The sequence below is a fragment of the Candida metapsilosis genome (genome assembly GCF_017655625.1).
Source record: "Candida metapsilosis strain BP57 chromosome Unknown scaffold6, whole genome shotgun sequence".
NCBI classification, from domain to species: domain Eukaryota; kingdom Fungi; phylum Ascomycota; class Pichiomycetes; order Serinales; family Debaryomycetaceae; genus Lodderomyces; species Lodderomyces metapsilosis.
In genome coordinates this window covers 1-273,479 of record NW_027138164.1, presented here as the reverse complement: position 1 = coordinate 273,479, position 273,479 = coordinate 1, and the positions used below count along the sequence as shown (strand labels likewise).

General features: G+C 38.5%; 118 protein-coding genes and 1 pseudogene across 119 annotated transcripts; 65 read left to right on the top strand and 54 right to left on the bottom strand. All coding sequences in view use genetic code 12, as the record gives it.

The window, feature by feature from the left end:
• Positions 1-1,457: 1,457 nt before the first annotated feature.
• Positions 1,458-1,901, bottom strand: CUP9 (transcription factor CUP9; the record flags this gene model as incomplete). The annotated part of the gene is made up of 1 exon (XM_067693379.1): positions 1,458-1,901. One exon carries the CDS (start codon positions 1,899-1,901, stop codon positions 1,458-1,460), a length of 444 nt encoding a protein of 147 aa, XP_067547107.1.
• A 4,166-nt stretch (positions 1,902-6,067) lies between these two features.
• Positions 6,068-7,945, bottom strand: EXO70 (GTP-Rho binding exocyst subunit; the record flags this gene model as incomplete). The annotated part of the gene is made up of 1 exon (XM_067693378.1): positions 6,068-7,945. One exon carries the CDS (start codon positions 7,943-7,945, stop codon positions 6,068-6,070), a length of 1,878 nt encoding a protein of 625 aa, XP_067547106.1.
• Positions 7,946-8,010: 65 nt separating this feature from the next.
• LIG1 (tRNA ligase) lies at positions 8,011-10,359 on the top strand (the record flags this gene model as incomplete). Its single annotated transcript, XM_067693377.1, has 1 exon — positions 8,011-10,359. One exon carries the CDS (start codon positions 8,011-8,013, stop codon positions 10,357-10,359), a length of 2,349 nt encoding a protein of 782 aa, XP_067547105.1.
• Positions 10,360-10,427: 68 nt separating this feature from the next.
• I9W82_004316 (glutaredoxin) lies at positions 10,428-10,781 on the top strand (the record flags this gene model as incomplete). The annotated part of the gene is made up of 1 exon (XM_067693376.1): positions 10,428-10,781. The coding sequence occupies one exon, from the start codon at positions 10,428-10,430 to the stop codon at positions 10,779-10,781; it is 354 nt and encodes a 117-aa protein (XP_067547104.1).
• Positions 10,782-10,801: 20 nt separating this feature from the next.
• I9W82_004315 (uncharacterized protein) lies at positions 10,802-11,476 on the bottom strand (the record flags this gene model as incomplete). Its single annotated transcript, XM_067693375.1, has 1 exon — positions 10,802-11,476. One exon carries the CDS (start codon positions 11,474-11,476, stop codon positions 10,802-10,804), a length of 675 nt encoding a protein of 224 aa, XP_067547103.1.
• Positions 11,477-12,783: 1,307 nt separating this feature from the next.
• Positions 12,784-14,259, top strand: I9W82_004314 (uncharacterized protein; the record flags this gene model as incomplete). Its single annotated transcript, XM_067693374.1, has 1 exon — positions 12,784-14,259. The coding sequence occupies one exon, from the start codon at positions 12,784-12,786 to the stop codon at positions 14,257-14,259; it is 1,476 nt and encodes a 491-aa protein (XP_067547102.1).
• Positions 14,260-14,319: 60 nt separating this feature from the next.
• I9W82_004313 (mitochondrial 54S ribosomal protein mL61) lies at positions 14,320-14,784 on the bottom strand (the record flags this gene model as incomplete). Its single annotated transcript, XM_067693373.1, has 1 exon — positions 14,320-14,784. The coding sequence occupies one exon, from the start codon at positions 14,782-14,784 to the stop codon at positions 14,320-14,322; it is 465 nt and encodes a 154-aa protein (XP_067547101.1).
• A 255-nt stretch (positions 14,785-15,039) lies between these two features.
• I9W82_004312 (short-chain dehydrogenase/reductase) lies at positions 15,040-16,074 on the top strand (the record flags this gene model as incomplete). The annotated part of the gene is made up of 1 exon (XM_067693372.1): positions 15,040-16,074. The coding sequence occupies one exon, from the start codon at positions 15,040-15,042 to the stop codon at positions 16,072-16,074; it is 1,035 nt and encodes a 344-aa protein (XP_067547100.1).
• A 62-nt stretch (positions 16,075-16,136) lies between these two features.
• Positions 16,137-17,456, bottom strand: ECM42 (glutamate N-acetyltransferase; the record flags this gene model as incomplete). Its single annotated transcript, XM_067693371.1, has 1 exon — positions 16,137-17,456. The coding sequence occupies one exon, from the start codon at positions 17,454-17,456 to the stop codon at positions 16,137-16,139; it is 1,320 nt and encodes a 439-aa protein (XP_067547099.1).
• Positions 17,457-17,818: 362 nt separating this feature from the next.
• I9W82_004310 (uncharacterized protein) lies at positions 17,819-21,181 on the top strand (the record flags this gene model as incomplete). The annotated part of the gene is made up of 1 exon (XM_067693370.1): positions 17,819-21,181. The coding sequence occupies one exon, from the start codon at positions 17,819-17,821 to the stop codon at positions 21,179-21,181; it is 3,363 nt and encodes a 1,120-aa protein (XP_067547098.1).
• Positions 21,182-21,200: 19 nt separating this feature from the next.
• On the bottom strand, positions 21,201-22,469 carry I9W82_004309 (uncharacterized protein; the record flags this gene model as incomplete). Its single annotated transcript, XM_067693368.1, has 1 exon — positions 21,201-22,469. One exon carries the CDS (start codon positions 22,467-22,469, stop codon positions 21,201-21,203), a length of 1,269 nt encoding a protein of 422 aa, XP_067547097.1.
• Positions 22,470-22,614: 145 nt separating this feature from the next.
• TRS33 (Trs33p) lies at positions 22,615-23,349 on the bottom strand (the record flags this gene model as incomplete). Its single annotated transcript, XM_067693367.1, has 1 exon — positions 22,615-23,349. One exon carries the CDS (start codon positions 23,347-23,349, stop codon positions 22,615-22,617), a length of 735 nt encoding a protein of 244 aa, XP_067547096.1.
• A 1,185-nt stretch (positions 23,350-24,534) lies between these two features.
• I9W82_004307 (homeobox domain-containing protein) lies at positions 24,535-24,978 on the top strand (the record flags this gene model as incomplete). The annotated part of the gene is made up of 1 exon (XM_067693366.1): positions 24,535-24,978. One exon carries the CDS (start codon positions 24,535-24,537, stop codon positions 24,976-24,978), a length of 444 nt encoding a protein of 147 aa, XP_067547095.1.
• A 3,630-nt stretch (positions 24,979-28,608) lies between these two features.
• Positions 28,609-30,831, top strand: WHI3 (mRNA-binding protein; the record flags this gene model as incomplete). The annotated part of the gene is made up of 1 exon (XM_067693365.1): positions 28,609-30,831. One exon carries the CDS (start codon positions 28,609-28,611, stop codon positions 30,829-30,831), a length of 2,223 nt encoding a protein of 740 aa, XP_067547094.1.
• A 251-nt stretch (positions 30,832-31,082) lies between these two features.
• On the bottom strand, positions 31,083-32,666 carry I9W82_004305 (uncharacterized protein; the record flags this gene model as incomplete). Its single annotated transcript, XM_067693364.1, has 1 exon — positions 31,083-32,666. One exon carries the CDS (start codon positions 32,664-32,666, stop codon positions 31,083-31,085), a length of 1,584 nt encoding a protein of 527 aa, XP_067547093.1.
• A 2,576-nt stretch (positions 32,667-35,242) lies between these two features.
• FMP45 (Fmp45p) lies at positions 35,243-36,124 on the top strand (the record flags this gene model as incomplete). Its single annotated transcript, XM_067693363.1, has 1 exon — positions 35,243-36,124. The coding sequence occupies one exon, from the start codon at positions 35,243-35,245 to the stop codon at positions 36,122-36,124; it is 882 nt and encodes a 293-aa protein (XP_067547092.1).
• A 1,046-nt stretch (positions 36,125-37,170) lies between these two features.
• I9W82_004303 (uncharacterized protein) lies at positions 37,171-39,216 on the top strand (the record flags this gene model as incomplete). The annotated part of the gene is made up of 1 exon (XM_067693362.1): positions 37,171-39,216. One exon carries the CDS (start codon positions 37,171-37,173, stop codon positions 39,214-39,216), a length of 2,046 nt encoding a protein of 681 aa, XP_067547091.1.
• Positions 39,217-40,833: 1,617 nt separating this feature from the next.
• I9W82_004302 (uncharacterized protein) lies at positions 40,834-42,489 on the top strand (the record flags this gene model as incomplete). The annotated part of the gene is made up of 1 exon (XM_067693361.1): positions 40,834-42,489. The coding sequence occupies one exon, from the start codon at positions 40,834-40,836 to the stop codon at positions 42,487-42,489; it is 1,656 nt and encodes a 551-aa protein (XP_067547090.1).
• A 52-nt stretch (positions 42,490-42,541) lies between these two features.
• Positions 42,542-44,713, bottom strand: GUS1 (glutamate--tRNA ligase; the record flags this gene model as incomplete). Its single annotated transcript, XM_067693360.1, has 1 exon — positions 42,542-44,713. The coding sequence occupies one exon, from the start codon at positions 44,711-44,713 to the stop codon at positions 42,542-42,544; it is 2,172 nt and encodes a 723-aa protein (XP_067547089.1).
• A 79-nt stretch (positions 44,714-44,792) lies between these two features.
• Positions 44,793-47,975, top strand: I9W82_004300 (uncharacterized protein; the record flags this gene model as incomplete). Its single annotated transcript, XM_067693359.1, has 2 exons — positions 44,793-46,568; positions 46,695-47,975. The coding sequence occupies 2 exons, from the start codon at positions 44,793-44,795 to the stop codon at positions 47,973-47,975; spliced, it is 3,057 nt and encodes a 1,018-aa protein (XP_067547088.1).
• An 870-nt stretch (positions 47,976-48,845) lies between these two features.
• On the top strand, positions 48,846-49,514 carry I9W82_004299 (uncharacterized protein; the record flags this gene model as incomplete). The annotated part of the gene is made up of 1 exon (XM_067693356.1): positions 48,846-49,514. The coding sequence occupies one exon, from the start codon at positions 48,846-48,848 to the stop codon at positions 49,512-49,514; it is 669 nt and encodes a 222-aa protein (XP_067547087.1).
• A 3-nt stretch (positions 49,515-49,517) lies between these two features.
• RPA135 (DNA-directed RNA polymerase I core subunit) lies at positions 49,518-53,018 on the bottom strand (the record flags this gene model as incomplete). The annotated part of the gene is made up of 1 exon (XM_067693355.1): positions 49,518-53,018. The coding sequence occupies one exon, from the start codon at positions 53,016-53,018 to the stop codon at positions 49,518-49,520; it is 3,501 nt and encodes a 1,166-aa protein (XP_067547086.1).
• A 125-nt stretch (positions 53,019-53,143) lies between these two features.
• Positions 53,144-53,941, top strand: THG1 (tRNA guanylyltransferase; the record flags this gene model as incomplete). The annotated part of the gene is made up of 1 exon (XM_067693354.1): positions 53,144-53,941. One exon carries the CDS (start codon positions 53,144-53,146, stop codon positions 53,939-53,941), a length of 798 nt encoding a protein of 265 aa, XP_067547085.1.
• A 61-nt stretch (positions 53,942-54,002) lies between these two features.
• GLN4 (glutamine--tRNA ligase) lies at positions 54,003-56,384 on the top strand (the record flags this gene model as incomplete). Its single annotated transcript, XM_067693353.1, has 1 exon — positions 54,003-56,384. One exon carries the CDS (start codon positions 54,003-54,005, stop codon positions 56,382-56,384), a length of 2,382 nt encoding a protein of 793 aa, XP_067547084.1.
• Positions 56,385-56,634: 250 nt separating this feature from the next.
• Positions 56,635-58,290, bottom strand: I9W82_004295 (uncharacterized protein; the record flags this gene model as incomplete). Its single annotated transcript, XM_067693352.1, has 1 exon — positions 56,635-58,290. One exon carries the CDS (start codon positions 58,288-58,290, stop codon positions 56,635-56,637), a length of 1,656 nt encoding a protein of 551 aa, XP_067547083.1.
• A 5,808-nt stretch (positions 58,291-64,098) lies between these two features.
• GAC1 (protein phosphatase regulator) lies at positions 64,099-65,979 on the top strand (the record flags this gene model as incomplete). The annotated part of the gene is made up of 1 exon (XM_067693351.1): positions 64,099-65,979. One exon carries the CDS (start codon positions 64,099-64,101, stop codon positions 65,977-65,979), a length of 1,881 nt encoding a protein of 626 aa, XP_067547082.1.
• Positions 65,980-66,478: 499 nt separating this feature from the next.
• On the top strand, positions 66,479-67,960 carry I9W82_004293 (uncharacterized protein; the record flags this gene model as incomplete). The annotated part of the gene is made up of 1 exon (XM_067693350.1): positions 66,479-67,960. The coding sequence occupies one exon, from the start codon at positions 66,479-66,481 to the stop codon at positions 67,958-67,960; it is 1,482 nt and encodes a 493-aa protein (XP_067547081.1).
• Positions 67,961-68,075: 115 nt separating this feature from the next.
• Positions 68,076-69,404, bottom strand: ALK6 (Alk6p; the record flags this gene model as incomplete). The annotated part of the gene is made up of 1 exon (XM_067693349.1): positions 68,076-69,404. One exon carries the CDS (start codon positions 69,402-69,404, stop codon positions 68,076-68,078), a length of 1,329 nt encoding a protein of 442 aa, XP_067547080.1.
• Positions 69,405-70,583: 1,179 nt separating this feature from the next.
• On the bottom strand, positions 70,584-71,723 carry I9W82_004291 (membrane insertase; the record flags this gene model as incomplete). Its single annotated transcript, XM_067693348.1, has 1 exon — positions 70,584-71,723. The coding sequence occupies one exon, from the start codon at positions 71,721-71,723 to the stop codon at positions 70,584-70,586; it is 1,140 nt and encodes a 379-aa protein (XP_067547079.1).
• A 151-nt stretch (positions 71,724-71,874) lies between these two features.
• On the top strand, positions 71,875-73,152 carry I9W82_004290 (uncharacterized protein; the record flags this gene model as incomplete). The annotated part of the gene is made up of 1 exon (XM_067693347.1): positions 71,875-73,152. One exon carries the CDS (start codon positions 71,875-71,877, stop codon positions 73,150-73,152), a length of 1,278 nt encoding a protein of 425 aa, XP_067547078.1.
• Positions 73,153-73,230: 78 nt separating this feature from the next.
• SMC6 (DNA repair protein) lies at positions 73,231-76,443 on the bottom strand (the record flags this gene model as incomplete). Its single annotated transcript, XM_067693345.1, has 1 exon — positions 73,231-76,443. The coding sequence occupies one exon, from the start codon at positions 76,441-76,443 to the stop codon at positions 73,231-73,233; it is 3,213 nt and encodes a 1,070-aa protein (XP_067547077.1).
• Positions 76,444-77,035: 592 nt separating this feature from the next.
• Positions 77,036-77,812, top strand: YAF9 (Yaf9p; the record flags this gene model as incomplete). The annotated part of the gene is made up of 1 exon (XM_067693344.1): positions 77,036-77,812. One exon carries the CDS (start codon positions 77,036-77,038, stop codon positions 77,810-77,812), a length of 777 nt encoding a protein of 258 aa, XP_067547076.1.
• A 158-nt stretch (positions 77,813-77,970) lies between these two features.
• On the top strand, positions 77,971-78,258 carry I9W82_004287 (chromatin DNA-binding EKC/KEOPS complex subunit; the record flags this gene model as incomplete). The annotated part of the gene is made up of 1 exon (XM_067693343.1): positions 77,971-78,258. One exon carries the CDS (start codon positions 77,971-77,973, stop codon positions 78,256-78,258), a length of 288 nt encoding a protein of 95 aa, XP_067547075.1.
• Positions 78,259-78,642: 384 nt separating this feature from the next.
• Positions 78,643-79,194, top strand: I9W82_004286 (uncharacterized protein; the record flags this gene model as incomplete). Its single annotated transcript, XM_067693342.1, has 1 exon — positions 78,643-79,194. The coding sequence occupies one exon, from the start codon at positions 78,643-78,645 to the stop codon at positions 79,192-79,194; it is 552 nt and encodes a 183-aa protein (XP_067547074.1).
• Positions 79,195-79,561: 367 nt separating this feature from the next.
• Positions 79,562-82,696, top strand: PEX1 (AAA family ATPase peroxin 1; the record flags this gene model as incomplete). The annotated part of the gene is made up of 1 exon (XM_067693341.1): positions 79,562-82,696. The coding sequence occupies one exon, from the start codon at positions 79,562-79,564 to the stop codon at positions 82,694-82,696; it is 3,135 nt and encodes a 1,044-aa protein (XP_067547073.1).
• Positions 82,697-82,719: 23 nt separating this feature from the next.
• DPP3 (bifunctional diacylglycerol diphosphate phosphatase/phosphatidate phosphatase) lies at positions 82,720-83,625 on the bottom strand (the record flags this gene model as incomplete). Its single annotated transcript, XM_067693340.1, has 1 exon — positions 82,720-83,625. One exon carries the CDS (start codon positions 83,623-83,625, stop codon positions 82,720-82,722), a length of 906 nt encoding a protein of 301 aa, XP_067547072.1.
• A 425-nt stretch (positions 83,626-84,050) lies between these two features.
• RFC2 (replication factor C subunit 2) lies at positions 84,051-85,127 on the top strand (the record flags this gene model as incomplete). The annotated part of the gene is made up of 1 exon (XM_067693339.1): positions 84,051-85,127. The coding sequence occupies one exon, from the start codon at positions 84,051-84,053 to the stop codon at positions 85,125-85,127; it is 1,077 nt and encodes a 358-aa protein (XP_067547071.1).
• Positions 85,128-85,229: 102 nt separating this feature from the next.
• On the bottom strand, positions 85,230-87,473 carry I9W82_004282 (uncharacterized protein; the record flags this gene model as incomplete). Its single annotated transcript, XM_067693338.1, has 1 exon — positions 85,230-87,473. The coding sequence occupies one exon, from the start codon at positions 87,471-87,473 to the stop codon at positions 85,230-85,232; it is 2,244 nt and encodes a 747-aa protein (XP_067547070.1).
• A 512-nt stretch (positions 87,474-87,985) lies between these two features.
• On the bottom strand, positions 87,986-91,150 carry I9W82_004281 (tyrosine/serine/threonine protein phosphatase; the record flags this gene model as incomplete). Its single annotated transcript, XM_067693337.1, has 1 exon — positions 87,986-91,150. One exon carries the CDS (start codon positions 91,148-91,150, stop codon positions 87,986-87,988), a length of 3,165 nt encoding a protein of 1,054 aa, XP_067547069.1.
• Positions 91,151-92,430: 1,280 nt separating this feature from the next.
• On the bottom strand, positions 92,431-93,732 carry I9W82_004280 (uncharacterized protein; the record flags this gene model as incomplete). The annotated part of the gene is made up of 1 exon (XM_067693336.1): positions 92,431-93,732. The coding sequence occupies one exon, from the start codon at positions 93,730-93,732 to the stop codon at positions 92,431-92,433; it is 1,302 nt and encodes a 433-aa protein (XP_067547068.1).
• Positions 93,733-94,331: 599 nt separating this feature from the next.
• YAE1 (Yae1p) lies at positions 94,332-94,841 on the top strand (the record flags this gene model as incomplete). The annotated part of the gene is made up of 1 exon (XM_067693334.1): positions 94,332-94,841. The coding sequence occupies one exon, from the start codon at positions 94,332-94,334 to the stop codon at positions 94,839-94,841; it is 510 nt and encodes a 169-aa protein (XP_067547067.1).
• A 6-nt stretch (positions 94,842-94,847) lies between these two features.
• I9W82_004278 (uncharacterized protein) lies at positions 94,848-97,012 on the bottom strand (the record flags this gene model as incomplete). The annotated part of the gene is made up of 3 exons (XM_067693333.1): positions 94,848-95,815; positions 95,916-95,986; positions 96,066-97,012. The coding sequence occupies 3 exons, from the start codon at positions 97,010-97,012 to the stop codon at positions 94,848-94,850; spliced, it is 1,986 nt and encodes a 661-aa protein (XP_067547066.1).
• Positions 97,013-97,206: 194 nt separating this feature from the next.
• On the bottom strand, positions 97,207-99,519 carry I9W82_004277 (RNA-processing protein; the record flags this gene model as incomplete). The annotated part of the gene is made up of 1 exon (XM_067693332.1): positions 97,207-99,519. One exon carries the CDS (start codon positions 99,517-99,519, stop codon positions 97,207-97,209), a length of 2,313 nt encoding a protein of 770 aa, XP_067547065.1.
• Positions 99,520-100,651: 1,132 nt separating this feature from the next.
• On the top strand, positions 100,652-102,361 carry KCH1 (Kch1p; the record flags this gene model as incomplete). The annotated part of the gene is made up of 1 exon (XM_067693331.1): positions 100,652-102,361. One exon carries the CDS (start codon positions 100,652-100,654, stop codon positions 102,359-102,361), a length of 1,710 nt encoding a protein of 569 aa, XP_067547064.1.
• Positions 102,362-102,440: 79 nt separating this feature from the next.
• Positions 102,441-102,799, bottom strand: I9W82_004275 (uncharacterized protein; the record flags this gene model as incomplete). Its single annotated transcript, XM_067693330.1, has 2 exons — positions 102,441-102,687; positions 102,756-102,799. 2 exons carry the CDS (start codon positions 102,797-102,799, stop codon positions 102,441-102,443), a joined length of 291 nt encoding a protein of 96 aa, XP_067547063.1.
• Positions 102,800-102,919: 120 nt separating this feature from the next.
• Positions 102,920-104,614, bottom strand: UTP18 (Utp18p; the record flags this gene model as incomplete). The annotated part of the gene is made up of 1 exon (XM_067693329.1): positions 102,920-104,614. The coding sequence occupies one exon, from the start codon at positions 104,612-104,614 to the stop codon at positions 102,920-102,922; it is 1,695 nt and encodes a 564-aa protein (XP_067547062.1).
• Positions 104,615-104,771: 157 nt separating this feature from the next.
• I9W82_004273 (Ran GTPase-binding protein) lies at positions 104,772-107,747 on the bottom strand (the record flags this gene model as incomplete). The annotated part of the gene is made up of 1 exon (XM_067693328.1): positions 104,772-107,747. One exon carries the CDS (start codon positions 107,745-107,747, stop codon positions 104,772-104,774), a length of 2,976 nt encoding a protein of 991 aa, XP_067547061.1.
• Positions 107,748-108,161: 414 nt separating this feature from the next.
• I9W82_004272 (uncharacterized protein) lies at positions 108,162-109,259 on the bottom strand (the record flags this gene model as incomplete). Its single annotated transcript, XM_067693327.1, has 1 exon — positions 108,162-109,259. One exon carries the CDS (start codon positions 109,257-109,259, stop codon positions 108,162-108,164), a length of 1,098 nt encoding a protein of 365 aa, XP_067547060.1.
• A 9,865-nt stretch (positions 109,260-119,124) lies between these two features.
• Positions 119,125-120,108, top strand: NRG1 (Nrg1p; the record flags this gene model as incomplete). Its single annotated transcript, XM_067693326.1, has 1 exon — positions 119,125-120,108. One exon carries the CDS (start codon positions 119,125-119,127, stop codon positions 120,106-120,108), a length of 984 nt encoding a protein of 327 aa, XP_067547059.1.
• A 5,097-nt stretch (positions 120,109-125,205) lies between these two features.
• Positions 125,206-127,005, bottom strand: I9W82_004270 (uncharacterized protein; the record flags this gene model as incomplete). Its single annotated transcript, XM_067693325.1, has 1 exon — positions 125,206-127,005. One exon carries the CDS (start codon positions 127,003-127,005, stop codon positions 125,206-125,208), a length of 1,800 nt encoding a protein of 599 aa, XP_067547058.1.
• A 1,394-nt stretch (positions 127,006-128,399) lies between these two features.
• Positions 128,400-130,193, top strand: I9W82_004269 (MFS transporter; the record flags this gene model as incomplete). Its single annotated transcript, XM_067693323.1, has 1 exon — positions 128,400-130,193. One exon carries the CDS (start codon positions 128,400-128,402, stop codon positions 130,191-130,193), a length of 1,794 nt encoding a protein of 597 aa, XP_067547057.1.
• A 1,901-nt stretch (positions 130,194-132,094) lies between these two features.
• On the top strand, positions 132,095-133,939 carry I9W82_004268 (MFS transporter; the record flags this gene model as incomplete). Its single annotated transcript, XM_067693322.1, has 1 exon — positions 132,095-133,939. One exon carries the CDS (start codon positions 132,095-132,097, stop codon positions 133,937-133,939), a length of 1,845 nt encoding a protein of 614 aa, XP_067547056.1.
• Positions 133,940-136,444: 2,505 nt separating this feature from the next.
• On the top strand, positions 136,445-138,340 carry I9W82_004267 (MFS transporter; the record flags this gene model as incomplete). Its single annotated transcript, XM_067693321.1, has 1 exon — positions 136,445-138,340. The coding sequence occupies one exon, from the start codon at positions 136,445-136,447 to the stop codon at positions 138,338-138,340; it is 1,896 nt and encodes a 631-aa protein (XP_067547055.1).
• Positions 138,341-139,334: 994 nt separating this feature from the next.
• I9W82_004266 (MFS transporter) lies at positions 139,335-141,074 on the top strand (the record flags this gene model as incomplete). The annotated part of the gene is made up of 1 exon (XM_067693320.1): positions 139,335-141,074. One exon carries the CDS (start codon positions 139,335-139,337, stop codon positions 141,072-141,074), a length of 1,740 nt encoding a protein of 579 aa, XP_067547054.1.
• A 1,679-nt stretch (positions 141,075-142,753) lies between these two features.
• Positions 142,754-144,484, top strand: I9W82_004265 (MFS transporter; the record flags this gene model as incomplete). The annotated part of the gene is made up of 1 exon (XM_067693319.1): positions 142,754-144,484. The coding sequence occupies one exon, from the start codon at positions 142,754-142,756 to the stop codon at positions 144,482-144,484; it is 1,731 nt and encodes a 576-aa protein (XP_067547053.1).
• An 83-nt stretch (positions 144,485-144,567) lies between these two features.
• On the top strand, positions 144,568-145,761 carry I9W82_004264 (uncharacterized protein; the record flags this gene model as incomplete). The annotated part of the gene is made up of 1 exon (XM_067693318.1): positions 144,568-145,761. The coding sequence occupies one exon, from the start codon at positions 144,568-144,570 to the stop codon at positions 145,759-145,761; it is 1,194 nt and encodes a 397-aa protein (XP_067547052.1).
• A 14-nt stretch (positions 145,762-145,775) lies between these two features.
• Positions 145,776-148,166, bottom strand: I9W82_004263 (uncharacterized protein; the record flags this gene model as incomplete). The annotated part of the gene is made up of 1 exon (XM_067693317.1): positions 145,776-148,166. The coding sequence occupies one exon, from the start codon at positions 148,164-148,166 to the stop codon at positions 145,776-145,778; it is 2,391 nt and encodes a 796-aa protein (XP_067547051.1).
• A 338-nt stretch (positions 148,167-148,504) lies between these two features.
• On the top strand, positions 148,505-149,431 carry I9W82_004262 (uncharacterized protein; the record flags this gene model as incomplete). The annotated part of the gene is made up of 1 exon (XM_067693316.1): positions 148,505-149,431. One exon carries the CDS (start codon positions 148,505-148,507, stop codon positions 149,429-149,431), a length of 927 nt encoding a protein of 308 aa, XP_067547050.1.
• A 121-nt stretch (positions 149,432-149,552) lies between these two features.
• On the top strand, positions 149,553-151,286 carry I9W82_004261 (uncharacterized protein; the record flags this gene model as incomplete). Its single annotated transcript, XM_067693315.1, has 1 exon — positions 149,553-151,286. One exon carries the CDS (start codon positions 149,553-149,555, stop codon positions 151,284-151,286), a length of 1,734 nt encoding a protein of 577 aa, XP_067547049.1.
• Positions 151,287-151,323: 37 nt separating this feature from the next.
• On the bottom strand, positions 151,324-153,105 carry I9W82_004260 (MFS transporter; the record flags this gene model as incomplete). The annotated part of the gene is made up of 1 exon (XM_067693314.1): positions 151,324-153,105. One exon carries the CDS (start codon positions 153,103-153,105, stop codon positions 151,324-151,326), a length of 1,782 nt encoding a protein of 593 aa, XP_067547048.1.
• Positions 153,106-154,563: 1,458 nt separating this feature from the next.
• On the top strand, positions 154,564-155,241 carry I9W82_004259 (uncharacterized protein; the record flags this gene model as incomplete). Its single annotated transcript, XM_067693312.1, has 1 exon — positions 154,564-155,241. The coding sequence occupies one exon, from the start codon at positions 154,564-154,566 to the stop codon at positions 155,239-155,241; it is 678 nt and encodes a 225-aa protein (XP_067547047.1).
• Positions 155,242-155,449: 208 nt separating this feature from the next.
• On the bottom strand, positions 155,450-159,288 carry I9W82_004258 (uncharacterized protein; the record flags this gene model as incomplete). The annotated part of the gene is made up of 3 exons (XM_067693311.1): positions 155,450-156,210; positions 156,378-159,219; positions 159,265-159,288. 3 exons carry the CDS (start codon positions 159,286-159,288, stop codon positions 155,450-155,452), a joined length of 3,627 nt encoding a protein of 1,208 aa, XP_067547046.1.
• A 1,391-nt stretch (positions 159,289-160,679) lies between these two features.
• On the top strand, positions 160,680-162,431 carry I9W82_004257 (putative ferric-chelate reductase; the record flags this gene model as incomplete). The annotated part of the gene is made up of 1 exon (XM_067693310.1): positions 160,680-162,431. One exon carries the CDS (start codon positions 160,680-160,682, stop codon positions 162,429-162,431), a length of 1,752 nt encoding a protein of 583 aa, XP_067547045.1.
• A 71-nt stretch (positions 162,432-162,502) lies between these two features.
• Positions 162,503-163,369, bottom strand: I9W82_004256 (endo alpha-1,4 polygalactosaminidase; the record flags this gene model as incomplete). The annotated part of the gene is made up of 1 exon (XM_067693309.1): positions 162,503-163,369. One exon carries the CDS (start codon positions 163,367-163,369, stop codon positions 162,503-162,505), a length of 867 nt encoding a protein of 288 aa, XP_067547044.1.
• A 482-nt stretch (positions 163,370-163,851) lies between these two features.
• I9W82_004255 (uncharacterized protein) lies at positions 163,852-164,696 on the top strand (the record flags this gene model as incomplete). The annotated part of the gene is made up of 2 exons (XM_067693308.1): positions 163,852-164,009; positions 164,075-164,696. 2 exons carry the CDS (start codon positions 163,852-163,854, stop codon positions 164,694-164,696), a joined length of 780 nt encoding a protein of 259 aa, XP_067547043.1.
• A 149-nt stretch (positions 164,697-164,845) lies between these two features.
• On the top strand, positions 164,846-166,093 carry I9W82_004254 (GTPase; the record flags this gene model as incomplete). The annotated part of the gene is made up of 1 exon (XM_067693307.1): positions 164,846-166,093. The coding sequence occupies one exon, from the start codon at positions 164,846-164,848 to the stop codon at positions 166,091-166,093; it is 1,248 nt and encodes a 415-aa protein (XP_067547042.1).
• A 31-nt stretch (positions 166,094-166,124) lies between these two features.
• I9W82_004253 (uncharacterized protein) lies at positions 166,125-167,951 on the bottom strand (the record flags this gene model as incomplete). Its single annotated transcript, XM_067693306.1, has 1 exon — positions 166,125-167,951. The coding sequence occupies one exon, from the start codon at positions 167,949-167,951 to the stop codon at positions 166,125-166,127; it is 1,827 nt and encodes a 608-aa protein (XP_067547041.1).
• A 150-nt stretch (positions 167,952-168,101) lies between these two features.
• I9W82_004252 (uncharacterized protein) lies at positions 168,102-169,337 on the bottom strand (the record flags this gene model as incomplete). The annotated part of the gene is made up of 1 exon (XM_067693305.1): positions 168,102-169,337. The coding sequence occupies one exon, from the start codon at positions 169,335-169,337 to the stop codon at positions 168,102-168,104; it is 1,236 nt and encodes a 411-aa protein (XP_067547040.1).
• Positions 169,338-169,579: 242 nt separating this feature from the next.
• Positions 169,580-170,104, top strand: I9W82_004251 (uncharacterized protein; the record flags this gene model as incomplete). The annotated part of the gene is made up of 1 exon (XM_067693304.1): positions 169,580-170,104. The coding sequence occupies one exon, from the start codon at positions 169,580-169,582 to the stop codon at positions 170,102-170,104; it is 525 nt and encodes a 174-aa protein (XP_067547039.1).
• Positions 170,105-170,343: 239 nt separating this feature from the next.
• On the top strand, positions 170,344-171,357 carry I9W82_004250 (uncharacterized protein; the record flags this gene model as incomplete). The annotated part of the gene is made up of 1 exon (XM_067693303.1): positions 170,344-171,357. The coding sequence occupies one exon, from the start codon at positions 170,344-170,346 to the stop codon at positions 171,355-171,357; it is 1,014 nt and encodes a 337-aa protein (XP_067547038.1).
• A 17-nt stretch (positions 171,358-171,374) lies between these two features.
• Positions 171,375-173,273, bottom strand: MRE11 (MRX complex nuclease subunit; the record flags this gene model as incomplete). The annotated part of the gene is made up of 1 exon (XM_067693301.1): positions 171,375-173,273. The coding sequence occupies one exon, from the start codon at positions 173,271-173,273 to the stop codon at positions 171,375-171,377; it is 1,899 nt and encodes a 632-aa protein (XP_067547037.1).
• Positions 173,274-173,388: 115 nt separating this feature from the next.
• GCN2 (serine/threonine-protein kinase) lies at positions 173,389-178,368 on the top strand (the record flags this gene model as incomplete). The annotated part of the gene is made up of 1 exon (XM_067693300.1): positions 173,389-178,368. The coding sequence occupies one exon, from the start codon at positions 173,389-173,391 to the stop codon at positions 178,366-178,368; it is 4,980 nt and encodes a 1,659-aa protein (XP_067547036.1).
• A 31-nt stretch (positions 178,369-178,399) lies between these two features.
• Positions 178,400-180,052, bottom strand: I9W82_004247 (uncharacterized protein; the record flags this gene model as incomplete). The annotated part of the gene is made up of 1 exon (XM_067693299.1): positions 178,400-180,052. One exon carries the CDS (start codon positions 180,050-180,052, stop codon positions 178,400-178,402), a length of 1,653 nt encoding a protein of 550 aa, XP_067547035.1.
• Positions 180,053-180,931: 879 nt separating this feature from the next.
• PSF1 (DNA replication protein) lies at positions 180,932-181,666 on the top strand (the record flags this gene model as incomplete). The annotated part of the gene is made up of 1 exon (XM_067693298.1): positions 180,932-181,666. The coding sequence occupies one exon, from the start codon at positions 180,932-180,934 to the stop codon at positions 181,664-181,666; it is 735 nt and encodes a 244-aa protein (XP_067547034.1).
• A 7-nt stretch (positions 181,667-181,673) lies between these two features.
• MED11 (Med11p) lies at positions 181,674-182,165 on the bottom strand (the record flags this gene model as incomplete). Its single annotated transcript, XM_067693297.1, has 1 exon — positions 181,674-182,165. The coding sequence occupies one exon, from the start codon at positions 182,163-182,165 to the stop codon at positions 181,674-181,676; it is 492 nt and encodes a 163-aa protein (XP_067547033.1).
• An 83-nt stretch (positions 182,166-182,248) lies between these two features.
• I9W82_004244 (dihydrofolate synthase) lies at positions 182,249-183,463 on the top strand (the record flags this gene model as incomplete). Its single annotated transcript, XM_067693296.1, has 1 exon — positions 182,249-183,463. One exon carries the CDS (start codon positions 182,249-182,251, stop codon positions 183,461-183,463), a length of 1,215 nt encoding a protein of 404 aa, XP_067547032.1.
• A 109-nt stretch (positions 183,464-183,572) lies between these two features.
• I9W82_004243 (uncharacterized protein) lies at positions 183,573-185,249 on the top strand (the record flags this gene model as incomplete). Its single annotated transcript, XM_067693295.1, has 1 exon — positions 183,573-185,249. The coding sequence occupies one exon, from the start codon at positions 183,573-183,575 to the stop codon at positions 185,247-185,249; it is 1,677 nt and encodes a 558-aa protein (XP_067547031.1).
• A 93-nt stretch (positions 185,250-185,342) lies between these two features.
• Positions 185,343-186,468, bottom strand: ASC1 (40S ribosomal protein RACK1; the record flags this gene model as incomplete). The annotated part of the gene is made up of 2 exons (XM_067693294.1): positions 185,343-185,768; positions 185,944-186,468. 2 exons carry the CDS (start codon positions 186,466-186,468, stop codon positions 185,343-185,345), a joined length of 951 nt encoding a protein of 316 aa, XP_067547030.1.
• A 586-nt stretch (positions 186,469-187,054) lies between these two features.
• Positions 187,055-188,461, top strand: I9W82_004241 (uncharacterized protein; the record flags this gene model as incomplete). Its single annotated transcript, XM_067693293.1, has 1 exon — positions 187,055-188,461. One exon carries the CDS (start codon positions 187,055-187,057, stop codon positions 188,459-188,461), a length of 1,407 nt encoding a protein of 468 aa, XP_067547029.1.
• A 72-nt stretch (positions 188,462-188,533) lies between these two features.
• On the top strand, positions 188,534-189,643 carry I9W82_004240 (ERMES complex subunit; the record flags this gene model as incomplete). The annotated part of the gene is made up of 1 exon (XM_067693292.1): positions 188,534-189,643. The coding sequence occupies one exon, from the start codon at positions 188,534-188,536 to the stop codon at positions 189,641-189,643; it is 1,110 nt and encodes a 369-aa protein (XP_067547028.1).
• A 76-nt stretch (positions 189,644-189,719) lies between these two features.
• I9W82_004239 (5'-(N(7)-methyl 5'-triphosphoguanosine)-(mRNA) diphosphatase) lies at positions 189,720-190,637 on the top strand (the record flags this gene model as incomplete). Its single annotated transcript, XM_067693290.1, has 1 exon — positions 189,720-190,637. The coding sequence occupies one exon, from the start codon at positions 189,720-189,722 to the stop codon at positions 190,635-190,637; it is 918 nt and encodes a 305-aa protein (XP_067547027.1).
• A 146-nt stretch (positions 190,638-190,783) lies between these two features.
• Positions 190,784-193,069, top strand: DBP7 (putative ATP-dependent RNA helicase; the record flags this gene model as incomplete). The annotated part of the gene is made up of 1 exon (XM_067693289.1): positions 190,784-193,069. The coding sequence occupies one exon, from the start codon at positions 190,784-190,786 to the stop codon at positions 193,067-193,069; it is 2,286 nt and encodes a 761-aa protein (XP_067547026.1).
• A 19-nt stretch (positions 193,070-193,088) lies between these two features.
• On the bottom strand, positions 193,089-193,919 carry I9W82_004237 (DNA-directed RNA polymerase III subunit; the record flags this gene model as incomplete). Its single annotated transcript, XM_067693288.1, has 1 exon — positions 193,089-193,919. The coding sequence occupies one exon, from the start codon at positions 193,917-193,919 to the stop codon at positions 193,089-193,091; it is 831 nt and encodes a 276-aa protein (XP_067547025.1).
• A 158-nt stretch (positions 193,920-194,077) lies between these two features.
• On the top strand, positions 194,078-195,037 carry GCN3 (translation initiation factor eIF2B subunit alpha; the record flags this gene model as incomplete). The annotated part of the gene is made up of 1 exon (XM_067693287.1): positions 194,078-195,037. One exon carries the CDS (start codon positions 194,078-194,080, stop codon positions 195,035-195,037), a length of 960 nt encoding a protein of 319 aa, XP_067547024.1.
• A 261-nt stretch (positions 195,038-195,298) lies between these two features.
• I9W82_004235 (uncharacterized protein) lies at positions 195,299-195,577 on the top strand (the record flags this gene model as incomplete). Its single annotated transcript, XM_067693286.1, has 1 exon — positions 195,299-195,577. One exon carries the CDS (start codon positions 195,299-195,301, stop codon positions 195,575-195,577), a length of 279 nt encoding a protein of 92 aa, XP_067547023.1.
• A 138-nt stretch (positions 195,578-195,715) lies between these two features.
• I9W82_004234 (uncharacterized protein) lies at positions 195,716-196,846 on the bottom strand (the record flags this gene model as incomplete). Its single annotated transcript, XM_067693285.1, has 1 exon — positions 195,716-196,846. The coding sequence occupies one exon, from the start codon at positions 196,844-196,846 to the stop codon at positions 195,716-195,718; it is 1,131 nt and encodes a 376-aa protein (XP_067547022.1).
• A 930-nt stretch (positions 196,847-197,776) lies between these two features.
• I9W82_004233 (uncharacterized protein) lies at positions 197,777-198,817 on the top strand (the record flags this gene model as incomplete). The annotated part of the gene is made up of 1 exon (XM_067693284.1): positions 197,777-198,817. The coding sequence occupies one exon, from the start codon at positions 197,777-197,779 to the stop codon at positions 198,815-198,817; it is 1,041 nt and encodes a 346-aa protein (XP_067547021.1).
• Positions 198,818-199,618: 801 nt separating this feature from the next.
• On the top strand, positions 199,619-205,088 carry I9W82_004232 (uncharacterized protein; the record flags this gene model as incomplete). Its single annotated transcript, XM_067693283.1, has 3 exons — positions 199,619-199,642; positions 199,734-203,842; positions 204,059-205,088. The coding sequence occupies 3 exons, from the start codon at positions 199,619-199,621 to the stop codon at positions 205,086-205,088; spliced, it is 5,163 nt and encodes a 1,720-aa protein (XP_067547020.1).
• Positions 205,089-205,359: 271 nt separating this feature from the next.
• Positions 205,360-207,198, top strand: I9W82_004231 (uncharacterized protein; the record flags this gene model as incomplete). Its single annotated transcript, XM_067693282.1, has 1 exon — positions 205,360-207,198. The coding sequence occupies one exon, from the start codon at positions 205,360-205,362 to the stop codon at positions 207,196-207,198; it is 1,839 nt and encodes a 612-aa protein (XP_067547019.1).
• Positions 207,199-207,358: 160 nt separating this feature from the next.
• Positions 207,359-211,000, top strand: I9W82_004230 (mRNA-binding protein; the record flags this gene model as incomplete). Its single annotated transcript, XM_067693281.1, has 1 exon — positions 207,359-211,000. One exon carries the CDS (start codon positions 207,359-207,361, stop codon positions 210,998-211,000), a length of 3,642 nt encoding a protein of 1,213 aa, XP_067547018.1.
• A 135-nt stretch (positions 211,001-211,135) lies between these two features.
• Positions 211,136-211,579, top strand: I9W82_004229 (mitochondrial 37S ribosomal protein bS16m; the record flags this gene model as incomplete). Its single annotated transcript, XM_067693279.1, has 1 exon — positions 211,136-211,579. The coding sequence occupies one exon, from the start codon at positions 211,136-211,138 to the stop codon at positions 211,577-211,579; it is 444 nt and encodes a 147-aa protein (XP_067547017.1).
• Positions 211,580-211,622: 43 nt separating this feature from the next.
• Positions 211,623-212,276, bottom strand: I9W82_004228 (uncharacterized protein; the record flags this gene model as incomplete). Its single annotated transcript, XM_067693278.1, has 1 exon — positions 211,623-212,276. One exon carries the CDS (start codon positions 212,274-212,276, stop codon positions 211,623-211,625), a length of 654 nt encoding a protein of 217 aa, XP_067547016.1.
• A 570-nt stretch (positions 212,277-212,846) lies between these two features.
• On the bottom strand, positions 212,847-213,788 carry RPP0 (60S ribosomal protein uL10; the record flags this gene model as incomplete). Its single annotated transcript, XM_067693277.1, has 1 exon — positions 212,847-213,788. The coding sequence occupies one exon, from the start codon at positions 213,786-213,788 to the stop codon at positions 212,847-212,849; it is 942 nt and encodes a 313-aa protein (XP_067547015.1).
• Positions 213,789-214,008: 220 nt separating this feature from the next.
• Positions 214,009-215,991, bottom strand: PHM5 (endopolyphosphatase; the record flags this gene model as incomplete). Its single annotated transcript, XM_067693276.1, has 1 exon — positions 214,009-215,991. The coding sequence occupies one exon, from the start codon at positions 215,989-215,991 to the stop codon at positions 214,009-214,011; it is 1,983 nt and encodes a 660-aa protein (XP_067547014.1).
• Positions 215,992-216,978: 987 nt separating this feature from the next.
• YOX1 (Yox1p) lies at positions 216,979-218,265 on the bottom strand (the record flags this gene model as incomplete). The annotated part of the gene is made up of 1 exon (XM_067693275.1): positions 216,979-218,265. The coding sequence occupies one exon, from the start codon at positions 218,263-218,265 to the stop codon at positions 216,979-216,981; it is 1,287 nt and encodes a 428-aa protein (XP_067547013.1).
• A 1,707-nt stretch (positions 218,266-219,972) lies between these two features.
• Positions 219,973-220,722, bottom strand: RPS18 (40S ribosomal protein uS13; the record flags this gene model as incomplete). Its single annotated transcript, XM_067693274.1, has 2 exons — positions 219,973-220,363; positions 220,676-220,722. The coding sequence occupies 2 exons, from the start codon at positions 220,720-220,722 to the stop codon at positions 219,973-219,975; spliced, it is 438 nt and encodes a 145-aa protein (XP_067547012.1).
• Positions 220,723-221,038: 316 nt separating this feature from the next.
• Positions 221,039-221,869, bottom strand: YML6 (mitochondrial 54S ribosomal protein uL4m; the record flags this gene model as incomplete). The annotated part of the gene is made up of 1 exon (XM_067693273.1): positions 221,039-221,869. One exon carries the CDS (start codon positions 221,867-221,869, stop codon positions 221,039-221,041), a length of 831 nt encoding a protein of 276 aa, XP_067547011.1.
• Positions 221,870-222,018: 149 nt separating this feature from the next.
• Positions 222,019-224,043, bottom strand: I9W82_004222 (serine-type carboxypeptidase; the record flags this gene model as incomplete). The annotated part of the gene is made up of 1 exon (XM_067693272.1): positions 222,019-224,043. One exon carries the CDS (start codon positions 224,041-224,043, stop codon positions 222,019-222,021), a length of 2,025 nt encoding a protein of 674 aa, XP_067547010.1.
• Positions 224,044-224,266: 223 nt separating this feature from the next.
• I9W82_004221 (uncharacterized protein) lies at positions 224,267-224,824 on the bottom strand (the record flags this gene model as incomplete). Its single annotated transcript, XM_067693271.1, has 1 exon — positions 224,267-224,824. One exon carries the CDS (start codon positions 224,822-224,824, stop codon positions 224,267-224,269), a length of 558 nt encoding a protein of 185 aa, XP_067547009.1.
• Positions 224,825-225,086: 262 nt separating this feature from the next.
• FAR1 (cyclin-dependent protein serine/threonine kinase inhibiting protein) lies at positions 225,087-227,753 on the bottom strand (the record flags this gene model as incomplete). The annotated part of the gene is made up of 1 exon (XM_067693270.1): positions 225,087-227,753. One exon carries the CDS (start codon positions 227,751-227,753, stop codon positions 225,087-225,089), a length of 2,667 nt encoding a protein of 888 aa, XP_067547008.1.
• Positions 227,754-228,151: 398 nt separating this feature from the next.
• VPS70 (putative zinc metalloprotease) lies at positions 228,152-230,497 on the bottom strand (the record flags this gene model as incomplete). The annotated part of the gene is made up of 1 exon (XM_067693268.1): positions 228,152-230,497. One exon carries the CDS (start codon positions 230,495-230,497, stop codon positions 228,152-228,154), a length of 2,346 nt encoding a protein of 781 aa, XP_067547007.1.
• A 263-nt stretch (positions 230,498-230,760) lies between these two features.
• I9W82_004218 (uncharacterized protein) lies at positions 230,761-231,207 on the top strand (the record flags this gene model as incomplete). Its single annotated transcript, XM_067693267.1, has 1 exon — positions 230,761-231,207. The coding sequence occupies one exon, from the start codon at positions 230,761-230,763 to the stop codon at positions 231,205-231,207; it is 447 nt and encodes a 148-aa protein (XP_067547006.1).
• Positions 231,208-231,263: 56 nt separating this feature from the next.
• I9W82_004217 (ribulose-phosphate 3-epimerase) lies at positions 231,264-231,956 on the bottom strand (the record flags this gene model as incomplete). Its single annotated transcript, XM_067693266.1, has 1 exon — positions 231,264-231,956. The coding sequence occupies one exon, from the start codon at positions 231,954-231,956 to the stop codon at positions 231,264-231,266; it is 693 nt and encodes a 230-aa protein (XP_067547005.1).
• Positions 231,957-232,069: 113 nt separating this feature from the next.
• I9W82_004216 (uncharacterized protein) lies at positions 232,070-232,627 on the top strand (the record flags this gene model as incomplete). Its single annotated transcript, XM_067693265.1, has 1 exon — positions 232,070-232,627. The coding sequence occupies one exon, from the start codon at positions 232,070-232,072 to the stop codon at positions 232,625-232,627; it is 558 nt and encodes a 185-aa protein (XP_067547004.1).
• Positions 232,628-232,638: 11 nt separating this feature from the next.
• I9W82_004215 (uncharacterized protein) lies at positions 232,639-234,219 on the bottom strand (the record flags this gene model as incomplete). The annotated part of the gene is made up of 2 exons (XM_067693264.1): positions 232,639-233,669; positions 233,769-234,219. The coding sequence occupies 2 exons, from the start codon at positions 234,217-234,219 to the stop codon at positions 232,639-232,641; spliced, it is 1,482 nt and encodes a 493-aa protein (XP_067547003.1).
• Positions 234,220-234,281: 62 nt separating this feature from the next.
• FRP2 (Frp2p) lies at positions 234,282-235,973 on the bottom strand (the record flags this gene model as incomplete). The annotated part of the gene is made up of 1 exon (XM_067693263.1): positions 234,282-235,973. The coding sequence occupies one exon, from the start codon at positions 235,971-235,973 to the stop codon at positions 234,282-234,284; it is 1,692 nt and encodes a 563-aa protein (XP_067547002.1).
• Positions 235,974-238,183: 2,210 nt separating this feature from the next.
• Positions 238,184-241,183, top strand: CSA1 (Csa1p; the record flags this gene model as incomplete). Its single annotated transcript, XM_067693262.1, has 1 exon — positions 238,184-241,183. The coding sequence occupies one exon, from the start codon at positions 238,184-238,186 to the stop codon at positions 241,181-241,183; it is 3,000 nt and encodes a 999-aa protein (XP_067547001.1).
• A 2,117-nt stretch (positions 241,184-243,300) lies between these two features.
• SAC7 (Sac7p) lies at positions 243,301-245,193 on the top strand (the record flags this gene model as incomplete). Its single annotated transcript, XM_067693261.1, has 1 exon — positions 243,301-245,193. The coding sequence occupies one exon, from the start codon at positions 243,301-243,303 to the stop codon at positions 245,191-245,193; it is 1,893 nt and encodes a 630-aa protein (XP_067547000.1).
• Positions 245,194-245,323: 130 nt separating this feature from the next.
• Positions 245,324-246,472, top strand: I9W82_004211 (uncharacterized protein; the record flags this gene model as incomplete). Its single annotated transcript, XM_067693260.1, has 1 exon — positions 245,324-246,472. The coding sequence occupies one exon, from the start codon at positions 245,324-245,326 to the stop codon at positions 246,470-246,472; it is 1,149 nt and encodes a 382-aa protein (XP_067546999.1).
• A 76-nt stretch (positions 246,473-246,548) lies between these two features.
• Positions 246,549-247,214, top strand: I9W82_004210 (adenylate kinase; the record flags this gene model as incomplete). Its single annotated transcript, XM_067693259.1, has 1 exon — positions 246,549-247,214. One exon carries the CDS (start codon positions 246,549-246,551, stop codon positions 247,212-247,214), a length of 666 nt encoding a protein of 221 aa, XP_067546998.1.
• A 52-nt stretch (positions 247,215-247,266) lies between these two features.
• RAD3 (TFIIH/NER complex ATP-dependent 5'-3' DNA helicase subunit) lies at positions 247,267-249,645 on the top strand (the record flags this gene model as incomplete). Its single annotated transcript, XM_067693257.1, has 1 exon — positions 247,267-249,645. One exon carries the CDS (start codon positions 247,267-247,269, stop codon positions 249,643-249,645), a length of 2,379 nt encoding a protein of 792 aa, XP_067546997.1.
• A 48-nt stretch (positions 249,646-249,693) lies between these two features.
• On the top strand, positions 249,694-250,253 carry I9W82_004208 (uncharacterized protein; the record flags this gene model as incomplete). The annotated part of the gene is made up of 2 exons (XM_067693256.1): positions 249,694-250,143; positions 250,221-250,253. The coding sequence occupies 2 exons, from the start codon at positions 249,694-249,696 to the stop codon at positions 250,251-250,253; spliced, it is 483 nt and encodes a 160-aa protein (XP_067546996.1).
• Positions 250,254-250,451: 198 nt separating this feature from the next.
• I9W82_004207 (uncharacterized protein) lies at positions 250,452-251,054 on the bottom strand (the record flags this gene model as incomplete). The annotated part of the gene is made up of 1 exon (XM_067693255.1): positions 250,452-251,054. The coding sequence occupies one exon, from the start codon at positions 251,052-251,054 to the stop codon at positions 250,452-250,454; it is 603 nt and encodes a 200-aa protein (XP_067546995.1).
• Positions 251,055-251,113: 59 nt separating this feature from the next.
• On the bottom strand, positions 251,114-251,908 carry RVS161 (amphiphysin-like protein; the record flags this gene model as incomplete). Its single annotated transcript, XM_067693254.1, has 1 exon — positions 251,114-251,908. The coding sequence occupies one exon, from the start codon at positions 251,906-251,908 to the stop codon at positions 251,114-251,116; it is 795 nt and encodes a 264-aa protein (XP_067546994.1).
• A 94-nt stretch (positions 251,909-252,002) lies between these two features.
• I9W82_004205 (uncharacterized protein) lies at positions 252,003-252,275 on the top strand (the record flags this gene model as incomplete). The annotated part of the gene is made up of 1 exon (XM_067693253.1): positions 252,003-252,275. One exon carries the CDS (start codon positions 252,003-252,005, stop codon positions 252,273-252,275), a length of 273 nt encoding a protein of 90 aa, XP_067546993.1.
• Positions 252,276-253,166: 891 nt separating this feature from the next.
• I9W82_004204 (uncharacterized protein) lies at positions 253,167-255,416 on the top strand (the record flags this gene model as incomplete). Its single annotated transcript, XM_067693252.1, has 1 exon — positions 253,167-255,416. The coding sequence occupies one exon, from the start codon at positions 253,167-253,169 to the stop codon at positions 255,414-255,416; it is 2,250 nt and encodes a 749-aa protein (XP_067546992.1).
• A 238-nt stretch (positions 255,417-255,654) lies between these two features.
• On the bottom strand, positions 255,655-260,031 carry I9W82_004203 (pleiotropic drug resistance family ABC transporter; the record flags this gene model as incomplete). Its single annotated transcript, XM_067693251.1, has 1 exon — positions 255,655-260,031. The coding sequence occupies one exon, from the start codon at positions 260,029-260,031 to the stop codon at positions 255,655-255,657; it is 4,377 nt and encodes a 1,458-aa protein (XP_067546991.1).
• A 1,750-nt stretch (positions 260,032-261,781) lies between these two features.
• On the top strand, positions 261,782-264,142 carry I9W82_004202 (leucine-rich repeat domain-containing protein; the record flags this gene model as incomplete). The annotated part of the gene is made up of 1 exon (XM_067693250.1): positions 261,782-264,142. The coding sequence occupies one exon, from the start codon at positions 261,782-261,784 to the stop codon at positions 264,140-264,142; it is 2,361 nt and encodes a 786-aa protein (XP_067546990.1).
• A 482-nt stretch (positions 264,143-264,624) lies between these two features.
• On the bottom strand, positions 264,625-265,592 carry I9W82_004201 (annotated as a pseudogene). Its single transcript has 2 exons — positions 265,399-265,592; positions 264,625-264,844 (listed from the first exon to the last, which is right to left on the bottom strand). Coding segments are annotated over exons 1-2 (414 nt in total).
• Positions 265,593-273,479: the final 7,887 nt, after the last annotated feature.

Below are 273,479 nucleotides of genomic sequence, written 5' to 3'. Positions count from 1 at the left end.
CACGAACAAAGTATCAGACAGGAGGCACTTAGTTCACATTGGGTTAACTCAGTAGTTTTGATCTCCTTTATCTCCCTCATAGAAGGCAGCAACAAAGCAAGTTCAACTGTGAAGACCAAAAAACAATCAAAACATAAATTTTCTCCATTATGGTAACAAGCACCAGCAAAGTAAAGCCAGTGGAGAAGAAACAAATCCCAATTGAAGGAGTACTGTTCACCCTTTATCAGGTTCTTCTTTCAATCATATATTTGGTCTATAAAAGGGAGGGAGCTAAACCTCGCTCTTTTCAAATTTTTGGGAAGGCAGTCCTCATCTTTGATACTGAAAGTTGCACATAAATGAGACCGATATACTCCTCTTGTACCTCCAGGTATCCCCTCTTTGTGAAGCATAGTTAGTCCAATGATATAAACCATCAAGGGCTTTCAGAATGAAGCAGGAACGAAACACATCATCCAAAATACATCTCTGCAACCAATCAATGCCCCAAATTGAGTCCAGTTCAAACTTGATCACCAAAAAACTAATCCCAATCTTAAACAATTTCTCCCTCTGAGACTGGGACAGTCTTCTTGCATTTCCAAGTCAAATTGGCTCCAGTTCCGTTCAATGCCCCTCCTTGTTCTTTTTCAAATCTCAACTTCGTAGGCTTCTTCTGTTGTAATAGTTCTTGAAATGCCATTTCAAGTACCAGAATTCATATTCCTACTTCTTTGCCCTTTTTCAGCTCCCAATTTATCCAAAGTATACACAACAACAGTGTCTTGACTCCAAAAAAACAACAGCTGAAGTTTTGTAAAGGTAACTTTTGTCGTATCCCCTCTTTTTTTTAACAATAAAGTGGATATGAGCTGGTCCATACGGATGTCTGTTAATTTTTTTTTTCCCGGCAGGTCCACCACGAAGAATTGGGTATGGTACAGGTCTGGTACAATTTGAGAATAAAAGCTTCCATCATCATTGGGTTTGGTAATATTTCTCATATCTGGATGATGCTTTGCATATTGTGTGTCATACAGCCCCATTCAGTGTCAACAATCGCCTTCCACAAAACAGGCATTGGCAAGTTCAACCTTGCAGCCGCTTTCCCCGACCTCCCAAGTTTATCATTTTTTCATTTGGTGTAGTCTCCAGGTACAGCTTGGATCAACACTCCATTTCTCTGCTTGATATTCGCAGGTTTTAAAGTGATTGAGTAGATATATATTACCAAAGTAAATTTTGTTTTTTTTATTTCCTCAGCGCAGGTTAATTTTTGTTTTTACAAAGACATACACGTGACAATTTCGTGCAAGTCACGTGGAAATCAATGCAACGTTACATTAAATGAGCTTTTAAAAGAGGATATCAAAAATGAAGAAGAGGAAGAAGATGAAGAAGAAGAGGAATTACAATAAATTAAAAAGAAATGAAACAATCACATTAAAAACTATAAAAAGAACTATAAAACAAACCTATAAATGTTTCAATGCCTTCAACTTTCTTCTCCTAGCATTAATAAACCAATTACTCAATTGTTGTTGATTCAACCCAGTTGCCATCATCAACTGATTCTTCTCACAAGCCGAGGGATATGGATGATTCACATGGTCCCTCAACCACCTCAAGAGCACATAAGTAACCTCCTTTGGGAGGTTATTACGTGTTTTCCTCTTGGTGGTGGTTGCAGCTTGAGAGGAAAGCAGTTGATGATGGAATAGCATTTGATCTTGATTATATGGAATGTATGACATTGACCGTGACATTGGAGGTGGAGCAACAGCAGTGTAGTTGTTGTAGTGAAACTGCTGCTGCTGTGATGGTTGGGGTTGAAAATATGCATAATTGTATTGTGGTTGAATTTGAGGTTGTTGTTGTTGTTGTTGTTGTTGTTGTTGTTGTACCTGGAATTGCTCCATATGTAAAATAGTTGATATTGGTGGAAGTTGGATTGATGTCCTATGTTTTGACATATTTTCTTGGTTATCAATACTTGTGTTTTCCATTTTAACGTAGTTTCCGCTTGATTTTCGGGTATTTTGTCTTTTGTCTTTGAAGAATGTTTATGAATATGGCGTTTTAGGCTTCCAAAATTTTTGACAGGCTACTTTTGTTGACGTATTTATATAAAGACTACTGTTTGAAGTACTACAGAAGCCAAGCCATTTGTGTCTCTTCTTTGAACTAGCATTGTGTCTAATAATATTTTACTCATACAAACATTACACAAGATACACACACTAACTAAGCAGGATAGACACAATTGTAAAAAAAACACAAGAAAAAAAACAAAGAGAAACTACTTCTGCATTAAACGCAGACACAAGAAGCATATTAGTACAGACAGACACTTTTTTTATTGCCTAGAGGGTCTGTTGTTTTTTAGTGTCACTTGAAAACCAGTGTAACTCTACTGATGCACAATGCACAGCCACTTGTACTTCCTTTGCCCTAATCCCTAACACCGAATATCATCACACACACCAAGAGAATATACAGTAGATCTACAATAATAGTAATACAAGAAAGTAGTAGTGTCTAGATATTATTTTTTACGGTCTTAGGAAGAGCCCCTCTTTATTATTACTATTGTACGTTTGGCAAAAAACGGATCAGTTTTGAGGATTTCTCTCAAAACGCCTTCGTTAGTGGTATGCGTAGAAGCTGAGATGGTATAGACAACAGTTGAAAGAAAGCACTACTGTACCTAACCAGATGGTAGTGGTTGTCCCCACAACGTCCTCCTCTCTCTCTCTGTCTGTGTGTCAAAGATCTGATGATGTTATTATATATAATACGATTATTATCTAACATTTGGTGCACCAGAAAACTTATAATCTTTTCTTTGTATTAGAAAATACATCCTATCTCCTATCAAGCCCGTATTATATTAGTTACTGCGAAAGTAAAGTGCGTGTGAAGAGTGTCGTGCTAGAGCTATGATTTAATATCACCTTATTTTTTTTATTAGCTTATGGGAGAGGGTCAATTCTTGGCTGTTTGAACTTTCAACTTTCTAGTCTTTCTATCGACAGAAGAACACTATTTTCGCTGGCACAATTCTTCAGTAATAACTACCTGAGGAGGTTCTAGTAGACTCATACCATGAACTTTTGAACCTACGGATTATGTACAGCTTTCTTGGGAAGCTGGTGTAAAGCCAATGACATTTGAACATATAATAATAATAATAATAATAATAATAATAGAGATCTGTGTCTGAAAAAGTGTGTCATTTATTTTTTTTTGTTTTCTTTTTCTTTGACACATATATTAGACATAGATCCCTTTTTATTATTTATATGCAGACACAACAGAAGAGAAAAATAAAAAAAAAAGAAAAGAAAAGAATTTAATTTATTTTTTTAATTTATATTTAATTTATTTTTATTTAAAAAAAAAAAAAGAAAGTTTAAGTTGACTGGCAGATACGACAGATCACCCACTCTCTCTTTTTTGTGTATGTATATTTTAAGTTTTTACGTAATTCTTAACTAATTAATACACATGACACCAAAAAACAATACTCTAAAAAAAGCAAGTACTACTCATTATTCAGTCATTCAAATTTGACATCATAGACTATAAGTAAGTAAGTAAGTAGTTAACATTAGCACCGTCGTTCAGTGCAAATAATCACAAAGCATCTCTTCTTCCTGCTCAACACTATTCTCCAATGTATTTTCTTTTTTCCCGTATCTCTCTCTCTCCTATGTTTTTTGTTCCTGAAACGGAGTGCAAGTACTGCATATAAGGCTGTCTCTTTTATTGTTTTCTTATTGTTTTTTTCAAACCCCGAAATTCATACGGCGTTAGGCAAGTCCTGTCTAAAATCCTTACATACTTAACACAATTATATATTTAGATAAGATATATATAAACATAAACATAAACATAAAACATAAAACATAAAACATATGATATAGGACGTAAACGACACAGAGACAAAAAGAGAATAAAAAGAACAAAATCGCAGATCTTTAAGTCAAGAGATGTGGGGAGATATAATACTACAAAGAGAGAAAAAGAATGAAAAAAAAATACATATGATTGATTCCCCACCTCCACTCCCACTCCCATTGTTCTTTTCAATCACTTACTCTAAAGTTATCGTCAGTTAAAGTTGTGTTTACTTGATTTAAACGAAGCGAGGAAAACAAATTACCATTGAATCTAGACTCGTTACTTTTAAACTGAGTTGCACAGAATGACCCATCTTATTGTTTTACTTGTTGAGTCATTCAAACTCCGAATATTTAACGATGAACAAGTCGTCGACAATTTAAACAAGAGCACACCTAACTTTTCTGTATAATAACTCAACGCAAGTAACTCAATACATAAATCAATACACAATTATGAAAGGCGGCGTCTTCTTACAAAATTATCAGTCTTTTCTTTCTTTTTCTGATATGAAAAGATCGTCGGTTTCTCTTGCCAAACAAATCTTTCGTTATCAAAAGTAAAACGTTTCATTCACATTTCCTTTCACCTTAACTTGATTATGTGTCTCAATTATATCAACTCAAAAACTCAAATTTACAGCAATGTTCAATGGCAAACCTTCTCCCCCCCCACAAACACAAAGTAGTAAAATAAATCACTGAACGCCATTTACATTCATCCCTCGTGTTTACTTTTTCTATACATCAATTATTATTCTCTACCATCCCTATTGTAGTTTTACTTACCAACCAACCGTTTTCAATACGACAGTTTCTGTCTCTCTCTCTCTCTCTCTCTCTCTCTCTCTCTCTCTATGCGTTTATATTCACCTCTTCCCCACCTCTTTGACTTATAAAGGCTGCAAAAAAAAATAAGAAAATGAAAAAATGAAAAAAAAAAAACAATAAACAAATTATAAAGTAACTGTACTCTTCTCGCTGCATGTAACCCCTCTCTTTTGCCATACTTGTAGCTCGCATTCGTATATTCTTGTTACATCAAAGATTGGTGTAATACAACAAATCGTGTAAAGGAAAGAATAAGAGAGAAATGTTTGATCTGCAAGAGATCCCTTTTTGTTCTTTTTTTTTTCATAATACCACAAGGCGGTTACTGCTGGACAAGTATAAGAGAGGAAAATCTATTTAAACTTTATCTCTTTTGTGTACTTGATGTCTTTCATTGCATAATTAACCTCCTTGCAACTTTATACGAGATCCTTTTTTTTTTTCTTTTTCTTCTTCCCCACTTTATTACTTCGACGACCGATTTTGAACTTTTCTTTTTTTGCAACAAAACCTTTCTTTTGCATAATCCCACAAAGCAGACACAGTCTTTTTTAACGTGATGGGTACTATCTGCCATTACTAGACTACGTTCTACACTATTAGTAAATCATCTGTTTACTACTACACTTTTTGTCTGAAATTGATTCCAATTTTTCGTATTATTAATATTGAAGAAATCATCTTGTAGAAATGAGTATTCCTCAAAGAATGTTGTTCATAGTATAATTATTAACGCTAGAACATATATATCTGTAAGTACTAACTCCCTCAAAAAGGGGACAATAGCTCTTATCCAAATACAGCCAATGTACAGTATCCCTTTATGCATTACAATACTTTGCAAATGTTAAAACCAAACATCCAACACCTCGTAATTATACAGCTCGTCTACTTTCTTTTCCAAAAAAACACTATAATGTGTGCTCCTAAACCTTAATACCTACATCCTAACTATAATGTGTGCTCCTAAACAGTAGTACCTACATCCTAACCCATCTTGAACCCATTCAACACAAAATCGCATACACAGTTCCTCCGCAGCACCACGCCTGTATCTTCTCCCTCTCTTCTACTTGCCTTTAACTTCTCTGCACGTCTTTCTAAAAGTGCTGTAGTACGTTTAAACTTTCTTCAGTTTTAGTGTAAACTAGATCTCCAGGGTTGACACACAAACGTAAATAGATACTAACGATCTACACATTTCCGGTACTCTACACAAAAGGGAAAACACCTGTGTCTTTGATTTCTATTTACGAGATCCATTCTCACTTTGACATAAACAAGAAGCCAATTGAGTACTGCTATTGCACAATGTTGCCACCCTCTACACCAACTCAAATGTGCTCCCTCCCTTACAACTTCTCATTAAGCAATCTTTCAAATTGTAATTTATCCCACTTCACATACTTTACCCGATTCTTGGTAAAATCCGAGTTCCCATACTTATCATACAATTTGAAATAAGCATTCAAAATCATCTTCTTCACTTCAGTTCCAAGAAAGCTTCGTAAACTAGCATCACCAAAATCAAGAGCACAATAATTCGCCAATGCTTCTTCAAAGGAATCGTTAAATTTCTTAAATAGCTCTTTCACCTGTTCTTTTTCCTTGTTTGATAGGTTTGTAGCTTGGCCTCCACCGGTACCGATGGATGTGTTTGGGTTTATTGAACCACCACCGCCACCACCACCTGCTTGCGTAGCAATAAGTGTCATTCTCTCAATGATAATGTATGATGCATAACTCCAATCTTCAAGGAAGAGTTTAAGGAACCTATTTTTCAACTTGTTGATACGTTCTTGCCCGTTAGATCCAAGGATACGGAATAGTTCTTGTGATCGATTGATAATTTGTTCTGCAAAGTACAAGTTTCGTAATAGGATAAAACCTTGGCTTGATTTCTTGATTGTATGTTCTCCATGTGGATTCTTTAAACCAATTTCAATGTTAATCATTACACAATCGAGGATATCGGCAAAATATGAAGATAATAGAAATTCTGACGATTTATCATCAAATGTTGTGTTTGTAATGATTGAGTTGAACACGGTAATGTATTGTAAAGGTGGTTCCAGAAGCCAATCCCCTGGCTTCCTTGTTTGAATTAGCCTCAATAATGGTTGTTTAAATTCACACATTCTTCGAGCCAAGTTGATTGAGCTGGTGGATACTTGAACTGTAGTCACTTGATTAAACTGAGTGAGACTTTGTACTTGAGACTCAATTGATCGAATACAATGAGGGAATATTGATGATCCAATGGACACAAACTGATCAAGAATCTTACCAAACGATGCACTCTTGACCACATACCTATGACTCAATTGATAATCCATTCGAAGTAAATTGTCAATAATTTCCAATAAAGTTAAACTGTTGTCAGTAGACAAGTTGGTACTCAATCTAGTAGCTAATGATTGCATCACTTGATTATATTCACGTATGGCATACTCGGCAATCAAACCAATCAAGTTTGGTGGTAGTGAACACTGTTTCAAAACGGCCACCTCATCTTTCAACACATTATCAACAGCATCAGTAAACTGATTATAACCCCTCAACCCTTTTTCAAAAGGACCTTCAATCTTTGTTGGTTGTAATTGCATTTCCGCCAGTTTCAAGTACTGAACAATCTTTGCTCCACGTTTGTCAACAAATTTATTAACCACATGTTGTTCTTTACCTTGTTGGTTGAAATACTCAAAAATCACCTTCACTTCATGTTTCTTTTCCATCATTTTATCCGTATCCAAGTTAAGCACCGAGTCGACGTAATTTTGCACCTTCAATTCACTTCGTTCAATCACATTTTGAAAATTGTATAATATCCCTTTAAACTGTTTGAATCTAGGTTTAATTCGATTGTACAACTCTTGCGATTGATTCAATGTATTGACATACTTCATTAACCCAAGTACTTCAATACTGTTATTCAAAGCATTTTCAAAATTGTTAATCTGTGATACACTTTGGCTCACTTCGGAAAGGAAATCTAGTCCAGCTTCAACTTCCTTCTTGGCGGTGGTCAATTTGTTAACTTGTCCAATCACGGGTTTGATTGTGGCATGAGCAGTTTGTGATTTCTTGGAGATTTTCGTGAGTGATTGATTAATGTTTTCAAAAAGGGCTTTAGATTTGATTAGGTTTTGATTGAGTACGGCAACGTCAGCCTCATCTACGTCAACCTTGTATGCCATTGGAATGGTTGTCTCTGTTGTCTCTGTTGACATATTTTTATTTTTATTTTCTGCTTCTTTTTCTTTTCTTTTCTTCTTCTGAGTCACAACAGTCACCCATGAGTAAAGACGACGTTGCCCAGCTTTGCCTGCAACTCCAAGAAGCTACCAAGCTTAAACGTAATGGTAAATGTATAAAATTCACCAATAACGTTCACAACACCACCACCGCCATCGATTCATGGAAATTTCTTGATTTCGATTATGGGAAAGAGAAAGTTCCATTGCCGATACAAGCTAGAGGGTTATTCACTATCAATAACGAGTCGATAGTAGTTCGTGGGTATGACAAGTTTTTCAATGTTGGCGAAAAGAGTTTCACCAAGGAGGAGGAGTTGCAAAAGACCACTACTGGGCCTTACGATGTTACGCTTAAAGAGAATGGATGTATTATATTCATTAGTGGATTGAGTAGTGGTGATATTGTTGTGTGTTCTAAGCACTCAACTGGGGTACGAGATGACAATACGAGGAACCATGCACTTGAAGGTGAAGCTCAATTACGTCAACAATTGGGCGATGAGCGTGTTGGCAAACTAGCTCGATACTTGTATGAGAACAATTTGACTGCGGTGACAGAACTATGTGATGATGAGTTTGAAGAACATGTGTTACCTTACCCCAAGGATAAATCAGGTCTCTACCTACACGGATTGAATTACAACACCATCAAGTTTCAAACGGTTCCTATTGGTGATGTGATTAAATTTGCTCACGAATGGGGGTTTAAAACCATTGAGTACCTCCTGTTTGACAATGTTGATAAGCTTTTTTCCTTCCTTCATAAATGCAGTGAAACAGGCACCTACAACGGCCGTGAAGTTGAAGGATTTGTCATTCGATGTAAACGAAATGGTGATGACTTCTTCTTCAAGTACAAATTTGAAGAACCATACTTGTTGTATAGACAATTTCGTGAGGTAACAAGACAAATGTTGAGTGGAACACCAGCTCATTCGATAAGAATAAAGAAAAACAAGTACATCACTAAAAAATATCTTGAATTTGCTGAAAAGTTGTTTACCGAAAAGCCAGAGTTGAAGGAGGCTTTCCAACAAGGTCATGGCATCATTCATGTACGTCAGTTGTTTCTACAGGATCTACATGAAACTAATGGTATGAATTTACTTTCAATTGATGCTAAACTCACTGAAGAGATGAAGGGGTTGAACTTGGACGAGGAAACGCAAAAGTTTCTTCTTGTTTCAGTTTCAACACTTGGTTGCGGCAAGACAACTGTGTTTAACACCCTTCACTCCCTTTTTCCCGATTGGGTCCATATTCAAAATGACAATGTTGGAAAGAAAGCTAAAGTGAAAATTACCGATTTAGCTTTAAAGGCATTGGATAATTACCCAGTGGTTATATTTGATCGAAACAATTCTGAATACAGAGAAAGGAAACAGATATTCAACACCGTTGCCGAAAAGAGACATCTTTACTTGGATGACAAGATTGACATCAAATATATCGGTATCAACTTTGTTCCCAGCATAAGTCAAGATGAGCTTTGGAGAATTACCTATGACAGGGTTAAGAAAAGAGGTGATAATCATCAGCTGTTGAAAGCTGCTTCCGATGAAGAGTTGACAACTAAAGTCATGAAGGGATTTATGTCGCGATTCCAACCAGTCAACACTGAACGTCTTCCAGATTCCCAATTTGATCTTGTGATTAATTTAAAGTTGAATAAAGATTCATCCTTGGAGAATGTAAAGATTATCATTGATGAGTTGTCGAAGGCGTATCCTCAGTTGATAGAAACCAAACCCACAGATGAGCAAATTGAAGCTAAATTTAGAGAAAGTTTGCAATACAAGCCGACCTTTACCAAAGACATGACAAATAAAAAAAAAGATCCAACGTACTACGGAATTGCAATTCACCATCAAAACATATTAGATTTGCTTGACCAGCTTGAGAATTCTGAGTATAACAAGTTGAAGGAGGAGAAATTAGTTCAAGAATCGTTTCACGTCACTCTAGCTCACATCGCAAGTGCTAAAGGTGCCAATAAAGCCAAATGGAAACACATTAAATCCACACTAGGCAAAGGTGATGGTAAAGATGGGAAAAACCTCCTTGCATTCCACGCCAAGGTGAAACTCATTCAATTTGTAATCAACAGGGGTAAACTTATTTGCCTCAAATGTGAAATCTTATCAATCCATGACAAGAATAATGACGTGGTTGATATTGAGCCTGTAAATAGACATCTGCATATAACCATTGGCTGTTTTCCTCCCACAAAACCAGTGGAATCAAACGCCACTTTAGAGGAGCTATACGGGAATGATGTGGGCGTGAAACCGGATGGGGTGTACAAAGTTGGTGATGATACCATCGAGGTAAAGAATTTGGATACGCCTGTGATATTGGAGAATCAAAAACTATTTGTATATTATTAGACCCCATTATAGAGAGAATATTCGCGCAAAAAAAGAAACGCCACTTTCTTCTTCACACAACTACTTATATGTTCCAATCTATCAAATCATACATTGCCGGTTTCTGGCCAGGTCCAGTTTCCCCTGAATTGAAAAAATCAGTCGAATCAACCATTGAATCAAGCAAAATTTTAGTCTACTCAAAGACCTATTGTCCATATTGCACAGCAACTAAAGACTTATTAAACAAGTATGGTGTCGATTACAAGTTGATTGAATTGAATACAACGTCCGATGGTGGTGACGTTCAACGTGCTTTACATGAGATTAGTGGACAAAGAACCGTGCCAAACATTTTCATCAACGGTAAACATATTGGTGGTAATTCTGATTTACAAGCGTTGGAGAGTAGAGGACAATTGAAGGATTTGCTTGCAGTGTAATAGACATAGAATAAACAACCTTACCTTAGTGTATCTTTCAACGTTTCTACTGCCCATAGGTGAAACTTTACAAATATCTGATCATCATTCGTTAACTCGATTAGCGACTTAGGTCGAGCCATGGATCTTCTTAAATACCTCTCATTATCAACCATCGACCCACTGCTCAGTCGATGTAACTTTGCATTAGTCTGTGACACCCTCTGCTGTATCAAATCGATAAACTCACTCATATATAATGTCAATATATCCCAATTTTGCAATAAATCAGATTCCGAATCACACACCATCATTAAACTATACTTCCTCTCTTGACCTCTAGCATTGATATCATACAATTTGAAAATCTTATTCAAACAGTAGCCATAAATAGCATCACCGAAAAACATTGGTTTAACAATATCGGAAACAGTTTCCACAGATAATGACTTCATCATTAGTTTCTTTAATGCGGCGTATCGTTTCTGCGAGGTTGGATAAGCTGTGGAGATGAATATCTTTGAGTCTGAGTTTGTAATTAGATTGGCGGCATTATCAGGAAGAATCAATTGACATGATGCACATACACCCTGATTCGAACTTGATGAGTGGATATACTCCTGTTTCTTATCTTCAATTGTCACTTGAGTACAAACGATAATTTGTGGACCATGTAGTTCACAGAAATGACTCAAACATAGCATGAAATTTGGCATCGAGTCATGAGGCTGCTTTGTTTAGGAGCTTGGTTCTCCAACTTTCTTTTTTCTTTTTCGTCACCAGAAAAATTGAAGCTCTAAACAAACTGACTTCTTTTTCATCACTCGTTGCGTTGTACAGGAAGAGAACACGATCGACAGGTAGACATGAAGGAAAGTAGCTGAACTGGACTTGGCACCTACAGATGAGTTGAGAATGTATACTTGAAGCCATTCGATTGACCACAGTGAGGACGTCATCAGTCATAGGGATTTCAAGAATAATGTGATGTATGTTTGGAGGACTCCACGATGACGGACTTAACTATAAACGTCTCCATTATGACGGAATTAACGCCACTGTGATAGCTTAATTCATGTGTGCTAATACAGTTGAGCTTTGATAGAGAAATTTGGTCCATCAAGATCGGCATAAATCGTCGCATTCTAGAAGCAGCGTTGCTTGTGAGATTCCATTAAGGGCAACTTCAAGGCTATCTGATTTGCTGTCAAAGGTTTTACAATTGATTCGTAAGTTGGCATTGAAAGATCTATTCGTTGGTGTTGCATTGCATTCGGGTCTGATACAGTCTTGAGAAAAGTTGGCACGAGAAGAACATTGGCAAACAAAGGTCAAGCACGCGATGTTGTTACTATTCAGGAGTTTGAGCATTATGAAAGTGTATTGTTTTATTTACACTTGCCCTTGCAATTTCATTTACATTTACATTTGCACTTGCACTTGCACTTGCACGTGTCCACCACAGACTGAGAACGTAGCCAAAGGCGGAAGAAAAACTTGCAAGGATGCTTCTACACACAGATACACTTACTCCATGTGTTTAGGTGGTTACGTGTCTATCAGGAGGTGTTTATGCCCTCAATAACTATGTGTGACACGGGATTATCAAATTTGCAGAGATATACTCAGGGGAACCACTGGACTACACCTTAGTTACAGAGACAGAGCTGGTTTATGATCTACTATGCTGCTCGGTGGCCGCTTCTTCTACAAGCAGAGTCAAATTTCAGAAATCAATAAAATTGTGCCGTTTTCAACCGGTTCACTAAACGACCACACAAAGCCTTCCCCCCTTCTCTCACTACGAATCCACTTTTCAAATAGAAGGATATGCATATAGTATTTCTCTCTTAGACCCATGCTTTACATAAAAATTACTCCTTGCAGGAATCAAAATCAAATTCGTTTTTCTTTTTTTTTTTTTTTCTTCAACTTTTCTCTCTTTTTTCTTTTCCCAAGTTTTCCCTGGATATCAACAACAAGAGTTGGGTGGTCACATAACTGGTGAATGGTAATAAACTGAATGGTGTCGAGGAATAAAAGTCGGAGTCATTCCGCACACTCACTCAATGGGAGTTCGACTTCGCTGCTGGTGTCAACATCTACCAAGAATGGGTCAGGAAGCAAGAAACGAAAGTCAACAAGTCCGAGTGAAAGTAATGGCAAGAGAAAGTCGTCACGGTTGGCAAAATTGGAAAAGGAGAGCACTCCCAAGCTAGCTGCTAGTCCACACTTGAAAAAGAAGGGGAGAACGGAAGTGATATCTGACAGCGAGGCGTCTTCAAATTCGTCTTTTCTAGATACCAAATTCACCGAACCGGAACTTGCACCACCAACACCAAGCTACACAGGTCTACCGTTGGAAGAGTTTCCCTCGGCAAAGATAAAGAAGGAGTCGCTTTGGCCACCGAAGCTAAGGCGACCCAAGGGTAAGGGTCACGAGACACGAGATGTTTCCTTAGCTCCTGAAATTGACGAGATTCGACGAATCAAAACGGAACAACTTTATAGATCACAGTTGAAAACGCCAGCTACTCGAGATGTTACCAGTGAAAGTGAGATTAGAACATCTATATCACCTACGCCACGAGCGAAACCGACAAAGCTCAAATTAACTCTACAAACTCCAAAACAAACGAGTAAAAGAACCGACAAAACCACACCAAAAAATGCACTCAAAAAATTAAAATTTACGTCACCAAAGAAATTGCCTAGCACAAAGTTACTTGCACCGAATACCAAAATAAAAAACGGAACCCTCCATGAAGAAGATACTCACAAGAATAACGATGATTTTTGTTTTGCCTGTGGCCGTCCAGGGATGTTTATTTGTTGTGAATCCTGTCCTAAATCGTTTCATTTCACCTGTTGTGATCCTCCGATAGAGGAGCCACCGGAGGATGATTGGTATTGTCATGAATGTTTTGCCAAGAGACACCCTGAATTGATACCAAATTGGAAAGATATAGGTATATTTGGGAAATTATTAAATGATTTGGAGGTGAGAAATCCCAAGGTGTTTCAACTTCCAAAGAACCTAAGAGATGATACATTTATTGGTGTGTACACTGGTGAAAATGGAGACTACGCTGACTTCACCGAAAAGGATGATATCCCCGTTAGTAAATGTAATGGACGACAGATACCTGGATTTAATAGAAACGAAGATTTGGAGATTGACAGCTTACACGACGAAAGTGGGAACCCATATTTGTGCCACAAGTGTGGAGAGTCAGGGCTAAATCATAGGACATTGATCAGATGTGACTATTGCCCCCTTGTATACCATATCGACTGTCTTGCATACCCAATGTTTGGACCCAAGACCATTGGGCATAAATGGAGGTGTCCAAATCATATAAAGGATCTACTACCAAGAGGATTGTTGGGGATGGAGAGGCCAGAGGAGTTGGACATTGCAATGTCTTTAATAATGATGCACAGCGATGAAAGATATAAGAACATAACCTTTAGTAAAGAGAAAAGAGATCTGATATAATACAAAGAAAACAGGTTAAATGTGTATTACTATATACAGATACATACATTATAATTTTCTCTATTTCTTGGCCGGTTTAAGTGGAAGCTTTGGAATTTCCTCCTCTGCCAACTTCCTGGCATTTGTAACTTTAATCAATTCGCTAAATATCTGATGTGGTGGCTTACTAGCACAATCAATCACCGAATTATTCTCCTCCGATTGGCCATGAATTTGCAATTTTAATGGTAATTTTGGTAAATCTTCTTCATTTTCAACGGTTACGTTAGTGACAGTGAATTGGACATCTGGATTATGGTATCTCAAAGTAGGTAATGACTCTTTCCAAAAATATCTGATTCCGTTAGCTGGTTTATAAACAAAGGGACGCTGTTGGTATACAAACAATTCAAGTTCCTTATACTTCGATGCATCAAATTTATAACTATTCTCTGGTTTTCCCCTTAAATTGTTGATCCTCTTGATCTGCTTGAGAAGGTTAGGATTGTACTTGTTCTTTGACGTTATTAGCATTTGCATAGACATCTTTGTAGTATGGAGTAAAGGTTGGTTTGGGAAAAAATTTTCAAAAGCTTTGATTTCACAAAAGTGGAAGCTTGAAGAGACGATTACAGTGATCAAGTCAAGGTCACAACTACAGTGATCAAGTCAAGGTCACAACTACAATGATATGATAACTGAGATGCTCAAGATAAATCACATTTCCATGCTTCTCATGAAGACTATATAAAGGATCCTAATTTTTTTTGGAATCTCAAAAATTGTGTTGCAAAAGTATCAATGTTCTTCACCACATATATACTCCTACGTTTGATATACTGGGTAAATTTTATCTTCAGACGGTTATCTGATCTAACAATTGGAACTGTTCTTGAACCCAAGTTTGATACTGCGTTGGTTACTGGTGGATGCTCTGGATTGGGAAAGGAATTTGTGTTGCAATTAGTACACAGAAAAGTTAAAGTGGTGGTCCTTGATATCGCAATTCCAAATGAAAAAGATAAAGTTGCTGGTGTTGCCTACTTCAAATGCGATGTGAGCAGACGAGATAAAGTGTTGGAGGTTCAAAAAGAGGTGGAACTGTCAATTGGAACTGTCACTATTTTAATTAACAATGCTGCAATTGCAACAGGGAAACCATTATTGGACTTATCATATCAAGAAATTGAAAGAACAATTCAAACGAATCTCATGTCAAGCTTCTACACAATCAAAGCTTATCTACCAAACATGATTTTGTTGGGGCGGGGATACATTGTTACAATAGCTTCGGTTTTAGGCTATATGTCACCTGCGAGGTTAAGTGCGTATGGAGCATCGAAATCAGGTCTCATCGCATTGCATGAGTCACTTACATATGAACTTGGGTCAACCACTTTCAGCTCCAATGGAATTAAAACATTACTTGTTTGTCCGGGACAAATTAGCACATCCATGTTCAAAGGAGTGAGAACACCGTCGCAGATATTTGCACCAGAGTTGGATCCGAAATTTGTAGCCTCATATGTTGTACTGGCCATAGAGCAAGGCAAACGAGGTGAAATCAAGTTGCCATTTTATGGCAAGTTTCTTCCATTATTCAGGGCATTTCCGTGGCCAATTGTTGCTTTAGCTCGTAAACTATCAGGAATTGATAAAAGCATGACAAATTTCAAAGCTAAGGTGTCTCGAGTTGCAAGTAGTGTATCATCAATCATTGGAATTTCAAGGAATGGATCTACTGATAACTCTCCTACACTTTTGAGAGGTTCGTTAACAGTATCTCCCCAAGCATCGATATCATTAAATATTGGAGAGGAGAGTAGAGCCACATGAGGGAGGGAGAGAAGCTTGCTTATTTAAGTAGATATCATATACATGCTTAACCTTAATAGCTCCTATGATCTGTAATCCCCATTTATTGTAACATACTCATGAGACAAATCACAAGTCCAGAAATCAGCACTTTGACCACCACCAGTCCCCAAATCTATTTCTACTACAAGATCCTCACTTTCCAATATTTTGGAAGCCCTCTCTTCATCAACCTTCTCCGGCTCTCCATTAACGAGCAAATTCAAGTCTTCACTTCCATCCACTGGAACAAACTTGACACTTGTTCTAGATGGGATAACCGAGTCACCACTAGAAACCTGGGCATACCCAATGGCACAGAGTATACGACCCCAATTAGCATCCTTTCCATACATTGCCGTCTTGAAAAGAGAGGAGTTTGCAACGCTTGATGCAATTGATTTAGCATCGTCGTATGATAAACTATCCTTGACTCTGATGGTGATAAATTTGGTGGCACCTTCACCATCACGAACAACTAATTGTGCCAATTGTTGAGCAAATTCGGTAATCTCCTTTTGTATTGCTGAAAATCTCTCTCCACTAGATGCATCAAGGTCGATCAATTCTCCACCCGCAGCACCATTTGCAATAGCTACGATTGTATCATTTGTTGACATATCTCCATCCACAGTGATACTATTAAATGATCTATCAACTGAATGTTTAAGAATCAGTTGTAATGCTGAGGGAGAAACAGGGGCATCAGTGACAAAGAAACCTAATAACGTTGCCATATTGGGGCAAATCATTCCAGCGCCTTTACATAACCCAGCTAAAGTGTATGTATCATTGTCGATGGTGAACTGCTTACTGACAAGCTTGGGAAAAGTATCAGTGGTGCATATAGCAGTGGCACAATTGATCCAATCTTGATGGGTATTGCCCAAGTGGCTCAATGCTAACTTTGGAATTCCAGATAGGATCTTGTCAATGGGTAAGTTATTTCCAATCACACCAGTCGACATCACCAATGTAGAACTTGGTTTGTTGCCGAGGATTGAATCTGTCACCAATGTCATATCTTTAGCATCCTTCATTCCTTGAGTTCCAGTCACGGCGTTGGCATTACCACTATTTACCACAATTGAGTTGATTCCTGAGCCTTTAGTTTCCTTGATGATCTGTTGTGACACTTGCACTGGCGCTGCCTTAAACTTATTCTTTGTAAATACAGCAGCAGCAGACGCATTCTTGCCATGAGTGTTGTGAAGAATGGCCAAGTCGAGTGATTTCCCATCTTTTTTAACTCCACAATGGATCCCACCAACAACGTATCCCTTTGGGTAGATTCCACTTTTTGGAACAAACCTCTCAGCCTTGGATGATAGAAGCCTGAATGGTACCCTTGTTATTCTGTTCATGCCTTCTTCGTTACATGAGTCAACGAAAATTTTCAAAGGTCCAATTCTAAGCGCGATAAAATGGATTTCCTAATCAGGACTTCGGAAAGAAAAAATTCTTTCGATTCATCACAACAAACATCGCAGTACAAGATGCTACTATGATACGAAGTATCATAAGAAGATCTCTCCAGAATGCTTTCTTCAATCGACTATGTTTCCAAAGAGGCATAGCAACGATTTCTCATGAAATAAACAAGTCAATTTTTGATCCTGAGAGATTTACCTTTCCAAAGAAAGAGCAAATAAAGTGGGATAATTTAGTGAATACGTACACACGTGTCCTCCTAACAAAGAATGTGTCATCTGCTTTCAAATATCTAATGGAGTTGGAAAAGTCTTACAATGAGTTGGATGATCAACTAAAGCGGCCACAAATATTGGAGCTTTTTCAAGTGGGTCTAAACCTGTATATCGACTCGGATATCAAACACAATTTTAAGGTGATCAATGATGTCATTCAAAGCTATTTGAAGTTGATCAGGCAGGTCTTACCAGGTGTTGACGATGATATACTACAACTGCATATCGACACGATATTGAAGAGTCTACTACATGCATACCAGATCGAGAGGATATTTTCTCTTCCAATACGGAGCGGATTTCATCAAATCGTGAAGGAGTTTCATGTCAACTTACAGCAGTTTTCAAAACGATTGAGCGATGATCATTTGAGCAGTAGTTTACTTGAGCTCAGCCCGGAGCCAATTAGCATAGAGCAGAGGACAGAGCGAGAAAATAGAGAAGCCATCCCAATTGACTCTTATTTGGATGATTTAGGTAATTTACATTTCGAAAAAGCCTGTCGGTATATCATGGAAAATAAATTTCACTGGAAAGGAACACCCATCTCGTCTGTATATGAATTCTATGATGAACTTCCACAGAATCAAAAGGACTCTTTCATACAAACCTATCTTGCCTTTAACAAAATTAAGCAATCAAGACTAGAGCAATTCACTCACAAGTTGATCAAAAGTCCGTCCAAGTTCCAAGCTGTATCAGAGCAAACTGCAAAGTTTGTCCTTCATCAACAGGAAGTGGTCACTGAATGGATAAATTCCACCTGTGACAAGATTGCATTATTGATTGTCGACTCTCCTAGCTCGGATGATGAAAAGGTACTTTATCAGTTTCGACAATTTATCAAGGTATTTCCATTAAACTCAATGGTGGGGAACATTATTTATAAACTAATTTCATCCGCGTATAAGGAGAAAGTCGGTGTTTTGGAGATCCTAAACAGTATGCGAGTAACGTTTAGGCGTGATATTACAATGATGAAGACTGAAAGCAAAGCTCAACTTTTTAAATTCATTTCAGATAACGACTTTGATAAATTTTCCAGCATTTTGATAAAGTGTGTGGTTGAGTCATGCAAACTCCCCAAAAAGCTAGCAAGTGATGATGATGCACCTGACCAATCTGCCTTCCTTCTTGACACGATTTATACATCTCCCATCAAATCCAAAACATTTATCAAGATCAACTCAGTGCTCTGCCAGGGCCTAACTTCGATTCCAATTGGTTCTGACTCGCATCATTTTCCATTATTGTGTCCACCCGAACCGTGGCTTGGTGTCAACAAGGGTGCATATTTGGAAAGAGCTACACCATTTCTCAGTGGTTTTGATCAATTACAACAAACGATATTAACGAATGCCCAGCATCAAGGTAAACTTGATTCAGCGTTCAAATGTCTTGATCAAATGGGTAAAACTGCTTGGTCAATCAATCCGGATATGTTGCAGGTGTTCAACAAGGTGATTAAATTACCGCAAGGCTTTCTTGACATTCCTCCGAAATCGATTGACAAACAGAACCGATCAAAACAGGAGGTTATCGATTTGAAAGGATTGAGACTGAATTTTGAAACTGTAAACATGTTGGCCAATGCATTTGGGGCCAATGGAGATATGTTGTATCATTGTTATGTGTTTGATTTTAGAGGAAGAGTGTATCCTTTATCGCCATTGACTCATTATGGTGGTGATTTGACACGATCGTTGTTTCAATTCTGGTATGGTCAACCGTTGGGAAGTGATGGATTTTATTGGATCAAGTATCAACTAATGTCAGTATTTGGCGGCAGTGGTACTGATTGTGAGCAATTTTTCAATGAAAATAAGCTGAATATTATTGATTCCGCAGTGGATCCATTACGTAATCGATGGTGGATGAAAGCAGATGAACCATTCTCAGCATTGTCCGTTTGTATTGAAATTAAGAAAATCTTGGAGTTTGTTGAGCAAGGTAAAGATGCAGTTGATGAGTATATATGTCGATTACCGATTCATCAAGATGGTTCATGTAATGGATTACAGCATTATGCCGCACTAGCTGCTGATGAAAAGGGCGGTAAAGCGGTCAACTTAGTCCCTATGGATTCTAAACAAGATGTTTATTCAACCGTGAGGGATATCGTTGAAGGAAAAATTATTGATGATGTAAAGTATAACCTACCTGAACAAGACCGGGACCATGCTCAATTCTTATTGCTGATTCTAGATCGAAAATTGATTAAACGACCAGTCATGACGACTGTATATGGAGTTACCCTAGCTGGCGCAAGTCGGCAAATTTTGGAAAATGTTGAAAAAATCGTTTCTGATCATGATGAAAATCCATCCAAGCGTGGTTTATACAATGAATCAACAATTGATCAACTACGATTATTCAATTTGAAATCGACTATATACTTGGCAAGGAAGATTCTAACATCAATTGATGAGCTATTCTACAATGCTAAACAGATGGAAACTTGGTTAGTTGAGAATACAAGACGGATATTGACTGGATATAATGTCAAGACGTTGGATTATCTCCAACTGAAGGCTAATGCATCGTCATCGTTATCTTCCACTTCAGCCTACAAGGCATTGAATAACTGGTACAAGAGCCCGATTAGTTATACCCCAATTAGTTGGATATCCGCCTCGGGGTTCCCTGTGGTACAAACATATCGGAAAAGAAATCAACCGCATAGTGTAACTGGTGCACTAGGGTCAATTATGCAACTGAACTTCAGCAAGTTTGCACCTATGGATCGACGTAAGCATGAGTTGGCAATTGCTCCGAACTTTATTCATTCTTTGGATGCTAGTCATATGTGTATGACTTGCGATGCCTGTGCTGAAGATAATGATGGTGCTAGGTTGACATTTGCATCGATACATGATTCATATTGGACTCATGCAAACCAAGTTGATAAACTTTCGAAAATCTTGCGTCGGACTTTTGTTGAATTGCATTCATTTGACTATATGGAACACGTTCGTAACGACTTTGTCAACCAAGTGAAGCATTTACCTTTGTTCCAGTTGGTTTATTTTAACAAGTTGGAGTATCCAGATCTTTACACTAAATTGAAGTCAATGCGACTGGAGTATAAGGGAGAAAGAGCATGTGAGATGTTGAATTGTGAGTTGAGACAAGTTCATGAATTAGGACACGCACATCCTGTTAGTCAATTAATTGAAGAATACAAGCCAAAATTGTACCATATTGTTGGTAACAATATCTACAACTACACATCCGAAGTCAAACAATCTGACAAGGTAGTGATGGATAAATTACGTCGTAAACAGTTGGTTCCTGTTTTCGTTCCTGTACAAATACTTAACCTCCCTAAAAAGGGCACATTGGATATTAGACAAGTTATAGATAGTAAATACTTTTTCTCATAAGAAAAAAGCTGTAATGTTACTACTTGTTGATCATTTTCTCTAACTTTCCAAAGATCTTATCTCGATGTAAAGCCAATGGATCTTCAGCATCCGATTTGAAAAATTGGTTCCTTTTCAATTCATTGTCATCGTGATCTTCCTCGTCTTCATCATCTGCATCATCGAGCCCCATAAATCGTTCAACTTCAACATAATCAAAATACTCTTCCCCATTCCATCCAATTCCATCATGAGCTACATACTCTGTAGCTTCATGCGCAGCACCATCACCTCCATCATCATCACCAATGTTTAACTTATCAAACTCATCTTCAAACGAATTCAACTCTTGTAAACCCTCTGCATCTTCATCACTAGGATAATCATTTTGGTAAAAGCTTTCAGCATTGGAATCTTCATCGTCGGTCAATACACTTGGCTTCTTCATGTCATCGGCATCTTGCTGAGCCGAGTCAAATACATTCGAGTCATTGTTATCAGAATCATCATCGTTGAAGAATCGAATGTAACCGATTTGAGCCAGGGGGTGGTTGGCTGTAGTTAGTGGTTCGGCATCTGTTAATTGATACACATCGTAAACGTATTGGTTCTCGTCATCTTCTGCTTCATTAGAATCAATTGCGTTTTGAATTATTGTATCTCGCGATACAGGCTCTTCAACTGATTTTTCTTCCACATGACTTCCTCCTGTGTGGCCTCTTCTTTTCCTCTTTGTCTTACCCTTATCATCTCCTTTTGATACTAGGTCCTCAACCATGTTGAACAATTGGTCAGGTATATTTGCATCAGCAGCACCTTCGTAGTCAAAAGCACTTTGGCGTCGAGTCTCATCTGGTTGAATGATAAATCGTCGCTTGATATCTTGATTCTGTTTCATGTTCCCTTCCTCTCCCTCATTTTGAGGTATAGCAGCAGTACTTGCTGCTGCTTCTGCCAAGATTGTATGTAAAACAGATTCATCCAATTCTGCATCATTGCCAAATTCAGTCTTGGCTAATTTGAACATATAATTGAGCCTGTCATTGTCAATATTACTTCCACCAGCTAGCAGTTGCTGTTGTAGTTGTTGTTGTTGCTGCGGTTGTCCTTGTTGCAGTGGCGTTTGACTACGTGGTGTTGCCCCTGATGATGTGATTGGAGTTGATGGTTTTGATCTTTTGATACTGCGTGTATCCTCCAAAATTAAAGCTTGAAGGGGATCTTGACCTCTTTTTCTTTTGATTCTGAGAATACGTGGAGGCGGAGGCTGTGAAGTAGGCGCGAGTGGTGTTGTATCGTCTTTGTTCATGGTTTGTAATCTGGGGAAGAGATAAGATGATGCATTTGGTGAGACTCCCTTTTTTTTTCTGAGCACTAAAGTCGTAGAAAACGAACCGTAGTCCTTGCTCTACACATCAGAAGATCCCATTTACACTATATCCCTCTATTTAACTCTAGTTATTAATACTGGTATGAATATTAAACATGACTGCGGGAAATTGAGTAATTTCAGCCACTACATTACTTTCAACTCCAAAACTCATCAATATTCCTCTAATCACACCACAAGGGAACCAAAGATACACCTTTGATTTCTTTAAGGTATCATGATCAGCAACATTGCTCACCTCAAATCCACTGCCTCCGGTACTACTGCCTGCACTTCCACTACTAAACTGATTGATCAATTTATAGTTATTATCAATCAAAACAAACGTACCTCGATGATTAGTTCGTAAATTATCAATTTGTTTATTATAAAAACATTTCCAAACATCACGACAAATAAACTTCATTATATCTAAAATATCAATGATTTTCGTTGACGGGTTCTGATATAGTAACAATTCAGCAATTTTCATCCCAAGGTTGAAACCAAGTTGTTCAATGCGAATGGTGACATCGTCGGTGGGGAGTAGCGATGTGTCTAGTATATTGACTGTTCCTGGTAAATCATTGGCTATTGATGATAGTTGTGTGTCGATCCTGGTTTGATTGGGTGGAGGGGACTCACTATTGGAATCAGAAGAGGTAGATGATGCCGTGGAGGGTTTTATCTTGTCCTGTGGTTGGGTGGTTGACCTTGTTGATAGTGCTTTTGATACACGAATTGATGTGGGTACAATCTCTTGTAAAAGTAGTTCAAAGCTGGAGTAGCTTATCTGTGATTGATTTATCTCTTCTGTCATGGTGAAGGAAAACTAGTTTGTGATGAGAGAGCGCAATCAGTATTGGTTTGTCAAGCAAGGGCATTTTTTTGTTTTTTTTTTGGTTTTTTTGTTTTTTTACTTCCACAATCAAATTCGGTTCTTGACGCGTTTGCAAAAGGTGAGGAAAACTGTGAATTTGAAAGATGTTTGGCATGAGCTCTGACAGCTGTAGTGGCTAAGGAAGCATACGGTGTCTTTGTACAGCTGTTCAGGTTGCTGCAAGACAGGTTTGATGTGGGTATAAAGCTGTCTATGCTGTCTATGAGACAAGTAGATACCTCTTACCAAAGACAAAGTTCTGTTAGATCTAATTTTCAACAATTCCTTCCTTGTATCCTGTGTCATATGTCATCAACTTCTTTGTAAAAATCTCCACTTGGTTAAGGCTTTGGCTGAAGTTAAAGCAGGTAAGCTATACAATTCCAGTACTGGCCAAAGGACACGAACATGGCTCTGTAGATGATAGTTGGTACGAGTGGCACAGCCAGGATACCGAAAATGGCTTAGATATATCTCCATGCAAGTTACCATAAGCATAATTTGAAACATTCATTAGATTTATCATAAAATGAATGTCGATTAACATTTTAAGTTTGATTCTGAAGACACATACACTTACGAAGGGAGGAAGCATTTGCTGAAGACTTGTAGCGTAGCGACAGTAAAGACCGTAAGTTAGTGTTATTAAGCTAAGGAATATATAGATATAAACATAGAGGAAACGTATCTAAATATAAGGCAAATAGAGGAACTAGATATAGCTCCATTTGTGTCGTGTCGCGTATAATTCAGGGCACATACATGACATTAATTGATAACTAACTCTTCTTTTTTTGTGTCATCATAATTATATTCTGTTAGTGTATCTTGTGTAATGTTTTTTGCAGACACAATGCTAGTTCAAAGAAGAGACACAAATGGCTTGGCTTCTGTAGTACTTCAAACAGTAGTCTTTATATAAATACGTCAACAAAAGTAGCCTGTCAAAAATTTTGGAAGCCTAAAACGCCATATTCATAAACATTCTTCAAAGACAAAAGACAAAATACCCGAAAATCAAGCGGAAACTACGTTAAAATGGAAAACACAAGTATTGATAACCAAGAAAATATGTCAAAACATAGGACATCAATCCAACTTCCACCAATATCAACTATTTTACATATGGAGCAATTCCAGGTACAACAACAACAACAACAACAACAACAACAACAACCTCAAATTCAACCACAATACAATTATGCATATTTTCAACCCCAACCATCACAGCAGCAGCAGTTTCACTACAACAACTACACTGCTGTTGCTCCACCTCCAATGTCACGGTCAATGTCATACATTCCATATAATCAAGATCAAATGCTATTCCATCATCAACTGCTTTCCTCTCAAGCTGCAACCACCACCAAGAGGAAAACACGTAATAACCTCCCAAAGGAGGTTACTTATGTGCTCTTGAGGTGGTTGAGGGACCATGTGAATCATCCATATCCCTCGGCTTGTGAGAAGAATCAGTTGATGATGGCAACTGGGTTGAATCAACAACAATTGAGTAATTGGTTTATTAATGCTAGGAGAAGAAAGTTGAAGGCATTGAAACATTTATAGGTTTGTTTTATAGTTCTTTTTATAGTTTTTAATGTGATTGTTTCATTTCTTTTTAATTTATTGTAATTCCTCTTCTTCTTCATCTTCTTCCTCTTCTTCATTTTTGATATCCTCTTTTAAAAGCTCATTTAATGTAACGTTGCATTGATTTCCACGTGACTTGCACGAAATTGTCACGTGTATGTCTTTGTAAAAACAAAAATTAACCTGCGCTGAGGAAATAAAAAAAACAAAATTTACTTTGGTAATATATATCTACTCAATCACTTTAAAACCTGCGAATATCAAGCAGAGAAATGGAGTGTTGATCCAAGCTGTACCTGGAGACTACACCAAATGAAAAAATGATAAACTTGGGAGGTCGGGGAAAGCGGCTGCAAGGTTGAACTTGCCAATGCCTGTTTTGTGGAAGGCGATTGTTGACACTGAATGGGGCTGTATGACACACAATATGCAAAGCATCATCCAGATATGAGAAATATTACCAAACCCAATGATGATGGAAGCTTTTATTGTTCTACCAGACCTGTACCATACCCAATTCTTCGTGGTGGACCTGCCGGGAAAAAAAAAATTAACAGACATCCGTATGGACCAGCTCATATCCACTTTATTGTTAAAAAAAAGAGGGGATACGACAAGAGTGACCTTTAGGAAACTTCAGATGTTGTTTTTTGTAGTCAAGACGCTGTTGTTTTACACTTGGGATGAATTGGGAGCTGAAAAAGGGCAAAGAAGTACGAATATGAATCCTAGTACTGGTTACTTGAAATGGCATTTCAAGAACTATTACAACAGAAGAAGCCTACGAAGTTGAGATTTGAAAAAGAAGAAGGAGGGGCATTGACCAGAGTTGCAGCCAGTTTGACTTGGAAATGCAAGAAGACTGTCCCAGTCTCAGAGGGAGTAAGTGTTTAAGATTGGGATTAGTTTTTTGGTGATCAAGTTTGAACTGGACTCAATTTGGGGCATTGATTGGTTGCAGAGATGTATTTTGGATGATGTGTTTCGTTCCTGCTTCATTCTGAAAGCCCTTGATGGTTTATATCATTGGACTAACTATGCTTCACAAAGAGGGGATACCTGGAGGTACAAGAGGAGTATATCGGTCTCATTTATGTGCAACTTTCAGTATCAAAGATGAGGACTGCCTTCCCAAAAATTTGAAAAGAGCGAGGTTTAGCTCCCTCCCTTTTATAGACCAAATATATGATTGAAAGAAGAACCTGATAAAGGGTGAACAGTACTCCTTCAATTGGGATTTGTTTCTTCTCCACTGGCTTTACTTTGCTGGTGCTTGTTACCATAATGGAGAAAATTTATGTTTTGATTGTTTTTTGGTCTTCACAGTTGAACTTGCTTTGTTGCTGCCTTCTATGAGGGAGATAAAGGAGATCAAAAACTGCCGGGATAACCCAATGTGAACTAAGTGCCTCCTGTCTGATCCTTTGTTCGTGATTAAAGCACCCACGAGGCACTTCGTTCATGACTAGTGTTGCAATTCCTTGTTCACGAATATGATTGCTGGCTGGTGTATGTGCTTTACGAATGATGGGCGATGATTCCCCCTATCCAAAGTTATAGAAATCTATGGAGTACAAGTTGGAGTATCGACTGAGAGCAGAAATTGAAGTTTTCCTTTAAAGAGGGCTTTACTTTACTAGAAACTGAGTATTTGATTTGAGGAATTGGTTAATGATGGCGCTTTGACGTTGCTATACATTCAGAACAGAAACCTTTGATCTTGTGATTTGATGTACTGTTGAACTTCTTGCATTGACTGGGTGCGTTTGCCCTCAACAACCAAGTTGAGCAAATAGTATCAACTTATTGTCCCAATTCCTCGACTGATCTTGATTAACCCATTGGTTCTGGACAAATGCGTCAGCAGCTGGAATCCATCATGAAATATATCGTGCAAATTGTATATCCCTCTAAATGGATCCCATATACTTTCAAAAAAACTGAACACGCTTTGCTTATGGATATCTCAAAAATGTCTATTTCCTGATCTCGTAACTCAGTAACTTATACACACTCCTTTATTACTCATTGTTTCTATATACACACTACATCTATGGTCCAACAAACAAGCAAATAAAATTGGTCCTGGTTTCATAAAGTCGTGTAAATAAATCAAAACGGCTAAAGTTTGGTAAGTACACGTTTTATTTCTACTTTTTTTTCTGCATGACCTAAAAACTGGTTTGTTCGTTTTTGGTATAAAGTACACGTACTTTTTTCTATTCTTATTCACGTTAATTTTCAACTCAAACCTTATACAGGTCTTCCCAGTACACAAAATTACTCAAAAAGAAGCCCTATTTTTACAGGAAAAAGAGACTCGTAGATAGGAAATCAAGAGGTGACACACAGATGTATGCTCGGATACGAGAAGTATCATCGTATTCAATAGAGTGTTGAAAGAAAAAGCTACCCTCTTGTGCCCTTAGAAGCAGCCGTTTCACAAGAAGATAAAGCGCTATAGTGCTCTGTTGACTAATTACCTTGTCTAGCATGTAAATATAGGAATACAAAACAAGTAAAAGCTTAAAATGGGAGGTGTTGTTTGTTTGTTTTTTGAAGAGATTGCTCTAATAGCAAGCAAACAGGCTAGAAAAGGAAAAGGCTTACGGAGACAAAGAGAGAGAAAGTGGGTGGTAGGGTGATTAAATCTTGTAATTTAGAGCTAAGCTGATATTTAGTCTTACTCTATAGTGGTTGTTATACTCTTATCAACTCAAACTGGTATAAATTGAAGGTCGTGTACTTGTGGTAATATTATTTTCTGTTATGCTGTCTTTTGTCTGTTGTTTTCTATTTGTGTTAATAATCATATGCATTATATAAATTGTATAAACTTTTAATTATGTATGTTTGGATGTAGTTATAGAAACACGCTTTAGAAACAGTGACAAACCCAAAAGAACCAAAAAAATACAAAAAACAAAAAAGAAAAAGTACACACACATTAATCTTTTTACAACAGACATACCACATCAATAGCATACACACACAAGCATATACACATATTCACACTTCATATATAACCAGTTAGCAACTGTAACAGATAACACTTACTCACACAGACAAAATCAAGAAGAGAGAAAAAGCCAAAAGACACGAGCAACAAAAAGACAGACAGAAAAAACTACTGTCAAGGGGAGAGAGAGACGATAAATTAAACTCCACATTTATAACGACAGGCAAGAACCAATCTCACTAACTGCAACTACTCATTAGGTAGCCTGGGGTTATTACACACCTCTTGCTAATATTAATCAACAGTTGAAACAGTTCAAAACACTACAACCAAGCAAAGGAGATTATACTCGTCAAATTTAACTTCTATTTGGTTTCACGTTTTTCAAGCACTGACGACATCAAAGAGCTAGAGTACCCAGAGAGCTACTTATCTAATACCCCAATACACCAGTTGAAGGGAACAATTGTCCCACCAAGTTCAACTCATTCGTCACATTAAAAGCTACAACAGCACACGGTTCATAATCATCAACTTATTTTGACGCAGTCACCTCCATATTTCCCCATTTGAACTCATTTTATTCACTTTTGTATTATTCATTCACGTTATTCCCACTTTTTTCACCAGTATCAGCATCAGCATCAATGTCATCAGAAACTGTTAGCTATAATAACAATTTAAACGGTTCCAATAGCCAGTATAATAATATTGCATCATCAGCAACAGCAACAGCAGCCTCGTCATCATCACTCATGCCACAGGATAGTACCAATCTACCTCCTGGGTTGATTAACAATTCTTCATTGTATGGAAATCAGACACAATTTCCACTTTCACAACAACAGCAACAACAACAACAACAACAACCACATCATCCACTGCTACTGCTTTCTCATCTAGAACAATTCACTCAACCACATTTTCACCACCTGCATCATCAATCTTTACAATCGCCACCAGTTACTGGAATCTTGAAAATATCGAATCTACCTCGTGACCTCACAAGAAGAGAAGCCACTTTGATATTTGCTCTAGTCATTGATGAAGTGTTGAGTATTGACGTTAGTGATTATCAAATATTTGCCTTGTTTAAAAACTTTAATACTTGTATAACAACTGGGAAATTGTTGGATGGTCAACAAATATTTGGGCCTGAATATCCACCAATCAAGATTGAGTTTGATCATGGACTTCATTCATTGGATTCACCACAAGCGTTGGCCCAAACACAATCAGCATTTAGTGCAATGTCATTATCATCTTCAACTAATATTTCTCCGCCAAATAAGTTTAGCAATATTGCAAATTCTCAAGGTGGCAGTGGCTCAAATCAACTTTTAAACAACATAAATGCAACATCATCCAATTCACAGCCAGTTGCACCATTTGATGTCTTGCAAAAGCGGCAGTCACTGGGAAATATGAGATCCAGATTTGCATTTAGTGATCCCTTTTTGCAAGAGCAGCAGCAGCAGCAACAGCAGCAGCAACAACAGCAGCAACAACAACCACAGCAACCACAAAATAACTTCCAACCACCTCCACATAGACTTTCAGGATCTGGACCCCAGATAGGCTCAGGACATATGCAGGCACAGACTGCATCTAAATTCAATTTTCAACCTCAGATGCTATCCGATGGCTCATCACAACCTAATGGTTTAGGCTCATCGTCGGCGAATGGGTCATCAGGATCAAGGTCAAGTACTGGAGTAGGAGACTTTTCAGAGGCAACTGGTAAATCGATATTATTGATGGAGTCGCAGAATGATGCAAGAGATTATGATCAATTGGTGAGAGATCCTTGGAGTTCGAATCCAAATAATGGCACCTCCTTATCCGCTGTACAAAGTCCAACTGTGTATTCGAATCCTGATTGGAATAATTCAGCGGGAGCCACTAATACTGCATCCAATCTTACTTTACAACAACCACCTGACCGAAGAAGAACATCATCATCTTTTTTCAACCCGCAAATGCCACAAGAGCAGATGCAATTGTCATCACCTCCACATCGCGTAACAGGTCCCAATCAAACTCCACCACACGGACCCTCTGCATCTGGTTTAAGGTCAACATTGCAACAACAATCAAATAGTCTCAACCAACGGCCAGAGTATCCTACAGGAAAGGGCACCCAATCGTCGTCTCTGTATGTACAGGAACAGAAACCACCACCAGTTGGTAGTAAGACGTCACCAGCAGCTCTCGTTCATGCTAGTCCTTCAGCAGCAGCAGCAGCAGCAGCATCATCATCATCATCAACAACAAACAAATCGATGCCCACGTCAAAGGATATACCTGAGCTCTCGCTCTTGGCTAGGGTTCCACCTCCAGCAAATCCTGCTGACCAAAATCCCCCATGTAATACATTGTATGTTGGTAATTTACCGCCTGATGCAACTGAAGCTGAATTGCGTACATTGTTTGCTCCACAAAAGGGATTTAGAAGGTTATCATTTAGGACAAAGAATCTGACAAACAATAGTACGTCTGGATCTACTACATCAACAGGTGCAAATTCCAGTGGACATAATCATGGACCAATGTGTTTTGTTGAATTTGAGGATGTTGCCCATGCAACACGGGCATTGGCTGAGTTGTATGGACGAGCATTGCCTAGACCACATGCTGCGAACAACAGTAAAGGTGGTATTCGATTATCCTTTTCCAAGAATCCATTAGGAGTTAGAGGTCCAGGAAACGTGAGGAGAACATCCACTAATCCGAGTGGAGCCACCAGTAACAACACTACGTCTACGCAAGATGCATCACAGAAGCAATCCTCGTCAACTGCACCACTGCAAGCTGCCAATGGATCTACCAATGGAAACGGGTCTAATTATAGCTACTCCTACCTGAAATAAAGGGTGAGTTGTACTACATTTATTTTTACATTTTGTTTTATTACCTTTTTTTGTGTTACTTTTGTTTGTTTTTGCATTTATTTAAGGGGCATAGAGGGTCGTCAGATACTTCGCAACGCCCTTGGTTTCATATTTTTATTCTTTTTTTGTTTTTGTTGAAACTTTTTTTTTATATTTTGTATAAATTGTGTATTATGTATTATGTTATCGAGATTAAGTGAATGTAACTTTAAACTATATGATATAAAAGACTACTTCATCAACTTAATTAGGTCTTTAGGGTTAGCGTAAACTTGAGTCAACCATTTACTTTCTAGTAGATCGCTGGTGTTTATTCTTTCCATTGGTTGGGGGTTTAGGAGTTTTAAAATGTACTCTCTTGAATCGTAATGTAGACTCTTGAATAAGTTTAATGCGGAATTTGATCCAGTAGATGATGATGGAGATGGGTTTGATGAGGATACATTGGAGGAGGAGGAGGGGTTGGATGAGCCTTCCTTATGATGTAAACTGAGTGTAGATAGGTTGATTTGTGAATGACCAGTGCTTCGACTTCGACTTCGATTCATGGTGCTGTTGAAACTTGACTTGCGAAGATGTGGTGTACTGTTGGTGGCTGTTGACATTGGTCGTTGATTGGGTAAAGTGTTGGTGCCGCCTCCGCCGCTGCCTCCACCACCGGAACTGCTACCGCAATTAGCTCCCCCACATCGATTCAACTCCGCCAATAACGACTTCATTTGATTTTCTCCATGTGGATAACTCTGTACATACTTCAAAAACACCAAGTTTTTCGGATCTTGTAAATTCGCCAATGACCACGGCGACTTCATTAAATAAATGACGAAATAACAAATACCCAAACTCCATAAATCAAGCAATTTTAAATTCTGATACTCATGAGAAGAAACACAATATTGATTAACACTAAATTCATCCTGTTGCAACTGTACTTCAATATCAAACAACTCGGGAGCTTTAAAACTAGGAGTTCCCGAGATCAAGTAATGCGGAGTTTCTTTAAAACTTGCAGTGATGGCCTCGGGGTTATCAAGCTTGAAACTGTATCCGAAATCACTAATTTTAAGCACACCATCGTCGTCAATTAGGATATTTTCCGGCTTTAAATCGCGATGCACAATGTTGCGTGAATGAAGGAAATGGACACCACGCACAATTTGTTTGAATAGGGAGTCACGTAAGTTGCTTGAAATTTCAACTTGGAATCGTCTTGATTTGGATAGGAAATCGAGCAAGTCGCCACGAGGGTAAAATGGTAGGATTAGTGAGACTTCGTTTTCTAAACGTAACTGTGGTTCCCCTGGCTCCTCTTCCTCTTCTTGCTTCTCCTTTTGTTGATTCTCCTCTTGATTACGACTTCGATTATACCCATACACAATAGAAGCAAGATCCAACACAGGAATGATATTGCGACACGAACTAGCCAGTTTCACATTACAATATTCTCGCCAAACAGTTTCAAGATATTGGTGGTGTGGTTCTTCAGGTTTCTGCTTGATTCGTTTCAAAACTACTGGTTTTGTATGGTTGCAATCTGTGCCTTTAAAAATTATCCCATTGGCTCCTTCGTAGATTGGTTTTGAGGAGGTTTTGAAGTAGTCGCGGCCTACTACTGGGAGAGTTGATAGGTCGGGGAATGAATCTGGTAACGATGACTGTGGTTGCTGTGGTTGCTGTGGTTGCTGTGGTTGCTGTGGTTGCTGTGGTTGCTGCGGTGGTTGCTGTTGCTCCTGTTGAGTGTTGTTAACTTCATCTTTGTCACGGTTGTTGCCAGGAGACAACATACTCAGTATGATATTGCGTTGACTCAACATATCCTTGCTTTTGAAAATTGAGTATGGTTTGAATTGCTATGAATGTAGGATATGTGTAACAAGTAATGATTTCGAATCCTTTGTTACAGTCTCCTACCTATTCATCATTTGAATGAGAGGTAATAATAAGTAAAATGTGATCTCAAGTTAATCGTTGTTTTTTAAGTTGAACCCCAGAAGATAATTTTTTTTGAGATATTTTTCAGGAGAGATTTCGTTCTTTTTAAGCGCTAATAAAACAAGCGGAGCAAAGGAATTTAATTTATCAGATCATTCTTTTTAAAAAAACACAACCAACACAGTAGTTAGATAGTGTTAGAGTTATAATGGTTATGCTTTATGCGCTGAATGACCTTTAAGATGACGCTTGACTCCCCACCACTTCCCTCGCTATGTAAAACTTTCGAAAGCTGTAAATGTCTCGGACTTCTCTCGCCCCCATTCCTTTTGCTCGGTTTTACACCTGTTTTCTTTTTTTTCTTAGCCCCCTTGGTTTTGACGTTTGACAATTACAAGAAAAAAAACCACATGATATCTTGGGGTGCTAGAATATGGGGAGTGGAACTTGTGTAAGCAACCAGTTTCCAGCTTCTCTTATAGTCAACTCCTTTAACTTTCTTATTGCAACGTTTTGATCATTCCTTTGTGAATTCGAAGCGGGTTTATGCGGTGGAAGTGGCATAAGGTCAGGCGCTGCAAAAAGTGACACTGAAATTTGGACTTGGTTTGCTTCTTAAGACTTTAATATCGAGTGTAGTAGATAATGATGTAATGATAGAAGTCAGGGAGTTCTTTTGCGTTTATGTATTAATTTTTTGCAGCAAAATTACGCAAAATAATTGACTGTCGCATCAAGTAACTTTACTACAGCGAATAACTTCAGAGCTCCTGGTCCGACATAGAATCACTTACTGTGGAGATGACTGCTTAATTAGCTTTTGTCTTGGCCTAGATTATATTGTGTGCCTAGTTAACCTTCAATGAGAATCTTCCTATATACCCTTGCACAATTTAAAATTGAAATGCTCCTCCTACTCATCCTGATAACTTTTCTCACTGAACAGTACTATGCTGAGCGAATGCCTCTTTTCTTGTTGTCCCTCAGATATGTCCCCTTTGGTTTACTGAACAAACTGGTTTGAAGCGCATGTTATTTCAATTCCACAGGTTTTTTTCTCTTTGTTTTTCTAAATTAGTCAAATGGATTTCCTAATTGGGAACATAATTAACCCAAAACAGCCAATTGAGGTATTACACAAACACACACAACAATTGCATTTCCCACAAAGTACACAAAAGGAAACCAAATTGGTATATATGTGTCATGCACAAATGAAAAATTCAAAAGACACTTACGTCATTGAGCTTAATACAGCAGGGCTCAGTATACACACCACTCTTTTTCTCACAATGCCATGAGAGGGTATTTGTATTATGACACAATTCGTATATGCTTTGTATCTCCCGGATATAAAGCAGCTATACCCGTTGTAACAAACACGGGAGAGAGAAATGGTCTAGAAAGACGTTTCCAGAAGTCCGTCTCAACAGATGGCAAGAGATCATCTCTCTCCACCGTGCAACAATATGTCATACGTAAGTGATTTAGGCTTGAGTAGTTCAGCCTTGCTGTATTTCTTTTTTATTATTTTACGTCCCCTTCGAGACCTTTTTGCAGTGACCGACAGATTTAAACCTTTTTTTTCTTTTTTTTTTATTGCTTTTCCTATTAATCTCCGCATTTAACGTACTGGGCGCCGTGAAAAGTTAGAGAAAAGACCCAGTGATTCACATGGCCTTTGGTTGATTTTGCGCCTAGACTTTTTTGATTCTCCAAGACTGGTGGGAGAAAGGGATGATGAAAGAGCAAAAAAACTCAGCGCCCCGAATGCAAGGCAATTAATATGTACGTGATCAAATGTAACTACTTACTTCTTTACATATGCAACGGTTTAGATTGCTATGAATTGAATTTTTTTCGTTTGCAGCCTGCAGTAGTGTATTACTATTAATAGTTCTTTTCCGTAAGTTTACTTGATCTGGTTAATACGTCTATAGCTTATTGTTGCATATCATGGCTTTGCTTTGTAAAAAAAAAAAGGTCATTTGACTTTTTATTTTTGTGTATGTACACATTAATGAGCTGTATACTATTAGAGAAGAGAAGGGTGTACTCTTTGCCTCTAGAGTTGGGGTAGAGAGGAGTATTCAGTATGATATAGGACTGTATCTATAGAGTCTCTGCGCCCTAAGGTGAGTTCCCATTCGATTTGCCTGGACAGATATTAATAGAAGCAACATAAATAAAAAATATAAATAAAATAAAATAAATAAAAATAAAATATAAATTATATAAATTTGCTATTGCAGTAACAAAAGAAGATTTCATTTACGTTTTATAAGCAATATATATTTATACAGAATCATATTCTCATTTCTTTTCCTACAACGTTAATATCAATTGAACTTGCAACTGTTTACAAAGAGTATAACAATCACACCCCTTTGTTTATTTTATTCTACAGCAATTATAACACTTTACCAATAGCAATTGACAAAACAACTACATTTCCCCAATGAGAGCGTTTACCATAGTTCCCATATTTTTCCTTTTAGGTTCTGCCTTGTTGTTGATTCTCACAGTTATCAATGGTGCTGGAACCTCATCTATACTTGGTAAATTCTATTGGTCACAAACTGACACTTCTGGGATACAAGGAGCTCCATTTAGTACCACCAGATGGACATTTTATCGAACTTGTGGAGTAAGAGATGGCCATAACGCCGACTGTGTTAAATCAAAAGCAGCTTACCCATATTCACCAAAGGATAATTTTGGCTCTGAGAATGGATTGCCTGAAACTTTTATTAGTTCAAGAAATACCTATTATTATTTGAGTCGTATTGGTTGGGCTTTTATCCTTGTTGGATTATTCTTTACTGTTGTTGCTTTAGTTGTGGTTCCATTGAATTTCTGTTTGGCAATTGGTGGTGTATTGGCTGCAGTTTCAACATTTTTGGCATTTTTGTTTGTCATTGCTGCAGCTTGTCTCATTACTGCCGCTCATGTCAAGGGAAGAAATGCATTTAACAAAGCTGGCCACTCATCTAAAATTGGTGCCAAGGCATTTGGTATCTTGTGGGCTGCCGTTGCTTGTTTATTGATTACCTTTGTCACTACCATCATATCAGCTCTTGGTACTAGAAGATCAAATAGAAGAAGATCAGGAGTTGCTGGTGAATCTGCATATGCTGCTAGAGACACTAATGCTTATGCTAAAGAAAGTGATGGTGATTATGCTCAAGCCAATTATGATGAAGGTGCTAATAGAGGATTCTCTGGTGTGGGAGCTACTACACCTGGTGTTGCTGGAGCCGGTGTCCATGATGAACCAATTTCTGATGCCTCAAAGTTTAGATTCTTTAGAGTCAAGAGAGCCAAACCTGAAGAGATTTGAGGAAGGTAACAGGCACAAATATGTTTAAACTTGATGGTAAAACTGATACAGTTCACCCACAATGCAGAATGCACATATTCCACAATTGCTATACATTGAAAAAGCTAGCTTAAGTTTCCAGTTATCGTTGTCGTTGGTCGTTGTTTTTTTTTTCTTCATTAATTCTTCGTTGTTTTTATTCCCCTTTTTTTATACCATTTTTTAATTTAATTAATAATTTTCCTATTCATGGGAACCGTGACTTTGTAGGCCACTGAGAGTTGCGTTGTACGGGTATAGAGTAGTGTCCGCTCACTGGGTGTATTTTGTGTCGGTGCCTACTGTACAGCTCACTCCAGATGTGCTTTGGAAGTTGAGCATAACAGAGAAAGAAGTACCTATCATTGTATCTTATAGTTTCCTTCAGTCCTCTTTTGACTGTTTCTTTAACTGCTCGTAAATTTAAAGTTTTGCCTTTCGTAAATTTTGTTATGCAGAAAAACAAAGCGCAAAATAATTAAGCGTTTAGATATTACGAGAATTGTAATTTCCTTAAATAGGTTCATATCAGCCACCAAAACCCTTTCTGACACAAGCCGAAAGGCTAAGAGAAGACTATGGATCCTTAATGAACCTTTTTTCTTCCCTTATTGTTCTATTTCCCTTCTTTCCTTCCTTCGGTTGTTCTTTTCTTCTTTTTTTTTCCTTCCCCTCAATTTTCCCCATTTTTTTTGTTCCTCGTTGCCACAAATACAAAAAAAAGTTTCTACTAGAAACAACGCCTGTGAATGCTGAGATGGAGGGATTCAAGTGTAGTAATCTTCGATTCAGTAAAGACAAAAGCAGAAATGATATATCTGATCCGTAGCTTAAAGCTCTCTCTTAGTTGACGTAAAGATGTAGAGAAGTCCCCATCAAACCCTTTTCTTATTTTTTGCAACTCAGTATATACGTAAACAAAGTCTATACACAAATACAGAAAAGTCACAACTAATCTCAACTAATCTCAGTTTTTTCTATTCCTTTTTGATTTCCACCACCATCAGTGAAAGAAGGGAAACTCCATCATGTCATCTTTTGATACCAGAAACATGCTTGATTTTCAGTTTCATGAAGATTTACTCCCACAATTACATTCCCAATATCAAAGTTTAGACAGTTGCAATCATAACAAGAATGAAGACAACGAGAGCATCAGCACCGAATCAGCTCTCAACTGGGACGACCATCCACAGCATAATCTCAATCAAAGAAGATCTAGTCAGCAACTCAGTTATTCACGATTGTTGTTATCAGATATATTGAATTACGACATTCATGCTGCTATTGAGCAAGATCACGAGCAGACAAAAGCAAAGTACTTGCATCGAAAGTCATCCTTTAATAAAGCCCCCCTGGAAGATCATCCACCATTGTTGATTAAACATAAACGAAATGATTTTCTTATTGATTTTGAAGGCGATGAACATGAATTGGGTAATCTAGTTGATGAGGAGAGAGGACCGAGTCCAGCTGAATCGAATGTCAATTTAGTCTCAGAACAGTCATTTTTAACAACCACTTCACATTCAGCTCATGATGAATTGTTGCGTATTTTCCAAGATGTAAAAGAGGATACTCCTTATGATGCATATGATGATTATGATAATGATTTTGACGCCACTTCTTCCAATACTGTCTCCCCTGAATCATGCATGAATGGGTATATGCAATTTGTTATTGATTCATCCCAAGTTCCATCGACATATGATTTTAGCGAAGCGATGAATTCAAGCAACCGCACAGAGGATGACAGTTTACCCACAAGTCCAAAACAAGAACTAACTCATGACCAAGTGATTCGATTATTTGAAGAAACATGCAAGGAAATTGATGAATGGAAACTGGATTTTGAATCAAGTCGAGTAAGATTGCATCCAATTAGAATAATCAATGGGTACTCCAGCGGGTTCAATACTATTACAAATGGGAAATTTAGTCCTGGAGATACAGGACTCTCACCAGTTGATGAAACGTTGAAAGCTAGTCCGAATCATGTTGATAACGAGGATAAGTTAACACCACCACCACTTTTCGCCAATGACTCCTTTGATGATTATGATGAGGAGCCTGATTACACACACGAGGTTTCCATTCCTCCCTTTATCAAAGGGCTGAATGTTAAAAGATCGTCTTCGGTTAGCTCTTTAAGGTCTGATCAGTCACATTTATCCTTTAACCAAGCACAGCTAAACATCAGCTCAACATCAAGCTCCCCTTTAAACAATTCATCTGGCACTTCAACTTCTGGGAAACGTCGCAACAAGTTCAAATTGAGCAGTACCAGCAGTCAAAAGAGTTTGCAAAAAAACTTGTTTAGAACCAGCTCCTCGATACCAAAGATTGATTTCAGTCACATGTCAATAGAGTCTATTCCTGATGTCGAATACTCCAAACTGTTGTCTTCAAAATCACCCAAAGTCCCCAGTGTTCCCCATTGTTCTCAATTGCTTGATAAACTAATTGCTCCCCTTTTTGATGACGAGAAATGTCTGATTCAACGAACATTGTACCTTCGTAACAATTTTGATCTAATTTTTGCCCAACAAGGTCCACCAGAGTATAATCTTTCCTATAACATCAACTTCAAAAAGACATCATATGAAGCACAGTTTATCTTGACTAAGGTTGACGACAAGTATGGTAAACCAGACAATACCACCCGTGCTGGACTCTGCCCCTATTGTGAATCAATTGAATTCTTTGGCTTGAAAAACTCCTCCTATGGTAACCACTTGGCTTATAAACATGGAATCCTCACCAATGGGAAATCAGTACCTGATCCGAAATACTATGGCTTGTATCAATTCAAAAAAGGCGAGTATGATGTACCAGAAAAGAAAAGACGCAAGACAAATGCCCACATCTTGGAACGCGAAGGAGTGTTGTGTACTGATTGTTGGCAAATCTTGGAAGTCAATTGTACTTCACGGTCATCTATCTTGGGCCACTACCTTCGTCATTATCGTGATTCTCATGTCGGATATAAAAAGGAGAATAAGTTTGATGAAGAGGGTGGATTTTTTGACGATCCAGTGGTGATGGAGTTTGTCTCTCAGTGGGAACAACAGTAATTTTTGACGCTTTTTGCTAATGATGAATGTATAATTGTTTTGTATCTGTAACACATTCTCTGTAAGATAGATGTACTAGTAATGAATGTTTAATGTAGATGGGGTGTGGGGAAAGTGGAATCGGTGTTTTGGTTATGGCTTTTTTTTGGTGAGACTTTAGAGATTTAGAGATCATTTCAGAGAAGAACGTCTTTAAGTGAAACGAAAGTGACTCTACATCACCACAGATCCATCTTATCAGCTCCACGGGTAGTACTACTCCATCGGATCCAATGATGAACCTCACAATACTCAGTGCTGGTAAAAAAGTCAGAGTCATTCGTTGATCGACTCGAAGGAGTCACAATAACATCAAATACCCCAAAGCTGCACATCGCTTAAGGCTGTCAATCAGAGACAAAACACATTTCCGATTAAGGCGACAGACCTGCAAATGGTGTTAATAATTTTTGTGACAACTGTGGATGAAACACAGCCTGTATCTGGTATTCAACAGTGCCCCTCTTACTTCAACTACGACAGGTCTAGCCAACTAGCACATTAGGTCAGTCTACACCGGCACACTATCAAGACCAAGACCTAACCAGTCATATCCTCCCAACCTCCAATCAAATTCATTTCGTCAACAACGGGCTCAGAGTTGATCCACTGGTATAAGTTTAATTTCAAGATAAGCTATTTAACACAAAAACACCAGTGAGCCACAATTTCAATCTTTTGACAGTTTTTTCTACACAGTTTCATTCTTCCTACAGTTCTTTTAATTTCGCCGCAAAGCCAAACAGCTTTGACAGTTTTACCCAATCAGAGAAGCTCAAAGTAAGCTGGTTGTAAAAAATTGTGGCTCTCTGTATATATGTATATCTGCATCCAAGTTTTTGATCACATGATACCCTCAAGAGCATCTATCAAAACGAAGGTGACCAATTCAATAGTCTTTTGGCAGCAAGACTAAAGAGTCAGACTCCAAAGAAAACTGCCACGAAACTAATTAGCTCATTATCGTGGTTTAGCTGGTGAGGGCACTACGTACTCTGTGTATTCCATTGAGGTTGTGATTTCTAAATTGTTATTCAAATGAATTAGTCGAAAGCCATTGTTATATAATCTTAAAAACAAACGAGAGTCTGACTTTTCCAATTTCAAAGAGGAAAACGACTTACTACGTTATGGACATAAATAGGCAAAAACTGCTGTAATAGCTCTTAAAATTAGATTGAAAATTGACACCAAAAAACAATTGACGCCAAGGAACTTGAAATTTGCAAAAATCACGACACTGTGGATTAAAATAGTGCAATGTATCAGTGGAGATTTAGACAAAGCGATCTCAACGGTCTTTCTCTACTTAGCAGTTGGTTTAACCATAAAGTGGATTATAGTCGTTGGCTTTTTTATTTGAATGTCAAAAAGGGTAACAATAATGGATTGAAATGACTACGCCTTAGCTGTTATTGTGACACTTCTTTGCATCTATCCGTTTCTTTGTTCTTGTTGCAAATAATGTGCTAATTTAGATCTTTCAGCAGACAATGGCGCCACGGTTTTGTTAATAACTATATAAAGGGTCCCTCCATTTCTAGTCGTCTCTCTCACTTAAAGCTCTATCAATCAACTATGTCATTAACTCAAAAGGATCTCAAAGATCAAACCTCCAAAGTAAATGTCGTTGCCGACGCATCAGACGTTGAATCGTTAAACTCCAAATACTCCAGACAAGATATTGAAGATGCAAATGAGATCTTCCATTATGAAAATCAATTGTCTTCCAAATTGAATGCCAGATTGATTGGAATGATTGCATTGGTTGGAGTCTTTGGTACTGGTTTATTTCTTTCCAGTGGTGGTACTTTGCACACAACGGGCCCCGTTGGTATGTTGATTGGATACGTCTTTGTTGGTACTGTTGTTGGTGCTTCTCAAATTTGTCAGACTGAAGTTGCATGTTTGTATCCAGCCACTTCTTCATATGTTGCCCATGCTGAACATTTTGTTGACAAAGCATTGGGCTTTGCAATCGGTATCGTTAGCACTTATTCAGCGATTGTCCCCAGTGAGTTGGCTGCTGTGTCTGTTGTAATGACTTACTGGTCCGATATAAACCCAGCATTATGGATCTCCATCTTTGGCGTTGTAATAATTGCTACAAATTGTTACAACGTCAAATGGTATGGAGAGATTGAATTCTTCTTCGGTATATTGAAGATCTTGTTGTGTGCTGGTTTGATCCTAACTGGGCTAATCATTGATCTTGGTGGTGTTGCAGGGCAAGAAAGAATTGGATTTCGTTATTGGATCAACCCAGGCCCCTTCGCTCTGAAGTACGCTACTGGATCCTTGGGTAAGTTTTTAGGATTTTGGAAGGCTGTAAATTCAATTGTTTATGCCTTCGGTGGTGTTCAATCTATTGCGATGCTTGCTGGTGAAACAGAATACCCTAGAAGAGCTATCCATCGTGCTGCTAAGAGAGTATTCTTCAGGGTGTTCTTGATTTACATCTTGATGATCTTCATTTTGTCGTTGATAGTCCCCTATACGGATGAGGTTATTGCAAAACCCAACGGAACAGCATCTGGTTCGCCATGGGTAAGAGCAATATCATTGGCTGGTATTAAAGTGTTGCCGCATATAATTAACGCGGTGGTGTTAACGTCCGCTTTGTCGGCTGGCAATTTACTGATCATAAAAGGAAGCCGTACAATTTATGCCCTTGCTATCAAGAAACAGTTGCCAAAGATATTCTTAAAGACGAATAAACACGGTTTACCTTATGTTGCTGTTGCTTTTTGTTCGGCTTTTGTTCCTTTGGCTTATTTAACAGTTTCCAAGACATCTTCAAATGTGTTTAGTTGGTTCCAGAGCATCACTTCGTCGGTCTTGTTATGTGATTGGATCGTCATCTCAATTAACCACATTGCATTGCACAGGGCAATGAAAGCACAGGGTTACACTAGAAAGGACTTGCCTTATACCTTCATCGGTGGTCGCATTGCTGGCTGGTATTCGTTGTTCTTTTCAGTATTGTTCTTGTTGACTGGTGGTTTCCCTGTTTTCATTCATGGATATTGGGATTTTGCTAGTTTTTTCAGTGCTTACTTTGTGATTCCATTGGCGTTGGTTTTCTATGTTGGTGGAAAAGTCTTCTTCAAGACAAAGTTATTAAAACCTTCCGAGGTCAAGTTGAAGCCATTGTTTTATGATGTTGAAGTTAGAGCTGAGCCACCATTTGGTAAGTTGAAGGGATGGGATTGGATTACGTTGTTATGGGGATAAGCTTTGTACTTGTGTAGTTTGTTTAGATAAGATATGTATTTTCTACAGTTATCTACTTCTTGGCTCCGTATCTAGAAACCGTCTTTCCATCAGGGATGCTAAACAAAACAGCAGGTTTACCTTCTCCATATGGCACGTCGACTCTGTAGTATCCCTTTCTCTCAAATTGGATAATGTCTCCCGATTTCAATTTACCAACGTTCAAATCGGCAATTGCTTTAGTGTGGAATTCAGTTTCAGGAGTGATGAAATCTTCAAAGTTGTCTTCTTCCTCCAATTTGTCCTTGGTGATTAAATGATCAAAATCAACCAAGTCAACGTCAATCTTGTCCTTCGTGTCAGCCAACCAAGTCAACTTCTTGGAAGTCTTACGGAAATCACCTTCCAAGTGCAAGTTGGCTTCAATTGATTTAACAATGTCGCCTTCTTTAACCACCTTGGAGATGATAACATTACCCCAGTCCATGAAGGTAACCTCTTCGCCTTCCGTCAAATCAGCATCAGCTTGATCAATGAGCACTTGATTGGCAAAAATGACTGACTTGGTACCGACATCAGGGTTCTTTTTATGCTTTGGTTTGGACTCTGAGTATGGCTCTGAAGGACCATTCAAAAGCTTAACTGAGACGGCATTTTCGGCTTCAACAGCAGTAAATCTTGGAGCAACAGGGTCAATAACTTTCTTGTTCAATGCCCAGATAACAGACCAGTCCAAGTTGATGATGTTCTTGGAAGGACCTTGCGCCATGATAAAGTTTCTCAAACCTTCGACAGTCATACCTCTTCTTCTCACACCTCTAACTGTTGGGAATCTTGGATCATCCCAGTTGGCAACATAGTTTTTATCAACAAACCATTGCAACTTTCTCTTTGACAATAAGGTTCTGACGAAATTGACTCTTCCGAAATCCCAAATAGCAACTGGGCGCAAGTTCAAAGCCTTTTGGATCCATTCGTATTGAGGGTTACGGTCTCTATATTCATTGGTTCTTAATGAATGGGTGACACCTTCAATTGAATCAACAACAGGAACACAGAAATCATAGATTGGATACATTTTCCATTCAGTTCCAGTTCTATGATGAGGAGTCAAGTTGCATCTGTAGATAACAGGATCTCTCAAAGCTTTGTTTAAAGCCTTGTAATCAATCTTGGCTCTTAAACAGTTCTTCAAACCTTCTTCAGTACCATTCTTCATCTCCTCGGTGAAAATTTTCAAATTCTCTTCAACAGATCTGTCTCTTCTGGCTGATGCATCACCCACCATTCTTTCCTCTCTCATTTTCTCAGATGGAGTGTCATCACAGTAAGCTTTTCCTTCCTTGATCAACTTGACAGCCAAGTCGTACATTTCTTGGAAATAATCGGAAGAGTAGGTGATTCTATCACCTTTGATTCCTAATAACTCCAAATCTTCAATGATTGAATCTTGGAATTCAACCTTTTCCTTTGTAGGGTTGGTGTCATCGAATCTGATAATCAACTTACCCTTGTATGCATGGGCGAAATACTCATTCAAAATAGCCGCTTTAGCATGTCCAATGTGCAAGTACCCAGATGGTTCTGGTGGGAAACGAGTGACAACTTTTCCAACTTCTGCGCCAGGCAAATCAATTTCAAAACTGGCCTTGTGTGTTTCCTTTTTGCCTGAAGCCTTTGCGCTCTTGGCAGCTTTCCTCAACTCATTCAACGAATTGGTGAGTAATTCAGCTGACTTGTCGAATCTGGAATCACTTTGTGCCAAAAAGTTATACCATCTGGAGACATTCGGATAGGTTTCACTCTTCAAGACGGATGCCATAATAGGGTTGGCTCTCAAGACACCCCACAATGCAATATCAGACAAAGTCACTTGGTAACCAATAATGTATGATCTAAAGTTCAAATGAGCATCGAGTTTTTCCAAATCGGTGGCCAAGTCTTTGAAATTTTTGGTGTAAAATTTCTCCAATGCAAGTTTAACCCACTCTTGAGACTTGGATTTCTCTAAAAGCACTTGTGGAAATGTTTGAGCTAAGTAGTCCAAAGCATCCAACTGGTTAACAAATGTTTCACCACCTGGGGTGACTAACTTTAATGGGAACTCCTTGTCAACAACTTTATCATCAACAAATTCAACAGGAATTGAAACATCAATATCACTAGAGTTGACATAGAAGACAGCAATCAAGGTTGGATAGGGAATAGTAGCAGACTTTCCAGCCACAGTTAATTTAAAAGACATGGTTTGAGGAATCGGAGATGAAAATTTTATTTCATTCACAATTTTTTTTTTTTGAAACCCAATGGTAACACATTGACCAATGTCAACCAATCAAGCTCGTGCAGGTTCACCAGTTCCCGAAAGACCGACGGCCAAACGGTCTCCCTCTATTTTGGTCACCGATGCTCGAAGTCATCAAGTGAAGGGAGCTAGGGCCCCATTTGCAGGACACAGTTTTAAAAAGCAACAGCAACGTCAACAACAGCAGTCACCATATAGCTTTGAACAGCTGCAGCATCAAAATGCATTACAGAAGCGATTAGCTTTTAGAAACAAGTACACAGATATCTCGGTTGACAAGTTGCTCAGCAATTCGAGTGATATTCCATCTGGTCAGAGTCGACTCCCACTCAAGCTAGGCCAGAGTAGGAAAAGTTCATCATCGTCACCACCCCCACCAATAATCAGCCCATCAAATCCTGAATCAAGGAGGAATATCAGAAGTATACCAAAGCTATCACAATCGTTACCATCAAGGACATCCAAGACTTCACAAAAGTTGGTTTTGATCCCAGACGATCAAAGGCAGGGTGGATCTCCGCCTCCCAATGGTGATGACTTATCGGCTGAGTCTGCTGATAATAGCTTAGATTTGCAAGCTCAGATCTCGCGTTCCAGAGCAGAGCTAATGCCAAAGGAGAAACGTGCGAGAGAATTTAGTCGAATGACGGCTTACTTTATCTGTGAAGAGTTTGATCTACCAGCAGTTGCAAAATTCTTGAGGAAGCATCATGAAGTCAAGCCAAGATTGTATGATGAAGCATTGTATGTGCCCTATACATTGCCCTTGCTTCCAGGTACTGATGGGTTACGTGTCAAATCAAACAACTCCATCAAACTACAAGCAAAGAATAAGCACATGGAAAAGATGATTAACAAATCGGAACAGACTGATCATTTATATGAGTATTACTCAGGAGTGGAAACACCAGAAGATGCAAACAACTACTCAATGGATCCCGAATTGGAAAACTTCGACAATAGCAGTCCATTTGATCCAAGTGAGCCGCAATTTTTTGCCCCACCATTAGATTCATCAAGGATTAGTGATGATAATGATAGTTCCAGTGACAAGAGTGATACAAGTCCAAAGAATAGGCCAGAGGAGGTTCAAAGCTCCCTGTCATCAACTCATAATCTGTCCGATGTTTCTAAGCACCACGCAGAAATGTTTGTCTTTGCATATGGAGTTGTTGTGTTTTGGAATTTCTCCGAGGTTCATGAAAAGAATATTCTTGCAGATTTGGCATTCGCAGAGCAGGATCTTTTAATAAACCCAATTGATGAGCAAGACATTGAAACCGAGGAATTCCATTTTGAATACGACAAGGAGATTCACAGGCCTAGGATATACAACGACATGATTACTTTACGTTCAAGTGACCATTTGATTAAACTTACAATGTCGCATGCTATAGCACAGCTGACCAAGTTGGGACTATTTGAGAGTCGAATGGTTAACATCCTCCACCTGATTAGTAAACTTCCGAAGAAATTGGCATTAACAGGAAGGCTAGGGCTAAAGAGAAACCAATTGTTGAAAAAGTCTGGTAAATTGTTTAAATTACGTGTGGATGTTAACTTGTCAAGCTCAATCTTGGATACACCCGACTTTTTCTGGTCTTTTGAGCCTGCATTGCACCCGTTGTACAATGCTGTGAGGGAGTACTTGGAGATTGATCAGAGAGTGCAAGTCTTAAATGACAGATGCAAGGTGTTTTTGGAATTCTCTGATATTGTTACTGATAGCATGAATGAGAAGAATACGAACCGTATTACCTGGATGTTGATCATCATAATATTCCTTAGTCTTTTTGTTAGTGTTTTTGAGTTTATATTGGAGGTGTTGTAATAAATTGTGTTTACCTTTTCTCAAATTTTTTCTCTTAGATCACCACTGATGACTCTACCGTCTATATACTCAAGCGAAGGGCTATCCAAGAGGGATGCAAACAAGCCCATCACATCTGGAAAGAAACGAGATAACCGACCAGTGGAGTATATCTTGAAAACTATCGATGATAAAGTTCAGGCAGCTGTTGCAAAGCAGGATCATGATGGAGATATAGAAATGGTACCCATGGAAAACGAACAGGAAGTCGATTTGATCACTACATATGTTAGCAATTCTCGTGATGCAGACTTTTACGAGGATGAGGTTAATATGGATATAGAACATGCTCCCGATTTTGCCTTAGTCGAAGGAAACATATCATTCTTGATTATAGATACTAATTTCTGCATCTCCCATTTAACCATACTCGATAATCTCAACCACTTGGCAACTGAATTCGGACTCAAGATCATTATCCCTGTATATGTTATCCAAGAGTTGGATGGGTTGAAAAACTCGAGCAAATTTGAAAATGACCATTCAGGTAACGAATCGGTGAAAAATCTTGCCAGATGGGCCAACGATTGGATATATAATCAACTTGCCAACAGTCTGAGTACTGTAAAGGGACAAAAACTTACTCAAAGGTTGGACACACAATTGACGAAAGATGATGCAATTCTTGATTGTTGTTTGTGCTTTCAAAAGCACTATGCAGATCATTTAATTGTCCTCTTGTCAAACGACAAGAATCTATGCAATAAAGCACTAATGCATGAGATATTAACTGTGAGTTTCCGTCCTGGTATGGAAGCAAAGTTGATTGCCCAAAAAATAAAAGGCGAAAGTTTGTCAAGATTTGGGCATCGCGAAGTCAAGTATAAACCCGTTGGCAATATCCCATTAGACTCGCAAGTTTTGGCACCAGAAATCACCGATGTTGCCAAGTCGGCAGCAACTACAACAGAAACCTCGCCACTGGTTTTAGTTTACAAAGAGATCCAGACTCTACTATTGAGCGTTTTACATCATTGTATGGTTGCAGAGTATCAAGAAGATATCGATTTGATACGTGACTACAACAAAGAGGATGTAGTTAACTTACTTCAGTGCAGCCAATTGTTGATTCGATTTTGGTTTTCTGTATTTCAGCAGTACTTCAAAGCCATGCCAGTGAGATTTGTACCGTTTGAAGAAATAGGGCATGGTAACCGGCTGAAGAAGATTCCAGTATACGTTGAGATGCCAACTTGCGAAAACGCCATGAAGTTTGTTGATTTCTGGTCAGCAGTTTTGAAAGTATTGTATCATGGAGTAATGAATGATGAAGAAAACGAGGCACTAGATATATTTATAGCTCGATGGAAGGATTTAGCATCACAAATTTAAAGCTGTCCAATTTTTTTCTTCTTGGGTGATTCTCTTGGTGATGGGCTCTTTGATTGGGACCGTTTGGTAGGGCTGATAAGCTTACCAATGGGGGCACGTCGGCAAGGTTTAGGCATCACTGTGGTCACTACTGGAGTTGACTCTTTTTTAGGTTTAGATACCCACGTAGTGGCAATGGCATTTTCAAGATCAAATTTAGCAACGTTTTCGCAATTCTCCTTTCTAAGCTTCACATACTCCTCTTTAATCTTATTCTCCCAGTGGCTTTGATCAAAATCGGTAATGTAACGAAGTACTTCCTTGTTATTTTTCTTGTACTGTTTGATTAACTGTTCACCATGTGTTTGCTTGAAATTTAGCTCCAAAAATTTGGCAAAAGACTCCTTAGCTTCTAGGATGCACTTGAGTTGGTCTATCTCGTACCGCAAATATGATATGTTGGAAAATTGCTGGAAATTGAGCTTGGCTAGGAATTTTATACTCGTCTCTGGTGGTTGGTTAAGAAGGTTAAACCTCCACGAAAAGTCCAAATCAAAGTGAGCTACTACACCAGTGCCACTTTTGAATTGTACTTTTCCGGGTATGCAATCAACCAAGGTGTCCAATACTAAAATCAACTTTTCATCCGTCAAACCGTCAATACCCAAGTCACCTGCCCTTCGGGACAAGCTCAGCTTTTCCAACTCTTCCATCCAGACTTTTTCAAAATTGGTCAAATAAAACCCACAAGTGAGTTGATTGGGATCATAGGATATTCCATAGATACAATCACTGGGGTGTACAAAATTAATCGTTGTGACATGCCATTGCGTGGGTAGTTCATACATTGAAAACGTTTGCCAGATGGAAGGAGTTACTTTTTTTTTTACCATGACAGATCAACTTACAATCACTGACAAGCAAGTACGAGAGCTTGTTGATAGAGTCAAGGATCACTACCATCCCAATGGATGCCGGTACCTCATATCCCTTGCAGGAGTTCCAGGAGCTGGAAAGACTACTTTTGCAAATAAAATGGCAGCTGAGTTGACCAAAGAAGTTGCCCTGACAATGGTCCTTTCCCAAGATGGATTTCACTTGTACAGGTCGGAGTTACTTTCTATGTCTAATGCCGAAGAAGCGATAAGACGAAGAGGTGCACCATTCACTTTCAACTCGACAGCGTTTGTCAAATTGGTCTCCCAGTTGAAGGACAAGGACACCACAGTGAAAGCACCATCATTCGATCATAGTTTGAAGGACCCTGTGGAAGAGGACATTGTGATTGACTCATCGGTTGAGATTGTGATTATCGAAGGTAATTACACATCCTTGAAGGATCCAGGGTGGAATGATATCAGCTCTGTTGTTGACGATACATGGTTCATCTCAACTCCTGAATCGATAATTAGGTCTCGCATTATAAAGCGTCACCTAGAGGCTGGTATTGCTAAAACTGAGCAAGAGGCGATAGAACGAGCCGATGGCAGTGACTTACAAAATGCAAAGTATATCATGGAAAACTCAAAAATTACAAATGTTCTTATATTAGCAGAATAGATTCTACTTTGGTTCTACATTGTACCTCATCTTTATACCCATAGCCGAAAGCTCACTGTCCAAGTATTTCAAAACAAATGGTATAGCAACCGTGGTTGTGTTTTCACCACCAACAAACTTAACTCCATGACCATCTTCCCATATATCGGCGTCTTCAGCATAACTGTCATACTTATCCAACCTTATTGAACATCTTCTACACCTTATGCTTGCCATTGATCCGATTCTAGGAACTGATGTTTGTGTAGTTAGTATTGAACCACACGACTTACATATTGAGGTTTGAGTGTAGTCAGAACAATTCAACAATCTATCTTGTAACAAGTATGCAGTACCATGACCAATCAATGCGTCCCTTTCCATCTCACCCACACGAATACCCCCTGATCTCTTTCTACCTTTGACCGGTTGCATGGTTAATGAGTTGACTGGACCAGTTGATCTAACTTGGAACTTATCGTTCACCATATGTCTCAATCTTTGATAGTAAACACATCCAATGTAAATATCGCACCTCAATTCCTCACCAGTGGCACCTGAATACATTGGCTCATTACCGTGGAAGTTGTAACCTGCTTTCAACAATTGTTCACCAAAGTAATCGGCTGGTGTGTCTGATTCACTAAACTTCCAAGGTGTGGCATCTTGTGCGACACCATGCAAGGCACCAGCTTTACCTGCCAAAGACTCAACAAACATACCAATGGTCATACGCGAAGGGAAAGCATGCGGGTTGATGATAACATCTGGTTGCATACCACTTTCAGTAAATGGCATATCTATTTGTGGCCATTTTCTTGAACAAACACCCTTTTGACCGTGTCTGGAGGAGAATTTATCCCCAATGATAGGTTGTCTGGTGATTCTGTACTTGATGGTAAGCTGTTGCCCCTCATTATCTCCAGCATCATCACCAAGTAACTTGACTTCTTCAATGTAAGCAGGTTCAGATGAGTGGTATGTTTTCACCTTGGTCTTTCCAAGTGTGTCATCATAATATGCAAGAATTGGGTCACCTTCTTCAACTTTTACACCAATCAATGGGAATCCATCATCATCTAGCTTAGTCTTCCAAGCTTCTGGCCATTCATCTTCACCAAATCCAAAATGTTGCGTGATTGGATCTCCTCTTCTTCTTGATTGGGATAAATCAATCTTTTCCACTTTGTAAACTGTACCATATCCAAATCCTCGCTCATCAGATGATTTGTTGATAATCATCGCATCATCCATATCATACCCAGTGTAAGAAATAACAGCAACAATTGCATTCATACCGTTAGGGAAATTATCCATTCCATAATCATCATACAAGTTGGCTTTCACAATTGGTGTTTGACCAGTTTGTAAACGGTACAACTTGTTATCCGATCTGTGAACTAATGCAGTACCTGGAGTACCCATGGTTTGCTTACCCATTTGACACTGGTACATATTTCTTGGTGATTGGTTAAAGTCGGAAAATGGAGTCAAATTGGCTAAAATGGACAATATATTAGTTGGTGAAAATTCAACATGTGAGTGAATATTGTTTTCAATTTCCTCTGGAGTAACAGCAACATTCATGTACACTTGTTCGAACGGGCCAACAATGTCTTCCTTATCCAAAGGCAAGTACTTAACTGGTCTCATCATTCTGGAATGACCACCAAACAAGTACAAACCAGGGTATTGTCCTTTAGTAGATGGAGGAACATACCCAATTTCCAAATCCAATGGCAATCCATGAGTGCGTTCAACTTTCCAGAATCTTAATGTATCGGCAACAATCTTTCCTTGTTCGTGAGTTGTCCAACCAACAATTTTACCATCCAATTGGACACAACACAAATCTGGACCTGCAGCAAATGCATTGGCTGGAGATACACCAAGCTGAGCTAAAGCGGCTGGTACTTGTGAAACATCAGATGCAGTGGTGGCAATGACACACTTGTGAGATAAATGGTTCAACAAACCACAAGGTGAACCATCAGGAGTATGTACGGGACACAAGAATCCCCAAGATTCCGGCAACAACTTACGAACAGTTGTAGTCTTCAATTCAGCAAAGAAGGAACCTCTATGCACCATTCTGAAGTGTGAGATGAAACGGTGGAAATTGATCTTTTCGGCGACAACAGTATACCCTGAAACTTGTTGCAAATCCAATCCCGATTGTGAAACCAAATTACCTGTTGATAAAAAGTATTGCAATTTCTGCCCAATGTTTTCATTGATACGGGAAAATACTCTGGTGATGTACTTGCGGTCGGAGAAGTTGACTCCAACACCACGGTTTATATCTGATTGCACTTGGAGTTTGAAATTTTGCAAGTACTCATCAATTTTTTCCTTGATAATCATACCATACAAGAAACCACCTAATAGAACTTCTTGATGCTGGGTTGCATCTGGATTATCAGGAGCACAATCACCGGCAACCAATGAGTACAACTTACGAATCATAAACAACAACATTCTGAATTTGTCTTCATTGTTTGGTAAATGTACCAAAACAATTCTTCTCAAAACTTCTTTTCCAACTTCAATATCTGAGACATCGGGGGTTGCTCCGAAAACAACTCTAAATTTGTCTCCCAAGTATGCCAATGTTTCCTGTTGTGAATGCAAATTGTATGACTTGAAAGTTCTCAATAGTAATTCCAAACGATCAGTCAAGAATGAATTTTCGATATCATGTCCAACAATACCATCGAAAATCTCACGATCATTAGTTTCGACAAGAGCTTTCAAAATCATAACCACTGGGACCAAATATTCATTCTTTTTCCATGAAAATCTAAAAGTGACATTACCATCGTTAAGGTAGTGTAAAACATTGGTTTGTGATGTTTGATCAGGTCTCACTGATCTAATTTGAATACCAAATTTCGTGTATGAAGCACCCCTATTGCCAAAAGAGGGACGGATAATAGCCATAGGGTGATTTCTCCGTTGAACAATCAACATACGAATCAACTTTTCAATACCGTTGACAATAAAGTATCCACCCAACTCGTCACTTTCCTCTTTTGCTTCAACCAACTGATTTGGTGACATCTTTTGTAAATGGCATCGATTTGACTTTAACATAATTGGGATCTGACCTGCCTCTCTGATTTCGCTTTCCTCTTCGCCATCGTTGACACTCCAGGTCACATTCAACATTAATCTAGCTTTATAAGTAGTCATTCTTTCACGACATTCACTGGGCAATGTCTTTCTATTAATTGACAATTTATCGGTTGGGGGAACACTTGGTTTTGCTATGGAGACTGACTCCACTCTTATGTTAAGCTTGTTGCCTAGCCTGTCAGTTCCTTTCGAATCAAACACGGTCTTTGATCCTATATCTTTGACGGCCATGTTTAATAAACCTCCATCTTCGCCGTCTGATAATGCATTGAATGATCCAATATGAGGTGCAACTGCATTTTGCAATAGCGGATAAATCTCAGACTTGTCCTTGGGTGGGTTTTTAAACCTCTTTTCCCTCTCTAGGGTACGGAATTGAGCTTGAGTCATGGAGATGATTCAAGATCTGTTGACGAAGGAAGAAGAGGGTTTTTCTTTTTTCTTTTTTTCAATTTTTTCACATTGAGATGAGTTTCTGTTGCACAAAAAAAAAATTACACCCTCTTGTATCATCAATGGCCAACTCAAAGTATGAATACGTAAAAGCGTTTGAAAGGGAGAATTACCTACTACCTGAAACTTACATTGTCATACGTGTCGATGGGAAAGGGTTCCACAAGTTTTCCCAACATTACAATTTTGCCAAACCAAATGATTTACAAGCATTGACGGTGATGAACAAAGCAGCTCGGAAAGTGATGCAGAGATATAGCGATATTTTGATGGCTTATGGTGACTCCGATGAATATAGCTTTCTACTAAGACAAAAATGTGAGTTGTACGAGAGGAGAGAGATGAAATTGTGCACTCTTTTTGCCAGCTTGATGTCAACTTATTATATGTTTTATTGGAATTTAGAGTTTAGTGAGAAGCCAATTGAAGAGGATATGATACCCACATTCGATGCGAGGGCAGTTGTCTATCCCAACTTTCAAGTGGTGAGAGATTACTTTAGCTGGAGACAAGTTGATTGTCATATTAATAATCTTTATAATACTGCATTTTGGAGTTTGGTCAAACTAGGCCTAACTCCGCAAGAGTCAGAGCAGAAACTCATGGGTACAGTATCCTCTGATAAGAATGAAATATTGTTCAAGGAATGTGGTATCAACTATAACAACGAGTTGGAGATTTTCAAAAAGGGAACAATCTTGGTGCGTGAGTTGATAAGCTACACCCCCAAAGGTGATCTCAGCTCACGACAGAAGCAAAGAGACGAAAAGAGTAGACGAAAAGCCGAGATCAAGCAATATCATGTAGATATTATTAATGATGACTCATGGTGGAAGTCACGCCCTTGGTTAAGTGAATAGACAAAAAAAAAAATACACACGCAAACAAAAAATTTTCTCCTCTTCTCTTATCTACTAAAGCATGTCTTCCGAAGAAGAGTTAATTGTATTATTCAAAAACGTTGGGTTTGATGATAAAAAGTCCAAGGATATAGCCAAGAACAAGAAAGTTGCTGGCTTGTTGCAATCCGTGTTGGCAAAATCATCGGTTGACTCGTACACTGATGAAAAGAAATTGACCTTGTTGCACCAATTGGCAGTGTTGGAGAACAAAAATGGTAAAGCAATTCCTCATGTTGAATATTTGATCAATGGTATTAACAATGATGAGATAAAGACCAATTTGCAGATTACTGAAGGAATCAAGTACTTGCAATCGGGATCACCAAAACAAGATGAGTTTAATGAAGCAACTGGTGTAGGCATTGAAATTGGAGAAACACAAGTAAGAGAAGAGATTGGTAAGTACCTTGACTCAATCAGCACCAAGTTGGAATCGGAAAGATATGCAATTTTACCAAAAGTTATGTCAGAGGTGAAAGCGCAACCTTCTTTGAAATGGGCGCCACCCAACTTATTCAAACCAGTACTTGATGAGTTGTTTTTGGCCAGATTGGGTCCTAAAGATGAAAGAGATGTGAAAAAGAAGGAAAAGAAGAAAACTGCTCCTGCTGCTGCTGCTGCCACTAAGCAAGAACCAGAAAAGGAAAGATCAATGTTTTCAGAAGGGTTCCTTGGGGACTTGCATAAACCAGGTGAAGAACCTCAAGCTTACCCTGAATTATTAAAAGCACATCGGGAGTTCATCAAGGGTCAAGTGTATACTCGTTTCCCACCGGAACCAAATGGGTTCCTCCACATTGGACACTCGAAAGCCATTATGGTCAACTTTGGATTTGCTCAGTACCACAAGGGCAAGTGTTATTTACGATTTGATGATACCAATCCTGAAGCTGAAGAAGCCAAGTACTTTGAGTCGATTAAAGAGATGGTTGCATGGTTGGGTTATAAACCATGGAAGATTACTTATTCATCAGACTACTTTGATGAACTTTTTGAGTTGGCCGTTAAACTTATCAAATTGGATAAAGCTTACATCTGTCACTGTACCCCAGAGCAAGTCAAACTCGGTCGTGGTCAACGTGAGGATGGATCTATGGGCGGTGAACGATTTGCTTGTAAACATCGCTCCCAATCGGTTGAACACAATTTGGCTGAATTTTTAGCAATGAAAGATGGAAAGTACGCCACTGGTGAAGCTACTTTACGTATGAAGCAAGATTTGACGAGCCCTTCACCACAAATGTGGGACTTGGTTGCCTACAGAGTGTTGAACAAGCCTCATCACCGTACTGGATCTAAATGGAAGATTTACCCGACATACGATTTTACCCACTGTTTAGTTGATTCTTTTGAGAACATCACGCATTCATTGTGCACCACTGAGTTTGTCTTATCGAGGGAGTCGTATGAATGGTTGTGTGATGCATTACATGTATATAGACCAGCACAAAGGGAATATGGAAGATTGAACATGACCGGTACCATCATGTCCAAGAGAAAGATTGCCAAGTTGGTAAATGAAGGATATGTGAGAGGCTGGGATGATCCAAGAATTTATACCTTGGAGGCTATTAAAAGAAGAGGTATTCCACCAGGAGCTATTTTATCATTCATCAACACCTTGGGAGTTACCACTTCAACTACTAATATTCAAACAACTAGATTCGAAAGTGCCGTGCGTCAATTCCTTGACCAAACCACACCTAGATTGTTTTTAGTTTTGAACCCAGTTGAAGTTCATATTGATAATTTGGCTGATGATTTTGAATTGGAAGTGGAAATTCCGTACAAGCCAGGAAAAGATGTCAATTCATTAGGTAATAGGAAGTTGAAATTCACCAATAGAGTGTATATTGATCGAGGGGATGTCAGAGATGAACCGGCTGATAAGGAATACTACCGTTTGGCACCAGGACAACCAGTTGGATTGTTGAAAGTCCCATTTAACATCATTTTCAAGTCAATTGAGACTGTTGGTGGCAAGACGATTGTTCATGTTGATTATGACTCAGAACAGTCAACAAAGAAGCCAAAGACGTATATCCAATGGGTGCCTGTATCCAATTGCAAACATATCAAGGAAGTTCGTATCTATAATCAATTGTTCAACTCAGAGAACCCAGCAGGTCACCCTGATGGATATCTCGCTGATATCAACCCACACAGTGAAGACGTTTTAACCAATGCTGTAATTGAATCCAACTTTGATGAAATTGTTGCCAAGTCTCCAATGAATTTGACTATCCCCGATTCCCAATTCAACATCAAAGAAGATAAAGGTAACCACACAATCAGGTTCCAAGCTTTAAGAGAGGGTTATTTCTGTGTTGATAAAGACTCTAAAGCTGATGCATTGGTTTTGAATAGAATTGTTACGTTGAAAGAAGATGCTAATAAGTGATAGACTATTTGAACATTGGTTGATGTCCATGAATGTAGAAATGATTTGAACGTTGGTAAGTTAAAATCGGGAGACATTATCCAATTTGAGAGAAAGGGATACTACAGAGTTGACGTGCCATATGGAGAAGGTAAACCTGCTGTTTTGTTTAGCATCCCTGATGGAAAGACGGTTTCTAGATACGGAGCCAAGAAGTAGATAACTGTAGAAAATACATATCTTATCTAAACAAACTACACAAGTACAAAGCTTATCCCCATAACAACGTAATCCAATCCCATCCCTTCAACTTACCAAATGGTGGCTCAGCTCTAACTTCAACATCATAAAACAATGGCTTCAACTTGACCTCGGAAGGTTTTAATAACTTTGTCTTGAAGAAGACTTTTCCACCAACATAGAAAACCAACGCCAATGGAATCACAAAGTAAGCACTGAAAAAACTAGCAAAATCCCAATATCCATGAATGAAAACAGGGAAACCACCAGTCAACAAGAACAATACTGAAAAGAACAACGAATACCAGCCAGCAATGCGACCACCGATGAAGGTATAAGGCAAGTCCTTTCTAGTGTAACCCTGTGCTTTCATTGCCCTGTGCAATGCAATGTGGTTAATTGAGATGACGATCCAATCACATAACAAGACCGACGAAGTGATGCTCTGGAACCAACTAAACACATTTGAAGATGTCTTGGAAACTGTTAAATAAGCCAAAGGAACAAAAGCCGAACAAAAAGCAACAGCAACATAAGGTAAACCGTGTTTATTCGTCTTTAAGAATATCTTTGGCAACTGTTTCTTGATAGCAAGGGCATAAATTGTACGGCTTCCTTTTATGATCAGCAAATTGCCCGCAGATAAAGCCGACGTCAACACCACCGCGTTAATTATATGCGGTAATACCTTAATACCAGCGAGAGAAATAGCTCTTACCCATGGCGAACCAGAGGCCGTACCATTGGGGTTTGCAATAACCTCATCCGTATAGGGGACTATCAACGACAAAATGAAGATCATCAAGATATAAATCAAAAACACTCTAAAGAAGACCCGCTTGGCAGCACGATGGATAGCTCTTCTCGGGTATTCCGTCTCACCAGCAAGCATCGCAATAGATTGCACCCCTCCGAAGGCGTAAACAATTGAGTTTGCAGCCTTCCAAAATCCTAGGAACTTACCCAAAGATCCGGTGGCATATTTGGCAGCAAAGGGGCCTGGATTTATCCAATAGCGAAAACCGAGCCTCTCTTGTCCTGCAACACCGCCTAGATCAATTATCAAACCAGTCAATACCAAACCAGCACACAACAAGATCTTCAATATCCCAAAGAAGAACTCTATCTCCCCATACCATTTGACGTTGTAACAATTTGTAGCAATTATTACAACGCCAAAGATGGAGATCCATAATGCTGGGTTTATATCGGACCAGTAAGTCATTACGACAGACACAGCAGCCAACTCACTGGGGACAATCGCGGAATAGGTGCTGACAATACCAATTGCAAAGCCCAATGCTTTGTCAACAAAATGTTCAGCATGGGCAACATAGGAAGATGTAGCTGGATACAAACATGCAACTTCAGTTTGACAAATTTGAGAAGCACCAACAACAGTACCGACAAAGATGTATCCAATCAACATACCAACGGGGCCCGTTGTGTGCAAAGTACCACCACTGGAAAGAAACAAACCAGTACCAAAGACTCCAACCAATGCAATCATTCCAATCAATCTGGCATTCAATTTGGAAGACAATTGATTTTCATAATGGAAGATCTCATTTGCATCTTCAATATCTTGTCTTGAGTATTTGGAGTTTAACGATTCAACGTCTGATGCGTCGGCAACGACATTTACTTTGGAGGTTTGATCTTTGAGATCCTTTTGAGTTAATGACATACTTGATTGATAGAGCTTTAAGTGAGAGAGGACTAGAAATGGGAGGACCCTTTATATAGTTATTAACAAAACCGTGGCGCCATTGTCACAACTGAAAGATCTAAATTAGCACATTATTTGCAACAAGAACAAAGAAACGAATTAGATGCAAAGAAGTGTCACAATAACAGCTAAGGCGTAGTCATTTCAATCCATTATTGTTACCCTTTTTGGCATTCAAAGCCAACGACTATAATCCACTTTATGGTTTAAACCAACTGCTAAGTAGAGAAAGACCGTTGAGATCGCTGGTCTTTATCTCCACTGATATATTGCTCTATTTTAATCCACATTGTCGTGATTTTTGCAAATTTCAAGTTCCTTGGCAACAAATTTTCAATCTAATTTTAAGAGCTATTACAACAGTTTTGCCTATTTATGTCCATAACGTAGTAAGTCGTTTCCTCTTTGAAATTGGAAAAGTCAGACTCTCGTTTGTTTTCAAGATTATATACCAATGGCTTTCGACTAATTCTTTTGAATAACAATTTAGAAATCACAACCTCAATGGAATACACACAGAGTACGTAGTGCTCACCGGTTAAACCACTAATTGAGCTAGTTAACTTCGTGGCAATTGTCTTTGGAGTCTGACTCTTTAGCCTTCTAGTCAAAAGACTATTGAATTGGTCACCTTCGTTTCATAGGGGGCCCTTGTTGGTATCATGTGATCAAACTTGGAAACAAATATACATTATATACAGAGCCACAATTTTCACAACCAGCTTACTTTGAGCTTCTCTCATTGGATAAAACTGTCAAAGCTGTTTGGCTTTGCGGCAAAATAAAATTATAGAATGAAACTGTGGAAAAAAACTGTCAAAAAAAAATTGTAGATAGGATTGCGAAAGTGTGTCGAACACTTTGAGTGAGTTACAATATATCGCTTTAAAGATCTTTCTATACTAGGAGTACCTCTGAGTCTTCTCTTTTTATAAAACTAAGGGTTGGTTGATGGTCAGAGAGTTTTTGAAAGTTTTGATTTGGATGTTTTGTGCAATGAAAAGTTTTTTCGCAGCCTAACTAACTAATGAATCTCAGAAAAGAAGGGACTTACTCAGTATAAATATGTAATATTGGAACGATCAAAGTCAAAGGGGGGACCTTAGAGGAATGTCTCTAGCTATAACAAACTTCATAAATCCTTAGACTCTAGATAACAAGAGGTGCAAAGAAGTGTGTGTTGAGTGTATTGGATGCGTCGTAAATTTTTTGTATCGTACAATATACATGGCACTGAAAAATTTTTGGGTAAAATTTGAGCAAATTATTGAAACCAAATTAGAGAAAAGATCCCAGATGTATTTATCGTAAAAGTTTTTTTATACGAAAGGTCCTTTGGCGGCGTAAGTCTCAATCATAAAGTGGGTGTAAAGAAAATTTATAGCCTAGAGGACAAATAGTTTACCCAAATTGACAACAATCTAGACTTGCTTTCTTTAGTTGTTGTTCAGCCAAGCCCAACAAAACTAAAAATAAGTAAATTATAGATTTCTTTTTAGAATAGTGTACATATGAGACATAAACGTTTGTTAAACAGAGTAAGGGAGTGAGGGAGAGAGGGTTCCTTAAGATATGAAAGACAGGCGGGTATTTCCTAAAATAGAGAGTAACTTTGAGTGATACATACCCCCGTCTTTAATCAAATTGCGTAATGTGTAATGTGGAGTGTGTCTGTATTGTGTGTCAAATGGTTATATGTTTGATTTTGTATGTATGTTTGATTTTGTGGGTTTGGTGATAGATAGCAAAATGTCATTCAAATAAGGGAGAGAAAAAAGGGTCATCCTAGTTCGATACAGAACGTAGAAAGAGTATAAGCTATTGATTATGTATGGTGTTGCTTATATAAGGAAGATTAAAATCCGAGATATGAGATCGGAGTACCGAGGAGGAGAAGGGGACGAAAAAGAGGGGGTCAAACTCGGGAGTTGTATGTGTGTGTGTTTTAGTTACGGTGTATTCGGATCATAATAAATTAGTTTCTGTGTAACTAGAGATTAGTTTTTTTTTTTTTTTTGTTTTGCGAAAGGGGGTGAAGACAATTATAATTTATGTTTTTTTTTCTACGCGTCATCACCAATCTAAATTATTTCTTATTGTTTCAGGATAAGTAGTTTAACATAATTGATAACAAGGAGATAATAATAATTCTACTAGAAGATGGTCTGCTCTTAGATAATTAAAAAGAGTATTGCCGAGGCAGAGATATATATATATATATACGGAATAGGGAAGAACATGTGCTGAAATTGAAGTATGAGTATTCTCACTGTGATTTTCGTATATGTAGGCAAAGTTTTTTTTTTTTTTTTTTAGTTTGTGTTTTTCTGGTGCATACTGCATCTCATTTAAAAGAGAAAAAAAAAAGATTACATTTTAAGCGAACAAAGGTGCACCAAGTTTACACAAAGACACGAAAAAAAAATTAAAATTAAAATAAAAGGAGCTTTAAATTATTTTGAAACTCTGCTTTAGAGAGTCATTTGACAGTATATACGCATACAGCACTTTTATTATCAAAATTTACACCCCACTTCCCACTGTACTGTTTTGAAAAAGCTATGACGTATATATAACCTATGAGAATTTAAGAAAGAATCTTCTATTTTCCATGTGTTCAGTAGTAAAACTAATTGATACGCTTTAGTCATTCACACATCGGTGTATGGGTGTTGTGTTTACTATAGTATGTGATTAAAAGTAGAGCTTTGTCTATAAGGATGAATTGTGTTTAGCAAGAGAGGTGAAATAGAGAAATAGGATTTACTGTATTGGAAGATCGGAGAATCGTTAGGGTGATGTGTCAAATCATATCACCTCCTCTCATGAAAGAAAAGAACCCCAGTCTTATTTTTAGCAAGTGGAAACGTACCTCCTCTCTAATTATACTATACGTAGAAAAGATTTGGTAAATTGAAAAGTGGAGAATGACGTGTAACTGATAATTGATCTGTAAGCCAACCTTTTTTTCTTATTGACTCTGTACCTTCAAGGAGATGTTTTGACATCTAGGTACTTATTAGCTTAAGAGTTAATCAATATATATACGAGCAATGTGTGTGTTACATGTCAAAATGTGACTAGTTATCTGTCTAATACGGGGGTGATACGTATCACCATATAAAAGTACCTTTTAATGAAGAACCCGCCTTTTAAACTTTTTTTTTTTCATTGAACACACAAAACTCAAAATACAAAAAAGAATGAGTGTGTTGGTAGTGTATACTTCCCAATTGGGAAGAACAAGCATGTATGTTTTGAATAATTACACAAACAAAAGAATATTCATTCAGCTGCTTTGAGTGTGTGGGCACACCCCATGGGCATATTTAATAACTCACACAAATACTTCATGATCCACAATATCGAATGATTATTTTAAGCAGCTTTGTTACTCAGTTGGACTGTTTGTGTAGTTTTGTTTTTTTTAGTGGGATGATATGGATCGGGGAAAAGGGCTTAACAAGAAAAGAAGATGAAATTTAACTAAAGGAGAATCAAATTTTAAGCGCGGTTTATCCTTAAATTTTTAATTTATTTAATTTCTGTTGGGAAAAAAAAGTTTTTTTTTTTTTTGTTTTCTAATATATAGATGAGTGTGTGAGTGATACATATATATATATTTTATAGAGATTTAGATTCATGATACTTTATCTTTATGGTTATGATACCTATCTAACAATATTTTCATATGAAAGATTATTGTTTATCTCTCTTTATCTTTCTTTTTTGGTCTTGTAGATAAAAAAAAATAGTGTGTGTGATATAGATATAGATATAATAAAAGATCATCTGATAAAAAAAATGATTAGATCATCATAGTATAATATAATACAATATTAAATTGGGGGTGTAATTTTTGTTGTTGGGTTTGTGTAATTTCCTGTTTTCGGAGTCATAGTCATATGAAATATAGTATGGGAGATTAATCTCCGAGAAAAAAAAAACAAATGACAGAAGAAAAAAAAAAATAAATATAAATTTATATTATATTTCTTTTTGATTTGCGTTCTTCGGAATTCAATTTTTTTTTTCTCTTTTAACTTTTTTCTCTTTTAACTCTTCTTATTGTTTTTTTTTTTTCAAATCAGAGATTCTATTCTATTGTTTGTTATAATGAGCGTATTAGTAGATTGCTATCAAATGATATATATATCCTCAATCATATGATTTACTACCCACTACCATATATAACATATAACAGTACTTACGAAGTACGGATGAAAAGGTCTAGAACCTTATAACACATGACCTGTTTCATCTCATACATATACGATGAAGATTATTTTTTATATTACATTTACACCCCCTGCAGCTAAAATTGGTAAATGTAAAAGAAAACGTTTCTTCTTTTATACCAATTAACCAACAAAAAGAAAAAGTTTATAATACATCCCCACCCACCCAGCCTCAATACACCCAGCCTCTCTGTCTGTCTCCATCTAAATACGTTTGACATATAGTGTTAGTACTAAAAGGCTGGTGGCTGTAAGATGTATTGCCCCTCCTCCTTCAGTCAACCGCCTTAGTCTATACAGAGTTTGTTGAGTAGTGGTAGAATAATGTACATTGAAGTATGAAACGAGGGGAATATGCCACCACCAATACATCACATTATAGTCTTATATGTATGTACCTTGAGCATCCACAGTTCATATGACGTATATGTGTACATGTGTATAATGTGTTTTGTATTGAACCCCTTATTTTATATATAGAAACTCATGACTTTGCTTACTGTACATATGGGTATTACTATTAACTAGATAACATTCATACTTTTTGCGCATAATATACATATTGTGCATGGTAAGCCTAGTATTTAGGCTATGCATGTTGTTTGACTACTGCACAAAAAAATAAAAGCCCACTATGTGCAGCAGTAGCTGTACAGTTTGTTTTGAATAGTGGCTGGCAGGAAGCTAGATGTGTGTGTGTATATATATAAGTTGTATTGGTTGATTTATATACTCTCTGTTGGTTAGTCACGAGACTGTTATGTTATGTTATGTTGTGTGTGGTATATGTATATGTATATGTCTAAGCCCCTGATTTCCTTTCCCACAGTCTCCAGACTCTTCCCCTCATTTTTATCCCACAGTTTTTGATTTCTCTATTGTTATAATTTTACACCCCCTCCTCCTCCCAATTATTTTAATTTCTTTTTCTTCTTTTTATTTGTGTTTGTGTTTGTGTTGGGTTGATTTAATTTATTATTTATTCCATTTTGTGTAATTTAATGATTTAGTGGTGTGTGGTTAATTCCTCACACACTCTCTCTCCTATTAATAATACATTCATACTTACATATATATATATAAACCTCCTTGCAGAGAAAGAAAAAAATTTTCTTAATACTCAGAGGAAGAAGAAGAAGACTGACTGAATTGCTTTACTATTCACCAAAACCACACACATACCACCATCACACAGTCTATCCCTTAAACCAAGGAAATAATTCTATCAACACATACACACACACACACACCACTGGTTTGGCTGTAACATTTTTTTTTTTCTTTTTCAAGTCACACACACACACACACATTGGCAAGGTTTTTACAACCAATCATCAATAAACTGTAAGACTCCACTTTCCCCACTCATCCGCTGCTATTATTAGTCGTCACTTTTGTTACTTGTCTTGTGCTTAGATTGCTCACTTACACAAATAGCAGACAAAAACTAACAAAGCATATCACAAACAACTTTACTCAGCATAGAAAGCCACTTTTTAATTTCCGCACAGCATATCATAGGACTATCATGTCTTCCACCATTACCACCATAGATTTACCATCACGCACATACACCATAAGTCCACCTTCTTCCACTACTTCATCGTCTCGTTCTACTTCACCAGTGACTTCATTTTACCAATCTTCTTCATCTGCATCTTCATCAACTGATTCTTTGGATACAGTTAAATCCACAGCTTCAACTTCAACTATCAAATTGGTACAACCACAACCAAAATCATCATCATCTGATTCCATCACCATTCCAGTACTGCGCACTCCAACTCCATCACCATCACAATCTGCAGCTGCAACAGTACTGCAACCGCAGCAAAAGCCAAAGTTTAAACTTCCAAACTATTATGTACCACCAGCTAAACTAGTTCAACAACCAACTGTTGCTTCACAAACACAATCCACCTCAAATACATTGCAGCTGGCTGCTCTTTCATCCACCACAGCAAAACCACCACTATTACGCAAGAAATCAGGTGAATTAATCAAATCATCATTAAAATTACCAGGATTACTTCAACGTTCTATCTCATCACCAAATATAACAACTGAGGGAGAAGTTGGAGGTATTGTCTCCCCCCGTAAACTGGTTCGTTTTGCTTCAAGATTAATCAATGTTCGTATGTTTGATGGATTTGATACACCTGCTTCTGTTTCAAGTGCTGGATCACCATTGGATTCACCAGATGAAGGTGAAGAAGAAGAAGAAGAGGAACAAGACTATTTCTACACATCTTCAGGTAAGCATGACTCCTCATTTGACTTGTCAGTACCTGCTTATGAGGATTTTGAATTTAGCAAGTTTACCAATAGGACAACCAACTTTGATTGGAATTTCAATTTTGCAAAACCAAAGGATGAAATTAAGGAGTATAGATTGACTTCACATAATATTCCATCTGGCAGAAACTTCAATGCAACTTCGTCATCACCCGATTCCTCTAAAATTTGGATGACTTCAGCATACTTGTTAAAAGTAAACAACAAGACTTACTTGTGTGGATGGTTGAATGTGGTGAACATTGCATTTTCCAAGGATATCAATTTGAAATTAACAATTGATAATTGGGAATCAAGTATTATTGTTGGAGGAATCACCAAGTACCAAAAGAGTCTTGATTCCAACTTGGATCAATTCAAGTTTATGTTGGATCTTGAACTGTTTAACATTGTTGATGAAAAGACTATTGAATTGTGTCTTGAATACAATACAAATGGACAAACTTATTGGGGAAATAATAGGAATCAAAATTATAAATTCCATATTGAGAGGAAAGTTAAGAAGCCAGTGGCAGAACAGAGACCAACGCTGAGTTTGAGTACAAGTCTGAGACTGAGACTGAGACTGAAACTGAAACTGTCTGCGGATAACAAGCAATCGACAATTAATTCATCAGGATATGAAGAGATTTGTAACAAGTTGCTTAATCATAAATCTACTTTGGCTTTGAATTTCGCAAATGATGAATTTTCATTTAGACCAAGTTTGAGGAAAAGTCATTCCGCCAGTGATATCACCAGCACTACACCAACTACTAGCTATGGTACTCCAAAGTATTCCAATAGACAACGTCAAAAAGACAATAAACAAGGTGCAACTACCGCTACTGGTACTGCTACTGGTACTGCTACTTCTGGAATCAAGGATATGACGTATGCTGACATTTTACAAAAGTATTGTTTTGCAGGAACTCCAACAACAACCTCACCACCATCAAAAGCAGATTCCACCACTGCAACGACTACGTGTGCTGCCAAGGGTCCTTCTCCAGCTTTGGCTGCTAGTGCACCAGCTAGTGCTCATTCGAGTCCAATGTTGGGAACATCTTCTTTCCCATCATCACCTCCAGTTGCTGCAGTTGCCGCACCTACTCAAAAGAGCATCTTCATTTAAAACACAATGAATAGCTTCACACATTCATTTAGTCATTTTGGTTTCTGACAAGTTTGTTACACTTCACCCTGATATTGTTTTTGCATTTTATCATAGTTTTTTTTTTTTCTTACTTGGGTCCACGGTGAGTTTGAACATCCTTGGCTTTTTTTATATATTGTTTAGTTTCTTTGTTAATTTTAATAGATGGATTTTCTTTTCTTCGTATTTGAGTTTGTAGAGTAAACTGTAACATGTTTAGTGGCTCATTTATACGAGAATTATAGTGGGTAATCGATTTTCGTAACAAAGATGGAAGAATGTTGCACGTGTAACGTGACTCTAACTTTTTCTGGTGGACAAAATCGAATAAAAAATAATAAGTTTACAGGGTTTATTTCTGAACAGTATTGGAATACTTTTTCCTACAGGACACTTCACGGCTAGTTGGAATAGATCAAACAGGACAGAGTAGCCAAGACTCAGCATACTTTTGTTCAGATATAAGGTGACATACTTGATGAAAGCTCGATTGCCAAGCAAGACAGCGGAACAGTATCGTCAATTGGTAAAGATGGATAATATGGGTTTCAAACTTGATGCACCAGTGAATGGTGATACTGCTGGATCATCTAGTGTGACAAACACCCGAGCTTATGGTACTGTGACTGGAGCTAGTGCGGTTCTGAGTAATGGAACTGGCAGTGTTTCATCTAACGATGGACTGAGTAACGGAAGTACTAAAAAGAAGGGGCCTGGAAGAGCTACGAGAACAAGAACAGCAAGTGGGAAGAAAAGACGTAATCAACAACAATCTCAAGATCAGCGAGCCCAATATCAAATCAGCGAATATGAGAGGCAGAATGCATTGAATAATCTTGCTTCTTCTTATGAACGATTATTGCAACCAATACGAAACTTGTACCCACATAGCCATAGAAGTAATGTTACGTCTATCACTGATGCAATTATGCAGAATTACAATAATTTAAACCAACATCATATCAAAACTAACCCCCGCTTGACTAATAAACCATTCAATCAGAAATTCCAAACGCAAATGCGTCAATTACTCAATGGAAACATGATCTTGTTTAGTATTGATATCGAAGCATGGGAGATGGAGAATAAAACGGTGACGGAAATCGGTATTGCTATATATGATCCACGACGGAATGTATCTCGGTTCAGCGTCGTGCCGGTGTTCACTAAATTGCATATACGGATAATGGAGAATATGCATCGTGCTAATGGGAAGTTTGTGGTTGATCATGCGGTGAATTTCGTTGGCGAACCGACTTTGATTTTGAGTATGCGGGATCTGGTGATTTTGATCCAGTCGTTATTTGATTACTTCTTTAAGCCAAGCAGTAGTGAGAATAATGATGGCTTGGATACCTATTTGGTTGGACACGGTGTATCTGGTGACATCAAATGGCTATCTTCGATAGGTATTGAGTTTCCAACAAAGTACTTGACACTAGATACGTTGGATATTTTGAAAATTACCCATGGGAACCACCATCTTGGCCTTGGAGCCGCATTGAAGAAACTTGATTTACCTCATGTTTTCCTCCACAATGCTGGAAACGATGCGTACTATACCTTACTCCTAGTTTTGAAATTGATGGATCCGGGAGTTCGAACTTGCTATGAGTTGGATTTATGTCTAGATAAGGAGTTGATGATGAGTAAAGAGGAAAAAGAGGCTATGAAGGAGGCGAAAAGAGTGGAGAGGGAGCAAAGAAAAGAGGCGAAGGAGTTGAGGAAAAAGTTGTTGGCTGAGGGGATTCAAGTGCCTGTGGATGAAAAGGAGAAGGAAAAGAGGGAAAACAAGAAGAAGAAGAAGAAGGCGAAACTGAAGCAGAATCATGTGCATAATGTTGCGCTGAGTGTGTATTGTTCTGCTTCTGATGCTGTGTTGTATGTGTTTGCGGGTAAGACATTACCTGGTGAGGAAGAGGAAGTGGGTGGGGAGGAAAAGGAAGGATCAGAAAGATGAGCAATAGAGGGATATAAAGCGTGTGTTCATAGATGCAATTTTACTTGCTTAAAACATAAAATCTAAATACCATAAATAAAATAAATAAATCACAAGGATAGGGGGTAAAGGCTTTCTACTTGAAGCTAACTTCACATCCATCCATTAATCTCATTGTAGCTGAGGAAGTCTTTCTCCATGGTTCCGGACCAAGATGTGACTCACACGAATCAAAATTTTGCAACAATCGAATAGCCATATACGCCGCTTCAGTTAGCGCCAAAGATTGGCCAAGACAAGCACGAGGTCCCACACTAAATGGGAAGAAAGCCACACCTCCATTGCGGGGCAATTTTGCCCATCGTTCGGGAATAAATTCATTGGTATTGTCTCCGAAATACGTTTCGTTTCTGTTACCTACCCATAATGGATACACGATTCTTGTTCCCTTTGGTACGAAAATTGGTGATTTTTCATCGGCACCACCACCACGAGGCAACGTGGTGTCTACTGATGCGGTTTTCGACTCAAAGGGAACTGAAGGGTTGATTCGTAATGTTTCATTTATGCACCAGCGCAAGTAATCGCAATTTTGTATAGATTCAAATGTAATTGATTCAACGTTGGGGAAATCTTGACGGATAATATCACGCAACTTGGCATACACATCTGGCTTATTGCTCAATTGAGCAAAAAGAAAAGTCATTAGTCCACTAGTGGTGTTACGCCCCGCAAGGATGATACTCAAGATTTGATTACGCAAGTTGATTGGATCTTTCGTCTCATGAGCCAATTGATAAATGAAAATGGTTCCATCGTCGGATTTCTCATTCAATTCGTTTGTGTCCATAGCTAATGCTTTTTCAATATAGTAGTCGACGAATTTATGTTGCGTTTCAATTGCATCTTGGAGCCTCTTTGGGTTAACTAAAAACATTAATCGGCCAAGAATCATTCTCGTCATGAGGTAATCTGCTGATGTGTCAAACGCAATACTGAATTGACGTTTCAACTCTGGGTCGATCCTCGTGGTGCTTGGTTCTCCCAATGCATCCTTTAACGAATCACTACTTTCGCCCAATAATAAATCAGTAGTGAAATCCATAGTGAAGAACTGAAACACATCTTGCATATCAATGACACCACCATGTTTCAGTTTGACCAACTCGATAACTCTAGCAGCAAATGGCTCCATTTTGTAAATTTGTTTAATGTTATCCTTGGTAAACGAAGGCCGCAACATGATTCTTGAATGTTTCCATTGTGTCCCTTCACTTGAGAAAATTCCATTGCCTAAAAGGATCCCAAATGCCTGTGGTCTATACCCGATATTCCACTCATTGAAATGGGCCAGTGACATCATGTGGCGTAAATTGTCCGGCTCAATCGTCATTATATATGGCAGAAACATGGCCATGGCTTGAAACGTACTAGTTTGTGCTCTTTGAAAAGCTTGTTCCATCATTTCAAATGTTGATCCTTTGGAAATTAACTCTTTACGGTGTACGATTTCGTAGAGGCCTAGTTTATCGAGCCAGTTGCGTGGTGGAATGTGTTTGATGGGTTTGCATCCTAGTTTTTGGGCTTTGTTTGTGAGTTGCCATTTGTGGAGGAGTTTGTAGAGGATGAATGATGTGATGAGAATTATGTATGGAATGTATGTCATTGTAAGAAGTTGTGTGTTTCGTGTTTCGTGTTGGTTGTGATTTACTATTGAATAGATGGATATTTGGGGGCTATATATAGTTGAATGTTGGACTATGTGCATGTGAGATTGATTAAATGACACAAAAGCTTAAACTCCGTTGTGGGTTCTCCGCAATATCAAAAAGAAAACAAAGAAGCAAAGAAGGAGAAGGGGGAGAAAAGAGGGTTATCTCCAGACAAAATCGAAAATGTTGCTAAACTCCGAAGTCATAACCTACACTTCAAATATCTTTATCTAAAAGTATACCAAAAGCAATCGGGAGATATATACAGCTTTTTGAGTGAAATTTGCTTTCATCAATCCGGAGTTAAGTTTTCAATGAGATCATCAGGCGCTTAATTTTACGAGTCACCGCCTACACACCCAAAGTCTACTGAATATTGATCTTCAGTTTAAAATTCCTGTCTATTGTAATATGAGTAGATGAAGCAAATATGAGTCTCTTTACTGTTCAAGGGGGAAAGAGGGGGTTGAGTTGAGGTTATGAGGGGAAGATATTTTTGTTCTTGCTGAACTTATAGGATAAACTTATTTTGAAGAAGTGATATACGTTATAACCACAAGTATCTTACTCTTTGATGTTCGGAATTAAGAACCTTTTCTATCTTATAATCATCCTTACGTCAGTTGTTACTTCGCCTCATAATCATTGGTTGATTTTTGGCTGCTTTGACTGGGCAAAGCAAAACAAGAAAATGTTCGACTCAGTTCTCTCCCTTGGCTTTTTATCAAAGTCTTCTTGGTATGATTTCTCTATACTCACTCTTGTGATGTTTTAACTTACTCTTGTGGCTGAGTCAAAACATCACACGAGGGCATATACTAACTCACTCATGCTCTCCTGATTTTCTGTTTATTTTGCCCAAATTTTGTTGCAAATTACAACTCATACTAAAATGTACAGTGTATTCAAAACTATATACAGATTTATCACCATTACTTCTTTCCACGCTTAGGACTTCTTTCTCTCTTTTTAATATACCCATATTCTTCAACATTCTTTCTCTGTTGAGTCACTTCCAATCTCTTATTTGCTTCTCTAGCAGTCTTGATTCCCTTCTCCTTTGACTCGTCGATAAAATTAGTCATCATTTCTTTCAACGACTTTGGCAGGCTTGTAGTGCTCTCATTCAACTGATGAATAGTTAACTTCTTAGGCATACCCAATAATTGACGCAATGTATTACTCTTGAATATAGCACTTTGGATCAAGGACAAGATTGAGTTGACGGCAAAGTATAAAACAACAGCAGCTGAAAAGTTTTTGGTTATAAAAATAGAAACTATTGGCACAACAGTCATCACTTGTTTCATACCTTTGGCAATTGCATGTTGACCTGTTTCACCACCAATTCTGACCATGACAATAACCGCAGCAGCAGCAATGGCCTGTAATCCCAAGTATGGATCAACATCACTCAAATTGGTGAACCAAGCAAGACCTTGATCAGCAAAACCTTCAACTGGATGATTGGCCATTTTTCGAAGAGCTTGGAAAAACCCATATGCCAAAGGAACTTGCACCATTGGCGCCATTGACATCAATGTCGACACATTGTGTTGTTTCATCAACTTACGTCTTTTTTCCATTCCTCTCATTTGTTCTTGTGTGTCACCACCTTTAATTTGTTTCATAATGGTATCCAACTGGGGCTTGATTTCAGACATCCTCGTGGCATTAGAGCTAGCTTTGACATAAAGTGGGAATAATACAACTCTAATAATGATAGTGAGCACTGTGATTGTTCCCCACCATGGCAATCCAGTATAAACATGAGTAATTTCCAAGAGTTGTTCAATTATACTAGTTGGACCCCATCCTTGAGCCAATCCAATGGATTCTAAATATCCGAGTTGATCAGAATGTAAGTTAGTTACTGTTTCAGTAGCATTGGTCTCATCAACAAAGGATACTAGTTTATCCTTGATTTCATGTGTTGTACTGGATGAGTTGTAACGTATACCTGCAAAAGTAGGTACAGCCGCTCTCAAAGGCAACTGCGTTCTTGCTGTTAGCCTTGCTTGGTTTCTTAGTATCGAACCAACTGAGAATCTAGTTAGTCCCACTTTAAACATTGTGCAGCCCTGGTTGTTGAGTTGGTTTGTTCAGACAAGTGAAATTTTTTTTTTTTCTTTTCTCATTTTTGGGTTTTGAAATATTTTGCAAAATCCGATTATCGAATGATAAATGGAATAACTTGGTAGAAAGGAAGCAAGACCGTTAATGATGATTTATACAAGGGGAAGAATACGATCTAGTCTACGACATCTACTGCAACGCTTTTCCAAACCAAATGGAGCCACATTTTGTCGACTACTAGCTACTGAGACATCTAATCACGCGACTAGCATCGATACCAAGCTTGAGTGCATCCTTAAAACTGAACCCAGTTCCAAAGTGTTTCAATTCCTCGTCAAGAACCATGCACGAGTAGATCCAAGGTTCAGCCTTACGTTCACTTACAACCTACTCCAACAAAACAATATTCAAGCGGCGATTTCCTTGCAACATTTGCTTTTGACGAATGATCTGTATCAGATACCCAATGAGCTATGGAGCGTGTTTCTTGATAAAGTATGCTTCGAGTCAAACTATTATGGAGCCATGTTTGTATTCCATGAATTGATTGATAACCATTTGTTTTACGATGAGGTCAGTTTTGCAGTGCAAGATAACGATGAGATTCCATTTATTATTAGCCCTACAATTTTAGTCCATTTGGGTAAAATTTTCACGAATAATGGTGATCCTAAACGAATGGAAGGTGTATTGCGATATTTCCGACGGTTTCACTCATTCGTACAAGATCAAGTTTCCTACCAGTCACTACTTGTACTAAATGTTGAAGCGAATGCTGAACTGGGTGATCTAAATCAAGCGTTGATAGAGTTTAGAAACTTGGCATATGCATCAAGGGGTCTCACGAGAAAGAGTTTGCTTGAAATCTTGCCTAGACGAGCAGATAAATTTAGCCGATGGAGACTGGCCAATATCAAACTGAATCAATATCGACTAGATTTTGTTCCCGACTACCCGCTTGACATTCATCAACAGTTATTGTCACAAATATGCGAAAGTGGAATCTACAATCCTGTCATACAGTACAACGTTTACCCTTCATCATCGCAAATCAACCCAATTATTCAAGAACCAATTGCATTGGCTGACTTGCCTCGATTTCAAACCTTAATCACTGAATACATAGAAAAAGAAGGCATATATGACTATCACAAGCTTATCCAATTGATGAATTCAAACCACCATAGTCTACACATTTTTATCATTGCGGCATTATGCGATTTAGAAAAACATGAATCGGCATTTGCTGTACTTGAATCACTAAACTTCTACGGTCAACGATTATGCAAGAGCCCTGGATTCATTACATTGCTTGAATCGACACAAAACAAACCCGAATTCAACACTTTGAGATCGGACATTCTCAAGTACTATCGTCGATTGAATAAAGGTCACGTCAACTACCCCGTTGCTGGTTATATATAATAAATACCTTGTATAAAGTCACTACAGAGTGTTATCCCCTTGTAAATATAATGTCACATTAGCTATAAACTCATCCTCCTAATTATCTCGCCTTGGATCAGACATTTTATGAATACGTACATTATCACCACTCAAATCACCAACAACTGCAATATCTTGAGGTGTAATGAATATGCTTTGTGATTTCAGATACTTGCTCAACTCATGAAGGAGCAACTTGATACTAATGGAACGATTGACAGAGTCCATATAAACATCAAATTCATCCAAGCCTCTTATTGTCGAACTCATAGTTTGCCAGATTGCCAATAAGAGAGCAATCTGGGTATATGATTTTTCTCCTCCTGATAATGATTCAACAGTACGACTCTTGTGGTCGAGTTTGGTCTTTACCATCAAGTCCAACGCTTTTTCTCCGAAATCCACTTTCAAAGATCCCTTAAATCCTCTCACTTCCATCGAGTCTTCAAAAGACAACATGGCTTGACGAACAGCATGATTGATAGTAACCTCAAAAAATGCAAGACGTATATTAAGCTCCTCATTCATTCGCTTGATCAACTCGTCCAATTCATTTTCCCTTGCCAATGCCAAGTCTCGTTTCTTTTCAGCGGCTTCCAACTCCTTCAATACATCCTCCAAAGTCGAGCCTAAGGCATTTTCACCTTCCTTAATCTTTTCCATAACATCGTTATACTCATCTGCTATACTATCTTGAGTATCTCCTTCCACAATTGTAACTGCGTCACGTGGGCACATTTTCAAAGCATTTCTAATTTCCATTTCTACCGTCTCCTTACCACGTGCGACTCTGGCTTTCGACTGTTCAATAACTTCTCTATGTTCTTGCTTTAACCTTTCTATTTCAACAATATCCGCCCTTAGCTTTTTGATGTATTCTTGATGAGTAACCAATTTCTTTTCGTTAAGTCTCACTTTTTCTGCTTTCTCGGCAACTTCTTCCTTGATACTACTTGCTGCGTGAAGACAAGCGTTAAACTTTTCACTAGTAGCCGCAAGACTCTCTTCAAGACCTTCAAGAACACGTTCAAGTCGTCCAACCTGAGCAGTATCTTCCTCTATCCTCAATTGCAACTTCAAGATATTCGATTCATCAATTTCCTTATCAATCTTGTCTTCGTATTGTGCCTTCTTGCGTCTTAGACCTTCCAAGTGGCGCTTCAATTCCGTTTGCTCTCGGTACAACTTTTCACGTTCATTATCAATCTTTTGTTTAAGTCCTCGCAATTCGCGCTCAATACTATGCTGATTATGTGATTCTTTACTGATTTCCTCCTTCAATTCATCCAAAATTTCATCCTTGTTCTCAGTTCCAAACCTTGGAATTTTATTCAGATAGTAAATGGGATCCAGTCTGAGGACACCACCTTGACGACTTACCCTACTTCCCGATGAATTTCCAAATTGAGTCAAAGCACCATACACATTTGATTCATAACACAATTTCCGTGCTTCCTCAGCTGAATTTGCAATGACCAACTTTTCAATTGAGCTATTATCAATAAGTGCATACAATACTGCATCTTCGCTCACATCTAACATGTCCAATACTGTTGTACTTCTAGCCTTACCGCTTTCATAATGATAACGTTCAGTCTTACGAACAATGATGTTGTGATACGCTTGATTCTGTCTCAATATCCTATCCAATTGCGCACGATCTCTTTCATCACGTACAATGAATGCATCCAAACTTTTACCCAATACGGCATCCAAGAGTGGCTTCCAGCTATGGAAGTCCTTCTTGACGGATATATAACTACCCATAGGACCAAGTGGTTTAGATTGCCATTGAGTTCGATCGATATCACGCATGACAGCTTGCATTCTGCCTGCACCCCAAGGAGTATACCTTGAAAACTGGTCTTTTTGTAAATCAGATTGCCTAGCGCGAAGCTCCTTTAAATTACGGCCACATGCGTCTCTTGCTTGTGTCAACTCCTCCAACCTTGAATCGGGGTTGGATTGCAACGCTTTCAATTTTTGTCTGCATGCAGCCATCTCCTCTTCACTCTTTGCGAGTTGCTCATCAACTTGAGCTAATTTGTTGCGGATTTCCTCCTTGGAACCACCTTCTTGCTCTTCAATCTTTGCTCGTTCCTTCTTAAGCTTGTCCTGGGTGTACAGAATATTTTTATTCAAGTTCTGAATTTCCCTATCATTCTTCTTCATATCATCCTTTAGCATATCAAGTTGAGATTTGATATTGGACCTTGTCGTTCTAGCCTCCTCATAACGACTCTTTTCAGACTCAAGTGCGTCGGTAGCAACCCTCAATTCTTCACGAATAATCTCCTCCTGTGGTTCCTCCAGTCTAATCGCTTGTTCGTATTGTTGTATGCTTTCAGTGCTGGCTTCTAATTTCGATTCTTTATCAGCAATATCTGCTTCCCGTGCTTTAATTTTCTCTTGTAGGTACTCAACATTGAACCAATGTACCTTTCCCCGTAGAATATCTGCATCCTTTCTCAAATGGTCGTTTATCTTGTGAGCATTGTGAATCTTACCTATACGCTTGTATTCGGCCACGCAAGTCTCGGTGTACTTCGCCGCTTGTTCTCTCTTACCGTGGAGATCCTTCAAATTTCTTTGAATTTCATCATAATTGTTGTAAATGTCAGTGATGTACGCACCTGACATGAAGTATTCAAATTTAGTTTTTGCCGTAGCACTAGTTAAAAACTCTCTTGCTTTATCCTGAGACAAGAAAGCCAATGGATTATCAACAGTAATATCGAATTTGAACAAAATTTCATCCAACACAGACTTCTTTTGCGACACAGTTTTACCATTTTCATCCTTGATTGCGTAGGTGTTTTGTCCAACTCTTTGCAACTTTCTTTCGATAATTATTTTCTTACCAAACTGTTCCGGTTTATAAGCTCGAGAACCTTCATTTTTTAAAGTGATACTTACACGTGAGGTGTGTTTACCATCCTTAATCAAATCTCTGATTGAACTTCCTCTATTAGTATCATTAGCTTTAGCTCCCAAACCAACTGAAATTCCTGTTAAAATGGCACTTTTTCCAGAACCGTTTCTCCCAATTATAAAGTTAATCTGCGGTCCCAAACTCAACTCAAATGATTCATGACACATGAAATTTTTCAAACTTAAATGCTCAATTATTCCCGAGTTAGCTGGGGTGGTATCATCATCAGGATATTCTTCTGAATCCGAGTCTTCAGAGCCTGACGCCAGAAGCGAGTCCTCATCTTCGTCATATTCAATCTGCGTCATCATTGCACGTTTCTTTCGTGGTCGGATCATGGACGATATCAAGTGTTGTGACGGAGTGACAGTGCTGTCCTGTAATACGCGTTAGTAGAAGCCACAGTGTTGAGATAGTAAAGGGAAGAACATACACTTGAGAAATCGTGGTGGGTAAATCCATCATCACGAGGTCTCTTCATTGATGTAGCCAGCATCTATTAGGTTATAACAAGGTCTTTATTTGGTGGTAAAGATATCCTTGTTGTTGATTGGATCTTTTTTTTTCCTTTTTTTTCGTTTTTTGTGTGGATTGTTTCCTTCACGTGTAGAACCCAACAAAAGAAGCAGTAAACACAATGTATGTGAAGCTGTTGTGTCTAATTGGTTCATTAATTCCTGAAATAGTGCTAAGACTGAAGATTACCATAGATAACTGCTCCATCTTTTCTTAGAGTGGTACAGAGTTGTTTTTTTTCTTGACCTCGGATCATGAACAAGACGCGTCTGTCACCGAAGCAAAATTCACAGCAAGACTTAGTCGACCCTCCGAGGAATCTTCTAGATACCTAGTAGCTTTACTCTACCCTCTGTGGCTCCTCTCGATGTCTCGAGTAGGTAAGCATAGCCCAGTTTCATCCAGCACCTTCAAATGTGGTATATCACGTGCAGTGGTAGCGCTCGTACTTTAGAGATCTCACAACAAATTCAATCATCAACCTATTTGTATTCCATTCACAAGGTCATCCAACAATACAGTATGAGTGCCAGTTCTAAAAGAATCAAATTTGTGTCTATATCCTTACCCATACTATATGGTAATGATGCCTACAAACTTACGCCTGAAATGCGAAAACCCACAACACCACCAGACCATACTCATGAATGGACGGTATTTTTCAAACCAGTCTTGGGTGATATAGATTTGACGCCGTTGATTAAAAAAGTCACTTTTAAGCTACACGAGACCTATGAAAACCCTGTTCGTACAGTGGAGCACCCGCCATATCGAGTTACAGAGACTGGATGGGGTGAATTTGAAATCATTATAAAACTACATTTCCAACCTGGAGTAGACTTGGGTATCAATGAGAAAAACTTTCAAATCTTTCATGCTTTGAAATTGCATCCTTATAATCCTCAACAACCAAAGCGTGAAAATGGAGAGGTCCATTCAGTATTGTACGACGAGTTGGTGTTTAATGAGCCTACGGAGAGAGTATTTGAAATCTTGACAAGGAAGCCGATTAATCTCATACCGTATGAGTTGAGCGATCCTGATAAAAGAGATCAGGAGTATATAAGACCAGATGAGATTGATGAGTTAGGTAGATTGGATGTTTATATACAAAAGATTAAGGAGGAAATAGAGCATCAAGTGGTACAGTATAAGGACTTGGAACAGCAGAAGTTTGCCTTGACTCAGTAGAGGTACATATATTGTGGATGGAGTGTGTATAATGTAATTACTATATTATGATCTGTTGATCAAATTCTCATCAAATGCGAATAAAAATTGCGAACCTTTTCACAGCACCAAATAGATTGCGCTAAACAAAAATACGCTACAGCTTGCCGTCCTCCAAAATGCCAGAGCTAACTTTGAATATACCTTTCCAAACATCTCATCAAGCTAACATAGCCAGAAACTCACTAAGACCAGATCCTGTATTAAAAACAAGTGAATTAAAAATTGATTATGAAGTGCAAGACAATGTTCTTTTATGCAAATTTTCAGGAATCAGTGATCGTGTGATACGAGTGTCAATAAGTAATGTCTTGGATAATCTCAAAACAGTTGTTGAATGTATCGATGAGTTTGAAGGTAAGAAGGATAGTCTATGGGAAATAGACGAATTTGAAATGAATGGATGAAGAAAGGCTATGGCAGTTGACGAGAAAAGAGTGCCGGTAAAGGGGATGTTTGGTATCTCTGGATCAGGAATGAACCTCCTGAACCATATCGAGAGTCTACTGTCTGGGTGGCTCCTTTGGATCTACAAATGTTAGGTATTTAATTTACACATCAACGAAGGGAAGAAATCAAAACCCAAGTCAATCGTATAGAAACTTAGTTGGATGTATATGTCCATTCTCAATTACATTATATGTCACCCTTAGCTCATGTAGTTGAAGCCTATCCATCTCTTAGCACCTCGAATATCCGCGGTAGCGCAGGCGATGAAGAAGCCAACGATTTCTCGCTTTGTTCTAAAGACCGAGGTGCAAATATCCTCAAGACAGTGAAAAGAAATAATAATGGGTTGGTTTGGCGGAAGCAGTAATACTGCACCTCCATCAAAAGTTTCTATGGTAACAGAGTACAATCCGGAACCGAAGCAACAGCAATACTTGGAAGATTTGCCTCCAAAATTTGAAGATAGTGAATCACCATCTTCAACGTCATCTCAAGTTAGGCCCAGCTCAAAGGCCCCACCACAACCTACATTCACAGATGCAGCAAGGTCTATTCATCTATCCGACTTCACTATAGATAGGTTTATCAATATGCCGTGTTTTAGAGAAGCAATGATTACGGGGTTCCAAGCAATGGGAGTCTTGGGTGTAATTACCTTCTTGATTAGAAAAGATTTGAGCAAATCGCTAAATTGGTCAGTAGGTGGATTCTTTTTAGGAAATATGGTTGGGTGGGAACAGTGTAGGTCTTTGAGAAGGAAATCGATGCAAATGATGGAGAAGGCTAAACAAGATAGGGAAGAAAGGAATAGGAAAAAGTGGGAAGAGTTGCAAAAGAGTCAGGGAAAGAGTGATGATATGGATAAGTTTAATGAATTCAACAATCGAAAGTGATCTCCCATGTGGTTATCCCGTCTTGTATATAACTTAGTAGTTAAATGGAACTTTTTTCACAGGTAGAGCTTCCGCTAGTTGGACGGCAATGTAGGAGATAAAGATTTCTCGCAACTGTGAACAAGCGTGTCACTGTTTACGCTCAGTGCAGTCTCTGCGGATGTCTCTTCGTGGGTGGTGGTGTCATTGTGATCTTTTTTAGTTTTTTTGCAATTTGGAGCTTTTTCCCCACTCCCCACTTTTCGGTATTGAAAAATTTATGGCGCTGACTGAGAAATCAACCAAAATTTTTCTTTCCTTTCCCTCTTGACTAGACACAACCTATTAGCTCACTTGATTATCAGTGTATCCAGTATATCTACTCATCATGGATAACCACAAGGCCACAATAGCTTTTAAAACCTTGAAATCAAACTTGGTTAATTTGCCGTCCAACTTAACCAACTTATTATTCACTGCAAATATTCAAGTGCAAGATGTCATTATAGAAATAGTTTCACCACCGACAGCCGACCAGCGTCTGAAAGGATCAAAAAAGTCGTATGCTGGGTGGTCTGGTATGTCGTCATCTACTTTACAAAGTTTGGAAATTGATCCCATTTTTGCTCAATCCTTGTCCATCCCTGATAAAGCGTCAATCTACATCAACTTAAAATTGGGTAATTACGAAGCATCAAATATAAATTTGGAGCCTTTGACAAGCTCGGACTGGGAAGTAGTTGAGTTGAATGCGCAATTAATCGAAGACAAGTTATTGAGTCAAACTCGATGTGTTGCATTGAATCAGATCTTGGTGGTTTATCCAAATGCAACTACGTCTGCTAAATTGATTGTTACTGATATAGGCTCAACTGAACACAAGTATGGTAAAGTATCACCGTATTGTGAGATTGCAATTGCTCCCAAAGTGAGGAAAAAGAGTGAAGTGGCGGAAACTACTAGTGTCAGTAGTCAAAAGAGCTCATCAAAGAAAGAGGACTATAATGCGTTGCCACTGGTTTTGAAAAGAGGAATTAGTTTACCGCACAATTTGTACAAAGATGTGGATGATAGTGCGTATAAAGTGTTTGTAAACAGAAGCGAATTACCAGGCGCATTTGGAACGTTTGTTGCCGTATCGATCCTTCCTGGTCCCAACGATTTGAAAAACATATTGTCTAATGAAAAAGATGTGAAGGAGAATAAGAGGATAATAGCTGAACTTGTCAACTATAAGGGTACCTCCAACAATATTGGATTATCCAAGAGCTTGGCTATTGCTCTAAATGCATATGGGCAAACTGGTAATATTGTTGTTTTGAAACCTGCAGTGAAGGAATTACCCAAACGTCCGTCGACATTCACTATACATCCGTACATCATCAACTCGAATAAGAAGAAGGAAGTTAATCAAACAAAGACGGCGAAATTGGCCAAGCAATTGACTGATGCATTGTATCCACAGATATCAACAACTGCAGTCACAAACTTTATAAAGATTCCTAGCATTGCAGGTATCTTACCGTACGGTGGTGTTTTGAGGTTCCGCAAGAATGAAAACTATAATGCTTGGATTAAACCGTATGATCTTAGTAGAAAAAAGCCAATCAAGATTGAACTTGGTGATGATTTACTTCGTCCACAATCATTCATTCAAGATGTTCAACAAGATGCAGCTGCTAAAGAGGATGACAAACCCATTGGTATTGAAAAAGTCGTTTCAGATTTGGTTGACTCGTTCCTTGTATCATCCAACACAGGGACTTTAGTATATGGAAATTCAGGAAGTGGGAAGACCTTGTATCTTAAACAAGTTAGTGATATACTAAACCAAGATCATGGGTACTTTATAAAGTTTGTATCCTGTGAAACCCTCATGAATGAATCTTTCCAGAACTTGTCAAAAAATCACATTTTCAAATGGCTACAACAATGTTCATGGAATAAGCCTTCACTTTTAGTTCTTGACAATGTTGATAAGATTATGAATATTGAAATGGAAAATATGGATGCTACGAAATCAAATCAAACTACAGAATATTTCATTTCTCAATTATCAAAATTACACAATCAGCCAAATTCAAACATTTCAATTCTTTGTTCCTCAACATCAAAAGAAAGCTTGAATAAGCTTTTACTTGGATCACACTTGATTGAAAATTATCATCATATTACTGCTCCTGATAAGCCTTTACGTTTTCAAATTATTGAAAAGTATCTCACTGAGGATTTAAAGTGTAAGTTGGATGTTGATTTAATGGACTTGGTGAGTGAAACCGAGGGATACTTGCCTAACGATTTGAAGATTCTTTGTCATAGAATCTATCATCAATGTTTATCCAATCCATCTCAAGTAGATGAAAGTAACATCGTTGAGTCAACTCACGTAGATAAAGCAATTAGTGGATTCACACCATCAAGTTTGCGTGGTGTGAAACTTCAAAAATCAGGTACTAGTTGGTCCGATATTGGTGGATTAACCGAAGCCAAGAGAATTCTTTTGGAAACACTTGAATGGCCCACCAAGTATGCCCCAATTTTTGCAAATTGTCCCTTGAGACTTCGTTCTGGTATCTTGCTATATGGATATCCAGGTTGTGGAAAGACTTTATTAGCTAGTGCTATTGCAGGTCAGTGTGGTTTGAACTTCATCTCCATCAAAGGTCCAGAGATTTTAAACAAGTATATTGGTGCTTCTGAACAAAGTGTTCGTGAATTGTTTGAACGTGCTCAGGCTGCCAAACCATGTATATTGTTCTTTGATGAGTTTGACTCAATTGCTCCTAAAAGAGGTCACGATTCAACTGGTGTCACTGATCGTGTTGTTAATCAAATGTTGACTCAAATGGATGGTGCTGAGGGATTAGATGGGGTTTATGTCTTAGCTGCTACTTCGAGACCTGATTTGATTGATAGTGCATTGTTGAGACCCGGTAGATTGGACAAGAGTGTTATTTGTGATATGCCCAACTTTGAAGATAGATTGGATATATTAAAGAGTATAACTACCAAGATGGATTTAGCTGAAGATGTCAAATTGGAAGAAATTGCTGAAAAGACAAATGGGTTCAGTGGTGCTGATATGCAAGGGTTGGGATATAATGCATATTTGAAAGCTGTGCATGTAAGATTAGAAGAGTTGGAAGCTAAAGATAATGCTGAGGAACAAGATGCTGATGTTGATGAAAATGCGGTGGAGTTTTTCAAAGTTGGTAATGAACCGAAATTGAAGAACACTGACAGGATTAAATTGTTGCATCAAATTCAGCAATTTGTTGCCAATGAAAAACAACAGGCTGGTGATCACTCTCAGCAGTCGAAGCTGTCTCATATGGAACAGCCCAAGGTCCTCATCACTCATGCCAATTTTGTCGAATCATTAAAAGAGACCAAACCATCCATTTCACATTCAGAAAAGACCAAATTGACAAAGATTTATTCACAGTTTATTGATGACAGAGATGGTAACATGCCTGATGGAAGTGCAAGCAATGAAGTTGGTGGAAGAACTACGTTAATGTAAACGAATGAGGTAATTTAGATAATCTATACATCGGTTAATCTAGTGTAGTTGGCTTCATTTTCTTGATCAAGTTTACTATTATTCTCCTCGTTCTCCTCTTCAATAATGATCAAGTTCACATAACTTCTTTCGTGGCTAATCCAAGGAAACAATCTTAAATACGACCAAAATCCAATACCCAATCCTAATATACTTCCAGTAAACACATCAACAAAATGGTGTCTGTAATCTCTAGTCCTACTCAATGCAATATAAGCAGCCATTAAAAAGGGAGCTGCACCAATTAGGGTTCTCCAACTTCCAACTTTAGTATTTGGAGCTTGTAATTGACCAAGTAAGAACAAAGCCAAGAAGCTCAATCCAGCAAAGCTTAGTGACGAATGTCCTGAAGGTGTTGTTCTGAATCCATCTTCTAAACGGCCCAAGTTGTCTGAAGTGCAAACTTCAATAGATACGAGCTGGTTGATGGGTGTAGATGGGTCTGGAATGCATCTGGCTAAAAAATCAGGACGGAGACGACCAATCCAGTTCTTCAAGACATCAGTCGTTACAGATGTTATCAACACGCTGAGACACAACCCAATTACCGCAACATAGGTATTGTACAATTTGTACTGTGGCGTAGTGAGCAATAATGACACGACAATGACGATAGCTAATGGGATCCAAGTTGAGTATACGAATAATGCTGTGTTTCCCACGGTTTCTACTTCAGCAAACGGATGTGATATAGTTAAGTCATTGATGTAAAACTGTCTGTGAAATGGCTTGATATCGTATAAGATAAAGTATAATATGACTAGTATAACAATTAGAATCAAGTCGGTGATTCTCCATTTTAAAATTGTTGGTGATACGAATCCCAAGTTTACACGGTTGAATCGTTTATTTGGGTTACGTATGTTGTTGAGAAAGTCCTGTATTGGCATCTTTGAACTGTGTATAAACTGTTAACTTTGCTTGATTGATCAATCCAGGAGAAAGAAAGAAAGGTTGAGTTTGTCGTGTAACTTTTTTTTTGTTTCAGAGTGGGGAGAGAGAGATAGAGAGACAACCGCTGAGGTTATACCACTTGAAAGGTATACAACCTTACTCAGGTGCACTACTGATGCTTCTTCAAAGTGAAGACAAGAAATGATTTAGTAGGATCAAATACCTATACGTCTTTTTCAATTGTTGAACCTCTCCAAAGGGAAGTGCCTGTGAACATATTCCCCTTCAGCGGTGTGGCTTTCACGTGACTTTCTGGCGCGTTCACATTGACATCACTTCAGATTTTCATTATGAAAAATGAAAATCATTAATACAAATCAATACAAGACGTGTCTTTCCAATCCAATTCCATTTCCTAAAAATGACTACAGGCACTTACGAAGAAGAAAAGCTCCATCACACTCCCTGGGTTGAAAAATACAGACCTAGGAACCTCACTGACATAGCATCACAAGAACATGCAGTCAAAGTCTTGGAAAAACAAGTATCGACAGGCAACTTACCCCATATGTTATTCTATGGACCTCCAGGTACTGGTAAAACATCAACAATTCTAGCATTAGCTAAACAACTATATGGCCCCAGATTGTATAAATCCAGAGTATTGGAATTGAATGCGAGTGATGAGCGAGGTATATCGATTGTGCGTCAAAAGATTAAAAATTTTGCCAAATTGACGGTGAGTAATCCGACTCCTGAGGATTTAGCAAATTATCCTTGTCCTCCATACAAGATCATCATCTTGGATGAAGCTGATTCAATGACCAATGATGCTCAAAGTGCATTGAGAAGGACAATGGAGACGTATGCCAACATTACTCGATTTGCCTTGGTTTGTAATTACATTACGCGTATTATCGATCCATTAGCTTCAAGATGTTCGAAATTTAGATTCAAATTGTTAAACAATGAGAATTCATTGAATAGGTTAAAGTATATTGCAAGTGAGGAACATTTGAATTTGGATAAACTGCAAGGTGAAGATGATGTATTGAATGAAGTGTTGAGAATCAGTAATGGTGATTTGAGAAAAGCAATTACGTATTTACAAAGTGCTTCAAAGTTGAGCACAAGTTTACAATTGGAAGGTGCAAGTGGTGATGAAGATCAAACTGCTGGGTTGATCACTAAACAATCAATTAGAGAAACAGCTGGTGTTTTACCTGATGCATTAATTAACCAATTGGTGGCTACAATAAGATCAAAAGATGAATCCAAGTTAATCAGTTTAGTAAATGATGTAATATTGAGTGGTTGGAGTGCTCAACAATTGATTGATCAGTTGCATGAAGTCTTAGTCATGGATGATTCAATAAATTCATTAATCAAGAATCAAATTGCCTTGATTTTATTTGATACGGATAAGAAATTGAACTATGGAACTGATGAACATATTCAGTTGCTCAATTTGGCTCTACAAGTGTCTAAAGTTATATAAAAATTGATTGAAGAGAAGAATTCGAAATAAAAGATACGTATATTTGTAAGACACACAGTTTGTTGCCTTTGAGACAATAGACTCCTAGCCTCTTATCTCTCGTTACTGTTTCTCCTGTTGTTGTTGTTGTTGTTGCTGTGGAGGACCCTGTTGCATTCCTCGTGGTTGATGCTGTTGTTGAAGACCAGGTGGTGGTGGGCCCATATACTGCGGAGGTATGAATCTTGCATTCGGATTGTTCATAAACTCTGGCGGCACTTGATGTTGACGGAATCCTGGAGGTGGCGGTGGCATACCTTGACCTGGAGCAAAATTTGACCCTGGTGGTGGTGGCATTGGTGGCATAAACCCATTGGGGAACATACCAGGTGGAGGCATCGGCATACGTCCTTGCTGTTGTTGTTGCTGTTGTTGACCAGGTGGTAAATTAGGGAATGGAAATCTAGGTTGTTGCTGTTGTGATTGAGATTGATTCTGTTGTTGCAGAGGCAGTTGCTTGGCTCCACCTTCGTTGTTTTTCCCACTTTGCTCTTCCTGGTTACCTTGCTTTTGTAGTTGCTGCTGTTGGAACTGACTATGAGCAGGTGGCTGAAATCCAGGTGGGAAATTACCCATTTGTTGTGGAGGACCTCTCATCCACGGTGGGAATTGACCATTTGGTGGGAACAACCCAGGAGGAAATTGACCTGGGTGGATAGGTTGTTGTTGTTGTTGGTGCTGTTGTGGCTGTTGTTGTGGCGCACCACGTAAGAGTGCATTATTTTCGTTTCCAGTAGATGCTTTCCTACTCAATGGACCAGGAGCTGCGTTTACATCAGACACTGCCCTTTTCTCGTCTGTGGTAGCATTTGGTACGCGTTCAACAACAGGACTTGACTTGGCCGAAGAAGGCGATGGTTGAGTACTCTCCTTCTTCTTCAATAATGAACGGAAAAAGCTATCATTTGAAGATAGGTGTGGCATAGGGGACTGTTGTTGTTGTTGACCTTGTGGTTGTTGTAGTTGAGGTTGAGGGGGTCCCAGTGGTGAGGACCAAGACGACGATGGTCCTTGCATTTGTGGTAATCTAGTCTCACTTGCTCCCAAAGAAGGAGGTTCAGATGTATACTGAGGTGTTTGAGGGCCACTCTTTTGTCCTCCAAAAAATTTTGAAAATCCTGGAGGTGGCATGGTTGCCAGTGTAGGCTGCTTTTGAGAAGACTCTTGTTCAGGCTGCTTAGCTGGTTGGGCTGGTTGAGAACTTGGTTGTTGGAAAAACGACGAGAAACGAGATGCCCGATGATTAGCACTTGAACCAGCATTGTTTTGACTTGCATCTTCAGGTTTTGCAGAGGCAACATCTTTCTCCTCAACACTTGTCTCCTTATTAGTAGGTTTAATAAATGAAAAGAAATTATCAACCTCATTACCTGCATTCTTCGCAGCACTCTCCTCATCGGCAATTTGCTGCTGTTCAACATCTTCATCAACTACTTCACCTCTTCTTCTCTTTTCTTCCAACTTCATTTGCGATTTCCATCTCTCAAAATCCTCCACCGTTTGACCCATATTCATCATTGACAAATGTGCCAAATCATCATCACGAGCACCATCACCACCACCAGATTTACCAATTTTGCCATCACCAAGTATTTCGGCGTCCCATTCGGGTTCCAATTCATCTGGTCCTTCACCAAGCAACTGAGAAATCTTGTCACTTGAAAGAGAATCCAATTCCTCGGCTCTAACAAATCCATGACGACCTCCACGACGTGTGGATGGGTCCTGTTTGTACCCATCAGCACCATAATGGGAAGTCTTGCCTCTTTCCCATGTTTCATTTTGATGCTTCTTGGATCTTCTACCCTTGTACGTGCCACCACCATTTTCCGAGTTCAAATTATTATGATTCAAATGTCTTGGTTCACGTTGAGCCTTCAATCTCCAAAACGACTGGTCAGGCAACAACTCTTTAACATGAGGTACATCATCAATGTCAGACTTCCATTCAAGTAATTGATTCACAGAGTATATATGCTCTTGACCTTGCTTTGACTGTGGAATTGAACTTAAAAACTCTTGCAACTTGGCACCATCATCAACATTTTCATCTTGTCCAATTTCCTCGTCCCCATCACCAGTTACTGGTTCTGGTGTTGATTCTTTAGCGGCATGAGCCATAGCACTATCTAATAGCCTACTCAATGCATTCCCAGGTTCCAAGTTGTGGATCGATGAATGTGATGATTTTCGCTCATTTTGATTACGCAGCAGCTGCAGCTGCTTACTCTGTGAAGTAGAAACATCCTTTTCAAGCGTTACGATTGATGGATCAACAAATATAGGATTAGATTGATTTGATGACATGGTCGATGCTTTTTGCGTAATTGGGTATTTGTGTTGAAGGAAGCAAAAAAAAGCAATTGGTTCCAAAGGTAACTTGTATTCACTTTTGATGTGATCTGCTTTATTTCACTGAGACTGGATAGTTTAAGTTATGCTTCTAGTATGAGCAACTGTTAATTGTAAGCTGCAATTGAATGATTTCTATATGGAATAGTGTACCTTTGTATATATCCTTTGAAAAGAGTATCTATCTGTTCTCTTTATGATCACCCACCTGTTGAGTGAGAGAAGGAGAAGAAAAAATTTTGATGAAAAAAAAAAATGAGCCCAGATTACACTACCCTCTATTACACTTATATAACCATATAACCAATACTGATTCCAAAAAAAACACACACCAAAAGATACTGTAATAATAATAATAATAATAACGTCTAATCAAAGTAAAAATTGTAATAATACATAAGTTATAAAGATATAAAAGAATACCCCAAATAGTAAACCGAAACAAAAAAAAATGTAATCTCTCCTCCTCAATTGTTCAAATATGGTAAATTCAACTTCATAATCTCTCGACACATAATAAACCAATCAATTTCCCGTAAGTAAAAAGTCCCATCATGATACCTCGCAATTGAGGATCCCAATGCATCAGTTTCATCCTTCTCCTTCTCCTTCCCCTTCTCTTTCTTCTTTTCTTGTAATCTCGCTTGTTTCACTCCTTGTTCCCATTTGAACAACTCATACATAAACCGCAAATTAGGCTGGATAATAATATTCAACCTCCTCACACGAACATAAAGGTACGCCATTGGCAAACTCACTTGAAACCGTTTAATAATCTCAGCAATAACAACAGTGGCACTTCGACTAACACCTACTCGACAATGCACCAAAATCTTGGTGTTTCCTTGGGTGCGAATATATTCATCATTGATAAAGTCCAAGATTTTGGGAAGCTGTTCAGATAGTTCATCAATTCCATCATCTTCTAGATTGTTCACCTTCATTATTGTATCTATGGTGGAGTTCCAATAGAAGTTGGGATGGTTGTATCGATGATGGTTATGGTTATGGTTATGGTTATGGTGATTATGGTGACGATGTTTAGGGCGTATGTTTATAATCTCAACATCTTCATCGTCCTGATCAATAGTAATTTCATTATACTTGCGAAACTTGTATCCATTCAACCACGATAAACTCTCCCCCACCGAAATCACCTTCTTAATACCCAACTTGTTAAGTAAAGGTAAACACAGTGCATGTTTTAAAGAACCTAGGTATAAATAAGGCAAGATTTTCGATGGGATGGATCCTTCAACTTCCTTGACCCAGTCAATTGCAAATTTCTGCATTTCTAATTCGATATCCTCTTCTTCATCGCTACTGGAGTCATCACCGCTCAGTGATGAATCATCTTCGTCGTCTGAGTCATCATCATCATCTGAGTCATCATCGTTGAAAATGTATCCCAATTTGGCATTGGTGTTCTTTTTCGGTACACCCAATAAAATCTCATTAATCTCCGCCGACGAAATCTCCTCCATCTCACCCCAATTCATACTCCCATTTCCTTGCTTCACCAATGGACTATATTTCCTCAACAACGGTTCCAATTTCCTCAAAATCACAACATCACTATTGAAAATATAAAATGGCCGCTGATAAAAACAATGCAACTTCAACATCGCTTCATCCAAAGGTAAATCCAACGCATACATCATATAACAGAAAACCAACAACGACGATTCAGTATATCCATCTGAACAATAAATCAACGTTCCTAAACCCTTTGCTGACATTGATGACGAATACAAGTAGATTAGTTTGCAAACGTTTACAATCAGTCGTAAGTTATCTCGTTTACAGTCGCCAATTCCAATGGAGCCCAGTGGTGGGAACAGTAAATGGTGAGTTTCTTCGATATCTTCACTTTCGTGTGATGAAATGGTGTATCGGAATAAAAGTTCTGCCAATTCGTCCAAGTCTGGGAATGAAGCGTCCGAATGGCATTGAATGAATAGTTTGTAATTGAATTTGGGCTGTGGTAGTAAACTGATGTAATCTTGTGACAGATTGCACGCGTTGTGTGAAAGTAGGGAGTTTGTGGGACTGCTGTACCCACCAGTCAAACTAGCAGCCAGGTTCATTATGTTTACAACTTTATTTTTATGTAAATAGTGAACCATTATTTGATGATCCCAGAAATTCCCGACAAATACATTTTGACAAATTTTCGTAGCTGTTGACATCAAGGTAGTTTCAATCTTTTCTCGTAATTGGAAATTGTTATCCCACAAGAGCAAAGGGTCTTTCAATTTATGGTTTAAATGAGTAGTTGGTAATTTTGAAAAATGGAAAAACGACTTTAATGGTGCATTCAAAGGTACGTGGTCCATTTGTTGATAAGCTTCAGTGAACTGATCATCTAGGATATAAACTCTTCTTTCTGGTGAAGAAACTCCCGTGGACTGTTCCTCTTCTCTTTGTGCTAGCCAAAGTACTCTAGCAATAGAAGACAAAGTTTCCAAATCAATTCCATACACAACAAAATCTGCACATGTTGACAACTTAGCAACTTGTATTTGAAAATTTCGTAACGAGATACCACGATCAGGATCCAAATTTAAGAAAAATGGAACCACATTGAGCTTGATACAGTCTGCAGTCAACAAATCAATCATTTCTTCCTCTTGTGTATAGCTGAATTTTTCAATTGATAGTTTTTCATGATCAATACTTTTCCAAATCAAGGCAATTATATCTCTAATTTCCGATTTAGATACATCAATCTTTTGTAAAATCTCAACCAAGCGAACTGTATTATGCAACTCCACTGTCAATGAGCCATCAGTTACACACATTAAAAAGCTACAACTCTGAGGCTTGGCAGTCTTGTAATCAACAAACACATTTTCAACTAATCCCAATCTCTGTCGTTGTTGTTGTTGCTGGTGTAAGAAGAACGATCGTTGAGCAAAATTATCTTCATGTAATCCATGAAGCCAGGGGAACATTTCATTTGTTGGTGGTAATGATGAATTGAAATACGTATAAAACATTTGTCTAAGTTGTGTTAAAGATAAATGTTCAAACTTGAACATGTCTGCCAATGTCGTTAATTCTTCAGGTTGACCCATTGTTAATTTAGTAGTTTTGAATCCAATGCCATCGCAAACGTCACATGGGTTAATATCGCCTTCAAGAGAAGCAGGTTCATTTTGACAGGAACAATAGTCGGATGAGACGACGTTTCTTGCAACTTCAGTGTCAATATGGGTACCATGTGTATAATCTTCCTTATTGGGGAATGAAACGTTGAAACTTCTAATTCTAGCTCTAAATCTATCTCTTTCATATAGTAGGTCATTTGAAGATGACGACGACCGTTTGCAAGATGTTGTTGTTGATAAAGATTGACTTTCAAGTACCATTGATTGCGATTGCGATTGCGATTGCGATTGCAGTTGCAATTGCTGCTGTTGCTGATCGTTTGGAGCTGTAATTGATAAACTGGGTATAGACAATGAAGATGCACTAGTTGCAGGTGGTCTGCTACTCTCCATAATAACACTATTAGTGTCCGAAATAGACCTTACATCATACCCATGCAGTTGATGAGAAGCACCAGAAGCAGTAGTATTATTAGCACCACCAGCTATACTAGTTGATGAAGATGAAGATGAGGAAATCATCGATGGTGGGTGGTGGTGATGAGGGGGATGATGTGTGTGGTGGGGCCCAGGGTCATGGAATGGTGTGTGTAAGTCTATAGACCTTGACGATTGGTCCACTTCTAACTCAGTACTATTGCGAGTCATTTTTGTGGATATTGTATTGTCTTAGTGGATGTTTTGGCTAGTAATCATAAAGATCAAGATGGATGGAGTTTTCCCCTCAAGTTTGAAAAAAAAAAAAAAAATTTAACCAAAAAAGTCTAAAGCTGTATGAAGAAAGTTATTCTCTTATATTTATGTAACAGTGTTGCTGTTGAAGGTAAGTGCAATGGAATCAGTTACTCCAATCTTATCTACCTATTGATCGGTTGTGTTTGGATGGGAGAGCTGAGACCCTTGTGTTTTTCTAGTGGGGTAGGTATGATGAGAAAGTGAAAGTCAATTGTTACTGTTGAAATTAACAATTGAAATTTCTAACTTAGTAGACTATGTGTGTATACTGTTGAGTTATTGAGGTATAACGTGTCTCCTTGTTAGTAGTTGATTGACAGACAAAGACTTTGTTTGGTTTTGGTTTTGGTTTTGGTTATGTTTCTTTCTTTCTTATCTTTCTTTTTGGTTTCAGAATGAATTTTTTTTCCTCTTCTGTCTATCCGCTTCTAAAGAAAACCACACTTTTTTTCATTATATCATCTCATAACCATTACCATTACTATACAAGACACACACCCTTTCTAACTTAAATATACAATCTTTCTTTCTTTAATGTAAAGATCACTCTACGGAACTTACAGTAACCTTTCTCATTTCAAAATAATAAGAAGCAACGGTTACAAGGAGTCTCAATTTGACATATCTCCCTTAAGCAGACACCCATACTTCAGTCTATTTTTAGAAACACAACTTCAAAAAGACTAACTACAAGTGTATATACATACCTAGCCTTAAGATTATATTATATTTGTAATTAAGAATTGGATTGTTATTAGCTATTATTATTATTATTATGTATATTTCTTTCTATATATTCGTTTGTTTAGTGATAATATAATAATTCAGATAGCAGCACATCAGTTTAAGAGCCAAAAGCAAAATACCCTCCCCTCCTCCCACTAAACCTTATTAATTATCTTCCTCTGTTATGAAGTGTTGTTGTTATTGTATTTTGTATGAACAAGACACATGTTTCTTTCTGCAATTGAAGCTAAGGACATCAATTTTCTATCAATCTATTCTCTCGGCCACACACTCTCTTTCTCGGTATTTATTCATTAATCCCTATGGTACTCCATCTCTTATCACGTTATGATTGACAACTCTAGTGTCCATACTCTCCTTACATGCACTTTAACACTCAATTTAGCAGCATCTGTACCACCTTCCAACTCCTTCATATTATTATCAGCAATATCAATATTTATCGTAATCCATCCATGTGACCACCAACATTTCCTTGCCGGTTTACGCCAAAACAACAACAATTTGGTCTGATTAGGATCAGGTTTATTATGATTACTCGAGTATCTCTTCAGTGATAGGGATCGTGATGCTGCTCTTGATGCACTGCTTGCCAATTGCGCTATTCTCGATCTTGGTCGAGACCTTGATCTTTCATTGGCTGCACTTGTGCTTGCATTTGATGCGACTGGTGTTAATGACGGTGATTCTGGTGGTGTTTCTGATGGTGTTTGTTGTTGCAGTTGCAGTTGCAGTTGCAGTTGAAGCTCTCTTTCTCTTTCTTTCTCCTTTTCAGTCTTTAATCTAACTAAAGATAATGATGAAATGACACATTTACCAGGCTCCAAACTTCTAGATCCCCATTTATCCTTGGTATCAAACCCAGAACTACACAACATGTCAAAAAGATGTTGTTCAGCAGCACCCAACCCACCACTTTTACCATTACTACCCTCTTGTTTTTCATTGGCATCTTGTACAACATTACCATCTTCTCCAATCAATACCGGATCATCTTCATTAAACTTGTATCCCAAACCTGAAAAAATCAATTTATTCTTAAGTAATTCAACACTAACTCCTCTTTTCAATTGTCTCATTTCTTCTCTATTTAATCCAGCAATTGGTGGTATTACATAGAAATCCAAATCTTCTCGTAATACAATTATAGCTGGTTTAGTTTGAAGGATATTTTCTTGTTGATTATTTCTTGAACCACTCACTTGAGGACTCAATTGTAAATCCAGAGCAGAAGCAGAAGAACGCACCTGCTGCAAAGAATGTGCTAGATCCTGTTGTGCTTTACGAAACACATCAATGATATATTGAAAACAATCAGGATCAAAGTTAACATAAACCACATCTTCTTCAGTCAAATTACTAATAATTTGTCCATTGACATCGAGAAAAACACCATTGGGGAAAAGACAAAGTAATATACTTTCAGGTAAACTCATTAGTTCATCTCTAGTAATGGTGAATTCAGTGCCTCTAAGATTCAAGTGAATAAGTGAGTTGAAATCGACATCTTCGTTGGAATTATTGGTGGTCGTTGCTGTTGCTGCTGCTGCTGCTGCTGCTGCTGATAGTTGAGGTCCTGAGTTGTCTTGCTTCACTTGGGTTATTATATTTTCCTGTGACATTTGATACAAAGGCTCTATCTGTAGGTTAAAATTAAGTGGTAAAGGATTAAAAGTAGTAGTGTTAGTATTAAGATGAGTATATGACAAATATGTTATTTGGGAAAGTGGCCGGCACTGTTTGAACTCTTAGTTGTGTTGATTCTTTGGGTTATACAATTATTGTTGTTGTTTCTATGCGTGTGTATACACGTGATTGCGTTTCAATGGGCTGCTGGTATATGTTTTGTTGTTGTTGAATGAAAGTAAAAAAAATCAATGAGTGTTGTTGTTGGTTTATTATCAAGTAGTAGTAGTATTATTATTGTGTATAACCCAAGTGTTGATGTAAATTGCAATGGTGTGTATATGTATTGAGTCTATAGATACATATAGGTTTTCCCTGTGACTTGGTTTTACTAATTGGTGAAGTGGTAGTTTGGTTGGTTGTTGGTTGTTGAAGAAGAAGAAGAAAAAATTGAATTTCACATTTTGAACAAAAGTACACTACCACCAAGAACACTCATTGGCAATAGCAGACACTCATTGGTCTGTTTAAAACCAACTAGCTGCTATTTGCTACGCTATTAGAGAGATAAGAAAAGCATAGAGAATATCCTATAATGACCACGTCTTGTCTGTCTAATCAAAATAGCACTTGCGCTTGCAAATCGAATCCCGAAAAGACTCCGACAACAACAACAACAGAAACTAATAACGGATCCGATGACGACGACGTATGGGCCATGGACGATGATGAAGGTAACCACAATGGTACAGAAGACAGCAGAAAACTAGCTTACAATGACATAATACGACAACATCGCAAACAAGGTTATGTGGATGGTATAACTGCTCATCGCGAAGATCAACTACAGCGAGGCTTTGATGATGCGTTTCCTCAGGGTGCACAATTGGGCATTGAAGTTGGTAAAATACTAGCTCGTTTGCGTTGCCAACAGGGAAGAGAAGATAAAAGAGGAGAGGGTAGTGATAATTTCAAACGTGCTATTAATGACCTACTGATTTCTAAAGTATTGGATCGACAATACTTTAATGATGATTTAGAACCATTGCCAACTCATGACTTGATTGAGAAATGGAAACACCACCAACCTCAATCACCTTCTTGAACCTATCTATCTACTCAATGGCATATCATTTATCAATTCCGTACTCAAGTTTTCCAGCAACCCACCCAACTTTTCTTGCAACTTGTTTCGATCTTTACACCATTCGACCCATACTTCACTAATCAAATACTGAGTCTCTTGAAACATGACATACTCTTTAAAACAACACTGTTTAATCAACCAATCACGATTCAATTGTTGGAAAATCTCTTGTTTATCATTTATAATTGATTGTCGTAACTTGTTAATTTCAACTTCCTTACCATTTGTCGGACCCAGGGTGATTTTCTTGAAATTTAATTCATTTTCCTTGATACGTTTGTTTAATGTATCAATTTGGTTTCCTGACAAGTTCTTGCTTCTTTCAAATAATTCATGAAGTGAATATAAATAATCCATATAGTTTTTCAACTTTTCCAAAGTTATTGTATTTATAGTATAACTATCATCAACAATAACTTGTGTAGATTTGGTATAAAACTCACCCATAGAAGTTAATCCTCCATTTATAGCCTCAATATCATTATTCTGCAACAATGTTGTAATTGAAGATGAAGAATTCCCTTCTTGTGGATACACACAAGTGTCCAACTTCTTAAACTGATTCAAAATCTCAACAAATTTCTGATTATCATAACTCATTTGTTGTTGTCTCTTTTCATGTCGTTCAACAAGAATAACCAACTTGGTCCATTTCTCAATTAAACTCCTAATATTCTGCTCAGCAATTGCCCAATTATGTAAAAACTCTTGACTAATAGCTGGCCATATCCTATTGATAAATTCAGTTTGGATTTTCTGCCCTTTAAACTCAATTGAATAATCAATCTTGGCTTGTTTTCTCCAAGTGGCTAAATCAGTGGGCACAGTAAGGAAAGATTGGACAATGGGTTCTTGTTTAAAAACTGGATGTTTAACTAATTGGTTCAAGAATCGATGTAATCCACGACGACGTCGTTGTAAAAATTGGGAATCTGGAGAAGCTCCTACTGCTGTTAATTAGTATTCGAATTGGAAAAAAAAGAAATGTACAAGAGGAGAATATATTCTTCTCTTTCTTCTGCTAATACATACCCGTGAATTTCTTTGGTGGTAATCCAGGAATAACTCTAAATGGATACTTTTGTAACAAATATTCCAATAGCCTAAAACAAATTAGTTAGTAAAACATCCCTGGGTGTATCCTTCTATCAAGAGTAAACATACCATGCAAAATCAGAGTACCTCCGCACCACCTTTTTATGACCCGACAGTCCACCTGGTCCCAAAACCAAATTATGAGTAATTGTATAATTTATATGCTTAAACAAAAGCCCCTCTTTCTCAGGCAGTTCTCTAATCTTTACCGGAGTATCATCAAGAATCAACGGTTTAAACTCATCCCTGATATCTTCAATATACTTTTCAATATACGATGCATCTTCTGGATTGATTCCACTAGCTCCTCTACTATCCTGTGCATCCTTATCTTCGCCTTCCACTTCCACATCACCAAGCATCTGATGTTGTGAATCAGAATGGTCAGTTAGTATCGGATCAACTTTCCCCCTCTGATTCCAATCATCAGTCTCGTTCCCATCTGTCCTTGACGTATTCGCCATAAGTGGATCATCAATCACATTTGAGTCATTTTCATCCTCCTTGGCAATCATTTTGACAAACAGTTGAGGCAACTCAGGTAAACTATTCATTTTGAATTGTAAAGTAACGAAATCACCCGAGCCAGGTACATCAATTTCCAATGCAATTAACCCCAAAACTTGATAGAAATTCTGAGCCAATGTCACAGGAAGTAAATTGTTATCATAGACAATATCCAACAACTTCAGTTTTTGATAATTGGTTAAGAACTGTAACTCAATCAATTTATCAAATACATAATATTCGAAATCATTAATGGTGGAAATCTTGTTGATTAAAACTGACCGAAGAGTTTCATAACTAGCGGGAACATTCGACATCGAAAGTGCACTAGATGATGGTTGATTCGGCTTGTCTTGTTCTCCTCTTGGCTGATTGAGTAATTGGGATGATGTAAGATATGTAGATTGATATGGTGTTGGTGATAATGATGGGAGGGGGCTGGTGACGATTGGCTTATCGTCGTTCCAGCCTGATGTTGATGACCAGGGGTCTTCTTCTTCTCCTGTGTTGAATATGCTACCGCTCATCGTTGAGATGTGAAATTGGATAACTTTTGTGGAGGAATAGAGCAGTAGCTGTTGTCGTTGCTGTTGTTGATTGTTTGTAACAGTTATAATTTTGTTGACCGTCTATTGATGCAAGAGCTACCAAATTCACTCCTCCAAATATCAAAGCAGTGTAAGAGAATCTATTACTCGAACCTATAGACAAATTATATTCATTACAATCTACTTAACTTCTTCTTTGCTTCCTCTTTGACATCATCTTGATCACATTCACTCAACTCAGTCAATATCTTGACACAAATTTCCTTAACTGGTGGTCGATACATGCACAAAAACTGCAACGCCAAAAATCCAATACTAGATCTTGCTGGATCAAAACAAAGTGATTTAATCTTTTGCAACATTTCCTCATTCAACATTGGTAAATCACTAAGCAATCTAATGAAAATTCGCTTATCGTTAGGTTCCAAGTAGTTGATCATTGAATCGAGAACTTTACTGGCCCATTTGTAATATAATGGAGTTGAGACTTCTGATGCCAAGATTTTGGTATCACCATTCAGCTCTGCCTCGCCTTGTTGTTGCTGCTTCTGTTTCCTATTCTGTTGAAAAGTTTGTTCACTAAACCATTCCTCGTTCAACCATTCAATAACAACGTCAACACGATCATGGATGCTTTCAATAAAGTACTTAAAAAGAGCATCTCGAATCATCGTACCCATATCCTCCTTATTTTGATCATCGGGTACTTTCTCTTCAACTCCATCTTCTTCAGCAACTGTCCTCATTCCGCGCGTAGCCAATCTAGTTAAAAGTAACACCCATGTATCTTTATTGAATGACTTGATGGCAACATCAGTTAAATCTTTATTAATAGAGTTGGATTCGTCAGCTGTATTAGTATCTGGTTTCTTCACCCCATTACTAGTACTGTTATCACCCGCTTTAGCAAGTTTAAAGAAATTGTCAATAATTATCGAGATGTGAGTCTTTTTTTCATTGAATGATAATTCTCTTGGTGGCGCTAGAGAGAAAGTTGGATCATCGTCACCTTCTCTATCGTCATAATCATCATCACCAAAGTCATCTTCATCATCATTTGCTTGACCGTTTCCGTTAGGAAACTCCTGCTTCACGGTGACAACACCGGCATTGGCTCCATTGGTGACGGGGTTCAGTGGATCAATCTTCTCTTGTTTTACTTTGACTGGTTGAATTAATGCATCCCTGTAACGTTCACTAACAATTTCAAGAGCTTTTGTCAACCTAGTAACAGAAGCCTTTTGCAATGCATTAATCACCAATCGTGCACAAGTTTGGGGTGCAACTGTACTGAAATCAAAATCATTCAATTTGTCAGAAGGATCATTTAGAGTATATAAATGTTTATAATCCAAAACTTTGATTCGTTTAGATGGATTATGGAACCCTTCAAATGGTCGTTTCTTTATATTCTTATCTTCGATGGAGAGTACGTGTTTTTTTCTTAAATCAGCTCCTCTTTCTGCAAGGATATTGAGTTGACTTTCAAGTGATGGCTTCATATTTTGAGGAATTAATGAGTTTCGTTTGGCATAACTGAGGAAAACTCGAATACTCCTATCAACATATTTCCTCGCCAATTTAAATTCATCCACTGATTGATAATTTGATTGTTTCTTTTTGTTACTATCATACTTGTCAATTGCTTTAAGTAAATGGGGTGCCAATTGTGGTTTCTTTTTCAAAATGATGATACAATGGTTCAAAGTAGCTGTGAGTAATGGAGGTATTATAATATCCAATTGAAACACTTTTAAAACCAAATTGGTAAACAATGCACTAGATTCATACTCCATATTTTCATATTTGATCAATGTATGATTGGGAGGTACATCATTTAAAGAATATCCCAATTTAGAAACTGGTTCACCAATAATAGTCGTCTTTGATTGATAGTCAATCACCGTCATTAAAAACTTGAGAAGTTCAAGTTTAGTACCGATATTTCTCACTAAATCATATTCACTATTATCTGAAGGACTTAATGGGTAATTCGATTGGAATTTGTTAACCAATGAGTTTTTCAATTCTGTCAATTTACTCCAAAGCAGATTACATCCATCATTTTCACTAATATATTTAAAAGCCAACTTGTATACAATCAATGAGATATCAATCAACTGACAAAAAGTCTCAACATCGTGTCCATCTCTTGCTTGATTATCCTGTTGCTGCTGTTGCTGCTGTTGTTGTTGTTGTTGTTGCTGCATAGTTATAGGAATATTCATAAGTATAGTCAATGTATCAAGAGAATCAATAGCAAGATCTACTTTGTCAGTATTTCGTATCTGATACACATCCTTAATAAAAGTTTCATAAATGAGTTCAATCCCCCACTGTTTGATGGCATAGTTTGGATTATTGTTGACGATGGGCAAGATTTGTTTATACACCCGTACAAATGTTTCTGGTTGTGTGATTCCCAATTGTTTGGCTTGGTTGAGTTGACGAATGATCAACTCGGTGGTGGCTGGGTTTACTGACATAGTTGCGATTCAGAGTACAGCTGGAAGAATATAAAAAAAAAAAAGGCAGGAGGATTTTCAAAGTACTGATGAGTATAAAGGTTTTAGTACTAGTACCTCCAACTGAAAGAAAAAGAAAAGAAAAATCCAAACTGAAGAAAGGGGACTGGTTTGTCGGTTGGGTGAGCTTCTGACTAACTGATTAATTGGTTGAGTCAACTAATGGATTGATTGATGGTTTGAAACTGAACTGTTACTGTTACTGGTGTGTGGTTACTGAGTTGACAATAAAAAAAGAAAAAAATTTTGTAAAAGAAAAGAAGTTTTACTTGCGCTACCATTCCTGGTTTAGATCTAGAAATCATATACCCAGATACATACACCCCATAAAAATTAACCATTTTACGTAATACTCGATATAAGTTCAATATAGAAAATACAGCTCCTAGCTAAGCTCAGCAAGTATTGTAGTGTAATTACAAGTTTTCTGTCTTTAAATGTGAGCCGCATGCCTCTCATTGAACCATTTTAAAACTTTTTGCAGCAAATTGATGCAAAAGGTCAATGTAAACATTCTTTTGTTTTTGAAGAATCACCAGTAAGGTGAAAGTAAACATCTGTTTCTCAAATAAAATCAAACAATTGTAGACTAGTCAAGCCACTTAGTTTCTACTTTTTGGTTTTAGTCATATCCATTTCTAGAAAGGGGGGCATACACGCTACCAAAAGATCTGCAACAAAAAGAAAAAGCCGTTTGATTGATTGATTATTATAAATCTGTTTCGTATATTGTTTCAGGTGACATTTTTCCAATATTTTCTTCTACAAAACTACAAATTTCATATTTAAACCTATTGAATAGCTACTGTTATAATCATACAGACACAGGCTCAGTGGATCATCGAAATCATTGAAACTTGGACTACACGACATTTAACCGCCCATTGTTTTTTTATACTTCTCCTGCATTTTACGCGCTGCCACGAAATTTTTCAAAATCAAACAGAGAGCTCCGCCTATTTAAAAGATAACCAAGGTACTAATACTACTTGCTTCTATTTGAGTTGAATAGTCCATCACATACCAACTTCTATCCCACTATCCATGTACCAAACATCCAACCTTGCATAAGTCCCCTACATACATACCCCAAATGCAAGACAAGTCACTAAAAGATCATTTAGATGCTGAGAGGGCTATCAAAAAATATGAGTTAAACACTTCAACATTTGACGTTGTTCGAGTCGACGATTTTTACAACCACAGCTGCTCAACAGTATCTTGGTATTTCTACATGTGGATTCTTGTGTTTTTAGCATTTATTTTATTGGCAGTTGATATCTACTCATGTCTCAATATACTTGTGTTTCATAAATGGGCAACAGATGATTACAAACCTTATGCATACTCCATTGCCAAGTGGATCTTCACTGGGTGTATCATATTTGAGTTTGTCTTGTTGATTTATTGTTGGATCTGGGCTATACATATCTATCGCACGAAAAACATCGCCATGGTATACTTGAACTCAATTTGTAAAAAACTTTATTCAATCAAGTCATATTCATGTTTCTGTTTGATGAATAGTATAGATGAAGGGAAATTCTTTGATCAATGCTGTTTCAATACTTATTATGAAATTCAAAATGCACCACAAATTCTCATTGCTGATACTCCAAGACAAGTTATCAATATTCTTACGCTAAGGTACTACGCTACTGGTGGAGACTTAAACAACGATATACTAAGCAATATCCGAACCATTGCAAAGACAAATTTACGTCTTTCGATTATTTTAAGCTTTATGTGCTTGTCATTCTTCATTTATGCCATTTTCTTTTTCAAGTTCCTATTTGGTATGCTACTGTATATACCATTGAAAGTGTCATTAAGAAACGAGGGTTACAACGGATTTAAAAGTTATTGCACCTTCTTGGTTAATAAATCAGTTGCAGACGCAGTTAACAAACATCATAGACCAAAGAAGGAGTTGAGAGAAGAAGGATTACTCTCTGAAGCTGCAATATCACAACTTCCACAAATTGATGAGTACCCATCTGACTATAAAGGTTACACCAGAGTGTACTACGGAAGATCAGAATCTGAAGAAAGTATACCTATGAAGCATTTGAACTACAATGGAGGAAAGTCATATGGCGACGACCTGCGACCTGATCTATATCAAACTCCATCGTTTGACCAATTGCAACAATCTGAACAAGTATTTTCTACTTTGGGACCAAACAGTGTTCCCTTTAGCAAGAGATTGAGCACGCTTCGGGAAAAGAATAAGAACAAGATGTTTCAACATCCTCAAGTTGCTGGAAGCACTAGTAGTTTAACAAATAGCCAACCTCAACCACGCTACGAGAGTCTTAGAGGAGGAGATACCCAAACAAGTGTGGCAACTGATGGTCTACCTTATTACAAACAAAGACTGAGATCCTATAATAAATTAATACCGAGCGACAATTTACCAGAAGAGAAACAAAGAATGCCTAGCTTTCCATCGAGGTCGTACACTGCAGACAGCTCATACGATCTAAGTCTTTCAAACCAAATGGATTCACAGATTGACTTGCTTTCAGACCCGACTCCTGAAATGTATGCCCAAGAAGATAAAAACAAAGTCTATAAACGGAAACCAATTGAGAGATCATTTACAGAAGAGTCGCAATTTACCACCCATGATCCATTTTCTGATAACGACGAGTTCATTTACAGACAACCCAATGTACCTGAAGCTAACAACAGCTCACCAATGTCGCAAAATTCAGGAGAGATGGATAACATTTTGGACTCGTATGATACATCCAATTCGGCTCCATACCCAGTCAGAGGTGTATCAAAGTATTTCGAATAACTCAAACTTTTATATACATATTATGCATTTAAACAACTTATTATATACAAGAACCAAACGTCAGCGTCTCTCTCACCCCCTAAGCATTCTTCCCTTCATATTCACTTTGCAACTTCTTCAATTCTTCATCACTGATTGGAGGAATTGGAATATCAGCAAAATCATCATCCGTCATCTTGCGGAACGTGTAGAAGTACACTCCTAATGGTATAGCACCAACAATGAAAAATGCTATGGTGTTTCTCCAAAAGAATGGTTGTCTGACTCTATATAGAGCTGGCGTTATTTGATGAGTGACGGGATCTCTGTAACGATCGTGGCCCTTTCTAGAAGAAAGATAGTTAGTACTCTGAATTCAGCTAATGAGTGCGCAGTGAGTGGACTCGTAACATACGGTGCTCCGACTAATTTACCCATAATTCTAAGTGTTCCATGCATGGTCAATGTTCTATGTCTCTATGCCGTCTAAAGATGTTTTTTTGAAATTTTTTTGGCATGATTTTTGAGTAGAGGTTGTGTAGGTAGCGCAAAGTATATTTTATTATGTGTACAGCTATTCTAGTAATGATTCAACCTCCAAAGAGTCACCTTTCCAGCTTCATTTCCGATAGCCAAGATCTCATTATTGGGGGAAAACACAGCACTAGTGACTTTACCCAAAGGTGTTCCACTTGTTGGCCAATTACTATATACAGACCCCGAAGGTAAATGTACCAACTTGAATGCGTCTCTTTTACCTCTAGACGCAATGGCTAAAAGTTGTCCATCTGGGTTGAATACAAGCGATGAAATTGAAGTGACCAAATTCTCCACCGTTTTAAATGGTTTTGGTTGTGTAGTTGCTGTTGTTGAGTTGAAATTTTGTCTATCGTATAGATTAACAACACCAGTGTTTGATCCAATAGCCAACCATCTACTATTATTTCTTCCTCCCAATTTGATCTTGGTGATTCCAATACCTCCATCATCAGACCACTTGCGTAAAATCTTGTTTTCAGATTTAGATGATAGTTTCCCCTTTAATTCAAATTCCCATACATCACCAGCTGAATTAACAACTACAACAAACGACTCATCAAATGCAAAATCAAAATCAACTACAGTTCCTTCAACCTTGAACCCCTTGATCCATTGTCCAGTGGTTCCATTTATCAAATTGAACCATCCGGAATTCCCAATTAATCCAATAAACGACCCCGCAGGACTAATCTTGAAACTTTCAAATGATTTCTGCACTTGTTCATGACCATACATACGACTGATTTTCTCAATCTCACCGGTGTTTAAATTAACCTTGTTCATATATTTTCTTCTTCCGGCGGCATATATTATATTGCGATCAGCTTGTGGGAAAAATTGTGAATGCATAATGGGGCAGTTTTTCAAGAAATAAGAAGTGATAAAGTTGTTGGTTTTACCGTCAATTTGATAGAGTCTTATCGTTTTGTCAAACCCTGCTGTGAGTAAAATTGGATGGGTTGGGTGGAATGAAATTGCTTGGATGGCACCTTTGGATAATTTCTGATAATTGGCATCTTTCAACCTCGTTATGGAGATGCGCGATGGAGATATCAATTTCAACTGCTTTGTAACTATGAATTGATGCGTTGATGATAAAAGTTTTGATAATGCTGCAGTCTCTTTGCCGTTAACTTGATCTTGGTTTCCTTCTTCATCATCGAGTACAATGTCATCATCGGAGCTGTTTGTTTCTTCATCATCCTCTTCATCATCATCTTGGGCAAGCTTATCCACCCACGCTGGTCTAGGGTATATCTTTTCAAATTGCGATCGTAGTCTAAGCATGTATGCCTTCCCACTTATAAGGTCATCTTCTGGAGTTTTCCTCAATTTCTTTAATCGGTCAGATGAGGTGAGAGAAATGTTTAATTTCTCATCATCACTATCCACCCAAGCATCTTCACCATCTTCCAATTCATCTTCCAACTCAGCGTCATCGCTCTCAGAATCAACATCTTCATCCATATGATCACTATCATTCTCATCTCCCTGTACTCCTTCATCGATATAGAATAAATCTTCATCTTGCACATCGTCTAAATCTTCACTATCGTTTTCTTCGTCGAGCTCCTCCACTACTTCCTCTTCATCATCGAAATCGAATAAATTGTCAACCTTCCTCAAGTTGTTCTCCAACCCAGCAAGGTCTCCAAATACCAATTTCTCCAACATGAGCTCCTCCTCATCCTTGGGAGGCACCTCAACTATATCTCCGTCTCTATTCTTGGGCATCGTTGTTTAAGGTATAATGTAGTAACGTTTAGCTGATTGAAAAAAATTCGAAAAATATTTTGGCGAGATGCCCATCGCTACCATCTAATACCCAACAACTCAAAGTACATCACGGAAACTACATCCAATCTTCATTCTTTTCTTATGTATAAATATCCTATTTACTTCCTTTCATTTGATTAACAAAAGTGACAAAATACTTTTTAAAATCTTTGATATCCAAATTAATCAAATTGGTGCAGAAATCATTAAGCAAATCTTGACTCAATCCCATATTGATTAAATAAGTAGAAAGAAACTTGACAAAGCCTTCTCCTTTCTTCTGTTGATACGTCTTGAGTAACATTGCAATATCCTGAGCAATCAATCTATACTGAGCGTCTCCTAGAACAAACTCTTGTCTTTGAAATGGTAATTCAAATGATAATTGAACCACTTTTTCCATTAAAAACTCATCAACGCCTTCAATAGCTGGAAGGGATTGTCCGTATGGGTCTTTTTCATCAGTGATTTTACCTCCATCACCAAAAACATTAACGAGATTTATAAGCTGGACAATGGCCAATTTTGATGCTCCGGTATCAGACAAGTCATAAGCATATTCAAATAATTTGGATACAATGGTGGGGAATTCGTTCTTATTAGTTTCGGTAACCAACAAACTCGACAAGTGATTAGCAATGATTGAGTTTAAGAAATTGAGCAACGATTTTTTAAGGAAATTCTTGTCTCTGATAATGTCTGGTCGTAAATTTTCATCCTCGGCGACTGGTTGTTCCAATGTTTGGAAAACTTTTGAAAATAATGGTGTGAAAAAGTTGTTTAGTAATTGATAGATATTGTCATCTGATTTATATGTGTGACCAATTTGACCTAAAAAGCTCATAAAATCACTAATTTCGTTAATCTTCAAATTCAGTGATGACCAAATTATTGTAATCAATTTAGTTAAATGGCCACTGATTACAGAACTGCTCAAAAGTGGAACAAATCTTGCAAATGCAAATCGAGAAGCATCTCTAATAGTTTCAAACTTGGAAAAATTTTCCAAAGTTATCAAAACAACTTGTGCTGCGTTATTCACTTTCTCAACAACTTCAGGTGGAAACTTGAGATTAGCTTCGTAGTCATATCCACGTACAATAGTTCCCAAAGCCATCAACAGATGATGTGCTTGTAGAACTATGATTAACTCCTTATCTTGTATTGAAATACATTTTTCTAAATCGTTAAAAATTGGTTGAAAGACAGTTTCAATGAGTTTGACCTTGACAGGTGTGTATTCTTGAGGAACAAGTGATATGATTAAACCAATTGTTTCAAAAAGATATTGCTGATTGTTGAAGTTTCCATTCTCAACAACATCATCATCCTCATCCCTGGTTGGTAACTCCGCTTTGATAACAAGTAGAGGTTTCAACTTCATAACAACTTGTTCAATCAATTGCTCATTATCCAATTTAGGTTTTGTAAGTTTCATAAATCTGAAAAATAAATACCAACTTCTTAATCGGACTTTTTCATTCTCATTGAATAATCCTAATGGTGATGTGAAAATTTCCAAGATTCGAAGAACCAAATCACGTCTATTTTCATGTGAATTCAAGAAACTATAGTGCTTCACAACCAACTCAAAGAAACTGGATTGGATATGTGGGTTGTTGACTTCTAGTATAAATGAAGACTCAATCAATTTAACCAAAAATTCTTGAAAAATCATGTATGGTTTACTTTCATTGACTTTGTTCTTGGGTACGTTAATCAAATTCATTTTCAAACTTTCAGAAAAATTGCTCAATTCAAACAACCCCAACTCTAGCTTATTCCATGACTTGTCACCTTCGAAAAGTGATTCATTAATGACAACAGGTATAGCCTCTATATACAAATCAGGAGCAAGTCCAGCAATTTGGTCTTGGAAAAGTTTTAGCCTAGCTCTAAACTCTGTAAATTGTCTTTCACTATCGTCATCCTCATCATCGTCCTCATCAACGTCACTGTCATACTTCATTTTCAATATGATTTTGTTTAAAAGTGTCGATAATAATTCAACGGAATACAAGGATGTGTTCTTTTTACAAGCACTCAAATACATTTGAATAAATGGAAACACATTTTGTGAAACATCATCGTATTCGTGACTTAAAAATGAAAAAATAATTGGCCACAAGGTGTATAAATGTTCATTAATTTGATTGACCAAAGTAGGTTCATTTCCCAATACATACAACAACTCTTCTCCAATTTGGTTTGACAACTTCGCTACTTGTTCTTCAAATTCAACATCCCCAGCCAATTGTATTGAGGAGATAATGTTTGTCAAGTTAAGTAGCGAAATCAACTCTAATTTGTCTTCTGGTGGCATTTTCTTTGATAGTATTTGGATTAAGGTGCTGCATGTGGTATTTCTTTGTTGTTTATGAGTGAGGTAGCCAACTATAGTGTTTATGCATTGTGGAGTCACGAATAATGCAATATCCATCCAATCCACATACAGTCCAATGATGATCAACGTATTTTCTAGAATTTCTTCAGAGTTTCCACCATCGGTCAAGACTTTAAACCAGCTTGCCACTAAATCATTCATACTCTTGTCTCTTATCGCGTCCTTAATTACTGCGTTTCTATCTGTCCATGCTTGAGAGCGGGCAATATATTTGTCTCCTATTTCGGAGTGAATGTTGATTAAAATTCTCGTATAATAATCGAGTGCTAGTTGATTCCCAGTCAGAATCAATCCAAGCAAGTCGTTAATGTAGTTCGGATGGATGTCTATATATACCAGTGTGAATGTCTTGGCGTGAATTTGGGCAAACTTGTTTCTCAAATACGTTGGGTCTTTGATGTCATTTGAGATAAACTCTGTTAAAATCTTTAATATGGTTTGACAAAGTTGATGGCACTCTTCACGTGTCAAATTTTCAACATTTTCTTCAATCACCTGATAAAGGAAAAACTTGAGATCACTGTTGATATCCGAGGTTGTTGACCTTGAGATCAAATCCAATGCTGTGTTGTAACCATCCTTAGTTGCCTTGACCTCATTGAGAAACTCGTAGGCTTGTAGTTGAAGCTTTTGGTCAGACGTTCCACTCAACGCTATTTGTATAGCATTGATTATTTGAGTTTCCATGTGCAATACTGGACGGCTGGTAAACGTATCTATCAGATGGGATGAAAACTAGGAATGCAAAAAAAGAAAAACCAAAAAAAATTTTTACTTGGTAATGTGAACTCTGGGATTTAGGGAACACACTTGATTTGGTAGATGGCCAATAGAACAACACTATAGACTTCCCAATGCACGATTGAAGAAAGATAAAAAAAAAATGAATGTCACTTGGGGTTCAGTTGTGATTAAATGTGTGTTTCTTTCTTCTTCCCCTTTGGTTGTAAAATTGTAGACAGCCAAATGAGGAAAAATCAGAGACAGAGAGACAGTGAGAGAAGAAGAAGAAAAATTTTGAAAAATTATTTCGCACTCACACGACTTTTTTCTTTTCAGAGGTCTCTATTTATATATCTACATAGATTATGCCTTCCATCACTACTCCAAGACAGCATACTTCTTCAAATGATCTGGGATAGCGTCATATAATCCTTTCTCTTTCAACCAGGTCTTTGAAAAGATTCTATCACTGTATTTGTGTGCAGAATCAGCCAAGATTGTAACCACATTACTTCCCTCGGGTAAAGTTTTAGCAACTTCGACAGCAGCAACAACGTTCAAAGCACCAGTACCTCCCAAGTACAAACCTTCCTCATCTAATAGTCTGTAAAGCATGGCAATTGAATCTTCATCAGGTATCTTTACAGCGTCGTCAATGATTTCAATATCTGGTTTCAAATTGTCGGTAACTCTACCTTGTCCAATACCTTCGGTAAAGGAAGATCCACCTCTTTCCATTTCTTTTCCATTAGACTTGATGTAAGAGTAGAGTACTGATCCTGGTGGATCAGCAAGAATACATTTAGTCTTGCCATCACTAATCGTTTTCAAATATCTTGAAGTACCGGCAAAAGTTCCACCAGTACCAGTGGAACAGGTAAATGCATCAACTTTCCCATCCAATTGAGCCCAGATTTCTGGTCCTGTTGTTTCAATGTGTGCTTGTCTGTTGGCAATATTGTCGAACTGGTTAGTCCAAACTGCATTGTCCAAACTCTCGGCATGACGTTTAGCTTGGTGGTTGTAATTTTGCGGATCAGTGAAAGCAACCGCTGGAACAGGGTACACCTCAGCCCCCAACAATTTCAAAGTCTCTATTTTGTTCTTGGACTGAGTATTTGGCATATAAATCACACAGTTGTAACCTCTCGCACGACATACATGGGCTAAACCAATACCAGTATTACCTGCCGTTCCTTCAACAACTGTTCCTCCTGGTTTTATCAATCCCTTCTCTTCTGCATCTTTGATCACATAAAGTGCAGCTCTATCTTTGATTGACCCTCCTGGGTTCATAAATTCAGCCTTTGCGTAGATATTTCTTCCCACGGAATCGGATATTCTGGGTAATCTCAACAAGGGAGTGTTTCCAATTGCTCCTGGAAACCCAGTTTCACTTACTAATGGAACAAATGGCAATTTCACCTCATTGTTCATTGATATCGAGATGCACCTTTTGGAAATTCTTGAAAACATTGTCGATAAGGGATGATTTAAGTGGAGAAGTGATTTCGAATGTTTTTTTAATTTTTCAGTCGGCGAGAATATTACCGCTTTTCACGTGACGCTGAGCAAATCAACGCATACTTAGGGCAAGGAAGTCAGTGTCATACGATGATGGTAGACATATTTCGTTAATAAGTCTTTCTTTATTGTGGTAAAGTCGTACTACATAGTAACCTTGATACCACACTATGCGTAAGTGTCTCAATGCGAGTGCTGCTAATGAAATTGTGAGCCCTTTGACGTCACTAAATACGAAGGACAAAAATGAACGGGAATCCGTGATTTTAATACGGACTACCTAAGGCGTAGAGGAGCTTCTGGGGGTAAAAAAAAAATGGTTATTGTTGAAGGCTGGTCTTTTGGGACGCATAAACAATATCATTCCCGTGCCGGATTCGTTTACTCTTTGTACTTTAGGTGTCAACAATAGTTTGCTACAACTTTTGCGTCTTTTGAAACACTTTCCCATTTTCAACACTTACAGGAGTCTGTGCAGTCTACAGTTTCTCTGCCGTATCCTATCAATCTCCAAGAAAAATGTTTCTCATCGTATCTGCAAAAAGATCTTAGTAAATGCGAGCATGCGCCTTTCCCGTAATTGATGGTCTTCCTCATCAGGAGGAGAAGAGAGTCCCGACCGTTTTGCATAACGTTAGATGCTTCTGCTTTGTGGTTTTACTTTTAAAAGCTTAAAGTGGAAATTGTTACGGATATATTTAGAACATAAATCCTTGCAATGGATATCCGTGTGCTCCGAGATGAAAGACACAAAGACGACCCTATTTTGAGAAAGTAATTGGGGAATAGGGACATATACGATATAAATGCAGCAACGCTAGTATCGCAGTACCAAGGAATCTGCGAGACTTTTCCAAAACCAACGATCGTTGCTATATAGTGTTGTGCATAACTAAAGAAAGACAAATACCAGGGCATTCAAGGCAGCCACAGGAATAGTTAGTTTGGGTGGCCTACTCATCAGATACTCCGAACATGGTATTACGTCTACAAGTAAAGGCCTTTAAAAGTAAGCACGTTCGAAAGCTGGGCCTAATTGGGAAACAGAATACAAAAAGAAACCCTGCATGCACATATTACACAAACTAAAATATTCTTTCCGAGATTTTTTCCGAAATTTCTGTTTTACCTGTATTTCCATTTAAGATGTGTCTGATTTGAAACTAAGACAAACATTTGGGACACTCGATACAGCTGAATCTGATATTGGATCTTGATTACCTTGTTTCGCCTAGGTCGCTTCACCAGAATATAAAAATAAGGTTTCCCGCCTAGTTGCCCAACCCAATTGGGTTTAGTACATCCAAATATGGTAAAAAGAATTATAGACATTTCATTCGGAAAATAGATTATGCGAAATGGATATAGCATGTAGATTGTGTACAAAAGACAACAATGAAAAAAAAAAAGATCTGCGTTTTAGTTTCATTCTGAACTTTTCTTTTGCTGAGTGACCAGTACGAGAATTTCCTGTTTGATGACACGCATGTGGGACATTCCAAGACAGGGTAATCGAAACTCACAATAGATACCTATTCCAAACCTCAACGGAGAATCCCGATCATTTTTGTCCCTGCCTCGGTTTTGTTACTCTCTTTGAGATGGGCTTAAACGCTCCCTTTCTTTGGAAGTTTTTGTACAGGTAAAGAAAAAGATATTTAACGGTTAGGAGCCCTGTAACCAAATACCTGCAAACGTTTTTCTCATAATTGTACAACCCTTCTTCCTGTGTAACATTTTCTATATTTGGAAATACTTTGCTTCACACAGCCTCATTTAGACTTTGTAGCATTTACATCGTTGTAAAAGTTGAATCTCCATTGTGAAAAACCATTGAAATGAGCATCCTTCGTTCATAGTCTTGGCACAGAAACAAAAAGCATAGTTACTTAAAATAGATTCTTACTGAGATTTGAATGCACTAGGCTATGTGTTTTTCCACAATCTTGATTTATTTTTAAAGAATTCGTAAATTCCTTTTCAGTATTGTGGCGCTAGAACTTTTCTCAATTAATCTCACTCGTGGTCACCACAAAGTGAACGCATAACTTTATTGTTTTTTTTTTTCACTTTATTGTAGTATCAAGAGCAATGGTTATGAGCCCAAAACACAAACTTCAATCGAAAAAAGAAAGCAGAGAAGGAAAAACATGGTTGAGAGAATAATAAGACGTAGAGCAATGTGTAGAAATATAACCAAAAGTTGTGACTATTTATTGTACTTTCGGTCAAGTTGAAAACCCAACATATTTGAGCGGGTTACATTTTGTAGAACTTCTAATCTAAATCATATGATTTCTAGGTTTTGTGTTGACTTTTATATTGAAAGTGGCATTTTGTCTCTGTTTCATGAAGCAAGTAATGCAACAGGCGCGAGACATATTCCTGGTAACAGTAAATGTATCAGCGCTTGTTCTTTGGAGGGAGAGTTTTGTTCCGAGGAAATTGGGGCGCCTCCCACAATTGGGAAATCTTATTCTTTGTTTCAATAATGGTTATGATACCAAGTGATGAAAAAGATTGCATTTATCCGTCATCCGAGGTACAAATGGAAAAAAAAAAAAAAAAAAGAAAGAAAGCCTCCATGAGATCAGCAATTTAATAGTTTCTTTTCGAAGGGTGAAGACTTCAGTTAACTACCAGGTATAACTTACAAACGTCTGTATTGCAGTAAAACCCTTTTAACCTTTTTTAATTTTTCTTATAGAAAGATAAGAACCCTCTACAAATCCCCGTGAATTTGAGAACAGGTAAGGAAAAGAAACGAGCAAGAGAAATAATAAACGTTTGAATGCAATAACTGTTAAAATGGTTGGGGGATGTAGCAAACGTAAGAGAGCTTATTTCATTTCTGAAATTTTGGTATTGCTGCAGGGGATTAATCAAAGTTACACAAACTGGCTGTGATGTACTGTGTGGTAAATATTATATTTTTAGATTAGTGATTGTACGGCATCACATTACAACGTTTTGTAAACAAGTCCGTGAAGGAATATACAATCCACAAAATATCATAAACGTTTGTAAATTTTACTATGGATTCTTCGGAAACTTCAAGAGATATATTCCGCGTTGCTTTTCTTTGTCTGTCATGCATTTAGACTAAAGGATTGCTCTTTACTTCTGCTTTTGTTGCTGAGTCCCATCACCTATGTGCTAAAAAGTGCTTCAAGATCCATTGTTACAGTTCCTTGGTATTTTTTGAGAGGAGAACAATAGAGAATAATAGAGTACAATAGGCTCTCTCCTTGTCTAGAAAGAAGTCAAAATTCTTTTTCCATGGCCCAAAGAAGCTTGCCAAAAAGACCCCTTCTATGGAAAAAAAAAACCATCGCACTTTTGTTGGTTTCAGTTAGCAATGCAATCTTAGAAACATCCTAGTTTCACCTTCGTCTTATTGTGTCACACTTTGTATCTCTGCTGCAGATTTACACGCCCCCATGCTTAAGCCTTCTGTTTCTGTCCTTTGACTCCTTCCCTCTTTGACTAGGCAATTGTCAAGAAATAGTTGGCTGACACATTCAATTGAAAAAGAGAAAACAATGCAGGAAAGAAGATCACAATATCGCTATAAATGACAATACCCCTCCTATTGTTCAGAGATGCGTTTATAACTCGGATTTGTTGGGTTCACACTTTTTGTCCCACAACATGCACAACAGGGTAAACCTTCGATATAGACATCGACGAATAGAAGATTTTATTTGCAACAACTCATAACCATTGACGTGTGTGTGTTTGCATGCATACATCCACGCGTGCTTTCTTATTCTGAGTTTCATCTCTTGTTTTTGCATTGCAACGATCTAAAAGAAGTTTTCTATTTTAGAGTGTTTTGCTATATTCGGAAATGGGTTGTTGTTGTTGTTGTTCTCCTCGGATATAAGCTTAAAGAAATTTGGAAATAGCGGGGGATCCTTTTAAAGCCATTCTATCCTCATGAGTCTTTTTTTATCTAGTGTTGCTTTAAACTGGAGTAATGAACGCTACTTATGTTCTTATAGACAAATTCTCTACATTGTGAAGAAGCATTCTGAAATATTCCAAAGTAATAAATTCTTAATTAAACGCCCGCCTGATCAATATAGCACAAGAAAACGCCAATTTGTTCGCTCTCTCAATCATTTTATCCGCATTTAGCTTTCGAGATAGAAAAAGATTGAAATTGAAAGTTTCATAAGGTTATGAGCCCTGCTCTTAAAAAAAGACAAAAAAGAACAAATACCATTGTGTAGGTTTAAAAATGTTACACAAACCTTTTACTGAAGGGCCAAGAACCTTGCTTTGTATATTTTTGCCGGCTATAGTTGTCATGCCGGATTTTGAAAAGTCGCCAAAAGATGGAAAATCAATTTATCTCCGCCTCTTCACCCATATAAAGACAGGTGGGCAGCCAGCTCTTTTCGCGTATATGATTATGTTCTCATCACACTGAGCACTGTCTATCCATGAGAAAAATACTTTGAACAAGTTCTCTCGAAGCTTATAGCACAAAACTAACCGCTGTTTTGACATTTCTGCACATTTTTCAATTAAATCCGCAATCAACCACAAAACATAGGCTTTCCTAAACCAGTGCTGTATTAAAAATTTCGGTCTAGCTAGAAGTAGAGCTTTATTGCCTGATTATTAACACCTAGATTTATATCAACATAGTTTTGGATAGAAGTATAGTTTTTTCGGATTGAAGCATAGTCTTTTCGGATTTATAATAAGTTCTAGCCCAGGATTTCGCGACCAGCTGCACTTTTTCTAATTTTTAGATTTTGCAGCTTCCCTTTTAATGAACTGAAAAACGATGTAGAACTAATAACCAAAACGGGAATAGACTGTAATTTTAGTAAAAGACTAGACAGGTATTTAAATGTAGGTCTAGCAACCTTCCAGATTCGCGAATGCTATGGGCGCATTGGGACTTTAAAAGTCCACGATCTAATCACAAAGATTAAACTTCGTCTAACTCCCCCCGAATCACCCGATTTTCTAAAGCGTCGTCAAGAGCTATAGGGTTATTCGTCAGACTTGTTATACTAGGTGCTGTTGCTCCTTTTTTTAATTACATTAATCCATGACGTGGCATTTAAGAAGTCTTTTCCTTGGGAAGTTCTTACCGAGGGGTCCATTAGAAGAAGCTTTTCCTTTACTCGAAAATTACTAGTGATACGAGAAAATGTAACCGGTGGAATAAGCACCAACTGTTATAAAGAGAGCTAAAGGTGGTGTGTTTTCTCACTTGATTGTTTTGGTTTCCGCTAAAAGAGGCTACTACGAATATTTTTTTTGATTGAATATACGACGCTTTAAGAAAATATGTACAGATTATATGCAAGAATGGTTCTTTGTCGTCTTTTCACTTTTCCAAAAGATACATGACCTTCTCATGGCCATCAAAAAGCCATCATCTTGTTTAAAACATACGTTTTGAGGATATTAATCCTTGCGTACGTCGTCAATTTTCCTTTTTTTGTTGGTGGGCGGCAACCTACATATGACCCTAAAACTAGATTTAAAAAAATACTCTTAAATATAGCGTTTAAAATTTGAAAAATGTCGATCATTAAACGGACATACCATTAACGTTTCAGCACCATTTCAATATTGATGCTATTGTGGGAGGATGAGCTGTTGTTAGGATGGCGTTCCTATACTCAATCTCTCCTGAGGACACGGTTAAAGTTGCTTTGATCAATGACAATAGAAAATTGAAGTATTATAACAAAGGGTGCAGATGAGGGCGACGTTATGCATAATTGTAATCTGTAGGGCCAAACTATTTTGTGCTTTTAAACTCAACAAAAAAGAAAACTTTGAGCAAATTTTTTTATTTCTTTTTTTTTTCTAATTGTGCATCAATAGGACCTGCAAAGCCATGCTGCATGTATAAGGGACCTTGATGATACAGGAATGTTCTATTGATTACTCTGTTTGTGGTGTAAAAAAAAAGAAAAAGAAATTGTAACAAGCAGGAGCAATAGGAAAATCCAAAAGTACGGCTCTTGTGTAATTTCAGCAACCGGAACTACAGAATGGCAAAAAGGGTTCAGTTTGTTATACGATTAGCCCCTGAACCACTTTCAGAGAAGTTTATAAAAGGAACGTTTCAGTATCCTGCTGTATATTTCTCTTGCTCTCGTAATTCAGAATTACAACCCGCCTTCATTCAAAATATTGTAAGTAGTATGACTGAGAGAGCCATGCATAACGAAATCTGTGTAATGACATCAATGAGCAATGCGTTAGGCATTACGACGGAAGAAAAAAGAAAAAAAAGAACAATCACATCAAGAATTTCTTTTTTTCTTTTTTGAACATTCCCCTCTTGAAGCACCCTGCACAAAGTATTACGGAAGAACATCCATAATGTGAGTATGTATATACAGTAACCAACCGTTTCAGTAACTCCCTCGGTTCATCTTTTCTGCGATCTTCAAGTCAAAAAACGAAAAAAGCGCTATAAATGTGTTTGTAGAGATGTGGGAAGTTGTTGAAAGTGACTCTCGTTTATCATGTAGTACACCACCGTCTATTAACTGGGGACTCAGCTACAGAGCAAAAATCAAATCAATGTGCGTGACGCAGAGCTGAATACGTAATTACTCTAGGATTTGTCCGAGAAAGTTCTCCTCCTGTTTAGCCTTTTTTAGCCCCTGCATGGATTCTCCGACGGGTCTAAATCTCAATGTGCAACCAAAATGCACATTGAGATTTCCACATCCAAACAAGAACTCGAAAAGACATGTGAGAGCACGATGTTACGCTACAGAAGCTACCCATTTGACAGCATGCTATTCGGATGCTGTACTTCTGTCCCACTGCGTGTGTTATTTATTACGCGCTTGAATAAAGCATTAGGTGAAGTATGCAGAAAACAGACCATTTTCAAAATAATGTACAATGAGCGAGTGACGCCTTGGTGAGAGGGGATAATAACCATTGAAAGAATAACTGATCGGGTCATGGTGTGGGGTTTCATTTGATGTAACCTCGTTCTCAACGACAGGGCGTGAGGGCGTTTAGGGCGGCTAGGGCGGTTAGGGCGGGTACAACAATATACTGGTATAGTGACCAATGAGGGTCATCGAGGTGCCATTTTCAGCTACAATGTAACAATCTGCGAGATATTATATCATTAATAGGTCAACTTACGGCGAGTACTATCCGCCTCGGATCTAGCAAAAAGAAAATAATAAAAATCCGCATGTCAAAAAAAAAAAAAGAAATCTGGCAAAACAATAGCAAATGTCGATCATTACCAAAAACCGTTTAATTATAAGTGTCCACCATCGATTACACATCACCAACTGTCAACAAGGTTGTTGATTGCATATTCTTTTTTCTGCTTCAATAGCAGTCTCTGTTTACATTTCACGCTTATTTTCGCCTTTGTTTTTCGATTTTGATCTTTAGATCATACTTTAAATGCTTCATAGCAACAACAAAGGAAGAAGAAAAGGGAAATACACAGTAGCTCAATGAAAAGTAAAGGCTTTGTTCCTCGAACGCTTAGCTCCGCTTATTGTTTACCCTTTAAGTCCGATCTTCTTCCCGTTGGAATCGAGATTTAACAATAAAAGAAAAGTCGTGTAAGAGATCAAATATAGAATGCAGAAAAGAATAACGTAATACGATTTAGTCAACAGTATCATCTGAGATGCACTCTACTACACCATCACCAGTAAGATGTGAATCTTTCTCTTTAGTTCGATTTACCATTATCCCAATTAGGGATCTTGAAACAGAAGGCTAGTCTAAAATTTTTGTTGAGTGTGTTATTCTTTTCCCTTTTTTTGGTTTTTTAGTTCAAGTTTTTAGTCAATCGCCAGTTTTCCTTTATTTTGCCTCTTTTTGTTTTCTTCCCTATTTTAGCCTTTTTCTTAGGCAAACGAAAGTTGTGTGGATTCACAAAACTCTGTTTCTGTTAAAGAAGTCAGTTGATTATATGGGATTTAAAAAAGGTGACACGTCTATTCTATAAATGCTAAAGCTTAAACAAGCAGGGTTGATCGGAACGGCGATCGAAATGGCGTGTAAATTGTTAGCATGGGGGGAGTTAATGTTTGAAGATTTGCATGATCTTCATCTCCGAAGCGGAGTATTATTGTTTAGCTGTATAAGGCGGTGTGTATTTTGATAGGTGCATTCTTAGCGGGAAAGAAAGGGTTTCAAGCAGGGAACGTGTCCTTTAGCGCGTGGGCCTTCAAATCGTTTAAGCTCTTTCCCGCTATCCCATTGTTTTCTTCAAAGTTTGTGAGAGATTTCGTTTCATATTAACCAAACAAAGGCAAATGGAACTGGAACTGGAGGAACTTTTTCTGTCATTAGTAAGGCCTTAGGTAAGAATGTTATAACCATTACATCTAACAATAAAGAGATACAAAAGAAGGAAATTTTTGAGTTTTACGTATATTGTTTTGCTATTTTGTGTAGCGCCAGATACAAAACAGTCCATTTTATTCAAACTTTTTATTTTCTATGCAAAATGAACTAAATTTTGAAAAACTTTTGGGAAATCTAGAAAATCATTCTTTTAGTGTTACTTATGCATAAAACTTCTGGGTTATGAGCAGCTTTTTTTCTTTTCTTTGTAACTCTATTATTTTGTCATGTAATATATTGCATTGTTTTATAATAATTTCTATTTTTTTTCTGGCGCTTAAATTGCACAATAAAATAATAATAATAAAAACACTAAAAAATTTCTGAATGTGCGGGTTACATGTCTAAAACTGTAATTCTACGTATAATGTATAATCCCCTTTTTAGTGTTACAAAGTGCTGCATACTTTTTTTGCTTAAGGTTTTTTTTTTTTTTAGTTTTTCTTGTATTCAGCTGCATATTGTGTTATTGTCGTCATTAAAGTTGAATATTATATCTCTCTAAAACAATGAACAGAAAGTGAAGCAAATATAGAAGCTCATATGCACACGCACAAAAGAATACCACAGACTTTCTTTGTTCCCTCTGGGTTTTTTTTCTTTTGATATAAATATAGCTTGTAATTTCCTAATACCCATGTCAACCAGTGGGTAACATATTTACTTTTATATTATATTTTTATACTCCAGATCACACCAAAAGACATTTAGGGATATCTACTTGTGCCTATAACCTGGTTATACAAAAGATACAAAAAAAGAAGCAGATACCCTTATACCAGATATTACAGCAGTCACAGAAACAACTTGAGTGATACCGTTAAACTCCATAAAGTGCTAGATTTTTACTTCACCATCATCTATTTTAATCACTACAGCAAAACTAATCTGCTACCAGTTTAGTTAATAGAGATCACTGAACCCCATTCCTTTTTTTGTGAATTACTTTCCCTACAGGAACATCACGTTGAAGAATATATCTTTATTCATTACTAGTGGGAAGCAAGCATTTCATTTCCCACCAAAGAAACCACATCCTGTTGAATCATTTTCTATACAAGGCTCAGAACAATCCGCATTTGGACATTGTGCATACACATACGATATCACACATCAGCAAGCACACCTACAGCACAAGTCTGGATCAAGTGAAAGGCCCTGCAGGACGAATATTTAAACAGCAATAGGGGAATATAACTACGTCATACATATAGTCACAGGACAAACTGAAAAAAAAGGGTTGTGTTGTAAAAAAGTATAACTTGAAATTTTAAACAGAAATTCAGGGACAAAGTCACACACAGGACAAGCACAGACACACACACACACACAAAGGAAATTTTTACAACCTCCACAACAAATGATGATGCTGGACCATGGACACTTTACATTAGTATCTACTAATAGTATACCTAAGAACACAACAACCACAAGAAGCAATATGCTAGCAACACATTCTTCAACTCCTTGTTATGATAGATCAGAGCCAAAGATTGCTGCTTTGCCTTCATTTAGTGAGTTGCTCACTTCGATTCCACTACCTACAAGTTTCAAGTCAAGGAACAATAGTAATGTGTCTGCCTCATCAATGAATACATCAAATTCTGGGTCGTGCGTTACTTTAGCCACAATGCCAGCTCCACAATATCAACAGCAACAACAACCTCAACAGCCAGAGGTGTATTGGCCCTCACCTTACACTTGCTACAGTCAACCGCCAGTACTCCATAGGTTGCCCACACCACCACTTCATCATCACCCACTGCAGAATACTCCAAAACAACAATACCAATATCAGTATCAAGTTGTTGGCACAAACAAGACAGCCTTTATTGCTCCACAGCCAGTTTTGTCGCAGCGACCATCCAATATTGATCCATTAACACCTGTATCTGCATCGATCGAAACCAGAGTACGATCTTCATCCATTAGCGAGATACCTATCACGCCGGCAATTGCTAACTTTCCTACAACTTCATCATACACCCAACAACATAGTTACAACCAACAAACAAGTCCACTGCAATCATCTACAAGTGCATCTTCATCAGCTACTTCACCAGTATTGGTGAATCATGTAACAAAGGACTCACGCAGGAAGCACGTTTGCAAGGTCTGTGCAAGATCGTTTACAACTAGTGGCCACTTGGCTAGACACAACCGTATCCATACCGGTGAGCGTAAACACAAATGCCCTTGGCCTACTTGTGATGCTAGGTTCGCTAGACAAGACAACTGTATGCAACACTACAAAACTCATACAAATGGTAAGAATAAGAGGCCGAGAAAGTACGTTAGTCAAGGCAAGTATAACGGAGTCTCAATGAATGGTGGTGGCGTTGGTATGGATGGTTTGCCAAGAATGCATCCTCAGATGGTGCCAACTCAATTACCAAGTGTTACCCACTTGACAAGATACGAATAAAGACAAGAAAGAATATATTAATGGTAATTCAGTTCTAGTCTAGATGTCTTGAGGAAAATGCACCTCCGTTATGAAAGACTGTTATGTTTAGGTTTTTTTTGGTTCTTCTTCACTTCTTGTTTCTATATTATTTACTTCTATGTTTACGAAAATATGAATTTCTATTATTGGACAAATGCATATTGTATGTTCTGGTAAGATGAGTGTAGATCTTCCAAAAATGTGTGTATTCTGGATCCTTAGTCATAAAATCTTCCCCGCTCTACTTCGTTTGGCTGCGAAAACAAAAGAGAAAAAAAGAATACCAAATAAGCAATAGTATTACAGCAAGAATGGTGTGATCAAAATCTTCTCCCCTATTCATAGGCTCACACTCACTGCAACAACACAACTCAACTTTAAGCTCCCCCCTTTCCTGTTTTGTCATTCAGGAGAATAATGGCGTGATCATATTATGAACTCCGAGGTCAATTTTTTTCTTCTCTTTCCACCTTTTTTTTCTTCAAAGGCTCGTAAATATTTTCTGGTTTTTGATCAATTTACAATTGCATTAAGATGCATATACTCACTGTGTATCCTTTGATGTTTGGATGTGGAGAATGAGTGATTGGAAAAAGGGAAAAAGGGGGCGGAGGCGCATCTGTGGAGTCAAAATAGGGACGGTCTATTTGATTGAGGAAGTAAACTACGCAATTTCACACAACTATACTTGTAAGCTCATAACCATAACCACATTAGGGAAACGTGCTACTTTGAGTCTTTTGAATGACTGATGGGCACAGAAGAAGATGGGTATAACTCGCATATCCGAGGCGTAAGTTAAAGTTTTGGGACGACTTTTAGGTTACATTTCTACAAACAAAAGATAAAAATAGAACCAACAAAGTCTTTGCCAAGGCAGTGCTTCTCGTTATACTGGACTCTCTCCTATACGCTCACCCACAAACCATCAAGAAAATCTTGCAAAGAGGTATCCACTTTTGAGGAAAACAAAGTTCGGAAGATGGTGTAATTGAGCTTTTTTGGTATTGAAATCCGATATCTTTCAAGTTATAATAATTACGTAAAGAGAATGTAATAACTTTAACTGTGTTTCACTAAAAGGGGATTAAGATATGGCTTGTGTTAAATAATATTTTGAGTTTAGTGTTATTTTCTATTTCGCTCTTTTGGGAAAACAATTTGTATAATTCAATTATTATTATTGTTTAAAGTGTATTATCATCGTACAGATTAGTCATGAATTTAGCCTAATTTGAGTGTTGTGTATTTTGTCCTTGTTTTTAATGGCAAGAGGTGTGACGCTAAGAAAACTCTAAAAGGAATTTGATCTTCATCCCACTGGTGTCCTACACTGATCCGCTGGAAGTTGTAGATATAACCAGCAAGCCCACATTGCAACCACTACACAAACCTTCTCTCGTAAAAATTCAAAAGTATAAAAGTGAAAAATAAAAATTGTTATAACTTTAAATTGCAGCTGCTTGCATATTATGTAACCCCAAAATCTTAAAGTCTTGTTACAAATTCCCCCAAATTTGGTACCACTCAGAGCGGATTGGCTTTGTGAAGTGATGCAATCTTTTCATAAGATGCATATTGTATGTCCATTGCGAGCGGGCGTTACAGATCCGGTTGCAGTGTACGATTCTATGAGTGTGTATCCTGGGTGTCCGTAAGAACACAACATCAACATGCAGAAGTCACAGGGACGAGTGCATAGCCACACATTCCCTTTTTAATGACAACAATACAAGGGCGGGGTTACATCAAGGCTGATGCGGTGATACTAGAGTGATATCTGCTGCTCTTCGTCCTCCCCGGCGGCAATTGTTTTTAAAGACTAAACTTGGTAAACGTTTGCGCATTACTAAAGTTTGTTTGTGTTTACAACTCAAAGTAGTAAGGAGAAGCTTACTTTTACTGCCACGTTCACCAGCTAGGCAACCAAAAACTTTATATGATTCAACGCGTCTCACCTGTCGAATGTGGCAACAACTCAAAACAATGAAACGTTTCAGATAATTATAGTCAAAGACTAAATTAAAGAAGAAAACCTTATTACAAATAAACTATTTTAGGGCCCACAAAGGAAATAAAAATAAAAAAGTATCGTGTTTAAAGTTTAAACCAGCCAGGTATTTGTAGCGTGTTTCTTTTCCCCGGTATGACAACAATTGCAAAGATGTTGATAGTCTAAGTGCATATGGTTAGGTCTTTCAATAAGTTGCAAATGTCTTCCCATGGTGTTCGTATTATCCTACACCTTTTTAACTAATACAATTGAGTTACAAAATGGTGTTTCACTAATTGAAACACTATGACTAACGGTGATGTTTCAGGATATGTCCCGCATGTATAAACTTTAGAGTTAGGGATAGTTATAATAAAGTTGAGGGTTTACACAAGTATCCTTATTTTCTGTTTTGGAAATGCATCCTTTTAGTTAAAGTTTCAGAAAAGATTTATAAGGTTTGCAAGTGTAAACAAGTAGTAAGCCGTGGTAAACTTAGTTTCTTGGAAAAAGCTTGGATTCAGGCTACTCTTGGGTGCAGAAATAAATCATCCGTTTGAAAGAGAGAAGGAGTCATGTTGACACTGAAACGAAGCAAGGCAAGTATGTAAAGATCTAAAAGGACGTCAATACATGATAAAAAAGTGCGGACAGTTTAATTTTGTATGGCTTGTAGAACAACTGGGGCCAATGTAGGCACGGCGCTTAGGCCCTTTCACGTATTTTACCCACGGTATCAAAGAAGTGTCGTGGCCTAATAGGGCGCGGTGCATATTGTATTGATACTGAATTACTGCTAGCTCAATAAATAATCACCCATTAAACTTATCTTTAATTCAAGTTGGATTAGAGTTTAATCTGTTACATCTTTTATTTTAGTCTAAGGTACCCAATCACCAAAAGGTCACATCACTACATCGTCTTGACATCACTTGGCAATTTAATGGACTGACTAATTTTTGAGGAAAGAGTTCCCCGAATACGCTTGTGTCAGTTTTATGGCCCCATTTATGCATGGGAGTATATTTTCGTAATTATATAATTCTTAACTATGTTGCGTAACTGTGACTATTGCAGATACGGAATAATGGAGCACAATGTGTGTGGTATATTACCAAGGAATTTTTCCATTTCATGTCCCATTGCATGAGTCCAAGCTTTCCTTAAAATGCAACAGCCTCACACTGGTAACGAGAGGTATTTCTCAAAGGGGGCAATTTTTCTACCGTTTCGTAGATAATAAAACACCCTTTGTTTTAGTCCTTTTGGAGGGGTCACGGAAAATGGCTGGTTCGAATTGCGGGGTCCGGTATAGTCAAAATTTAAAAAATAGGCAAAAAAAAGTATCTGTATGTGAATAGTCATTTCCGAAATCTGCCTTATAGGCTTTAATGATTAATTACTTAAACAACTTTAAAGTTTTGGAAAGGAACCTGGTGACCCAAAAGGGACATTATGGTGGAGAAAGTATGCACTGGAATATTTTCTCAAAAAGGAATGCAAAATATTTACGAACTCAAGATTGTAAGACCTTGAGTCAGCTAAACATAGTAACATAGATCATGCAACTTGACTAAAAATAAGACGACTTTGGGTGAGGGGTTTGATTTAGAAGGAATCATGCCACAATCTGTAAGACTTCGATCGACGGAAATCTAAACTTAATCTATCTGCCTTAAAAAAGGTTATTTCGGTCTCAAGTATTCCGAAACTTAACAACCATGTTTGAAGGCCCATAACTGGCTAAAGAGATTCATTTTGTGTGAAAACGTGGGGTAAAGCACAGGACCTCCTCCTTCTAGTTTTGTTGCACACTAACGCAATCCTTAGCTTTTGCTACTTGGTTTTAAAAATTTAAAAAATGCAAAAAAAACATGTGATTTGTTGCTTCCACTTTCTCCAAATGGAACCATGTTACAGATACGAAGGCGTAAAACTAGCAACAGTTGTCAAGATTCTGAACAAATATCTCTTGTCCTTTCTTTACGGTGTACTTTTGCAGATACGTTGTTGGATTTAACCGCGGTACATTAATAGCCGAGACTCTCTCTCTGGACACAAAATCGATAGAAATATTCCGAAGGCTATGTAGTTAACTTTTGGTCCCACATTGAAATTGCCGTTACTCTTTGTTCTATTGTAAGTGCATTCTTTTGACTCTATGCATTGTTAATGCATCCTCACGTGTTCTTTTGGTATATGCACATATGCATGGCCCCCATTAGTCTGTCACCCGTTGATGGCGCTCGTGTTTACCTAAATAACAGAGTGAGAATGCAACTTGGCGCCTGCAAAGCTGAAATTCGCAAAGTTTGAAGTTGCGTCATTTCATTTCATCAGTTGGTGTGCATGTGTGGTTACGAAGGTAACACAAGGATGAAGTGAAAAAAAAAAAAAAAAAAAGAAATTCACAATACAAAACAAAGCAGCACAAATCTTTCTTTGGTTGTGAGCCCTTGCCAATATCCGTAAACAATAGGGACAAAAGGGTACGCACATCAAGCACATGCAAGGATTCACCTTTCACCCTTTGAGAAAAGTTCTACAGTATTTACGTAGGATACATATTTCCTCCTGCAAGTACTCTCATTGTTTTTTTCTCTACGTCCGTTGTTATATCCGCTTTCTCTGCAGAAGGTTGCCCATGAAAGACAAAAACATGCATGTGACAGTCATCAATGATGCAGGGTGATTGCTCTGCAAAGCAATAGCATGGCGACGATTCGCGTCGTCTATTCTTAGAAATAAATTTGTGATATCCATGTCAAAGTAGGAGCACGCCTCCTTTCGTTCTACATATGCATACGTATTTGCATTTGCAAGTGCATCCTGGAAAACAACGCCCAACGGACATGTGGTTAAACTCTGTCCACTCACAGTGCCACATCTACACGAAAATTTTCACAGGACCCTCAACCCTTAACCCTGACGTTACACAAAATACGGCATTTTCATGAGCTGATTTTTATTAACCAGAGGTGAAAGTTGGACCACTACGATGCAATATGGCAAAATATGATTTTGCAGAAGACAATAGCTGCAGTTGGAATAGCACTATAGACAAGTAATCCCCCCCCTTTCTGTTATTCATCGTACACGTTTTCGTAAAAGTGGGTCCCGTTTAGCTCGCTGTCGATATTGTAAACAAACCCATTGATCAACACCTTTTTCAAATCTCCTTTATGGTCAAAGTCATCAAAGTCACCACCATCTTTCAAGAAATGGAAATCTTGTTCATCAAACCGAGCTTCAGCATTACCACGATGCAAGTTTAAAATTTCTTGAATGATATCGTTTACATAGTGACTGATTGCTTTAGGTATCCGTGAAAATAAATCTTTATTAACGTCACATATGGCCACTTCTTCGGCATCTGGTTGATCTCCTTCATCGTATTCACCTTCGTCAACTGTAAGCTTGTTGAGACATTTAAATCTGTTTGAATTCTGAACCAGGTGGAAATCCCAAAGACATTTCCAAATAGGAAACGAAAGTTGACTGGTTTGAGTCAATAATGAAGATAAAGGAATAAACCGTTTGCTCAATTGGGAAGCAATGGCAGCGAGTAAATGTGAAGCATTCATATCTTTATACCGTTGGCTTTCCTCGTCAAAATACTTGTGTTGAAATAAAAAGTGGTCAACTTTTTCCAAGTACACATTACAGTATTCACATTTGCATCCATTCCACATAACTGTATTCATGTATTGTTCATAACAAGTGAAAGTGTGAAGCAAGTTGGATAGATCAAGAACAAAGCGCGATGTAGACTTGCTTGATTTTGTAATAAGTTTGGGCAAGATCGTAGTGTAGAGCTCATAACGTCGATGGTAATTACCTTCAAATCCATCAGAGAAATTTCCCAATTGTGGTACACTATGCTTGATTGAAAGGTATGATAATGTTTCGATGTAAGTGTTTATAAAGTTAAACATTGTCAAATCGTACGACTCGTTAATTTCATGAGTGGGGAATATTGAACCCTGGATGATGGAAAGTTTCCTCAATTTGGGCAACTGCAGTGGTACTGCATCAAAACAGTCAAATATATACTCTGAAGCGTTGTTATTTGGTAAAGGGCAAACAATTTCCAATTCTTTGATATTGTGCCACTGAAGTAGCTGAATTAAATTGATATTATCATCAAAAGCTGAAGGGTTGAAAACGAGCCGGAATTTTTGCAAGTTTGGAAAAAATACCTTGCTTGGAAACACGTTATTTCTAACCCATTTCCAATACTTTTCCCACTCAAATGGTAGGATCAATTCTGTCAATTTAGGTGCAACACTGGAAATATTATCAATTTTGCAATTGTTACCGACAAGTAACCTCTCAACACTGTCTGCAATCTCCTTTACATCATCAGCAACCACCTCTTTTAAATTCAAATGTGATAGATTCACCCTTGATCTAATCTTTTCATTATCGATATAGAAAGTCTCCAAATGACTTAACTTGTTTGCGAGATCCTGAACCGCTGAAACTATCTCCTCAGTAAAGTCGTCACCTAAAACATGCACTTCCTTCACGTACCCAATAAGATCGGGATTGACCTGAAGCGATTGGATCAATACTAAAAGTCTCGCATGGATCATCTTCATATTTAACTCTTCCTTGAGACTATTTTCGAATCCATAAATGACCAGGCGTGAACCATCCTGGAAATCAACTTCTCTTCGATGACTAACCTTTGTTTCTCTTAATCGTAGTGGTGCAAATTGAGAAATGACAATTTTCGAATACAATTGAACAAGACATGGATGGTAGAATTCGTAATTGGTTGTGGCAAGATTTATTAGTGATTGTTGGGGTAAGAACCTTGTTATCTTTTGCAAGACCTTAGGAGGTAGTGTAATTAGCAGTGGTGGAGCTTCCAGTGACATTGATTAGGACTTTGAAATAAACTATGAATTGACAGTTGGTTGAAAAAAAAAAAGCGTGTGATTTTACCCAACAAAAGTTTGGTAGCACAAAATTGAAATCACGTGAGTACAGCTACGTATGTATAACAACAGCAGATTGTATAGGTATTAACAACGCTTAAGTTTGTTACTACAGCATAAGATGTCTCTCCAAGCTTTCGATTGTTTTCTCTTTTTGCTCCAAAGCTTCCTAGATATGCAAAGGTTTCCAGTAAAAAAGTATACTTTGAAAACAGGGTCAACTTCCATTTCTGCACCTTAAAGCAGACCCGGTCTTATGCCTTGCAACCACTTGTTGAGAAAGAATGTCGTCAATAATTAAATGGACAATTTTCGTCATTTTAAAGAAAGTCCATCCGTTCCCGGTCAATCAAATTACTTCAACAAATCAGCATACCTTTCTAAAAGCTTCTTTACATAATTCGACTGACGTATCTATTTGGTCCAAAGGCAGTTATATCGGGAATTCGGAGATAACTTTAAAATCCCCTTGCAGATGAAAAACATTTCGTTTTTGTCTCTTGCTAAAACCCGATCTTTGGTGACCGTTGCTGTTCCATTCGCAACACACAAAAGCCAAGGTTACATTTCTACGGCATTGGCACCTTACATGATTGTAACGGAGGAGTCTGTTCCTGAACAATGGAAGAAATGCTTCCGAAAAGAAAATTAATTATTTGCTCTTTCCATTCGTAGTTGTTTCTTCATACACATTTTAACGCCACCAGCAACATTTACACAAAAATTGTAACAGTCTCTCATCCATATTGTTATTTTTAGATTCGGAGATAGCACGGGCAACTTTTGTACCATTGTATATAGAATTGTTAGCGATAATTCTAGCGCTTATTAATAGCGAAAACCCCCCAATCACCTGCAAGAAGAGACTCTAACCTCAACAGTTACAGCTGACACTTTTCTAGGCACGTGTTACGCATCTATTATGCATTTCCGTCTCTTAAATGCGTGTCATGTAAGATTTAAGTTTATAGCCTCGTATGGATTTATCTTTACAATTCCGATTTTGTGTACTTCGCACACGCGCTTTCGCTCTTCTCTCCTCAGGAATGGATTACTAATCCCTCTCTTTGTTTCCTACGGCTACAACGAAACAGAATATCCGAAAATTTGTATGACTTCTTTTGTATTTGGAATATTTTGCTCATTGGTTATTATTTCTTGCGCCAAAGAGAACACGAAAAAGGCATAACCGATTATTATATATAGTAGTTAGATGTTATAATATTTAAGCCGTTTATTATAAGTGAATGAAAATTTTGATCAAAGTTTTACTTACTACTTTGTCTTCCAACTGAGCAAAAGGAGAAGAGCTTTCTGTCTGCAGTGGGAAGAGGATGAGTCAACAACAGCAACAACAAGAAGCTCCTATCGCTGAGACATTTGCAGCACTGGGTGAACCCAATCAGCATTCACCAAGAAGTTCGCAAACAGACTATTCATCTCACCTCAACACGTCTTCTGATGAGAAGAATGAAGTACAGCGTCCTTATTATGGACCGTATCCTGAATTTGAAGGAGAAGCAGATAATGGACGGGAACCATCTATATACAGCTATCCTAAGGAAGGAAATGAATTAACAAGGCTCGAATTAAACGCCCAATTATCAAGGGAACTTTCAAGAAGAATAACAAACACTGGTTCCTTTTTACTACAGGATTATGATAAATCTGAGATCAATATGGGAGAAAACATTCCATTTCCTCCAAGTTTGCCAGATAGAAATGCATACTGTGTCGCGTTCAATGGAATAGATGATCCTTCTCATCCACACAATCTACCACTTTACAAAAAGATATTGTATAGTATTTCTGTTGCCATGGCTGCGTTATCATTTTCAATGGGTTCAGCGATGTTTTCCCAAGGAACTAAGGATGTGATGGAGATTTTCCATATTGGAGAGGCGGTGGTCGCTTTAGGTACTTCATTATTTGTGTTTGGTTTTGCCGCAGGACCGGTGCTTCATGGTCCATTGAGTGAACTATTTGGCAGGAAGCCGATTATGGTTACCTCTTGCTTGGGATATGTTTGTTTCTCATTTGCTGTAGCCACAGCCAAAGATATCCATACAATTATGATTTGTCGTTTCTTTGCTGGGTTTACAGGCAGTGCGCCATTTGTGGTTGCACCAGCCGTAGTCGTGGATATGTTTAGAGCAAGAGTGAGAGGTATGGCAATGTCAATATTTGCAAGTGCAATGTTTGGAGGTCCAATGATTGCTCCTATATTGGGCGGGTTTATTGTAAAAAACCCAAACATGGGATGGCGATGGACCTCATACATGTCTGGTATAATTGGGTGTGTGGCGCTAGCAATGAATGCACTTATTTTAAAGGAAACTCATCATCCAGTATTGTTGGTAAGGAAAGCTGAGATGTTACGACGCAAGACTGGGAACTGGGGTATATTTGCCCCACATGAGGAGGTATCGCTCAGCTTGAGTGAGATTGTCAGAAATAACATTATGAGACCATTGAAGTTGCTTTTCACGGAGCCCATTATATTTCTCGTGAGCATCTACAACGCATTTATCTATGGTATGCTTTATGCATTGTTGACAATTATACCCACTATTTTTACAGGCAGGTATCATTGGTCTCAAGGGGTGGGGGAGTTGCCTTATATTTCAATTTTGCTAGGTGTGTTTTTGGGAGGCGCGATAATCATATATTCTGAGCACTTGTTGAACAAGAAGCTGGATGCTACAGGAGCCCCACCTACTCCAGAAGCAAGATTACCGCCAGTCATGATTGGTGGTGTTTCATTTGTAGTTGGAATTTTTTGGATGGGTTGGACTGGTGACTACGCAGAGCATGTCCATTGGATTGTTCCTGTGATTGGTGCATTTTTTGTTGGTAATGGGTTGATGTTGATCTTTTTACCTACAATGAACTACATTATAGAATGTTACTTATACATAGCCGCCTCCGCATTAGCAGGGAATACTTTTCTCAGGTCATCATTTGGTGGTGCTTTCCCATTATTTAGTCCACAAATGTTTAATAACTTGACGATTAAGTGGGCTGCTACATTATTAGGCTGTTTGGGTTTATTGATGCTTCCGTTGCCGTTTGTCTTTTACAAGTACGGAGCCGCAGCTAGACGCAAGTCAAAAAATGCAATGAGTTAGATCATACTTTAGAGCAAATTAGAGATTAGATGATATATTTTTGTTAGGAGATAAATTTTAAGTATACAATGAACTTACAATAGCACTCTGTTCTGTTTGAGCTATAGGGGTTCTCTATAGAAGGAATTATGCAGACATGATGCTACTATTTATAGCACACAGTCTCGAGTCATAACCAATACGTTTTTTTACCTTGCAAAAAGGACGTTTGTTTGAGTTATCGTGATTCGAAAGTAATCAGCGGGTTAAACTCATTAACAATAGAAGGTTCGTAATGTGCATCTGGTTCAGAATTAAAGTAAGCAGCGTTAAGGAACGCACTTTTAGAGCTTTACGCCGGTTAAGATCGATAAATCCGGTTCCCATAGTTATAACCGACAAATAGAGCTTCAAAGGTCAACAGTAAGCTACTTTACAATTTATCCTAAGCCGGAATTATGCGACTGAGCTCATCGCCTTTCCTATCGTATGTAAGTGCATTAGGTCCAATCGTTTTCTAAGGCAACCGGTTTTATTTTCCCTTATACCTCCGATTTTGTGTAGCGTATACGGTCCCTGCTCTTTGAAACAAAACCCGGTTCTTTTCAACTCTCCTGTTATAAGATATATAGTTTCTTTTTTTTTTTATTTTTCTTTTCAGCGGCAATGCATCATTGATACATAAATCATCATCCCTGTTGGAAGAGAGAATCGGCTCTTATAATCTCTTCTCCTGTTTTTGTCACAAAACACATCAACTTAACTGTCAAATGGTCTGCATATGTTAAACTTGTCAGAATTTATAGATTAAAGTTATAAAGAATAGAGATCTACGACGACGCTAAGCCCATCGGAGATGGAAGAATGTTTATTTCCGAGTCAATTTCAGTTTCATTCGGTTTTGTGTTATTGAATTGTATTACTAATCTCGTCGACGGAAATAATATTTCCATGTTGGGTAATTTCGTAAATAATTAACAGAAACAGAAACAGAAACAGAAAGCTGCATGTTATATGAGCCAGAAAACAAAGAGTCTTCTTGTAAAGGAGAAAACAATTGCTTTTATTCAAGCTAATAATAGAACTTTACGGAATAATGGGATAAATGGACCTGAGATGAAGTAGAGGAGCAGACCCTTTTTTTTTTGTAGATAGTTACCGCGTCTTGCTGAAATACATCTCTCTTCCTTTGATGTACGTTGCTTTTAGTGTGTGCATAATCTTTTTAAAACTAGATCAGATGGTGTATCTTTTACGGGTGTTTTTTTAGGCATCGTGATGCAATTCTTAGATAGCCCTAAGAAAAGCAAGACTGCTTATACAAAGGTCTGTAGCCTTTCCTTTCATGAATTTCGTACATCTATGTGTGTGTCTTTAGAAAGTAATCTGGCGCTTAGGATGAACGGATTTATTTCTATTTTTATTTTAATTTTTTTTTTTTTTGCTCATGCACAACACCGACGAAAAGTTGCTTTCAAAACAAGATCAGTCAACAGATTTTCTTTATGAATAGAGGGTAATATTTGTTCTCTCTTTAATTGAAAAATAAAGCTTCTTGAGCCTAGCATGAATTCAAAGATCGGCCGAGGTGCTCATCATTTTTTTTCACTTAGTTCCCCATTGTTTTTCTAGATTTGAGGCTTTGTAGAGAGAATACAAAAATACAAAATTTTAAAACCGCTCTTCTAAATACACAAGAACATCTTTTTATAAAATAAAATACAATAAATATATATATATATAACCCTTTGACAGAAAGATTCTGCATCATTTTTGTTCAAATACAGAATTCTTTTCCCTCATCGACACTTTTTTTTTATTTTTTTCAAACTTTTTCCTTTCTTTCTACTTTATTTCAAGTTATAGGCATTTTCATCACCCCCAAGGTCATCACAGCAAACCACTAAATATACCCAACAATAATGCCTGTTGTTCCTGTATCGTTGAAAGAGACAACGGCCGAGCAAAATAACCCATCACAGGGTGATAATACTCATCACGAGCAGAGCCACAATATAGAACAAGTGACTACACCATCTCCTGAAAGGAATTTGGACTCCACTGGGTCTAATCCATCGTCAATAAAAAGTAGTATCGATAATGATAACGACAGTACTGTGCCTAAACCATTCCAAGGTCAAGATCTAGAGAAGAATGAGAATGCGCTTGGTAGGCAAGTTTCTGAGTATGACTACCCTAGAGATGGTGATGAATTGACAAGACTCGAGACTAATGCGCAGTTATCAAGAGAGCTTTCAAGAAGAATAACCAATACCACTTCATTATTACAACAGGAATACGATCATGATGTTGCACTTTCCATGGGTGAGAATATCCCGTTCCCGCCAATGCTACCTGATCGAAACCCATACTGTGTTGCATTTAATGGTTTAAATGATCCATACCACCCACACAATTATCCATTTTGGAAAAAGTTTTTATATAGCGCTTCTGTTGGTATTGCAGCTTTGTCTGTATCAATGGGTTCTGCTATGTTTTCCCAGGGATCAGCTGAGTTGAAGGAGATTTATCATATTGGAACATCGGTTGCCGCATTGGCCACCTCTTTGTTTGTGTTTGGTTTTGCTGCTGGACCAGTTGTATATGGACCCATGTCGGAGTTATTTGGAAGGAAACCAGTGATGGTCATTTCATGTCTTGGATATGTTAGTTTCCAGTTTGGTGTTGCTGTTGCCAAAGATTTGCAAACGATCATGTTGTGTCGTTTTTTTGCTGGGTTCGTTGGTAGTGCACCTTTAGTGGTTGCACCAGCTGTAATGGTTGATTTGTTCAAGGCAAGAGTCAGAGGACTGGCCATTTCCGTATTTGCATGTGTGTTGTTTGGTGGACCCATGTTGGCGCCAATTTTGGGTGGTTTTATTGTCAAAAACCGCAGTTTGGGCTATCGTTGGACTTCGTACATTTCTGCATTCATTGGATGTTTGGCATTGTTTATGAATACATTCTTATTACAAGAGACCCATCATCCGGTATTATTGGCGAGAAAAGCTGAGTTGCTTAGACGTAAAACAGGCAACTGGGGAATCTTTGCCCCACATGAGGAAGTTTCCTTGAATTTGAGTGAAATTGCAAAGAATAATATTATGAGACCTTTGAGATTGTTGTTCACTGAACCAATTGTTTTTCTTGTCAGTATTTATAATGCGTTCATCTACGGTATGCTTTATGCGTTCTTGACAGTTATCCCATTGGTGTTTGGTGGTCGTTATCATTGGTCCCAAGGTGTAGCAGAGTTGCCATATTTGTCTATGTTGTTAGGTGTTTTCTCAGGTGGTTTAATGATTGTTTACTTTGAAAGGAGGTTGAACAAGAAAATTGACAATGGGTTGAAGCCAACACCAGAAAATAGGTTACCGCCAATCATGATTGGTGGATTTACATTCGTTATTGGTATCTTTTGGCTAGGATGGACTGGTGATTACGCAGAGCATGTCCATTGGATTGTTCCTGTCATTGCTGCATTTTTCGTTGGTAATGGATTGATGTTGATCTTTTTGCCTACAATGAATTACATTATTGATTGTTATTTGTATGTTGCAGCTTCGGCCTTGGCAGGAAATACTTTTATTCGGTCTGGATTTGGTGCTGCGTTCCCACTTTTCACGACCCAAATGTTCAACAATTTAACGATCAAATGGGCTGCTACGTTGTTGGGCTGTTTGGGTGTGTTGATGATACCAGTACCATTCTTGTTTTACAGGTATGGTGCTTTTGTTCGAGGCAAATCAAAGTTTGCTATGAAGTAGACGTTTAATAGATAATTATTTATAGTTAGATAGAGTATATTTCAAAATTAGATTGCAATTTAATTTTACAAGTCTTAATAGCACTTAAGTGATAAGTTTGTGTGAAATTTCATTTGATTAAAGAGACCAAGTTTATGTAATTAATTTTTTAATCGATTATATACTTCGAGTAGGACTCGGGTCTACAAAAATGCTCGGATTTATAAAACTATATCTCAGTCCTCTAAAAGTATAAAAAGAAATAAAAAATAGGAAATTAATTGTTTAGACAATGCATGTTACATACAACAAACCATATTGATTTGTAATCTTATTCTATTGTTAAAATGGTAAGTTACTACATTCTGCAAAATTGAACGTTTTGGAGAAATACTCAGCAATCGCAAATTACCACTCATGAAAACGAACTACGATCATCTGGCTCTATAGAGGTAAGGCGGTTCACCTCATGGAAGTAATTAGCCTAAGCATTGTTTTGGTATCTCAAGTGAATGAGCAGCCTGGTTCATCAGTGCTAATCCGTGGGCTGGCGCTTAATCAGTAGTCACCGAAATTTCGCTTGTTTTTCTTTCTTGGTCACTTTCGGTTTCACAAAGAACAAATTCAATTCTATTGATAGTGGATTGATACACGTTTACGAGTCAAATCAGCCCAAAGTTGTGTTGCAGGAAAAAAAAATAGTTCTGGCTCTTCAATGTCATACCCGGCATTGCAAAATTTTATTTGTGTAACTTAACAAATCCGGGTTTGTGCTTCACATTTATAGCGGAATTTTGCTTCTGCGAAGTAGTCAATGGGTAAATCACATTTTGTTACTAGTGTTAGCTCTTATGGCTGTGCTCAACTCTGAACGTATAATGTGTGGCTAGAAGCTAAAGGTCCTACCTACAACAATCCAAACTTTATCAAGCTTCTGTTGCTATATGCATGTTCCCAACGTTATTTGTAAGATCATCCTTTTGTGTAAAACAAAACTTGTTGTTGAAAATAACCTTCTATGAATATCGGCAATATAAATAGCATGCAGTTTTGTCAGCTGATGTTTAGCTTGCAAAAACGCCATATGCAGTTGCTGTGAGTGGGAAATATGTCAACCCTCTTTTCTTTTCCCATTGTGTTAATTTTAGGAGAGGTGGGACTTGTGGGAAGAAGTTCAAGTTTGCTGTTGTATATATAGTAGTCCGACTCCGCGGCTAAGGGAATACAACAATCCACCGTAGAGTTCAGTAAGTGATCATATAAACTCGATAAATCCAAGATTTTGTGAGAGCTGATTAACCCCCCTCTCCTACAGTTAGCACCCTAGAACACTCAAAAGCCCGAGAGCACTCAATTGCTAAAAATTCTTCATTGATAGATCCAATTAATTTTGAAAAATCTCTATTTCTACAGATATATTTATACTTTGAACTCCAACTATTGAAATGCAAACGTTTTCCAGAATTAAAGACTAATTGGATTGCATACTCTTTCTCTTCTGAAAGATTCCCCGCTAGTTGAATCCAGCTCCTCTTTGATGTCCTTTACTTTGCAATGAAACACATAGAAAGAGCGGGATGCACACTTGTCAATTTGAGATTATCGGTATCGGAATTTCTCGGCTGTTTGTGATTTCTACAGCCGTTACTTCCAGAAAGAAAAAAAAAAAAAAAAAAAATTTAGCCGACGCACGATGGTTAGGAGAATGCGTTTTCAAGGGTAGCGGAAGCTGGTATTTGGCTGCTCTTCCTTCTATAAAAGCTCACCAAAGACCACATGGATACTATTCGTACACTTTTTTTATGTCAAGAAACGTTGTCCACGAAAGCATTGTGATGGTGCCCATTGCCAAATGTCAGCAAATAATCCCCAATACATCAAGAAGTGATTTGCATAGAGCTGTCTCGTGACAGAGATCTTATCAACGTATATGTTATCAAGGAAAGACTACGTTTAGATTCAGGACATTGTGATTTACAATAAGTCTTTGCTGTTGAGTATCATAAATGGAAGAAGGTTACAGTGGTTTTGATAGAGACTGCAGTAATATTCTTTGTTCGAGAATTCTGTTGATTAAGTGGAACAACATTCAACCAAAATATTTTTCCCAAAAGAAATTTCAATCAGTAAGGCTGAGTAAGGCATTCTGTGGTGACCTGAGTCATTTCTAATCCCGAATAACTCCGTTTAGCTTCGAGATGAGGTTATGAATAGTAAACAAAGCACGGTCTATTCGAGAAAACTCAAAATAAAAAATGAAATGTCGTACGACTTTGCATAAATTACTTAGTCACGGATTTATGCATCACAAACCTTTTTGCTTCAGTTCCCTATTAGATGAGCTATAAATAGACGAATGGTAAACATTGAGATTGACAACGCACTTACTAACTCGCTGATCGCGTTTTGTTTATATTGCTGACAAATTCTGGTTTACTGGTGAACCCGTTTAAGAGAAGGGAGAAATCACAAGGTCCAACTATTCAATCCAAACCACAACCAACGAATTAAGTACACGCCATCATCATGTCTGTCAAATCTGTGTCGTCTAATGAAGGCAATCCAGGTAATCCAACTGAAGAAAACGAAGCTGTCGGAACATCGTCATCTGTAAAAGAACACCTTGACTCAGCAGTACCAAACCAATCGACTTCAGTAACAGACGAGGATGTAATCCCCACTAGTTCCCAAGCTCAACATCCAGAGTGGGTAGTGAATTCAGAAGAGTCATCTATTGAATCCTCGGGGAACGAAGATGACGAAGGGCCACAACCATTTCAGGGCTTCGCTATGGAAGGAGGTGACCCTAAAACTAGAGTGGTTGATACAGCATTTGAGCAGGATTATCCAGTGGAAGGTGATGAATTGACACGTTTAGAAACAAATACACAATTGTCAAGAGATCTTTCCCGAATGATCACTAATACAGCTGATCTTCTTGATCAGGATTATTCCGAGAAAATCTCTCTCACTATGGGAGAAGGCATACCATTCCCGCCAATGCTACCTGATAGAAACCCATACTGTGTGGCATTTGACGGCCCAAACGATCCATATCACCCTCATAACTATCCAATGTACAGAAAGATTTTGCATTGTATTTCGGTTGGTTTGGCATCTTTGTCTGTGGCAATGGGATCGGCTATGTTTTCCCAGGGATCGGGTGAGTTAATGGAAATTTACCATATTGGAACCTCGGTTGCCGCATTGGCCACGTCTTTGTTTGTGTTTGGTTTTGCTGCTGGACCTGTTGTATACGGACCCATGTCAGAATTATTTGGAAGGAAACCAGTGATGGTTGTTTCGTGTATTGGGTACGTTAGTTTCCTGTTTGGTGTTGCCGCTGCCAAAGACTTGCAAACGATTATGTTGTGTCGTTTTTTTGCTGGATTGGTTGGTAGTGCACCTTTAGTGGTGGCACCTGCAGTTATGGTTGATATGTTTAAAGCTAGTGTTAGAGGTATGGCTGTTGCAGTATTTGCCGCTATATTATTCGGTGGTCCCATGATTGCACCTATATTGGGTGGGTTCATTGTTAAGAATCATAGTATGGGCTATCGCTGGACATCATACATATCTGGAATTATTGGATGCTTGGCATTGTTCTGCTGTGTGTTCTTGTTGCAAGAGACCCATCATCCAGTTTTATTAGTGAGAAAAGCTGAGTTGTTGAGACGTAAAACTGGAAACTGGGGAATCTTTGCCCCACATGAGGAAGTCTCCTTAAATTTGAATGAAATTGTAAGAAACAATATCATGCGGCCATTGAGATTGTTATTCACTGAACCAATTGTTTTTCTTGTCAGTATTTATAATGCGTTCATCTATGGTATGCTTTATGCCTTCTTGACAGTCATCCCCATGATCTTTGGAGGAAGATATCATTGGTCACAAGGTGTTGCTGAGCTTCCTTATTTGTCCATGTTGCTTGGTGAATTTCTAGGAGGTGCGGTGATTATTTGGTTTGAAAAAGTGCACAATGGAAAGCTTCTTCAACATGGAAGCAAACCAACACCGGAGGCAAGATTACCCCCAATCATGATTGGTGGGTTTACATTCGTTATCGGTATCTTTTGGCTCGGATGGACTGGTGACTACGCAGAGCATGTCCATTGGATTGTTCCTGTTATTGGTGCATTTTTCGTTGGTAATGGATTGATGTTGATCTTTTTGCCTACAATGAATTACATTATTGATTGTTATTTGTATGTTGCAGCTTCAGCCTTGGCAGGAAATACCTTCATTCGGTCTGGATTTGGTGCTGCGTTCCCACTTTTCACTACTCAAATGTTCCACAATTTGACTATCAAGTGGGCTTCAACGTTGTTGGGCTGTTTAGGCGCATTGATGATCCCAGTGCCATTCTTGTTCTACAGGTATGGTGCTTATATTAGAAACAAGTCAAAGTTTGCTATGAAGTAGTTTTACATATATAGAGTATCTAATAAATTAATTTCTACTTAACCACAATGATACAATGCTTATTCGAGGTGTAATCCTGATCTTAAAGCTCAAAAGTATAAAGCTTTACTACTAAAGGGCCTCTGTTGTGTTTTGACCATCCCTGAATTAGCTACTTCCTATCGAGATTCTTGGGTTTCTGGGAACCATGTATCCACTATTGAGTTATCATGTACACACAGAGCATTAGTGATGCTACAGCCGGCGTCACCTGATACAATTAATTACCCAAATTACCCTTGTTCTCTGTTCTCTCTTTGAAAGGGCTACTTCTCCAGAGTTCAAATGTTACACAAATCGAATACTATCACAATCCTCTCTAACTCCGAAAAAGATTTGAACCCCGCTTTTGTCCACTCAATAACTCCGATGTGAGTACAAACCAATAAGTTTTTCATTGTATGGGTAGAAACTTCTATTCTATAAACCCCTTTTTAAGCAAGTGAATTGCAAGCACTATACAAGTGAGGTTCCAATAGGACTCACATTCTTGCTGGAGAAGATTAGAAATCAATGTATAGTCTCCTTAACTTTACGATGTTCAAAGCCCTGTCTGAAGTAGCTGCTTTTCCAGCCATTAATTAGGGTACGCCTGACTCGGATCGTTTCTGAATCTAAACTCCTGAATTTGTGCTGATTGGTTGGAATCAGGCGGCTAAAGAAAAGTAAAGGAAAATGAAAATCCTTGCCATGGGTACACAAAACCGGCATTTATTCCCAAAAGAGTAACAATATTCCTATAGTGTACCGTCATACAAATTGTAACCTGATTAGTCTTCACTTTACTTCAAAAACAATAAACTCTTTTTGTAAAATAGCAAACTTCTTTTCATGTGATAACCGCCATACAATTCCGATACAGGACATTTGCTTTTAAACCAAACATATTTATATAGATGAAGCATTCTGCATTAAACTTTAGACTAAGCGTTGCTTTCTCTGAACTTTATCCACAATGAATTCACACAATCAAGGAGATCGTGGTTCTACAACAAGTAGTCCCTCAATCAAATCAGCAGAGGAAACAAAACCGGACGAGCAACAACCGGTTCAAAAGTTTGTGGGCCAAGATCTAGAAACTCCCAGGTCTCAGGCACTGGCTGACAGAAACTATCCCGAGCTTGATGAAGATTACAATTTTGAAGGAAGCATAGCATTATCAAGAAAAGCGTCACGATTAACAACAGATTATGATAATTTGGTTCGTCAAGCGACAAGTAGTTCCAAACCGTTACCTCCGATGGGAAACGGAAGGCCATACCCGAAAAACTTGGGAAGTAGGGATCCCTATGTTGTTCAGTTTGATGGAGAAAATGACCCTGGCCATCCAAAGAATTGGAGGTTAAGAACTAAAATTTTATACACCACGACTGCTGGGTTAAGCGCATTTTGCATTAGTATTGGTTCAGCCTTGTTTGCAGAAGCTTCAGAAGATTTAATGCGTGTGTTCCATATTGGATGGACAGTTGCAACTTTAGGAACATCGTTGTTTGTTTTTGGGTTTGCTGCTGGACCTGTTATCTATGGTCCATTGTCTGAGTTGTTTGGGAGAAAAATGGTGTTGATACCTAGCTCTTTAGGGTATACGTTGTTTTGCTTTGCTGTAGCCACTGCTAAGGATGTACAAACGGTTATGCTTTGTCGATTTTTTGCAGGTTTTATTGGGGCTGCGCCGTTGGTGGTTGCTCCTGCGGTGATGGCTGACATGTTTGGTGCAAGGACTAGAGGTACTGCAATTACTTTATTTGCTATGGTGCTTTTTGGAGGCCCTATGCTTGCTCCAATTCTTGGTGGATTTACAGTAAAGAACTCGTCTTTGGGATGGAGATGGACTTCATACTTTTGTGGAATAGTTGGCGCATTGTCATGCGTAATGAATGTGTTTTGTTTAGAGGAGACACATCATCCAATCATTCTTGCTAGAAGAGCTGAGGAATTGAGAAGAAGAACTGGCAATTGGGGGATTTACGCTCCCCAAGATGAAGTGTCCTTGAGTGTTGCTGAGATTGCCGAGAATAATGTGATGCGTCCCATAAAGATGTTATTCACAGAGCCAATTTTGTTTTTGATTACATTGTACAATGCATTCATTTACGGTATGTTGTATCTATTCTTAACCGCAGTTCCGTTGATTTTCATGGGAAAGTATGGGTGGTCTCAAGGTGTTGCTGAATTACCGTATATATCAATGCTTTTAGGAACGCTTCTGGGAGGAGTGATTGTGATCATATTTGAGAGACGTTATAATGCTGCGATGGACCGAAATAATGGCAAGCCAATTCCGGAGGAAAGATTACCTCCAATGATGATTGGCGGGGTTACGTTCACAGGTGGTATGTTCTGGCTTGGATGGAGTGGAGCGTTTGGGAATAAAGTGCATTGGATAGTGCCCACTATTGGTGCTTTTTTCGTTGGAAATGGTCTAATGACGATATTCTTACCCTGTTTCAATTACATCATTGACTGTTACTTGTTGTATGCTGCATCTGCATTGGCCGGTAACACATTTCTTAGATCGGCTTTTGGTGCTGCCTTCCCGTTATTTGCGAGACAAATGTTTGTTAATATGAAGATTCAATGGGCTAGTACTTTGTTGGGGTGTTTGGGTGCTATAATGATTCCGGTGCCGCTCTTATTCTACATGTATGGAAAAAGGATAAGATCAAGCTCCAAATATGCGTTTGTGTTAGAGTAGGCATGTGAGTATACTTTAATAGAGCATTTAATCAATAGTAATTGTACATTGGAAGCCGTAAAATACGGCTGTTTAGCTAATTTGGAGTTTCTTCTGGGATTTGTAATAAAGTGCTCGGCGGCTAAATTGTCTACTTTAAAGTAACTGTAGCGGACTTGAGCAAGATGAAAAGGTTAGCTTACAATTGGAGTTGGTCTGCATCTGGAACAGTATCTACCAAATACATTGTATTCTGACTTGTCTTTAGTTAGCCACTTTATTGTACTGTACTGTACTTTATCGGACCGAATTTTTTCTCTCTCCTTCGCATCCGAAATTTTCACCTCGGCTTCGGGATGTAGAAACTACCGAAGTTCAGTCAAAGTAGATAAAGTGAATAACTTTACGGTTTTATATGGAACGGATTGGCTTTACAATGAAGATATCGAACTACCTTCAAAAAGTAAATTTGTAGATCTGTTTCCAAGGGGCTTTAGATCGTCCATCTTTCAACCCAAGTTCCGAAAAACTCTAATTAGATCAATTCCTTATTAGAGTTGAAAACGGCAAAAACCATAACAAGCAGTAGTGACATTATCTAGTCAGGACAGTTTCCCCTTTGCTAAACCTAGGATGTGTTTTATTTTCAAATTTCAACCTCGAACATGGTTAAAATAGAAATTTTTTGATAATCATAGATTCTTTTGCATATATTTGATACAAAATTTTATAAAAAAGGTCTTTCTTTATTAAAAATTAATTATAACACCAAAACCATTATTGGAACAAGGTACTATCTAGGCTTCTCTACTCGATGGTAATACCCTTTTTCCTGACAAAAATCGTATTTCAAAGAAAACTTGCAATAACCTATGTCTCATGAAAATTACATTACGTTTGCGGATATAGATGTGATTACAGCGCCGGTCTCTAGAATGACGTCATATAGAGACCGGTCTATATTTTCTTAGTATCGGAAGAAAGCTGTGCAAATTCCATCGTGTATCTCTCTCGTGCTCGAAATTGGAGCCGGTAGGCGAAACTGCAAAAAATAGGCCATACACAAAACCTAATTTTATCAGCCCCGCGAATTACCCTCTAACTCCGAATGAGTGTTTAGCAATTATCTCCATTTTACTATTCCGATGGAGGGTACAAACCCATAGGCTTGTCAGGAGCTTCAGCAAAACAGCTTCCTCCCATAGCACGTTAATGACTGCCATTAATATCACCATGTAATGTCCAAACTTGATTTCAAGTGAGCACTGTGATCGAAATCGCGCTTCACCACCAACACATAGTCAACTTCACTAGTTATTTCACCCATTTTTTGGTCCATTCCTCTAACCGAGGGTATCTACCAAAGACATTTAGTTGGTTGAGTTTATTTTGATTGGTGGACTAAAGGATTTATAAAAAAACTACCAGAGGACCAAGAATTTTCAAATTCATACACAAAACCGGCAACTACTCAAAAAAAAGTGAAAACATAGGCCGGTATGCAAAATGACCTGATTTAACAATCAAAGTTTATTTACATTTTTACTTGACTCACTTAAATCCTACACGCTAAAGTCGGAGACCTTTCTCTTTTAAGTAATTCCGATGCAATGCATTGCTTTTGCACGAGGTGTTCTATATATATGAGGTATTCCGCATATTTTAGAGGTAGCATTCTATTCACTTAAGCATCATTCACAATGAATCCAGAAAGTGAGATAGATCAAGCTTCTACAAGTAGCCCCTCAATAAATTCAGAAGAGGAGGAGAAACCTGAAGACGAGGAGCCAGTCCAGGAGTTTGTGGGCCAAAATGTAGAGCAGCAAGGCAAATCCCAAGGTCTGTCGGAGCGCGAACTAGATGAAGACTTCAGCTACGAAGGAGACATAGCTTTATCAAGAAAGGCATCGCGTATGCTTACAGATTATGATAATTTGGTTCGTCAAGCAACAAGAAGTTCCAAACCGTTGCCGCCAATGGGAGGCGGAAGACCATATCCGATGGAGCTAGGAAGTAGAGACCCATATGTTGTTCAATTTGATGGAGACGATGATCCAGATCATCCAAAGAATTGGAAGCTTACAAAAAAGCTTTACTATACCACAACTGTGGGGTTAAGCGCATTTTGCGTTAGTATTGGTTCAGCCTTGTTTGCCGAGGCTTCTGAAGACTTAATGCGTGTGTTCCATATTGGATGGACAGTTGCAACTTTAGGAACATCTTTGTTTGTTTTTGGGTTTGCTGCTGGACCTGTTATCTATGGTCCATTGTCTGAATTGTTTGGAAGAAAAATGGTGTTGATACCTAGCTCTTTAGGGTATACGTTGTTTTGCTTTGCTGTAGCCACTGCTAAGGATGTACAAACGGTTATGCTTTGTCGATTTTTTGCGGGTTTCATTGGAGCTGCGCCGTTGGTGGTTGCTCCTGCGGTGATGGCTGACATGTTTGGTGCTAGAACAAGAGGTACTGCAATCACTTTGTTCGCTATGGTGCTTTTTGGAGGCCCTATGCTTGCTCCAATTCTTGGTGGATTTACTGTGAAGAATTCATCATTGGGATGGAGATGGACTTCGTACTTTTGTGGAATAGTCGGTGCGTTATCGTTTGTAATGAGCGTGTTTTGCTTAGAAGAGACACATCATCCAATCATTCTTGCGAGAAGAGCTGAAGAATTGAGAAGAAGAACAGGTAATTGGGGGATTTACGCTCCCCAAGATGAAGTGTCCTTGAGTGTTACTGAAATTGCTGAGAATAACGTGACCCGTCCATTAAAGATGTTGTTTACAGAGCCAATTTTGTTTTTGGTGACGTTGTACAATGCATTCATTTACGGTATGTTGTATCTATTCTTAACCGCGGTTCCTTTGATTTTCATGGGAAAGTATGGGTGGTCTCAAGGTGTTGCTGAATTACCGTATATATCAATGCTTTTAGGAACGCTTCTGGGAGGAGTGATTGTGATATTTTTCGAAAAACGGTATAACGAGATAATGGACAAAAATAACGGTAAACCTATTCCCGAGGAGAGATTACCACCAATGATGATCGGCGCCGTGACATTTACAGGTGGTATGTTCTGGCTTGGATGGAGTGGAGCGTTTGGGAATAAAGTTCACTGGATAGTGCCAACTATCGGAGCATTCTTTGTTGGAAATGGTCTTATGTTGATATTCTTGCCTTGTTTCAACTATATCATTGACTGTTACTTGTTATACGCAGCATCTGCATTGGCCGGAAACACATTTCTTAGATCGGCTTTTGGTGCTGCTTTCCCATTATTTGCAAAGCAGATGTTTGTCAACATGAAAATTCAATGGGCAAGTACTTTGTTGGGGTGCCTAGGTGCTATAATGATTCCCGTGCCATTCTTATTCTACAAGTATGGGAAAAGAGTGAGGTCAAGCTCTAAATATGCGTTTGTGTTGGAGTAATTAGACTTAATAGAACGTTGTATAGTTTGAAAAATTGCGAAAAAGAACTTTGAAAAAGATCGAACCACTGTAAGCATCATCATATGCAAGTAGTACGACCATTTACCACTACGGCTCTTCGACTAGCCAAACAACCAGCACCAGCAGCTGCAAAAAAGTACTTAGGCCGCCCTTCTAATAACCTATCGGCAGGGCTCGTTGGATTAGCAAATGTTGGAAAGTCTACTTTTTTCCAAGCCATCACCAAGTCAACATTGGGTAACCCTGCCAACTACCCGTACGCTACGATTGAGCCTGAGAAATCTATAGTTCAAGTGCCTTCACAGAAATTAGATCATTACCAGAAAATACACAATTCACAAAAGAAAGTCCCGACAAATTTGACGGTATGGGATATTGCTGGGTTGACGAGAAATTCCAGTTCAGGCGCTGGATTGGGCAATAAATTTTTAAATGACATTCGTCAAGTTGATGGGATATTACAGATTGTGCGAGGCTTTGTCGATGATGAAATTATTCACATTGAAGAGAATAAGGTAGATCCTGTGAGAGATTTGGTTATTGTCAATGACGAATTAATTTTGAAGGATTTAGAATTTATTGAAGTTGAAATGGAAAAGTGTACCAAAAACTTGAAGAAACCAAACCAAGCCCATGAAGCAAAGAATTTGGAAATTTTAGAAAAGCTAAGTGATGGTTTGTATAATGGGGTGAAAGTGATCAACGGAGACTGGACCGATGAAGAAGTGGATTATATCAATGGATTAAATTTGCTAACAGCTAAACCAACAGTCTATCTATTGAATGTATCGAAAAGTGATTACATTTCCGGAACCAACCAGTTCAGGGATAAGGTCCAGGACTGGATCAACACACACTCTGGCAATGATAAGTTAATCATGTTTAGTGCTGAATATGAACTTGCGCTGAATAATGGCGAAGCTCAAAACAAGGAGCTGGCTATTCCACAAGTGATTCAAGAGATGCGTGATTCTCTACATTTGATATCATTTTATACCTGTGGTGATATTGAGGCTAGGCAATGGACTATTAGGAGAGGAAGTTTGGCACCAGATGCTGCTGGATTGATCCACACCGACTTGCAAAAGACATTTATCAATTCAATAGTATACAAATGGGATGACTTGGCAGAATTGGAAGTGTTTGATGAAAATAAACTAAAGCTGATGGGAAAACAACACAGAAACGGGAAAAAGTACGAAGTAGAGGATGGCGATGTTCTTGTTATAAAAGCTGGAAGTGGAAAAGCTAGATAAAACCTTGTATATATTCAATAGAGACCGTAATCTTGGTCAATTAAAGTCCGCTCAAATTTCTTTGAAACCTCCTGTAACTTCAATACCAATCCAGCGGCAAGACTCTTAATTTTGTTGTCGATAATGCCTTCCCATGTCACAGTTAACCAGTTGTATACCAACACCACCTCATCGTTGAAATTTAAAACCAAAAACTCAGCATCAATGAGCTCCAATATGAGTAAAATTCCCGTTAGAATCGACTCGATCACTTGAATTTCCTCTAATGTTACCTTACGTATTATTGTGCAACATAGCAACAAAAACTCCTTAATCATGTCTTTGAGTTGTGTAGATGATGGATACGCAGTATGAAGTAGTAAGCTTAATGTCTTGATGTAGTGAGCAATGAAAATTGGTGAAAAATGCCCAATATCAATGGACCCAGACTCATACCATACATTAAGCAACGGAAAGTAAAAGTTTGTACCTATGAGTTTGTAAAAGTTGGGAACAATAGGAGTTTCATTAGTCTGGACACCCTTTGGTCGGGTTAATGATCGAGAAATGCGAACCAATTTACCTTTCCCTATGATTTGATCTTGAGCATCATTCGATGCTTGATGCATAAGGGAATCTTGTAGATCATTTTCAATTTGATCCATGTATTTCGCTCCTCCTTGTCCAATGTACTTGTTGTGTAGCTCTTGAGGGAGTTGTTTCGTCGGGAATGACTGCTTGGTGAAAGAGTTTGAAATCACTTCATCCTTGATACCACGAAGCTCACGTGCTGCCAATGATGTAGCTGACAAGATAAACATTCGCTGTTGGAGTGAATAATCTCCTGTCAACAACAATTCAAACATGTAGAAAGTGACATTTGGGTTAGTGACGATAACACTAACCAAGTTGACCAACTTTAAATCATCAAAGTCTGCGTTGTTGTAAAAGTTATCCAAAGCAATGAGGTTTGTCAACAAATCTTGCGAGTAAAACTCAACTTCGTTACCGTGTTGGAATTTTTGCCGTAAAAGAGTTGGACCTTTTATCAAAGCAGCTCGCCGCATATCATAAGCTTGTGGGTTTTTTGTATCTGATGTGATGTATGATATCAAATCTTTCACGTAGATGGGGTCGGGTATCTTGACTTTTGCTGGTAGTGATTCATCATCAGAAGAATCTTCCAAGGGTGTGTCTTCAACGGTGGTGATTTTTGCTTGTTCGATGGTAGTAGATTCACTCTTTTCCCGTTTTAAAGCATTCCATGCGTCTTCATAGCTCGTATCGTGAAGTTCTACCACCGGTGTTGAGAGGTTGAGATACTCTTGATCCTTTATAGAGTCAAAGATTTTCTTTTCGCCGCTTAGTTCACAGACTCTATTTGCGAGGATGATCCCTAGAGATCTCACATTGTCCGAAAACGATTGAAGATGATTGCTAATACCCTCAAGGCACACCTTATTCCTTGTCAACCCTTTTAAAAACAGAACTTCTTGTCGAGAAATCAATTGAAGTATAAGGTAAGTTCTGGATTCTTGTATTGTGATAGGCTCATTTTTTATATATGTGGGATCGGCCCATCTCTGCAACTGACTTGAAATCATCTTGTCCGTATTGTTTTGTGAAAGTACACCAGAAACCAACTGTATGAGTGGTTTGTTAGATCTTAAAATCACACCTTCGACAATGTTATCGTCAATGAATTCATAGGTAAACCTGAAGATGTTGTAGAGGGGAACAATATTGTCAACATTAACAATCTCAACCACAAACGTTAATAGTAGCTTTTTTATGTAGTCTTTTCTTTGAAACCCTTTTAAACGAAGTAGGGTACCCTGGAAGTACTCCCAATTGTTGGATGTGAAAAAGACCTTGAAAAACTCTGTACAGAATTCCGAGCTTAGTACTGAGTGTACGAAAAGGTCTGGCTGGAGGTTTTCCTGATATAGTTTCACAATTCCATTTGATAAGTAGTTAGCATACGACTTCGATGATTTCAAAAAGTCATTGTCTATATCCCAGTGTTTGGAAATGCTAATTTCATTCACAACGGCCAACACCTTCCCTTTGAATAGGAGCTTGTCGACTTCTCTCAATTCCGAAGGTTTCCTATTTTTCGTAATGTTTATGAAAAGTTGCTCATCCACACATGATTGAAGGAGGTTGTAGTATACCTTCAATCCATCGTTTAATCCTGGCAGTGTAGTAATCTTACTGATTAGATTTCCTAATCCAATCAATGTTTGAAACTTGCATCTCAACTTCACTTTGACACTTTCTGGTAAGGATTGGTAAATCTGTGGGACAGTATAATTCAACAATGCGCTAATCAATGGAAACGAAGGATACTCATCCCTGTCCAACACATGTTCTAATTGTGAAACGCTGGGGTATTGCTTTAAAAGGTCTATGTCGTTGTTGCTCATCTGTCGCTGGGCCCGGAGGGAAAAGAAAAATCGCGCCTTCTGAGGATTTCTTTATGTTTCGTTGATTGCTGGTCAACTCTGCAAGTAAAGTAGGCAAAGTAGAAGTTGGTAATTTCAACACCCTCAGGATACTTATCAGCAGGCTTCACCTCTGTGTCGACGAGGCTGCTGAATTCCTGGCGCAAGCTCATTTTTTGTATTTGATCTCATCGTAAAAGGACGCGTTACGTAATCCTCTATGAAAATCTTCAAGTCTTTGCAAACTATCTCTTATTCAAAGATTTTGTATCCAAAGAGGAACGAGTTATCTTAGGATAGAAGTATTCCCGAACATACCAATGACCAAATTAATACACAGGAGCGTTTCAAAAGTTACAAAATCAAGAAGAGGCGGCTCCTTCAAGGCAGCTCCAGTCGCGTCGCCGCTATACGAGAGAGCTAGAGTATTTCCGAAGTTTGAGAAGCCACCAGAGCCAGCTACATCGTCAGCTCTTGCTGATTTGAAAACACGGGTTGAAAATGGGAACCTTTCACTACAAGACTACTTTGCAAGTGATCATTTCAAGTTTAAAGAAGGTCTGGAAGAGCTGTCCATGAAGATTTTGAAAGGTGCAATGTCATTGATTCACCCCAAAACCAAGCCTGTTGTTGCTATAGATTGTGAAGCCTATGAGCTTGGACATCACGATGTTACAGAAATTGGAATAGCTGTGCTTAAACCACTATCAACATCCGTACCGCAAATCAATACAACTCATTTAATCGTAAAAGAGCACCTACATAAAAGGAATTCAAAATATGTGCCAGATAACAAAGATCAGTTTCTACATGGGACGTCATACATTGTGAAAGAAAACGACGCAGTAGAGATATTAAAGCTGGTTCTTGACAAATACATCACTCATCAGAATGGAGTTTTAGTTGGTCATTCAATAAGTGCCGAAATCAAGTACTTCAAAAGCTTAGGGATCGAGTTGCCATCTACAGTGAACACTTTGGACACTTTGAAGCTACACAGGATTGGTAGAAGTAATGGTGGGTCTCTAGGTGGGTGTCTAAAGCTCTTGGGATTGCCGTGCAGTTACTTGCACAACGCCGGAAACGACGCATACTATACATTGTTGGTGGCTTTATCATATTGCGATCCAATTGTTCGAATTGAAAAGAATTTGGACACATATTCCTCTAGTGAATTTACTGGAAAGTACCCACAGGATGGCAGAACTTTTGTTGAAGTTGATGATGTTTCCTTGTTGGATGTGTAGGTCTTTTGTGTATAAAAACTCCGAAATTGGAAATAGAGATGCGCTTTCTTCAATGTAAACAAAAACAAAGATAAAACCTCATCAGACGACGACTAAATCAACACTTAACTTATCCCCCCCAATGGCTGACGAATCAACATCACTTATAAACAGAAGTCGGTCAAGGTCATTCTTGGAGACTCCATTTGGCTCTTTCAAAGGACCAAACTCGTTACAAAACTTTGCATCGTCATTCACAAGATCACAATATTTCGCTGCCTCAAAGATCGACAATGAGATTAATAAAGAAAGATCATATTTTGCTAGAGGAGACGGTTCGGAAGATGAAACATTTGATCCTGAGTTGATGGTTCCAAGCTACAGAGGAGAGAGGGTGAGTTCGGTTGTACATGATTTGAATCGAAACCAATTATTTCTCAACGACACTGACCCTAACTCCTCATTTAACAACGATGTGTTTTACCACGATGATATTGTTGAAGCACTTAATCACTCCAGGTCTAGACAAGGGTCAGACTACTTTGGCAGTGGCATCCCCATTGGAAGAAAAGTACTCCCACAACCATCTTTTTCAAGTTTCAGAAGTTCAATCTCCATGGCCACAACTGCCAGTCACATGACCTTGAAAAAGGTAGAGGACGTGGATGGGAATGTGATAACGGTGCTTGCAGGACAATCTACGGTACCACAAACGGTTTTCAATTCGGTGAATGTGCTTATTGGAGTTGGATTGCTTGCATTACCCGTTGGCATTATGAAGGCAGGTTGGGTGTTTGGTGTTCCCATTTTAATTGCATGTGGCCTTATTACATATTGGACTGCGACGTTGCTTTCAAAGGCTATGGAAACAGATGCAACAATTATGACTTATGCTGATTTAGGGTATGCCGCTTATGGGTCACTTGCCAAGCTTGTTATATCTTTGCTTTTCTCAATTGATCTAATAGGAGCCGGGGTCTCATTGATTGTCTTGTTTAGTGATTCGTTTGTCGGAGTGTTGAGCAATGATGCAACAACAACAAAGATTATCACCTTCTTTATTTTAACACCATTCACATTCATTCCCTTACCAATTTTATCGTTGTTTTCATTGCTTGGCATTTTATCAACTATTACTATCACATTGTTGGTGGTTGTATGCGGATTACTAAAGGATTCATCTCCAGGCTCTTTGATTGAAGTCATGCCAACGAACCTTTGGCCTGAAAATTGGGTCAACTTGCTTCTTGCAATTGGAATATTAATGGCTCCATTCGGTGGTCACGCAATCTTTCCCAACTTGAGAAGTGATATGAGACATCCATACAAATTTACAAAGTCTCTACTCTATACATATTTTGTCACTTTGATTACTGATTGTCTGATGGGTGTTTTTGGGTTTTTAATGTTTGGAGCAGCATGTAGCAATGAAGTCACAAATACTTTATTGCAGACTATTGGGTACCCAAGTTGGGTCTACCCATTGATCAAATTGTTGATTTGCTTGATCCCATTGGCCAAAACTCCTCTCAATGCAAAACCAATTATTTCATCCTTGGATGTGTTTTTGGGAACCACTACAATGCCAACAACACAATTCAGATCAACCCTCAATTCATTAATTAAGTTTGTTATTCGAATTGGTGTCAATGCGGTGTTTGTGGTTTTGGCAATTGTGTTTCCCGAATTTGAGAAAATTGTTGGTATATTGGGAGCATCAATTTGCTTTATCATTTGCATTATTTTACCCTGTCTTTTCTACGTTAAGCTTTGCGGGGATAAGCTTACTACACTGGAGCTGATCATTATTTACCTTGTCATTTTAGTTTCCTGCGTATTGGGGGCATTGGCTAGTTGGGCGGTTGTTACAAAGTAGAATTATGTAGCAAATAGATATTTAAACTATACAGTCTCTACTTTAAAGCAAACTTTGATTTGCTTCTTACGAAAGCACCGTATTTGTAGAAGACAAATGGCACTGGAATCAACAATGCTGCCAAGCATCCGATCAACGTTGCCGCCCACTTGATTGTTAAATTATCAAACATCTGAGTGTCAAAAAGTGGGAAAGCAGCTCCAAATGAAGCTCTCATAAACGTATTAGCGGCGAGAATAGAAGCTGGCACATGGACATAACAATCAATCAAGTAGTTCAAAGTTGGCAAGAAAACCAATATCAAACCAACTCCAACAAAGAATGCCCCAATTACTGGCACAATCCAATGTACATGCTCTGCATAGTCACCAGTCCAGCCCATCCAAAAAATTCCAATAACAAAGATAACACCACCCACCATCATTGGGGGTAGTCTTGATTCGGGTGTCCACTGTTTCTCTGTGGTGTCCAACTTGTTGTTGTAATATCTCTCATACAGGATGATACAAAGACCTGCAAACAAAACACCAAGAATCATCGATATGTAAGGCAACTCACCAACACCTTGCGACCAATGGTATCTTCCTTCAAAAATAAGTGGCACAACAGTTAAGAATGAATAAAGCATTCCGTACATGAAGGCATTATAAAGACTCACAAGGAAGACAATTGGCTCCAATAGCAATTGTACGGGACGCAAAAGATTATTTTTTGCAATCTCTTTCAAGCTGAGTCTAAGCTCTTCATAGGGGGAAAAGATTCCCCAGTTCCCAGTCTTTCTTCTCATCCACTCGGCTCTTCTGGCTAGAATGATTGGATGGTGTGTCTCCTCTAAGCAAAATACGTTAAGTATCAAGGCAATACATCCAACAAGGGCAGAAAAGTATGAATTCCATCTCCATCCTAAGGCACTATTCTTAGTTGTGAACCCACCCAAGATGGGAGCCAACATCGGTCCTCCAAAGATTGTACCCACAAAGATATTAACGGCAACACTCCTAGGTCTATCTTCCAACAAATCAACCATGATTGCTGGTGCTAATGGGAACGGACCACTTCCAATAAAACCAGCAAAGAAACGACACAACATGATGGTTTGCAAGTCCTTGGCAGTTGCAACTCCAAATAAAAACACCGAGTATCCAAGAGCTGAGAACACCATAATTGGTTTCCTTCCATACAATTCAGACAATGGACCGTAGACAACTGGCCCTAATGCAAATCCAAAGACATAGAGCGATGTGGCCAATGCTGCCACTGTCTGTCCCACATGAAAAATCTCTCTAATCTCTTTGTTACCCTGTGAGAAGAAAGCAGATCCAAATGAGACGTAGAATGCGGAGTATCCAGCAGTTAAACAAAATAAAAACTTTTTCCAAACAGGGTAGTTACGTGGACATGCGGGATCATTAGGGCCATTGAATGTCACACAATAAGCTTCCTTGTCTGGTAGTGGTGGTGGGAAAGCTCGTTCATCACCCCATGCACGAATCACGTCCTCATCGTAAGCCACTTCTGGTGTTTCTGGCATATTCAAAATTTTCCTAGTCAATTGACGAGATAATGCAGGGCTGCTCTCAATTCGTGAAAGGCGATCTCCTTGGTTACGGTGTGGTGAGATATCATTGTATTCATGAATCTGTCCCAGTTCTAGGTCACTGTCAAATAATTGTTTTGGTTCACCATTCCCTACTGTTGATATCGTCGAGGACGAAGAGTGACCTCGTTGAGCAGAAACATTGGCTTGATTGTAGGCCGTAGGGTTTCCAGTTGGGTTAGCACGTTTTTCGGATCTTTTCACCGCTTCTGATGTATCCATTTTTTTTTGTGTGTTGATTGGGAGGTTTTGTTTACGAGGCAATCAAGTTGGTATAAAGTTGACTTGTAAGGATTTGAAAGGTCTTTATATCCCTCAAGAATAATTGGTTCTGAAGAAAATGTCAGCCAAAAACCACGGGGATATCAGAAAGGGTTATATATAGGTGAAACCCCGATCAGTTATGCTATATAGTTCCGACAATATTTGACGCCGTGCATGGTGTTGTGCATTAATCTACGAGGATGTTGTGATGGAAACGATGGATGTTGATTGCTTTGTATGGCAGGCTGAAGCAGGAAACGTTTGCCTGATGCAAATCTACCAAAAGATGCCTGTGTGAGGGAAAGGAAGGTGTCTTAATTGCTCCTGGACAGTGTGGTCTCCATTTAGAGCTGCTACTTTTGGCTGTCAAAAGATAGACATTGCATCATGTTTGCTATTAGGGATTAGGTTTTGTGTAGCTGTACCATACAATAGCAACAGTCTATCATATGCAAAACTTTCTGTTGTTTGTTGGGGACTAAATTTAGGCATTTGTGGCTTGCGCGTCATGAGTACGGTTTTGTGTAAATGTAAGGGGTTCCAAAATGATTCTTCGGTGATAAAACATTTATCTCCAGCACACTCTAGAGGAAATAGCAGATGGGACTCTGTTGCTAGAGATGCAATTGAACAAGTTGGCAGAGGGAGAGAGAAGCCATTTGCCACGTAGGTATATCTCTAATTTATAGTGGTTCAAAAAAATACAGTGAGACTTTACCTGAGCTTCAAGTGTTGAAACCATCACGCGAGTATTGTCAAATAGACGAGTCTGCACTGTCTTCAGCCAAAGGAAACATTCATATCGTGAAGATTGCAGGCATTTATTTGATAGGCATACTTGACGCCAAATAATTGTGGACTGTCCAATCTTTGGTATTGATGGTAGATGGCGTAATCAAAAAGGTCATTGCTGCAGCTCGTACGCCAATTTCTTTGAAACACAACACTGCTTATTCATCGAGATTCCTAGATACGATTCCAAATCGTCAGAAGAATGTAGAATTTATGAAACTGATAAGTGAAGCATCTGGAGCGATACTCTCACCACCAAGAAGTTTCATTTCTTAGCAATATAAGAGAAACTACAGTTTAGAAAAGAAGCAGTATCGAATCTTAAAAGTCGATCATCTTGACCTCAAAATAAGCGCAATTGAGAACAATCGCGCATCTTTTTTTCTTAGCGGTAACGTTTCCCAATTAGGCAAAGTTAAACGTTGTGTATTGTCCGCCACAAAGATTCCCAGATGCTACAAGAAAATGAGTCAAGATCTAAACATAACAATGATACGATAAACAATAGATAAAGAATCAGAAACCATATCTATTTTTCTGATCCTTTTCTGATCTTTTTTTAGCTCAACTAATTCTATCGAATAAGCGTTTCTCAATTACAAAGCAAATCACACAACGGAGGTTATGTACATTCCCAAAAAGTATCAAGAGGAAGAATGGGACCAAGTTGAATACCTCATAAAGCATTACCCATTAGCTACAATAATCACCACTGATGGGGGCGCCATCATAGCCAACCATATCCCCTTATACTTGAAAGTGGATCCATCATCAGGCGAACGGAAATTAATTGCTCACATTGCAAAATCCAATCATCAAATACCTTCATTGACATCCAACGACAACGTGTTGGTCATTTTCCAATCGGCTAATTCATACATTACTCCCAACTACTATCCGACGAAACAAGAGACTCATAAAGTGGTTCCAACTTGGGATTTCGCTAGTGTTCACATACACGGATCGTCGAGGATTATTGACGATTTTGAGTTTGTCAGAGATCAACTTAACCATTTAACTAATCAAGAAGAAGGCAAGAAGGATGCTGGTGTAGACAAGTGGAGAGTTGATGAAGCGCCTGAGAATTATTTGAAAGTTATGCAAAAGGCAATCACGGGGCTTGAGATTGAGATTGGTTCATTTGAGTGCAAGTACAAGTTTGAACAAGGGGCAAGAAAACAAGATGTTTCTGGTGTAATTAGTGGGTTAAAGGGTGATGGTAAAGAGGAGATGTCAAAGTTGACTATTGATGCGAATGCTAGAGCTGATGAAAGAAAGGCAAAAGTTCGAGAAGTAGAATAGACAAGATAGAGAACAACTTACAAATGAAAGGTTTAAACTAGACTGATTTGCCAATTCGATTCAAAGAATTGACAACGTCGAATGATCTTTTTAATATTATCAAACCACTTATGTAAATACAAAGCCAATCGACTCTTTCTTTTTCCACAAAAACCACTCTCATGTGAGTTCCAAGCCGTAAAATCTCAGCTTATCCTAACCGCACATCTTAATAAGGATTAAACCTCGCACCACCACGGCCGCCTCTTCCTCTAAACCCACCACGTCCACGCATTCCACCTCTTCCTCTAAACCCACCACGTCCACGAATTCCACCTCTTCCACCTCTGAAACCACCCCTATTCGCATTAACACCGGGTATATTCGTGCGCTTAGGCAACACTTTCAACTCCCTCTCCCTAAAAGATGACCCATCCAACGTCGCCACGGCTTTATTCACGGCGTCAGCGTCGCTAAACTCCAAGTATGCAAACCCTTTAGGCTGACCAGTGACCTTGTTTGTCATTATGGTGACTCGGTTCACAACTCCAGCAGAGGAGAAATGTTGTTGCAATTCCAAAGGTGTAGATTGGTAGTCGACATTTCCAATGTATATCGACCTTGCGTCGGATTCTCTTCGTTCGGCATCCAATTGTGCCGCTGATGGTGGAGCTGATGAAGAAGCTGAGGCGGAAGCAGAGGAGTCACCGCCAATGCCTGCAGCATTGTTGTTTGTATTTAAAAGGTCAGGATTGGTGTATGTGTTTTGATCGTCGATGTCAAGGCCGGAATTGAGTGCTTGTAATCGTCTCTTTTCTTGCTCCAATTGTTCAATTGTGGGTTCAAATGGTAATGGCTGAGATTGTTCAGACTGTGGTTGAAATTGGAAATGAGATTGTTGTTGTTGCTGTTGTTGATGTTGCTCTTGTTGCTCTTGCGACGGCAAGTGAGATTGCAAGAAGTTCTGTTGTTGTTCATATGATATCTGATCTGACATAGTGGATAGCGTACAGCTTTCTTTGGGGATGATGCTGACTCGTCGCCCTTTGCTTCCTTTTTTTTTTATTTTATTTTTTTTTTTTTCAAGTGCATTTAGTTGCTACCAAATGATATAAAAACAGAGAGTTATGTGATTCCTATTTAAAACTGAGATACACCAGGCAAGTTCCTATCCCTAGCCAACGTGTTTTTCACATTTCCAATATCTCGAGGAAGAGCAACAACCGGCGGCTCATTCTCCTTATTCCGTCCAGAAGTAGTAGACCCATAATCTATATGTTTCAACTTACGTTTCTTTTTCGGCAACAATGCATCAGATTCCGATCGCAACACCTCTACATCAGTTTCATAACCTCTGTCATATGGCATATAATCATCATCATCAGTCAATACGCTCATGAACCCTGAGTCTGCTCTAGGGAGAAGATGGTCGTCGGTATCGCGACTGGCTTTACGTGTGGGATTTCGTCTCCCCATGAAGAGTACTAATCCAATCATGACACCACCAAATATAACCAATCCTAAAATGATTCCGACTCCAAGGCTAACGATACCTAAGTGAATGTGGAGGAAATTGTCTGATTTCTTGTTAAACCATTGTATGTTCAATGGCTTATCGATTAAAAAGATGCATGATCGGTTGGATGAGTTTTCTTGATGGGTGCATCCATGAGATATGAGTTTGACTTCTTGGTCCTTATTGTAGGAGTAGCCACTTATGGTCTCGCTGGCATTCAACTTGTATAGTTGAAGCATTGGTTGACCTTTTGTCAGTTTACATGCGAGACCACCACGAGTTAAATTTGTATGAATTATTCCCTTAACGTCTTTGCCCATTGCACAATCAACCATTTGCTGACTCTCTTCATGTGGTATCAAATGAAATTGCAAGAACTTGTACAAATTTGCAAACGACTTGGTAACGTTGAAATCCTTTAATGAATCGGGCTGAGGGATAATCAAAGAGTATGGGTTCTTCTTTGTCAACGATTTCTTGATATCCGGAAACACATCGAGTAAATGAGTGATTGAAAAATCCGGCAACAGTGCATCAAAAGTAGTAGCAATTAACTCCTCTATAGGAATGTAAAAGTCATGAGGAAGAATCACTTTATTCACCACATGAATCACCCCCTGACTAAACAACACATCCGAATTTAAAGCTAGATCAAATACGTTATCCTTGGCAACTTCAATCCGATTGGTGTCTTTCAAACTCAAACTCCTTACTAGAACTGCATCGTTATCGATATCTTTAAACACCTTCGAACCTTGGAAGTCACTATAAATTGTCTTTTGCAAAAACATGCCCCTAATAATAGACTTAAACACCGTGGGGTTAGATTCAAGGTAGTTCAAAACGAGCCCAAGTTCTCTCCATATACCTTCCTCCTTCCCATTCTCTGCCATTCCACAAGGTAAGAAAATCGTATACCCTTGTTCATTGTCTTTTAGTGATAACACGTCAAAGTTTGTGAAATATTTTAATGTGCGTAAACATCCACTTCGATCAATGCTTAATCCATCAAAAGGCGGCAAGGCTCCATTAGACATCAAGTCACCCAATGAGTGTTTGAAATTGAGTGGTGTGGTGATTTCATCTCTGGTGATAAAGATTTGACTTCCATTGAGCACTGGAATCGTTTCGATAACTTCGACTGACTCGTCAATGAGGTACTCCCCATTGTCTTTAGATACCTTCATTTTGTAGCAACCACCCAATTTCTTTTTAGAACAAAGACGAGTATTTGCAAGTATATGTAAACTGTCACTAAAATCCAACTCTTCATCAATGAAGCGATACAAAAGGCCCTGTTTTGAACTAAATGACGCTGATTTGATCTCATCATCACTTACATCATCACGCAGATCAATATCCACCAAAAACGTCTGATTAACAACTGATGCATCAATATAGTTATCCAACAGTCTGAAATCCAATTCTTTAACCACATCAGAGTAATGATGAGCGAAAAGAGCTCTTCGAGTGGTCATTTCAGCAATGGGGATTTGTAAATGTTGGAAAAACAAATCACCAGTTTCGAAAATCTGTAAAACACCATCTGCTAATGCTATTGATTGGTTAGTTGAAAAGTGGGAGATGGTCGTATTGCCATGATCTGTATGGAAAGTATGTTTTTGTCCCGCTAAGGAGGTAACTTTTTTATCAGTGCCATTTACACCACCAATGTATTCTTTAAACATGAGGTGTTGGAGTAAATTGAAAATGTCTGAGTTTATCTCGTGTTCTGCTTCTTCGGTGGTATCGAATTCAGCACTGTCGGAGTTTGCCAAGTAGTATTTTAGTTGAAGAGTATCCAAGGAGTTACTAACAACTTCATCACTGGGAAGTATGACAGTTTTCACTCCATGAAGGAACTCAGCACATGAATGAGGTAGATGCATTGGTTTCTTCTTCTTCTTTTTCTTTTTCTGCTTTGTGGTGTTTATGTCTTCCGGAAATAGCAGTCGAAACAATTGCAGAACTATTGATGTCCTTTCATCTTTTGACGTGAGTAGGAACTCACATACAGTGTCCTTCACAGGTAGTAGTTTATCAATTGCTTGAATATATGACCTTTGCCGACTGGCATAAATATCTTCTTCAACTATAGTTGCCGAGTCATCGACTACATACACGTCATTTTCTCGTTTCAATTTAATAGGATATGGTTCATCTTCAGTTTTATTGAATAAAGTATCATATATGACTTCTGCTTCTCCTTCTTTAGTCAAATTTCCAATAGATACATCTTGGTTCAAAATGTAGCGTAGTAAATTGATATCCTCGGATGCGATTGACGATGACCCCACAAATGCCAGATTTACAGGTGCAAGTAATGTAACATTTCGCATGAGGTTTAGCTGTGGTATTAATCCATTCCGTTGTAGTTGCCGTAAAAAGTATGAATATTGTGGTTCTGCTGATAGTAAGTCGACAATGTACGACGGCGTGGGTTCAACTTCTGTTGAGGTTGATGTTGGCCTCGCTTGTGTAAGCTGTAACAGTACAGTTAGAAGAAGTAGTAGTAGCAAATTGCATACCTGTGGCCGTAGATTGAATAGCATGGTGAAGGGAAGACTGATGAGTTGGTTGGTTGGATGGCTGGCTGGCTAGTGCTTTGCCTCGTGGGGTCGTATCAGTTGTAAGTTTTTTTTTAGTTGCACTGTCAACATACGCTACCATCTCGGTTAGATAAAACAAAACCTATTAAAGGAAGGTGCCGACGGAGCTGTTCTAAAATACAGAACAGGACAAAGAGCTAGCTTCAGTACTTTAAAGCATTGATTCCTTTAAAGAACTAATAATTTGGAGCTCCAGTCCGCAATTATGTGTAGCTCGGAACCTCCAATATTGGTATAAAAACAAGGGAAATTGCTTCATGGGTGGAACTTTGGAGATACCAAGCTGTATGGAGATAACAAACTGGGAATTGAACCCCAGCTGTGTCATTATTCATGTTGAACATGTGATTATACAGGAATATTTAAAACAGAAGAGCTTTTAACTGACGTAAAAGGATGTATTATTTCACTCAAGTGAGCAAAAGTACCTACATATATATAATGAGTAAAGTAAGCATATACTGCGTACAGTAGGAGTGTGTTTATATAAAGATATTTGTTGAACAACTGTTAATTTGTACTACTTACTCTTTTGCTGTTAGTTTTGTGACTAATAAATGTGTGCGTGGTTAATACATGTGTTGTTGTTGTTGTTGTTACACTGTATTAGGATCAGTGTTATATTCTATTGGTTATGTGTGTGGTTTCACAGTTAAGAGAAATATGTAAATGTCTGTGTTGTGTATTATTCTTGGTGGTTGCAAAAAAGATAGATTTTGATACAAATAAGATTACATATTAAATAAGATTAAATAGATAAGAGATTGATTCAACCGAGGACATATTACATACATATATATACAGGACATGTAGAGATATACTAATATGTACTAGCATCTTATATACTATATACTTATGATTAGTGTATCTTTAATTGTGGTATTAGTTAGTAAAGTGTATATGAGCAAATTAATATGTTCCTAAATTAGAATATTTTATGAGCAGAATATTGATTTCCTAATTAGGATATCAATTACGAATAACATCACTAACACATCAACACAGATCAATCTAGTACACCATACAAAGTATTGATATAACAAATAGATCATCCCTAATAGAATCTAATAGATCTCTAATTGAGCAAATTATCAACAACCAGAAACATCATCATCACTGAATTTGAGCAATAAAAGAGGACTAAGCCATCCTCATAACCACTAAAACCAACTAACCAATTAGTATATATATATCCCAACCAAACTCACTCATCACTCATCACTCATCATCATAAGTCTCATCTACAGCTTCCATCCTTTAGTAAGTCAGTAATGTTCAAAAGAAGTGTTGAGTACGAAGGCATGGATTGCCTAGACAAATCCAATTCAATGTATATGCAATACAAAACACTACTGCAAACTGAAATACCTTGGGCTTCACAAACTAAATATGCTGAATACACAGTCTACTTTGGTATAGTATTCATATTCATTGCCTTGGTTAAACAGATTTACTATAGATTTAGAGATTATACCTACAAATCATCACAATCCTCCACAGGTTCAAATGCATTTACATCGGTAATTGATGTCCTTGTCTCATACTGTCGATACGTTGGCTACAAACAAACACCTCGATACTTGCAATTACTACTATCTTTTCCTAAATCAGTTGGATCCAGTTTGTTTATGATATTGTCTACTTTATACTTGTGTTGTTATTGCTTTGTTCCTCACTATTGGTATCGTGGCTGCGCTGGGTTTGGATCTCCACCATTGGCAGTAAGAGCTGGATTGATGTCAACTGCATTGGTACCATTTATATATGTCCTTGCTGGAAAATCAAATGCAATTACTTTACTCACTGGTATTAGTTATGAAAAATTAAACGTATTCCATCAATACGCTGCTGTTGCTAGTTTTATCTTGGGTGTGGTACATACAATTCCATTTATTTATCAACAGTTACAAGAAGCTGGAGCTAGTGCTGTACATCAAAAATTTATCACTGACTTGTATTACATCAGTGGTATACCCACATTAATACTCATGGGATTACTATGCACACTTTCAAAAGCATGGATTCGGAAACATTTTTATGAAGTATTCCTTCATTTGCATTGGATGATGGGTATTGCCTTCTTTGGTTGTTTAATCTGGCATATTCAATTTGCATTGGGTGCACAAAATTACATGTGGGGAGCATTGGCATTCTGGGCAACACAATTAATTTATAGAATATTGATGAAGACTTGTTTTAAACCAACTTCAATGTTTTTGAAATCAAGATTGGCACAATTGACTAAATTGGATAATAATGCATATGAGATTTACATTGAAGATGTTGGGGATTATAAATGGACACCTGGCCAACATTGTTTTCTTAGGTTTAAAGGATGGAGAGTATTGGATAGTCATCCATTTTCCATATCAACCACCACTTTGGAAGGTAGTGGCACCGGAATGAAGTTTATCGTGGTTCCTAAATCTGGATTAACGAGAGATCATTTTAGACAATTAAACCACCAAATTGAGCTTAATAAACAAGTATACATTGATGGCCCATATGGAGGGACATTTAGAGATGTAACCAAGTTTGACAAGATTGTCCTTGTTGCTTCAGGCAGTGGAGTCACTGCAACAATCCCATTCTTGCTGTACATTGCTCAACTACATCAACAAAACTCTCCCTTGGTGGACACTTTAAAATGTATCAATTTCATTTGGGTGGTTAGATTTCAAAGTAATATTAAATGGATTGAAACAGAGTTGATCAAGTGTCAAAACATACTAGGAAACAAACTAGACTTGGATATAAGAGTATGTCATGAAGACCTGATTGAAATGAAACAGGTGCATGCAGATGATTCAGCTGATATTGAGAAAACCATTGAATCAGAACAAGAGAGCAGCAGCAACAGTAACAAACTCCCATTAACTTTTGGCAAACCTAATATAGTGTCCATTTTATCTTCATTAACTACAAGTTTTGCACCTAGGAATATTATTGTTTGTTCAGGAAGTCAGTCTATGCAACGACAAGTTTCTCAAACTGTATCTGACTTACAATCTTTAATCTTTAATAATGATTTAAGGAATACTAATGTGGAGGAGATTTACTTACATACAGAATGTTTTGGGTGGTAGAATGAGCGGAATAGTAGAGGTGCTGATATTGTTTGCATAGTATAATATATTTATATTATTTATTCAGTTACTTAGCTGGTAGGACAATGGTAGACCCATTCATTTAAACTCAACTGTTTCAAGATTGTAGAAAACCCCTTTGTGTTTTTGAACGTACAGTACTTCTTATACACCTTAGACGGCCAGTGTACATCACCACCATCACTCTTACGTTTCAGTTTCAGTTTCAGTTTCAGTTTTGGCGGATACTCGATATGGAAAACTGGTTTCTTTGCTTTAATGAATGCCTGATACAATTTACATTCCTTATTTGGACCACATTGTTCAACCACGGCAAAATCGACATTAGAAACCACCTTTTTAACAATATCACCGCCGTTCTTTAATCCTATTGCCAAATCATGTTTGTGTGCGACTTTAGCTAGGTGTTTGACATAGTTGACGGAGTCAGTTTTAGTGATTTTGAACCCGGTCTTCTTTTGTGCGTATGCGTATGCGTCAATGTTATCTGGATCCACGGCATCACAACCTTTCGATTTCGCCAACGCGATCCTCTCTTCCATTATCTCAACCACGTTGGGGGAGGTAATGTTGAGCCATCGCTCGCCTTCCCATGAATGTAACGGGTGACCTAGTTCCAGTTGTGTAAAATTGTCCGCATCAGGACGCCAGGTCTCGAATGTGCCAGCAGAGAAGTAGCATATAACGCTCTTGTTTTTGGAGTGGATGTGGGAGATCAAACTTTTGGGAGTATCAAAGAGGTCGATGTCGTAGATTTGAGTGTCCTTGTTGGAGTCACTGTCGTCGATGTCACTTGTGGTTGGCGGGTTGTCGAGGATGCAGTCCCAGGTGTCTTTGGGTTTAGCTTCCCATTTCGCGTGGCAAAAAGTAGTGAAGTATGTGAGTATAATGAGCCAAGCTGTAAAGATTGATTTCATAATAATTGCACTTTTTTTGAGAATGGTGAGTGGAAATGCATTGTTGTTGTTGTTGAATGTTTGGGGTGGATAATTTGTCTAAACTTATATTTGCGTAATTTTAGATTACGAGAAATGCACGGCGGGATTGAAATAATTTTAGTGTGTGTTTACTATTGTTTCTATTTTTAATTTTACTCCTCATTTTCACAATCGTCGGTTTCTGTTTAGTGCTCTATTGTTCTAATTTGGTTTGTCGTGGTGTGATTGGCCTTTTGGTCATTCATTAGAAATGAGGGGATGCTATTGTAGATTATTCCAGATCTGTTTTGGCATTGGTGGCTTTTCTTCTGACTGCAAAAGTTTTTGTTTCAATGTCGTGAATCAATGTCATTTTATTTACCTTTGAGCTTTTCACGACATTGGGATTTTTTTGTTTTTGTCGACAGATTCAACTCAATTCTACACACCATACCAGAACCAGCTTCAACTCAATAGTGATTATGGCAGTTCCCGATTTACTCCTAGATCCACAATTGAAGTATTGGGTCCTTTTACCCATCTCACTTGCTATGGTACTAGTTGGATTGCTTCGATCCAACATTACGTATTTGATGCAACCACATCGCAAACTTGAACCTTACAAAAAAGTAAGAGAAGCGTATGTTTACAAAAGCAGAGGAGTCGTCTCACTCTCACTCGATACTAACAAGTCCTCTTCCCTAGTCAATTTCTCTTGCAAGCTCGTGCATTCAGAGAGAATAACCATGTGTTAACCAAACAAGAATTTGACCAATTCAAAGCATACTTTATCTCCACCCTCCAAACCAATGAATTCTACGCCGAAGATCCTAAAAAGGAAGAACCAATGAATCCATTCGACCCCAATTCCAACGAAGCAATTATGCAAATGGCCAAAGGGAACCTCTTAAACTATATCCCACAAACATTAATCATGGGATGGGTCAATTACTTCTTTGCTGGGTTCGTCATTATGAAACTACCATTCCCATTAACTGATGGGTTTAAAAGCATGTTACAGAATGGAATCATGACTCCAAACTTGAATGTGAGGTACGTGTCTTCGATATCGTGGTATTTTGTCAATTTGTTTGGGTTGAGGCCCGTGTATTCGATCCTTATGGGGTCGTCAGAAGCAGAGGAGATTATGAAACAGACGTCTCAGCAACAGCAGCAACTGCAGATGCAGATGCCGAGTATTGGTGGTCCTGGTGGACCAAAGGTGGATAAGTTGTTTGCTGGAGAGGCGGAGAATATCCAGATCTTGGATCATGAGTCGATTTATGATGGGATTGTGGAGAGGTTTATTGCTGAGCATGGCTTGTAGCATACCCAGAGGAGTAGATGTGTAAAGGTGTGTATTGAAATAGAGTGTAATTTGAAAAGTTGCAAATTGCGCAGAGAAGATAAAAGAACATTTTTTTCCAAAAGATCATCTCTTCATTACTAACGCCATCTTTTCTTCAACATCACAACATGTCCACTACAGAGCAAGCACAGCCCGCAAAGGCTTCACAAGCCGAAGTTAAACCAAAACCAGTCATATTTTGTATAGGTATGGCCGGCTCTGGTAAAACCACTTTCATGCAAAGGCTAAACTCCCATATCCATTCCAAGAAACAAATCCCCTATGTCATCAACCTAGACCCCGCCGTGCTTAAAGTTCCCTTTGGAGCAAACATTGACATTCGTGATTCAATAAAGTACAAGAAAGTAATGGAGGAGTACAATTTAGGTCCCAATGGAGCCATTGTCACATCATTGAATTTATTCTCAACCAAAATTGACCAAGTTTTAAAATTGGTTGATAAGAAACAGGACAAGATCTCCGATGTGATTATTGATACACCGGGTCAAATTGAGTGTTTTATATGGAGTGCATCGGGGTCGATTATCACTGAGGCTTTTGCGTCGTCTTATCCTACTGTGATTGCATACATTGTTGATACACCAAGGACGACTAGTCCTACTACCTTTATGTCTAATATGCTTTATGCTTGTTCGATATTGTACAAGACCAAGTTACCAATGATTGTGGTGTTCAATAAGACCGATGTACAAAGCTGTGAGTTTGCTAAAGAATGGATGGATGATTTTGAAAATTTCCAAATGGCGGTTCAAAAGGATCAAGAGGAGAATGAAGGTAGTGGAAGTAGTGGGTACATGAGCAGTTTAGTGAATTCGATGTCACTTATGTTGGAAGAGTTTTATTCGAACTTGGATGTTGTTGGTGTTAGCTCCTATACTGGTCAAGGGTTTGATGAGTTTATGGATGCTGTTGATAATAAAGTTGATGAGTATAATGAGTATTATAAGGCGGAGAGGGAACGGATATTAAAGAAGAAGGAGGAAGATGAGAAGAAGAGACAGACAAAGTCGTTGAATAAGTTGATGAAGGATATGGATATCAAGGGAAAGAAGAAACTGGGTGAGAAGCAGGGGGAGGTCTTGTCTGATTTCGATGATGATGACGAGGAGGATGAAGTGGATGAGGATTTACAAGGAGAAGTGTTGCCTGATGAGGAAGAGGAGGAGGAGGGAGATAGGGCCTTGGGTGTGCCTTCGAGAGAGTATACGTTTGCTGAAGATCGTCAGTCGGAGTTGGACGCAGTCAAGGATGCTGATTTGCAAGCTAGGTATCAACAGGCAATGGAAGCTAGAGGGAAGCCAGTATCGTCAAAGACTACGGAGAATATCGCAAATTACATCAATCGAACTCAGTAGGGGTTGAATAGTCTATAGAAATTTCTGTATTTTACTTGAATACATCATCTACTCTAAATGGCTTTGATTTCCACTCATCTTTGAAAATCAAATGTGGTTTCTTTTCCGCCAAGTGCAAAATCGTCTTTCCTAATTCCGAATTACACCAAGCAAACCACGACCTGGTATAAGCTGCCCCGTTCTTTGAATTGACATTGACACTTTCATGCATAAGACCCGAGCCAGCAGTATTATTCATAACCATGTGTAAACTATTGACAATCTCATTCTCATCATCACTGGTTCTTATTCTCATTAATAGCGACATGGGCCATGCGTTCTTGATTCCAATGTGGGGTCCACCTATGCCTTCGAAATGGAAACCTTTCAAGTAGTAAGGGTTGCCTTGTTTGGACAAGATCATTTTCCTGGTGTTTTGGTAAATTTCATCTGTTGGTGCAGTGTAACCTAGATCAGGGATCGATAATAGTGATGGGATATTGGCGTCATCCATAAATGTAGCACTGCCGTATCCGTCAACTTCGTATGCGTATACTTTGCCGTAGATTGGATGAGTGACAATACCGAATTTTTCAATTCCTGATGTCAATCGGTTGATAAAGTAGTCTGTCTTTTTGATAAACACTTCCAACTCACCACTCATTTTCTCACCTAGCACTTCCTCATTGAGGAAGTTTTTCCTAAGTTTGGTTAGTTCTGTCAACATGTGGATGTTACCCGGAATGAAGAATTGTAAAATTGTAGCATCATCACTAGGTCTGAATGCACTTCTAATCAACCCAGTGCCATAATTCACTGGGTTTCCTACACCACCCAATGGTAAAGTCTCTGAACCAATATTGGTATCTCTTTGGAAAGAATAGTAAAATGGTAAAGCTTGTCCTGTCTCTTCATCAAATGAAGGCTCACTTTCTCTTCGCAACACAATCAAGAGTTTTTCATATGCTCTAAGCCAATAGTTGTTTAGAAACGAAACATCACCATTTGAATTCTCATAAAATTCATTAGTCAATGTTAGGAACGAAGCAAGGGAATCAATTTCATATTTGCATTCAAACACTTGTCGCCAATCTGGTCTTGGATGAACATTGTCAAATGCCGTGTTGCCTGGTTTCACCTTTGATGTAGGTGGTGGATGGAATGCATTACAATAGGGTGAATTGTTGACGTAGTAAGCTTGGGTGTTTATGGCTCCAAGAATCAATTGTTTAAGTTTTTCATCGTACTTGATTAATGGTTGGTAGACTGACAATTGTCTAGCTGCATCACGAAGCCATTCTGCATGGATATCTCCAGTTACGATGAAAGATTGAGGAAGTAATGATTTTCGAAAATGATTATTCGACTCGTGCTCTTCTTTAGTCTTGTGCCATAGTATGGTAGTATCCAACGTATTTGGTAAACAATTCTCCACGAACCTAGCTAAATCAGGATCAGCTATTCTCCGCTTCAACTCATCAATCACCGACTCCACAGCTTCGGACACAAACGTCCGACATTTCGGAGCTGGCCTCATGTAAGGATACCGTTGCACACCTTTAGAAAATGGGGGATGACGATGTTGCGAATAAGTGACGTAATCGGGACAATGTTTCACCTTTTTATCCATTTGTTGAAGAATTTGTTGATCGATTTCTCTAGTGTCAAGTTGGAACGACAGTGAGTCATGGCCTGCTAGTTTGGCAACCTTGTTTTCTTGTGCTGCTTGGAGGTAAGTGACTTCGTCGACGGGACTGGCTAATTTGGTGTCGACGGTGGTGGTGTCTTTGTGCCTGGTGAATAGAGTGTATATGATGAATAAGGATAGCAGGGCTATGACTAGCTTTATATAGTGATGTATCTTGGATTGAGGAACCATAGTGGAGTTGTGTGTATGGACCCTTTGTTGATTGTTTATTGCTACACGGCTTAATTTACATTTTTTTTTCTTTGATACCACACATCAAAACTATATTACACTGTTATATATACATTATTACTACTATTCTACATAAACAGATTACCATATTCAACTGCTCTTGGTTAAATAAACGGCACCAGTTTCGTTATTGAAACTAGTATTGATCAATCCTTTTGATGCAATTGTGTGTATAACACCATTTAATCCATCGGTATTGGCTTCTTCAGACTTTGCTAGTTTCAATATGTCTTCATACCTCGAAGCATGTTGAAGATCAGCAGCAGTAGCAAATGTTTGTAACAACGACTTGACTCTTGGATCGTGAAGAGTTAATCTAGCCCCCACTATTTCAAAATCGGTGTTGTTCCACAACGATTCGAATGATGATAAATCAGCATCGAGGTTGAGAAGATTAAGCAAGTAGAACCTGTTGTACGTCAAGGTGTAGGGGAAATCATCGACAACCGTGGCAGTTGGTGTCCCATTTTCTACCATTTGCATTGCTTCGGTTACGGAAAAGTCAACCACTTCATCGTCTTTGGGTTCCAGCAAATCCGCTTTGTTTAAAGTTCTAACCAGCTGCTCTTGATACAATATATTTGCCAATTTATCCTCGATTAGCTCCACATCACTCCATGGTGCACTTTTCACCAATTGCGAGAAGCTTTGACCATTGGTTCTCATAAAACTCTCACTCTTTAGTGCAAGTGAAAGTAAATCTGGATGTATAACTTTGGTCAATTCATATGGTGGCATAACCTGTCCCGAGTACTTTCCATTCTCCAATCGTGTTCTCTTTCTCATGTCAAAAAAGGGTTGGTTCCATTGATCCATTGATGTTGGCGAAAACAAGTCACATTTTTGCTTAAATATAATCATTATTGGGGCATTCGCCAACCTTTGTAAGTAAAATCTTAGGATATTCTGATGCTGTTTATGCACCAGGAGCGACATGACCGGATTGAAGTATGCCTTAACTGTTGACTCAATAGCTGCATTGTAAACATTATTCTTCTTAGCTATAAAGGAGCCCGGTAGCACTCCCTCCGTTTTCCTAAACTTGGTCTGGTCCTTGAATAGATACTTTGTCTCCTTAAGCTCATTAGGACCAAACTGTATAGGATCTTGAAACAATCGTCGTTCTCTATTTCTATCAATCTTCCAATCTAAACCTTTTCTAGCATTTTTATTGAGAATCGACCATCGTTTATCTCGTAAACTCAGATCAGATGTGTTTCTAAGAAATGACTCGATCTCCTCTGCATATACTGAGTTTTGTTTACGTGAAATAACGTTGTAAAGATCGATCAATCGTCGTACTGTAGGTGGAACTCTTGTTGACATGAAGGTAGTAGAGGTGGCGTGTTTGTTTGTGACTTCTCAGCCATTGAATATAGGGGCAATGCAAAAACAAGTTGGCTGGACCAGAGTACAACTTGCTTGCTGTGATATTGTGATGAGATGAAGCGCCAAAAAAAAAAAAAAAAAAGATGTCATTCAAGCCAGTTGCTATATATTTCTCACTTTAGTCCCCTGAATTTTTACTATTGCTACACACTCTTTTTCTGTTCACCAACCAGTCTACAATGCTTTCCAGATCAATTCGCTCATGTATAAAGAGAATCCCTAAAAGACAACTTCCAATTGCTCGGTCAATTGTTTTAATACCAAGAGCTACTCCATATAATGTCATAACTCCACAACCAGGAGTTTTCGCAGCAAATTATAGCTCCTCCACTCAACCTGATTCCAATGGCAAAGGAGAATTGTTGATTGAGTTCACCTGTAATGTCTGTGACGAAAGGTCAGCTCATAATATGTCGAAGCAAGCTTATGAACATGGTACAGTATTGATTCAATGTCCCGGATGCAAAAGCAGACATTTGATTGCTGATCATTTGGGATTTATCAGAGATGAAAATTTCAATCTTAAAGATTATATTGAAAGTCAAGGAGAGAAATTTGATCATAAGGTGTTGGAATTTGAAAAGATTCCACCAAATTTGGCTCAATCTTCTGGACAAACTGCCAAAGAAGATACTCCAAAGCAAGAAAAAGTTTTGGATCTTGAGACTCCTGATAATGAGGTTATCAAAGATAAGAAGGAGTAAGGTATAGGCGTGTGTATATGAGTATGAATAACTATTATTTATTTTGTAAATTTGGCTTAATTAGGTGTAGATATCGATTGCAAAAACGGCGGTTCAAAAAAAAAATTGAAAAATTCATTGCGCTTGAAAAATTGCTGCAGAATTCTAAAGTCTTCCAAAGAACATTGAAACTGTGATATCTTCCAATAGAATTGATTGGGTGGATATAAAAGACAACGGCCACCACCCATTTATTCAGCATGCTTCAACGAGTTTCCATCAGATCATCTCGCATTTCACGTCCAATTGGAGTGAGATTCAACTCTTCCCTAAAAGATGATGCTCAAAAAACGATCAAAGGTATCAAAGAAGAGTATGACAAGACCAAAGATGCCGCAAATAAAAGAGCCGAGGAGTTGAAGAAATCTGCACAAGAATCAGCAAAGTCTTTAGCAAAGCAATTTGCTCAAGAGAAAACTATCAATGCTGAAGTATTAAACAAGTACAAAAAGCAGTTGGAACAAAAGGCTAAAGAGTTGGGTGTTAACGACTTGAACGAACTTAAAGAAAAGTTTAAGGATAAAATTGAGAAAACCAAGATTGAACTAGGCGCAGAGGACCCATTGAAACAAATCTTGGAATGGGAAAAGCAACAAAAGGAGAAAAGTACCGATGGCAGTGTCATCAATGTCCGTAAAATCGATGAAAAGAAGGCAAAACTTCCATTCAAGGTGCTCAATGATTTTATAGATGTCGACAAAGCCAGGGAGTTGCCAATTGATGATATCAAAATGATTTGGAAACATAGGTTCCTAAATAAAGAGAGAGCTTTACATGCAACATTAGATAATAGGCAATTTGCTGACATCTATGCCAATGCTTATAGGTATCCCAACTTTGTGTTGCCTTTGCCAAAACCACACAATGATGGTTACGAGCTTGAATTTATCCAATGGGCATTTGTTGGTCCAAACACTATTCACTGCATGTTTACCACTTTGGCTGAGTACAAATTGAATAAAGAATTTGCCAGACCGCATACAACTCTTATATTCCATCAAGAGTTTAGTCAAGATAAGGATCTTGTATTGATGAATGGGGTATGTGAGAAAGAAGGTGGATTGTCCATGGATGAAGCACAATTACTTGCTGTTAATTTACAGAGATTTTACAGTGGAAAGTTTCCTCAAATGACTAAATTGTTGAAGCAATTTAACGAAGGTGATGCTGGATTCAATATCGACGAATTGATTAAAGAGGCTACATCTGTATAGACAAAAATGGATGTTTGTTACTTTTTTCCTCTTCCTCTCCCTCTTCCTCGTTTGCCTCCTCTGGTTGCTCTCGTTTTCACTGGCTCCGGATAATACTCATCCTCACTGGTGAGAATTTCATTTTCGTCTTCTGCATATGTGTCTGGATGGGCAGTAGACCTGGCGTGCGATGATCTTGAGGTTGGTGCTTCATGCAAGTCATTGTCAGAATCACTTGAATTCAAAATAATTTCGTTGCTTTTTGTTGCCGTTTTATGACTGCCCCTTCCTTTCGTTTTAGTCTTTGCTGCAGCACCCTCCGCTTCCAAATTCAACTGCGCATACTTTCCTTCTTTCAATTGCAAGAGAATTTGCTTGAATGCATTTCTGGTGTGGTTTTCATCTTCAATGCCGTGAAACTCCTGATCGTCAACATCAACACTGAGCAACATCTTTGTCTCTTTCTTGATTTCCGAATTGATATACTGATTCAAACTATACTTGTCATCATTATCCACATACTTTTTAACAGCTTCATTCAACCCCGCCTCGGGAATCAATGTCAACTGAGTCTGCTTTAAGAAATCACTAACAATATCCTGAAGAGCCAATTCGGTGGTGTTCTTTTCACTCTCTTCAATCATATCATCACTAAACTTTGTCTTTTTTCTCAATATGTCGGGGGCTTGTTGTGATTTCTTTTTGTAAAACTGAACAACATCATTTACGTTGGCAATCCTCCCAACAAATTGATTTGAAAATCTTCGAACATTTTCAATTTCATATCCTCCGCTATATTCAACCCTAAGACGAATCAAGGGCAAGGGTATACCATGTGCATGCTCATGCTCCTCCCCACCATTGGCCGATTCCAACTCTGGATGGCTTTGCAAGTATGAATTGTTTGCCATTTCTATTGCTTTCTCAACTTCGTTTGTCAAGAATGCAATAACATCCGCTTTCGTTGCAACTCCTGGAGCTAAATCAGTCTTCAGAAGCACAATCTCCCTCAATACAAACGGTCTCACTGTTTTCAACTCCATGGGCTCTAACGAGTAGTCATTTCCCCTTATGCTTATTATAAATACCTTCTTATCTGGCACTTCTCCTTCGCATAGGGATGTTGCAATTGAAGAACCAGCTTGTAGCACGTCAAATGACGTTTCTGGATTATGTACAGGATATGGAATGCATTCATGTTCATGACCCCAAAGTATAAAATCAAGAAAATGAGGTAGGAAGTTCTCAGGTATACATGAACTAAAAGTGTGCATGGCATGGTTTTGATGGATGGCAAAGAAATTAAACCATTTGTCTGTATCCACTCCTGGTCTCTCAAATTTCACTTTCCCATCTCGAAAGAGCCGGTGTAGCCTTTCATCTCGTACATTCGACATCCCATATAGGGCTAATTTCGTGTTTCCCTTTTCAAATAATATAGGCTTAACAGTAATTGCATCGGAATCCTTAACTTTCCCAAAATAGTTGACTAACCCTGAAACAGCCAACACGTCAAGAGCCAGAAGTAGCCCATCTCCTGTGGCGTCATCATGGTTTCCACTGATAGCAAACACTGGTATCGATATGTTTAAATTGGGATCTTCATAATTGACTTCATCGACACCGTTAAACATTGTTGTTGAAGGGTCACTCAACAACTCCAACTGGCACGCTTTTTCACCCATACAGTTGGATCTCAATGATTTCATAACATAATACATTGACTTTTTTGTTGGCTTGTTGATGTGGAATAAGTCGCCCCCTTGTACTAACATATCCACGTCTTGATCTCTGGCTATTTGCGTAATCTCATCGAATGTCTTCCATCCGTCATTACCTCTAATTGGATCATTCTCAAAGCATCCGACGTGATTGTCTGTTGTTAGAAGGATTCGAATAGTATCAGGCCCGTTCTCAAGATATTCAACCAAAGGCATCTGAAGCAATTGGGGTTTTGACGTTGTGATAAAAGAAAGTTCCAAAACGCGAAGTAAATCATCACACACGATAAACGCACACCATATTGAGTGCACCGCTATTATACGTTCATCCATGAAAGAGCTATCTATATCACTGGAATTGGAAACGAGGCAACAGGATGAATTGAACAGCATTGAGTCGATATACGGCGACATCTTCAAAGACATCACACCAAAGGAGCTAATATGGAACAAAAAGCCCAATCCTCATTTCCAAGTGTTTCTATCCTCATCAGAGAACAAAGACAATCCAACAGTGTCAATCACTTTGGATATAGAGTTTACCCCAACTTATCCACTATCATCACCAAAGGTTAAATTTCTCAACCCGCAAAATTTATTAAAGGCCCACGTAGCTCGTCTAAAGCAAAAGTCCGAAGAACTAATCAAGGAGTATGAACATGAAGAGGTTTCTTTTGCTATAATATCCGAACTGAAATTTATTTTGGATGATATACAAGCTGTTACGACAAAAGTACTATCGTTGGAAGAGGAAAGAGAAGAAAGACTTCGCAATGAACGTAAAGCTTTGGAGGAGCTTGAAGCTAAGCAACAGCAGGAGTTGGAGTCTGCTACCATAAAACGAAGTAAGGAGCTCAGCAAGCAAATACAACAAATAAAGACCGAATTGGATGAGGATGTTGATGACGAGGAAGAAGAAGTTGAAGTTGCACCAATTCCCAATGACAAGGATAATTATTTCATCTTCGACAACGAGTTGGAAGATGTTTTACCCAATTGCAGACGGAGGTATAAGTTTAAAGCTGTCCAGGGATTCATCAGATATACCAAAAGGGGTCTTTTTAGCTCAATAGGGAAGGAGTTTATTGTGAAACCGTTTGTGAGTGATGTTGTCAAAGCTGAAGCGGACAAGCACGGTCATGAGCTCAATTACCTTTTGACTGAGATTGATCTTAACAACCAATTTTGGCAAAAGGATGCTGGGAAGAATGAAGTCCAAGACTTGGAGAAAGAGTTACAATCTTGCGTCAACATGAATAATCCTCACACTTTAAAATTGATTGGTTTTCAAATAGACAAACACAATGGGTGGAAAGTTCGATTGTTAACTGAATTCTCCTTTGTTTCGGAAACTTTGTTTGATATTATGCCATCCAAGGGGCATGTTAGTTTACCAATGGCAAGAATATGGTTAATGAACTTAATTCCTGTTTTGGAACAGTTACACAACGGTGGGTTAATACATAAGCAACTTACTCCATTTACAATTTTCTTGCTAGATCAGGATCGTGTGGGTCAAGGCAATTCATTTACAGATGCGTCTACTGCAAACTCTTTTGACAATGACAATGGTAAAATTATAAAATTGGCGCATCCTTCTTACGGGTATAGACTTTTGAAAATGTTAGCGTCTCATCCTAATTCAGGAAGTGATAAGTTTCGCAAAGATAGAAATAAGAACCCCGACGCATGGACTCCTCCAGAAGTGAAGCAAACAGGAATTTACAATCAGAAGTCGGATGTTTGGGACTTGGGTGTGCTTCTACTACGACTAGTTGTTGGAAAAGATGCATTGGTAAAAGAATTTCCAACCCCAGATGAATTTAATAAAAAGTTTTTTGAAAAAACAAAGTTTGATCGTGATGAGTACGCTGAACAGATTTACGATTTGTTGACCAAGTTGTTGCAAGCCAAATACACAAAGAGACCTACGCTATTGGAATTAAATGCAGCAAAGTTTTTGCGTGACGGACCAGTTTTGAAACCTCAAGAAAGAGGTGAACTTTTGGGACAACATAATAGAGGAAATCGAGATGAAACCGTTGGAAGAACTGTGCATGATGTTCCCAGTGCTCAAATGTACAACAGTGCAGGGCAAGCACATAGTCTGGAGACAAGGGGTAACAGTCGATATGAAAGAGATTTTGAAGAGATTGGTAGATTAGGTAAAGGTGGTTTTGGTGATGTTGTGAAGGCCAGAAACAGAATGGAGGGTACTTATTACGCCGTAAAGAAAATCAAACACCGAGCAAACAAACTTGATTCTTTGTTGAGTGAAGTGCTATCATTGGCTCGACTAAACCACCAATACATTGTGAGGTACTATGGTACATGGGTTGAAGAGTTGGAGGAGAATACAGAATCAACAGCAGATGGAAAGATTGCTCCTATTTCTGAAGAAGTTTCAGAATCTAGTGACGATGAGTCGGCTACTGATGCCTCTGATTTGAGCTATGTGAATCACTCATCGTCATTTTTGGCTACTCGAACTAGCTCATTTCAGATTGATTATATCTCAAACTCATTTGATCCAAGGATTGACTTTGACGATGATTCTTTACAACGGCAAGATAACACCTCCGAAGATGTTTTTGAGTTTGCCCATTCAACAGACGCGGATGATTCCACTGAAGAAAGCACCGAACCTTCCAATGTGCAGAAGTATGACAACTCAGCAGATGCAATGTCGGAGAGAAAGACACACACAGTCTATCCCAGATCTATTCTTTACATACAGATGGAGTTTTGTGAAAACAATACGCTATTGAATCTTATTGAACAAGGGCTTCCAAATAACCCGAGCGAATATTGGAGGCTATTCCGTCAATTGCTTGAAGCTGTTTCCTACATCCACAGTGAAGGCTTTATCCATAGAGATTTAAAACCCATGAATGTTTTCATTGACAAGTCCAATAACATCAAGGTCGGTGACTTTGGTTTGGCAAAGAATTCGCAGTTCTTGTCGGCAGCTCCCATCACCGAACAAATATCAGAAAAAGTTGATGCTGTTGCAAACAAGAATGGTGATTTATCGACAGTAGTGGGGACAGTTTTCTACACTGCACCAGAAGTGTCATCGGGAAATTACGACGAAAAAGTGGACTTGTTTTCCTTGGGAGTTATATTTTTCGAAATGTGTTATCCTCTATCAACGGGTATGGAAAGAGCTCTAACTCTTAATCAATTGAGACAACGTCAATACCCAGAAGCATGGAAAGGTGTCCAGGAAAAGCAAATCGTGCATCAACTACTTGACCCGGACCCAAAAGCAAGACCTGGAGCAGCCGAGCTTCTACAAAGTGGTCGATTACCAGTTGAGCATCAAGATCAAGTGATACAAGAAGCTTTAAAGTCTTTAGCTGACCCCGCGTCACCTTGGCAACAACAAGTGAGAGAAGCGTTGTTCAATCAACCATATTCATTGGCAAAGGACCTCCTATTTGACAGCAATAGAGAGACTTCAAGTAGCTCAACCAGCGACTACCTTTTATTTAGCAAAATTGTGGATGAATTGACTGCGCTTTTCCACAAGCATGGTGCGGTGAAAAACATGAGCATGAATTTGGTCTTGCCTAGAATACCAGCACAACCGAAGGACCAAGTGTATGAGTTTCTCGATAGAGGTGGTTCTGTTATCACTTTACCATACGATTTGGTTGTTCCAGCCGCACGTTTTGTCAGCAAAAATGAAGTGAACGTGCCTAAATTCTATCGTCATGACTTTGTTTATCGACCAAGTTTACGAGGCATTGGCATGCCTGAAAAGTACAGTGCGATGAATTTCAACATTACTTGTCAGTCAGATCGAGAAGTTATTGCCAATGATGCTGAGTGTTTAAAAGTTGCAGACGAAGTGATGCATATGATTCCCCAAATACCAGCACGTAAAATCATCTTTTTAAATCACTATGATATTCTTGATGCTGTTGTATCGTTTGTGTTTGGAAACACTAAATTGGATGACCAAGTCAAATGGGGAGTTTTTGCAGTGTTATCCCAGTTGGGAATTGACAAGTCAGTTGATGAGGTTAAGAAGTATCTTCGAGAAGAATTCCAAATCCCGAGAACAGTAATCGAGGATCTTTTACTGAATTTCAATTTCACTTGCTCCTTACCTGAAGCGAGGCAGAAATTGCAAAAGTTAATGATTGATTCTCCTCAGTTGATAAAAGTTGAGAAATCTTTTGCTTACTTATCCAAAGTGCAAGGTATTCTTAATCAATTTGAGAGAAAGTCGGAAATGCTATTCAACCCATTGTATAATTATGATAACCGGTACTATCGTCATGGTATTATGTTCCAGGCTGTCTTTAAAGGTGACAAATCGAAAAGGTATAACAGACTTATAACTGGAGGCAGATTCGATGCTTTGATTAGGTCATTCACCGACGTATCAGTCACTGGGTCAAAGACATTTAAACCAAACAAACTACATTGCGTGGGGTTCACCTTGACAACATCGTTCTTGTTTGCATTAATGAGGAATATAATGTCACGGAAATTTGTAAAGAATGATTTTACAAAATGGAAAGGAAGTCGTTGTGATGTCTTGGTCAGCTCTACACAGCAAGAATTTGTTGACTTATGTGGCTACGAAGTTTTAGGTAAATTGTGGCTCAAAAACGTCAGTGCTGATATTATTTCTGCTAGATCACAAGATGATTTACTACATGAAGCTTCAATAGTTGGCGCTTCTTGGATAGTTTTGATTAGACAAGGCCAGCAACTTGCTAGAAAATCCAAAAAATCGTCAAACTATAAACCTCTCAAGGTGAAGAATGTGGTTTCTGGTAAGGATATCGATTTAGATAGCTATGAGGAGCTAGTGAATTACTTGACGTCAGAGCTTGGCGGTAGTGAAGATGATATCGAGGAAGAGTCCGCACCAGGACCTAATCAACCCGAGGATGACACTCTTGCTATTGAACAATTGGATTCCATTGATTTGAATCAAAAGATAATTGTGGTTAATAACGAAGCTCCAAGAGGTCGAAAGAATAATAAACGAGAAAAATGGGAGGTTGAAACGAATGCCAAAACAATTGGATCTCAAGTTGTTCAAAAACTTGCTCAGGGTCCTGTTCTCACATTTGATGTTCGTGACGAAGTTATTGATATGATTAGTATTACTTCTATTCATCAACAAGAGGAATGGGTTAGAAAAGTGCTTTTTAGTGCAAACAATTTACCAAAGAGTTTTGCCATGAATATACATAGTAGTTTGGTTAAAGAGGCGGCTAAGGGACACAGTTGGTGTATTTTAGTGGCATCCAGAACATCTCACTCGGCTATAGTTGACTTGAGAAGATAAATCATTATTAGCATTGTCTTATATAGCATACCTACAAAGGCAAGGATGCAATGCGCTCCTTATTTTTAAATTTCCAATCCCAATACTCTTGCAATCTCAATTTTCCGTAATCGGCATAGTCAAAGTCAATATTTGAAAGCTCGCTCTGAATCATGGCCCAGATACCCCAGTAAAACCCAGGTAATCCATAAAACATAGATACTTCATTGATCAAGGATTCGACATCTTCAGAGCTACTGCCGAGATAACTCTCACACCATTTCACAATAACTGGGTTCGAAGTGGATGGTTCGGGGACGGCATCTCGGTTACAGTTGAAACCTTGCCACTCTGCCAAATGGTTGGCAATATCAAAACCTCTTGGTGCTGGAAGCATATATTCATAGTCAATAAATTTGATGGGATTTTGCTGAACTGACGGTAGAGCGTTTTCATGTGAAAATTGGGAATCGAGATCATCGGGAATAATCACATTACCCGATAACAAGTCGCAGTGACAAGACACAATTGGCGAATTTGCCGCTTCAAGAACAGCTTTCAACCAATGGAATTCTTTCTTGATCACTTCTTTTAAATTTCCCTCGTTAACATCCCCTTCCAAATGTTGTTGGAATGACGCTATCAACTCCGGATTGATAGGAACAATTTCGATCCAATCATCGATCAATTCCCAGATATTGGAAATAAACCGTTTCTTTTGACTCGGCTTCTTTTTGCTAGTGGAGTTTCTTCTAGCTCCAATTCGTAATGTTCGTATTTTGTCAATACCTTCTTCAATCAACTTGTGATTCAATGACTTGTGCCAGTTGCCTAATTGTTGTGCAATGAGAGGAAACAAAGTGTTGTTACTCAACTCTTCTGGTTTCAATGATCTTCCCGAGAGGTACCCATAAATGAGTCCATTTTTGAACCTGCAATATACATTAGGTGCCAAATCGATTGAGTTGAGGATCAAGTGGGAGATAAACTCTCTATGCCTATCAATAATCAAATTTGTACCGTGTCCATATACTCGAATCAAAACTGTAGTTTCGTTGTTGTAGGTGCATGAAAGAAGCATATTTGTGATACCTCCAGTAAGTTGTGTTATTTCAAGTAGTTTAATGTTTTCCCATTGCGGAAAAACTCTCACAATTAGCCTCTTTAACTGAGCAAAATCGGTTTCAAGGTTTTCGGCAAGGTTTATAACATACTTGGGAAAGTATAAACATGTTTTTTTGGGAGGGCTCTCCACTGGGCTTGGTGATGGTGATCTTGAGGTTGCCGACTGTTCTAACTGAGAAATTGGATCAGCTCCTGGGGTAAGCAAGTGGTTACTTATTGGACTAGTCTGACTGGTATTTGCTTCTGTTTCAATATCGGAATTGGACGGATTGTTCAATGAGTAAAGGAAATTCTTGTTCTTCAAATAGAGTTTATCCGGTAAGTAGTCGGCATCATACTTCAACAAAGGTGTCTTTTGGAAAATTTTTGATTTTTTATCATCCTCTTCATCCGAATCGTCATCTATTGGTCGAAAATGCACCTTTTGGTCAGATATGTAGCAATATGCGGCTGGATGAAATTCGTCAGTTGAACCTTGTTTATCCTGAGTATCGTTAAGCTTGGTCTTTGTGGATGCAGGTTTTGATTCATGTAATGTTGCACCACCGTTTGCAACCAGTTCACCTTCAAATGTACTCATTTAGTCTCCTATATTTGACTTATCAAAGGGCACTGTGGTATTCGACAAAAAAAAATAGACTCTTTGGCTCAATTATTTCACCGCAGATTGATAAATATAGATTCAGTCTTATATTAGAGACTTGTGTATAGCAATTGAGCTTGTGTGTATGTGCAAATCACCAACCTCTTTCAAATGTAAAGATAAAGTTCAGATTGGTTTATTTGATTGTCCATATGAAATTAATTTTCTGTAATTTTCCTTTTGTGGACAAACAACAAAAGAACGCCAAATCCAATGGACAAGAAAATTCATTGAATCATTGTTATAAACTTTTTTATACCGACAAACTGTAAACACTTCACAATCTAATAAGCAAGAGACTGCAGGTTTTCTGTGCGTTGTTTCCTCTTACGCAAGTGTTATACAGATATTGAATAATTCTCTGCCTTATATGTAAATATTGTGGCGAATTTGCATGTGAAACTATCATTTGCACTCCCTGGATCCTCCTGAGTGTATCTGCGTTGATAAGTACAGAGCACTTTGTTAATCTAACAAGTATTCAAACGTAATTGCTGAAGCTAAACATTGTGCAAACTTTGCGCCAGATGTCCACATTGTTCTTGTGGGGCGTAGTTTTCTTCTGAAATTGTTGCAAAATTTTCAGAATTATAGCTCTCAACCCATAGGCTCAAAATAGCTACCGTATCTTTCAAAAGCTTACAGACGTCATGCTTTCCACAATAGAATACATTTCACTGATGTTGTCACTGAGTTAAGGAAAGCCAGTACTGTATCAAAAATATTGCTACGCAAGTGGTAGCGACCAGAACGCGTATATGAGAATGATTTTTATCAACAGCACCCAAATCAGCACCACGGAAGAGAGGCCAAATAATGTATGGTGATCAAGCTAATAAGTTAGTAGCAGACGCAAAGAGGTTCTCCAACTTGCCTAGTATTCCAATATACCAAGCTGAGTTGGTTAAAGACGTGGTTAAAGAGATCAACGATTTGAATCGAGATGCCGAATATTTGTCAACAATTGGAGACAACCTCGATAACCAAGAAGAGGGTATTTCTACTCAACAGGAAGAGGACTATAAAATCAACCAGTGTCAGACATTTGTGACACATTTATCCATGAGAAGGAATAAGCGATGCTTACTAGCGTACGAGAAGTTACGCAGTGACAAGCTCATTGAGTTTGCATGGTTAAACATCGATCCTGCAGAATCGATAGATCAATCAGGGCAGTCAGCGGCTGATGCAGCTGCCACCCTGGGTGTGCCTTCTTTGCCAAATAGCAAAGCACTTCTTCCGCAATCAAAAACAATTCCTAATTACACTACACAGCTAGACTTGAATAACTTAAATCATTTTGAACAAGATTTCTACAAGAATTATCAGAATCTAATAACAAATTATAAACTGAAATTTGGTGAATATTTGGACTTGACTGGTGATTTGGAGCCTCCAACTGATATTTTCATCGATGTTAGGTGCTTGAAAGATGGTGGTGATGTCACGACCGAATATGGTTCATTCAACTTGATTAAAGATTCACAATTCTATGTCAGGAAAAGTGATGTTGAAAGGTTGATTCAACAAGGTTATTTAGAAGAAATATAGAGGCCAATTAGTCTGCCATTTCGACATCTTGATTTTGTATTATATTCTCTTCATGTGTATCCTCTCGTGATTCAATTGCCTTTTCTGAATCCCCCGATTCATTCCTGCTATCAGCTTCCTCTTTAAGCGTGGACCCATTTTCACCTTTGTTTAGTAATCCTGCCAACTCTTTCAATTCAGAATTCAACTTCAACTTGCCCAATTCACCATTCTTTTGATCCACATTGATGGGAAGAATCATGATTCCATCCTTGTTCTTATCATACACTCCTATGTTGTCATCTAAATGCTTCACTTCCTTTCGTAGGTCTATAGCTACTTTACTTAATGTGTCGAATATTTGTTTGGATCCATTAACAAATTGGTCTTTATCTTTATTTGGAAACGTTTCAAAGAAGGAAGAAAAGTTTTCAAGAAGGGAAACAATCTTGAAATCTATGTCTGACAAAGCATCTAGTCTTTCTTGGATATAGTTGTCTGGTTTATCTTCAGTAGACATTGTTGCGGAGGGGACTTAGCTATAAAGCATATTTTTTGCAAAGATACTTTTTTTCATCAAACAAAACTGTGTTCTCTTTATCAATGCCAATCGACCTTGGGCTCTCTCGAGTTTCAAGACTATTGTCCCACTTTAACAATCCTCATTTGAAGTACAAATCGATACATGTCGCTGGTACGAATGGAAAGGGGTCCATATTAGCATACATCTCATCCATATTAACACAGCATCGTCTTCGCAATGGGAAATTCACATCTCCACATATGGTTGAATTGAATGATTGTATAACAATTGACAACAAGATCTATCTGCGATCCAAGTTTGACATGGTTAATGAAAATGTTTTACAAGCAGATCGAGAGTTGCAATTGAAATGTACAGAGTTTGAGATTTTAACTGTAACGGCGTTTAAAATTTTTGAATTGGAAAAGGTTGAGATGGCATTAATTGAAGTGGGCGTTGGAGGAAGATTAGATGCCACAAATGTGCTAAAAGCGTTTAAAGATGAAGGAGGTGTAGTTGCTACTGCGATAACAAAAATTGGTATGGATCACCAGGGTCTACTAGGAAACACAATTGAACAGATTGCAGAGGAGAAAGCGGGTATTTTAAAGACAGGATTACCGTGCTTTGTAGATGGACTGAACAGGGAAGAGGTTCTACAAGTGATCAAAGCAAAAGCAAAGTCACTAGACTGTGAATTAGATGTTGTGGTACCGACCGCAAATGATAAGGAGATGTTAAGATTCAGCCCGTTGAAAGGAGATTACCAGCTAAATAATCTTGCAGTTGCACTCAAAATAGTTGAATCGCTTCGAAAATACTATACATTCTTGAGAGATCAGATTATTAGTGGAATCAAAAATACATACTGGCCAGGCAGGTTGGAGACGTTGAAGGTTCCTGAGTTAGGAGAGGTCTTGGTTGATGGCGCGCACAACGAGGATGCTGCTATAGAGCTTGGAAAGTATCTAAAAGCCACATTCCCTGATGACAGTATTACCTTTGTTATCGGAATGACTAAAGGTAAGAATTTAAGCAACTTGTTGAAACACGTTGTTCGAAATCATGATACTGTCATACCGACATTGTTTCACCAACCAGAGCAAATGCCATGGATAAATTGTGAACTGGTGGATAAGATAAGGGAAGTTGCAAAATTGTATTGTCAGGTAAAGGTTGTTTCAGAGAAAGCTTATATTGGTGATGTGGTTGCTTATTTAAAGGAAAACAAGAGTGATAATTCGCCTGTCGTTATTTGTGGAAGTCTATACTTGTACGCTGATGTCGTTAAATAGTTTTTGAATGTACAGCTTCGATGTATCTTTAGTAAAATTGGTAGCGGAATCATTAAAAGAGACGCGTCTTTTAAATCCTTCATCATCTCAACGCAGAAAACTCCAACAAATGGCACTTTCGAACTTGGAGAAGAAGAGACAAGAAAACATCCGGAGAAATAAAGAGCTCCTATCAAAATTGGATCTCGATGCTCTTTCCAACGATATTGCTCGCGATGTTGAAAAATCAAGCTCGCCGCAACCAACTAAAAGGCGGAAGGTAGTTAAGCCAAAAACCGAGACCAAAAAGGTGGTTGAGCCTTCAAGAAGGTCCCGACGTCTTGCTGGTATCCAAACGGAGTTGGAGAATCCAGATGAAGCGGCGAGGGTCAGGGAAGAAGAGGAGGAAAAGGAACGCAAAAAGAGGGAATATGAAACTTTGAAAAGAACCAAACTTTTTGGTGATTTCAATTTGATTGATTTGATCACAGATCGTAAAAGTGGTGATATGCTATTTGAAGATAAAGTTAGGAATAAGAGTGATCAAGAGTCCCCTAAAGTTGAAGATGATGTGCTCTTGAAAGAGAATGAAACATTACAGATGATTCAATCCCTTGGTGGGAAGTTTTCTGCTGGTGACTTCTACGAAGAGATAAAAAGAAAGGGAATCAATAGTGACACTTCAATTGATTCAAAGAGAAAGGAGTTTGACTCAAAACGAATCTTTCAAAAATTTGACCCATTGGATGTAAAGTTGACCCATCATAGAATCACTGCTATGATGTTTCATCCTGCAACTACTGATCGTGTTATTGCTGCTGGAGATACTGACGGAAATTTGGGAATATGGGCCCCAGACGCATCGTCGTCAGAGAAACCAGCAATTACGATTTTACGTCCACATGGAAGAAATATATCGAAAATCCTAACCCCAGCAAATGAATTGCAAAAATTGTATACAGCATCGTATGACGGTAGTGTTAGGTCGCTAGATTTAAACAAATTGTCAACCTCGGAAGTTGCCTACTTGAGTGACTCTGGATCGTCGTTTTTGGGAGTCAGTGATATTAATATGGTTCGTGATGATCCAAATTTAATGTACATGACCACACTTGATGGTTTATTTTGCAGGCATGATACCAGAACTAAACCAAAAGCTAGCATTGATTATCTTAGATTGCATGATAAGAAAATTGGCGGATTCGCTATTAATCCAAACAACTCCTATCAAATCGCCACAGCTTCGCTAGACAGGACATTAAGAATTTGGGACTTGAGAAAAACGGGGGAACTGGAGTACAGTCAATTTGACGACTACAAGAGCGCTCACATGTATGGAAATTACAGTTCACGTTTATCTGTATCTTGTGTTGATTGGAATGTTGACAATCATTTGGTTTGTAATGGTTACGACGATTTAATTTGCATATTCAACTACAATGACAATCCGAAAATCACCGATTGGAAGTCCGATTATATGCCTGATTTCAAAGCAAAACAAGCCGATGCTGACGAGATCATCATGCCAAACAATCTTCACCCAATGAATAAGATCAGACACAACTGTCAAACAGGTCGCTGGGTTTCTATCCTTAAATCCAGATGGCAAGAGAATCCACAAGATGGGATGCAAAAGTTTATCATTGCAAATATGAATCGTGGTATGGACGTCTACGATCAAAAGGGAAACATCTTAGCCCATTTGAATGACCAGATTGGAGCTGTTCCTGCTGTCTGTACATTACACCCCACCCAAAACTGGGCTGTCGGAGGAAGTGCCAGTGGTAAAATCTACTTAATAGAGTAAAACGAATCCCCCGCAAAAAAAAAAAGTATACATTAACGTTAGATTTTCCTGTAGAATCTCTATATTACAAAAAAACACACCCACATTTTACGCTTAAGCAGATGGGGTCATGACTTGCCAGACTCTGATGAGGTTGTCAGTGTAACCGGCAAACAAGTTTTGACCATCAGCAGACCAAGCCAATGAGATAGCTTCTGGGTCCTTAGCGTTAGCACCGATAGCAAATTCTGGTTTCAATTCATCCAACAAGGATCTTTCTTGCAATTTGAAGATCTTGATACCAGTGGTGGTGGCGGCAGCCAACCAGTATCTGTTTGGTGAGAAAGCCAAAGCGTGAACTTCAGCCTTAGCATCCAAAGTGTACAAGGTCTTGTTTGAGTTCAAGTCCCACAAGATGATGACACCGTCTTTACCAGCAGAAGCACACAATGATCCATCTGGGGACAAAGTGATACATGAAATGTAACCAGTGTGACCAATGAAGTCAGCGTTGGTGGAGTAGTCGGTCAAATCCCATGACTAGAGAGAAGTTAGTAAAAAAAAATGCACTTGACTAAGTGGCCCAATTTTCAATCAGAGATCTTGGTGATAAAGATATGTCTCATTCGAAGCTAATGCAACGTCTGAAGTAGCAAATATAGGATAATCATCACTTGAAAATTGGACAGGATAAAGAAGAAAAATAAAAACATACCTTAACGGTCTTATCCCATGAAGCTGAGATGACCAATGAGTTGTTACCAGATGGTGAGATTCTGACAGCTGAGACCCAGTCGTTGTGACCGTTCAAAGTAGCCATACATTCACCAATGGTGTTCCAAACTTTAACAGTCTTGTCTCTTGAAGCAGAAACAATTTGTCTAGAGTTCTTGGCAATTGAGACAGACAAGACATCACCTTTGTGACCAACGAATCTGGTGGTTTTACCAGATTCCAAATCCCACAATCTCAAAGTTTTGTCCCAAGAAGCAGACAAAGCGTAAGCACCATCAGCACTGATAGTGACATCTTGGACAATGTGTGAGTGACCCTTGAATGATTTTTGTGGGACACCGTATTGGTTGTCGTCACCACCAGTCAATTTCCATTTAATCAAGGTCTTGTCTCTTGAACCAGACAATAACAAATCTGGGTGGACTGGAGTGGTGGCCAATGAAGTGACCCAACCGTTGTGACCTTCTAAGGTACCTCTTAAAACTAAAACTTCTTGATCAGACATTATTTGTGTGTAGATGAATTGTAGTTGCTAAAAAAAAGAAAGAAAGGGAGATGGGAAGTGAAAAATTTTTTGGACTAAGTTTTACTATGAGGATTGATGTAGAAGAAAAATTTTCAGTTGGTAGTGCACTGTACAAATTGAAGAAATAGCCTAAAATTTTTCATAGCCTCTGAGTAAATATCAGTCTGGGAGGGATATAGTTGAAGGGAAAGTCATTGGAGGGGAGCAAGAGGAACATCAGGCATTGAATCATGAGGAGATATATTCGGGGAGTTATGTGGCTATAGTGGCATTAATATGACGTGCCCTTGAAGAGCTGAAGACGTAAGAACCCCTCATGAAATGGTTGCAAAAAGGCACCAGAAAAACATCCAACAACCTTGCTGATCTAATGAAGCCTTGATGGGGCCACCACTGGATTATGGAAGTGTATAGGGGTGCATTATACTCCCTCATGTTATTGTAAACCACTTTTAGCAATGGTAGCGCAGCTCCTTTCGTAAAATTCAGGCACGGCGTTTAATCGCGGAGTTGAACACTCTGTAAACAAAGAAGTCAAAAACCATAATTTCCTCTTGATATAATTATGCCTAAGATTACCGTTATATCAGGTGGAACAGCCACCAATGAGTTAACACCATTATTCTCCAATTTATCCAAAAGCAACAAAACGTCATACATATTGCCTATATCAGATAACGGAGGATCCACTTCTGAACTAATTCGTGTCATAGGTGGCCCAGCTATAGGTGACATCAGGTCCAGGTTGACAAGGTTGATTCCACCACATCAAGAACATGTTAAACAGTTACTTACATTTAGATTATCACTGGATCCCCAAATTGCTAAGCATCAATGGAATGAGATTGTTGAAGGGACACATGAATTGTGGTCACCCCTAAGCTCAAGCACAAAGGAGATTTTTCGAAGCTTTTTCGTGCATCTACACGTAGAGCTACTAAAGAGGTCAAGAATACACCACTCGACAAGTCGACAGTTTAGGTATGAATTGGCAAGTGTGGGAAATATGTTTTTAACAGGGGTACGTTTATTCATTGGATCATTGGATTCCTCGATCGAGCTATTCTGCAAATTGACTGACATCTGCTCCAACATTCAAGTATTGCCATGTATAAACACAAACTTTACTTATCATATTAGTGCTTTGTTGGAGAACGGGTTGATCATCACAGGACAATCACAGATTTCACACCCATCAACTTCACAAGAGTATCCACCTCCTATACGCAAAACGAGGCCTCCAACTCCATCAGACGACACAGGAAGAACAGGTTACTTTACTGATGCCGATATTCCCATCAATGAAGTTGAAATCAGTAAACAACAATATCAACGCAGACTGAGTATAGACTCAAGCGTATCAACATTTTCGGATTCTGAAGAAGAAGAGTCAGGGAATGTCCCACAATACACACATCCAGAATTGAAAAAGTCACAATTGCACTTTAACAAGCTGGAGTCTATTGAGCCATTGCTATCTCCAATAAAGAGAATATTCTATGTTTCACCTTATGGAGAGGAGATCTGTCCCACGGCAAATGGTAGAGCCACCTCAACCATCGCAAATAGCGATACATTGATATACTCCATTGGGTCTTTGATGACGAGTATTGTGCCGGTGTTGGTGTTGAAAGGAATAGGTAAAGCAATCACCACTGGCAAGTGTAAAAATAAAATATTGCTATTGAACGGATGTCTCGATCGTGAGACATTTGGCATGAATGCATATGACTTTATAAAAGTTCTTGTTGAATCTACTGAGTATTCATTACGAAATCAAAATTTAGACTCGATGCCACTTTCATGGAACAAGGTGGTTACCCATTTAATATACATGTCAGATCTGAAAATAGAAGTTGATGTGGGGTTGTTGAGTTCGCGTAACATACATTGCATTGAAGTACCAAGGGTTAAGGATACAGACTACTATGACTTGGAGTATTTGGAATTGGCACTTGCTGGCGTTATATAGGGTGAGCTATATAGGTATCAATAAATTTCTGGTAGCGTTTTCTCAACTTCTGCAATTATCCACCTCAGATCAATGTCATTCGATATAAATTGGGATACGCTACGAAACGATGCTGACATCAGTAACTCAATCAGAGAGTTCCTTCATGATCAACTTCAGACACTAACCTTGCCGTCTTACATTTCGAATTTACAAGTTGTGGATTTCAGCTTGGGAGATATACCGCCAGAAGTTACGATACGACACATTGGCGATCCTTTTCCAGATTTCTACACACCCGAGGATGATGATCTGACAGAGGAGGCAGGATCGTCCGTGTCCAATGAGCCGAAAGAGAGTGAGGACGATGATGATGAACAGGATGACGACGATGAAGAGGATTACATGGAAGACAAACTATCCACAATAGCAGAAGGAGAGTCAATGATCTACACTGAAACTCCAATACAGCAGCACTCTGAGCAGATGCAAGATTCAGCATCCTCCCACCAGCCTCCAGTTCTTAGATCCAAGGAGTCTTTTCAATCGGTCTTTCATCCATATGGTGTTAATGGAATCCTTGGTTCTGCCAATGCAACTACCAGTGGTACTGGAACGGAAACTCCAACGCATATATTGAATCCGAATCTTCTATCCTCGAGGGCGGTTCCAAAAATAGCGACAAAGTCTGAAACTAAGGCTTCCAATGTCGGGGTAAATGATATACAATTTATTGTAGAGATTAACTACAAGGGAGATATGCACATTGATTTATTGGTAACTTTACTTGTGAATTATCCCTCACCAAAGTTCATTTCGCTACCCATAAAGCTTCATGTAACTGATTTGGTGGTCCATTCCATTGCTACGATAGCGTATCTCAATAAATCGGTATATCTATCATTCTTATGTGACGTGAACGACGACTTTGACATAAGTGGTCTCGCTTCCAATGCATCCACGCCTGGTGGGAACATTGTCGATTACTATTTCCACGACCCACATAGCAAAGAGCGTATTGATATCATTAAAAAGATCAGGATAGAGAGTGAGATTGGCGAGGTTGAGAATAACGTATTGAGAAATGTTGGTAAAGTTGAGAAATTTTTGATGGAGCAGCTACGTGGTATTTTGAGAGAAGAGATTGCATGGCCTAGTTGGATATGTATTGATATGAATGATAGTGATGAGGAGAGTATATAGACTCGTGTATTTAATGCTTTTGAAAAATTGCCGCGTAAAAAAAGAGATCTCTCTGTAAGACCAAAGCTTTTCATCAATGAGTGATATGAATGAGCTTATCGCACAGTTCCAATTTGAACGATTGCTAAAATCTGACACCCAAGCAAAGACCATTGCGCTTCTCGGGCTCATACAGGACAAACAGGCTGTTCTTATAATTGAAAAGTCGGCTTTCAATGTTGATTCAATAAATTCAAGCAACGGAATTTCCCAGCTCATAGACAGTGTATCAACCATCAATTCCAACGATGTGTACAATTGGGGCAAAGCTTTGCTACATCAAGACTTGGAACAGTTACCAGCGGCTAAAGTCAACTTGATATATCCTGCCACGGAGACTCACATCAAGAAGTACGACAACCAACAATTACATTACGTGAGAGAGACACCTGACATGTACCAAAAATACGTAGTACCGTACATAGAGACTATGAAAGGTGACAGAATTCAATGGGTCTACAACATCCTCTTCCATGGCAAAGAGCTGGAGTCAGTCATTTACCACGATCAAAGTGAGGAAGGGTTTGTTTTGTTGCCGGATATGAAATGGGACAAGGTGAATTTGGAAAACTTGTACTTGTGTTGCATTGTCAACAGGACAGGTATATCATCGTTGCGAGACTTGAATGGATCTCACATTGATTGGTTGAAAAGGGTTCAGGACAAGGTCAAGTCAGTTGCTTTTGAAGTTTATGGTATTGCTCCAGACCAATTAAAGGTGTTTGTACACTACCACCCAAGCTATTACCATTTCCATTTACACATTGTGAATGCTCACCATCCTGGATTGGGAGATGGAATTGCTATTGGCAAGGCTATTTTGTTGGATGATATAATTGATAACTTGATTCTTGCTGGTGACTATTACGCGAGGAAGACAATTGGCTTTGTTTTGGGTGAAAATCATGGCTTGTGGCAAATCAAAGGATATAGGGAGGAACATGAGAGACGATAGGGTGCTTCTATAGACTATACAAGGAAATGAATGTTGGTGCATTAATTGAAATCAACTGGTAGCTCTCTTCTCCATAATTTTTATCTTTCCGATGAGATGCGTGAAAGATTTATCTCTAATCACAAGATACTCTTATACTACAGAAAATGAGTGACGATGATGGGTTATTGTTGAACTTTGCTATCCCAGATGCAAGCAGTAGCAGTACAACACCTGCTACTAAAAATGTCAAAATAAAAGGTGGTCGTTGGAAAGATCGTAGAAAGTTGCAATTATCATTACAAGGAAGAACCAAGGAGAGAAAAGTCAAGGGTGCCAATAGCATTAGTATTGAAAAGCCACGAGTACCGAAACGGAAAAATGACGAGGAGAAGCAGTTGAAATCTAAGGAGTCAGTTCCAAGTGAATTCAAAAGAGCTAAGTTTACCGAAAGTAAAGGACAATCAGACGGAAAGAGTAACTCATATGTTTCATCATTATTCACAAATAATGTAACTGCTACCCAAACAGTGACGGAAGCAACACCTTCAAATGAAGAAAAGACGTATTTACCTTCGAACGCTCCAGTCAAAGGTGCAGATACATTCCTGGGTCTTGGAATTAATGAAAAATTATCTTCTCATCTTATCGACCACCAAAGATTCAAGTACCCAACAAAGATCCAAAAGCTAGTGATACCGAACCTTTTAACCACTGAACGTGATTTATTTGTGAAGGCGCAGACAGGGTCTGGTAAAACAATGGCTTTCATATTACCTATATTTCATAAATTGATGATGGAGAATAAACATAAAATTACTAGAGATTCGGGAGTATTTGCTATAATCTTAACTCCAACAAGGGAACTTGCTAATCAAATCTATTCAGTGTTGGAAACGTTAACTCGATGTCATCATACATTAGTTCCAGGGATCGTTATTGGTGGAGAGAAGAAAAAGAGTGAAAAAGCAAGATTGAGAAAGGGTGTGAACATCTTGGTGGCTACCCCTGGTCGACTAGCCGACCACTTGGAGAATACAAAGTCATTGGATATTAGTCAGTTGAGGTATTTGGTTCTTGATGAAGGTGATAAATTGGTAGAATTGGGGTTTGAAGAAACGATATCGAAGATTACTAAAACTATTGATGGAAGCTCCAAGATTGCAGAAACTGTTGATAAATGGCAAGGATTGCCAACAAGGAGAATCAATATGTTGTGCTCAGCTACTTTGCAAAACAATGTGAAACAATTGGGAAGTATTATACTTCAGGATCCGGAAATGATTTCTGTAGATAGGGAAGTTGAAGGTACGATATTGTTTGATGATGATTCTCATGGAGAAGCGGCAACCTCCACCGAGCATGAATCTTTTGCTCCTGACCAGTTGATTCAAGATGTTTTGATTGTTCCACCAAAGTTGAGATTAGTGACACTTGATTCGTGTCTTGTTAACATAGCCAAGAAAATTGAGCTGAGTAGTGTTCCATCTAGGAGTATGGTTTTCTATTCATGCTCCGATTCAGTCAATTATCACTTTGATGTGTTTACTAGAGATGGTAAGAAGTTCAAGAAGGTAAAGGATAGTGAAACCGGGGAGGTGAGGACTATTTCAGTGTCACCAGAAGATAGCACAGATGAGAATGATGCAGATGACGCTGAATTGACTGCTCCGATAATTCACGATAATACAATGGTTTATAAACTTCACGGTTCGTTATCACAGCAGACCAGAACCTCCATTTTGCAACACTTTATAAAAGACGACGAGAGATTTCCACACAAGGTTCTTTTCTGTACTGATGTTGCTTCAAGAGGGTTGGATTTGCCAAAAATTGCCAATGTTATTGAATACGATGCACCATTCACTATTGATGATCATTTGCATAGAATTGGTAGATCAGCAAGAGTAGGAAACAAAGGTGAAGCTACATTGTTTTTGCTACCAGGTTTGGAAGAAGGTTATATTGACGCCAAGTTGAAAGTTGTACACCCACGCGAGGAAAACTTGCGTGTTAAAAACTATGAACAAGTTTTGCAGCAAGCATTTGCTGAAAAGAATGCCACTAGTAAGAATAAATACGATAAATTGGGAAATTGGGATATACATGCAACAACATGGCATTTGGAAGTGGAGAGATGGCTTTTGGAAGATTCCGCAGCGTTGTCGAAGGCTAGTCTTGCATTTACATCACATATCAGAGCATATGCCACCCATTTATCACAAGAGAGGAATTTCTTCAATGTGAAATTGTTACATTTGGGTCATTTGGCAAAGAGTTTTGGGTTGAGAGAGACGCCAAAGAATATTGGTAAGAAGTCGGGAAAAAATAGTGATAAGCATCTCGAAGGAATTGATGGAGGTTCAAGAAGACCGAAAAAGGAGGATCCAAGAAAGAAGATGTTGAGAATGGCGAAATTGGCGGTGAAGTCTAATAACGAGTTCAACTATTAGATAGCTTCACTAGATAGCTTTAACTATACAAATGATCTATAAATTCTGTATAACTAGTTTCATTTTTCAATTGAATTCCATCTGCTCCATCTCTCAACTGCAGTCTTAAAGTATCCACCAGAGCATCTGCCTTCCAGCTCAAATGTTTCCACTCTTCCTCTCCAAACTTTTTTACCGATTTCAACGAATCTCCCAATGAATGACTATGAGAATCTTGATTTTGAGTCGAATGTTTAGCTGCAGTTTGTAATATTTGTACATTTGCACGTTCTTGATTTCTTTCTTGTTGAGCTTCCAATTTCCGCTGTTGTAAAGTCTCCTTATCCAAGTCATCGATATACTTAAATGAAGTACGTAGCTGAGCAGTGGAATCAACTGGGATCAAAACAACTTTACGTTCAATGCCATCATTGACAACTTTAGCTGCGTAGATGCCTTGATCTGCGGGATCCAATACTCCCGAAATGGATTGCTTGTCTATAGTTTCACCCCATTCTTCGATTTTACGTAGGTTGAAGAATTTGGTTGGATCAATGGGTAGTTTCAAGTCGAGGTAATGCGAATCGGGCTTGATGGAGGCAGATACTGGTGTGTTTGAAAGCGGGCGACTCTTGGGTCTTCCTGGGTATTGTAGAATGTGTAGGGATTGAGTAGATGGGGAAGGGACTTGGTTCATTACTAATGGAATGGATTCTATGATTGGATCTTCGTCTTCATTGTCAGCTTCTTCTTGCTCATCAGGTGGTGATGACACTTCATCTTCTTTCTCTTCTTTTATTGTAGTTGTGGATGGTTTGTACCCTCTTCTATCTTCAAATGAATCGTCTTCACCGACAAATAGCGAACTCATGAGTGGAAACTGACTGCAATTAGAGGAGGAAGAGGAGATCATCACGGGAAATTTTCTCCATTTTGTGTCGGTACTACACAGAGCGCTGTTGAGTCAAAGAAAAACTTTCATCCAAACCAAACTTAGCCAGGGATCCATCTACTCCTCATCAAGCTACAATGACATCCCAGCCATTCGATATCAAAGCTACTTACTTGAAAATACTAGAAGATGACAAAGAATTGACCATGCCTATAGCCGCCATTGAAAGTCTCGTGGAAATGCTACGTTTAAACCGACCATCAACATCATCCGAACTAATCAATCTCGTTTCGAAAAACATTGACTTGTTGAAATCATCCATACCGAATAACATTTCACTTTCTGCTGGGTGTGATTTATTCATGAGATTCATATTGAGGAATACTAATATATATAGTGATTGGGAATCTTTTCTGCAGAATTTAATTGAGAATGGAGAATTGTTTGTTCAGCGTGCCAAGAGATCTAGAGAAAAACTGGCGGAATTTGGATTACCTTTTATTAAAGATGATGATGTTATTCTTGTTCATAGTTTCTCCCGTGTTGTTTATACGTTGTTGCTTAAAGCGAAAAAGGAACAGTTGACGAGGTTTAAGGTATTGGTGACTGAATCAAGACCAACTGGGAATGGTTACATTATGGCTGAGAAGCTACGTGAAGCTGATATTCCTTGTGAAATAATTGTTGATAATGCCGTGGGTTACGTCTTGCATAATGTCGATAAGATTATCGTTGGTGCTGAAGGTGTAGCTGAAAGTGGTGGAATCATCAACCATATTGGTACTTATCAAATTGGATGTTTGTCTAAGGTTAATAATAAGCCATTTTACGTGGTTACTGAGTCTCATAAATTTGTCAGAATGTTCCCCTTGGCACCGAATGATTTACCAAACACCAATTATATCGCCTCGTTGAATGAACTGACGGAGGAGAATCAACGGTATAAGGAGTACTTCAGTACTCATGGTGGTCAGTTTTTGGATCATCATATTGTGGATTTCACTCCTCATGATTATATTACTGCGTTGATCACCGATTTGGGTGTGTTGACTCCATCTGCTGTCAGTGAAGAGTTGATCAAAATATGGTATGACTAGGAAGGGAGAGAGGATAGTTGTTCCTAAGCTGTTTGTATTTTGTATGTAGAGATGATATAGAGCTAAGCTGGTGAGATGGTAAGGGTATATGTGTCTCTGTATGTAATATTTTGCAATTTGAATTTGTTACACGACTTAAGTTTCTCTTCTACACCAGTCAAATTCAAGAGAAAAAAAAATTACCAACCAAGCACAGGCAGAGAGGGAAGCATATATACACCAGAGACCAAAAGTATCCAAAGGAATAAAGTACACAGAAACATGTCCAAATTCGTCATTCCTACCGCATTAAAAGAATTAAGATTTCACCTATCACAAACCGGTGAAGCATCAGTACCATTGCGTAAATTCCTCACCACCAATTACTCAACATTGAAACAACAAACTGAATATAAATTGCCAATATTGATTAGAGAGAGTTATGGAATACCTCCTAGTTTGACTGCTAGGTTTGAGAGAGGTGAGGAAGTGAGAAGGAATTTGGAAGGGTTGAGTGAAGGACAAGTTGCTGAGGCTTTGAATGAAGTTTTGAAGAGATGAAGGGAAAAAGAAACAGTGGTGCATATCATAGGTGTTTGAGTTGACGAAGAGAGAGAGAGAGAGAGAGAGAGGACTATGCGATGGTGAAGGAACTGTGTATATTTATAAATAAAGTATGAAGGACTAAGAGTCCTTTTTTTAAATCTTTGATTCGACATTATTACCAATTTGGTAAATCCCCCACCCTATACTACCCAACTCATCATTGTAAATCTCTTTTACATTTTGCTTTGAATCGTTTGCGATCCCACAAGCTACGACCAAGGGTAAGAAATGATCCAATGTAGGATGAGCTTTTCTCAATAATGGATCGCGTTTCAACTCATTCAATTTGGTCAAGATGTTTGATGATGTGTCTGCTTCAACAATCAGTTTAATCAACTCATTGAATGGCTTGACATATGGGAGACCTTTTGCAGTGGGGTTTTGCTGCAAGTATTGCATTGAGACTCCTAACTCACGCAAATTGTGGACTGACATACCGGAACATATGACCATACCTTTGAGATACTTTTTGTTTGTTTCATCCCATACTTGATTATGACGGAAGAAATCGAGTGCTTGGCCTAGTTTGAAATGCGTGTCGAAATCAGTATCGTTTGAAGTTAAGGATACTTGTATCATTGCAATATCAGGCAAGTCCAATTGACGCTTCTCTTGGTAGTCCGGCTGTGGATCAGATAATGTATTGTACCCACTGAATGCTACTTTGAAAGGAACCCACACTCCATGATCAATACCACGATCAGTCAATTCCGTCTTGAACCCAGATTCAGCCAACTTCGACTTGATGGCATTAGCCACGGCGACGTTATTATTTGAATGAAACTCTTCAGCATACATGTATTTAGGGAACCCATAGAAATCATAAATTAATGGATTTTCTCCATTCCCTGCATTAGACCAAGTAGTGCCAATTTCAATCGTATTGGAACCGGAACTTTGCCAATGAGCACTAACTACAATGATATAGTCGGGTTTATCTGAGCTTGGCATGGCTTTAATTTGGTGGCCAATGGATCTGATTTTGTTCCAGGCACCCTGGTTGCCGAAGGAACCGGTTTCGTACATGAATGTTGGTCCTCCATGGGAGAAAAAGTATGATGGCAAGATTGAGCCTTGATGTTTGACGTATTTGGAAATAGTTGACATATCGGAAACACTATCTGGTTGTGATTGAGTAGTAAGGATATTGTTATTGTTGTTGTAGTAGTAGTAAATCAATAATGATGATAATACTGTGACTATTGAAGTTAACCAAAATTGCATATATTTAGAGTGTTGATGTGAGTTCTTATAAGCGAATGGATTGAGGTTAAATGAGTTGTGGTCACTGTGTATCTTATGATATTTTGTTCATGATGTATGGTGTGTTATGCAATTACTAAACTGAGTAATCGATATGTTGGTATAATAATTAATAAGCCTTACTAAGATGACAACCGACAGCCGACATGGTAGCAGTTCATAGGAAAACAGTCGTGAATTCATAGTTGCGACATTGAAATACGACACTAGTATAAAATATATGACATTTAGAGCATCATAACTATTCAGTTGCAATAAATGAGAGTGTGATATGAGAATGATAGTATCCTTAGCTAATTGGGCGTTTATGCTATATGCTATATAGGTTACTATTGTACTGTATTGTATTGTTTTGTTGTGTTTTAACCTCGGTTAAAATCTCTCGTTTACCTCTCACCAAAACTTAAGTTTTCTAGCAAACCTCCTTTTCGCTTACAACGTCTAGTGTCAGAAGACATTCAGTTTGACAGGAGATCTGTTTGATGTTACTATACGACTAGCAGTTTAAAACTCTACGGAGTTAGGAGATATGTTTGTTTTAATTCCCGAAAGGTGGTCCTCCACTTTTACTCCATTGTTGTTTCTTCTTCTTCTTCCGCCCTTCAGAAATTAAGAAGAGATGCATTGAAGTTAAACGAAAGAACAAAGAGAAAATTGCACAAGGGTTATATTATGGCTGGCTGAAATTTCAATAAAATTTAAAACTAAAACTAAATTGATTGGCGAATCAATAAGCGAAGGGAAGAATCAAAAGGATTTCAGAAGCACCAAACTTTTAGTCAACTAAAAAGCCTTTTGCAGGACACGGCGATTGAAAGTATTTAAATGGTATTACTTTCCATTGCTCTTTTTACATACCTCACAGCATCTACAACAAACACTAAAGAAATTATGTCATCATCTCAAACAAAGGAAGCATCTGAAACTGTTATAATCACTGGTGGTACTGGTTATATTGGACAACATATAATTACCCAATTATTACAACTGGGTTATAAAGTAGTTGCAATAGTTCGTTCACCAACAAAAGGAATGGAATTAATTTCCAAATTTAACCACCCCAATTTGAAAACTGAAAATGTTGATCAATTGGATAAACCAAAATCAATTGATTTTGTCTTGCGTACTCATAAAGAAGCATCTATTTTCATTGCTGGTGCTGCAGTGACTGATTTTTACGCCAAGGATGTTGAAAACGATATTTTGAAAAAAAGTCAAGCTATTGTGCAAAATACATTGGAGTCGATAAGTAATGCTGGTGAGCAGATTAAGAGGGTGATTTTGACTTCTACTTCAGGTACGTTTATTGGTCCTGATAAGATGTTTAGTTATGATGGTGAGTATAGTGATGATAATGATGTATGGAGTCCATTGCCTTATGAAGCTGGTTTTGCCAATGCACAAATGGCGTATTTTGTTTCAAAGAAATGTAATGAAGAATTGGCTTGGAAATTTGTCAAAGAGAATAAAACAAACTTTGATTTGGTTTCAATTAATCCTGCCATGTGTCTTGGACCAGTTCAATTTGAACAGGATGTGAAATTGAAAGAAGGTGGGTATTTACCATCAACTACTAATATTATTGCTAATTTACTCAAGTTGCAGAAAAATGATACAGTTGAACCATTAGCTGCTGGTGCAGCAGATGTGAGAGATGTCGCCAAGGCCCACGTTGCTGTAATTGATAACCCAAAGGCAAGTGGACAAAGACTCGTTGTTGAAACTTACAAATTTACCAATGCTAATGCGATTAATATCTTGAAGGAAAACATCCCTCAATTGAAGGAGAAATTGCCTGATGTTGAGCTTATTCCAGAATCCAAGTTTGTTGAACCTAATTTGAAGAAAAGTAAAGAAATTTTGGGTATTAACAAGTATTATAACTTGACTAAGTCAGTTGTGGATTTGGCTAAACAGTTGTTGAGTGAATAGGGAGATGTGCAGAGGGTTAATTAGATCTAAAGTAGACACTTAATTTAAGGATGTTTTTTTATTTATTTCATTTTTTTGCAATCTTGGCTGCAAAGGTGGAGAGAATTGAAACAAGAGTAATCTTTTTAGCAAGTACCTGAAGGGTAGTGGTTTAGATTATACATATAGAGACAGATGATGTGAATATGCGTACACGTGACAAAATGCAATATTGCGCATATTGAGTTATGTCGATAACAAATTTCAAAAGAAAAGAGCTGTAGACGGAACAAAGGATAGAGTAAAATAGTTTATTGGTATGGAAAGATGATAGTCACGTGTAGTCGTTTCAGGTTGGTTAGGTTTGTAATTTGAATCATGTGATATACTATTGTATTGTTATTTGGTTATTGGTTATTGTATTGTATAGTATTGTATTGTTTTTAGTTAGAAAATGTTGTCATGCAAAATCATCTTCTTTCTATTTCAAAATTTCATGTACAAAACCACAACAACAACAACAACATACAAAAGCAACGGATATAAGAAACCAACAACAAATCTAATATATTATCCAACTATCTTATCACACCTTCTGACTTCATCAACTTCAACTTATTCACACTGTACAAGTAAATCTCTTTAAATTTTTGTTATAGTAGCAGAAACAAAACAACAGAAAAAAGGACAAACACGGAGCCACAGCAACCCAAAACAGAAAAACAACGGAACAAAAAAAACACACCCTAATAATATACATAGAGAAAGACATTCAACCATTAGACTCAGTCAGTTCAATTATACACACTCAAACATAAACAAATGGCTGGTCTATTTAATAGAAGAGTATGTTCACCTAAAGAGACTTAGTATATATACTCAATTGTCTCTCGCAATTGTCTACCAATGGCAGTACTAACATTTCAAAATTTTCTAGAGAAGACCTGATTCTTATCAAGGGTTCAGCAAGTACACTCATGACATAAATACTTTCCACCACCCAACCCAACATGCTGGATTGCCTTTGCAACCGCTGCTGCAACAACAACAACAACAACAAGGGCGGTCTCAGTCCATGACTACTGCGGGTGCTGCGGCTGCCGCGGCTGCCTTGCGATTGCACAGTACTCCTGTCAAACAACAGCAACAACCAGCTACTCAGAGACAATATGGTCGATCCAATTCCTTAAGTGCTGCTAATAGATCAAACTCATTAAGACAATATACTTATCACCCTAAGCCATCTTACCAAACTGGTGCTGTTGGCGCTTCTTCTTCATCAACTGATCATGGAGCCAAAAGACATAGTAGCTTAACATCACAAAGTAGAAATAGTCTCACCAGAGCAAGTCAAGGTAACCAAAGGCAATTACGGCAACTGCAATCACACCATGGTAATTTACATGAAGTGGAGGAAGAAAATCAACATAGAGTACATCACATCAATGAAGATCAAGAAGAAGTGGACTATATAGTTACAACCACCACAACCAAAGTAGTTGATTCACAAGGAAGAACTCAATCAATTACTACCAAAACAGTCAAGACTTTCCCAGATGGATCAAATATTATTGAAACAGCAACAAAAAATATCTCCAGATCCAATTCTAGAACTAATTCACTTAGTTCAAATAATTATAGACAAAATTCAATGACTGCTTCATTATCTCATCAACCAGTTAATTTAACTAAAATTGATGAAGATTTGCAAAACTTTGATTATGATTATCAAGTTGATACTCTTGATAGCGATGGTAAATTGAAACTAAACACTGGTGAGCAACAACATTATCATCCATCGCAGGATAGAGATGTCATTACTGAAGAAGCTGAAGATGAACAACAATTGGGTGCTCCATTTGGTGCTGGTGAGGTTACAAGACCAGAAAAGCCTAGACAATATTCAGTTGATCGAACATCGTCTTTAAACAGTCAGAATAAACCATTGAGATCAATTTTGAAGGGTCAAAATCCAATGAATCCACCACAAACTGATTTGTCACCAGTTGGAGCAACTTCAGAGGTTGCTAGAGAAGATATTGAATCTCCTTTGGCTGACAATCACCACCCTTATAAACATTTGACTTCGGGTGTTCCAGAACATCAACATTATAGACAATCTGCCAAGCCACATGGTGCCACTAGTCCACAATCTAATAACAGCAACGGTTTCAACAGACAGTCAAGGCAACAATTTTCTTCACCAAGAGAACATGTTCATTATAGTCGCTCTCCTGGAAGCTCTATAAAGTTTGATGACAAGGTGGAAACTATACCAGTTCAAAGATCAAACTATCCTCAACCAAACTCACCTAAGCAATATCAATCAAGGACTAAGCAGCCACCCGCTGGACCTCCACCTGCATCTTCAATGCAACAACCAAGTGCTGATTTCTACGCCGCTGCAATGCAAGCTGCATACAAGAAAGTATATGGAGATCGTGATCAAGCAGCTGCTTCGAACCCAAATGCAGTAGGAGTGACATCTACAAGTCCCGAATTCCAACCCACAAGCCCACCGCAACCACCACAACAACAAATTGAGAGGAAACCTTCGACTCGTAAATCAAAATTTGGATTTATCCCATTGACTCCTCGTAAAGAAGCTCCAACTTCACCTCAACTTGATCCACCAGTACAACCAGCTGTAGAACGTACTTCATCCTTGAACTCATTAATCAAGAACAAGATTCTGCGCGATGAAAAAGCCCAAGCTGCCATGAGCAAAGGATCAGTTCCTGTGAACTACGAATATGTCAACCATCATAAACAATTCCCTATGCATTCCATGCGCGAAGATCCACAAAAGTTTAAAGAGCAAAATAAGGAACAGAAACAAGCTGCTAAGGAACAAGCCAAGTTGGATAAAGCTAGAGCTAAGGAGCAAGTTGATGAAGAGAAACGATTGGCTAAGGAACAAGCTGATCAGGAAAAGAGATTGGCTAAAGAACAAGCTGATCAAGAGAAAGTTGCTGCTAAGGAAGCCAAGAAGCGGGAAAAGAAACCATTCCTTGGGTTCTTGAGCAAAAAGAATAGAAGACTTAGTCAAGCGGGATCGGTTTATTCTGGTACGAGTTCAAATGTTGGTGCTTCCTCGCCTCAACAAGCTCATCATCATCATGCTCAACGTGACTCTATTAGTTCTGGTGTGCCTGTGATTGCTGAAACTGGTGCTGCGGTAGTTGCTGGAACTACTGCCGGTGTTGCAACTGTTGGTAAGGAGAGGGATGTTAATGGCGCCCCTCAAACTCATGTTGGTAATACCACTGTATTGCAATCTCCAGTTCCTGTTACCCCTGTTCAGCACACTAGAGTGGAAGATGATGCAATTGCTGGTGATGCCATCGCTACTGTACCATATGGTAAAGATGGCACTGTCCCCACTGATTTCACCGTTACAGAAAAGGCTACTTCTGGTATTGCTCAACAACCTGGTGAAGACCGCGCACCAATTCATATTAGTTCACCTGTGAATGTGAAACGCCTTGGACCCAATATTGAATCAGAAGCCGATGAACTTCAATATGAACTTGGACATAACAATAGTGGAAGATACGGAGTCAATGGTGAAGGTGTTGTTGGTTCTGAACCTACTTTGGAAAAGGAAACCGCGTCGCCAGTACAAATTAGTGCTCCAATCAAGGTTGAACGTATTGGTCCAAATATTGAGGCCGAAGCAGATAATCTTACTAATGAGTTGGAGCATGAGCATGGTGCTGTTGTTGGAGAAGAGGATATTTCGAGACCGACACTTGATCCTCGTGTGAGGGAAATTGAGACTGGTGGTGACAATGTCTCGGAAGCTCAAGAGCACATATATTCAAAAGAAGATGCTGCTGCTGCTCCTGTCGTGGTTCCTGCTACAGACGTTCCAAAGGGCAACCGTGATGTCGATGAGGGCCAATCATGCAAGATATCCGTCTCTAGAAAATACTCTAATCAAGAGGATAACGATGTTGAACCAGGAGATCAAATCCAACTCGATGATGCTGTTATTCCTCCTGTTGCTGGTGCCAATGTGCTTCGGGAAAGCTACTACCCACTGCCTGATCTCAGCAACAAGCAGAGAAATTCAACTTTTGAACATGCTGAGCCTAAGGAAGGTGACACATTTTCCAAGGTTCCTGTTCCTGAATTGAATGATATTGACGATGATGAAGATGACAGTCGTGAAGTGGGTCCTGCTGCTGATGAGAGTCGTGAAGTGGCTCCTGTTGCTGAGGATCCCTCTTTTAACAGCTATGAAAAGATTCCTACTCCTAAAATTGATGATGAGAAGTATCAAGTTGTGGACAGGGACGAAGTTGCTGGTGGAAAGAGTGGAGATAAGGCTGAAGGGGAGATTAAATCTGTGACGGAGTCTGAACCTGTTGTGATTGAACAAGTAGCCGAGCCAGTAGCCACGCCTAGTGAAAATCGTGATGCAGGCTACAAGACCCCACAAGTTGATGCTGAACCAGCTTTTGTTGGTAAAAAAGAAAGACCTTTAAGCGAAGTTGGTGCTCTGGCATTTGTTGTGAGTGAAAAATTGGCTGATCCTCGTGATCATCGCAACTTGGTTAGTGAAAACTTTGCTGGTTCTCAATTTGTCAAGAGACCCAACTCTCGACTGGGTTCTCCAGCAAGAGGATTACAAGGGCAACCAAAGTCTAGGTATGTGAGTGATGAAAATCCACAGCCAACTGTTGAATCTCACCAGCAGCCAGTTTCTGATAATTTGCAAGTGAATCAAGGACAGGATCGGTACAAGCAGGTGCAGCAAGTGCAACCATTGCGTCAAGACGTGGCTAATGAATACTCGTCCTCGGCTGAACCTAGTGGTGAGACTTTGCCCACGACTCAATCCAAGCACAACGATGAAGAAGGACAAGCTTATGGTCAAGATAATCTTGAAGGTGTTGTAGTTGAGGAGAAAAATGCAAAGGGTAAATTGAGTAAGAAGGAAAAGAAGGAGAAAAAGAAGAGAGAAAAGATGGAAAAGAAGGAAAAGAAGGAAAAGAAGTCGGGTGGGTTTAAGGAGAAGATGTTGAGTTTTTTCGTGACTGGGTATGATGAGTAAGCGAATACAGTTGTAATTGTTGACCTTTGTATATTAGTTTAGGTTCGATTGTTTATTAATAGTTTTTAATATTGTTAATTATTCAGTTCTAACAAAGTATTTTTGTAAAGGGCGCAAAATTGTCCATGCGCTTTTCCCTTAAGGTTGACCACAAAATCGAAATAAATGCCCTGATTTTTTTCAAAGTCACGTATTGTTTCCAGTGTTTCCTCGATGACAAATTACCCACATCTTGAAACTGTGATTATCACTGGCGGTTCCGGATACATTGGACAGCATATAGTTGCCCAATTGCTTCAACACAATTACAATGACATTCTCATTGAAATATCACCTACACGGGCTATGGAAATTATTGAATTGTTCAAACATCCCAATTTACAAAGCAAATTAGTTGACCAATTGAACAAACCACATTCAATTGACCCTATATTGAAACAGTTCCCCCATGCTACGACATTTATTGCGTGCGCAGCTGTCGTGCCTAGTGACGGTCTTGATGATTTTGAGCACAATATAGTTGAAATGAATCATGATATTTTAAAGTGCACTTTAGACTCAATTAAACGGAATGGCAAAGGGATCAAACGCGTGGTGGTGACTTCTTCTACTGCTGCTTATGTGGGTCCCGAGAAGGCGTTTGCTTACGATGCTGCGTATTCTGATGATGATTGGAATCCAATGAGCTATGATGCGTGGAAGGATGGGGTTAGTGCTGCCTATTTTGTTTCGAAAAAGTTTAATGAACAAATGGCATGGGAGTTTGTGGAGAAGGAAAAGCCAAAGTTTGATTTGGTTACTATTGCGCCTTCATTTTGCTTTGGTCCTGCGTTTTTCGATTGTGAGATTGACCTTGAGCATATGCCTTCGTCGACTAGCATAGTTGGCGATTTACTCAAGTTGAAGAAGAGTGACGCGGTACCTTCATTCAGCGCTGGTGCAGTTGATGTGAGAGACGTGGCAAAAGCGCACGCTGTAGTGATTGATAACCCAAAGGCAAGTGGACAAAGACTCGTTGTTGAAGCTTACAAGTTTACCAACGCTAATGCGATTAATATCTTGAAGGAGAATTTCCCTCAGTTGAAGGAGAAATTGCCTGATGTTGAGCTTATTCCTGAGTCGAAGTTTGTTGAGCCGGATTTGAAACGAAGTAAGGAAATTTTGGGGATTGATAGGTATTATACCATGACTGAGTCAGTCGTGGATTTGGCTAAACAGTTGTTAACTGAATGAAGAGAGACTGTGTATAAGTATATCGGTTGAATACTTATTGAAAAGTTTGTCGTTATGGATTTTGAAAAGTTTGTCGTTATGGATTTTGAATACTTGAGCCACTCTTGGATCTGTCACTTGTAAATCCTCTTTAGTTCCTCTCTCAAAATACAAGTTGTTTCTAGCCACAGTTTTGCGCCCCTCTCACGCGACATTTTGGCAACCGACTTCTCGCTGATAAATCGATAATTTTCAAAGCATCTCCACTCTTTTTCCTCCAGCACATCTACAAATGCCTAGCAACCAACCCACCGTTTCATCCACTGAGCTGCTATTTTCAGAACTTAATATCAATCTGCGAGACAATCGACCGGGCGTGTCCCTACATCTGTCACAATCGTCCTCATCAGAACAAAGCAATGTGCAAGATGCATTTGCCAAAATATGTATGGCCTGTCGAACTGGTGATTACGAAGTTGTTGACTCGTTGCTAAGCACTCCTAACCTTGACGTTAACCAAGTAGATGAATACGACTACTCGCCTTTGATTTTGAGCTCATTGTGTGGACATTTGAAGATAGTTGAGCTACTATTGAAAAGAGGCGCCGTTTGTGATAGAGATACTTTTCAAGGCGCCAGATGTATCTATGGTGCACTTACCGATGAAATTCGAGATCTATTAGTGAGTTTTGACATCTCAAAGGCAGTTGATGTCAATCAACCTTTTGCAGGTCATATTGCGTCACTCTACAGCACCCAGGCTAATAAGGACATCGTGTTTAAGTTCAATCAAAAGGGATTAAGCCCTGACTTGAGCGATTTTACGTTACACCGATTTTTGCTACTGGCACGAAGTCTGTATTTTAGAGAAAAGTTTCAAAATGATTGGCAGCTTTTGAGTGTTGTGAATATGCCAAGTCAAGTTGATCCATTGGCGTTTAGAGTGATTGTTGATTACGTTTATCTTAGAACTGATTCAATGGTGATTAATGAAAAGGGGTTCCGTGAAAAAGTGGTTGCATTGGCTGAGGAATACAAGTTGGACGAGTTAGCCAATGCTATTAAGGAGATTGCTGGTGCAAGTGATGAAAAAGAGCAATTTAGAATCAAGCACGAACTAGCTATGAAGATTGTTGAAAAGGCTAGGAAAGAACTTGATCTGTTCTTGGTTAACGATATCATTGCTAACAGTATTTCCTCCAAGATGGAGCTTGAAAAGGATGTCGAGCTTGAGGATATTAATTGCCAGCAATATATCACGCAAGAGCAGAAGAAAACCTTGCTTGAACTGTCCTCTATACCTGATGCTATCTTGTCATACGTTGATTCTAACTCAGAGGCAATTATCTTCTACCCTGTCAATAAGTCGGTTCTCACTAGGTCAGAGTACTTTGACACTATGTTCAAATCGGATATTTTTAAATTTGCAGAGGAAGATATCCCAATGTATAAAGATGGTGCTATCTCCGTCGTGAACAGACCTCAAGTGGATGAATCACATTTACCAATTATTCAACTTTCAACCAGCACAGCCGATAAAAAGGTGGCATCTATGGTTTTATCATACTTGTACCATGACGATGTAAATGAAATTCCTTTGGAAAATATTATAGAGTTGCTATATGCTGCTGATGAATTGTTTTTGGAGAGATTGAAAACAATGTCGGCGGTAAGATTGAGTTCACAATATCCAAAATTCACGTATCAGGAATTTCAGTTGTTAAAAGAAGAGGTCAGATACGATGCATATGATCTAATTCGAGCTGCATGGCTGACAAGATGTGACAAATTGGAACAGCATGTTACTAAAATGATTGCTTATAATTTGCAAGATATTGTCAAGCAGGAAGAAGAAAAGGAGAAATTGTTGGCGTTGATTGCTGAATCTGCAGCAAGGATTCGTGAAAGACAAGATACTGATACTATTGAATTGGTTGATGACATACGTTATTATTTATCTAAAAAGTATGCGGTTAGTGAAGATGGTGAAAGTTTGGACCCTTTGAGCAGTTTTGGATACAGAGACAAAAAGACGGAAAATATCAAGTTGTATCAAAATTCGCTATTAAAGTATGAAAGGGATGTTGAAGTAATTGAGAATATGTTGGACAAGTTGAACTTGGATGCTTAGGGACATTTATAGAATCATTGTAGTGTAGTCACTTTAAATAGAGTATATTTTTTCAACAGTCACGTGCAACATCTTTCCCTACTCATCTCTTCGCATTGGAATAAAAAAAAAAAAATTACTAGAGATCAATCGCATCTTCAACCGACTGCTATATCAAAACATGGCTGAGAATAATCCCGATGGAGGGCAAACTGAAGATGCTTTCTTACTTGAAGATAAGCTAACTAAAATCAGAAGTCAAATCAATTCCAAGCTCGACAATCAAAAGCATTTAGCGATTATTTTATCAGCAGTTGAGGAGAATATTGATGAACAAAAGAATGAAAAGACACCAGTGGCTTACTTTGTCTCCTTTTTGTCATTGCTCGACCAGTGTATCCAGAATGATCAGATCCTTGATAAGAATTTGGCAGCAACTACTGCCTATTTTCTCGACATGATATTTCCCTTTACCCCTAAACCATTATTGAAACAAAAATTTAGCGAAATTTTGTTGAAATTATCACAACCATTGAATGTTGAAGCAGAGGCTCCGCTCGTTAGGTCAACTATTGGGGCTATGGAAAGCTTGCTTTTAGCTCAGGATGGTTCGCGTTGGTTGACGAAGGGGGCAATCTCACCACACAGGGCATTTCTGGCTTTAATTGAATTATCATTTGATCCTAGACCTAAAGTAAGAAGAAGAGCACAGGAAGCAGTAAAAAATATTTTGACGAATCCACCACCAAGTCCAAGTCCTGTACATGTTGCTGCGTTGGGAGCGTCTGATGCTTCCTTAAGGCAACTCACTACATTATTATCAGAGTATAGACAACAGAGAAAGAACAATACAAACAAAGATCTCAACTCGCAGATAATTCATTGTTTGCAACTTATAACAATCATAACATCAGCCAACTCATGGCCAGTGAAGAATATTGAAGGTTTATGTGATTCACTCTTGGAGATATCGAAAACTTCGGATCAATTTTTGGTTTCTGCTGCATTTGAAGCATTTGAAGGGCTTTTCAAATCCATGACTGATGTGATTGATGTGGAGAAATTTACAAAGGTTTTGGATATCATTTTGGATCTCAAGCCAAGTGTTAATGATGCCCATTTGAGTACATCATGGTTGACGGTTGTTGCAAAGGCTTTAGAAAGTTTTAGCGTTTTGTCACCACTCGATTGTTTCAAGAAATATCCTCAGGTTTTACCTTCGGTAAGTGAGTTCTTGGGATCCGATTCGCAAAATATTTATACCAGTGCAGCACAAAGTTTGACGGCAATTGTATCACATACCATTCCAGAAAAACTCCTCTTACAACCAAACAAAGAGTATGAAGTTACTCCAGAAATTTATGAGCTTGTTGATGAGACAATTACTTTCATTGCAGAATTTATTGAAAAAGAGTTGTTGACGATAAAGTATCAACACGCTACTGGAGAAATTTTAAAGTTTGTTTCAGTTGCTATTGAGAAACTCCGTTCGAGAGCAAATCCAGACTTTTTAAGTATATTGGAAATTATTGGAAGTTGGAGAACAAATGAGACTGATAATTTCCCTCACAATAAAGAGGCAGAAGATTGTATTGCTGCATGTGTATCATCAATGGGTCCAGAAGCTGTCTTGGGCGTTTTGCCATTGAACTTGACAGGTGCTGCAAATGGGCCGGGTAGAGCTTGGTTATTGCCTATTCTTAGAGACAATGTCCGATGTGCAGAATTGGAGTTTTACAAGAATCAAATTTTGCCAACTGTTGAGTTTTTTGAAGGAAAGATTTCCTCCGCCGATAAATCATCGATGAATGCAAAGATTTTCCAAACTATAATCGATCAAGTGTGGTCTTTGTTGCCGCGCTTTTGTGACTTGCCAAAGGATTTAAGAACAGCTTTTGATGAGGCTTTTGCCACCAAATTATCTGATTTAATGTTTGCCAATGTTGAATTGAGGACCCCAATTTGTCATGCTTGGAGAGTCCTTGTTCTGTCTAATGTGGTTTACCGTGATGGTGTAGCAACTGAAGATTTGTTGTTGCAGCAAGAGCTCCCTAGGTCAGAGGCTGCCAAGAATGTTGAGTACTTGAGCTCAATTGCGTCTAACATATTGACAGTTTTGTTTAATGTTTTCACATACACTATGCCTGAGTCGAGAGGTTTTGTTTTGGAAACCATTGAAGCTTATTTGCAAATAGTGCCACCTCAAGAGCTCGCAGCAACTTTTGACAAGGTGTGTGCTATGTTGAAGAGTGCATTGGATGAGGAAGCTCAAGGTTCAAAAAACAACGATTCCAGACCAGATACGAGTGTAACTATGATGGATTTGATTGTCGCTATGGCTAAGTATATCCCTGAATCGTCACACAATGCGCTTTTCTCTATATTCGTTACAACTGTTGCATTAGAGTCAAAGCCATTGCTTCAAAAGAGATCTTATAGAATAATTTCAAAGTTGTGTGAGTCTGAAGAAGGTAGAGCTTCGATTTTGAAATACGTTGGAGAAGTTGAAAATAAGGTAATTGAAACAACGGAAGTCACCAATCAAGCTGCAAGACCAGCAAGATTGAATGCGATTTTGTTGCTTTTGGAAATTCTTCCTCCTAGCGACTTGTATTTTATTCCATCAATCTTGCAGGAGATTATAATTGCCACTAAGGACGTCAATGAGAGATCAAGAGGTTTATCTTATCAGATATTGATTAAGATGGGTCACAGAATGAGTCAAGGCGGTTTGATTGACAATTCAAAGGTGCCTGGATTTGACTCAAGTGCAGCACCATCTGAAGCATCGTTAACGGAGTTTTTCACAATGGTTAGTGCAGGTTTAGCTGCACAAAGTGCTCATATGATTTCAGCAACCATCACCGCTATTGCATGTCTTGTGTTTGAGTTTAAGGATCAATTGCCAACGGAAACTCTTTTTGAGATTTCCTCAACTGTTGAATTGTTCTTGACACACAACTCAAGAGAAATCGCCAAATCTGCTATCGGGTTTGTCAAAGTGGAAGTATTGTCCTTGCCCGAAGAGATAGTGAGAAGCAACTTGAGTGAACTTTTGGGTAAATTGATGAAATGGTCGCATGAGCATAAAGGTCACTTCAAGAGTAAAGTTAAGCATATCATTGAAAGACTTATCAGAAAGTTTGGAGTAGAAGAGGTTGAAAATGCCATTCCTGAGGAAGATAAGAAGTTGGTTGCCAATATCAAAAAGACTAGAAACAGAGCCAAGAGAAAACAAGAGATTAGTCCAGAATTACAAGCAGCTGCCAACCCATCTTCTAGCACCAAGAAATTTGTGTCTGCTTACGAAGAAGCGCTTTATGATTCTGATGTATCTGATGAAGAAGGGGTTGATATATATGACGAGGATGCCAACAGGAACAAAAAGGGTAAGAAGTCTAATCAATTCATATTGGAAACAGGTGATGAGCCACTCAATTTATTGGATCGTCAATCATTAGCCCACATCTCCTCATCCAAGCCTAAGAAACTTTCCAAATCAGAACTCAAATCAAAGACTGACGAGTTCAAGACAAAGAATGGTAAATTGGTGTTTAGTGAAGGTGGGGAAAACGAGGATCCATTTGCCAAGAAAGGCTCTGGTGTAGATGCATACTTGGATGCCGTTAAGCAAGCACCAGTAAGAGGTCAAAAGAATAAATTGAAGTTTAAAAAATCCAAGGGCGATGATGAGGACAATTGGTCAGATGATGAAGAAGAGGAAAGTAGTAGGAAACCAATGGGAAAGAAGTCGAAAGTTCTTGGAAAGTCAAAGATTGCAAAACCCACCAAGCAAAGATTCAAAGCTCATAAGAAGCTTTAGGTGTACTGTAAGTGTGTAAAGTTGAAAATAAAAGATTGTATTCAGTTAAACCGCTCTTGCGACTCTAAAATTTTTTTTTTCAACTGAAAAATATTCCAAAAACTTTACCCATCACGCTACAAGATCCAACGCCAAATGTCCAACCCACTAATGTCCCTTGCCGAAAAGACGGCTTACAAGAGAAACCTTGTGAAGATAAGACTTGCAAGGTTTGGACGAAAACATCAACCTATTTTCAACATTGTTGTCATGAAAGCCAAGAAAGCACAACAGAAATTGCCAATTGAAGTTATAGGCACATACAATCCGGTTCCTACACCACAACCATCTTTTGACAAGAGCACTCCAATCAAGGATATAAGTTTGGATTTCCATAGGGCGAAATATTGGTTAGGTATGGGTGCTGAGCCAACACCTAGAGTTGCATGGTTATTTAAAAAAGCTGGTATTTTACCAAACTTCTGGCCGAAAACGAGTAAATTATCTCAGGAGCTCAATGCGCCAGTGGTGGAAGATGTTAAAGAGACACAGGAGCTGCCAGTCGATGCGGTGAGAAGAAGAGGTGATAAGAAATTTTAAAGGTGAATCTAGTTGTATATAGCATAATTTAAAAGCAATTATTTTAAACTTCTTGTTCCCTTCGGTGAAATATATGCCATCTCTTATCAGTGAGGACTCTTCTTCGAAATAGCATTTTAAATGGGTTTCTCGTTGGTTTTTCTAACACCACTCTATTGACAGTGTTGGAATTATCATTGTAATACCCATCTTCTAGGAAACTTGGAACCCATGTTTTGTGACTTTGATGCTCTGCTTCTATAGGCAAATCAGATCCAACGTTATCGGACACCTCGTAGTGATAAAAGTCTGAATTTTGTTGCATCAAGTTTGGTTCATAAACACCGGTGTTGAGATTAATGTGATGGAAATACGAATTGTAACGGTCTCGAATTGCCTTGTAAGTATCCCTATCGAGCTCATTGTAGTTCCTCTTCAATATTAGGACAAGAATCTCCTCAAACGATTTCTTCAATTGATCAAAATCTTCGGCACTGATGTCTGCTTCGTTGTTCAAGTTGGTGGTGAATGCTGCAATATCAGACATGAGAAACATCGCTTCACTAGCCAAGTTACACTCAGTCAACCTCTCTTTTAAAAGCTGGGCTATATCCGGATCTGGAGCTAGTTTGTTCAATACATCTTCGATCAAGTTTCCAATAATGCTCTTTGGCTCAAGCTTATTTGCAGCCAAATATCTTGCCCTCAAGTTGATCATACTTCTAATTGAATTGAGAAAGAGTTCACGGTTGAATTTCACTTCGCACGATTCGCATATCAGAAACAATATAGCAATAAGCTGATGAGTTGGGCGAAAGGATCTATAGGTGGTGTAAATGACTCCCCCGTTTAAAAAGCTGTCAAAAATAACTTTGTTCATGAGGTAGTCCAATCTATTGTTGGTCATGAATGCCGTAAGACTCTCTTTAGCTTCTGGCTGTGTTGCCACAACATCCTTTAACGTAGATAGGCTGTCGCATAGCTCCCTATGAGCAAGAAGTAACTCATGTGTGTCATAGTATGGACAACCATCGATAATTAGGATCACCTTCAGAAGCAAAATAACCAACTTCTCGTCATTCCAAGAAAAGCAGGGAAGTGATATAGTAGATCCCGTTTCCAATGACCTTCCTGAAACTGAAAAGGTGATGCTTGAGTTGTAACTCTCGTAAACACTCATCGGTCAACTAGTGTGTCAATTGTGTTGCAAAAAAAAAATGCATTCACTTTTCTACAATATATCATTCAAGAGTAAACCTGTATTAAATACACAATTCTATGAATCAGTTTAATCGAATAAACCGAATCCCATATCATCATCAGATTGTTCCTCTTCTTCTTCAGCAGCGGCTTCAGCAGCTGGAGCAGCATCACCACCGGCGGCAGCAGAAGCGGCTGGGGCAGCAGCAGCATAAGCTTCTGGGTTAGCCAATCTGTCCTTGATAGCTTCTGAACCTTCAAAAGTGTAGTCAGTAGCAATAGACAAAGCCAAAACGTTCTTATAGTTGTTGATCAATGAGTGACCAACAGATGGCAAGGTTGGGTAACCAGCAGCCAATGAGACGGAAGCAATGGTGTTGATGGCACTGACAAAGTGACCAATCAATTCATCATCGGTGATATCCAAGATTGAAGCTGGGAAGACTTGACCATTGTCGTAAACTTGAACAACAGTTAAACCATAAGTGAATGGAGAAATGTTCAACATGTTCAACAAAGTAGCTTCGGAAGGACCAACTTTACCGTCCTTTTCAACAACCTTGACATCGGAAACAATTTCAATGGTACCTCTAGCAATCTTGGTTGGGACACCCAAAGCTTGGAAGAATGAGGTCTTACCTGGTTCCATACCAGTGTTACCAGCTGGAATCCAAACATCAGCTGGAGCAACGGCACCGGCCTTAGCTGGAGCAGCAACAACGTTAGAGGTGATGACATCTCTGATGGTCTTCAAATCATTATTGGTGAAGATGAAACCAACGTTACCTTTAACAAATGGCAACAATTTTTCATAGTCTGGCAATTCTGAAAGGAAACCTCTGATGGCTCTTCTAACCATGGTGTTCTTACCCATCAAAACAACGGCATCGTTTCTCAAGGCCTTTCTGATTTCATGCATTTGTTGAGAAGAAACATTGTCAACACCAACAACAAAGATGGACTTGTATTCTTCCAATAATTCTCTTAATTTGGTAAAGTATTGAACTTTCTTATCTCTGATACCACCCATTTCGACTTGTTATTAATTTGACGACAGGAATTTAATGGTAATGTCTGATGATGAAGTAGATGCAGTTTGGTTGGTTTGATAATTTTCATTTTTCATCGAGAGAGAGAGAGACACGCACTAACAAAATTTTTTTTTTTCCCTGAAGAGATACTCACGTGCACATTTGTGACTTCAAAAAATGTGTCGCTACATTCAATTTACTGACAATACTTATACGACACTAACCTAATCCACTATTTTCATAATTTGAGCTGATAAAGGTGTTTTTCAAGTATTCTGCCCACATTTGTTCCAACTTCTTGCCATTTTTACCCTTCTTTGTCTTCTGGTTCTTTTTATGTTTCTTCTTTTCTGCATCAACACTTTTACTCTTGACTGGCTTACCCAATTTTCTAGCATACTTTAACCATTCTTCCACAGTCAACACTGGCAAATCATACAATTTATCATCAGTGGCGTATTCAATCTCATAATCAAACTCTTTCTTGCCCTTGTTGATTCCTGCTAAATCAGCATAGTATTGCACATATCTCTCAGGAGTATAAGTTTGAGGAACATAAGCTGGTCCTAATTTTGCACCTTTAGGTTTCGGAAGAGGGAATGTTTTGTCACGTTTGATGAATGACCACACGCTGTTCTCCTCCTCATCATCATAGTCAGTGTATGAATCCTGCTTTTCAATCAAACTTTCCACTTCTAAAAAGAACTTATCCCATGGTTCAAATTTGACACTGGTCATTTCTTGAGCAAGGTTGGTGATATTGTACTCCCATACACGTAAACCAGGATTGAATGTAGGAACAACTGAACTACCCACATGTGATATTGAATACCTTTCACCATAGTCACCTGATTTTTTTTTCCCTTTAATCTTTGCATAAACTTCTTCACGAATAGTATTCATATACTCAACCTTGTTTGAAGGAATTCCCCCTTGAATTCTAAAGAATGAGTCATCAAATTTTGCATCCAATGCTTTATAAAGAGATGTTGCTCCCAACGCATCAGTCTCCAAATCATCATTAAATTCTTCGTTAAAAGCTTCAAACATTTCCAATTGCTTTGATTTGCCCTTCTTTTGTGACTTTTTAATGGATTTGTATGCTGCCACACTATCCAACGGAATAAAGTGATCTAAATTCATGTGTCCATATAATCCACCAACAATGATGTCCCTAAACTCATAAATCCAAACAACATATTTTCTTAAACACGTTAAATCATAATTCTTTTCATTTGGTGGTACATGTCCAGTTAACCACACCTTCATATTTCTTGCTCTCAATTCTTTCAAAACGTATCCCAACCATTCAAATAGCTTGTAACCTGGTTGTTTTCTCTTGTCACAATTATCCACCAATGGGTTCAGTTGAAACAAATAAAGTGTGTTGATAGACAAAATAGCCAATTGGCCTGGGATAACTTCCTTAAAGAAGTAAGCACCACGATTGAATGTGTGTAGTTGCAGTTGCGGAATGAATCGTTGCCAAATTTGAAATAATTCTCTTGTTTGTAATGTAGGTCCTATACTAAACAAATTATGAGGATACACATCATTATTACCCAAGCTTGGAATCAAGTCGACTTCCAATTCGGGTGTATCGTTCTTTTTAAAAGTTTCATACATCAATTTACTCACATGTTCATTCATTTCAAATATATTTTGTTCAGTTCTTGGGTAGTTTCGATCATTGTCATGACGCACATTATCACCCGTCCAAACAATAAAATCAATCTTGTCTTTTAAGTTCTCTTCAACCCATTTTATAGTACTCTCCATTAATGCCACTGGTGCATCACATCCTGATATTGCATCACCGTATTTCGAAGCATCACCCTTGGACCGGTGACACATTTCGTCAAATGACAGGCCCTCTTTGAAATAAGGATCGGGGTGTATATCGGTTATATGAAGGAACCTACCATGGACAATTTGTTTGCCCTTTTCGCTTGTAACAATTTTGATTGGTTTTTTGGGAGTAAGTCCGAGTCGCTTCAAGTCATTTTTTTCAGAGGATGTCAATTCGATAGTTTCGATGGATGTATATGGAGTTATCACTTGTTGCGTGGTGGAGCCTGCATTTAGGTATTGATAAACTGGAACTATTAGCAATAAAGTGAGCAATGATAGACTTACATTTCTCCAAGCAGAACGACGCAGATGATGCGACTCATAATCATTCTTTTCATTTGGTGGAATCATGTAAGGGTATTGAGGTTAGCAAAAAGGTGGGAATAAATGTAGTCTATTCTCTAGTCATGAAATTGAACAGCACAGACAAATACACAGATTTGGTAAAAGCGGGGAGGGGTGGTTGGGGATATGATGTGTGATTTTCTTTGATAAAAAAGAAATGAGCCTTTTGGTGTGGTATTTCTGCAATTAGCACACCACACACGACTTTAATGAGCACGTGTGTGGTTAGTAGGAGATTGGAAATAGTTAAACACAAGATTTATGACTGAATTGTTGGCTGAAGTTGCTGTGATGGAGGGAGGACTCCCTCTGAAGATGGGATTGGGGTCGTCTTAAAAATTACAGCATTTGCATCCATGGGTGTTCATCATCTCATCTAATCATTGTAATTTTTATGTCGCAAAGAATGTATCTGCGACATATACACATTAACATTAGCGAGCAATACAGTTCAATTTTAAACCAGAATAGAGAGGCTTTGATTCCTCTGGTTTGTAGTGTGACTTCGTTTTCCTCTTATCTCATACGGTGCAAAGGAATATGCAAGTAATACAGTCCACTCATGCACATCAATTTCAACACCCGATTTGGTAAATGAGTTACTCTTTTCTACGTTACACTAAGAATGCTGCAATGCGCGTCGAGAGCATCGCCATTGTTTTGCATTCCCTTTAATAACCAAAGTCTTTGTGCGTAGTGTATGTGGGTGTGACTTTGAGAAATCTAAATCTCCTTTCATAGTTTTTTTTTTTTTTTTTTAATTTGGCGTTTAATCATTTGGTGTTTTTGTGATTTCAAGGCTTTTGTGTTTAATTATCCGTCAAGAAACCTGTAAGAGAATCCCCAGGAAGCAAGAAGCTTTTGCTGAAACAGTAGACGAGTGTATCTGGTCGTCGTCTACTCACTACAAAATCAAGTAATTGGAATATATATATACGCATCTAAGTAATACAGTTTATAGAAAAATTCTAAAGACATTTCTTTTTTTCTTCGTTATTGCATCATAATCGACAAGTTTGATTTGATGGGTTTTGTAGGTGTTGATGAAACTATTGGTGCAGGTTCTTGAGAGTGGGCTGAAAGTGGGATGTGACTTGTCGTTGCTGTCGGTATAGGAGCAAGCTGTCCCTTTTGTTGTTGTAGTTGTTGTACATGTTGTTGGTGAATAGGCACATCAGTTGGCGGTAACTCTAAAATCTCTTTTTCAACATTGCTTTGTTTACGTAAGGCTTGACGTTTGTTTTGGAACCAGATTTGTACTGCTTTTTCAGTCATGTGAACAACTTTAGCAATCTCAATACGTCTTGCTTTGTTTGGAGTCGAGCCAAGTTCAAATTCTTTGTTGAGTATGTTTAATTCATGAGGCGATGTTCTTCTTCTTTTCCTTCTTGCCAAAGGTGCATTGTCAATGTCAGGTTCCTGAGAAGGAAAAGTAGCTGGTGAATGAGATATAAATGCATACAATTTTTCAGAGGAGCCAGCTGTAGCACTAGTTGGTGTAGCTAATGATAATGTAGTTGCGGATGGGGAAGTCGAAATTGATTTAATCTTTGGTTTGGTTTTCGATTTACGGAGCTCCAAGATACTTGTATCCATTAATGATGTATCTTCGTCGATAATTGAGTTTGATCTTTTTCTTGACGACATCACCAGCGATGTGGATGCAGAAGGTGGTGGTGTAGGAGTAGAAGATGACACATTTGAATGAGTTGTAGTTGTTGAAGCTGTGCTTGTTGATGCTGTGTGTATTGGTTGGTAGGTGATATAAGAGTGGTAATGTTGCGGTTGAGGTGGAAGTGGTGGTGAAGGACGTGGAAGCGAACTAGAAGCAGATCTTGGAGCTGGATATTGTTGGTGTTGGAGTTGTGGTTGTTGTTGTTGTTGTGCATGTGGTAGGGACTGTTGATATATATATGGTGTAGCTGTAGCCAATGGTGTGCTAGTAAATGGTTCAAATGCTGGTAATTTTTTGCATGGTGTTTGGGCAAACAAGGAGGTGTTGGAGTTGTTTGTTGTGTTTGTGATGTTAGTCAATGGATGATCTTTGTAATGGTTGGATTTAGCTGATGATAAAATTGAAGATAATGGTGGTAAAGTAAATCTGGCGCCAGAAACACCGGAACCTGAAGTTGAAACGCCAGCGCCATTAGAAGAAGAGCCTGAAAAGGAAGCATTATGATGACTGCTATCTGAAGTTGACTCGTCCCTAGCAGATGAGTATGACTGGTTGGATTGTTGTGGAAACAAAATTGATTTCTTTGGTGTTTGTAAGTGAATCATGATTTGGTAAACAGTAAATGGGGTTAAATGAAAGTAGGTAAAAGTATCCACAATGAAAATGTAAAATAGTATCGGGATGGGTAGAGTAAAAAGAATGGGGGGGGGAGGAGGATTCTTTTGATCTGTTTATATAAACAGTAGTTGATTTTGGAGAATTAATTGCTAAAAGGAAATGCAGGTGAAAGAAATTTTATCGCGTTGTTTACAATTAAAACCATAAACAAATAAATAAGAAGTACACACTTTTTTAAGAGAGATGCAGCAGCTGCTGCAATTAATAATAATATTAGCACAACAACAGTGTTAAGAATTGTTTTGTGAGTTTTAATGCTTCAATCTAAATTGCATTTCCCATTGTTGACTTATTAACAAACTCAAATAGGAGAAGAAATTTTTCATTCTCAATCATAACACGCATGAAATTAATTCTCTTTTTTGTTTTGTTTGTTTGTTTTATTGTCGTGGTATGCATTTTTAAATTTCTGGCGTCTATTTGTTTTCTCGATTTGGGAAACGTAAACATTGAAGGGTTAGAGTATACACTAAGGGGAACAGAAACTCAGTACACTATAAACATGGTAATCCCTTACGTAAATGTATGGCTTGTTGAAGACTTATATGTCAATTGGTTTTTATTTCCTAATTAAGGATTTATTACATCTGGTGTATCAGTGTTCTGTGTTTGTTCATTTGTTTATATTGTTTATTGTAAATTACACAAACACGAAGAGCAACAAATAACAAAAGTTTATTTATATGCAGTATTTGTCTCAAATCACACGACCTCTAATACATAGCGCCAAAATAATTGCAACTGAAACCATAGCAAAGGGGGCAAGCACTGGTTGTATTCAGGTTTGGGGCACACTTGTCTGCCATGTCTTGAGTCAAGTGAAGGCACTTTTCAAAAGATAGAGCTTCATTTTCAGTCCTTTTTTCTTTTTCCATTGTTTACCCGAGATAACATTACAATTTAACACAAACTTAAGTTCTAAACTATTTCCAATTCCAAAAACTGTATTTGTCAATACTATTATTTAATCTGGATAAAAGACTGTGCACATGAGAGGTACCAGATGCAACCAATAAATAAATAAAGGCTTTTTGAAAAACTAGCGATCTTGTAAACGCTGCATGCGTGAGCAACACTAAAAATATGGTGTTTTCACTTACGACGTAGTCAATTAAACACATGAGGATGGCAAGAACAGTTGAAAAAGAAGATAGCCCGTGGGTAGTTTATTTGTGTTGGTTCTTATTCTCTCTAAGTCAAGCGTTATACAGCCTTATATTAGTTGGTCTCTAGTCTTACTTCAATTTTTTTCAACTTTTGTCAAAGTTTTCACGCAAATATTTTGATTTAAACTTACAAGTCGAAAGCAACTCTCCGAGCAAGTTTGATAGAATAAAAGAACAATCATCTAACATATCTACTATAATGCCTATACAGAGGTTACTAAGAAAGGCGTTGCTGATTCGAGCAATAGAACAATGTGTGTTGCTAAGTTCTTTAACACGGTAGCGCAAGTTTGCAACTAAAGATAACATACCCCTCAAACACTCTTCTTGTATAATATTCATCTACATCTGCTTACCACTTTACCTTCATTTTATAAAATTAAAATACATGAACTATACAACAAAAAATGAAATCCTTTATTATATATGAACACACACCTTTTGTCTTTATACCCTTTATGGCATAACTTAACGACCTCTTGAGGTAGTCTTGGTGTGTTGACCTCTAACCTTCAATCCCCAGAAGTGTCTAATACCTCTGTGTGCTCTGATCTTCTTCAATCTTTCCAAGTCATCTCTCAATTTAGATTCCAAGTTGTTAGCCAAGACATGGTAATCTTTACCGTCAACTTGATCCTTTTGTCTGTTCAAGAACCAAGCTGGGATCTTATAGTTGGTTGGGTTTTGCATAATGGTGACAATTCTTTCCAATTCTTCTTGGGTCAATTCACCAGCTCTCTTGTGTAAATCAACATCAGCTTTTTTACAAACCAAGTTGGAGTATCTTCTTCCGACACCTCTGATTTTGGTCAAGGCGTACATAATCTTGATTCTACCATCAATGTTGGTGTTCAACAAACTAGAGTAAAATAGGTTAGTAAAAATGTTGATGGGAAATGAGGAGTCTAGGAGGAAAGGCAAAGCGATGTTGTAATTTAAATGAATGTGGTGATCCCCATGGATGAATATTTATGCAATGACTTCTTCGAAAGTGCCTTTGAATGGCAGCTTATCGCTTCTTCTTAATACTCTGATACCACGACAGTGCCTAGTCTTCTCAACTTGAATCGATTGTTGACTTTGCTAATGCTTCTTCAAAATTTTTTCACACACTGCATAATAGAATTCCCTCTAACGCTCAAAGCTCTCCTCTTATCTATTTTCCACATACCGTAAAATGTGTTGGAATGAACCTTGTTCTTGGACAACTAATGGCATATTGGATGTATATGTTGTTGATACTTGTTACTGAAAAGGAAGGATTTCAACACTAAATTTTTCAATATACTATGGCAATTTTTTTTTTTTCTTCCTTTCTCACTGACACTCACTCACTCTCACTTGATGAGAGAAAGAGAGTAATTTTTTTTTTCTTCTGGTAACACAAAAAATAAGAGAGTGAGATGGTAGCACAAATTAGTGGTTGTAGCCCTAATCAGTGGCATCATCTGCTATAGAGCTCCTCTTGAAGACACTACTACATCCATCAGTTGTTCAGCGTTCATGGCAATTACTCTATATACAAGTCCATCAATCATACGCTATATTTACTTATAAGCCATTGCAATGCTGGCAATTCAACAAACACACGATTAGCTTTCAAAATGTCCCTAACTTCAACATCCTCCTTCTTGATCACTTTACCTTTAACCTTGGCAACAGCCTTGGCTCTCTCCCTTCTACTCATTTTCTTCAATTCATTCTCATTCAAAAAGAATTGATTCAAACTCGAGCTCAACTTGTTTCTATTCTCTTCAGTGATAAACAATATATTCAATTGGTTCAATTTATGACTTGATACAAAACTCTGCGTAATCTCAACACTAGCTTGACCGAACTCACATTCATTCTCAATAACAAACAAGTTTCCCAGCTTATACTGAGTGGTTAATGCAGTTTGAATAGCTTTGGAGTAAACTTTTGCTGGCAAATCGGTGCTCCAATCATGAGGACCTTTAATTGCATGAGCTTTGATCTCATTATCCATATGAGGAGAGTTGGCATCACCCAAACGAGCCCTACCTGATCCCTTTTGTGGACGTAATTTACGATTTGAATAAGGGGAATCTGATTTTAATGTAACATAGTTGGATCCAACTCGAGCACGATCAGCTTCAAAAACAGCTGCGCTCCATAACAAGTCTCGTCTAGTTGGCGAATGGGTGTTGAAGAATGAGGTAGGGAGAGGAATGAATGTGGTTGGTTGTAGATTTGGAAATGTACGCAACTGAGCAAGTGTGTATTTAGGTGGTGGAGCAATATGCAATGAGGATGAGGAGGAGGAGGAGGCGGCCGCCGTGGACGTTGACAGCAGCGGTACAGCCGCAGCTTCAGTAGCTAGTCTTCGTATGGATTGTTTGAACATGGATACTATGTGTGCTTGATCGTATCATCCACTCACTGAGAAGATTTTTTTTTTTTTTACGCTCTTGATTTTCAGTGACCCAGCACAGAGGAGCATATCTCTACGGAAAAAGTTCCATCGTAATTCATTTGTCTACTTTTATTTTGTCTCTACACAGATTGATGGGCTCCTTTGGTTCTCTCGTCATGCCCATTTTCGCCATGGTTGTCTTCATCATCACTAGCAATAATAAAGTCATCCAATTGTGAATCTCCAATATTCTCTCCAAGTTCTATATCATCAGTATAGTCCTCTGTGTGTGCTCTAGAGTAGCCACCGTTGTTGCTTCCAGTTAATTTGCCAAAAGTCTTGGCAATAAAGCCACTCAGTTGTTCCTGGCCATCTTCTTCTGGGAGTTGGTCTGCCCATTGCACATTCTTCTTTCTGCCATTTGCGGCAGCAGGCTTCTTGATAATTGATGCAGGTCGAGATCTGTATGATGCATATAATAAATAGAGTCCCCATATAACTATAATAATGACTGCCAATTGAATGAGTCTTGTAACTTTGTGGCTGGTGGGTTCATCACTTGGAGTAGCAGTGGAAGAAGCTTTTGGAATGGACGCTGTTGTGGTGGAGCTAGATGTTGACTCTGTAGAAGTTGGAGTTTTTGGCGTTGCCTCCTCGGCATCATTATGCTGTATATCGCCCTGTCTCTTCACACCAAGAGGGTAAGTAACCACTGCTGGTTTATTATCGACAGTCTTTTCGTCGAAATTTCCAGAAATGATATCAAGTAAAGCTCTAGAAACATCAGGCAAGTCATAAGGAACCATATGACTTGAGTTGTAGATGTTTATGAATGTCAAGTTTCTCTCTTGTAACAAATACCCCACATTCTTTTTATCATGTAACCAGTCGGACTTTGTATCAACATTTTCAAAACCTTTGATACCATTCCATTCCAATTTGGAAATATACAGCAATACCCCTTCAGTGTTGCAAATTATATCATCTGCTCCATTAAACAAAACTATAGGAATTTGCTTAAGTAAATCTGGAAGTAAATGAACCGAGGGGAATGAGTCACGGGCATAGAAGTTTCTGCTAACTCTACCGCTGCACTCGTTCCAAGTTTTCAACCTTTTCAAATTCAAGTCATGTTTGTTGTCATTGTTATTTAAAAAAGGTTTGACGTATTTCAATTCTTTGGGCCAATTCATACCACATGATGGATACGAATCTCTCAAAGTGTAGTCGTACATATTGATACACTGTTGATCATGAGCAGCCAGGCTATCTTGGGTTGCCACTAACAATTGTGTCAATATCCCTTCACACTCAGACGAATCCACTTCGACTGGATTAACCTTTTTGTCATCAAAGTGTGAGTCGACTTTGTCCACTATCCTTTGACAACGCTCTTGTTGTCCTAATAGTTTCAAAAACATTGGATTCTCCTTTTTAATCAATCCTCTTTGCAAAAAGAAGGGCATATATGCCAAGCTTTGCTCATTAGGAGATACCCAACCATTACCAATAAGCAATCCTTTCAACTTATACTCCTTTTGGTCTTCTTTCAAATTGGAATTTCTCTCGAGCATTGCTTTAGCTATATATGGAATATACTGACCAGCATACGATTCACCAGCGAGGTAGATATCATTATCCAACTCCTCAGGGAAAAGTTCATAGTATTTTTCCATAAATTTGATAAAATAAAATGCCATGTCATACAACTCGTGCACATATCTCCCCTGGTCAGTGTAGCTGAAACCAGTACCCGCTGGTTGATCCACGTATATTATATCACTTGCTTTGTGCCATGACCCATTGTTCATAACCACTTTATGGGATTCGTCTATTCTGAATGGACCCGATTCAAGCAATGCTCCATCCATGGACGAACATCCTGGCCCACCATTGAGCCAAAAAGTCGTGCGTTTATAGGATGTTGAATTGGCATTTTTATTTGCATCAGCGAATTTCCAAAAAAAGTAGTTGGTATTGTTCTCAGGGAATAGTTCTAGCTGTCCTGCGTACATAATTGGCTTGAAGTCGTCATCAATTTTTGAAAGTCCCGGTAAATTGGTCACCATATACTGTTTCGAAATGTCACTACTGCCTTCTTTTGGCGGCGCGGCAAGTATTGACCCTGCTAGAATGAGAATGACATAAAAGGGTATATAAAGCATGTCTATTGGGAAGTCTGAGTTTTTTAGTCTTGGGAGAATACCTTTGTGTGTTGACTGCAAAGGAGGTGGTGTTGAAGTCGAGGTGTGTTTTTTCGCTTGTTACAGAATTTTCTGTTGTTCCATTTTGAGGAAATTGTCGCGACATTTGAACCTCGGAGATACCAGAGATTCATCAGATATATACAAAAGACCCTGTTTTCTATTAAAAACCTATATTCCCTTACTATAATGCATTAAATACTAGACTGATTCCAACAACACTTGTAATCAAAGCCATTTTTTTCCACCCGAGATCTTTTTCTTGAAAAGTTTGCAGCCTCATTCCATTTGACGTGCTATGTGTACTTCGAGTTGATGAGCTGGACTCAGATGAAGAGCTGGAGTCTGTATTTTCTGAATTTGATGATGTAAATGTAGTTTGAGTCCATACGGATTGGCTTCCGGTGAATCCCCACTGATTATACGTGACCGATCCATCCGTCGTCGACACAACTTTTGAGGATGCACCAGAGTCAGTAGTTGCTATAGATGTTTCACCGGTAGTGGTTGTAGACTCATTCCCACTCACTGGAGTTGCTGTGTTGGATGCTGTACTTTTAGGCGAAGATTGTTGAGATTGCCGCGATTGAGTGTTGCTTTCTTTGGTTGTGGTATCTTTAGTATTGCCATCATTCTGATCACTTCCATCCAATCCTCCCAAGTTTGCGCCCTGAGACAACCCGACTAGAGAAAGGCTCAACAAAGTCGACCCTATTTGAAATGGACTTCTTTGAATCGACATGTTTATTTTGTAATGGATATATTTTAAATACTAAAAGAGTGAAATTTCCGAATAATGGAATTCAAGCCCTTATTTATACTTAATGAAATACAATGGATCAAAGGTGATGACACTCTTTTGCGATGTGGTTGTGTTTACTTTTTACGAGATCAGCCAGCCATTTTTCGTTTGCACCGTAACACAAAATCAGGGGCGCAAAAGGAATGTTCATTGACTGCGTAGCCGAGCTGTTCAATGCTATCAAGTTCATGTACTAGATATATTACACTAAACTATACACCAAGTCAAAGCATTTGTCTAATGCTTCACTAGGCTCATTGTCAAATAGAGAGATTATCCGTTCGAGTTGGCCAACTAGTATATCGACGTATCTTTGATTGTCCATTCTGGCTGATTTAGTGACCGCCATTAGATTCAATATGCAGTCCTCCGGATCAACCACTGCTCCCTTAGGGGTATCATCAGCGTCTAAATTGGCAGGGATACATCTCAACAAACCATAGGCCACTGAAATACATGCCTTCAAGGCAGTAGCATTCTTTTCCTCAATGGCTTGACGCAAATGTCTGATTATCAATAACTCGGCTTGCCGTTTTGCGAATGAAGCATTTCTGCTTGGAGATAAAGGTGGTAAAAGGGGAATGTCCAAATAGTATATACTATGAGGATGATTCTTTTCTGGGGAACCAGACACTATAGCCTCGAGCAGTTTTGCTGCATCACTTTCCATGGGCTCTTGAAGTGACCTCTGATCAATCTGGGCAAAAACAGTTTTTTCTATGGATTTGTTGTCCCTCCATGTGGCAGTGTAGTTGAATATCGGAATCTTTTCAAACTCAAAATCCGTATCTGTGACTTTCATTGTAATGAGAAGGTTTCTCTCATCAGAGGGTCCCATATCTCGGAATACAATCCTTTGGGACTTACTCTCTTTCAGCTCCATTACGCCAAACAGTTCTATGGATGAAACGGTAATGTTGTTTTCTACTTCAATCTCAACTGACAAGTATGGCAAGCATATACTCTGCATCCGCTTCATCAAAGTTGTAATAGACGCTGAAAGCTTCTCAGGTGTTGCAAACCGAATTTCTGGATCATTGCCATACTCGTATCTCGAGAAACTCGATATCTCTTTGAACATATTCAAATGTGATCCAACTCTTAGCAAACTCACAGACATCTTCAGTAGCCTTTGAGTATCAAAGTCAAATTGCGACAAAGTTTCACCATGATAGTCACCACAGTTCAAGACAAGGACTTTATTGATTGAGCTTTCCTTATAGGCGATGAAGGGGTATAGTTCCGCACATTTTTCAAGAGCAACATTCAACTCCTGGGAATTGCTGCTGAATGTATTTGGGACGATGCAAATATCATCTATGAGATTGTCCCAACCATCCCATGAAGCTGCAACGCACCCCACAAAAGTTCCAGCAGCCTTAGCCTTGCGCAGATAATCAATACCTAAGAATATGAGGCCCATCTTGTCCGAGTCACTTAGTGTGGAACGCATTGCTCGAAGAAGCTTTTGCAACCAGTGACGATAATCAGTATTGGATAACTTTGTTTTGTTGAACAAGGGCACTGCTATTACAATATTCAAAGCAAGTGGCTTGGGACTTGGTAACACTTTTGTCATGTAGAAGCTGGGCAAATCTCCTCCATGTAAAAGAAGATTATTAAAGCGTATCAAATTCAGTGGCACATCAATGTCATATTGAAGGTCCAACCAGCAGGTACTTGTGAATTGAAATAGATTGGTAATTGGCAGCTGACTGTCCATTAGTTTCCCTAAAACAAACTCCCACTTTTCAGTTATTGTTTGACTAAACTCATTGTAGATATACAACTCCGGTAACGTGCTTTCGGTTAAATTCAAGTTTAACACACCTTCGATTAGACTTGTCAGACACAAATCATTTGTGATTGAAATCATTCCTGCTAGCGCTTCGCCATTGTAGATTAACAAGAATTTACTAAACAAGTATAAGCAAGATTCGTCCCACATTTCGCCATCAATGCTGATTCTCATCTTGTCAAAAAGAATCAACTCTCCAAGCTCTTTGCTCAATCCTAATTGTTGGCTTATGTAGTTGGACACCTCCCACTTTAATTTTAGATCTGAAGGGTTGAAAGAAGGGCTCGAGTCGTTGTAGATAGAAGGAGGCTTTATGTTCAAAACGTAGCTAATTTCGTGACTTTCATTGAGTTTGATAGGGTGCATTTCGCTTGAGCAGGTAATGTTTGGGTAATAAAGTAAAGGTTCGTAGTCAATTCCATGAGCAGAAGTAGGTGGCGTATTTAGTTGATCATTCACCATTTGTTCAGTAGGGGTGCTTACTAGTACCTTTGAAACATCTCGCAGTAATAAAGGGGCCCCCATAGGAGAATCAACTTCATCCTCACTCGAAATGGACTCATTAATATCAGCCATCGGAGCAGCATTTACCATACCGAGTAGCAAATCTTCATCAACCACGTTGGTCTGAGTCTTGCAAATATCGCAAGTTGGCAATATTCTCTTTTGCGAGTCAATTAGCATGATAAAGCAGTTTTTGTGACACAAGTGTTTACACAGGAGTGGCAAAACAACTTCACCAGGTAATGTGAGCTGTAAAGAATCCTTGCAAAAACAGCATACCTGACCATTGTATCGCTTGGATGACTTTGGTGTCTTTCTTGGTGAATAACTGACAAAATTAAGTGGAGATTCAGGCTTTTGTCCAGATTCTGATTGGTCTCTCTTCAGTTCGGCAAAGTTAGAAAAGGGAAGCCTAGTGGGAGAATCCAAGCCAAAAAGTTTTTCAATATCAGGTGTAGTGGTTATGGTAACATTATTGTCCTTTTCTTCTCTTGCCTTTGTATCGATTGGTTTTCTAAGCTGAGTGTTCTTTAGCTTGCTCATCATTGATGACCTTCTATTTGACATTGTGATAGGGTAAAAAAGCTTTTCAAAAACCGGCTTCAACGGGAAATTGACAAATAATTTCAAATTTATAAAGCGCCTGAGTTTTAGAGTTTTTTGAGAAAATTTGGCTGATACCTTTTTCCTGATTACGTAAAGTTACACAAATAAAAGTTAATAGTTTTTGATTGATTTTTTAACATGAGGGCATTAAAAAAAGATGAAATGTAACCGGAAATAGAAACATCTGAGGTTTAAGGTTTATTACAATACTTTGGTCATTTTGCGTATTAAAGAAGAAAAGGAGTTTAAATTTTCTCCACACAAGATAAAAAAAAACCACCAAATATTCTACGAGAGTTCATCCGGATCCTACGCGAGTATTCAAACCATATTTAATGTTCATAAAGCAATATACCTTTTCAATGTAATAAGATGTTGGCAACTCTAGAAACTTTACTTTCGAGTAACTGCAACCAATCAACAAATCTATCGAAATCTCCGTCTTCAATAGCCTCGTTCAATCCTGGCAAGTTTTGTCCAGCATACCCAGTGTATCTACCACTGGCAAAGACAATATGCTTGAACCATGGTCTCTTGTGCAATCCCTTTGAGTGCAAAAAGTTACGCTCGAAATATTGCAATCCTTTATTGTGAGCTTTGATTTGAAAGTGCAACTTAATCTTTTTCCAAAGTGGCAACTCATCATACAAATCATGCAGTTTTTGCAAATCATTGGATTCAATATCATACTTTTCAGTAGAATTAGCAAGGAATTTCAACTGGTGATGAGTATGGTGAATCAAGTCACCCAAAGTCTTGTTGTGGTGATGGTGGTTAACATGGTGTGCATTTGCATTGGTTAATCCCAATTGCATTGGCTTGCAGATTGGATAAGAATAGTAACCTTGAGTGATCTCATCGATGTAACTGTACTCGACTAAATCAAATTGTTTATCGTGGCCTTCGACTTTCTTATCAAACCATTTCTTGGGAACATTGTGAATGGTGTCTTTATAGTACTCTAATAATCCACGTGCATAGTCATTCAAATTGAAATGAATGACTTCTCTCTCACTCAATCCCAATGCCAACAATGCCAAATACTTGGCGGCCAAATTGTGGTATACAAAACCTTTATCACCGTATTTTTCCATCCAGTGGTAGGAGTCGTAATTTGAATGGTAATGGTAGATTGGATCATTCTTGCCACCACCAAATCCAAAATCAAGTGATGGGATACCCAAATGTTCCAAAAATACTGTGTAGTCAGATCCACTACCCAAAGTTGGAATGTTTTCACCCTTGTGGTTCTTTACGTAATGTTCATACAAGCTACCTCCTTCAGGGTACTCCAATTTCTTGGCAGTTTCAAAAATCAAATCATTTAATACCGGTGACGATTCCAAATTGAAATTCTTTCCACTGACTGAGACATCCAAGTTCAAATAGGCAACTACTTCACGTTGGTACTTTTTGGCAAAGAACTCACCTTGTTCAGTTGAACCTAACAACCCGTACTCCTCTCCGTCATAACTTTGCAAAATAATGGTTCTCTTGAACTTATGACCCGCTCTCTTTAAATCTCCCAATGCACGGGCCGCTTCCAACAAGGTCGAAGATCCACTGTTTGGATCACCAGCACCGCCTTTAATCCAAGCATCTCTGTGGTTTCCAATAACGATCACTTCATTAGACTTTTCTCCTTTAATTTCTCCATAAACATTCCACAACGTAGTGATTTTGTAATCCTGCTCATTGTACAAGTTTAACTCATATTTTGATGGACCGGTTGAGTAGTCAAATCCATCTAATTCACCTTTGAAGCCGTCAATTTTAGCACCATGTTTATTTAATTTGTGCAAAATTGGCTTAACTTCACGGTAGGAGATTGGCAAGACAGGGATCTTACCAATACTATCGTGTGGGTCTTTTCTTTCAGCATCGGGCTTGGATGGGTATCCTGGGGTAGTTGGATCACCAGGTGCGGCACCCTCACCTCCAAGGAATTGGACACTTCCACGTTGAACCGAGCTTTCCTGTCTTGCAGGTCCATCAGGGTATTGCTTGTAGCCATTAGCAGGAGTCAATCCATTGTCATCACCAGGATCAGAGTAGATCAAAACACCAATAGCCCCCAAGTCTTGAGCAAACTTGACTTTCAATCCACGGAATATTCTACCATAACGGACAACCACAATCTTACCCTTGACATCAATACCATTCTCTTTCAAAAGTTCAAAGTCCTTTCTAGTACCGTAATTGGCATAAATGTATTGTCCAGTGACATTTCCATTTGCTGCATAGCCCAAAAATGTAGGGACAGTATCATTATGAGTAGTAGGGTCTTCATCAATAACATCCTCTTTCAATGGTGCTGTGTATACAATTTCACCTTTAGAGTCAAGCAATTTCAAGTCATGGTCTTTTGGGTAACTAACTAAAATCTCATAAGGGTCAATTGTGGTGTCAAAGCCAAATTCCTTAAACTTTTCCTCTGTCCATTCAACTAAACCATAGTTGGTTCCTGCCAAGTGAGGCTCTGAAGTGTACTTTTTTGACCACTCAGATGCCAAATTGACTTTAAGTGAGTCTAAAATAACTTGCTCAGGGTCAAGTTCAGGATTGTCATTTGTAAAGGCGGGGCCAAATGGGTTAAAGTATAAAACGAGTCCAATTGCTGAAACCCATGCCAATGCTCTCAACAAGGGGCTTGTTTTCTTTTTATAAACATACGGAGTATGCTTTACTTCAATTTTTTCATCCATGGTTGAAACAATTGTAGTGGAATAAAGAAAGAGTGGGATGGAAAAGAAAATACTTCAATTGCTAAAGGAAAATAAAAAAGGGGGACGAGGGGGGGCCTGGTGCGTTTTCGTGCCGCGCAATTGTGGCGGAATTTCCATTGTCGAAGGAAAGAATTATGCGACACTTCTCTTTTTTTTACGACATTGATTCTCCATCTCATCGGTTTGAAATTTCTTCATCTTTTCTACTGATATCTGATACTCGTTACTTTTCATTACTAACAATGGCGGGAAGGAATGCTATAAATAAACCAAAGATTAAGATGTTGGCACATAGCCACGCTAAGTCGCTAAGCAGAAAGAGGGCTTTGAGAAACTCTATCCAAACAAAGTCATCCACATCTCGTTATGCTCCAAGAGGATCCACTGCTCCAAGGCCAACTGACTCCAAGGCTGTCGCGTTGTATACTGGAGAAACGCCAGCACCAAGCTCGGTAATGACCACAAACACCTTATCCAAAAAGAGGGCGAAAAAGATTGCCAGGAATCAAAAGTACTTCACCAAGAAACAAGAGGGTGATATTTTGATGAATATTGATGAGGATTTAAAGAACTCAAAGTTGGAACAAGCAAAGAAAGCTTTATGGGATTTGATAGAGCTGCGTGAGAAAAATGGCCCTGCTGTTGTTGCCGATGCCGAGGGCACCACTTTGGGAATTCAATCATTTTAAGAGGCGCTTCAGTTTTTTCTAGTTTAATTTACATCATATCGTTCTATTTCTACTATCTACTTTGCTCTAGCTAAAATACTCTCATCAACTGTATTCTTCAAAAATTGTGTCACTTCTTTTGGATCGTCAGCTTTGAATACAGAAGTACCAGCAACAATGACATTTGCTCCTGCATATGCAGCAGGCTTTACTGTCTCCTTACCCAACCCACCATCAACTTCGATATCTAAATGAGGATACTTTTCCCTCAAAGTTTCCACTTTGGGCATCATATCTTGCATAAACTTTTGTCCCCCAAAGCCAGGTTCAACAGTCATGACCAAAACCATGTCCAAGTCCTTGGCATATGGATAGACAGCCTCAACTGGGGTGTTTGGTTTAATACCCATAGCAGCCTTTAAGCCATGTTTTTTAATCTTTGCGATAACAGCCGCAGGATCTTTGGTTGCTTCGTAGTGAAAAGTGTATGAATCGCCTCCAGCTTTAGCAATATCTTCAATCCATTGTTCTGGATCTGAAACCATCATATGGCAATCAAACACAATTGGTTTGCCACTGTCTCTAGGAAATTGTTTTCTCAAACTTTCAATCACTGGAGCACCAAATGAAATGTTGGGGACAAAATGTCCATCCATAACATCCAAGTGCAACCAATCGACATCACCAGTGTCAACAACTTTTTTACAGTTGCATCCTAAGTTGGCAAAGTCCGATGCAAGAATTGAGGGTGAAATGATTGACTTGACCATGTTAGTGCTGCTGAAAGAAAGGTAATAAACTTTTTGTCCAGCAAAAGCACTGAGAAAAATATCGGCGCCAAAAATTTTTGAACAATCTTTTGGAATTTCGGCACACCATAGAAATGTCTGAAGAACCCCACCCAGCAACCGAAGGAGCATCATACTCTGAGCAAATCCTAGAGTCAGCAAGGAGAAACAATACCGAACTCTTGCTTCAAATAAAATCGGAATTAGACAACGACCAAGAGAAACTTTCACAATTGATCAACGATACCCATGAAGTGATAACGAACAACACTCCATTACACATTGCATGTCAACTAGGCAACTGGGAATTTATAGATATAGTATTGGATATTGAAGGGGTGGAAATCGATCCACAAAATCGAGCCAAGGAAACGCCATTGCATCTTGCTGTAAAGTATACAATTGACGAGCCAGATCATGGTTATTTCATTGTCGATAATTTGTTGGATGCCGGGTCCGATCCGAGAATCAAAGACAAGGACGGGTTGAGACCAAGGGATTATGTAAACAAGGATAATGAAAAGTTGTTGGAATTGTTGGAAAGTGCCGAATATGCAATTTCCATGGAGGAAACCGACCAGGAACGATTGGCTGAATTTGAAAATGAGCAAGAGGCGCAAGATGGATCAGCATCGGAATCGGAATCAGATTAGATTATATACAGTTATAAATCAAAATTATCAATGGATGTGTGTCTCCAATTTCGTAGCAATTTTTGGCCCAGGCACTTGAGTGCCTGTCTCTCTGTATCTGCCATTTTGAACAGATTGTAGGTTGGTTGATCTATTTGACAGAGGCGGCAGAGCATTTTCATGAAGCTGTTGTTGCTTATGATACTCTCACCACCTGGTTTTGGTGCCCTATTTTTTACAAATGCTCCATTTTTGACACCATTGTTTAATACTTGGTGAACATTGAGCGGCACGACGTATAATAGTGAGAGCGGACATGGCTCCTTATCATCAGCTTTGTGAAACTCGTATGCGTCAGTGTCGTACGGAAGAAGCTCCAAGTAATGCACATGCTCAGTCTGAAATCGGCTCTTAAAGCACCGATCAAAGTCAGCTACACCCACTTTGTTAACGACTAAGTAATCCAAGTAAATGGGCTCAAATATATGAGCAGTAGCTGCATTACAAATCCCAGTAAGTTGCTTCAAGCATAGCTTGTCAGAACACGACTTTGAATAAGAAATGAGGCTATCAGTTCTCCCAGGTTTCGTCCTCACCACTCCCAATTGGTCAAAGTTGTTACGACCTCTTACGAAACTGCCCGTGCGTGAAGAGGCCCACGCCTCATTTGACTCTAGTGATGACGATAAATAGTTCATTGACGCATCTCCACACGGAGGCTCACTAACGAATAACGCCAATTTCACATCTTTAAATTTGAGCTTGTGGCGTCTTTCGATCCATGAAGATTGTGGGTTCATTGCTTCCTCCAAAAGAAAGTAGTTAAAAAGCCTCAATGCTAGAACTTCTGCGTGCATGTCATGCACCACGCCTCCCTGTGAATAGCTTCGAACTTTGTCGGGCAACACTTTTACTCCTGTTGCCAAAGTGATGGGGACAATACGGTTGTCATCAATTGCAACCACACTGGCTAGCACAGTCCACTCTGTTACTCCATTAGATCGTGTTGCTGGCTTACCTGATTTCAAATTCAAGTCATTAAACTGTTTGATGACGGCTGTTGCTATATGGTTCCCCAATCCATTGTTCATAACTAAAGAGATACGGATTTTTTTTTTGCACACAATATTTATTCATTCATTCTATGTAATTTACTTCCTACTTCTTCTCACCAATGCACCTATAATCCCAACACCGACAGCCAATACACCACCGGCGACACCGATTCCAATTAAACCCTCTTGAGCAATTTTGTCGTTGATATTCTCCAACAAACTCAACGCTTGAGAGTTTTCTGGTTCTGACTTCAACAAGGTTTCAATGTAGCGTTTTGCGTTGGAGTAATCACCCAACTTGAAAGAGCCCAAACTCAAGTAATACAACACTTCTCTTCTCATTGATGGTTCTTGTTTGTATAGTGATGTGAGAATCACAACTGCTTCTTGTTGGTGTTTCCGCGTGGGTGACTTTAACAAACCCCATGCATAGTTGAATTGTGTTTGTGGAGATGGTTTCGGTTCCTCTGACTTGAGCTGATTGCGAAGAACAGTCAACTGTTCTTCCGAGAGAGGTTGTTTTAGCTCTTCTAACGCTGGATATACTGAACCAAACATTGCTTAAAGTGTGGCAAAGGGGTTTTAATTTTTTGTTTTCCTGTTTATTCTTGCGCACTTATCTATGTATAATACGACTCATTATAAAAATATATATTTGGCGCTTCTTTCATCCACCTAAAGCCTTGAACATGATATTCGACGCCCTTTCCGAAACTCTGATCCTCTCCGCAACTCAAAATAGCCAAAGATTTGAAGTAGTTGTTGCCTGAATACTTGACGCTGGTTACATGCGTCTTGAGCGTTTCTTCGATATTCATTGGTTGGAAGATCTTGTTGATTACTGAGTCATCTGTTTCTGAGCTATCATTTGAGGGAAGTTTTGCCTCATGTACTTCAACTGCAATGTCATTACCTTTACCATTTGTGAATGGATTTAACTCAATGGTATTGGCTTCCTCGATGTAAACGGTGAGCTTCAATTTCCCTAGCTTAATGAAGGTTGCCAACTTACCAAGTAAATGATCATAATAGCTAATAGTCTTTATAGACTTGACCGACCAATACACTGAAATACTGGGGTGCGCGGGTCTTCCCAAGTAGTCTTTGTCAACCTCTTTTCTATCAATAGTTTGTAGCAAGTCCAAACATACAGGTAAAATGAACGAAGCACCAAGGTCTTGAGCAAGAAAAGCCACCGAGTCAAACGTCAATAAAGGCTGACACTTTCCTCCCAGGGGACCTCTAAATGCCACCTTCCAGATGACAGTTTCTGGGTTGACGATTTTTCTATATTCTGGCAAACTCGTCTCTGATAAGCTCTGGTCTGTATCAGTAGATTCACTCTTGGATAGTCTCAATTTCTGCAAAATTGGCTTCATTTTCATAAACAACCTATCCAACTTAGGTCTGTACCAAAGAATATAATCCATTTCAGTTTCTTCTCCAGCGAGCTGTTTCTCCTTAAGCTCAATAAACTTTTCAAACATCTTTTTGGTGAACCCATTTCTCTTTCTCACAATGATGACCATTTTCCCAGAATCAGGCAAGCTAGCAATCATGAATGGGTGGTGTTGGAAAAAATCAATCTTCCCGACATTAAAGTAAATATGTTGCCCTGCTTTCCAATTTCCGTACTTGAACTTGATCAACCCAAACCATGAGTTGGGGTTGAAATTATTATTAATCTTTATAGGAATGGATACCTTCATAACTTCGTCATCCAACATTTCGAATTGAGACCAGCCTCTGGTCGGCGACTTCTTACTATGCACAATTCCATAAATACGTCCAATGACTTTGTCTAAAACCAACAAGTGTACACCGACAATCACCATTGCCTTGGCACTGTTGTTATGAAAGAATGCCATAAGCAACATGATAAATGACTGCACACGATGGTTTACCATTGCTTGGTCATACCAGTACTTGCGGATAAACTTAACATTGCCCAATGCAAGCAAGACAAACGTGACATAAGCAATAATTCCATAGACATTTTTAGGATACCTTGGATGAATGGTAGACCATTCAGGTTTGTCCCAATAGTAAGACACAACAGCAACGTGGAATGTGACCACCACAAACATCATGAATGAAAACCAAATGTGGAGAAAAGTTGTACGCTCATAAGTGAGACCAGTTATACCAGTTATGAAGTCACCTTTAGTAATTAATAAAAAAATAGCTGGGACCTGACCAATACCAACTCTGGCACATCTTTTAGCGATGGCAAATGTTCTTGGTATGTATGTGATGTCATGTGTATCATTATAACATAACTTTCCGTTTAATAAAATGTAGAATAAAAACATCACCAACACACTTGGTTTGAAGTATATCTTTTTGCTTCTGAGTTTAATGCATAGTGTGTAATTGAATGTGTTCCAAATATTAAGTAAAATAAAGAATGGTTTGAACCTATTTGATTTGACATACCGCTTCTGTCTCAATGTACGTGGAATCCAGAAAAAGATAATTCCATGAACAACAAATAGAATTAAGCTAAAAGCACAACTGATCCATTGATTTTTGGTGTTTCTTTCCTTTTCAAACTGTTTTTGAAGCTCCACAGATAATTCACTCATAGTTTATGGTGAAGAAAAGGGAAATGGAAAGAATGAGATGAGATGATACATGTCAAATGATATATGATGTTGTAAATTTTTGCTCCAGCCAATAGATGAAAAGTGATTCAAGACTTGCCAAGGAATGAGAACAATTTTGAATTTTTATAATATCTCTCAGCCCCAAAACATCACAAGTACCAAGCCATATGGAAACGGGGCTATTCCTCAGCTGAGGAGGAAGCTATAGTCGTCTTTGTATCAGTAGCAGTGCCTTTGTCTTAGACTATTTAGCTCCTTTCACTTGCTACACTTGTCTAGGCATTTTGTCTCTCCGTTTTGGGGTGTGTTGTTTTGGTGCTTTTTTTTTCTTGTCATTTCTATACAACGATAAAGCCGAAACACGCAAAACTGCACACCACTGCCAGAAGAAGCTTCGGCTTTCAATCGGCGTACTTATCGGTCAGAGCATGTAGAATGTCGGGTGCATGAACATCAACGCTGAACATGGACGTCGTGGGTAGGGATACAAACTTCAAGGAAGTCTCCATCCTCCCTTTGAAGCTTAGGCATATATGGAGACAGATTTCTGGGGTTTCCAAGCCTTAGAATTACGGTCGTATTTATCGGTGTTGGAAGAATTTGGCGTTTAATTGTTTCGGGGAACAAAAACAACATTGTTTAAGTTTGTGTCATGTCGTACAAAATGGAATCAATTTTATCAGATCCATCTGTTCCTAACCATACACTTTCGCCTATTATAGAATGATATTGTTGACAATTGTTACTTCTTTGTAATTCAAACATAATGCTGACGAGCTACAGCAAGAGTGTATCCACTACAACCAAATTTACCTTCGACAAACAGCTGATTTATTTGATTAAATTGATGGAATAGATAAATTTGTAAACGCAAGATTTTTCTTGGCTTTTTGGACTTACTTTGGTGTGAACACCGAGTTGGCAATCCCTTCCTTTAGCATACAGCTGTACAAAAGTCCATTTGCGGGGCCGCTTAATTCTTCAAATTGGATTTCAGCCAATAGCAGTAGAGTCCGCTACACTTACGCGCCAGGACTAAGAAAGAGCAGGCTTTTTTTCTTAGCATTTTTATAAACTCTAATTACTAAATACCAAACTAAACTTTAAATGTTTCATGGAATGGATACTCTTTTCCAAAGTTTATCATTTTGTGTCAAAGATCGCCAAATATTGAAAACAAGAAAAAAAAAATTTCTTTTACGTGAATGAGTCTATAGCGTAACGGCACCAGTCGTTTGTCCTACTTTTTATACCCGAATGGAATATGTTATTAAGCAGCTGGCCCAATTTCTAACATGCATCTTAAGGCGAGTGCACCCTTCCACAGGCTATGAAACTCGTTTATCAAAATAATATTGACTCATTCAGGCTCCGATATTGTGAACCCTATTCCAGGGATTCTTCGCCAATAGTTTTATTTTATTATACGAGTATTACATGGCCTGATATCGCTTATAACTTCAAAGTTTACAATTGGAATTTTGGCTTTTAGTTTTCACCACAAAAACGCAGCACTACTGGTTCCCCATTGGCGCTTAAAGATGTTAGAATTGGTATTCAATTCGGGTGCGGTTTTATCGCTTTTGGCACAAATCTATCCCAAAATGAATAATATTACGGATGATGGTACAAACAGGAGCTTATTAAGTGAACAGTTAGAAAGCACGAAGGATTAAGTTTATTTTTGAGTCCATTGTGAAAGTATACAAAATATTGCAACTGCAAAACTGCTTCTGATTGGATGCTTGTCATAAGCGTAACCTTATTTACATCAAAGTTGCTCCAGTTAGGCGTTTTTAAATTGTGCATCAATTGTTAAAGTCAAAGCACCATAAAATGAACCAATCTCCCACCGTTCTAACTTTAAAATTCTGTTACCTAGACAACAACACAACAAACTCGACCTTTGATTCAAGATGAGATACTCATTGGTCTATTCCTTCGCTTTCATTGCTTCACTTGTCACTGCAGCAGATAGTGACAGCATTACCGCAGCACCAACTACCACAGCAGATAATCCATATGCTACCTACCCAAGTGTGCCAAAGACTGCTTCAATCAATGGTTTTGCTGACAGAATCTACGACCAATTGCCAGAATGTGCTAAACCATGTATGTTCCAAAACACAGGTGTAACGCCATGTCCGTACTGGGATACTGGATGTCTTTGTATCATGCCGATGTTTCAAGATGAAGTTGGAAAATGTATCGCAGAGAACTGTCGTGGAGAAGATGTTTTAGATGCTAGGTCATTGGCTACGTCGATCTGTTCAAGTGCCGGGGTATGGGAGCCATACTGGATGCCACCAGCCAGTGTTACAGCATTGCTTGAATCCGCTGCTACTGCTGCTCCACTCAGTACAACAACTGATGCTGCCTCCTCTGCTGAAGAGTCATCATCACCAGCAAACACTGATCAAGTACCTTCTACTGAAGAAGCATCAACTACGGCTGAACCAACTACATCCGAAGAACCATCTACATCCGAAGAACCATCTACATCCGTTGAGCCATCAACCTCTGAAGAAGCAACTTCATCTGACTCATTGATCACCAGTGCACCTAGTTCATCTAGTGAGAACCCATTTTCCACATACCCAAGTGTAATCAAGACTGCTTCAATTAACGGTTTTGCTGACAAGATCTATGACCAGATGCCAGAATGTGCTAAGCCATGTATGTTCCAAGATACAGGCGTCACTCCATGTCCGTACTGGGATGCAGGATGTCTTTGTATGATGCCACAATTCCAAGGTCCAGTGGGTAGTTGTATTGCCGAAAACTGTCGTGGAGAACAAGTTTTGGATGCTAGATCATTGGCTACGTCGATATGTTCAAGTGCAGGCGTCCGTGCTCCTTACTGGATGCCACCTGCAAGTGTCAGTTCTTTACTTGAAGTTGCTGCCACTGCCGCGCCAATCAGTTCCACTGCTGAAGTCACATCATCTGCTGAAGCTACCTCATCTACTGGAGAGACGTCCACGTCCGAAGAAGTCACTTCATCGTCATCATCCGATTCATTGATTACTACTGCTCCAACTTCATCTAGTGACAACCCATACGCTACTTATCCAAGTGTGCCAAAGACTGCTTCAATCAATGGTTTTGCTGACAGAATCTATGATCAATTGCCAGAATGTGCTAAACCATGTATGTTCCAAAACACAGGTGTAACGCCATGTCCGTACTGGGATACTGGATGTCTTTGTATCATGCCAACATTCCAAGGTGCTGTTGGTAGCTGTATTGCCGAAAACTGTCGTGGAGAAGATGTGTTAGATGCTAGGTCATTGGCTACATCAATTTGCTCCAGTGCCGGAGTTTGGGACCCATACTGGATGCCACCTGCAAGTGTCAGCTCGTTACTTGAATCTGCTGCTACGGCCGCTCCAATTAGCTCCACTGTCGATACCAATCCATCATCAGAGGCACCTTCATCAAATGGATCGACAGATTTGAGTATTGAATCTACTGCAGAACCATCTACTGAACCATCTACTGAACCATCTACTGAACCATCTGCTGAACCATCTACCGAATCTACTACTAGTCAACCTTCATCTGAATCATCTGTTGAAACTACATTACCAACTGAGTCGGTTACACCAAGTGAGCCATTTGCGATTTCTGCCATGTTTAATGGTGAAGTCACCACATTTGAATCAAACACTACCCATATTAAATTGTTTGATGGATCTGAAGTGCAATTTACAATTGTTGATGGTTTGCTCCTAGTTGACGAGTCTGGTTATATTCAAGTTGGATCAGCTGGAGAGTTAATTGTTGGTGGCATTGACAATGCAACAAGTGGCTGGGGACTTGAAAACAATAGAATCACTTTAACTCCACCTTCTTCTGGTAAGTTTATGAAGCGTGCAAATGAAGTTGAGTTCTTTGCATGTCCTGCTGAAGTTGGATATGATATTCGTGTTGCTGATGGTGAAGGATGTACCGCAATTGAAGCTGTTGCTGGGCCATTGAGTGCTCCAGGAACTTCTTCTACTTCCGATGGAACAGGATCCGCTACCCCAACATCTGAATCTACTACTGGTCCATCAGGAGTCACTGGATCTGAATCTACTACTGGTTCATCAGATGCTTCACAAGAACCAACTTACCCATCAACAACCACTGTTACCACTACAGTCTGTTCAACTGATGAAAAAGGAAACGAGTCAACATTTACCACCACTATTATTGTCACCAAAGTCAGTGAATACTGTGCTCAATCATCTGCTAGCTCTGTTCAAAGTGAAGCCCACTCGGTTCAAACAAGTGCTGCTGCTGTTCAATCTTCATGTATTGAAGCTCAACAAAGTATTGTAACTGTTATTGTGTCATGTGAGTCGGCTATTTCATCGTTGAATTCAGTCAAATCAAGTGCGCAACAAGTCACCAAGACTGAGATTGTATACAGTTGTGAGAGTCAAATCAGTTCCCTTCAATCAGTTGAGCAACAAGCTCAAAATACATTGGAAGCAGTTGTGTCGCAATATGAATCAGCAGTTTCTGTTCAACAATCTGCTGCTGAACAACAAAAATCAGCCGCACAAGCTCAATTGAGAGAAGCTGAGTTGCAACATTCATCAGAAGCTGTTGCTCATGCACAATCGGCTGCTGCTGAAGCTTATAGTGCTGCTGTTGAAGCATCTCAAGCTGCATCGGTTGCTTCTGCTGCTAGAGAGACTGTAGCTGCTGTTGCTAGAACTTCTTCTGCTTCTGGTGCTAAAGAGACTGGTTCAGAAGTGACACAAACAGTGGTTGTATCAACTGCTACAAATGCTAGTGGTTTATCAGGATCAGAGAGTACTCCAACTGTTGCTGCTAATGCTAATGCAAATGCTGGATCCAAGTCTTATGGTTTATCAATGAGTTTAATTGGTACCATTGTTGCTTTTACTGTCTTGTTCGTTTAGGGGGCGGTGGAAATAACTCCCTTGTTTTCTTTCTTTTTATCCTTTTCGGTTACAGATTGAACTGTTTGATAGGATGTGTGAGTCCTTGAAAACAGTCAATTTTGTTATATTTTTGTGTTAGTTTTTTTTTTTTATAAGAACTGTTTTCGGTTTATTTTGATTTTTGTATAGATATGTAATTGTCTAATACACTTTTTTTTACTACTGTGTTGTTGAATTATGATAAAATAGAATATTGTAAGTCTCATTGCTCATTGGTAGGTCTGGTGGGGAATAAAAGTAGGTCTATTATAAACAATTTAGGTCTAGACTCGTGTCTTTTTTTGTTTTTGTGCTACATTGTAGCGTTTATCAACAACACAAAAAGTATATGAATTGAAGATTTGAATTTAACCAAAAGAAGAAGGAGCAAACTACAACTACAACATAGAACAAACGTTGAATGTGAACTTTACCCACGTGTGTCTCTTTAATGATTGTTTTCGAAAGGTAATTTTGAAAAGAGAAAGAAAGAGTATTGGTGAAGTACTACTTCTTTTAATTTCCTATTGATGAGCGTTGATGACTTTTGTTTGTGTATTTGTTGTTGATGTTGTTGTTGATTATTCTTTCTATTTATAGAACTTTTCTATCAAAGTCAAACTGTCAATGCCATATGTTGACAAAACAAACAAACATTGATAGTAAGCCCCTCAATCACAACTACAAGAGAATTATTGACAATATTACAATGATGTAACAATAACTTAGTAAGTAACTTGTGTGTATGCTTTTTTGGTTTAATTCTATTGCAAAATATTAACAATTAAGAAATAACGATTTTGTACGTATCTTCCTATTTGCCATATTTCACTTGCTCTTGCTCTTGTTCTTGTTGAAGTTTAAGTCACGAGAAGTAGCTCCTATTAAGCCTTGTACATTCTACACATCTCAGTTATAAACTCAACATGTGTTATGTGCTGTGTGTTAGTAGTGGCTTTGTATGTTTAAAGAAAAAAAAGCATGACTCAAAATTTGAATTTTACGACACACAACAAACAAAACAAAAGAAAGGACACAGTAACACACACACACTTTCTTTTTTTATCCAAATGTACACTACTACTATTCATAAAATAACAAACAACAAACAACACACGCGTATCATCAAATTAATAAATCATACACGTAAGCCAAGCCAATATACGTTTATTAACAAGAGTTACACTTTCCCTAAGAAATGCTTTAGGTATACCACAAGTCGAAGGTGAAATAACTATGGACCGACTGTTCGAAGATTTCAACTTACCTACAACTCTTGTAATGTAAAAAGTAAAATAATCCACAATTCGCGTGTTTAAAGAGGGGGGGGGGTGTAATAAAACGTTGCGGTAGAGTGAAAATGACTCTAAGATATACCAACAGCGGTGTGTTACAATTGTACTCACAGCTTGGTATTTATTTGAAATTGAACTAGACTTCTTGTAATGGGAACACTACGCATGTTTTGGCTATTCTCTATTGAGCTAATACAGACAGACACATTGTCTACACCTTCTCTTACAAAAGTGATCTTTGATGATTTCTCTTTAACAGTTGAAGACGATGGTCTCTTGTACCTCAATACTGTAAGAACTTCTTTACTGTACCAACAGTATATCGGCTCAGCACGTCCTTCATGCAGAAAACAAAATAGTTAGACACACAGCATACACATAACACAACACAGACACAAGAACAAGAATAAGAAATAGAGAGTGAAAGTGAAAGTGAGAGTGAGACGAAAAAAAAAAAAAAAAAAAAAAAAATTTAACACACACACACTCATATACACACGGAGTGACAAGAGAGATAAACATAAACCACCACTACCCATACACACACACAGACAGACAGACAGATACACCCAGGACTAATACACATACGACAACAAGAGGTAGGCCAGATATATTACTCAAATCAACTTCGCACTCACACAGAAGTCACACCTCTCTCCACCGGCTCAAGATACATTACTATTTTCCTTCGTACTGCTCACCTATCTCAAAGTTACAAACAACGCCCACATTCTTCAGTTTATTGCTCACTTTCTTCCCAAACTCAATACAGTTCCACTGCTAATCTCTGAAAAAGTCAACATGAGCCAGTCTCAATCCCCAAACAACAGAGGGTCCATTTTTGGGTGGGCCAAAAGTTTAAAACGTTCTTCAAACTTGTTATCCAACGAGTCTGTTAATGAAATTAGTGACAATGACTCCATTTCAAAATCTCCTACAAAGACAAGCTTTTCTTCGTCTCATCAACATCATAGTCCGTTGAATATACCAAATGCCAATCACCAATCCACACATGGGAACATCGACTCTCCTAATTCATCCTACCAGAATCATCATCATCAACTGAATAACCATCATGGGCCAAATTTCTTTGGAACTTCACCTACAGGATCCAGTCATCATTCCGACTTTTTACGCCCACTTCTTAATCACAAATCTAGGTCTACAAATAATGTGTCACGAGTTAGATCAAACTCGTTGAATCAGTCGGAAAGTAGTATACGCCAGCATCGAGACTCTTTTATGCAAACCAATGCACTTGTTGATGAAAACTCAAAATACTTTGGTGTCCCCTTGCAACAAGCTTTGGCAGAAGCATCAGCAAAGATATCCATCCTTACTGGAGACCAATCTGATGGCTTGAAGTATGGACAAATCCCCATTGTTGTTGCCAAGTGTGGTGTATATTTGAAAAAGAATGGGCTTAACGTGGAAGGAATATTCAGAGTTGGAGGCTCATCAAAGAGGATTAAAGACTTGCAAGTTATCTTCAACACGCCACCAACTTTTGGTAAGCAATTAAACTGGGATGGATATACAGTTCATGACGCTGCATCTATCTTAAGAAGATACTTGAATGCACTTCCCGAGCCACTTATTCCGTTAAACATGTATGAAGATTTTAGAGAGCCATTGAAGAATAGAAAGAGAATCATCTGTTACATGCAGTATAAAGCTGAAAATCCATCAAAGAGTCTCAAACAAGCTAGTGTGGAGGACTTGACAAGCTCGTCGCAAATGTTGACTGAAGCCAATGTTGGAAAAATTGATAATGGAGTTGATTTTAGAAAACGTAATGATTCAAATGTGTCGTCGCATCCAACTAGTTCTATTCAACCAACAGAACTGCAACTGCAGCAGCAGCAACCACAGCAACAACAGCAGCAACCTCCACAACCTCCACGACAACCTACTCAGGAAGAAATTGACCTCAAGAATAAGAAGAAATCCAAAAACTACAAAAAGCTTACAAGAGATGTCCATGCGGCAATTGATGATTTCAAACATTTGGTTAATGATTTACCAACTGCTTCAAAGCAGTTGTTATTTTACGTATTGGACTTGTTGGCGATGGTGCGTAATCACCTGAAGGAAAACTTGATGAGTTCGAGAAATTTAGCTGCCATTTTTCAACCCCTGATTCTATCACACCCTAGTCATGACCTTGATCCTGAAGAATATGCTTTGTCGCAACTAGTTGTGGAGTTTTTGATTCACTACGCGTACAAGCTTTTGCCTACAAATACTCCTACGGAGGAAACTGCACCTGTTGAACCTCCACAATCCATACAAAGTGCCGTCACTTCCACCAGCACAACTCCATTAGAAAGTGCTACGTCGCTATCTAAAAATGATCTACTGAAGGAGCCTGCACCTTTTAATCGTCGGCATTCGAAAAGCTTGAGCTCGGCAGGGAATCATGAAGATTTGGTGGTTGGTTATCAACACAATGTTACCGGATCAATACCATTTGAATCAGATGTGGATTATGAAGTCTCCGATGACAACGACATTGGGTCTGATGTCGAGGAGTCTTATTTCAACCAGTCAAGATTGGCAAATGCGGCTAACCCAATGAGAATAAATTTTGATAATGAGAGAGCACAAGCAAAGCCAGAGGAGCCATCTAATGGAGCTGCTGAAGAGCCTGTGATAATTGTAACTACACCAAGCTCGGGGCCAAAGATTAAATAGGTGTTTATATTATGTAATTTTGTATTTGTAATTGTTTTTGTGTACTAAAATTAGCTGTATATTTTTTTCGTCCAAAAAAAAAGGACGTCAAAAATTTCGTTCCCAGGTGGCAGGTAAAAGCAACAAATCAATGTCTGAGGTAGAAGATAATAGTCCAGGAGAGTTGAAGGAGGAGATTGATGACTTGTTTGGGGATGATGAAGAGGAGCAACAACAAGAGCAAACTGAAACGTATTTGAAAAGTGAAACTGAAGAAGGAAACGATTCTGAGCAAGACGATTACGACGATGGAGAAAAGAATATTTTGGAATTATCACTACCTCGTCATGCGGTGTCTCTGTTGGCTGAAGGCACTCAAATTTTGAAAACTCCAATGCATTTGAATATCGACCCACATCCATTTGACCCCACAACATTTAAGGAAGAAGTTGAGAATAATGCTGTTGAGAGAGCAGAGAAGGGGTTAACATCAAAACAGATATATTATGAGCAATTGGCTGAAAAGTTGATTAATTCATCCACGGTAAGATGGAGATACCACAATTCGGGAAATGATGAGATTGTGAAACAGTCGAATGCCCATTTTGTTCAATGGGATGATGGAACTGTGAGTTTGAAAATTGGAGATGAAATGTTTGATGTGAAGACGTTACCAACGACTGATAATTTCTTGGTAAAGTCATACAAGAGTGCTGAGATTTTGCAAACTGATTCCGTTGTTGAAAATACGATCAATTTGTTACCAGCTTCAAATAACTCGATTCATAAAAGGCTAACACAAGTGATGAAGAATATACATTTTAAGGACAAGATTTTGAATACCATAACCGAAGATGATCCATTAAAGAAGCAGAGAATTGCTGATGAAAATGAGAGGAAAAAGTTGAAGATGAAGAGGCAGCTAGAGAGTAGGAGGAGATTGGAGGAGGAGAAGTTTGAAAGAGGCGAGAGTCCTGCTGTTAGGGAGAGCTCGTATGCTCGATTTGCTAGAACTTATGGTGAAGAAGAAGATGAAGAGCAGGAGGGAATTGGTGAGGAGTATGATGAAGAGGACGATTTTGTTGCTGGAGATGAAGAGGAGCTTGAAAGGTATGATGATGAAGAGGAAGGAGAAGAGGAGGGAGAAGAAGAGGGAGAAGAGGAAGAGGAGTTTGAGAAAGGCGCAGAAAGATTGCGTAAATTGAAAGAAGAAGGTCAAGCTAAGTACCGGGAAAGTTCGGCAGAAGAGGAGACGAGAAAGAGAAGAAGAATTATAGAAAGTGATGAAGATGATGAATAGTTGTGTATAAAAATAAAAAATCTCTTGATAAAATCCGCGTTGAAAAAAAAATAGTTACCCATTTGTGGAGTAGACCATGTTGAAACCAACTCGATTGTTACTACTAGGTGCACCCGGTTCAGGAAAGGGTACCATATCCAAACGACTCTTGAAAAAGTTTCCTCAATTGCAGTATATCTCCTCGGGTGATGTGTTGAGATCACAAATTGCCAATGGCACCAGCATTGGGGTAAAAGCGGAAAAATATTTGAAAAGTGGGGCATTGGTTCCGGACCCAGTCATGGTACGATTGATTACCGGTGAATTGCAGACACACAATTGGTTGACTAATAAGGCCAGTTGGTTGTTGGATGGATTCCCGCGTACGAGTAACCAAGCCCATCAGTTGAATGATGTGTTGGAGCAGTATGGCTCAAACTTGAATATGGTTATCGAGTTGGACGTTGATCAGAAGGTCATATTGCATAGAATAGAATCTAGATATGTTCATTTACCAAGTGGTAGAATCTACAGCTTGGATTACAACCCGCCAAAGGTGCCATTTAAAGATGACGTGACTGGAGAACCGTTGCTGAAAAGGGAAGATGATAACGCCGAAGTATTCCAAAAGAGATTGGACAAGTATAATGAAAAGATTCAGGACTTGCGTGAGTACTACCAGGAGTTGGGAATATGGAGAGTTGTCTCTGGAAACACAAGTGATATCATCTATCCTCAAGTTGAAAAGTTGGTAAATAGATAAAACGCTACCCGCATTTTTTTTATAGAGCAAAACTACACTCTTCCTTTCTACAATGAAGTTCTACATCGATGATCTACCTGTATTGTTTCCTTATCCAAGGATATATCCCGAGCAGTATGCTTATATGAGTGATATCAAAAAGACGCTTGACGTCGGGGGCAACTGTATCCTAGAGATGCCTTCAGGAACAGGGAAAACCATTTCATTATTATCCCTAACGGTGGCGTACCAGATGCACTACCCAGAACATAGAAAGATTGTGTATTGTTCGCGTACCATGTCGGAGATTGAAAAAGCTTTGATTGAATTGCACAAGTTGATGGAGTTTAGAGCAAATGAGTTGGGATATGTTGAGGATTTCAGAGGGTTGGGATTGACAAGTAGAAAAAACCTTTGTTTGAACCCGTTGATATCGAGAGAAAAGAAGGGGAATGTCGTGGATGAAATGTGTCGAAGAGTGACCAATGGACAATTAAAGGAAAAGATCGAAAAGGGTGTTGTGACAGAGGAGGAGCAAGTTAGAGACCCTGCAAAGTATAGTCTTTGTTCCTTTCATGAAAAGATGAATGATATGGATCCTCATGAGTATGTTCCGCTGGGTGTTTACTCATTTGACGCGTTGATCAGGTACTGCAAAGAGATTGGGACGTGTCCGTACTTCACTGTTCGTAGAATGATTCCATTCTGTAATATCATTATTTATTCATACCATTATTTATTAGACCCCAAGATTGCTGATCGAGTATCGCGAGAGTTGTCAAAGGATAGTATAATTATATTTGATGAGGCGCATAATATCGATAACGTTTGTATTGAGTCGTTATCGTTGGATTTGACTGAAGATGTGTTGAAGCGAGCTACACGAGGGGCAAACAAGTTGGCTGATGCGGTGGAGGAGATGAAGGCGCAGGATAGTGAAAAATTGCAAAATGAATATGAGCAGTTGGTGGAAGGGCTACGTCAAGCTGAAGTTGAACGAGAGCAGGAGATGTTTATGTCAAACCCAGTCCTACCACAAGATTTATTAGACGAGGCTATTCCTGGTAATATCAGAAAAGGTGAACATTTCATTGCGTTTTTAAAGAGGTTTATCGAGTATTTAAAGACGAGGATGAAAGTCTTGCATGTTATTAGTGAAATGCCAACTAGTTTCTTGCAACATTTAAAAGAGTTGACTTATATTGATAAAAAGCCGCTTAAATTTTGTTCAGAGAGGTTGTCATTGTTGGTGAAGACGTTGGAGCTTACTGAGATTGAGGATTTTAATGCGTTGAAGGATATTGCCACGTTTGCGACTTTGGTGTCTACATATGACACGGGATTCCAGTTGATTTTAGAACCATTTGAAACGGAGGGAAGCACAGTTCCCAATCCGATGCTTCATTTCACTTGTCTTGATGCTTCAATTGCCATAAAGCCGGTGTTTGAACGGTTCTCTTCGGTTATTATTACATCAGGTACAATCTCACCTTTGGATATGTATCCGAAAATGCTCAACTTTCAAACAGTTATACAAGAGTCATATGCAATGACGTTGGCTAGAAGGTCCTTTTTGCCAATGATTGTCACCAAGGGGTCTGATCAGGTGTCGATATCGTCAAGATTTGAAATTAGAAATGATCCTTCGGTGGTGAGAAACTATGGCTCTCTTTTGATTGAGTTTGCCAAGATAACTCCTGATGGTATGGTTGTGTTCTTTCCTTCGTACCTTTATATGGAATCCATTATCTCCATGTGGCAAACTATGGGTGTTTTAGATGAGGTTTGGAAGCATAAGCTTATCTTAGTGGAGACTCCCGATGCACAAGAAACCTCATTGGCATTGGAGACGTATAGGAAGGCCTGTTCCAATGGAAGGGGTGCAGTCTTGCTATCTGTGGCGCGTGGAAAAGTCTCAGAAGGAATTGATTTTGATCATCATTATGGAAGAACAGTATTGATGATTGGTATTCCCTTTCAATATACAGAGTCGAGAATTTTAAAAGCAAGGTTGGAATTCATGAGAGATCACTTTCAGATTAAAGAAAACGATTTCCTTTCCTTCGACGCCATGCGTCATGCTGCTCAATGTTTGGGAAGAGTTTTGCGAGGTAAAGATGATTACGGTATTATGGTGTTGGCCGATAGACGGTTTGCTAGAAAGAAAGCACAATTGCCGAAATGGATTGCTCAAGCGTTGAATGATTCAGATACCAACTTGTCCACCGATATGGCCTTGGCCACTGCTAAAAAGTTTTTGCGGAGTTTGGCTCAGCCGACGAATCCAAAGGATCAAGAAGGGGTGTCGGTGTGGGATATTAATCAACTTGAAGCGTATCAGAAGCAGTATAATCAAGGTCGTGTGAAGGAGGAGACTGTGGAGAATGGGAAAGTTGAGGAGGTTGGTGATGAGTTTATGGATATTGACGATGAGGATATAGATTTGTTGTAGGTTTTTGTAATGTATATTTTTTCAACGCGAAAGCACTGAAAACACCAAATGTGGGTTTTGGAGATTACTGGTACCAATTTGAAAGCCGGAGTGCCAACTGACCAGCCTAAAGTGCTCTCTGTGGAGTTTAATTGTCCTTTACAGATATTGCCGCCTGATTATTGCATAGACCATTCATTGACACCAGATCAAAAGGATCAAATTGTGAAAAATCTTTTACCAAAGTATCAACAACAGGTGAAAGAGTATGAAAAGAATTTGGGTCATTTTCTACCGTTAAGGGAGGAGGCATTCTCATTAGATATTATAAGACAGCTTATTCAGGAGATCTTGTCAGAGGGTGTCATTGACGGTGTGGTCGTGGTAGATCAGCATTTTTCAAATACATTGAAGAGTGTTATAAGTGACACTTTGGAAGAGATGCGAGTGCAGGAGATTGTGTTTCTACCATGGTCAGTACTAGCCGTATATGGTGCAAATGAGACAAACGCAGTGGTGGTTTACTTTACCATGGAGTGTGTAAACTTGTGTGTTGTTTGTGACTTGCGAGAAGTCACCACAAAGGAGGACGCAAGAGTCAACTTGCTAAACAAGGGACAGCATCATGACGTAATCCAAGAGTTGATTGATGAGGTAATTGAGAGGTCGCCGACTGAACTACGAAGCGCACTACGAGAGAGGATTATAATATTAGGTGATGATAGCAACAACCACATTCAACTAGATATAACCCCAGAGAAGCAGCAATTTGAATCACGGCATAGCGTAGGATGCTGGCAAGCATGTGCTTCATATACACAACGCAACTATGTGCTGTAAATGTTGTCAAATATTTGATCCAAATTTGCATCGCCCATGATTGATTCCTCCACCTCAACATCCTCCTCCCGGTGTACAAACTTTGACCAACAATCTTTCGGTGACCACCAAGAGCTTGTTTCTTTGATAGCGTCGATTTCATACTCAATAATGTTGTACAAGGCAATTTCATCTTGGTCTCTAGCCCCCTGTGAATCCAAAGGGAACGATTTCGGTGTTTGAGCAATGGGGATATTCTTTAAATTGAGATCTCCAAACTTGTTCAATGGGCGAGACATATGGGGCTGAATTGGGACGTGAACCACTGGATAATTTGTTTCATCAAGAAGAGTGGGAAAGTAAATCTCCTCCTCTTCAAGAACAGGAGAAGTTTCATAAAATTCATCAGCACTGGAAACACTAGCAGGTTTGGGATCTGCTCTGATTGATTGCTCCTGTCTTGCATTGATTGTAGATTCAATACGATTAGGTTGATATGTGTTTGAATGGACTTTTGTGAATGGAAATTGAACATCGGTTGGCTTGAACCTCTCTTCGAACTCTTCCCTATCACTCTGATCGTCCAGAACTATATTCTCCTTAAAAGACATCCTTGGAGAAAAGTGTGTTGCAAAAAAAGAAAAAAAAGAGGATAATTTCTTGTATTAATTTATTTACCTATTGTAGCTATTTGCAAGTTTTGCATTTGACCCAACAATTCATCAATCTTGCCGTCTAATACACCATTAGCATATTCATCTCTAGAGTTTGGATCTAAGTACTGTTGAACCTGCGCCAATCTTGAATACCCCTCGGTACAAAATCGCAATTGAATCTTGACCAAACTTTCAAACGATGGATCATAAAATGGAACTCGAAGAGCAATCAATTGAGGCAACTCAGCCTTTAATTGTTCATTTAAATCTTCATATATCTCTTTTGCCACAGCCAATTCCTTTTCAACTCTTGGCAACTTGGCAGCATCCTTGGCTGGCTTATCAATAAGCCTTCGCACCTTTGACTTGCATTGCTCGTAATCGGTTTTTTTATGAGCACGTTTCTTGATAGCTTCATCAATCTCGGTAAAGTAGTTGGCAAACTTGGTGATTGGATCCAACACTGTCTCTCTAAAAGGTCCATCCAATTGCTTTACTGTCTCCTCGTCGAAATCTTGAACACTTTGCTGGTAGTATGCTGCAATATTAGAGTATGAGGAGCTTCCTTGCTTTGATTCTTCGTAAAGATTCGACACGATTTCTGCAATCACCACTTGAGATCTGGTGACTGCTCTGATATTGTCCAAGTAACCTTTGGACGCTTTTTGTAAATTCTCTCCGGCCGATTTCAATGTCTTGTATCTTCGCTCTTCGATGTCAAAATCTTTATCCATTACTTTGTCGACGGTTTTGACCGTGACAGATGCCCCGGCCCTATTGATTGCCTTTTTGAACCCTCCCCAGGACATTTTGCTGTTGTTGTGTGACGGTTGTTGCGGTTTTTCAATTGGTCAACGAAAAAAAAAAAAACTAAGAATCGAGTGTGGCTTTAGGGCAACTATTATGAGTGATAAGAGAGAAGCTGAAATGACACAGGAAGGCAATACGCCAGCTGCCAAACAAGTTGAGACTGTGGATGCTGGTGCCGATGCCGTGGACTCTACTGTGGTTGCAGATACTGCCACCAGGGAGGAAAACATTCAACAAATTGAAAACTACCGAGAACAGTCCACCTTGCTTATACACAACATCAAACAGTTACAACATTTAAACAACAAACTAAACAACGATTTGGTATATATACAAGATTACGTTAGCAAGCTAATAAAGCAGTGAGGTTTCGAGCATATTAGATCTTTTTCTCTTTCTTTTTCTCCCTTCCTCCTTGATTTCCTCTTTCTTCCTCTTGCCTCTATCTTCAGCTTCAATTTCTTTCCGATTCCGCAAACAACCTCCCTAGGCTCGCCTGACCTTTTCGGCAATCACCGTGGGGAAAGCATGCTCCTTAATAAAGCTAATTCTCGCCATCGCTGTAATGGCGAGCTTAGTTGGGGTAACTTCATTCGACTCATGATGAGCATTTCTGAAAATTCATTCTAGTTCAATGATCTCCCTCGGAGTTGTCGCAATCGTATCTTTTGACACTATACCATTGGTAAACCTAATACTCCCCTGTGTGGTACACATCGACCCAGATAGAAGCAGTTGGACTAATAAGCACTTCCTACTCTCAAGACTGTTTTGGGGTGTCTCTGATACTCGTTAGTGTATATGCATCTTCTGGTTGCAAAATCTTGAAGTATACGTGAAATAAAACACTGCTTATTAGTTATAATCTGATAAACGGTTATGAGCCCTCTCAATTTTGATAACTCCATAGGTGGAGAACGATTGTGAGACTTTGTTTCGAACGTCCTTTCAACCATCATAGTAGTACACTCAACTCTAGTCGCTAATGGTATGATACATTTTTTACTACCAGCACTTACTGTAGAGAAAGGATGAACTTCATATCTGATCATGGATTGTGACTTCATTCCTGAGTACCTCTATTTCTATAGATAATCTTAAAAGATTTTGAAAGGTTGTTTCATCCTCGTGTTCAGAAAATAAAATAAACTCTAATTTCAAACTATAATAAACTTTTCAAAATGGACGAGTTGTTATAAAGGCGTCCTAAACTCTGTAAAATTCTAACATTTTGATTCATCTTTCTTTTGAATACCAATGGCTTCTATTCATAAGAGATTAAAAGCCAGCGATGGCCAGAGTGTACCTGACAATGCTTTACAGCTGCAAAATATTTTGAATCTATTCCCAAGAGAGATCTTGCTTCCTATTATTGGTGAAGCTGGAATCAGTAACCTCGAACAAATGTTCGATCAGTCGTTCTTGGATTCGAATACAAACTTAAAGCAAGTACTCATCGATGTGATTGCCAAACGCAACTTGAGATTCCAAAATGACCCGGTAGAACGGCCTTTCTTAGAAAAGGAGGATACTAATGTGATTACAGTTGCCACTAGTAGGGGATTTCAGAGCATGTTCAACTTTTACGTTACTGAAGGGATCAATGCAGTGCATGAAATAGACTTTTGTATAAGGAAACGTCATGATTTGCCTGATCTTCAATTGTTACTTGAAAGCCTCAAGCAAAGTGACCAGGTGAAATTGAAGGTGTCGTTTGAAAATTGCTGTCAGTCACCTGATCTTTATTTGGATAGATTGTCTGACTTATTCATCAGTGTTAAGGATGTTTTGGTTTCAGTTAGGCTTCTGGAACGCGACATTCCTGGCTTCATCGATTTAGATTGTTTTTCCTGTGTCGAAGAGTTGAGCATCGTGGGTTATAATGTGAGAGGATCCCTCGAAAATTGCAATAACTTGAAAAAGCTCCATTATGAACCAGACAAGCACTGTCATAATATCCTTGATTTGAAATTGCCTTCGTCATTGAAAATTCTCAACTTATACCAATGCCAGTTTTTTAAACAATCATTGCAAACATTGCATAGATACCGATACCGGTTCTCACTTGAGGAAATTTGTCTCCAGTTTGACAGTGAGGATGAAGAGTTTTCCAGGGTCATGGTATCATTACTACAAGACCTAACATGCGTCAATACGAATAAGGTGGCTTTCAAATCAAGCAAGTTCGGATCAACTGATTTAATGTTGAACCAATACTTACATGATGTGTCTCACTTAGTTACCCCGTTGAAGCTGTTATCTATGGAATTTTTAGGTTTTCCTTTGACGCCAATCCCATCATGCGAACTTGAATTAACCATCGCTCAACCAATCGAGCATCATATTGCCTCAAATTTGTTGTCAAATTTACGAGCATTAAGATTAGGCGGTAAGATAGCCAATAGTAGGCAAATGTGGGAGCTTCTTCCTCCCAACATAGAAGTGTTGGATGTTTCTCATGCGCTACAATCTCCATTAGGTGAAGAGATAAATTTTTCAAGGTTTCCAAATTTAAAAGAGCTCTACTTGCAAGGAAACGACATTGGCCACCATGTTTCTGACATTTTATTTCCCAATTCAGTTGAAATTTTGAATCTCTGTGGATGCTCTATTGGTTCTATAAGTGACGTTCGCTTTTCTAAGTGCTTGTTGATGTTAGACTTGCTGAACAATCATATAAAGACCATATACAGACCACACTTTCCCAAATTTATGAAAAACCTTAGCGTCAGTCGCAATGAGCTCGTCTTGTGTGACCTTTCACTCAATGCACTGAAGGAGTCCTTGAATATCACCTTGTTGGACTGGAAATTTGAAGCGGACTACGTTAGGAACCATGTGTGTATGAGGTTACCCTCGGGGATTGCAGAGCTCAATGCAGAGTTTTGTGAGCCTCTTGATTCTACTTTAGAATTCCTGGCTTCTTTGCAACATTTGAGTTTGACGCAATGTCATTTGATGAATATCGCTCCCCTCAAGTTGGACTCGTGCAGCAACTTGAAGTATTTGTGCCTCGTGGGAAGTACCTATACTTTGAATGATACTTCGTTTCCTCCATCACTAGAGGGGATTGATTTTCTGTTCACGTCCTTAGAAGAAGCTCCTACAGAATTAAGCAACTTGCCGAGGCTCAGGATTTTAGACCTTTCGATGAACTTGATCACTCATGTTGACATTGAGCTTTCTTCCTCGGTTGAGTCATTGAACTTGTCGGGTAATCGTATCGAGAGTTTATTGTTGTCCTTTCGTGGAGAATGTGAACCCAGGCTCTGGAACCTCTTTTTGGGAAGAAACAAATTAAGAGAAATCACGGGTCTGTCACTTGGTTTCCGATCTAATGTTGTGCATAAAGACATGTACGAGCTTGATCTTTCCGATAATGAAGAAGTTACGATGGATCAGGGGTTGCTATTTTCACTATCCAACTCACTCCAGTATTTGTGGATTACAGACGAAGATGGTATGGTTGTTAACAAAGGACAAGGGAAACTATTTTGTCATCGGTAGACAATACGGGCCTATGATATATATAAATATGGTTTATTCAACACTTTATACTCTGGTAACGCTATTTGTAATTGTAATCGTTTCTCTTCCAATCGTGTGTGTGGTCAAAGGATAAGTGATAATGTTCGGTGTCTGTTAAGTACACTTAAATTCAATACAATTGTACATGTTCTAGGACTTGGTTTGTCTAGCACATCAGTGTAGATTCAATTACGTGTATTATTATATGTATATATCCTCACTTCTTCTCCTTTTCCCTGTTCCCCTTTGGAACTCTGGCAACCCAGTACAATACTGTAGTTAAAATGATATTGACTGCAATGAAACAAATGATAAGTCCAAAATTTCTCCATCTCTCGCTGTACCTGGCACTTACCGAGGCCAAGTAGCTGTTGGTATCCTTAATGGTACAATACTGACAACCATCGGTATCAAGAATGTATCCTCCTGCTTTCTCAACATAAGATTTCAAGTATGATGAACACGATTGACCACTTGGTGGCTCAATTGTCAAGAGCTCTGTGGTGGAGCATTTAGCTGAATTGTTTGCCAACCCTGTAGCCATCATACCTTGCACTAGATAAGTAAATGGGTTGCAACGGTACATAAAGATCCAGAACCCAGGCAACTCATCACCAGTTTTAAGCACACCACAGAAATTCAAACACATGGTAAATAAAAGCACTGCAAGATTCGCGGCATTGTCAGCGAGTTCAATGAATGATATGCACAAAAGAGCCATGGTGCTCGTGTAGACGTAGAAGCAATTGATGAAAAGCCACATAAGGACTCCCCTTTGGTTAACAGCATCAGTAGGTTCTGCATTTGCATAAAGCCCAAGAGGATAGTACCAGCAAAAGAATGCAATTGTTCCCACCGCAATTTGATATGGCATTTCGGCTGTGAGTTGTCCAGATATGAAAGCAAACCAGCTAAAAGTTCTCGAAGGTGACTCTCTAACTTCATAAACATCTCTTTGTTTCACAAATTGAGGGAGTAATTGTTGCACCATGGTATTGAACGGGACAAAGAACATAAAGATGGAAAACATTTGATTTTGTAAACCTTGTCGTGATCTATCAGCTTTGAAGAAGGAGAATCCGTTGAAAAGGGCAGACGAAATGACAAGGAAAGCCTTTGCATATATGTACTCTGGTGTTCTCCAATATTGTACAATAGTTCTCCCTGTGACGATCAAGTATTGTTTCCAAATTGGAGCAGCATAGGTGAATTTGGCTTCTGGGTCTTCATCTCTGGGCAATTTCGAAAGCTCGGTTTCCATAGTGGCAATTTCTTTCCTAACATTTTGATACTCTTGTGAATTTCTCCACACTTCAAAATAGTTGTGTTTGGCGTGTGATCCTGGTGCAGCTCCGACAACTTGCAACATCCATTCAGCTGGGTTGGCTTCCGCTGGACATGGATCAGCCCCGTGAGATTCAAAGTATTTGATCAAAGTTTCAAAGTTTTCTCCCAAGTCACCAAAGTAAACTGTTTGTCCTCCTCTTTGTAAAAACAACAAACGATCAAATTCCTGCAACAAAAGAGCTGATGGTTGATGGATGGTACACAAAATAGCTTGTCCATGGTCTGCCAATTTTCTCATCAATTTACAAATCGACCATGCTGTTTGTGAATCTAACCCGGATGTTGGCTCATCAAGGAATAACAACAATTTCGGCTTGGCGACCAACTCAACACCAATAGTCAAACGCTTCCTCTGCTCAACATTCAATCCTTCACCGGCAACACCAACCAATGCATCACCATAGCTCGTCATTTCAAGCAAATCAATAATGTAGTCAACATATTCATCCTTTTCTTTCTTGGGAATCTTGTCCGATTGACGGAGATAGGCAGAAAATTGCAAAGCTTCACGAACAGTTGAAGTAGGCAAGTGCAAATCTTGCTGTTGGACATACCCAATAGATCTTTGGAAAGACGAGTCAAGGGAGTGACCATTGACCAACCTCGTACCATCAGTAATCACACCTGTGGTGACCCTCTCAGACAAACAATTCAACAATGTCGTCTTACCAGCACCAGAGGCTCCCATCAATGCCGTAATCTGTCCAGGCTTGACCCACCCGTCAACGTGGTCTAAAATAACTCTATCTTCACTCTTGATCTTAACTTGGTAGGTTAAATCTTTCCAAAAAAAGGTTTCTCTATTGCTTGGTATCTCTGCTTCCTCCTTTCCAAATCGAGCTGCTTCTCCTTCTGCTTCACGTAAAGCCCTACCACTTATATCATGAGTTTCTCCCTTCTTCTTCTTCTTCAAAGATCCTCTCAAAAACAAAACAATTTCACCCTTTTGCATAGCTCCTTTGTTAAACTCAGTCAACGCAACGTAAATAAACAAGAAAAACACAACAAATCCAACAGTGATTCCCCAATTTCTCCACTTGTGTGAATTGTAGTATTCATATGACAATCTGAGATAGTCTGTACCATTAACAACATCGCTCCCCGTTTTTGCACCAACAACTGAGCAAATCCGATTTGCTTTTGCAATGTTTTCATAACCAGCACCAGTTGGGACAAAAGCTGAGCATGAAAATTCACGATTGGAGAATTCGTTATCCATAAGCGCTTCAAACACGTATCCAACAGGGTTAATGTAGTTGATCCATCTAGACCAACCAAGCATCTTTGGTGTGGGGATGACAAAGCCTGTGAAGATAACCATGGCTAACAAAATGACAGTTGCTGGAGTCATGGCTCCGGCAATCGATGTTGACACAGCACCAATGGACCTAAACATGTGTGACATAACCAAGGTACATGTGATGCACATTAACCAGTAAAAGAAAAATCTTCCCGGATTTCTTCTAAAGTTGACCATAAAGTAAAACACAAAATTGAATGACATGGACATTAATAGCTTTGTTGGCAACTCGGTTATAATACTAGCTAGCGCATCTGCAGATGGTCGATAAAGCGCATACTTTTTATGTTTTTCAACAATTGGTCTTGCATCGAAAAGGGCTAGAATCTCCAAAAGTGATGAAAATGCGTTAAACAACACAGCAAGGAATAGCGATGCGCCACGGAAAAAGAATGAGTTGGTATCACCTTTCATGTTGTAGAAGACTGATGATAAAATGAGACCCATAATCAACTGCCCAAATATTGAAAATAATGTGACTGAGGGATCACCTTTAGTTCTTAGCCAATTTCTATGCATCAAGTATTTCACTTGCATTCCAAATGACACTGTGTAGGGTGATGCTGGACGGATGTGATCTGATTGTCTTGCTGTGTGTGAGTCATGGTAGAGTTCCTTGTTGTTGTCAGATTCAAAGTATTCGTCAATCTCCTCAACCAAGGCGGCATACTCAGGAGACTTTTTCCATCTTGCTTCAAACTCCTCTGCAGTGCGAGGTACTTTATCTTCAAACCCTGGACGTGCATTTCTCTCAGATGGGTTGGATAATGATGTAAGGAAATCAGCAGTAGTTTGTCTTTGAGGACAATCCCATCCCATATTGACAAAAAATTCTTTGGCCTTGTCAGCGCGACCAAAAAAGATTTGGTATCCTTCATACAACACAACAACCTTGTCAAACAAATCATAAGCATCTTGTGAACACTGATAAATGGCAATCAATGGCGTGGTGTCCAAAATAGCAGCTGATGTTTTCAATGCTCTGATAAACTCCAAAGCTGTTGCAGAATCCAATCCTCTAGTGGCATTATCCCAGCACTGAATATTGGCTCCATTTAAGGAAGCTTCTGCAATGGAAACTCTCTTTCTTTCACCACCAGAGACACCCCTGACAAAATCGTTACCAACGTTGGTGTTTTTTGTGTGTAATAACCCGTATGTAGCCATATACACATCAGACATGTGCTCTGCATATTTTTCTCTATCAACTTCTCCTCTATTTTGTGGCGTTCTCATTCTGGCTGCAAACTGCAAAGTGTCACCCACTGACAAATGAGGAAAGTGAACATCGGTTTCAGCTGAGTATAGGACATCTCCACGGTAATGCTTAGCAATCTCTTTTGGTGTCAACCCATCGTAGGTGATCTTTGACTCTTTACCAATGTGAAAGCCGTACGTGTTGACTGCGATTGTTTTCAACAATGTAGAGCAGCCAGCACCTGGTCTACCCAACACCACTGTAAGCTCGCCTGGTTTCATAATAGCATCCATGTGCTTAAGTATGTCAAACATTTTTGACTCATCTTCCTTCTTCAACATTGATATTGCCTCCATGGCGTATTTCCAAAGACCATTAGTAACAGTTGGCTGATAATCGGTATCATTGGCGGTACCATAAGCTCTCAAGTTTCGATAAGCAACCCCCAATTTTGAAGGCTTGTAGTAGTCAGGGTTTGTATCAAGCAATTTCTTTTGATTTTTGACCCAAAATTTAGCTTCAAAGTTTGGAGAATTTGGATCTAATCTTTCGTCTTCAACCTCAATTGGATTCACACCAGGTACTTGTGACATGTGTGTGAGGTATCTCCTCAATGCTGAAGTATCCTCATTGGTGTAAGTCTTTGCAACTTGAAGTATGTTAGCCGCATCAAAACCGGAATATTCATGGATTGAAGATGAATTGGTTTCTTCTCCAACCGAGTCTTCTTTCGATTGTTTTTCAGACATTGTTATGGTGCTAGACAAATAGAATCCATTATCATGATGAGATATTCAATCTCTTTTATACCCAAAAGGATCCAATTTCAAGGCTTTATCAAAACACGGAATCGGAACATTTTTTTTTCAGAAAGTTGCACCGAAAAAAAAAAAAATAATCCCTCGCAAAGCCGTTTATTTGGATCGTGCTTCAAATTCGTAACCTACAAAATTTACATGAACGTGGTCACTGTACAGAGCTAAGAATATGACTAATGAGTCTCCCTTTACACTTTAGTCTTCACAGGAAAGGAGAATATACTTGGGTCCAGTATCGGTCTCCACTCCATCATCTTTCTATGTACCTTGATAAAAGAACGGCGCTTTTTTTTTCGTTTCTTTTTTTTTATTTCTTTTTATTTTTTTCGGAACTTGAAATAATCCGAAAATCTCTTCCGTGTTTTCGGTGAACCGTTTTGTATCATCGAAGGCTCCGATGAAATCTGACAACAAAGGGAATTCGGAGATTGTATACGGGTTTAAGGTAAACTTCGGGTTTAAAAAGGAAGTGATGACATAAGCAGAATTTACAGTGATGAAGGCGGTGCGCTATTTTTTTAGATGAGGGATGCCGTTGAGGTTACAGAGCAGTTCGTTTCTGAATAGAGTATATTTGTTTGTATTCAGTTGTGCTTATAGTATTATAGGTTACTATCTCTATCCAGTTGCCCTTCGAGATGAGTCAAGATTTGCAACAGTGTACTTGCAGTAACTGATCAGCTTTCATGTCACCTCTTTTGTCAAGTTGCTTGATCACCTCCAAGTTCTCTCAATGGGTTTCTTCTCCGCCTAATTGCGTCCTTGTTGGTCCTTCTCTTTTGATTTCGGGTGTTTCTTATTTCCCTTCTCCAAATTGGTCTAATGTACCAACATTCATCCGATGATGCTTCCTCTAACCATTAACTTTCTGCAGCACTTTGGAACAGTGGTATTGGGCACTCACCGTTGCCTCCGTTGTATTCTCTTCATTTGCTGTGTGCAGCGTCTCCAATTGATTGCCAACCTGACAAAAGGTACCTAATTCTAGTAAAACTGTGCCTTTACTCGAGTAACACTCAGAGTGTATGTAACTCAATGTTGATGATAATTGGCAGTGTTGGTCTGAGTAGTTTCCAAGATGTGGCATATCCCTTTTCTTCCAACTTGCCAATTGAGTCTTCTTTCACCAATTACTGTCACAATTTGACAACAACCTCCTAATTAATCATTTCAATGATGATTAGTTGTACTGTCATCTTGTTGATGGTGTTTCTTCTACTTGATAAATCATCCATTCCACCAAGACCCCATTGATTGATGTTAACTATTTCGTCCTTTGCAGATACCAAGTCATTGACTCTTTCTTTTCGAAAATCACTATACTGTGTGTTTCTATCCACAATACTGTGTTTATCCTAACTGCATCAGACGGTTTTTGAGTGATGTTTGACAGTCCGTAGTTGTGTACTCTTTTAGGATCTTCAATTGGTTGTGATCGTGGTTGCTCAGGTGATATCTTTCATGTCTTCTTGATCAATGTTTACACTTCATCTGATTGGGGGAGGATGATGGACTCTGACTGATGGTAAGCGCTCCTCTCTCTCTAATAATTTGGGCTTCACAGTTGCTAACTTGTATCCTCTGGGTGCATGTGAAAATAAACTGTAAAGTTGATAACTTTTTCGTCGATTCGTCAACTTTTTTTCAGTTTACAACAAAACAGCAAACAATATGGTAGAGAATGTCGAGATTAATACTAGATAAGTACCCACATGACATCCTATTTGAGATAGTGCTGATTGCTGGTATTACAAACCTCAGCAAGCTCATTAATAGCACATTGCTACAATCTAATCCAAACATTCAACAAGCTATAAACAATGTGATAATGAGGAGATCAACCTACAAATATGACAATGCAGCCACGCCATTTAAGTTTGAAGACTACCTGATTGTGTCCAATAGGCGTACAACAGATTTTGATACCATTGCGGAGGTTCAAGCTTTTGATGATTATTGTGTGGAAAATAGTATTGCAATTGAATTGGAGTTTTCCTACTTGATGAGAACAATTCTTGATTGGATTGAGATGCAAAAGTTGCTCAAATGTTTGAAGGCTAGCAAAGTTGTGAAAAGGCAATTGAAGATAGACTTATGGGAGTCGGATTACACTCTTGACTTAGCTAAAATTCCGTCACTTATTGGCCCTATCAAGGAGCGCTTTATTGGTTTGTCCATCAATCTGTCTCCTCTTGGGTCCTCAATGGGTGCAATTGATTTGGAATATTTACGGGACATTGAGGTTCTACAGTTGGATGGATGTGAGATAAATGGATCCTTCTCTCAGTATCACCATTTAAGAGAGCTTGACTATACGCCGCTGGATGAGCAAGAATATTCAATAGATCTCCAGAAGCTACCACCAACATTGAAACGGCTACATTTACACTCTTGTGATTGTATCGAAGGTGTTACCGACCAATCAGCACAGTTTCCCTCATTGGAGCTGATTTCGGTCTCCTACGAAGGGCCAGATCTTCCTTCGTCAGTGAAAGACATTCTCCGGTTGATGACATGTAGCAAGACCACGAGTATGGAGTATGAAGGTGAAGAAGGTTTCTTTGATGAGAAATTTTTGGAGATCTTATACGAAGAAGCAGATAAAAAAGGTTTTAAATTGGATTCATTGAAACTAAGTAGTAAATCTCAGTCCAAGCTACAACTATTGCCTTCCAAGCGACTTGACCAAACCGAAATGAAGAATGGACAATGGCACCCTTCAGAACTACCTTCCACTTTGCAAGAGATACGTCTTGAAACAATGGAACTTCCCAGTAGTCGGCAGATTCTTGAATACTTCCCGAGTAGCTTGGTGAAACTAGAACTAATTGATGGCGCTGACATTGACTGGAGCGATTCGGATTTGGACTTTTCAAAATTTGTGAACTTGAAAATCCTTGATTTTCAACGATGCGTGATTGGTGACTACATTAATTCGTTTACTTTTCCTGATTCTCTTGAAGAAATGAACTTGTGTGAGAATGGTATAAATTCCATTGGCGATATAAAATTTCCCAAGAATCTCAAGAAGTTAGCATTGGTCTGGGAGGGTATTTATGAAATTTGCAAACCTCCATTTCCACGAACATTAAAGGCGTTGGATCTTTCAGGAAATGAATTGAAAAATGTTGACCTTGTGTTTAATAAATTTGGTGAGTTGCTCCAAATTGACCTTCTAGATTTAAGAAGAAACGATTTGGTTTTGTCAAAGTGTAAGTTGCCGGCCACATTGCGGTACCTCGCCTTTAACTGCATACAAGATGATGCATTTCATTTTGGCGATAACTTGCGCGTACTAGATTTGAATGGGTGCGAATTCCAAAAGCTACATGATGTGACGCTTGGGCTGAATTTGAAGTCACTAGAGATGATGAGTTGTGGATTGACTCATTTAAATATGAAATTACCAGAGTCACTTGAGGAAATTGATCTATCAGGTAATGAGCTTAGTGAAGTACCGGTACAGTTATGCAATCTCAGAAAATTGAAGACGATAAACATATCTGATAACAAGATAAAGAGTGTTAAGTTAAACTTCACCTCATCGGCTCTTGAGGTCTTTAATATGAACTGCAATAAGATTAAGGAGATACAATTGACATTCCCTGAGACAGTTACAAAACTCAAACTGATTGATTTGAGTGAGAATCGATTAAGAAGCTTCTCGATGGCGATGGCTGGTCACAATGGCAAAACCTTGCACAATAACTTATACGAGTTGGTGTTGTCGGAAAACTACCAGTTACGGGAAGGAGACATCTCAACCTTGCTAGCACAATTGCCAAAGTCCACTCAATTGGTTTGGGTTAACAGCGAGCCCTATGATACTAGCGACAATTATGTAGCAAATGAACTTCCAAATAAGTATCTTACTCGGAGGAGGAAATGTTTTACAGATACTGATGACTCAGATCTGGATATGGAATCAGAGAGTGGGTCAGATCTGGATACGGACTCAGAGCCGTCAGACCTGGATATGGAGTCAGAGAGTGGGTCAGATCTGGATACGGGCTCAGAGCGGTCAAATCTGGATATGGACTAAGAGAGTGGGTTAGATTGGGCATAGGCTACTCAAAGGGTGAATCAAATCTGAAAATGAACACCAGTGAAGCTGGTGACTCAAATGATCTTCCAAATCTGTGATCAACGAACTTGACGCAAGTGTGAAATCAACTCTTTAGATGTGCATTCTCTTATGTTATAGTGAGCACTGAACAGTGGAATCTTTGTGTTTGCATGGTATATCAAAAGCTCTCAAACAATACCAAAAGAAGAGATAGAGAAGAGTTGAAGAAGCAGGTGCACGAAAGAATGGTGCTATCTGGCACTTACTAGATGGTGATGAGCAAGAGGAAAGAGATGTATTGATGAAAGGTAGAGATGCAGAAAATCCAGATCAATGGTCTGATAGAAAATTCCAACAATGGTTATTTGGATGGAATGCTTTCACCAATGGTTATGAATCTAAGTTATAGGTTCAGGTATGTGCACTCTAGATGGTCATTCCTAGACGACAGAGACCATTCATGTATGTAGTTTAAGATCAATGCCTTTATTCATATCAATAACACTATGTAAACAAAACACTGGATTGCAATCCCATAAGCTTCTTGGCCAATGTTGACGGTCTTCAAAAGCAGAGTGTAAAGACACTTTAACGGCTTGATTATTTACCTCTTCCTGTTGTGCTATCTGGGGGAAGTTTGTGCTTTGTTCAACGGCAAACCCTGTATTGTTGTTGCATCTTCAGTGCCCCAATTTATCCCCAAATCATCAAAGACGTAGATGGTCGGTGTCTACCCACCATAATAGTCGCATTTCCTTTAACAAGCAGCAGTACGGCATTCATTTCTACGGTTGTTGTATCAAGACCCCTTTAAATCTTTCTTCAAGGACTCAATCTCAAAGGTCATCCAGGTTTGTACCGTTACAACGAGACATTGAGACACTCAAATGTTTTAATCAAAGCTGGGCCAGTAGCAGATACCAATTTCAAATTAAATAGTTGATCACAAGGTTTCCTAGTATATTTCTGTCTGTTTTTGTACTTGTTGCTCTATTCTCAAATAAGTAAACTAAGTCATCTAACTTTTCTCAAGAATGACAGAATGTAGATCCTTCACCAGAATGCTGCTTTTGAATTCTCACGAACTTTATGCAGCGGTTTGGACCAGTGGTATTAGGTAACTTGCAGTTGAGTTCGTTCTATTCTCTTATCACTTCATGTATTTGTCGTCTCCAATTGATTGTTAACTTGACAAAATGTGGCAATCTCCTCCCAATATTGTTTTGTTAAACCAAGTAGCTCTAAGTGGGTACGGCTCAATAAGAATGGTAATTGGCAGTAGTGATCTCCGTATTCCAAGTAGTATCCAATGTTTGGCATGTCCCTCTTGTTCCAACTTGGCAAACTGAAAATCTTCACCCAGTGCAGCTGCCATTTGACAGCAACTTTCACCAGTAGGCTCTTTCAGCGGTGATGGTGAGAGCATGTTGCATTCGCAGTATCATCCTGAACTTGCTTTGTCTAGGGTATTTCTTGATTTGATGAGCAACAATCTCCACCAAGACATCATTGGATAACAGCAGTAAGATAAACGAAGACACCAATGTAAACACCTAGTCATCTGTGCTTAGTGATTACCCAGTCATTTGTTCTTTCTTTTCGAAAATCACTATACTGTGTGTTCCTATCCGCAATACTGTGTCCATCCTAACTTCCATCAACTTTCAGGGTCTTATTTCTTCGAGTGAGGTTGCATAGTCGCTTGTTATGAACTCTTTTGTGGTCGTTGAGTTGGTTGCATTGATGATTGTTCAGGTGATATCTTTCTTATCTTCTTCTTCAATTGAATGTTTACACTTCAAAAAAATTGTTCTTGTTGAAAAAAAAAGATTTTTTCTCGGACTTTTACTACCGAGCACGTGTAATACAAAAGAAATGTGAACCTAAATTTAGACCCACAATGGATGCAAATTGTACAATGTAAGGTTCAAAAACGGATTCCAATGTCAAACAGGTGTAATTGAGACACAAATGGACATATATCGAGGCTGTTTCCTCCAAAGAACGGTCATAAGAAGAGCTTTTCTTTTACATTTAGCAGCAGTTGGATGCAATTTGATAATTCACACGGATTGTACTCATCATATTCTTATGTAATTGGATACTAGTGTAATACTAGAGTAGATTCAAAAACTTGACACGTGCATATAAGCCAGATATTTGTATCGCTTGGCATAAATACGCGTCTATGTGAAGTATGTTTGTATAATCAACTGTACTGTCATATTAGTTCCTGGTGACCATTCCAGTTAATCAAATCATTCAAGTGGAGGGCATACTTAGGTGAGAATACATCTTTACGGAAACTATAGAGAATGCTGTGTTGTGTCTAATTTGCTGATTAAGATCTGAAATTTTTTTTCAATCTCTTTTTTTTCTCAACACTTCATTTTTGGCTAAATCAATTTTAGAGCCGTAATTACATGTCAATGTAAGTACTTCAATACTTGTCATATGAGTCTTCCTATAGTGTCTGTCTATATATATGACTCACAGGTTTACAATGATATACTAAAGTGGCAACTTGTTTAACAAAGTTGTACTGTTATACTGTGATATCTTGAAAATGAAGACTACACAGATAAGTCAACAAGTTTTTGTCGTACCAGTCTTATTAGGTGTCCATGTTTAGCTACAGTTGTATAGATTACAATGATCTATATAACTAGGAACTTGTCTAACAAAGTTGTGATAATATGCTGTGTTTAATTTGAAAATTGGGATCTGAAATTTGTTTTTTTCGCGCTCGATTTTTCTTTTTTCTCAATACTTTGTCTAGACAACTGATTTTAAAATTCAGAGAGGCACAATTATGGACTATCTACTGTTACATCAATTCAACACAAGTAATAAACTATCAATTACAGAGTAATACAAGACTAATACACAACATTTGACTACGAAGTTAATTTTTAAAGAAGATATATTTTTTTCTGGACTCAGACGAGTCAGTATAGTCATATAAAAATAGGTTCTGTTTAACAATTTTTTGTGTGGTGTATAGTTGTTGTTGAAACTAAGTGTGTTGGTTTTAATTGTTGAAGATTGTTGATTTTTTCTCTTTCGTAAAAGTGCGCGCGAGTTTCCTAAAGTGGAAGTTGATTCTCGGCTGAATTTGGGAGCCGATGCGGAAAAAATATTTATTTCCGATATGGTAGCGCTTACGTAATCAGTACTGGAAACAAAGAGTAATGAAGTATACAGATTTATGTACACACAGTGACATTATCAAATACGCTTTATCACAGGTAAAGTAAACTCCAGTAGCGTTGACTAAGCTATATCGATTATTCACAAGAAAATGTGCAGTTGATAACATTTTTCATTTATTTTTATGCAAACTTTGGGTGAACTTTTTGGATAATTAGCACTTGAAAACAGAATTGACGAAAGAAGACATTTAAAAGTAATGATAGTGCTTTCATTATTACAAGTCAAACACAAGAAACATGTCTGTACTAATCAGGGATGTGTGGAGTTACTCGTTTGTAAGATATGAGGGGTAAAAGTTATTTCCTTTTTGAGACAATGTGCGGCTTTTATGTAAGATGATTATGTAAGCAGTACATTGTTGATTATGTGAGCAGAAGCAGTGATACGACAGGAACGAGAGGTGATATGGAGACAGAGCAAGGTGGAGATTAAAGGAGAGATTACTCAATTTATTTGATTCAGTTCTTTAGCTTGACACATTAATACAAGCTGTGTACAGTAACAAAATTGACAGAAACATTATAAAGACAGATATATTTGGAGACAGAGGAGAGGAGACAAGTTGACAAGTTGACAGTAGCTTCACACACACAACTCAAAGCTACCCACACACTTCTTTCTTTCTCAGAGACGATATTGTGTGAAATGCGTTGGGGCTTTTACTGCTGATGTTCGAGTACTGCATATAAGCACACAGTAGTAATACAACACACGTGAGAAGACACACGTGACACACGGACAATAACAGCCGAGAGAGGGCCATTTTCACACCGAGGTTGGGAGATTTAAACACGAGAATAAGCAGATTAACACCGAGAGGAGAAGACAAGGAGACACTCGAGAGGAGAGACACAGTGGGTTGAGTACTAAGGAGGGATAACACATTATAGTGATTTCTGAAACAAAAGACGGAACTGCAGGGGAGTTACTAGACACAGAAGACTAGCTTTTAACTCTAGTGGCATCGTATATCATATTTAAATCTAGAGGAGACATTAGAGTACTACGTTTACTACTAATTGCACAGTCTATACTACTTCATTCTTCTCATTTGAGACACATTTTTGGCAACAGTACACGACCTTTTCATACTAGACAAGCAGAACAGACACACAGTCTATGAACAAGACAACTTGAAGCTTACACAATTGAGCAGAGTATTCATTTCTTATACAGCTACATACTGACTGACACTCAATACAGTGACACAAGTGTTGAACAGTTTGTAACAAAATTGGGAGAAATAGTAGTCATTCTTAGAGACAGATATATTTGGAGACAGGTGAGAGGAGACAAGTTGACAAGTTGACAGTAGCTTCACACACACTACTCAAAGCTACCCAGCTACTTCTTTCTTTCTCAGAGACGATATTGTGTGAAATGCGTTGGGGCTTTTACTGCTGATGTTCGAGTACTGCATATAAGCACACAGTAGTAATACAACACACGTGAGAAGACACACGTGACACACGGACAATAACAGCCGAGAGAGGGCCATTTTAACACCGAGGTTGGGGAGATTTAAACACGAGAATAAGCAGATTAACACCTTATATACAAACTTGCTTTTTGCGTGGGCGCGCGCCATAGTTAAGCGCTAACAAAAAAAAAACGTGGGCGGTGCATAATTTGCGTGGGCGGTAAACGTGGGCCATTGCTAATAAGTACACGAGTTTTAACTGTATCGTTGAAGTTAAGGTCTCTGTGAAGAGCTACAAGTCTATAGATCATACCAACATGTTAAACTGCTTACTTGTCTAACAATTTTTGTTGCTGTTGTGTGTCTATTTTACAGTAGTTAAGGGGTAGTGTAGATTTTGCCAAAATATAAGAAAAGGTAAATATCTCCACGAGTATACATACTATGACAATGATGTGGTGTCTATAAGTCGCTGTTAGTATATAGACTTCATTGATATACTTAACTGCCAACTTGTCATACAAAATTGTTGTGTTGTGCCAAGTTGATTTTATTTTGCAGCCAAGGTAGTGTACTTTTTGCGAACAGCGTGGGCCCTTTTTTCATTTCTTAAGTATGGTCGTGCAATTATGGCGAACAGCGTGGGCGGTTCTCTCTTTTCTTAACTATGGTCGTGCAATTATGGCGAACAGCGTGGGCGGTTCTCTCTTTTCTTAAGTATGGTCGTGCAATTATGGCGTACAGCGTGGGCGGTTCCCTCTTCTCGGATCCGATAGTGCAGAATGACGAATCAGAATGAGCGGTTCATCTGAGCCAATCAATTTTACAGTAATTATTTATACTTCTTCATTTCATTTTTTTTTGTTGACTCTTAATTCTTTATCTTCTTTACAACTCCATCCATCATAGTGTACTTCACTTCAAACAAATCAACATGTCTAAAATAGTCAGCATAGTTGGATTACCACTCCCAGGTTGAACTTCCACAAGCCTATGCTACACTGGTAATTTTGTTGTCTTAAAGAAAAGTACAAATGCACAGATATCTTGACTTAGCAATTCATATGCTTTACTACTTCATTCAAAGAAAATATGTTATAGAGGCAGTACTGTTGCTCAACATTGTCAGCCATTGTCCAAAGAGTCTTTGGACTTGCCAGTTGTGAGAAAGAACAGTCAGTTCAAAGATTAGTTGGTACTTGTGTCGATGTTGGAGATTTACGTGATTAGTATACAAGCAGAGCAGTAGTGCCACACCTTGATCTACTTTGTTGCATTCTTTACGCATAATACATAGACGCGTGATTGCTATTCTCGACAATGCAATTGAGTTATATTCTGTCTACCACATTGTGAACATTAAAATTGTAACAGCAGCTGACACATTTCCTTCACTAACTGTCAATTGCAAGTTTTTAATTATCGCAAGGTGAACAAATGACGCAAAGTATTGTGGTAAGAGATATGCTGGCATCTCAACCTGCTTTTCGTTTTATCTTGTCGAAGAGTCAAGAATGAACTTCGATACTTTGCAAGTCATGTCGATTCTTCACTTTAGTGAAGTTCATGCCTTAACACATTATGACTAAGTTGATCAATGCGAGATAATTGGGAAAGTTGCTAGATGGAAGACAAGTGGTCATGTTGATACATGGTAGACAAGTGGACATGCTAAATGGAAGACAAGTGGTCCTGTTGCCAAATGGAAGACAAGTGGTCATGTTGATACATGGTTGACAAGTGGTCCTGTTGCCAAATGGAAGACAGTGGTCACGTTGGTGCATGGAAGACAAGTGGTCATGTTGTTAAATGGAAGACAAGTGGGCAAGCTGTTACATTGGAAGACAAGTGAACAAGCTGTTACACTGATTTTGGTTTTTGCTCTGTTCATGAGCATCAAAGTTTGAGGGTTGAATGACACAAGCTAGAGTATAAGGCAACACCAGTGAATCTATGTCAATTGGATCTATTTCTAGCACTGGTGCTGAGCTGCTTTAAACTACACGCTACAAGAATAACAGGAACTGAACAAGCTGCTCAGGGTTTCTCCTCCACATGTTGGGTCTCCCTCCAGTGCCCCCCAATTATGACATATCAACAGACGTGTCGTTCAAGTGTGACCAAAGAACCTGATGACACACAGCAACTATACTTTGCAAATGAAGAAGACAAAGCAGTATTTCCACCAGCATCATTTCTGATTTTCGAGTATCAATTGTTTAAAGTCGTGTCGGCTACCTACTACTGGCGCAGTTGCAACAACTCAAGCAATAAACTGTCATCTCAGACAAATCAAATACTGGACAGTTCTTTGTTATCACAGAGGTGCCAGTTACTTTTCAAATCAATCAAACTGTGGGAAAGTCATCAATAGAGTTTGACCATCACCTATTATCAATGACATATGTTCTCGGTCAAGAGTGATTATCAGTTGATGGAAGTACCTTCCTAGGACAACTAAATAGTTTTAATACACATAAATTTTTTCTAATCTTTATAATATATTGTCTTTATTGTATTACACTCTTTACAAGCTAAAACTTATAGCTTCACAGCATTGCCTTTGCATGTGGGCTCTATTTGCTTTAATATGCTAATAGCTATATCGAACAAGTATCTATCTCATCTATTTTGTTATGTTTTCGTTTGTTGTGGTTTCATTTTTTTTTTTTCTCTGTTTGACGCGTTTTTGTGGGGAGAAAAAAATATTGCGCGATTCTATCGATGTCATTACATGGGATCATAAGTCTACCAATAGTAGTGATAAGAGTCTCTTTGTAGTCTCTGTGTGAAGCTACAGCTGATAGTTCTATGATGATGTACTGAACTAAGGACTTGTTTAATAAAAATGTGATATTATACTGTCTATAATTTTTGTATTCTTTAAGCAAAGGATTTACAAACAATATCATCAGTTCTTGCCGAATATGCTTTATATGGTGTCTATGTGTAGCTACGGATGTATAGATTACAATTATATAGATAGATCGAGACTTGTCTAACAAATATGTCATGTTGTGCTGTGTCTAGTCTGCTGATTGAGATCTGAAATTTTGTTTTTCTGTTGCTTTTTTTTCTCAACACTTTAATTTTGGCCGAATCAATTTTAAAGCCCCAACTACATGTCAATGTAAATACATCAATAATAGTCATATGAGTCTACTTATAGTGTCTGTCTATATATATGACTCACAGGTTTACAATGATATATTACACTAGCAACTTGTCTAACAAAATTGTACTGATATACTGTGATATCTTAAAAATGAAGACTACAAAGACAAATCAGTCAATTCTTGTCGTACTTGACTTATATGGTGTCTATGTGTAGCTACAGGTGTATAGATTACAATGATATATATAACTACAAACTTGTCTAACAAATATGTGTTAATATGCTGTGTTTAATTTGAAAATTGGGATCTGAAATCTGTTTTTTTCGCGCTCATTTTTTCTTTTTTCTCAATACTTTGTCTACACAACTGATTTTGAAATTCAGAGAGGCACAATTCTGGACTATCTACTGTTACATCAATTCAGCACAAGTAACAAACTATCAATTACAGAGTAATACACAACATTTGACTACGAAGTTAATTTTTAAAGAAGATATATTTTTTTCTGGACTCAGACGAGTCAGTATAGTCATATAAAAATAGGCTCTGTTTAACAATTTTTTGTGTGGTGTATAGTTGTTGTTGAAACTAAGTGTGTTGGTTTTAATTGTTGAAGATTGGTGATTTTTTTTTCTTTCGTAAAAGTGCGCGCGAGTTTCCTAAAGTGGAAGTTGATTCTCGGCTGAATTTGGGAGCCGATGCGGAAAAAATATTTATTTCCGATATGGTAGCGCTTACGTAATCAGTACTAGAAACAAAGAGTAATGAAGTACACAGATTTATGTACACACAGTGACATTGACAAATACGCTTTATAACAGGTAAAGTATACTCCAGTAGTGTTGATTAAGCTATATCGATTATACACAAGAAAATATGTAGTCAGTAACATTTTTCATTTATTTTTATGCCAATTCTGGGTGAACTTTTTGGAAAATAAGCACTTGAAGAGAAAAATAACGAAAGAAGACATTTAAAGTAATGGCAGTGTTTTCATTATTACAAGGCAATCACAAGAAACATGTTTGCACTAATCAGGGACGTATAGAGTTACTCGTTTGTAAGATATGGGGGGAAACATTATTTCCTTTTTGAGACAACGTGCGGCTCTTTTTGTATTCTGATTACCAAAGTATTGAGGTTAGGATGTCCAAAGTATTGAGGTTAGGATGTCCAAAGTATTGAGGTTAGGATGTCCAAAGTATTGAGGTTAGGATGTTAGGATGTCCAAAGTATTGAGGTTAGGATGTCCAAAGTATTGAGGTTAGGATGTCCAAAGTATTGAGGTTAGGATGTCCAAAGTATTGAGGTTAGGATGTCCAAAGTATTGAGGTTAGGATGTCCAAAGTATTGAGGTTAGGATGTCCAAAGTATTGAGGTTAGGATGTCCAAAGTATTGAGGTTAGGATGTCCAAAGTATTGAGGTTAGGATGTCCAAAGTATTGAGGTTAGGATGTCCAAAGTATTGAGGTTAGGATGTCCAAAGTATTGAGGTTAGGATGTTGAGGTTAGGATGTCCAAAGTATTGAGGTTAGGATGTCCAAAGTATTGAGGTTAGGATGTC